Consider the following 288,358-nt stretch of genomic DNA (forward strand, 5'->3'; position numbering starts at 1 on the left):
CTTCCTTCCGCCACTGCCGCCTCACCGTCCCCAGGAAGCAATGAAGGCCTTATTTTTCATCTCATTCTGGCTGACCAGATCATTGCCTGTTTCTTTCTTGTGTTAAGGAGAGAATTTAGCCTCCGCAAGGCCATGTTCAGTCAGCAGGGCGTTCACATCCTGGCTGTGGTCAGGACGAGCGCGCTGAGGTCTCCATGCTCGCTACTAGCGCTGCTTCATGCCCGAGGCTGGGAGCAGGAACAGGTGGCTTCATGCCGGTGTTATGGAAACGAGTGTGATCTGTCACTGACCCTCGAGGTGGCCTGAGATGTCACTGCTCAGAGGAACGGGGGTTCTGACAAACTCAACTCCACAGGGCTTGGGGAGACACAAAGCTTGTAGGCCGGGCCGCAGCCTTGGTATCTGCCTCTCTTAAGGGCTCTGAGGGCCGCTGTGTGTGTGGCCGTTTTATCGTCACTGCCCCTGTGGAGGGTGGGGCTTCTCGGGGTGGATGTCTTGCCCCAGTCCTCCACCAAGCAGGTTCCTCTCTCCCTGTGTGGGACAGAACAGCAGGGGGCCCCAGGTAGATACTCCTGTTAAAGGAAACTGACGTTTGTCTGTTTTTGACAATAAAGCATTATATATACTTTTTTAAATTCTCTGATCCTCTTTGTCTTTTCTGAATTTATACCATAATCACTCTAAGATATATTTGACAATCTTTGGAGAAAGATAACAAAACCATTTTTCCTTTTTTAACAAAGCCAATTTGTACCCTCAATTATAATGCTCCAATTATCTTGAATATATGTGCTTATGCACTAACGAAGAGTGATTTGCTTAATAACTTTTTCATGATACTATTTTTTTTTTTTTTGGTACCGGGGATCGAACTCAGGTCCTTGCACTTGCAAGGAAGGTGGCAGAACAACTGAGCTAAATCCCCGGCCCAAATGATACTTTTTATAGGAAGACATTAATAACTTAAGCTCCTTTGGTAACTGCTTTTTAAAAGACAAAACTCAAAACTCAGTGTGTGGAAGTTTATGGGTAGCTTTTCTGATGCCCAAACACAGCAATACCAAGGTACAGGATCTGTCCGCTGCTCCTTTCATCAGCATTTTCTATTTGAATAACAGAGCTGGTACCCCTGTTCTCCAACCTGAATTTCTAATCTTTTGCACCTGTTTTTTCCATCTTCTCATATTTATGAGCATTGCCCCATTTGTCACACATTTAACAAGAGGTGCCCTTAAGTGCTCAGCACTGTTCAAAGTGCTTCATTCTATTTATTCCTCAGCAACTCTCTGGAGAGGGAGTCCTGTCACATCCAGCTTACAAATGACGAGATGCAGGAGGACAAGTCGTTTGCCCAAAACACCAAGCTGTGCCGCACCCACCTCCCCAAGTGCACAACAGCGGGAACCCCTCCCCACTGAAGGCTGTGAGACACCAGGCGCCATGGCCTTAAATTGCCGGGGCGGGGGCGGGGGGCGGTGATCAAGCTGTTGAGGAAGCCCACCCTCCCAGGACCAGGGCGCTGTCCAGGTGGAAAGGAGTCACGAACTTCGGTCCCAGCCCTCCCATCCCTCAGCAGTTTGCCTGCTGACTTTCTTGCTACTTTCTAATAAAGGTGTGCTGTCTCCATATAAAGGGAAATAACCCCTGAGGTGAGCTGCGCAGTGGTCCCCTGAGAAAGCAGGCTGTCTCCTTGTGCCTTCATTAGTGGAAAGATGCTTTACACTAATGGATCTGTCTCCTGGATCTACTTCCCCAAAGACAATCTATATCAGAAAACTGTGGTCAGTGCATAGATTCAGGAGATTGGATCTATGAATTCAAAATAATATCTTTCTGTGGATGAAGGGAAAATGAGACATCTCATTTCCTCAGAAAGCCGTCATATCCTTTCCGAATGTCTGTAATATACATAAGGTCTATGTATCCATGTGTGTACGTGTGGCCTATTATGCACAGTTCACAATCATCTCTGTAGACTCAGGGAAATGGTGAAGATAGCAACAGTGAGATTTTGAATTCCAGTGGAGACTACCAGGCAAGGGGAGGCAGGGGTCTGGTGCTGGTGTCACAGCCCTGGACCCCTGCCTGACACGGACCTGCTCAGGTGTGGAAGTGGGTTTACAGCTCAGCAGGCACCCAACTCAGTGGGCAAAGGGTAGTGTTGTCCGTGGCAGTGCTATGCCAAGCATTCACGTGGAGAAAGTGGATGTAGATTCATACACACTGGGCATCAAAAATCAATTCCAATTTGAATAAATGAGAAAGAAATTTTAGAAGAGAATACAATTTCTGTAATTTTGGCATGAGGGAAAATTTTCTAAATAAGATGCAAAACTGCACTGAAATATCCATCAAATAATCCTCCTCAGAGAATAAAATTAAAGTACATGAGCTAGAAGAAAGTGTATTCAACACATATAACTGAGGGAGGCAATAATCAGAACTTGTGGAGAATTCCTTAAAGTAACAAGCACAACACAAACAACCCAGGGAAAGATATGGGCGAAAGCTTGACTAGACCCTCTGTACAGAAGGCTGAGAATATATTTTAAAATCCTCAGTCTAAATAGTCATTGGGGAAATGCAAATCAAAAGCATAATTACACTATCGTGGATATACATGCATATTGGTAAAAAACTGACAAATTTGTAAGATGGTGAAGATATGAGAAAGAAAACAGCATGTTAATGTGCTTATCTCTAGAGCCTGGCAAAAGTTTGTCAAGTTGACGATAAGCACAATGCATGAGCCAACAATTTTATTGTTGGTTATCAAACAGTGTTCTTCAAGCTTTTCTGTTTATTGCACATCTGCAACAACTTATTTAAAAGGAAGTTAAAAGGATTAAGTTGCATTATATACTTGTACCAACTCCATGTAATAAATGTATTCATCATGTACCGCAAACACAGATTAATAAAAATAAACAGATAAAACAGAAAGCATCCCATGTCATATTTTAAATTGCCATCCAAATTTTTCACCCTAAGTTTAGAACATTGTAAGTGATGTAAGGTCCAGTATGTATTGAATACTGACCTTTTAAAATACGGGCCGGGACTGTTTGTAATAGCTAAAGCCTGGAAATAGCCAAGTGCCTATCAACTGGAAACTGGATAAAGAAGATGTGTTTTTTTTTATAAAATGGAGTACTACTCAGCCATAAAGAATGAGAAACTAGAGACATTTATAGCTAAATGGATGCATATTGAGGCCATACTCTTAAGTAAAATAAATAGGACACATACGTGTAAATACAGAATAGTTTCTCTAGTGTGAGAAACTGAAAGTGTAAATAAGGATTAAAATGATTAAAAGGAACAATTGACAATTTGAAATAGGAAGAAAAGGTCCAAAGGGGTAGGGGAAGTGGGAGGGGAAGGGGAAAGGAAAGAAGGAACAGGAAAAATTATGAAAAAAGGAAAAAATGGAAACAAAGTCTCTGTAAATAGGGTGAAGGGAGCACGGGGAATGGGGAAAAACTAAGAACCAAGATACATCATGTACAGGTACAAGCACCCAATGATAAATGTAAATGTACTGTCTACCTAAAATGTACCCAAAAAAGAATGTAAGCAAAAAAAATAAAATAAAATAAAATATGGTCCGGAGATTTATCTCAGTGGTTCTGCCACCTGCATGGAAAGGAAAAGGTCCTGATTTCGATCCCTGGTACAAAAAAAAAAAAAAAAACCAATAAAAGTATGACATTTGTCTGCTAAGTTTTTCAAATGGAACATAAATATCATAGTAACTTGACATCAACATCTATTTAGAAAACACTAAAATACAGTCATCAACACATTATTTCAGGGTTACTCTTTCTTTGTTCCTCTATCTTTTCAAAATCTACTTTTTTATACCAAATTTTATTTTAATGTAATGTATTTTAAACTTGAAAGCTCCTGATTAATATCTCTACAATGAAAATTAGATTATAAATTGAAATTTAAGAAGTATTTTAAAGTCAATTTTTATCGCGTTCACTTTAGATTTAATGCTGTACAATGACCAACATAACATTAAATATGTTTTCCAATTTTATAAATACCATTAAGCACTAAAATAATAATTGAAGTTATCTCTTAATGAGATGACTTTAGTTCATTGTTTGTGGGTAAATAGAAAGGTTGGAATTTCTAGAATTCAGAGGTTAAGCATCACCTCTTATTTTGTTGTTTCTGTGGATATAAGTCCTGAGAAAACCTATTCAAATCAATAAAATGGGAATGGAGATTTGGATTGTGTCTTGCTCAATCTTTGAACTACTTTGAAGATATATGCCAGAGTCACATGAATATTTTTCACAAACATAATCTATGTTTCAGGTCAGGGCTGGAGATCCATGTTATACACTTGCTTAACACCTGCAAGACCTTGGGTTCAATTCCCAGTACCAAAAAACAAAGGAAAAAAAGGACTATTAAATTATCAATCTGCACAGATCAAATTCATTGTTTTTCCAACATTGTTTGGGAAAGGCCTTGTCACCTGGGTGTGTTACTCTAGTAGCTGTCATAATAGAATACCACTGGGGGAGTTGCATAGGCAACAGTTTATTCCCTTGCAGCTTTGGGTATGAGAAATCAGGGTTCCTAAAGCTTGGCTTCTCCTGACTCCTCTGCCTGGCTTGCAGGTGGTTGTGTGACCCCAAATGTCCGCATATGTACCCCTGTGTGCAAGTCAGTGTCCTAATCTCCGCTCCTGATAAAAGCACCCATCATGTGGGAGCAGGACTTCTCTAGAGATCTTATTTTAACTCAATGGACCCTTTAAAGACCCTCTTTCCAACTGTGCTGAGGTATGAGGGCTTAGGACTTTAATTAGGATTTTGGGGTGGACACCCCAATAATTCACCTCCTCAATACTATGCTAGAACAATACTTGAAAATGTTCTTTGTTTAGTACTCTAGCTTTTTCCACCCCAATGAAAGCATTTCCATCACATTTGCAACAGGGAAGAGAATACTTGGATGAGATTGTTCCATAAGAAGTAGAAAATCAGGGCCTATATCCTGGGTATGTGAATAGAGGACCACAGAGTTTGGAAATTGGTTTCCTCAGAGCTGGTGGTCCCCATAGCACACAGAAATCTCCCCCACACTGAGCTCCCAGGCGCAGGCCACCACTCTCTTGCCCCTGCGCTGGGAGTTCCCGCAGCCTTCAGTATCGCACTGCTTGGAAGGAAGAGCAAGGTGGAACCCACACCAATCTCAGGTGGATGAGCAAACGGGGGTCTGATCACACGTGCAACGCTAGGCAGCGAGGAAAAGGAGCGCTTAGGAAAGACTCGGATGAACCCAGGGGACATAATATTGAATACAGAAAGAAGTCATAAAAATCACTAAGAAATAGGCTCTTTCTCGGTTTAGGTAGTGAGCAAAAACATGAAAAAAAACTAAAGGATACAAGGTATATACGATTTGTCTATTTTTTAAATACAGTGATTTATGTGCACAAATTTTAGCACAGTGACCCATCCAGTGAGACAGGAAGGTGTGTGGGAGTGGTAAAGGTATCCCAGAAAGTCTCAAAAATAATAGCAGCCATCTTTTCCATAAATTTGAAGGTAGGCATATTGTTGGATCTTGCCTCCTTTCATTTAACTGTATTTGATCAATCTCTTTGTAAATCTTTCTTGTACTTAAATCAATAAGACCTTTAAAAATTGTGAAAGGCTAATGGCAATTTTTAAAACTTAGGAAATTTGATCTGTACCTGTAGCAGTTCCTTCTAGGTAGTGGGGCACTGCACTCTCCAGTGGCTTCATCCGCTGGTGTCCACTGCTGACTTGGCTGTTATGAAGGCCTGGTGGGAGGAGGTGAGTCACTAGGGCTGCCTGTGCAGGCCTAGCTCTTGCCGGCCTCTTCCCCTGCTCTGCTTCCCAGCCACCGTGCAGTGAGCAGCTTTTCCTCTCCATGCCTTCCGCCATGATGTTCCTCCCTTGGAGCCAGCTGACCATGGACTGGACCCTCTGAAAGGATGAGCCAAATAAACTATTCCCTCCTTTAAATTGTGTATGTTAGGAATCTTGTCCTTGCAACAGAAAAGCTTACAGTATAGCTACTTAAGAATTTTTCTGTATTTACAAGTATATTTTCATTAAACTTGCTCTAAGAAACAGGAAGTATTCATAATTTATCTGGGCCTCTAATTTTCCTAGTAGACATATTTTAAACAAACTGCAACAATTATTATAACTCACTTTTAGCTATTTGCACCAGGAAAGGGAACCATGGGATAAATAAATGAAAAAGAACATAAAATGCAAAAATCATAACCATTTGGCTATGGGCTCCATATGATTAATCCTCCAACAGATTTACCTCTGCAGAGGATAATAGAGAGTGATTTTTACTGCCTAAGCACACAGTATCTGAGAAATTATGATAGATCATGCTGAGGAATGCAGATGAGTTACAGGAGGCTGTGGAGAAATGTTATCTGGATACCTAGGATCTGATCTCACTCAGAACTGACAGGTAGGGTTATTTACATAATCAATATTAGCTAATAATTTGCAAATATACATTTTAATGCCTCCTCAATGTAAAACATACTGAAAGAAAAACAAAGCAAATAGTTGATTCCCATAAATCAAGTAACACATAATTTTGCTAAGAAATTTATGAAAGCTCTTCAGAACTCTAGATTTAAACCTTGTCACACTGTTTAGTGTGCTATTAGCAGTAGTATAGAGATGTTGAGTCAAATGTTCCTGTCTTTCAGAGAATTTCTACTAGCTACCACAAAACTCAAATGGAACTTGCTCTAAATACTGGATAACTGTGCAGTGTGAAGGAAGTATTAGTGGCAGGATAGACAAGTTTAACCGAAAGGGAATTGAGTCATGTGTTAGGAACTCTTGAGCCTTTAAAATTAATGCAACTTTCAAGACACATTAGCAGCTGGGCAAGGTAGTGCACACCTATAAATCCCAGCACCATGGGAGGCAGAGGCAGGAGGATCGAAAATTCTAGTCTACCCTGGACAACTTAGTAATTTAGTGAGACCTTGTCTTAAAATATTTTTTAAAGGGCTGGTGATGTAGCTCAGTGCAAAGGCCCTGAGTTCAACTCCCGGTACTACAGAAAGAAAGAAAGAAAGAAAGAAAAGGAAAAGTTAGCCTACCACAGTTTAACGGATTTTGGTAGCAGACACAAGACTCCTAGTTCAGAGGCAAAGGACATTAATACTCATATACACCAAACAGCATGAACATTGGCTGATCTGCACCAGCCTCTCTTCCCTTTAGGTCCAGCAGAAGGGATGCATCTGAGCCCAGACTGATGCCCATTACAGGAAGGAACCCTGAATCCAGAGAACCCAAACATTCTATAATAGGCATGTCCTTGCTCCAGACGGAGATGTTACTCATCTCCATGGCTGTCACTTGTCTGGACCAACATCAGTCAGGACCTCCCTTACAAGACGTGCAGAGCCACAGAAGGCCCAGAGAAAACTGCCTCCCATCAGTGTTAAGAACTGGCCTGCCCAAGTTCCCAGGAATCAAGCTCAGTAAAAAAGTCACTCTGCTACCTTCTGTGACAGGTCATGCAGTCTGAGCACAGATAATACACCCATATTTTACACAGATTCCTTTATTGTCTTGTTACCATCCATATTTTACACTGGTTCCTTTTTTATCACTTTAACAACTATTTTGTGAACACATTGTTCTCAGGTGCAGGGAAGGGGGTGGTGCTGGGGATTGAATCCAGGGCCTTCATACTGAGCTATATCCCCTGCTCTTTTTTCAAATTTTATTTTATTTCCTTTCATTTCATTTTGAGACAGGATCTCACTGTGTTGCTCAGGCTGGCTCAAACTCTCCATCCTCCTGCATCAGCCTCCTGAGAAGCTAGGATTATAGTCATCTACCACCTCCATATGTGGCAATGTATTATCCTTGTTTCACAATGCAGAAAAGCCAACAATTTTTAATGGCATCAGTAGAAGCAATCTCCCACTAACTTCCCAGGACACTCCGTCACCGAGGGTTCATGACCTCATTAGGGCAGAAGATAATCATCTGTAAAACAGCACTGAGTGTGAATCACAAATCACTAGAGACTAACTACCTTATAAACATCATATTTCATAAATGCCTCATATGCTCGTGAAGGGCAGTAGATACTGGCTCACTCTACATCAATTCCAGTCCATTGAGATCCATGGTTTGGGGTCTGACAACGTGACTCAGCTGTGTGGAACACAGCAGATTGTCAGGAGCCATCTGTTTGCATGGGTTATGGCAGGGGGGATGGTTCTGAGCTCTGCAGCTTGCTGATCACAGACAGGATGGGTTCTTTGAAGGAAGGAGGCCATGTCGAGCTTGGAAATTCCTGTAGGACATTCAGAAAAAGGTCGGCAGGAAAATGTGGGGAAACAGGAGAGAACAGCAGGAAGGTTCTGCTATCTGGCTGCACAGGAACTCTGTGGAGTAACACTGGAGTCCTGGCCCAGTGCCAGCTCAGTGTCTGCAGGGCTCACAGGTGTGTCTGCAGTCACCTCCATGCTCCCCAAATGCTCCATCCTAATGGACAGTTTGGTAGTTGGCAGAACATAGTGGTTTTTTCCTTAGGTTAAGCACCGCCACTGTAGAAAAGCCAAGCACAAAGGAACCAGTACAACACTCACAGCCAGAGACATAGTTAGCAGGTGCTCAGCATGTGCCCAGTGGTGTCTGGGTCACCTCACTGGCTGGGTCAGTTAGATGAGCAGAGGTAACAACAGGAGAATTAATGATTCCCGTGAATCGATAAGGGACAATGAAGAACAGAACCATCATTGCCATTGGCTCTGAGACCACATCAGCAGCAGGGCTGTCCTTAGTCCCAGGACCTTCCTCTTGCCAATTTTCTCAGAAAAAGAGACCACACAGAATCCAGAGGAGCTGGATCTGAAAATTATCATGTGACATAAATGGACCCAAGCTACCTAAGCAACGGACAGAGAGCTCAAGGCCACAGACCCCTCATCATCCTGAGGCCAGCAAAATCCCACTGGCAAGAATGCTGGTGGCAGCATAAGTTCCAGAGAGAGGAAGTGGGGGGACCTCATTTAGGGAACTGGCTCATGCGAGTGTAGGTCAACCAGCAGGCTGGAGGCCATGTAAGAGCTACAGGTGGAGTCCAAAGTCTGCTGGGAGAAGCCTTTCCTGTCTGGGAAAGGCTGCTTCCTCCTCCTCAGTCTTCCTAATCCTGAATGTGGCCACCCACACTCACCAAGCGAATAGGCTTCTTATTACCAAAGATCATGTTGCATTGATGCCCATGTGCCTGTGCCCCTTGCCGTTCATCTGTATCCACTGCGTTTCTCTTTCACAAGAAGAGGAAGTCGCAGCAAATCCAGCTTAATAGGGACTCCAATGATGGGCCTCCAGCTACAGAGGTGCAACTAGAAGAGCCATGAGCGAGGTTGTTAGGCCGGAAAGCATTTCTGCGATTCGGGCACTGCTGCTCTGAGCTGGCTTCTCTCTATTCCTCTGAGGTTAGAGTACTTCAACAAATTACCCAGTTTAAAAGAAATCTCTTATGATAGTCTAAGAACGCATCTTTCCATATTTCTATATTTCAAGCAGGAAAAATAAAGCTGCCTCTTTTAGAAACTCAGGATTAGGCCAAGAAAGCAAACCAAAAAAATGCTAAAACAGAAAAGTGAGGGGACTTTCAGGTTAGTTGCATTTAAAGATTCCACTGATGAGCGTTGTTTCCTCGTCATTTTCACTTACTCTTCTCTCCATCTGAACCCCATCTTCGTAAAATTGGCACTTAGAATTTGGAAGGCAGTTTATAAGTGCATCCGTCCTGTCTCTCATTTAAGCAGAGAGTCTTTGTCATTAGATCGTATTTAATGAAGCATCACGCGGTGGAGAATATGAACTTCCCCAGCAACCTCGAAGACCCGGTCCTGAGAGAGGACCCAGACCAACCAGGATTGTGCTACAAGCCATGCAGACCCCAGTCTATGCCTTTGCTTCCATTTCCACAGAGCCCTGAGCTCTGCAGCCATCAAAGACAGAGCTGCAGCTGCTGTCTCCTCCTGGCAAGGCCATCCTTACTGGAGCTCATCCCCTGCCTTCTGCCCCTGCTGGTCCCCCCGAGTGGCATCTCTGGGTGGTGGCCATGCCTGGACCTGGGGCTCCCATCCTAAAACTCTGGTAGCAAAGTGACAGTGGCATGAGCACTAGGAAACATCACAGAGAACTCTGTTCTCCACTCCTCTAACATACACACTGTGCACAAGCGGGCACACACAGGACCCTGCACTCTGCAACGTCCAGGAAGCTACTGCTAAGAAGGCTGCACCCGGGAGATGGCACAAGGAAGATAGCAGTGACCCTGGCTGCTGGCCCAAGGTCAGCCTGGTCCAGGCACTGACATCGCTCCCCACAAGCATGGCTTACACACGCAGAGGCTGTGAGACCCTGGCCTGGAGATGAAGCCACCGAGAGAGCCAGCAGTGGCTTGGGTGCTAAGGTTGCAGAATACAGATCAGAGCTGTCACGGTGGGAGCTGGAAGGGGGAGGAGAGTCCTGACTGTGCTTCCGGGGGCCACTGCGGTCCTGCCCTGGGGTTATCAGCCACCACAGTTGCCGACCCGATTCCGTGTCCAGTCTGCAGATCAGAGCTGCCAGGGAGGGAACAGCAGCACTGTTCCACACACCTGTGAAACTTCTGTCTCCTGCTTATTGCAGACCAGGGAATTTTATTACAAAGACGCTTTATTCGCCAGAGTTGTGCATCCAAGCACCGTATTTTTCTAACCAGAATTTAGGTTCAACATGATGTAGCCTCGCTCTCTCCCTGTCCTTCTCTCCTCCTGCCCTCTTTCACAGTCCACTTCTAACACAGAGACACAGTTTGATGAGGAGAGCTGCCAGGAAAAGGGGTCAAAGACCCACAACCTCCTGGTGCCTGTGCCTGAGAAGGGTCTTTCTCTCTGCCTCCAGTTTAGTGTTTTTTCCCATCTGCCAGACCTCTAAACCAACCAGCTGCCTTTCTGAACACCTGTTGTGTCTGCCTAGGACCTGTTTCTACCAGAATCACCTCAACACAGTGAAAATACCAGATCTGGTTTCCATGGGCTTTCAGAGAAGGCGATAAACAACGGTGGAGAAATCAAAGAGTGGCGGTCAAGCAGACAAACAACACAAGTCAATTACCGGACTGGCTATGCGAAGCTTGCCAGCAGCAAGAAGCTACAAAAATCTCTTTTATTAATGTTGGCCTAATTTCCCACCCTCCTTTTCCTAGAACAGGGCTATGGAATTAAAATTAACTCCTGCGGGAGGGGGTGAAGGGCCCACAGGTAATGGGGGAAAAAAATAAGAACCAAGATTCCTCATGTACAGGTACAAGCACATAATGATAAATGTTATCGTATTGTATACATAAAATGTACCAATAAAGGAATTTTTAAAAATAAAATAAAATAAAATTAACTCCTGTGTTTGTGTGAAAGCCAAGGTTTGCAATTAGGTAGTCCACTGGGTCCCTGTCAGATAAGGAAAGGGAATGAGTGTGCTCATGTGTGCAAAACATGCTCACTCAGGCACGCACACATTTTATTTTCTCAAAGACCACAAATGGCCTGATGTCTGTGCTGCTTGCTGTGCACGGGAGTGCATTAGATCTTGCATATTTGTGAATTCTTCACATTCAACTGAAATAGGGTTACAAATATCTGAGATTATAATGGAATAGTCTTTAATTTTTTTCGAAATGCAACTGTTACATCAGAAATCAGACAGAAAGAAACATTTTTTTCACTTTATTTACTTGTTAAAAGCAAAACCAAACACTATTTTATTACCAATGTTTGGATTTTAATGAGCAGAGTGCAAGTTTCAATACCTTTTCATCCCAACAGAAATGCATCTGCTCAGAAAGTGATTAAAATCCAAAAGGCCCAAGGGCTCCTGCGGCATAAACACAGCTCGAGCTGTAGAGCCCTCTGCTGTGGGGCTGAGCCAGTGCTGGCAGAAACCTGCTCAGGGCCTCCCTGCAGATGGAAGGGAGCTGCGGTAAACAAGCCCATCAATCTCCAGCCCAGGAAGTGCTGAGAGCCAAAAGTGTCAGCCACAGATCAAGAAAGAAACTGATGAAGCACCATCCGTCACCCTGCTCCCCAGCACATGCACATACACACACACACAAGCATGCACGCAAGCACGCACACACACACATACACAATCCCTGTCTAGCTATGGACCTAAAGCTTGGAAAACAGAATCCTACACAGAAGCAGAAGGCCTGACTGACAATCCTAGTATCCAGTTTGTCTGCTTTTTTAATACAGCTTCTCATATTCGTTTTTATTTTTACACTTCGAATTTTCATACATTTTTTTAGGACATTTGCAATTTTAAGGAGATACAATTTACGTCCCCTGAGCTACAAGGATCATTGCTCACTTATTCACTCTCTCTTTTAAAAGCGTTTATCAAACAGGGCTACATTGGTGGCCCCCTCTGTATTCTGAAGAACATGGGAATACAAGATAGAGAGCCACAAGGACAGGCTCTCTTTCAAAGGCTCGTCGCCTAGGGAGGAACCTTGTAGGTATTCACCAGCTGCTCCCATCTGCAGGTTCCAGACCCTCACATCCCACCCACAGCAGATCAAAAATATCTGAGTGTTAGTTCAGTGCTAGAATGCTTATCCACCTCCACGTGCATGATGCATTGGGATTGATCCCCAAAACCAAAACCAAAAAAACAGAAAAGAATTACGTCTGAACTAAACATGTGCAAATCTTTTTCTTGTCATCATTCCCTGAATAATATGCTATAACAATTCTTTACAAAGTGTTTACAGAGTGTTAGGTATTAAAAGTCCTGAGAGCTGATCTGAAGCACCAGGGGGGCTGGTGTAGCTCAGTGGTACAGCACTTACCTTGCATGCATGAGGCTCTGGAGTCAACCTCTAGTATTGGAGGGAAAAAAAGACATCAAAGGATGTGCACAGATGCTGTGCAAATACTTCCCCATTTTATATATGGAATTGAGCAGCCAGAGATTTTGGCATGATGGAGCTCTTGGAATCAAATACTTCCTGATAAGAGATGACTATACATTAAATTATAAAAATAGTGCAAGATAGCACATAGAATTGAATAAAAACAAAAAGGCAAGTGTTGTCGTACACACCTGTAATCCCAGCTACTCAGGAGGCTGAGGCAGGAGGATTGCAAGTTTGAGGCCAGCCTGCTTATTTAGGAAACTCTGTTGCAAAATAACAATCAAAAGGCCTGAGGATGTAGCTCAGTGGTAGAGAACTGTTACAGTTTATATCAAGATGTCCCCTCAAAGTCTCATGCACTCACAGGTGGGGATTTGGGCAGGTGATTGGATCATGGGTGTGTGATACTCATCACCAGATTAGTCCACTGATGAGTTTACAGTTGGGTGTGATGTTAGGAGGAGGAGCCTGGATGGAGGAGGTCGTCACTGGGGGCGTGGCCTGGAAGGGTCTATCTCCCTCCTCCTCCCTTGATCTCTCTCTCTGCTTCCCATTGCTATGCCATGGCCCTACTGCCATACTCCGCTGCCTTGGAGCCATCAGCTATGGACTGAAACCATGAGCCAAAATAAGTCTCTGGCTCCATCCCTACTACTGGAAAAAAGAAGACAAGAGAGTTTACAGTAACTAAGGGGTTCTAGTGATTAATAACTAGGTGCTAGTGATAACTAGTTATACAGGGTCACTGTGATCTTCCCTTTGTCCCTTCCTGAAACTCCATGGGATTGTATTGGAGCTAACCTCTGATGGGCACGTAATGCCCACAGGTTTAAGTGAATGCTCCCTGACAGCGCCTGGGCTGGCCATGTGTTCTGTGTCTCTGGTTAAATGAGCAAATGCACAAGACCAGGAAGATGGAGGCACCAGATTCCTAAGCCCTGGAACAAGAATTCTCTCTTCCAGCCACACAGTGCATCACCCAGGAAGCTTTGTAAAAATCAGACACCAAAGCCCACCTCAGACCAATTAATTCTTGACATCAGGAGGAGGGCTTGGACATCAGATGTTTTCCAGCTCCTGGGATGAGTTATCAATAGGAAGGTGCATTTTGCCAAAACACTGCCACAGAGCATAGCCACAATCACTAAATCCTTCATGAAGTTCTTAACCCCAAACAATCTCACCTTGACGTAGCTGCTGGGCTCGCTGATTACTAAAGTTCCACTAGCTAATCAAGTATGTTACTTGCTGCATGCAGAATAATGGGACAGAGCCCTGCAATAATCAAGGGTCATCAGAAAGTATTGACTCCCATCCTTTCTGAAACTTCATAGTCATGCTCATACGTGAAAGAATGGCTATTGTTTATTCTCTGTTGCATAGCACGTGGTTCGTTTTAGACTAAAGTTATTATGAGTCTCTTCCGGTGGTTGAAAGAAGAGATTACATCGGTGTGGCACCCATCCATAAGCTGCTGCCTGACCCATCAAGACCCAGCCCTGCCTTGTTCTGCCCCTCAGGGTAATTCTGAGGTAATAGGAGATGCTGGAGATCCAGGTCATGAACCCTGTTCTCACCTTTTCCTGCCTACAGAGACCAAGGCAAAGGAAGGTCACTGAGAACACAGACCTCTTATCTGCACCACAAGACATCCGTGTGCTCTCACTAGAGGAAAGGAGTCCACAGCTTCGTTCCTCAGGCAGCTGCAGTGACAGCTGTCCCGGCTCTGTGTCCAGCTACTCCAGGACCTCACCAGGCACAATGGTCTTCCTCAAGGCCGTAGTTTAAGGCAACCTGGGTAAGACCCAGAAACTTGTATTTTTAAGTGCAGTGTCTAGTGATCAGATAGCTTCAGAGTAAAAGGTTTTCACTCTTTCATAATGAGGCTGATTGCACTTTGGATTCTTGGCTGTGTTTTTCTTTGTAGTATTTATCACAAACTGATATACTGTGTATGTCTGTATGCTCACTGTCAAAATATCCTTGGTTTCCTTTCATAAAGTGAAGAGTCCACCAGGGCAGGAAATGCCAGTCTTGCTCACAAATAAAGAACACAGTGCATGAATGAGTGAATAAATATGAATGAGTGAATGTTTAGGACATAATACCCAAAAAAAGTTGATAAATCCACAAGGAAATGCACCTACCTGCCAAAGCAAAGGTCAGAAACCCACACTATGTCTTTAAATTGATGTGAGTGTGTTTTTTATCAATTTCATAAAACATGGAATTACTGATCTAGCCAGTAACTTCCATAAAATACAGAAGCTCAAGGAAACTGAACTGATTTTGTGAATCTCAGTTAAGCAAGCTTCAGCTTCCTCGGCTTGAGTTTATATGACCTTCCTCACTGAGCAAATGCCATAAAGAACTGTGTCTCAGAACTGCCCCTCATGGCTGGATCTGACAGTGAAACCCAGGCCTTTCCTTGCTGATATATTATTGCCCTTGAGTTTTTCAAGACAGAAAGTTTACACTAAGATTTATGTGGGATGAAAGTCCTCAGTGGCCTCTCCTGGTTTTTATTTCCCATCACTTCACTAAATGGCTAGGGATTATTCACTACCCAGCTGCTTTCTCAAGAAGGACATTTGGATGAGTGACACATTTGTCACCTTAGATCATTAGCAAAGAGGGGGCAGCATAAGAAAGCATCCAGGATTTAAGCACAGGCCCGGGCTTTGAGTCCAACACATGGCCTGGATGTCACCAGGGAGGAGGAAAGCACTCAGTGCTCAAAGAAACCAGATGTGTCTTTGAAAGATGAATAAAATTGACAGAACCCTAGGTACACTAATAAGGAATAAAAGAAGGAAGACACGAATCACCGAATCTGAAATAAAGGAGGGGCTAGCACTATGAATAAAAACTAATAAATAAAAAAGTATGCATAAAGATGCAGCCTAATGCAAACAAAGCAGAACATGCAAAGACATGTTGATATCAGATAAGCCAGAACCTAAGACCAGACACTCAGTGGAACACACGATTATCGCAATCATGATATTTACAATCTTCAAAGAGGATGAAACAATGTTTATAGATCAAATATCAAAAAAGTCTGTATATAATCATTCAACAAATATATCCAATGCATTTAGCACCTGCAATCTGCTAAGAACTATTCCTAGCAATATATCAGGGAATCGATTCCCACAATCACAATATTCGCGTTTTAGCATAGAAGACAAAAGTCAGCAAACTGACACAGGTGAAGCAGGCTTGGAGGTGACTGCAGGAGGCTGAAGACTGGCAGGTCTGATGACCAGGGGGTCTCTCCAAACACAGGCTCTGTAAGCCAAGAGCTGGATGACACTGGGCAGCCGTGGTGACCTGAGAACACACATTTCACAGGACATAGGGCAGGCAGGGACCAGGACAAAGCTGTTGTGGTCAAAGCTCACAGAGCACGGCAAGTAGGAGATGCTTTTGGATGTTGTGAGTTGGGCAGGTAATTCTTGTTTTATTAAGAAAGTTAGGAATTACTAAAAAATATTGTTCCACCCACTGTTCTAAAGACTGAAAGGAGGCAGAGCAAAAGCCAGGAAGAGCGGTTGAGAGACTCTCATGGTGTCAAGAGACGACAGCAACAAGGGCTGGCCGACAGGTAACAGAGGGCGGAGGCAGCCTGAGCTCAGGGTGTGTCTAAAGATGGCAGCCATGGGGGCAGAGAGAAAGAAGCCAACTCCTAGGGTTTGGGTTGCAGGGTCCTGACATAGTGCAAGGAAAGATAGACAGCAGCAGATGAGAACACGCAAACCAATCCTGTTTGGAAAACCTAGCAGAGATCTAAGCAGTGATTTCAGGTAGGAAGTGAGAATGCCGTCCCATCCAGTAGCTTGGAGGGAAGTGAAGGCAGGAAAAGCCACCCACACAAAAACCTAGAACCCTTGGCTGAGAAAATCAAAGAAGGCTGGGTATGGAGAAGAGAACTGGGCCTCATTCTGAGCCTGGGATGCTCTGACATTGAGACAGAGAGAGGAGAGGAGCCTGCGGGGCGAGACCAAGGAAGGAGCAGGTGATGTACAGAAATGCTGCTCCCTAGTGGGCTTGGGCCCCAAGGCGGATCACTTGATTGGGCAACCTGGAAGTCAGCAGTGAGTGTGAGGGGCTGAGAGGACAAAGCCGAAGAGGACTGGGGTGGAGAAAGAGTGGGAGGCGGGAGCTGGACACCATCAGCGCTTCGAGGAAGGAGAGAAACAGTGCGGCACGTGGTCGGGTGTGGGATAGGACGGTGTGCTTCTGGGAGTTTGATGGCTCATTTCTGTGCTGGTGGCAATGGCCCAGCAGAGGGGAAAGCCTGATGATACCGAAAGGAAGAGAAGAGAAAGAGCAATTGCTAAAGTGAAATGCATGAGTGGAAAAGTGGCCAAAGGACTGAGTGCAAGAGGGGACAGCTTGGTCCCAGACAGGAGCAGGAGAGAGGCTGCGAAGAGCTCATAATGAGCATGGGTGCAGGGTGTAGGGACATGGTTGAGAGAAGAGCCGTGTTCTCTTCTGGTAGCTTCCATCCCTCGGTGAAATGAAACGTGGCTTTATCAGCTGAAGCAAGGAGTGGGAGGAGGAACGAAACTCCTGCACACAGCGGTCTGCACAGCAAAGGCACAATGGATTTCTAAGTGGATGGCACGGCGTGGGGACAGAGTGGAACTGAGGGCCCCCACGGGCCAGGAATAAGCAAGCCGCCAGACTGATTCTGCGTTTCCCGGCAGTTTCTAGGCTCCTTGCAGGGAGGAGCAGCACAGAGGAGGCCAGGACTGGGTCTTACAAGCAGGTGCAGCGGAGGGGGAGTGGGGCAGGGCACAAGGTCTGCATAGGCAGTCAGCAGAGGGTATGGAAGCGAAGCTGGATCTGTGGGGACAAAGCAGGAGGCCCTCGGGCCTGGCAAGCCTGGCAAGCAGACAGGCTGGGCAAGATGCTGCCGTGGAAAGACACCACCTGGTGCTCAGAATCGAAGCCCGGTGGTTACTGGCAATGCCAAGATCTAGGTATCGGAGCAGATGGCTGAGGAAAGGTGGAAGGAAAAACGATTGCTAATAAGAGACAGGAATGTGGGATGCATCCGAGGCAGAGCCAGGGAGTGGCCTGGCCCCTGCCTCTCCTCACCTCCCAGTACATTGGGACAGTTTGCTCAGTGCCCTCCCTGGCTATCAGACCACCCTTCTCCAATCCACACGAGTGCAGCCAGACCGCGACAGTGTGGAGCCCTCCCCTACTCCCCTCTTTAGACACTGCTGTTGCAGTTTTGAAGAACGGAGGGGGCACCCTGGAGTGACTCAGATAGGAAGAAAGGATCTGGGCCCCTTATTTGCATACCCAGCATGCACCAAAAGCTTTCAGCCCTGCCCCTGGCTGACACAGGCCTGCAGCTACTATAGATAAGCAGCACTCCCCCACCACTCTCAGGTGTTAGTCTGGGAGGGCTCCCACCTGTGTACCAACCCCTGAGCTACAGCACGAGCCCTGTTACAATAGACTGGCTTAGGTGTTCCTGTAAACCTGTTTGTGATTTATTTCTTGGCTACTGTGGGCTCCAAAAGTCCTGTAAATCTACTTGGGAATTTTATTCTGTGTAGTGAGGACAGAGTGGTCATTTCAAAAGAAAGCAATGAATACTCAGAGCTGTTAGCACCTAAGAGCTCCAGAGACCAGCAGCCCACAAAGACCAGTGACAGACAGCAGCACCCGGTAGGGTCGACTTACGAGTCTGGCACAAACCAGCATCAGACAGTGACAGCACAGTGACCTGCAGCCACCTGTGTCAACTGTTGGATACAGCATTACCCTGTGTCGTCAGCACCATCAGGACTGCTAGCGGAGCTGCTCTCTGGCAGTTCACAATTTCCATCTGAACTGAGCAAAAGAACCCTAGGCTGGTTGACAACACAGTCTCTACGTAAATTCTGAAATCACTGAGGAGAGGCAGGAGTGGCAAAGAACCAAGGTCTTCAATGAATGAAAAGAAAGGAGAGAACATTGATGAGTCGTGCTGACCACAACCATCTCTGCCTCCTGTCCTTCCCATGAGCTCTTTGCCATAACCAAACTTCAGGGTGGGGAACCATTGAGCATGGCTGGTTGGTTCATATATTTAAAAGTGGAAACTTACATGTGCCAGTCAAAGGAGACTTGGGCAGTGTAACTTCGTCTCTGTTGAACTGCAGTAGATACAGGCGAGAACGCTCACCAGCTACAAATGTCACTCACAGTTGTGCTTAGGAAGCACAAAGGGCCGAGGTACTGGGGCCAAAGGCAGAGAACAGTGGGTGGTGGCACCCACTTTTCAGCTGAATACGAAGGGGCTAGAAGCTGTCATCAACCCAGTGGCACCAAAGCCTACTGTCAGCATCCTCCCCAACACCCTGGGTTGGCTCCCAAAGTCAAACCCAGCGGAGTCACCAGGCATACAGTGACAGTGACAGCTAACTAGGACCGACCCGCTTCCCAGCACCACCAATTGATTCCCCAGACCCTGGAGGCACCAGAGGCTGTCCCCGGGGCAGAGGCTCTGCAGGCCAGGTGCACTGCAGCCCACAGCAAGCACTGCCCGTCCCTCCCAGCCCACAGTGAGGCTGCGCCCTGTGCCTGCAGCTGGGCTCCACAGCCTCAGCCTCTTCTGTCCCCAGACCAGGCAGAGGGGACAGCTGCTCACCAGGACCTGCAGGTCTCAGGGGAAGGACAGAGGGAAAGGACCCAAGATGAAGCCTGATCGAACTCGAGCTGACATTATGTGAAATGACTGTCACTCCTGCTGACATCGAAGCGAAGACAGGGCAGAGGCATGGGGTGGGCCAAGCCACCAGGACACCATCAGCTGCCATGTCCCACCCACCATGCCCCTTGGGCCTAAGGCGCAGAAGGAGCAAAGGCAGACACTGCACCCTTCCCTAGCTCCTCCTGCTACTCAGCATGTGGTGTGGAAAACGCCCAGAGCCCCGGACTTCTGTCCTCAGTCATCTTTTCTCTCCCTTTTGGGGATGTTAGGAGAGTTTGTGCCATTTGAATTCACATGGACTGCTGTGACAACCAGATGTCCTAGGATTGGGACAAAGATTCCACAGCACTGGGACCCTAGGAGGGACCGCTTCAGACCACTTCCATCCATTCATTCTGTAGATCCTACATGCACACCAGAAGCAAAGGGGTTTATACAGCACTTTTAATTCCTTCCCAAACCACACGATATCTACAAAACAGCAATAAGCACTCACGAGTAAGTGGTTGTACAAGTAAGGTATCGCTCTTTACACAAAACCACCATCAAGACAATTTGCTTAAGAACTGATTTTCTTGGCATGCTAGATGTGAAGCGTTTAGCATATTAACTCATAATCCTGACAGTAACACTGTACAGTGAGTAAGATTTACTAAGGACCTTGGAGACAGATGAGATGGTCTGGTTCACTCTAGAGCCCATTAAAATATCCACGAGGATTAAAAAGAAAAAAACTAACATTAGAAAAAAAAAACCAGTCTGAATTTTCCAGGTAATTTCTGTTAAATGCATGGTCAGTGAGGATAGATTGAAAAGCAAGTCATTAAACTCTGTGTATTATCTGACTTAGAACCACAGAACGTTCTCTGCCTCTTTCTCTCTCGTACATACACACACTCACACACACACACATACACATTCACTCATTTCCTCTTCATACCCCTAACCCCAGAATGTAGTGGCTGGAAATCTCTTTCAAAAGAGGCAAATGTTTATTTTCAGAAGCAGCCAGAGTCTTGTTCTACCCTTTCTTCTTTCCGTTTTTCAGCTTCTTTTTATTCACCTGCTCTTTCTTTTTGTGTTTCTGCTCCACTGATGGGAAGTGGAGAGGAGACCAAGCTCATATCCTGGAATATTTTGTATCTGGGGTGAAATCAGAGCAGGTGCAGGGGTGGGCGCTGGATGGGCTCTGCTGACTAAGCCTGCTGTGAGAACCGGGCTCAGCCAGAAGCACAGGTGGTGTCCTGGGTCTCGCCTGGGCTGCATGATGAGCACTGGCCAGGCATCGCCAAGCAAAGGTAGCGAAGTGCTGCATCCTGGCCCTGGGGTTTAGATTTGAAACAGAAAAGCCATCAGAGAAGAAAACCAAGAAACCCGGCTTTGCTGGAAACGCCATCCTGGGCCACTCTCCCAATAGTCAGAGCAGCCAAGAAGTAAACGGTGGAGCCACTAAGTCCTGAGGAGAAGAAAGTCCCATGAGGACAAGGAGGAGCAGGAGGAAGGAGAGGAGGAGGAGGAGGACGAGGAGGAGGAGGAGGAGGACGAGGAGGAGGAGGAGGCGGGGGAGGGGGAAGGAGAGATTTCCCTGAAGGGAACTCATGCCTCTGAAATTCTTCCCTTCAAAGTTGTAAGAATCTCCAGACTCAGCCTCCTAACAAAGATCCGCAGCCTCTGTAAGACCACACACATCCCACACACACAGCAAAAAGGGCCGCAGTAAAGAAGAGAGGAAAGGCTCCAGCCAGAGGGAGGAAAGGGCGCAGTACCACTTGAAAACCTGCCTGAGTCCAGGAAGAACAAAGCACACACCAAGAACTAAACAAATAGTGTGAAAGAGCAAATTTTAAAACTCTTGTAGAACACAGAAGGAAAACACGGGGACAAAATGAAAAAGAATAAGACAAATACAGAGGAGACGAAGTAAAGGGTCTGTGAAGCAGAAGCAGAAATTGCTGTGAAATGGAAGGAAATGGATGTCTTGCTTGGAACAGAAGTGTTCATGTAAGTCACTGTCACAAATGGTGACGAAATGAAGAAAAGATGGTGTTTCCAGAGTTTTAAAGCATTTACCACAGTCTGAGCTCAGTTATTGCCCATGTGAGACGCAATATAAACACATCCTAAGACATTTTCTGTTAACAGATCTCTGCTCAACATGCTCCGTCTTGATGGAGGACAGTCTCACCCAGGATCCCTGTGTCAGGGGACCTCAGACATAGCTGGCCGTGGGACACCTGCCACCCCCTGACCTCTGAAGCTCCCCACCCTCATCTCTGCAGCTCAGCTCCCACCTCCAGCCTCCTTCTTCTCAAGAGGACAACCTGACTCTTCATGTGGCCAAAACATCAGCTTCTCCAGAAAGAGACTGAGTTAGAGGTCAAGAGCAACACCAAGGGATGGACCTCAACTGAGGCAGGACCAGCCTGGGGGTGGCACTTGGTGGCACCCAGCAAGCGCTTGGTGGCAGTGGTCAAGTCAAGGCCAGGAGGAAAGGGTCCCCGAGACCAACACAGGGGCTTCTAAGACCTCAATGCATCACCCCAGGCCCATGGCAGTGATTCCAGACAGGAAAGAACAACGGGAATCTCAAGCAGACATGCGCAGATGGAACTCGGGAAAAATGCTTTTCGAAGCTGAAGACTGAATAGAAAGAATTACAAGACGTATGTACAGCAGAAGGAGCACCTCACAGTTATTACTTCTATTGAAGGTGAAAGTAGGAAAAACACTAAAATCAAAAGACATGAAGAAAAATTAGAAGGATTTAAGGGAAAGTAACAAATATTGAGGACAGACCCCAAAAAGCCACATGTGGATAATAGAAGTCCTTGGGGGGAAAATGTGGCAATAAAATGCACCCCCCCAAAAAACTGTAATTCAAAAATACTTCCTGGAAATAAAATAAAGATAATGTAAAACTCTACTTTGAAATATAGACTATGCACTTGAGAACACCATCTGAAAATGGTGAATTTCAGAAAAATTGCAGGACATTTTGGAAAGAAACAATCCTTTAGGCATCTAAGCAAAAAAAAAAATGAATTACACACCAATGGAACATTGATTTTTTTTTCAAAAGCAGCGTTTTATGCCATGAGAAAATGCAGTAACATAGTTAAGATAATCAGGGAGATAAAATGTGGAGCAAAGATTTTATAGCCTTTTTATATCCAGAGAAAATGAGTATTGAAGTATGAAGAATTCAGACGAACTGTTATCAACATTCAAGAACTAAGGGGATATCTTTCTCGTGGGTCCTTCCAGAGGGATCTACTAGAAAACAGGCTTCAAAACCCAAAATGACTAAAAAGACATTGAAATAAGAACTGAGAGAAGATTAAAAACTATTTGGGGAAGACACAAAGGTTTTAAAAAGAAGAGAATGTTGGCTTCAATGGCTGTATGATCAGAAAATATACAGTACAACTGCCAAAGAGGATATAAAAATCCTCTTTGGATTATATATCAGAAAAATACTCAAAAATGTCACTGTTCTCAGTAGTTGTGTTGCCGTGGTGACACTCTTATTCTGGGAGTTCCTGTGGAATAAAGTGATCCCATGGTGAGTGACTTCGGGATATTTAAATGCTGTCATTCGCTGTGTCCCTGAGAACCAGGAATTTAGTGTGGAAGAAAGGAGATGCTGGTATAAAGTTAAAAAATTAAGACAAAAACAAAATGAAACAAAAAGCTCTATAGCTTTGAATGTCATTGCATCTTGTAATTTCCTCCGTGTACATGGTTATGTTTGTGTGTTTGCGTGTTGCTGAGTTCCTTGGCTCCATCCACTGAGGAGGTGCAGGAACAATGCCCACCATAAGCAGCAAGGTTACCTTATACTTCTGTGTTCTCTGAATGCCATTTTTCCCACCAAAAGAAACCTGAGCTTTTTTTTTTTTTTTGGTACCAGGGATCGAACTCAGGTCCTTGCGCTTGTGCAACAGGCGGTGAAACCACTGAGCTAAATCCCCGGACCTAACCTGAGCTTTTTAAAGAAAAGCCAGATTTCAAGAGTGGGGCATGACAGACTCAGAGTGCACCTCGACTTGTCATATTGCACAGCTACCAGTTGCAGGCTGGGTCAGAGGGGAGAAAACTTAAGATTTATCTTGTTCCTTGATCTTGGGTTCCTTCTGTATTTTTCCCTAGAACAGAAGATATTCAGTCTCCATCTAGATCAACTCGGTTTTCCCTCCCTTTCCTTTCCTTACATTGCCAATTTGGATATTTGATAATGAATTATTACTCTAAATTACTTCTGGTATTGGCCAGGTTATCCTTAATATGAGTTTTCATATAAGCTGCTGTACAGCCCTTAGGGCACTGTTGGCGAACCTATGGCACAGGCACTGCAGTGGGCTGTTTATCAGTGAAAGCTCTAAAAGGTTCACCACCACTGATTTAGGGCATTTTTAGTGACAGAGGACCACCAGTTCATAACAGCCTCTACTCAGCTCTTGGGCCTATCCTCTACCCTAACCACATCTGGAAACCCAACCAAGATGAACTTTACCTGAATTTCCAGCTGTCACATAGGCTATGGAAAGCTGGAAAGAGCTTTAGTCCCAAACTTACATTTTTTAAATTACTTTGTAATTTGCAAAATCTCAGCTTTTCTTGAAATTACCAGAAAACTGAGATCATGGAGCCAACAAATAACACAAGGCCTCAGGTAAGACAACTAACTCCAAGGATGGATGAGACACTGACATGTGTTCACTGTGCAGCATGGGAGAAAGGAAAGGCACAGAAAGGAAAGGAAGAGGAATTCATAAGATTTCTGAATTAACTACTCCATACCAAACCTTAGCAGGAGTAAAAGTATTCCAGCCCTCAGAGCTCCAGGTGCTCACCAGCAACTGAGTCAGATTGAGACACCTGAAACTTCCTCTCTTGGGTGCCTTCCAGGAGACCAGGAAAGGCCACTACCAGAAAGGAGAGGGAAGAAAGGCCAGCTGAGGTCCTCTCCCTTATCTCACCTGTCAAGCAAAAGCCTGAAGATACTGGGAAAAGGGGAACAAGCACTACACCCAAGGGCTTGTGTCAATGCCATATAGCCAGAGGAAGGAAAAATAACAACAGTGACAACATTTCAGCCCTCTGGTAAAGAGTACAAATGCCATCAGATATCTCCAAGAACAGGATGGGCAGGATTTTGAGAAAAGCAAAGATCAGGCCTATAAAACCAGAGCATGCTCCTTGGCCCACACCAGGCGATCAACATCAATAACAGCTCCACTGCTTCAAGACCCAAGATCACGCAGAGATAGTTTTCCTGAGGGATGAGAACAAGAGAGGATTTAAACTGAGGACAGAGCAGATGTTGAGAAGAAAAGAAATTTTTGACACGATAGCCTCCACCCTAAACTCCATCCTAGACAAATTTGAAGCCAACAGAGCATGGAAAGTAACCAAAGTAACAACAAAACACCAAACCTCATAAATTCCCAACTAGAGGGATTCAACTGCCACATTAAATACCTCGTAAGAGACATGATATGTCCATTTCCAAGAATAAGTACCACTCACCTCCGATCGTACTGCTTTGTGTAGGATGTTGGTTTTCAACCAAAAAGCACAATAGACCAAATAAATAAAGGAAATAGAGCCAAAGAATACAGAAGAACCAGACATAACTACAACTCATGATGTAGGAATTATCAGAACCCAAAATATCCATGAGCATCACACTAAATATGCCAGTGCAAAACCCAGATAACATGTATGATCATGAGGAGAAATCCACTAGAGAGATGGATACGGAAGAAAATATCAGAAATGCAGGAATAAAGACTGTCTTTGACACACTAATAAATGCCACATGGCTAAGGAAACATAACTGTGAACTTCAAAGCATGCCTATAGAAATCCTCAAACCTAAACAAAGAGAAAAACAGAACCAGAAACAAAACAAAACATAGAATCCTAGAGCTGAGAGAAGATGGGGGGTCCAAAAGTTGAATAAATATGTAATTAAATCCCAGGAAAATGAAGGAGTGAGAACAGGGTAGAAATATTTTCAGAGATAATGGGGAAAATAACTTTTTTCAAAGCTTATAAGACATAAAAAAAATCTCATACCTTATAAATTTGGAGAACAGTTACTAAGATCAATCAAAACAGTAGCAACAAAACAATAAAAATCTCAAATACATCATATTCAGACTGCTGGAAAACAGAAATAGAAAATCTTAAGACCAGATACTGTGAAAAGTGTGTACACTACACATAGAAAAGCAAAGATTAAAATTACAACAGAAGTGAAGAAATCCTGAAAAATGATACTTCTACAGGACAAAAAGACGTGAAATACTGTTACCAGGAAATTCCATATCCAGTGGAAGTATCTTCTAAGAGTGAAAGTGAATTAATTACACATTGCTGACTAGGGACTGACCTTTATCATAGATACTTTACTTAGAAACCACCACTCTGATTCACAATAGCTTATTCCATAAGTTCAGACTAAAGAAAATGTTCCCAGAGAGGAAGAACTTGTAATTGCTTTTTCCTCATAATTGTAATAGTAGGGGGTTCATCCTCTACCAAAAGAGTAGTGTGTGTGTGTGTGTGTGTGCACGTGCGTGTGTGTGAAAGTTAGAAGAGAAGCTGATATAAAAATTTTAAATAATTATGACAATAAGCCATGCATGGCTGACACCCATATCCCTTAATCTTCTGAACATATATGAGTAAGTCAAATCCCCTGGTAGACAGTCATGCACTCAAAATCTGCCCATTCCCCATCCTGAACCAGGCCTCAGTTTTCCCCCAGCCAGCCTCAGATCCTCTGTGTACCTGGTATGAGTGTCACCTTGACTAGGCCATGGCATGCCCAGATATCTGGGCAAACAATACTTCAGGTTTTCCATAAGGTCCTTTTGGATGAGATTTACATTGCAATCAGTTGACAGAGTAAAGCAGACAGCCTGCCCTTCTTTGGGTGGCTCCCATTCAATCAGCCCAAGGCCTCAATAAAATGAGATTCTGATCCAGCCTTGCTCAAGTAGGTCAGAGTTATCCTGATGGTGACCTCTCAACAGGGACAGCAGCTCTGCCAGGTCCCACACTGGAATATCAGCTCTGCAGACTCTGGCCTTCCAGCTATGTAATCACTTGGGGAAGCTCCTCATAATAATCTTCTGATAGATGATAGATAGGTAGATAGATGATAGATAGATAGATAGATAGATAATCAATTACCAATAGATTGCTAGATCCATCTTCTACTGGGTGTTTCCTTGAAAACCCTAACACACCTGGGACCTTGGACTGCACCAGACCCTAGACAGCGTCTGAAGACTTCCCTCCAGTTAATGTTGCTTTTCATCCACACCCAAAAGAACACTGCTCTTATTTCCAAAAACACCTTAATCATCAATTCTTTTAAAATAAGATAATAAATGTAAAAAGAAGATCTTTGATAAATAAACATACTTTCATTCTAAATGACTTAGAACTAATTAATATAAAAAAGAAAAGTGAGACTTCAATTTTAAATTACCAGCTTTATGGAAGAATTATGTAACAGTCATTGTGTTTCAGAATGTAAGAGTCAGGAGATGCCACCGGTGAAACAGGAGGATTTACTACAGGCTTTAAGTGAGCACTGGCACAGCAGATTCCCCTCCAAGGCTGGGCTCAGAACAAAGGAAGAGTTCTAGTTTTGTACATGTTGTTGAGGGGGTTGGTCTACCTAATGACATGAAACTTGTGGACAGAAGCAGAACAAGGCAGTCAGTCAAGCTTGTGAATGTTTTGTAACTTAAAATATCTTGGTGGCCTTGGTCAGGTGAAAATAGGATCTTATGAGAACAGGAGATTATGGAACTTTACTTACAAGGACAAAGTTACTAATTTTATTTGTAATAGAACGAAGGACAACAGCCACATGGAGGGGGAAGTCTAAAGGGGAATTTCCTTAGGTTGAGGAAACTTGTTTTTCCTTTTTTTTGTAAGTCCTGCTTCAGTGGAATTGATGATGATGATGATGATGATGATGATGATGATGATGATGATGATGATGATGATGATGATATGGGTGGCAAACACATAAGTCTCTATGGTATTTTTTCTCAAGATTTTTTTTTGCTTAGTATCTGAACAAGTGTTGATAGCTCAAGACTGAACAGAACAGGCCGGGGATGTAGCTCAGTGGTTCCGTGCCTGAGTTCAATTCCTGGGACCAGAAAAAAAAAAGACTGAACAGAACAAATCCCTCTAAGTTAGAAGGAGCCCATTACCACTTTTTTTTTCATTACCACTTTTATAACAAATATTTTTTTCATGAAAAATTACTTATTCTGTAAATGTTGATGAGTGAACCTAACTTCAACTCTTACTTAACAGTGAGGATTAACTATGTGTTTATTTTGACAAATTTGTGCAATTGACTAAGTGATTTTTTTATTGTTGATTATTTGAATATTTCATGGCAACAATCCCAGCTTTATATTTTCACCAGTGCAGAAATACAATCTTCCACTGAAAAGAAGAAATAGCATCTGCTTTGTGACTGTTTTTTGTTTTATACAATTTTTATTCTGAATCAAGAAAAGTGGGTCAGAATATAAATCTGCGTAATCAACTTTAGCTTTATTTTTAAAGAGAAAAACGCTATGAATTCATGAACATGTTGTGTAGTACTCCAGTTATTTTCACAATATCCGTGAAAGCTTAATGAGTAACCATGAATGCAGGGATAATGGTAAATTTTATTATGTCTATTGGTTAAACCAATTATCCTTTTCCACCTCCATATGAAAGAACAAACATGGTGGCATTTGTGTTTTTAAAAAGTTGCATTCACTCACTGCCTCAGCCACTTTCCCATCACTGAGATTCAATACCAGACACTCACAACATAAAGGAGAACAGTTTCATTTTGGCTTACATTTTCAGTCCATGGTTGGCTGGCTCCAGGGCAGGAAGGGCATTGTGGAAGGGCCTGGGCAGAGGAAAGCTGCTCAAGTCATGGTGGCCAGGAAGCAGAGAGAGAAGAGAGGAGACAGGGTGAATGACACAGTCTTCTAGGTCATCTACCAAGTCACCTGCCTTCTCCAGCCAAGCTCCACCTCCCAAAACGCTGTTAGCTATGGCACCCCCATAATTCTGTCTCCTTCCAAGAGCCTGGAAGGTCTCTAGGGGACATTTTCCATCTAAGCCAGTTGCCAAACTCTTTAGGACAACATCAAAGCAAAGAATTATTACAAGTTTAAAAATACAATGTAGTTTATATTGATAACCATCCATTCAGTCTGGAGGAAAACAATGCAGAATCCTTATTCTGTTTGTTTTCATTTCTTTCTATTAGATTTTACTTTTTAGAGCTAGGCATGCAGAGCAGACCCATGGGATCCAGGGAGCAGTGGGGCAGTCGTGTCTAGGTGTGGATCCCCCAGCCTGAGCTGAAATGTGTATGTTGAACCTGCATGTAGACTGCTGGTGTGGCCTGTGCCGGCATCTGTTGGGGGAACTGTTCTTGGAACTGTGGTGCTGAACACACAGAATGCAGGAGGGTGAAGTCTGCATCTGCTCTGTACCCAGAGCACCCTTCGACCTCCATCTTTCTCCTTGACCTTGGTGGGCAGTCCTCCCTCTCAGCTGCAGGACATCACCATGGCCCCATCTATGGAGTCCCCGCTCTGGCCCTGGCTCAGGTTCATTCTCCAGCACCCAGCTGTCTGCAGCCCTAGCTCCCCAACCTGTGCCCCACCCTCAGACAGTGTGACCAGGAAGTGGGATCTGGAAGCAGAGCTCCATTGAGGCAGCCGTCAGGCACTGGTCCTGGGGTCTCCACTCTGCAGACTCCTAGGAGGATGTGCCTACCAAGCCTTAGGTCCACTTCCTCCTCCTCCTGGGAGGGACACAGCTGCCCACCCCTGCCATGGGAAAAGTTCTGTCACCTTGCCGCTCTGTGGCAGAGACAGGCAGAGGCTGTCCCTCCCTCCTGTCAGGTCCATCCCAGTGGTGTAACTGACAGGAAGTCTGTCACCCCATCTCCGCCCAGTGTGAATGGAGAGAAGATGGGCACGACCTCTGTGTCACAGTGGTCACTGTAGGTGGAGCAGCCTCAGAGCAAAGCATGCGCCACCCATCACAGGGGAGGAGACAGCAAAGGAAGCGTCATCAAACTGGCGTTGTCACTGCTCACAAGTCTGCAGTCATATCAGGACAGTTACTTGAAAACTAAACAGTCCAATGTGGTTTCCACACAGTACCAAGTTTCCCCTTAGATTTGTGGTGTTTTTTCCTGGATTGCTAAATATTTTGGTAATATGTAACCCAAATGATAGTAATATTTGCTCCATGCACCTGAGAAATCTGATTTGTTTTCATAATCCTTGTCCTAAAATAAGTGCTAAAGCGAGAACCAGAAGACTCAACATCTGCCTTCCACCCTGTGTGGCTTCCTGCAGGAGCTGCCTTAAACCTGGCTCAGCCCCCAGGATGAGAATCCCTGCTAGGTTTCCGGGCTACTGTGATGAAATAACAAGAAAGCCCCTTGAAAAGTAAACATGCTGTGAAAATAAAGATATTATTGGGGCTCTCAGCTTGAAAATTAAAGTCATTATGTTACCCCTTTTGCATTGCAGTGACAACATCACAAACAAGAGTTGAAATCTACACAGAACTCGGTGCCACCCATCTTCCTGAGTTAACCCAGAGCCCAGTGCAGGGCCTGATACTCATAGGCTGCATGGGTCGCAGATCAACAGGGGCAGAACCACTGTGGGTGTTGGAAGCAGGGGTGCTGGGAGTTTGCTCTGGACCTGGCCTGGGCCCAGGGGAAGGTGGAGCTGCAGCTGAAGAACTGGCTGGGTAGGAAGGGCAGGAGGGCCCAGCATCTGTCACCCCCCACCGCCATCCTCATCAGCACAGGTGACCTGCAGGGGCAGCAACACAGAGGCTGGAGCAGATGGCAGAGCAGGAGCAGGAGAGGCTGCAGGGGCCACTGCCTGGCCACTGGGTAGGCCATGCCCAGCGGTGACCACAGCACAGCTGCCTGCACTGGATTTCACAGCAGGAATAAATGGCTCCTTTCCAGTCTCCCCACACACATTTCTCTGTGACCAACACCAGCAGTGACACAGAGTGAAGTGCCAGCCACCAGAGAGCCACCTGAGAGTCTGCAGCACGTGAGCCTGGGAACATTCAGGTAACACAGGTGCTGGGTCAGAGGCCTCACACAGCACAGCTGTCCCCAGGGCAGAAGCTTCCCCCACCTGCTGCGGCCTCTTGGATGTGGGAGCTGGAAGGGGCCAGGGGAAGTCTCCCCCTACGAGGTCGCCAGAGGCAGTGAGAGGGCAGGAGAGGCCATGTCAGGGGGGCTCAAGGTGCCCTTAGACTAAGGAAGGCTGAGAGTGTGGCTCACAGCAGGGTGTGCACGCAGCACACACAAGCTGGGGTTCCACCTGAGCACCTCCAAACAGCAACATCACTGGACACGAGGGGAAACGAGGTTCCACACACCACTGAACAGGGACGTTTCCACAGACAGGCAGTGAGGATGAAGAAGGCCGTCCTTTCCACGTCTCAGAACTTTCTGCATGTGGATGTTTGTTTGTTTCCTAATTTTCTATAGTGATTACCAGTACAACCATCAAAATGAAAAGTAATGGAATTTGGCTTCATTAGAGGCACAGAAGAAAAGGAGAGTGGGAAACAATTCATTAATCACTTTTTTACTCCATCTGGAATTGCTTGCTCCTCCTTTTTATTACACTGCTAGCCTCAGACTTACATGAGAGCCATGGAAATTTCTTTATTCCTCTGCATCTTCTCAGGACCTCTCCTCTATGATGAGTATTCAATCAAGATATGCACCTAATTTAATGGAAAATATAAAAGAAATATATTTCATTAGTCTATAGAGGTGGGTCATCATCGTAAGTAAAATTGTGTACTTAACATTCCTCATGATTGACCACAATTAATGGATTTTAATTTAAAAAAAAGACACTCAACTTACTACGTATAATAAAGTGGAATTAGACTGGAAAATGAAACATATTGTATTGGAAAACATTATTAGGCCCTTATTTTGCCAGGTATGTGCTAGTTGTTCCTTTATCCTCCAAATGGTCTAGTGAGGCAGCAATTACTATTTCTATATTGAACATGAAAAATTCTGGTAGACTGCCAATGATTCACTCGATATTGAACTTCCAAGTGGGCAAATCAGAATTTGTACCCAGTGCCACTGAATTCTGAAGTGCTTGTTTCACTAAACTACATTGCTTTGGAGAGTGAAGCATTATTTTATAAATACTCTGGCATATTACATTTATCCATCTCATGTGCTATTTTATTAAGATGCAGTATCCATGGGCTACCGTATGTGAGAATCAGTTTTTGGAATCACAGCGTCAGAGGTGCTTCCTCCAGAATCCTTTTTAAGGCACATGCAGGATGCCCGAAACTTCACTGGTGAGCAAGCAGTTTCCAGACTTCCCTCCTGTGTGTGCCAGCTCCTTGCACAAAAGACAGAAACCTCACACCTGTGATGAGTGTGCAACGGCATTTTTCTCCTCTCCAAGTTTCCCCGTGAGTCAGCAGCAAGACGTTGTGGGCAATGAGGCTTCGACCGCACTCTGCTCTGCTCGTCCACGACAGCAGCCGGGTTGCAGCAGCCGCTCAGGGAGGTGCAGGTGGCGGAGCCTGGCTCAAGTGGAGTGATTTCCGGGTGGGGTTCAGGCACAGCTTCGACCGGGCTCGCCGTCTGCTCAGTACCAGTCTTCCTCCACCTCCCTGCTCCTCCCTGCATAAGCTCAGAAATATCTGAGAAGCCCATCTCAAACTAACACAGACAACCACAGGGCGTCCGGGTTTGGAATCCTCTTCACAAAGAGAATTGTGTTTGGTCTTTCCGCGAATGTAGCGCAGTGCGACGCTCAGCGCGGATCGGTGCTGATGGGCACCTGAAAGGTGCTGCCGAGGTGCCCGTGAGCCTCTTGTTCAGAAACACGGCTGCCACCTCCCCTCCCAGGGAGCCCGCGACGAAGGGCCTCACGGTATCTCCTGCAAGCAAGCGTTACCACTCGGTGACACGGCAGCTCCTGCCTTACACACGGGCTGAAGTGAGCCAGGTTCATCAGAGAAACCCAGAGCTGTTCCATGAAAAGCGATCGTCAGCGTCATAGTTTCCTCAGCCAATCCACAGGCCTGACCTAAAGTGTGAATCAGAAAGACTCTGCTCCTCTCTAACAAAATTCCCTCAGAGCTCCCCATGGGCTTGAGACCACATCTCTACCCGCCGACCACTCTGCCTGGACCGGACCCTCCCCCCTGAAACCCTGGGAGGGCAGATCCTGGGCTCATGTGGAACCAGGGAGCTGGGGCAGCAGAAGGGCAGAGGGCAGAGTCCAGAAAGCAAAGGGAAGAGGACAGAGTGCTGGAAGCAAGAGGTAGAGGGCAGAGGGTGGACGGCAGAAGGTAGAAAGCAGGGGGCAGAGGGCAGGGGCCAAGAGGCACAGGGCAGGGACAGAGGGCTGGGGCAGGGCTGGGATCAGGCAGGCCCTCTTTGCTGCCCGTGTTGGCCGCTCCCCTCTCCCAGTCTCTATCGTGGCAGCTTTGGGACGGGACACGGGAGCGTGGGGGAGCAGGGAATGGGGGCCCAGGGTGCAGCTCAGCCCCCCCGTGGGTCCATATGTGGCGGGATGGCCGCAGGGATAATGAACCCCGGGCTCCCACCCCACCCCGGACCCCTGAACAGCGCCATCCAGAACGGTCTCTCCGTCTCTCCACGTCCCTGCTGGAGGCCCCCAGAACCCCTCTCTCTCCACTGCCCAGGGACAGGAAGGATGGTTTTCACAAGTCACTAAAGATGCTTCCTAAAAGTGAGGCCTAGTCCGACAGCCAGGCCGCCTCCACCTGGCCTCCTCCGCGCCTGCCTCACAGGCACCCAGGAGGCGCATAACAGTTGGAGGTGGAGTCTGCCGGATCTCTTGGATCCAGGGATGGGAAAAAACCAAAAAGATGGAGAGCCGTGGGGCCACAGGATAAAATCCCAACCCGTTGTCGGGCCCCTGACCTCACAGCCAACCTGCCTATCTTCTTGGAGTTTTCTCCACCGGCCTCAAGTTAGAAATTGGATCGCAGCAGAAAACTCAGTCCTTGGCCAGGACGCTCTGTCCCTGCACTGGGACCTGGCCGGGGAGAGCTCCTCACCCTGGAGCGGTCCTCACACAGCACCGGCCTGGAAGGCGAGGGGACAGGGCTGGGTCCAGACCTGCCCGGCTCCGTCACTCAGTGCCCTGCTCTGTGAACAGGGAAAGACAAAACCTCTCCAGACAGACAGAGAAAGCCAAGGGTGCTGTGCTCACGTGGGGCAAGAGACTGCTTCCCGTGGACACGCACTGAACTGTAGCCATTATTTTACTCACTGTACTTCACACACAACCTATGTCACAGTGGAAACACATGGGGACCACATGTCAGCGAGGCCCCCCGATGGCTCCAGGGACCAGCACAACCCACAGCCGGACAGAGAAAGAAGTGGGCATAGCAGCAGCGGCACCCAACGACTCAAAGAAGTTGCTCATGGATGCAGTCTGTTCCTGGCACGTTAGCAACACTCAACACATCACAAACATTCTTACTATCAAGGCTCCAGACAGGACATCGTGGGCTCCCAAGGCTGCCAACACCTGGTGCAGGTGTCCTTTGAAGGACGCAGGACAGAGGGACAGAGGGACAGAGGGGAGGTCAGCAGCTCTATGAGGACCAGAGGCAGAGATCTGCATTATATGGCCACCAAGGATACTTGGAGCCCCAGGAACCATGAGCACCCGCCGGAGCTCGGACTCTGCCCTCAGGAACCTCACGTGCACATGGAATGCATCACTTTGCTGGGCAACACCGGCTCTGGGGTTGGGGACCCACTTGCTCATGGTATACACTGACGAGCACTTGCCCTGCACCAGAGAGCAGAGAAGAGAACAAAGACTTCTGCTCAAGGAGTCCGTTTCTCAGAGGAGAGTGCACATGGGAGAATCACAAGAAAAACTTCGAAGTAAATACGCCAACCACAGCCACGTGGGGACAGGAACAACATGGTTAGGACACTGCTGAGCAGTGGCACCACAGCTGCTGTCATCCCGAAATGCCCAGGAAAACATGAAAATCACCAGCAGGATGGGACATTCCCGGGGAAGTCAGTCTTGGGGACCTTGAAGGTCCCCGAGACTCTGTCCAGCTGTCATCCTTGGAGCTTCAGGGCTCCACCACAGCCAGGCAGTGACCACCACACAAAGGGCGGTGGGGGACGTGGCCTGTGCTGTCCCTGACATCTGCTGACCACAGCGAGAGAGCCCTCCGGGCAGATTCCACTTACAGGAAAGATGCCCTTCCCGCAACATCAGCTTGCATTTCGCTGTCTCTGGAAATCAAATTCCCGTTTGTCCTTGGGAGGTGCTGCTTCCATCGCAGGAGGCCAGGGAGTGCCTGCAGTGTCCCCTGAAGGCCTCCCGTGGGAACTCTGTGGCCATCATAATGGCACTGATACGTTAAGCAAGACCCCTGCAGCCACTGCCCTGGGCTGTGAATCCAGGACCTGTTCATGTTCATGCCTCCAGCGCATCGGAGGTGTCCCACTTCAGCAGCACTGGGAGAGAAAAAAGCAGGAGGGAGCAGGGTAAAGGAAGCAGACAGAGACAGGCCTGTCCCCCAAGGCACGGCCCCCTGAATTCCCTCCACCCCACCAACCTTCCCCAAGGGGCAACTTCCTGGGGGCTTGGCCTGGGGAGAAGAGCAGCCTGGTTGTCAGAGAAGCTGGTGTGAGACCAGGCCATTTCTGTGGGACAAACACACACACACGCCCATGAGTGCACACACACACATACACTCACACACGCACACGCACACACCACCCCAGGCCTAGGTAAGCACTGGGGCAGCACGGCTGCTCAGAGGGTGACAGCCGGACCAGGCTCCTGTCCTGCCCAGGCTCAAGGCCAAGCGCACCTGGGCGGCACCATGTCCTCTTTGTCGTGTCTCCCACCATCACCCTCAGCCTGAGATGTCTTCAGGGGCCTTGAGGACAAGGCCAAGGATGTGCTTGGTGGTGCTGAGCTCAAGGCAGCAGGGACAGGTGTCCCTGCAGTAGACGTACCACTGAGCAGAGGCTCCACAGCACACGCCTGCAAGTGCCAGAAAGACAGAAACACCAGGTTTCTCCAAAAGAAACTCTTTTCATCTTTTTCATTTTGAGACAGTCTTACTAAGTGGCCCAGTCTGAGCTCCAACTTGCCATCCTCCTGCCTCAGCCTCCCACAGTGCTGGGATGACAGATGTGAGCCACCAGGCCCAGCAAGGACTGAATTTTGACTGTGAATTAACTTGCATGTAATCACCCACACGTTTGGTGCTGGCTCCTGTACTGAACAGTGCAACTCTGGACTCACCTTGGCTTCCCTGTGCCTTTCGCAACCCCCTGGCCTGAGGTCTGGGATGGCTGCAAACCCTCCTGAGCACAGGGTCCTCCACACAGCAGCGCCACTGCTCTGGAGAGGACTGGAGACCCAGTGGGGCAGTGCCTGTGAATGCTGCCCAGGCCTGGCACAAACAGCGCGCTCAGTGCCTCGGCCAGTGATGGCTGAGCTTGGAGGCAGAGGGTGGCCAAAGGAGTCACAAGCTCTTCTTAACTGAAATAGCGGGAAAATGCTCATTTGGTGAGGAAAGAGATGTTCTCTATCCCATCATCGGGTTTGTTTTCTTCACAGCACTACCACTCACTAAAGATGGGATTGACTTCTTCATTTACACGGCCTTTATCGGTCTATGCTGTCAAAAAGCGAAGTTCACAAAGGTGGTTTTGTTCTTCATTTCAATAAGCTGAGACCTCGTGCTGAGTCTTCGCTGGGACGGATGCAGCGTGAGTGGCCCCTGAGCAGCCATGAGGGCCGATCCACCCGCCCGGCTGAAACTGCTGCTCGAAAGAGAGGAAAGACCCCACACACAGCCAGCCCTTAGTGACAGATAAATACACAATGATCTACAAAGTCACGTGGCCCAATTAAGCTGAAATCAGATGCTATTTTTTTCATGATTTGGAACTTCAACTCTCTGGGTTGTTTTATTATATAATTACTCAAAAATTAGTGAGTCATTTAAATTACTGTACATAAAATTTGCCGATCAAATGATATTCTGTCAAAATTAATTCCCTTTTATTTTTTTCCAATCCTGTTTGTAAAGAATTCAATCAAAATGCAAAATGTTTTCCAGAAAATAAAGCTCAATTAACATAAATGAGATAACTACATTTTTATTCAATGATGTGCTTCAAATGAGTTTTGCATGCTTTAGCACTCAACAAAAATAACACATAATAAAGTATTCAAAAGCATTTAAATTGTTCCTAATTTGAAGAACCATTGTAGTCAGAATATATTAAGTTAATAAAGTCAACATTTACATAATTTGGTGACATTGCCACCTAAGTATACTCGGGATAAACTGAACTAGATTGCAATTTACCGAGAACAAAACGCTACTAATTGCCGAAGGGTTGCTTGAGCCGTGACTGAGTACGTGGCACTCCGGAAGGCAGTCAGGATTTGCAGTCCAAAGGCTCCGGGAGGTGGGTGGGAAGGAAGAGATTAGGAAGCGCAATCCACGCCAGAAAGGAAACGGTGTTCTTTGTTTGCTTTTTGCCTCCTCTGTACATCACTGGGTAAGACCATCAGGTCTAAGGGAAATAAATTTGCATCAAACGTTTAAATCCAACACAGTAATTATTATAACAGCCTACACATGATTACTGTGTTCAACACTGTTCTGAGACTATGTATCTGTTCCCTAGTTAGGTATTCAAAGCAATGTTTCTAAACTAAACTCATTGCCTCCCCATGTTTAAAGGAAAACTTTAGACGATAAAGTTAACAGAGCTGGCTTGGGCAAAGAATGGTTCATAAGCAGGGCAGCACTCAGAACCAGAAGAGGTCTGAAAAATCTGCAAGTGGAGGAGCAGCAAGCCTTCACAGCCCCACATGGAAGCAGAGGGGAGCTGTCGCCCATTGCCATGGCCGGGCCATGGCTGGTGTGGTGTGGACCTCGGGGAGGGGCCCCTTTGGCATGAGCGCATCGCTGGCTGCCTGTGACTGGCTGAAGTGCAGCTGTTTGTGTCAGGTGCAACCCAGACACTTGATTCCATAACATACTTCTGGTTAGGGTTCGATGTGTTCATGTTCTGACTTAGCTTGCAGTTCATCAGGTAGGAATTCAGAGTACGAAGACAGCCTCCCGCTAATGTCCTTCTACTTATTTAATTTAACACCCACACACTTACTAGTCATTTGAGGTCTTTTCTTAAAATGCACTCTGAAAAATCAAAATATAGACACAAAACAGATTCTTTTGATGTTGGGCATGTTAAAAATGCATGCGTGATACATAACTAAAACGCACCTTTTCCTTGGTTCTCCATCCTCTCTGTAGAATTCAGGAATATTGTACATTCAGCTTGCTGAGTACGTGGAGCTCCCACCCTCTGCTCCTGCCTCTGACTCCACGGTTTACTCTCCAGCCATAGCGTGGGTATGAAAGACACCAGGGAGGCCTATTCTCCAGTTGCCAACACCCTAGCCAGCTGCCACATGAAATCCCTGGGCAGGCTTTGTGTGAACTTATCAGAAACGCAAAGGAAAAAAACATAAAAGCCTGGAACCCAACAAAGACTTTGAGAATCACTCCAAAAAACAAATAAACTGCTGGAGGAAAAGGTTCTAAGTCGTGAGATGTTCCCAAATGAGAATTCGCAGGTGACTCGTGATCCTGCACAGTGCTTCTGAGGTTGTGAAATACATCCCTTCCAACAGTACTGAGCAAGGAGCAGAGGCTGAAGTCCCTATTGTAGATCCCAAAGTCAACTATTTAATTTGATTATTGGTTGTTAAAAATACACACACACACTCTCACTCACTCAGTTGAGCAATTACCTATACTAGGATAAAAACTCTAGAGTGCACGGCTTTTTTGTCCATTGGAAAGCAGTAAGTGATGAGTTTGCAGTGAAGCCCCATTTCCACAGAGTGGAAGGTTGGGCACAGGGTGTAGGAGGAAAGGGGGAGGAGTCATGCATGGTGGGCACAGAGTCACAAGATGGAAAGTTAGGAGGATGGATGATGGTGATACTTGTGCAGTTAGGACTGTGTGTAACACTGAGCTGTGTACTTAAACTGGCTCAGACGCTTACTTTCAGGTCATATATGTTTTAGTACAACCTTAAAATTTGAAGCCAAAGTCTCAAATCAAATATTAAATGCCCAGTCCCTTGCAATAATTAAAGCTCTGAACTTGACAGTGTCAGTTCTTCTCTCGTTGTGCTCACGATGTTTTCCCTGCTGGGACACAGGCCCCTGGATGCTGGCTTGAGGGAGGGCAGGAAGGAAAGAGGTCAGAAGGACAAACTTCCTTCCTGTTGTCGTATCATCCATGGTAAACTAAGTCGCATAACCAACCCACTGTATGGGAACATCCGTAAGACACTTCTAGGGTATATAAATACCCTAAGATAAAAATGTCATCAGAAGAAGAGAATTATTCTAACTTGTAAAATCTCCTTAACACTTGAATTGATAGAAGTCAGCTGGACCTCACCTCTCTTCCATTCGGTCTGCTACACTGTGCTGCTTTCATTGCAATAGATTGAGCAAGTCCAGCCTTACTCAGAATTGTAGTTAGAAAAGAGAGGGCTATTTTAATCATCTTTTCAGATAACTAAATATTCTTTTCTGATACTATTCCAAAACACGATGAGTGGAAGATTCTTACAGGATAATAGCAGGGTAGAATCGGAAATGAGATATTAAAGCCTTCTCATAGTCAGAACACAGTAAAATCCATCTGCCTATCTTGGACTTGAATGGGTCTTCTATGAAAAAAAGGTTCACCAAGTTAAGGCAGGTTTTCCAAATGTTGACACACTTCTTTATGCGGTATCTCAAAAACATGTTAATTAATTTACTGCCGACACCATCAGAAAAGACCTTGTGGAGAAGCTATCAAGGCCATGGTAGCAAGTTCTCTAAAATACTCATTTTTGCTTGACTGCTCAAATTTTCATATTGGCTGACTTTGCTCATTAAAATAGAAAAGTCAAGTCCAAATGCCCAAGTCTAGATAACCATAATTTTTCTGTATACTCATTTAAACATAAACAACAATCCACCAGAAAAAAAAACTGAAACAAAAGACAAAGGAGCATGTTCAGCATCCAAACAGCTGCCCAGTGTGTCTCAAGGTCAGCATCACATTAGGTGGGCACAAAGGGTACCGCTGCACACTTGACCTTCTGTCACGAGATATTAAAAACATACAAGCTCGAGGACTGCGATTTAATAAAATTAACAATTCTACTGCCTCACCAAGGGCAGTCTTAAGTGAAGCTGGCACTTTTCTCTACTAGTGTGTGGGAATAAATTGAATGACTTCTCCTATAATGCAGTGAAATGCCCAATCTGTTTTAAAGTAGAAGCTGTCTTACCCACTGCCAGGGTTTAGACCCGAAAGTCTCATGCATGTGGAAGGTGTTTAATGAGATTGTGGCTGTTAGGAGCAGGGGCCTGGATAGAGGAACTCACTGGGGGCCAGACCTGGAAGAGTTCATTTGTGTTTCTGGCTTCCCCTTCAAGGTCTACTTTCTGACACCCATGAGCTGAGCAGCCATCCTCTACCAGACCCTCCCACTGTGCCCTTTCTGCATTGGAGCTGACCATGCACGGATTGAACCCATGAGCCAAAGTAAATCTCTCCTCCTTCAGGTTGTGGGTGTTGGGTATTTTGTCCCAGTGACAGGAAAGCTAATACTCCCACCATTGATTTCGTATCATCAGCACAAATGTCAATCCAGTGGTAAAGGCAAATATAAGTCTAATATTATGATGATGATCATTTTGGCCTTTTGGACACTCAGAGCTCTCTTGGAGATGCAATGGATGTGGAGACCACACACTGAGATCCACTGTCCAGAGCTCTGTGTGCATCTGCGTGGTCCAGGCCAGCCTGGGGCAAGGGGACAGCCATTATGGCAGAGTGAGTGTGTGTCACCCACGAGAACTTGCTGTGCATCTCCCGTGAGAACTTGGTATCAGTTACCCCTTTCTGACGCTCACTGTCATAACCTGGTGGCTTAAACCAGCAGCTGCTATATGGAGCTCATCACCCCATGGGTTGGGGTGCAGACCAGACTTAGTTCCAGTCTCTGTTGAAGTCCCGCCTAGATTTTTGGTTGGCTGCAAGTCACCCAGGTGGCCTTGTTTGCGGGGATTCACTGACTGGCAGCCAGGGGAGATTCCAACACACTAACCCAGTCTTATTCACATAGCAGCAACATCCCAAGAGGTCTGAAGCCAAGGTGTGAAGGACAAATATCATTCTCACTGCATCCTCTGAAGGAACTCAAGTCATACAGCCAGCGCATGTGCAGCGTGGAGGATTCGCATTGCAGGGGAACAGGAATACAGGGAGGGTAAGCATTGCAGCCGGGACTCTACCACACACGGCCAAGATCGGCTGCCAAGAGGATGGCAACGTGGTCAAATGGCAGCCACAGCTCATGAGTAGGAAGAATAGATTTTGTGAAAGTAAGTTAACCACCTACAAAGATCTCAGTTGTCCTGAGATCACTACAAAGTTTTAGGAGGAGGTTGACAATTTGATTCTAGAATGTATTCAGAGGTGCAAAAGTTCATATACATAAGAAGAATCAAGACAATGCTGAGGAAGAGCAAGATGGAGACACTTGTTCTTTGCAAATATGAGGACCAAAGGAACACACTGGGGTCCAGAAAGAAGCTGGGTATACAGGGAAACTGGATTGTGTTTCGATACTTTGTATCACAGCTTTGTTTCATGGATCCTGGCAACTAAGGCCTCTCAGTCCCTCCTGTGCTGCGACAGCAGGATGTCAGAGAATGGGTGATCTGGAGGGGACAGAACTTTCCTGGCTAGCGGTTCTGGGTGCCAGGGCAAGATAGCAAGGTGACAGCACAGAGCGAGTGCCTTCTTGTTGCACCCACTGTGGCAGAGCTAACCTGCTGGCTGAGTGAAAAGAGAGAAGGCCAGAGGAGGCTCCCCTCACAGTGACCCCGAGCCAGCCCACGGAGGGGGAGCTGATTTGCGGCCCCACTTCTCAGTACTGTCTCAACGGCAAGGACCCCAACAGGAGTGGACGGGAACACACACTCAAACCATATAAGGACTGAAACGTCGACGTAAAAGGCAAAGACAGAACAATTTTAGAAACAATATTGAATATCTTTATGATCTAAGGGAAAATGAAAAATCCCTTATGTAAGACCCAGCGTTACCCTAAGGAGAGAAAATAGTCACCTATGCTGACCCTAAAAATGTGGACCTTCAGTTCATCAAAAGACACTTACGCAAAAGCATGATAATCAGGCCAGAGTGGAGACTGGACAGGAATAGGTAAACAGACGAACAGCAAGGTAGTGGCGGCTTGAACTGGCCCCAAGTTCTAAACTGGGAGAGAATAGCTGCAATATAAACAATCCATGGAAAATCACTATCTAGTGGTGGCAACACCTGTAATCCCAGCACTCAGGAGGCTGAAGCAGACAGGTCACAAGTTGAACTTATATAAACCAGCCTGGGCTACACAACTAGACCCTGCCTCCAACAAACAAGAAACTATTGTCTAGAATTTATCAACTCCTATGAAAAAAAGGACAAAGACGTAAGTAGGAATTTCAATAAAAAGGATATGCTTATGATACATAAATCTATTTTTAAAAGATCTCCAGTCTTATTAGTAATTAGGCATTTTATACTTCCCTGATTTTATAGATATTAAAATATCTAGCTGGAGATTTAGCTCAGTGGTTCCGCCACCTGCCTTGCAAGTGCAAGGTCCTGAGTTCAATCCCCAGTACCCCCCAAAAAATATATATATATATGTAATTTCCCTCCTAGCCTGGACCTCCCTGAGCTGCAGATGCCCCTGGACATCTCAGCTGAGGAGCTGCCTTGGCATCTGGAGTCCTTATGTCCAAAACTGGGGCTCTGACCATACCTACATCACTTGTTCCACCGATGACAGACCCAATCTGCTTCTCCCATGACACCCTGAGCTAGTGGAGGACAGGTGCACACTGTCTGTGACCAAGGCAATGAACACGCACCTTTGCCAACTCAGCTTGCACCCTGCGTGTGACCCCCTCGGCAAACCTGTCACGGCTCAGCTGCCTTGCTCTTCCAGTCTTCCCATTACCTCTGCCCCAGGGGCTTTGCACTGATTGTTCCTTCAAGTCGGGCCCTCTGTCCTGAGAAAACTGCCTGGGTGCTCCTTACCTCATTTCATCTACGCAAACATCTCTTAATGACCCCCCCCCGATCTGCATTACACACTGACACGCACACACGTACACACACGCACACAGCATACGCTCCAGGAAGACAGAAATCTGTGCCTGGCTCACCACTCTAGTCCTCAACATGGAGTGCTCCTCACTACAGCTCTCCATGAACACACAGCATAAACAAACGAGTGGCCCATGCTCCTCAGCTGTGGCGTCACAAATGTTCCACATGGGTCACCACGCTGGACTCTCACCACCACCTGCAGTCTTTCCTACTTCGCAGATGCAGCCACTGCAGTTTGTGAAGCATCGATTGGACTTGCCCAGGAGAAGGCACAGGGCGTGACTGAGCCGAGAAACAACCCAGGCAGTGACTGTGGACCCCTCAGCTTACCCAGAGTCCTGCATGTGGCTGTGGATTGAGAGAGCCTAGGGAGTACTGAACCACACTTCTGGGTGTGTGCAGGTGTTTCCAAAGGTGATTGGCACTTCAGAGATGATTGGCACGTCAGCCAGCAAACAGAGGAGAAGACCCACCCTCACAGAGGGCCATGCAGCCCAATAGGCTAGAAAAGAAACAGGAAGGAGGAGGAAGCCACCCAGCCTATGCGAGCTCCTTTCTGCTCAGATGGGTCTTCTGCCTGCTCACCTTGCACATTGGCCCTGGCTTCTTCAGCCTTCCACATGGACTCACATCAGCGACTCTCCAGGGAGCGTCTACACCTTCAGCTTGGACTGGAGCTGCATCCTGGTCCCTGCTTCTTGGACTGAGCAGCTCCTGGCTCATCAGCACACAGATGGCGTTGCAGGCTGTCCTGCTCCAATCCTGTCAACCCAGCTAATAAACCCCTACAGGCCATAAGCTTAGATTTAGAATGCAGAAGTTCAAAACCAAGATGATATTTATTGCTGCTTCCTCTGGCTCTGGGCAAATTGATCGCCTTCCACACCTACTCTTCAAGGAGCGTGTGCTCTCATCTCTGGGGCCAGTGAGAGTTTGAACCTTCAGAGTTGTGGAAATTACACAATGGGCACAGGAAGCCCCTGGAATAGTTGCTGGCTTACAGTAAGTGTGCCATGATCTCCATCATTATTATTAAACCATTAAAACCATGCATCACAGATATAAAGCAAAGGTTGCTTCATCTTTTATTAAACATGAACAGACCCTCTATCATAACAAAATAAGCGGCGTCACAAATAAGAAAAATGTTTGATGAAGACAAAGTCTATAGGAAAATGGTTAAAGCAGCATAGTAAAAATTCAGAATAAAAATGTAGCTAAAGTTTCACCAGACAAAAATCCACCATTCTGAAATACCAGCAAAGGTCCCTGGAAAATCAAGACCAGTTAAACGAGGCCATGTGGTTTCCACCACGTCAGAGCAGAGCAACCAAGCCATCCCACAGTGGCAGAACATCATGTGGACACCCCAGAACCCCATCGATCTCACAGTGATGCACGCTGTATTTATGACAGTAACATAGGCAGCCTGGCTTGTTCTGTGTCTGAGCCAGCTGGTAGAAAATTAAACATTGGAATTTCTTACAAAACAAAACAAAGAAGAGAAATGTACATCAAAATAAATTCTGGGTTTAGCTTCTGTGACTGTAATCTTGATATGTCCAGGTCATTGGACTGAGAAATGACTAGCAGAGTAGCACAGCAGCTGCTCTACTCCTGGGTGGGTACAGAGGGTGACCTTGGGGACTGTGTATGGTTCCCTAGCTTCCTCCTCTCTGGAGATCTCTGCTCTGCTTCTTGGCCACCATGAACTGAGCAGGTGGCTCCATCACACCCTTCCACCATGATGCTCCTGCCTGGGAGCTGCTGACCATGGACTGGATCCCCTGACCATGGACTGGATCCCCTGAAACCATGAGCCAGTTAAACCTCTTCTCCTTAAGTTGCAGGTGTTGGGTGTTTTGTCCCAGTGGTGGGAAAGTAACTAATATACCACCCCAGGCCTTTGGACACCCTACTTCTCCAGAGAAGCTGAGCAGGGGTGACCAAAGCTAGGAGTAACAGGAGCTCACCCTGTCCCAGTCCCCTGCTCAGTCCTGCATCTCTCCAGTAAAAGCAGGGAACTCAGAAGTGGTCTCAGAGATGAGAAGAGGGTGGTCCAGGAAGGGGAGGCCTGGGATCCAGAGAAAAGTAAGTGACCGAGGAATCAGCCACAGAAACCAGCACACTGGAAAGCCAGCGTGGGCAGGGGGGCAGGGAGAATGGGAGATGCTGAGGATGTGCCTTGGAAAAGCTTGAGTTATCTCAGAGTTAAAATTCCATGGGAACTGTATGTTACCGTGTAGGGAAACATTGTGACAAGTAGCAAGATGCTACTAAATGTGTACATTGTAGCATAGCTGTGTTAATTGAGGATTGATAAACTATAGATTTGTGATCGCTGCTAAAAATAGAAACCCTAGTTTTACAAATGTATTTTAACCAGAGAATAAAATGGCCACAGGATGGCAGTAAAAGTCAAGAGATGAGGAGAGGCCCCACATCATTTTAGCTCCTAAGTGTAAAGTACACCAAAACTTCAAAGATCTGGACTTCATCTGTACACCGTTCTTAAAACTACACAGAGAAATAAACAAAAAGTCCTAAACACTGGGACTCTTTGGTCAAAATTGGTTTCTCAGGGAAAATAATACCCAGCTGATGATTATGACATTGAGATGTGTTAGGACGTCATCCTATATGCTGTATTCAAGTTTGTACCCATGTTCTTATAAATAAATTCTGGAGTGGCTAAATTATATTTTAAAGAGAATTTTAAACAGCACAAGACAAGCTTCATGCCAGGCATGGTGACTATGACCTCAGCAGTTGAGAGACTGAGGCAGGAGGATTGCCTCAAGTTCAAGGCCAGCCCAGGCTACATAATGAGTTCAAGGCTGGTCTGAACTACACAGACTTTGTCTCAAAAAACCAAACAAACAAACAACAAAAAAAGAAGCTTCACTCTCAGTATTCCGGGAAGTCTCCTCTGCTTACTGTGAGAACACTCCTGAGTTAATGCCCTCAGCTTGGTGACCTCCAGTGATATCACGTCCAAGAACACTAAGTGCCAGTGACCCAAGGGACTGCGTGTCAGAGGACAGGGTGGGGGGCACTGTGCCAGCATGGAGGCACCTGTCCTTGGAGCTGGCCAGGATGACAGGACGGCCGGAGGTGGCTGCCAGGCAGGGAGAGTGGATGGTGCTGGGAGATGGGAGGAGGGCTCGGGGCTGGGCTGGAGATGGACCCCCAGGTCGGGGAGGAGCAAGGGCCTTGCATGCCCCTCTGCGAGTTCAGAGATGCACATAGCGCCTCCTGCCCACCTCTGCCGGGGCTGGCACAGCCACCCTCACCAGGCCTAGACACTGAGCAAGCCTCTTTCTATGTCACCGTCTCCAAAAGCTTAGCTGTCATCAAGACAGCACGATGTCACCAGCTGCTCTTAAGCAGCAGTGACACAACAGGTTGCAGGCTTCAAAACATCAGCTGCTGTGTGGAGTAAATGCCCCACTCTGCAGCAAATTTTTCCACTTTTAGGTCAAAATTTCTACTTCCTTTCAATGGCTTTCAGAATAAAGACCCAACCTGCTGGGCATGGTTGTCCTCACCTGTGACCCCAGCACTCAAGAGGCTGAGGCAGGAGGCTTGTGACTTTGAGGCCAGCCTGGGCTACATAGTGAGTTCAAGGCCAGCCTGGAGTACACAGCAAAGCCCTGTCCCAGAAGGAAAGAGAGAGAGGAGAGAGGTAAGAGGGGAAGGGGAGGGAGGGAACAAGGGAGAAAAGGAGGGAGTGTGGGAGGGAGGGAAGGAAAAAGGGAAGAAGGGAGGGAAGACAGGAGGGAGGAGGGAGACCCCAGTCTTTCCCAGGTTGCCAGACCCGAGGCCTGGGGCTTCCCTGGAGTTCTTCCCACCCGACCTCACAGCTCCCAGGGGCACTCTTTCCATCCTCCTGGGCACATGAGGCCTCTCTGATTTCTTCAGGCTTCCTGCCCTGTCCTGCCCCTCTGTCACTGCTCAGTGAACCCCGGAGGCCTCGGGCTGCAGACCCTCAGGGACCCCTGGGGCCTTGGTCTGAGCTCCGCACTCCACTTCTTCCTACTCAGTTGTGTCCTGGTCTCCACTCATCACCTCCCTGCAGGGACAGAGACCATGGGGCTTGGTGGCCCTGCTCACCTAGGAGAGACCGTGCAGGGCGCCTCCCCTGGGCTCAGAGACCTCTGCCCCCTGCAGTGCATGGCGGGGAGGGACGGAGCAGCAGGAGCTGCAGGGTGGGAGTCAGCAGGAGGCCACTGCAGTCCACGCCCTGTGGCTGGACGTCCTCAGTGGCCTGGGTTTCCCCCCACCGGCCAGCACTACCACACACCCTACTCAGAGGCAGGAGGCGCCAGTGATCCCCAGCACCTGAAAAATAAATAAATAAAACTCCGCTTGGCTAATGCAACGGGAGAGTTGTGCCCCTAAAGGCTTTGTGTCTAAGCTCCTAAACACTAAGGCTCCTCCTTTCCTGTTGTATAAATCCTCCAACAAAAGAAAGAAATCAAAGCCAGAAGTCAAACACTGATTCTTCCAGTCCAGAAAATCACCACAGCTCTCTCCTGGGCCAGGCCCAGTGGCCTGCTGCGGAGAGAATGCAGGTACTCAGACCCCTCCCGCCTGAGGTCTGTCCTGTGAGATTGCCTTGCCTAACTCCTCGGTCCACACGGTCCACACGAGGGACTAGCAGATCAGAGCTCACATTTGAGCAGGAAGACGCCGTCCCGTCCCGGGCTGCATGCGCCCCTGAGCCCGGGAAGCTGAGCTCTCCCAGAGCCGCTCGGAAAGGAGTCCAGCTTCCCTCCACCCACAGAAGTGGGGAAGCTACTGCCACTCAGGGCTTCGAGCCACACTGGCACGTCACGTCCACAGCGTCTCCAGCACCTCACCAAGCCCCGTGTCTCCGTCCACCCCACCAGAAACTCGTAACTGCTTTTCTTTCTTTCCACTCTTCCATGTGTGGATTTGCTGCTCTAAGAACTTTCCCTGTTTGTCAAGGTCTGCAGGACCTTAGAGCCTGCTGTCCACGTGTCCGACGGGTCTTGCCAAGCACACCTGCACCTTCTCCAGTCCGTCTGCTCGGGAGCCGACCCTCTCTGAGTACAGGGCAGCAGACAGGGGAACGAAGTGAGCAGAGACCAAGAAAGCTGGACACAGACACACATAAGCCCTGTTGTAGGAGAACCCAAGTACAGGGCTGGGTGGCTCAGTGGTGCAGTGCTTGCCAGGCCTGGGAGAGGCTCTGGGTTCAATCTCAGCACTGTACACAAAATTGAACCTATGAATTCTATTTAAAACAAAAACCAATAAAATTCAAAGCCACTGCAGTACTTTCATGTGAAAATTAGGACTATTCAGGGGAATCTAAGTGACCGGTCCCCACACCCCTCCTTCCCTTGGTGGATGCTGGACTTCAGGAGGTGCACACATCCTGTGCTGGGGGCATCTCAGCTCCATCACCAGATCCCCCCAACACCGGGCTTCAGAACGCACGTCTCTGCAGTGACCAGCGTCCTCCACGCCACCTTCACTTGACCGGAGCATTTGTCTGTGTGTTGAGTCTCCTTTGTTTTCCTCCTGGCCCTGGGATGGCTGTGACGGTGCTGTTTGATGCCAGCACCAATTAGAAATTAATTTAAAAGATGACAGAAATGCAGGCAAAAGGGCCGGGGATTTAGCTCAGTGGTTCCAGTTCCTGCCTTGCAAGCGCAAGGTCTCAAGTTCCATCCCTGGTACCAAAAGAAAAAAAGAAAAGCAGGCAAAGAAATGGAGAGGTAGCCTCAGTCAGAAGATGACCTGAGGGCTGTCAAACATGCTCATGCTAATTATTTAAAAATTAGAATAAAGTGAAAATACAATGTTTTAATTTGCTTTTAAATTTTTTAGTTACATTAATTTTTAATTCTCACCTAAAAAAGCCTTTTAAAACATGCATATGAATGGCATTCTATGTGATGTTCCTGTCACTGGCTGAGTTCCAGGAGGTCCCCAAGGAGGAGACAGATGGGGCTCCACACAGCCTGGGCAGGTTCCCCATATCCTTGTGGAGGGGCCTGGCATGACTGAGGTGTCAGCCAGGCTGGAAGCACAGGCAAGCTCACCAGGCTGAATAGGAACCAGGAGGAGGGTCCTGGGGGCCACAGTGAACTGAGGGAAAGGACTAGGCAGGGCTGCACTAGGGGAGGGAAGCGCTTCACTGCATGGGGTGGGCCTGTCTGGCTGAGCATGATCTCAGCTCCGCTTTGAGAGTGGCTCTGGCTGGTCCTTCCTGCCGGGGATCCATGTTGGGGACCAAGCTATGTGAGGAGAATGTTGGGGACCAGGTTGCATGACTTAAGCCCCACAGTCTCGAGATTGGTGTGACTTGATTCAGAAATTGGGAACTATGTGGAAGGTTCCGTATTTCCTGGCTGCGTGGAGAAAGCTCATAATCACAGCACTCCTAAGGCAAGATAACACCTGCTGAGGACAAGGCAAAAACATGCAGGAATCCAGGTATGGGGAAGGACTTAATCCCCATTAACTTGTTCCCTTTGTGCAAATTAACTTGTTCCTCATTTTTTATTGCCCTATTCTTACTGAAGTCACTATCCCAGGAAAAGTATACTACCCTTCCCCCTGAGCTTCTTGTGGGCTAATAAAAGTGTGGCAACCGCAGAGTTTATCAAGCTTGTGCACTAGAGGCAGGCTCCTCCCCAGGCCCCCTTTATTTCCTGTCATCCCCCTACAGGTATCCGAGGGTCTGATCAGCCCCCAGCAGGTCCAGGCTCACTTTGTGGGGCAGCTCCACTTTCAGAGGCTCCACGGGCAACCAAGGTTGTAGTGGGTTTAGGGCAGTGACCAGACTAGTAGCCCAATGTCCTTGTAAATCCCTTGTCTTGGTGTCCTCAGTCTTGATGGGGCTGAGGTGGCTTCTGTGGACCCAAGGCCAATCCACCCTGGGCTGCCAGCTTTCAACAGACCCTCCAAGAGTGACTGAGAGGCCTGAGTACAGGGCTGAACAGGACCAGCCCAGGGCTCTCAGGAAGTGGAGATACAGGATGAAGGTGAAGCTTTGTTCTGCTTCCATCGCACTGGGCATCAGAGGCCCAAGTGAAGACTCACTGCTTGCTGTTCTGTTGCTGTTTGGTTTTTGTTTGTTTTTAAGCAACAGCAGCTTTCAGGTCCTTGACTGGCTCAGAAAAAAACGCAGCCCATCCTTTTCAGGAGTGCAAGGATTGTCCTCTGCCCCTGGGGTGGCCTCTGTCTCATTTTGATAGCGGATATATTGTGTAACAAAGCTTGAAAGGCTACACAAACCCTCCAGCCCTGCTTGCTTTTAGCTGCCGGCTTTGGTCCCTGAGTTCAGAGGTCACACAGCTGAGCTGTGTGCTCCATCAGCTGTGTAGACAGCACCTCTGACTCCTGGGTCCCCATGGTAACAGCAGCCCACCCTGCTTTCCAGAGCCCTGGAGGTGGCTTCATGTGAGCCTGGCAGGGGTTTGGGGATGACTGTTGATGTCAGCCAACCAAGACTGCCCACTGGGCCCACTGAAGCCATCATTTTCTAACCACAGGGCCTAGGAGGAGCCACTGAGGTGGTGACGCTCTTCACCTCCCTGCCTGCTGCCTTCCCCCGGCTGAGACCCTGTTCTGTATGCTGTGAATGCCCAAGCCCTGTCCTCCAGGAGGCAGCAGAGACCTCTTGCTGGTCATACACCTGACCAGCTTATGAATGAATTCTTCTATAAACTCATTGTTTCAGAGGTAGGAAGACCAGGCTTGGTGCAGTGACAGATTAGACCTGCCCAGCCCTCCAATATACTTTACTGCAAAGCATTCAAAATCTTCTCCTAGCTTTATAAATTGTGCCATAAACACAGTCTACCGTCACCCTGCTGCTCAGTAGCACCCAGACCCTCTGATCCCTTCGAGCTGGCACCTTTCCCCTGCCTTCCTGGGAGTCACCATTCTCCTCTCGGCTCTTTACACCCACAGTCTGGTGAGCTCACGCCCTGCTTGTCTGCTTCTGCCTGGCTCATTTCACATAACACATGATCTCCAGCTCCACCCACACCATCACAGGCTGGATTTCACTTTCTTCTGTCTTCATAATATTCCATGGTGAGTGTGGACCACATTGTCTTTATCCATCCAGAGCTGCAGATACTCTGTTGCTTCCAATTTTTGGCTCTCCTGAATAGGGCTGCACTGAGCATAGTGCAGACGTCTCTTCAACAGATCCATTCCATTTCCTTTGGAGTTGTACCCAAGGCTGGGCTTCCAGGTCACTGGTAGTTCTGTTTTTAATTTTGTAACAAATGTGTGCACTGCTTTCCACAGTGGCCTTACTAATTTAGAGCTCCCAGCTGTGCATGATATTCTTTTCTCCACATCTTCGCTGATACTTGTTATCTTTTGTCTCTGTGACAGTAGCTGTTCTTCCTACAGTGAGGAGATCTCATTGTGGTTTTGACTTACATTTCTCTGATGATTAGTGCTGACCATTTTTTTTATATACCTGTTGGTGTTTATATTTCTTCTTTGGGAAAAAGGTATATCTAGCTATACTGCTCATTTTTTAATTAAGTTATTTGGGTTTTGCTGTTGAGATTTTGCACATTAACTCCTTGTGACATGTATAGCTTGCAAATATTTCCTCCCATTGTGTAGGTTGTCTTTTCACTCCGATGATTGTTTTTTTCACTGTGCAGCTCTTTAGTTCGATGTAATCCCATGTGTCTGATTGTGTATCCTGAGCTTCTAGATCTTATCCAAAATAATCTTTGCCCATTCCAATGTCCTGAAGCATTCTCCTGGGTTTTCATCTAATGGTTTCATTGTTTCAGGTCTTACCTCTAAGTCTTTAACCCATTAAGGGCTGACTGCTGTAGCTGATGAGGTACGGGTTCTAGTTTCTTTTTCTGCCCGTGGCTATTCAGTCTTCCCAGCAACGTTTACTGAAACAACCGTCCTTTCTCCACTTGTTATGTGCATTTCCACCTTTGCTGGCAATTTGTTGGCTGTAGATGCAGGGTTTACTTCCAGGTCTCTACTGCCTTCCATCGGCCTACTCATCTGTTTTCAAGACAGCATTAAGCTGTCTGGACTTCTCCGGGATTTCAGGGTGTTTTGAAGTCTGGCAGTGTGTGATGCTGTCTGCTGGGTTCTTTTGCTCAAGATAACTTTGCCTGTTAGAGATTTCTATGGGTCTATACAAATGTTAAGGCTAGTTTTCCCAGATCTGTGAACAATATCACTGGAATCTTAATAGGGATTGCACCGAATCTGTAGATTAATTTGGATAGTGTTGTCTCTGGGTGTCTCATGTGCTGAAAGCAGGGCTTGAGAGAAGTCACTGAATTATGGGGTTAAATAGCTAAATGTGCAGTTAGGAGGTGGGCCTGAGTGGGAGGCGCAGTCCCTGGGGTGTGATCTGGAAGGTGCCTCTCCCTCTTCTGGTTCTGGCTTCTTTCTCCACTTCCTTGCTGCCATGACTCGAGCAGCTTCCCCCACACCAGGCCCTTCTACCATGTGGCCAGCCATGCAAGGAGTACAACTTCTAAAGTGTAGCCAAAATAAACCTCTCTTCCTTTAACCTGTGGGTGTGGGGTATTGTGACTCAGGGACAAGGAAAGTATGTTAGGTTTTCGTCATGGTGACAAAATATCTGTGGATTATTTGGGGTAGTATGTTAGCTTTCTGCCTCAAAATACCTGAGATAAACAACTGAATAGAAGGAAGGATTTATCTGGGCTCCGGGTTTCAGAGATTTCAGGCTATGGCCCCTGGGCCCCACCTTTCTGGGCCTCAGTGGAGCACAGCATCACAGGAGGGAACACATGGAGCAAGGCTGCTTACCACATGCGTCCCTAACCCTTCCGAAGTTCCACGGATCGCTCCCTGCTCTTTCTAACTCGAACCACTTCCTGACCATAACTCTTAGCAAGATCTTATAAATGCACAGCCCCCTCTGCTGTTGGGATTTAATGTTGTTTTCCTGTGGCTCTCTGGGAGCTTCTACCTGCCCTGCAGTGGGGTTTGTACCAGCGCCACCCCAGAGGGCTGCAGCACAGCACCCTGCTTGACTCCATTCAGATCCCTACACATCCAGAGCCGCAGCACCACGGCGACTGCAGGAAGCTCTCTGTGCTATCTGTGTGCCCCATGGCCCCGTGTCATCCTCCACAACCACGTGGTGCTCCACAGACCCCTCCATGCTCACCAGCAAGTCTGAGGCACTCAGCCTCGGGCAACCAGACTCCGACTGGACTAGCGGGTGAGGTCCTCGCTGCAGCCCACGCCATGCAGGGAGAGAAGCGGAGGCAGGGGAGCTCCAGGTGATGCTGTTGGTGGGAGGAGAGACAAGAGGCCTGGGAAGGGCCTGGGCGCAGCACAGTTCTCAGAAGCTTTAGCCGGCCAGGGCCCCACCAAACCCAAGCCAACCCCAGGACCAGCCAGTCAGCAGGATCGCAGCCTGGAGGAGCAGATGGCCTCGCATCCTGCACTGTGACCTGTGCCCACCTGGTGGTGACCTGTGCCCCACCAGGTCCTCCCCAGGTGACACCCAACAGGCCACTGTGGTCCTCAGCTTGCTACTGCTGCAGAAAAACACCTAAGGAAAACCACCCTGATGGGGGAAGATTTCCACTTTCTCAGCTGTGTCTCTGCTGTGGGCTGAGTGCAGCCCCAAGTTCACTGTTGGACACTGAAGCCCAGAACTCCTGGGCTTGTGGCCCTTGGTGTGGGGCCCTGGGGAGGTGATGAGGACATGACAGGGTCACAGGGCAGCCCCCGGAATGGCGCTGGTGGCTCTGTAAGGACAGGTGGAGGCTCAGGGTGCACCGCTGTGCTGCCTTGCGAGGCCCCTTCTGTGTCACTGTGCACAGGGAGCCCCAGGTGCAGCTTGGTGCTGTGGGCTCCCGGCCCCCCGAACCTCAGACCAAGCAAACCTCTTCTCTCATCCATGTCCCAGTCTCAGGTACTTTGTTATAGTAACAGACTGTGCACTAAACACATAAAGTGCACGCTGGGCATCGCAAGATATTCAGAGATCAGTGAACATGTGAGAGGTTTGTACAAAAAGGAAACGAGAAGATGTTGCTAAACTCAGATTCCACAATTGGGAGGAAGAAGGCTCTGTCGCATGCATCCCTCAGCAGACGGGACCCCTTCGGGCCACACCCAGGGCCTCTGCCCTGCAGTCCTGTCCCTGCTCTCCAAAGTGATCATACCCAAGACTGGGTTCATCCTGGCAGTGAGGCCTCTGCTCCAGAGAGGCTGGGAACCAGCTGCTGGACATCTGCCCCACTGCTTGGGCTGAGGGAGTGGCCCCAGGTCTCAGCCGAGTCCTGCCACATGGGTCCAGCCTGACCCTGGTGTGAGACAACTCCACAGCCTGGAAACCGTTCCAGCCTCAGGTGGGCATGGGCTCTTGGGCACAGGTGCAAATGTGCACACATTCGTGCTAAAGACACAAACAGCGAGGGTTGTTGAGTGAATACTCGAGGGAACAGCTATGGAAATGCGTACCCTGCTTGTTTTCTTTGGGGTTTATTTTCCATCCATGTCCCAAGTGGAAATGGGGTGGGGACTGCAGAAAAAATTCAGGGAGAGGCCTGGGTGTTTTCGCTGAGATCTTGGAGACAAAGTTGCTCAGCTGAACAGGAAGCTGACACTGCCATCAGCCTGAGTTGTCACAGTTACTGAGGCCACCGAGACAGCATCTGAAGTCACCATGGGGATGGAAGCTGTGACACGTGAGAGGGAATCTGCCTTCTTCAATAAGATAGCAGCTTCCCAGCTCTGGCCTCCAGAGGTTTAGCTTCCCTACTACAGCCCTGCTGTATAAAGGTAATGAACAACACAGGTTTTTATATGAAGCCTTCTTATGATTAAACATTAGTTCAGAAAAACATACGACACCCACCCTTCAGACCCAGCAGCACAGCTCAAACCAGCTTTATCCACAGGCCACTGACTTGCAGCCTCCCTCCTTGAGGCCTCCTGGAGGCTCTCAGCTCATAAGGCCTCATAAACCTTGTACGAGAAAGTCACCAGCAAGTTGGATTTTCAGACTTGTGCCTTCTCTGCGTCTCCTGAACCTCAAACCTATGTCGATGTCCATCCTAGCTGGGTTTAGGGTTCAACTTGTTTCGACAACATCAACCAAATGAGCACTTCGATTTTCTGTGAGATTCACATTCACCTGTGGTAATAGCTTTCCTTTATCACACCTTCGAATGATCGCTGAGTTTGGTCAGCGAAACCCTGGCCCTGACAGAAACCTTCGTCCATGAGGGCAGCCTCCCTGGTTTGCCTGGACCTCACTTTCACTGGCCGTGGGCCATCCATACCATCTGTCACCACCCCTGACTTTAAAAGGGGACGAGGGAGAAAGTCATCATCTGTTCAAGGCCTGATCCGACAGCTTTAATGCTTGACTGGCTTCTGAAATCCCCCCAGGATGTGCAGCCACAGAAGTGCTAGTTTCTATCAGAAAGTTAAACTAGGACATCTTGTCACCATGGTGACAGCATCCCTCGGGTAGGCTCGTTCCGTGCCAACCAAAAAGGTCAGCTCCGTCGACAACCAGGGACGGAAACGGCAGCTAACGACAGGGACATCCTTTGAAAGTCAGGTCCCCACGGAAGCAAGCATTTTAAGTGTATTTCCCAGTCCTCTTCTTTTCAAAATGATGGATCAACATGGATTTGTTTTCCCCTTGTTTTTATCAGTGCACATTGCTACACAGGTCAGTGGGTTTCGTCCTGGTAGATTTGTACGTGCAAAATAAACCACTGAGGGGAGCCTGGGGCCTCTCACATGCTAGCGAGCATTGTGCCCTGAATGATGCCCCATTCTCTGGATAAGGTGAGATACAAATGCTCATTAGGAGTGTCACCTGTATCATAGTTAAGATTAAAAGAATTAAGCTGGACCTGAGAGAAAATGGGCAGTCCTTCTTAAATACAGATAAATGTAGATGAACTCATCCATCGCCACCCTGAGTCCCTTGTGTAACGGACACTGTGCCACAAGTCAGGACTGACACAGGCTGGGGACAGCACCTCCACCTCCCTCTCATCACTCGGAGCTCAGCAGACCTGTGTGAGAGGAGAGGCCGGCCGTGCACCTTCCCGCTGTGGCAGCATTAACATTGAAGTCCACTGCTAACCCCAAGGGAGGCACAGCTGCAGGGAGGCTTGGGGCTGCATCGGGGAGGCCCTGGGAGAACAGGCAGAGGGAAGAGACCCTACCCAGGCCTCGAGGGACGGGAACAGGCCAACATCGATGCCCGGGCTCGTGCACCTGCCCCAGGGACAGAGACGGGGATGGAGAGGTTGTTTAGGGCCAGGTTCAGCAAAGCCCTTTATGCTGGGTTTAATTTTAGAGGTAAGAAGCAGCCTGTGGGGTCTGGAGAGAAAGCAGATGCTTAGGTTTGGCCTCCAAAGCCTCCCACACCACATGGAGAACCAGAACCAAAACTTCAGAGAGCCACTTCCGGGCTGGAAGGAGCATGCTGCACCCTCTTTTACTAAAAATATGTGCACTTTCAAAACTCCTGAAAAGCCACAGATGAGCTTCCTTGTCATCTTACTATTCCGGGTTATTTGTGGGTAGAAAAACATCTCGAATGATAATTCTGAACGGCCTCACACAAGAGAATCGGCTCCATTAATCACCTCTTCAGGGCCATGGACCTGAGGATTTTTCTTCCTGGACTCTCATGCTTCTGTATTTGAAAATGTGCCCCCACATGTAGCTGAAAGATTGGAGGTTGTGGTAAGACTTCCAAAAATCATCCAGAGCGCTTCCTTGGAAATGAGTCTATTCTGGCAACTGTCATCTATTCTGGGTCTTAACAGAGGAGGGAAGGAGGCACAAGGCAAGCACAGCAGCGGCTGGGGTAGGAGAGTTACAAAGTGAAAAACCTGCCAGAAAGGACCATAAACTTGCCGCGTGGTTCTTAGTGGTCAGGCTCCACTACCTGAAGTATCATCAGCTATGATTCAGGAAGACAAAACCATGTGTTTGTCTTTTGTTGTTGTTGTTTTGTTTTGTTTTGTTGAGACAGTGTCTTGTTATGTAGCACAGGCTGGCCTCGTACTAGAGACAATCCTCCTGCCTCAGCCTCCAGAGTGCTGGGATTACAGGCATGCATCACCATGCCCAGCATTTGTTTTGTCTTGATTTGGTTTGGTTTGGCATTTTTTGAGACAGAGTCTGGCTATGTAGCCCAGCTGGCCTAGAAGTTGCTATCCTCCTGTTTCAGCCCCCAACACACCTGGCCAGAAATTATTTTCTTAATCAAATGGTTTTGTCCTGAAAGTATATTAGCACACACTTTTAATTCCAGTACTTGGGAGGCTGAGGCAGGAGAATCCCAACTTGGAAGCTAGAGCAGACTACATATTGAAAAGCTATCTCAAAAACAAAACAAAAACAAAAAGATGCAAGCTGTGACCAGACAGGCGGTCTATGTCTCACAACACTTCCTTTTCTCTGCTCTAAATATAACTTGCCCACGTGACTGGCAGTCAGAGTTCTCTGGACCACCTGCACTGGCTGCGTTACACTCACGCCAGCTGCCTTCCTGGTCCCTTCAGCTCTGCGTCATCCTGAGAAGGACGGGCTGTGGGTTTCAAAGAGGCAGCTGCCACCCAGCTGGCTCTGAAAAGCTTGGCTGCTTCAGTGTCTCAAGCAAGGTCCCTGCTTCCTCAGGGAATGGAAGAGGGCTGGTGGAGGGGGATAAGAACTGTGTGATGGGAGGGGCTGGGATGGGATGCAGCCGGGTGAGCACTGGCCTCCCTGAGCAAAGCCCTGGGTTAGATCCCAACGCCACCAAAGGAGTGGAGCCCAACCATAACTGAAGACCGAAGTCTCGTGAAGAGTGTGAAGTGCAGGGGCCTGTGCACAGGCCGTAACCCCAGCCACTCGGGAGGCTGAGCCAGAAGGGTCCAAGTTCAAACACAAAGAGGGCTGAGATGTAACCTCAGTGGGAGAGGGCTGCTGGGTTCAATCCCCTGTACTGGAAGGAAGTGGGGAGGGAGGGAAGGAAGGATGAAAGAAAAGAAGGAAGGAAGGAAGGAAGGAAGGAAGGAAGGAAGGAAGGAAGGAAAAAAGAGGTTCATCAGTACTTCCTGGTAGTAAGTGGAGCTCTGGCAAGGCATCTACAAACTTCACCAGATATCACTGCTGTCATTAGACAGTGTGTGTAAGCCATTCCACATGTTACACCTAGGCGAGAGTCTGTGTGATGAAATCATGAGTCTAATAAATGTGTTCTACTCGGTCTTTGAATTCAAGGAACTAACCATAGATTTCTGTCTGGTTTCTTGGCTGAGCTTATGTCCCACTGTGATATTAACAGTGATTTGTCAACTGCCTCGAGGAAGAATGGCCAAGCAGGTTGGTAAGTTCTGGTGAGTCTGTGAATGCCAGATGCAACTATTTTGTGTTGATTCTGTCCCTCTAGAGAAACCATGGTACCAGGAATGGAAAGGTGAGCACTCTAGCTCTGTTCAGTGACAGTTGTCTGCCTCAAGTCCTCATCAGAGAGTGTCCACACCAGAAAGTTCACCTGAGGATCCTGGCAGACTGCTTCTCAGGATCCCAAACACATCCACATGGATGCACTTCCTGTCACCACTCACCAGAGACACAGGCTTTGTACCCTGAGGACGTTGCACACAGACTGAAGAGCTTGAAGCCTGGAAAACCCCAACTGGTAGCAAAACTGTAGAGCTGTTGGGCCTTTCATAGAAACTGGGGAAACTACAGGTAAACATACATATTCCCTGTAACTCGGCAATTCCATTCCTGAGTATAAATACAAAAGAAATGATGCTTATATCCATTAAAAGATGTGGTCAAGAGCATTCATGGGTACTTTTTCCCTAAGAGCCAAGAGGTTAAACAACCAAAACGCCGCCTCAAAAAGTTAAATTGTGCTGCCACTGCATAGTCTGGATCCATATCTCACAAAGTTGAAGACTGAAGTTCAGGACAAAGGAGGGAGACAGGACGAATGCTCAGTATGAAGAGAGAAATAGTTCCGATAGTCCAGAGGGGACCTGAAAGTGGGTTGCTAGGGAGAATCTTTGTCTGGGAGTTTGTATACCAGAAAATGACCGGGGCTCAGAGCCCTCTGAGTTAAGCTAGGTCACTCTATAGGATTGAAATAAGCTTACTTAACCCTTTGTCAGTCCAGATCTTTAAATACAGGAAGAACGAAAGTTGGTATTCTTTGTTAATTTCTGTAAGATAACCCTAAATATAAAACAATTGTATCATATTTATTCAGTACAAGCATCGCCTGGAATGAAATGACAGCTGCCTGAGTGATGCTCGGACAGTCAGTAGGTGAACAAGCACGCTGCCCGGGCGATGCTCAGGTGAACTAAGTGGTTAAACTAGGAAGAGGCCCAGGAGGCTCAAGGCACAAAGCAAGGTGTGTGTGGGTCTGCAGGGGCCTCTGGGCTGCTGTCCTATCCAAGCGGTTTATTAAAAGATGATGCGAGAAAGAAAAAGCATTTTCCAGACGGGAAGGGGCACAGCTGCCACATCCTGGGCTCCACTGTCTGCCTGGTTCCTCTTAGCTCCCGTTTGTCAGGCCTAGGCCTGGCATCCTGACTCTGCCCGGGGCCCAGGGCCTCTAGCTGTCTTCAGGAAGACCGACCTGTTGTGAGAGCCAGCAGGGCGCCGGTGACCTGGGCCACAGCCCGGCAGGTACTCACGTCCGCCTCCCATTGGAGAGACAGGGGAGCTGCACATGTGAGATGGATTCAGCTGTGGACCTAGGCTCTGTGTCCATGGTGACGCCCAGCCGTGAGGATCAAGACCTCAGAACAGCAAACAGAGAGGCGGGGTAGGGACTCTGCTTTCCCCTTGATGCCCTGGCTCTTTGTGCGTTCCACCTGGGCATGCATGCAGGTAGACGTGGCACTCCAAAGAGAATGAGCACTTTAAATGCAGCTCCATCACTATACTGAATTCTAGCCTGGCTTCACATTCCCAGGAGATAGCTGTGCCACACACTAAAAGGAATAAACACACCTAACTACAGTGTAAGGTTGAAAATACCACTTTTGAAGAATAGGAAGATGCAGCTAATGCTAAAAGATAACACAATAAGAAAATGCGGAAGAGCTATGACTGAGGTAAGGGTTTACTTTTGCTAGCAACTACCCAGTTACGTGCACTCCAGGGCCAGGAAGTGACCTTGGAATTCAACTTAGGAAATAAGCCGCAGGAGTGGTGTGAAGGACTAGGCTCAGAGCTTTGCAGTCCAGCGCCCTCCCACCACTCTGGCCCCAGGCTGGGCACTTCACTCCCCACACCTGCTCTGGTGCGTGATGCCTCTGCTGCTGTGACTCTCACAACCACTGAACACTAAGAGTACAAAGCAGCTAGGAAAGCCCCCTTCACGGGGCAGGTGTTAGACTTTATTTTCTCTTTCAGTGAGGGTAGCCACAGCCATTTCTACTACCCTAAAGGACTTTTTGTAATAAGAAAAGTGGTTACAATGTACTGTGTACCACAGAAACCTAATAGGGCAGAAAACAGAGCAGAAATAGAGCAGGACAGAGCCCACCTGTCCTGGCCAAGGCTGATGGTGAGCTGAGCTCCAGCAGTGGGTCTGTGGGTGCCAACCTGACCTCCGGCAGCCAACGACGGCAGACAGGCTCTGTCCATCTCCACCCCCCCTCCCCGGAAGGAAGCTCCTGGACTCCGAGGAAGCAGCTGACATGAGCAGCAATGGAATGAAGTAAAATTCTCCTCTACCCGAGAGTCAGACTCGGGTGCCTGGAAGACACAGAAGTGGCGTCTTGCTTGCAGAATTTGGTGAGGACATTGACAGCGGCTGCTTATAGAACCATGTTTGTGGCAGCTTCCACTGCAAGTGCCATCCAACACTGCCATGCCCCCTGACTGAGCCTTCCAGGTAGCTGAGATTACAACCCCACACCACAACCCCCGACTTGAAATCTCCTTTTTTGGTACTGGGGATTGCACTAAAGCTTCACCCCCAGACGTTTTCATATTGGAACAGGCTGTTTCCCCTGGACGGTGTGCATTTTACATCAGACATGACCGGAAGCCAGGAGTTATTTCTAAACTTGTAGTTTGCTTCGTAGAAATCTGCTCAAACCTGAAACCCTCAAGCCCGAAGAGTTCTCAAAGGACCTTGGTAAGGCTGAGGCTGGAGTCACTTCTAGTTAATCCTGTAGCCTGTGTGGGGGACACTGAGGCAGCCTCCTGAGGTATGGTTTCTCTGGCCAGTAAGGAGACAGAGAAGAACAGGAAAGAAGACCAGAGGAGGGAAGGGGAGGGAGAAAGGAAGGAAGACCTGGAATACAGCACCACCGTGCCCTCCTTGGTGGGTGCCAGCTGTCTACTCCCCAAGGCCAGTTTCCTGCCTGCAGAACAGGCTGCCAACCACCCTTCCCTCCCCACCCCCAGACACTGTACAGGGTGAAGGAACACACACGTATGGCGATTTTCAGCCTGTCCCCACTGATTCCTTAGGAGACCTGCTCAGAGCCCACAACATGAACTGAGAAATGCACAAGCATGGAAACAGCTCAAACCCGCCTAACACAAACACCCAGACAACCCTGAGTAACCCCCGAAGAGCCCCGCACTGGGCTCTCACCACTCCCATTGACCGGCTCTATTCTCTGTTTGGCTTGGAGATTTTTGTTGCTGTAGTTTGTTTGTTTGGGTTTTGGGACACAGGGTCTCAAGATGTGGTGCAGGCTGGCCTTGAACTCGCCATCCTGCTGCCTCAGCCTCCAGGTGCTGGGTTCCAGGCTGTAATCTTGGTACCATGGCTTCCTAGCTTAGCTCTCCAGAGAGGAACGAGACAGACGGCAGTTGGGGCCATTTCCACTTCTCACCAGGGGCTGCAAAGCCACCCTCGCCAGCTTTGGGGCCACCACAGAGGGAAGCCAAGCCTGGACCCCACCATCTACACTGAGCTCATTCTGCAGGATGAAGTCCCGTGAGCCACCTCCCAGGCAGACCCCAGCTCCCATTTCATCCTAACCTTGCTGCAGCCAGGAAACGGCCTCGAGAGCAGAGAAGCCAGTGTAGACAGGCCTGTGTCAGCAGAGCCTGGGCCCAGCCAGTCCTCCCAGCCTGCTCCCCTCAAGGGCCCTCAGTACTGATAAATAGCTCAGCAGATCCGAGACCTGGTGGGGAAGCACAGGCTGAGCAAGGGCAACACCCCAGAGCAGCGGCTCCCAGGAGAGAGCGGCCAACACTCAGGGCACATGGTCCCTGCAGGTGCCCAAGGGGTCACAGGCAGAGCAGCCCTGGAGTGTGTGCAACCCGGCACCCACATGTGTGCCGGAGCCAGAGGGAGAGGGTCCCGGCCACCCTGGAGAAGGAGGGGGCCAAAGCCATCAGTAGGGAGCCATCAACCCTTCTCGGCCTGTGAGACATCGCTCTCAGGGAAAAACACCCAGAGGAGGACAAAAGGTGGCTTGCCTCGCATCTATAAATTACAGATTAAATCCCAGTGACTTGGCATTCTCAGGCTGGCTGGTGGGAGAAAGAAAACCTTTCATTTGTTAGGCTTTTCCTTTGTCTTTCAATCTGCTGTGGCAGAGAAGCTGCTGAAACTTGAGAGCAGTTGAATGCTGGGGACAAGGACACCAGTTCACACAGGAATTTATTGTGTTTTTCCAGAGTATTTAATAGGTATTTACTCAGCCACACACAGAATCTCATTTACCCTGGGCCTGTATTTGAATAATAAGGGATAATCCCACACTGATTGCCTGTTTAGTCACTGACCTTCTGCGATCTGATTATACACTAGTTCTGGGGAAAAATTAGATCTTGGCAAAACTTCAGGTCCTAGCAAAAGTCAGACTTGCATTGAAAATGCTGCATCCACTTACGTGTACGTGCTATCTCCTAAAACCCCACTGCGTCGCAGGAGGGTCACAGAGAGAGAACAGAAGATGGAAAGATAATGAGAGCATCTTTCCTGGAAACCTCACGGAAGTTCCCTAAGGAAACCAGGAGAGGATGGGGGTGACCCGACAAAGGACTCAGGAAAACTTCCCAGAAGCAAGGACTGAGTTTCCAGGCTCAAGATCACACCAAGGACAAGAAGGTGACCAGCACACAGGGGAGAGCAGAGTCCTGTGAATAAAGCCCTGAGAAACTTCAGGATGTAGGTACAGAAGGGCAGCCCTCAGGGCCCCTCATCCCGGGCCCAGGAGCTGACAGAAGGCATGGGGTCTCACGGGCTCCTGCCTTGAGCAGTGAGCAGGAAGTGTTTGGCTCCATGCATGACCACTCCAGCAGGCTCAGGAAGTGAGCACTAGGTCCTTATGTCTCTGAGGGTAGATTTTTATCTAGGGTCTGTAAAAAAAACCTACATCAATAAAAGAATTAGAGATATAAGTTCAAAAGGAGAAGCAAAATCACTTTATTGGAAAGGGAAGAGGAATGGGGAAGCAAAACCATTTTATTGGGGAAAGGAGAGAAAATAAGTAGATAGACAGCCACCTTGTTGAAGTAAGGTAGGGCGTCTGGAGCAGAACTCAGGATGGGGGTCTTTGTTCTCAGCCCCTTTTATCACATGGCTAGAAAGGGAGTATCCTGCTTGAGAGTTGTTATAACTGACCGGCTATTTGGGGCTCTGAGACCCCTGATTTGGCCATTGTCCCTTTCCCTACGTGTACATTTTTGGATAAGCACTTTTGGGGTCTCTTTGTGTTGTCCAGATACTTATCTTGTGAGATTGATAGCAGTTACATTCAAGGCTGAGTTAGTAAAAAGGATACATGTGCATTTTAGTGTATTAATATGGTGAGAGAATAATATATATATATATGTATGTATGTATATTTGTGCAAGTGTCTAGTTGTGAGTTTTTTAAAACATTTCTTTTGTGGTTAACTGGAGATGGAGGGAGGAGGGAATGGATCCTTGTCATGAAAGGAGCCGGGGCCAGGGCCTTATCAGCCCTCTCTGTTTTAGCTACTCTCTCTCGAGCCGGGGTTTAACTTTTACTTACCGGAAACCTCTCTGCGGCCCTTTCGCTTCCCTTGCCTGTCCCCCAGCCTTCCCGACATTGGGCCACACGCCTGCCCCAAGGCCCTTTGTCGGACACCCCAGGGACCCGTGAGGCCCAGGGAGGACGGAGAAGAGCAGATGCCTGGAGGTGGACGTGGGGGCAGGCTGGATGACTGTCCCCCGGGACGGGGCCCAGGTCAGGGTAGGCTGGGGTCTGTGACCATCTGGGGGATAGACTGGAGCCGCCTTCAGTGTGGAAGCTGCCCTCGCTTTCCTGAGTCCGCTCTGGCTCCTTTAAACTCACCGAGGGCAGGACACACTCCTCCTCCTCCAGGAGCCGGGGCTGGAGCACACGAGCCTTGTGCACACCAGGCCAGTGCTCTGCCCTGGCAACACCCAGCCAGGACATCTAGCCAGTCATCTTCCAACTCGGACACAGAAGAAAGCAGGTTCTGACAGGCACTGTGATTACTGTCAGATAAGGAGACAGGTGACACAATCGTAACTCCAAAGCCAGTTCCCACCGCATACAAACTCCTGCAGTTGAAATTACTTGACACATAGAGGAGAATTTTTAAAAGGACTTTAATTCCCCTTTAATGCTGAAAGGGGAAATATTTGTATTTTACCCAAAGCCGGTTTTGTACTCTTAGAGCTACTCTAGGCTGCTGTGGAGGAAGTAGAAGCTAAGAGACAGCAAACTCGTCCTCCAGCAAGCGAGGGTGAGCTCACTGGGGAGGAAGGCACCCATCTGCCAGTGGGTGCTGCTCTCTTGGTGACCTGAGCCACACTGACCTGAGCTCTCAGATACTCACATTCGGGGCCTAAAACCAACAAGCAGTTCCCACAGTGACTGCAGCGGGTGCGTACACACGAACTCCAGAGACCCTCATGCTGCCCTCGCCAGGAACAGTGCCTCCAGGCTGGCCCTGCACCTCTGTGTCCTCTGGGTGTGACTGCCCCCCAGCCTGCCCATCCCTAGCCCAGGTAACTCCTCCAGCTCAGGTGCAGCCAGGGCTCTGCTCTGTCACATCGTGGTGGGAGGAGGAGCAGGCAGCACTGAGGGGAGAGGTTATTTTGCTATGGTTTGTGCAAATACAAATAGGCTTACAACTTCAGTGGCATCTGACAGATAAACATGACCTTAGGGTGGATACTTCGGAGGAACGAAGAGAGCACACAGGGCCCAAGCAATAAACCCAGCAATAAATTAACAGAAAGCACACGCACACGCACATGCACACACACACACACACACACACACACACACACACACACACACGGACACATCTTTTTTTTTTAAAAGTGCCGGAGGTTGAATCCAGGGCCTCTAAGTGTATGCTCTATTGCAGAAAACCCAGATCTTAAAATCTACCCTCTTACAGTACTAATAGACTGGTGGGTCACTAAAGGGGAATAAAAAGAAGAAATGTCAAGTTTGGAGCTCATTTATGAGAGACCATTTCCATTTCTCCACTTTTCGTAAGTAATTTTTCAAAATTTTGCAAAATGTAGCAGCTATTCAATGAGAAAAATCAACAAAAAAAACTTTATTCTTATACATTTCAAATAAGAAAAAACCAAATTAATTCAGAAATTCTGAACATGATATGAAGTCTTTCCTGAAAGGCAGCTGCTGTACCTTGAGAGAAAATCCCTTTAACAAGCCCAAAAGTAATCTTCAAAAAGCCATCTACAGAGCTGGGGATTTAGCTCAGTGGTTCCGCTGCCTGCCTAGCAAGGGGAAGGTCCTGAGTTCAATCCCCAGTACCAAAAAAAGTATACTTAAAAAGCCATCTACAAAGGGCGGTTTTATTGTAAATGGGTGGAACTACAGGAGGTGGAAGACCAGGTATAAATCAATACGTATGAAATATGTTGCAGGTTTATGGGCTCAGTTGTCTTTTTGAGATATATACATAAATGAATGCTGAATTCTAAAGAATTAGAAAGTTTTCCTCAATATTAACTGATGCATACAGGGGAGATTGATAATGAAAAAGTGTTGCTTTTCTTTTATTTCTAGAGCAATTGAGTTTTTGTTTGTTCTTTGAGACAGGGTCTTGCTATGTAGTTCAGACTGCCTTGAACTCGCAGCAGTCTTCCTGCATTAGCCTCCCAAGTGCTGGGATCACAGGCGTGCACCACCACACCCGGCTGAATTTCTATACAGTAAAGAAATTCATTGTTACCATAAAGAAGAACACAGTGTTACAAACCCAGGACTGCGGCTGAGCTTAAATCGAGTGTGGTTGTGGAGCCTGGATGTCCCCGGGTGTGCAGAGCCCGGCCTGTGTGTTGGCCCAGACAGGAGCAGTGGGGAAGGAGGGGTGAGGGCTGCCCTCCAGGAGGAAGGGGAGGGGCTTCTGGGACAATGGGATGGGAAATCCCAGGGCATGGGGTGGAGAGTCCAGGCCAGGACAGGGTGAGCTGCTTCCTCGAGATGCCCACAGGACTGGAGTCCAGAAAGGGGCCCAACGCAGCTGACTGAGATGGGACACGTGGAGAAGAGAGAAAAGCATCCCAAAGATGCAAGTATAGATATGCAGGAAGCACAGTAATTATAACCGTGCTCCGTGACCTAGGTCAGCTTAATATTTCAGGGTCAGAGTGAGGAAAACTGAAGACTGGCTTAGCCAAAGCAAAGCTGTGCTACCATGGGAGGGGAGGAAGGAGTCTCACTGGTCTATGAGTGAGAATACAGCACTGAATGCACAGCACCGCGGAAAGTGGCCATGAGCCCCGAGAGAAAGCCGAGAAGAGTGGAAGGCAGTTCATAATCAGACAGAGAAGGGAGAGAGACGATTTTAAAGGAACAGCCTTGTGAAACGCTTGCCTTTTATGCTATGTGTGCACATGGATTTGAAAATAAAATTTTGTTTAAAAAGTAGAAAAATCACTGCTTTGTCTTCAGAAATTCAAGTTTAATTTGAAAATAACCACAACTCTCCGACAGCCGACCTGGGAAAGCACATACTGAACATGGACACGGTGCCTTCTTGCAGGACACAGGTGTTGACGATTTATACCCAGCTGTACAGTCAGTGTCCTTCCTGGGTGTGGCCTCCCTACTTAAATGTGTCACTCTTCCACCAACCTCAGATGGAGCTGCTGGCTGCCCAGAGTGCCTGGGCACCCAGAATCCACGTAAGGGGCTGGGTGGGCCAATGTGGGTATTTCTGTCTTTCACAGTTTTGTCTTCTGTCCTTCTGTCTTGTGACACTCATGCCAATGGGGCATCCCACTTAGAGCACTGAGCAGTATTCCAGTGCTGGCACTTAGTTATGCTGCTGTAAATGCCAAAACAAAACACAACTCTGCCACCATCAATGCCACGGCATTTTGATGAGGACCTCCTACTACCACTGGCTCCTGCTCAAGTTTTAAATGACTGCAGATGAGAGATGATTTAAAACAGCTTCCATTTTAAAGTTCCTAGAACTCAGAAGATCTAATGCTGGACTATTAACAGTTGGCATTTTATAAAGATGAGCAAGTCATATACATTTATCCGGGACACTGCCCAGCACAGCCCCTGTCCTATCAGCCCTTCCATGAGGCTGGAGATCACTCACCCAACACAGATAAGAAGCCCTGGCCATAACAGCACAAACAAATTGATTTCCCTTCACTTCCAAGGCCATCCATACCCTTCAGCCTATAAAAGGAAGTCACACTCGTCTTACATTTTATTTGTGTTCAGCTGTAGTTACCAGGCACTGAACTGATGCACCAGGCCTGCGAAGGAAGGGCAGCGTCCTGGGAGCCAGCTGGGCACCATGCTGGAGAGGCAGCGCCCTTCCCAGGGGAGCTCTGGGCTCACTGTGGTCTGGCAAGGCCATGGCTCTCTGCACTGCTAGGCAAAGGCGTCTTCAGATCTGAACCAGGTCCAGAATTCCATTTCGTTGTTTTAAGTCAGTGGAAAACGGAGTGTCTGAAGAGACAGAGGAGGAGTTCAGACGCTTTGAGTCTCATCTCTGGAAGAATCTACAAGATGACAGGACTGTAGTTGCTGCCTCCAAGGACAGGGACTGGGTGGGCTGGGTCTGGAGCAGCAGGGAGCTTTCCAGATACCGCACAACTTGTGAGTTGCATTCCCTGCACAATCTCTGTGTGTGAGGCTGGACCTGCAACCCCGTAACTTTCACACAGACATCAGCACTGCCTGTCCACGCTCCACAGAAGCAGGCTCTGCCTTTGTAGCCACATGACTCCCTGGCTTACAGGCAGACACGGATCCTCCCCTGATTCCTTTGGTTTCTGGTGTGTGCAGGTCGGGTGTGTGTGTGGCTTCACTTTGGGGGAGACCGGGCCCTTAGAGTCCTTAGCCATCAGCTAAGAGGAGGGAACTGCAGACAGCAAGGTGTTTCGGTGGCACCGTGAGGTCTGAGCTGAGGAGTGGGCACCTCCACCTGGTGGTGACCTGGTCTTCACTCCACGCTCACCGGGCATGGCACATGCTTCTAATCTCAACACTTGGGGGGCTGAGGCAGGAGGATCACTGTGAGTTCAAGGCCAGCCTGGGCTACATCAAGGCCAGCCTGAACTCCATAGAGAGACCTTGTCTAAAAAAACAACAATAACAAAATATTCTCTACTCTCCATGCCTCAGGAGAAATTAAAAAGAGCAAGCTAAGGACCCTACCAAAAACATGATCTGTTTCTTTCCTTTTCACACAGAGCTGCAAGTTTTAGAGAAAGCTTTACATGTTCAATACCGAACTACTACTAGTTCTAGAAAACATAGTCCTCTGATTTTCCAGCCAAGTCTAAATAGCAGTGTGTTTATGTGACTTCTCAGAGCTAGCTAAAAAAATGGAAAAAATAGAAAGATAACTGTCAGAACTCAATAATTAATTAGGCTGAATTTTAATGAGCTTTTTGATTCGAAACTTTTTTTTCAGTACTTGGGGTTGGTTGAATTCAGAGCCTTCACACTGAGCTGCATCCCCAGCCCTTTCATTAGTTTTTATTTTGAGAAAGGGTCTCACTAAGTCACTAAGTTGCTCCAGCTGGCTCAAATTTTCTCTTGTCTTGCCTCAGCTCCCTGGGTGCTGGTGGTGGTAGGCCCGCAGGTACCTGTAGACATTGGCAGTGGGAGGGAGGGACACATGGAAGGAGGGGTCCAAAACAGAGCACATTGCCAGTTGAGGAAAGAAACAAGGACCTGAATTTATACTCATTTGTTAGGTCTCAGACCCTAGGCAATCCCAGCGAGCACAGTGCCGCCCTGAGGTTGCAGGTTGTGCACAGCCCTCCTGACCCCCGGCCCCTGGCCCCCTAACTCCACACAGGCATCCACATTCCTGGCTGCCACCAGCCGCAGCCCAAGGACCCCAGGAAAGGAAGTGTTCAAAGACCCTCCCGCCAGGGCTGGTTTCACTGAAGAACTTATCTCTCTTGAATTTCTTTCGTGCCTTCCTTAGATGACGAAATCCCCTGGGGAATTACTGACTGTCTAAAAAGGACAGGAGCACATTTAATTAATTCCTAATTAAATTCTTAGTAAAATGTCAATGAGCTCCGTAATCAGCGAGTTCCTGGACCCTAGGAGGAGCTCCTGGGTGCATAAAAAGGTATCCAAACTCACTCGCCTTCTCTGTATCCACTTTGCAACGAACTCTACCCGGGCTTCTGCCCAGCTGTGTGTCTCGACTGAATTCTTTATCAAGGGTAAAAGAACGGAGGCCCAAGGAAGTGAGGGCCCGGGTCCTCGCTGTGGCAGGACTGGCTTCCCGGTGACACTGTGTTTCTCAACTTTGAGGTTTACTTGTAAACATATTGACCGCTAGTTCAGGGAATTGGAATGTGTGCACACCTGAGATCGACGGCATTTGTGCAGTGTCTTCACAGGGTCTCCAGGAAAACAGGAGTCTTCCTCAGCAAGGCCTCCCGTCAGGGCCTCGTGGGAAGGGACTGGTGCTGCTTCTAAACATTCAGCCCCGCGCCCTGGGCCAGGCCTCTGGAGTCTGCAATGGGACACTTTCCGACCCTGTGACCCTGGCCAGGGGCCCCCGAGAGCCCTGCTCCCCTTTTCTCTTTTCCTGGCGTCCCGGTCTCTGTGCCTCTGAAGACCCCAAGGGCCATCTTCCCTTTCTCTTTTCCCTCTCCCTGCAGGCAGCTTGGGCTTCCCAGGCAGCCGGCTCTTTGGCATTCGTGCCTGGGACAAAGCAGCTGTCTTACAGATAAGCACCAGGCAATGGAGAGATCCCAAACACCAAGGGAGACTCAGAAAGACAAAAGGGCCCTTTCCCTCAGTGCAGCTGCCTCTCAGCTCACTTTATGCAGAGCAGCCAGATTCATTTCCCACTGTGTCTCTGAATGAAACCAATCAGCGAAACCACCTCACCTGAGCAGAAACCAGCAGCAGCAAGAAACCCTCAGGCCGCAGTTGGGAGCAGTTTAGCTTGGGAGGGGCTAGGGCACCTTCTCCGGGTGAAAGTGAAAGTCACAGTATCATAAAAAGGAAGGCTTCTGGAGGCAAAAACAAAGCATAGGACAAAAAGATGAACTGGAAGAAAACTATGAACAGGAAAGAAAATGGGAAGCAAAATAAGTACATACATTTAATATTTATATATCGTAAAACTTCATGCACAACCAGGCGTGAGGCACAACAGGCTTTCTGTGTCATAAAATGCATGTGACATGTATGTACCATGGGGGCGGGGCACTCACTGAGCTGGGAAGCCGGGACCCCTGGGGACTGGGGACCTCAGTGAGCTGTGAGCCCAGAGAGGGCTGCAGAGAGGCCCAGGGAGGGTGGCTCAGCGAGGGCAGGGGCAGATGTGACACTTAGCAAAGGGTTACACACACAGCCTGGTGTCAGGCCAGGGACAGTGAAGACATCAGACACGGGACCTAGGATCTTGCTCCTCAGGGCACCCCAGGCAGCCTGCAGAGCCAGCCCGCAGCCTGGAACCACCTGGGAATGGCCCCAGGCCCAGGTATCTCCCAGAGCCTTCTGCTCACAGCATCTATGCAGACCCCAAGTCCTGGCAAGTACCCGATGCACCTCTGTCCCACTCCCTGTCCTTTGGTCACAGAGAGCAGGGGCATCTCCCTGTGACTGTCCTCCAAGGCAAGGCCTAATAATGGCACAGGATCCCCAGATGGAACTCTGTGCTGGGGACACAGGGAAGGGCACCGGAGGCTGTTTTACTTACAAATGCTGACAGACTCATGACCATTTCCCCAAGCACAACAGTGCTTAAAAATGAGTAGTTTTGAATGTGTGTTGATACTAACTGCCCCACTTTGCAAGTCACTGTACTTCCCAGAAATCACAGTCCTTGTCTGGACACAAGAGCAGTGCAGGGAGGGTCCTTCTCTGCTCTGAGTTTTGCTTTGAAGGTATTTGCTATGAACGTCACAGAATAAATGTGTGGTGGTGTGATTCCAAGCCTTTATAATTCATGAGTATTTAACTTAGAGGAAAAAGAAAAGCAAAAGTAAGTGCCCAGCTTAAGCCACAAAACCTGCAGGAGAAAGGGAGGGGACCTTGTGGCTCTGATTTCTTTAACAATAATGTCTCTGGGTACCCGTGCATTTGAATATGTTGTTACCCGGAGGTGCTTAAAACTTCACTGTTCTGGAACCATCCCCTGAGCCTCTGGTGAACTCATATAGATCATAGCATGATGTGTTAGGCCATGCTGTGCCTTCGTGCATGTTACTGGACATCGCTGCTGTGGAGTGTGAAAATACTGCAAACACTAGGCCCCAGCCCAGATCGAGGCTCCAATCCCAGAGCTCTTCGGGGCAGAGGCCTGGAATGACAACAAACACCTTAGAAAGTCAGGATTCGGGCAGCCTGGGAAACACAGTGCTGGGTGGCTTTTCTCATGTCAAAGGAGCACGCGAGGTTGTGTCATACAAGAGTGCCTTCTTCTCAGCCACACGTGCTCGTAGACACTGCTGTGCGTGAGTAGCACTGGCGTCCTCTGGGAAACATGAATGTGATTCCGGCCACATGGGACGCAGAGTTGAACCAGCGAATTCAGGTCTGTGTTTCTCTTTGTTTTTAACCAGGGCATAAGACTGATCTAAAAACGTTCTTATAAAGATCATATGGAAGAAGTACTTCAAAACTCTCAGCAACATAAAGCCCACATAGATGCTGGTATTTCCTCAGCTGACGATTCCTTCCCAGTGCATCTGCAGCGCTGGATTGGCTGGCTTGAAGCCTCTGAGCTGTGCCCCCTGCTCACCCCATGCACATTTCTCAGCCTCTTGAGGGTGAGGCGTGCATCTTCCAGCTTCCCCTCGTGGGCAGCTTGGCTTCTGCCTGTCTGCATCTTCACCTCCATCTGCCTCTGGTTTTCCCGTGGGAAGAGCCTGGTCATCCGTTTGCAATCCTGACAGGGAGGGAAGTGTCCGCACTCAGGGCCAGCATGAGCCCAAGCCTCGCTGGGAAAATCACAGCCTCCTCACCCTGGCCAAGAGGCACCTGGCCAAGGGTACCAAGCCCAAAACGTCTGCAGAAACTTTTGGGAAGGAGAACAACAGCCTGGAGCTGATGCTGTTCACCATCACTAAAGAAAGCTGGGTGGAAGTCAGTGGGTGACAGTGAGAGATGGGTTGGTTCCCAGCCCGAGACCCCCTCGCTTCCTCTCACTTCGACCAGGGTAGTTATCACACAGGTACAGGTATTCAATAAACGCAGACTCACTTGTTTGCAAATGCAAAACATCCGCAGTCATAGATAACAAGGTAAAGAGGGCACTGAAATTAATCACTGCAGTGTTTTGATGATTCATTCAAAGATGCAAACAATTGGGACTGGGGAAAGAGCTCAGTGATGGCACAATCAACCAATCAATCAACACAAACACACACAGCTACCCGGGAGGCTGAGGCAGGTGGGTCACAAGTTTGAGGCCAGTCTGGGCAACACAGTGAGAGCTCTGTCTCAAAATAAAATCTAAAAAAGGGCTGGGGATGCAGCTCAGTGGTAGAACACCTGGTCTCAATCTTCAATACCATACACACGCAACACATACATGTACATAATTGAAAGGCTTTTCATACAGTGGGCAAAGCATCCCAAGTATGTTGTGTCACTGCTACATGTGAATATTAGGCACTGTGCATAAATTATCATTTGGCATTGTACAATTCTCCAAAAATCCCTGCATGCTGCCAGACTCTGGCTAGAAGGAGGTTGTCTGGTGCTGGCTTGAAATCTAAGAACACAGAGCTCAGGCTTTTGCCCCTCAAGGTTCCTGAGGTCTGGAACCCACTGCCCACCTGCATCGCCTGCTTCTGGACGCCATGAAAGACACGGCAGCTTCTGTTTGAGGTTTTCTTCGAAGTTCACGCAGATTTCTCAAAATCCAAGGAGGACGGCAAGGGAGTGATCCTTTATTCTTTAACATGCTGCCATCCTGTGGCCGACCTGCTCCTCCACACTCCGTGTCTCGACGCTGAAAGTTGACAGCAACCTGTGCTGCCTGAGCCTGGCAGGGAGGACCCGGATGCCGGATGCCATGCCGAGCACAGCAGAGCCTGCCAGTCCGAGGGACTGGGGTAGAGGGCGAGGGGTGGAAAAGCATCTGAATGTTTGCATTTAAAAGTACTTATTACAGTAAAGGATACATGGCCCTTAGCCCCCCTTCCAGTCCTCCCCCTCTCTTCAAACACACTCCACTCATCCCATGGTTCTTGCCACTTTGTGAAGCAGCTCTGCAGTCCTCTTTCCTGAGTCTTTATGAAGTGTGATCAAAAATATGGTGACTGTTGCTGTCAAGCGCTGTCCATGAGAAAGGCAGCTCATAAAAACACTGTGCTGTGTCCTCATTCACCTTAGTCACCAGGCCTGGCACCGAGCAACTCCCGGCTCTTCCTCAAAGTCAAAATGGCCATGAAAGGGAAACATTTTAAGTCAGTTCCGGACATCAAGGCAGCCAGGACAGCTCAAGCAAAGACACTCAAGAAAGAGGACTTCAGAGCTGCAGCAGAAAGGGGTAGGAATGATGGGATGAGTGTGTTGGAAGCAAGGGGGAAGATTTTGGGGGTGATTCATGGCAATGTGTCATTGAATTTTTTTGCATTTATACATCACCATATATTTTTTTTTTGGTAAAATAACTTTATCCTCTGTCAGAACACAAACCAACACTCTTTGGGAGGGAAAGGGAGGCAGCAGTCCAGTCCGGGGCCCACATACAAGGAGTGGGGTGGGATTCAAGGGCCTCAGCCTGCTGCTCGACCCACTGGGATAGAGTCACAACCCTTATACCCACGTATAAATATCTTGTTATATAAAAAAAAAAATATTTCCAGGGCCTACCTGGCTCTGCTCCTTCACAGAAAGGGTTAATTTTCATTTTGTGACATCACAGATCACAAAGAGGGGTAGCAGGAAGAGGCAGATATTGGGGGGCAGAAAATGGGACAAGTCAATGTGTAATTAGGGCCCCCCAAATATCCAGCAGAGTGGGGGGACCTGGGTGTTGTTCACTCCTGTCCCCATCCCTGATGTGCTGCCGGCCTCCCTTCTTGCTAGAGGACAGTCCCCGTCCTCAGGTCTCTGAGGTCAGCCCCTTCCACCACAGCCCCCGCCCCAGATGAGAAGCTTCGGGAGCTGCAGGGTCCTCTTGTGCGGAGGACGTTCCGGGGGCAGGCCAGTTGTTGGGTCGCCCTTCAGTCCCTGACCAGGCGGTAAACACGGTGCTGGGCCCCACGCTCACCGGTGGAGACCTCGAAGACGTAGCCGGTGCACAGCCGCAGTTCCTGGGTGTCTCTGTTCGTCACCACCTGCAGGATGGTGAAGTTCTCCAGGACGCTGCTCATCATGTAACGCTCGGGCAGCTGCCGAAGCTTGTGCAGGAAATTCACCAGGCACTCGCACATGGGCGAACGCAGCAGGCGGTTCGCGAACCACCCGTCCTCTAGCTGGGCCCGCTCGTACTGGCTGCTCACTCATAGAAGCCACCGCTACCACTGCTGCCACTGCCAGCACCTGTCTCCTCACCGCTTGGGCCCCAGTTCAGGCCACTCCAGAACTCGACCAGGAAAAAGGCCTGCGGGGGCCGCGACCGTACAGCTCCCGCAGACCGCCCTTTTTCTCGGGGGATTTGTGGTAGATCTGCCGGACGTCCTCGCTCTCCAGGTGGGGTGCGCCAGGGCTGGGACAGTGCTGGCTGATGTGGACGAACAGGTGCCTCTGGTAAGAGTCAACTGCATCTGGCGGTTCCACAAAGGCTGAGAATCCCACCGGCTGCAAACGGGCAGTGCCCAGGGCCCGACTCTGCCACGCTGGCAGTGATGGGGCAGGTGGGGGCAGGGGAGAGAGGGCTTGGGGGGGCTCGGTCCCTGGGAGGTCAGTAGACGGGGGTGTCAGTGACAAGGAGAACTGTGTCTGTGAGAACGGCTTCACATCCGGCACATTCCGGGGGGCCCAGAGCCCCCTGACCAAAACTGGAACGGCTCAGTGGCCTGAGGACCGGCAGGACCCAGTTTGGCCTGCCAGGAAGCTGTGGAGAGGAGCTGGGCAGAGGACACGGTAGCCATCGTCTGGAAAGCCTTGTCCTTGGAAACCTGGTCCACATTCAGGGCCTTCAGCTTGGACTGGATTTCTCTCGATTTCCTTCGAGCCAAAACCTGGATGGCATCACCATATTTTTTGATCACGCCTGGTGCTGTAGAAATATAGGTGTAACTTGCTAAGTTTGTGAAATATGTGTAGCTTTCCCAAATGCCAGGTGGAATGAGGTGGCAACCTTATAAACCCATGATATGATAAAAATATCTAGGACTTGAGCCCTGACACAGTTTACACAACTGCTTTTGAGTCCTTGGAGGTGGATGAGGTGGGTGGATTTGAGATGGTTCCCTAAAAACCATCTGGCTCCAGTTTATTTGTTTGCTGCATCTTGCTTTATACACAGATGCTTACACAACGTAGTTTTGCTGGGCACTGCAGTGTACCCAGTCATCTCAGTTCTCAGGAAACTGAAGCAGGAGCATCACAGGTACAAGGTCAGCCTAGGCAATTTAGGGAGACCCTGTCTCAAAACAAAACTTTCAGCTGGGCCTGTTGGTGATGCCTGTAATCTGTGCAGTCTGGGAGGCTGAAGCAAGAGGATTGCAAATTTGAGCCCAGCCTAGGCAATTTAGCAACTTAGTGAGACCTTGTCTCAAAATTAAAAATGAAGGGGCTGGGATGTAGCTCAGTGCAGAGGTCTCGGGTTCAGTTCCTAGTATTAGAAAAAAAAAAAATTTAAAGGGCTTGGGGTGTCGCTCAGTTGGGAAGTCTTTACCTAGCAGGTGCTAGGCCCTGGGTTCAATCCCTAGGGCCACGAAAAAGAAGAAAAATTCAGAAAAAAATAGCAGGATTTTGTAATATAATGTTGCCATTGTTACAAGATTAAGCTTCATCACCTAGATAGAAAGAATCAGTGAAGTTTTCTTTCTGTTTCTTTCTCGTGGTATTGGAGACTGAGCCCTGTGCACTCTAGGCAGGCACTGTACCACCAGGCTTCATCCCCAGCCCTTTCTACAGTATCTTTTTGAAACAAGGTCCCACTAAATTGTCTTGGCTGGCCTTGAACTTGCCACCTTCCTGCCTCAGCCCGCAGGTAGCAGGGATTATAATTGTGCGTCATCAGGCTGCACAAAGTTGTGTTTTTTGAAATTTCAAAAGCCAAATATAGAACATATACCAAATTCTGCTTATATTTAATTAGATCCTGTCTGCAAGTTATTCATACAAATATTACAACCAGGGATTGTACACTGCTCAGTAAGAAGCACCGGAGGCCGATGCTGGGGACAAGGCTAAGAATCAAACAGGAGAGAATCCAGATCTGTATGTACAGGTACCAATTCCCTACACACAGTGTATCAATGAAATTCTTTTTTTTAAAAGAATCAAATAGGTTTGCTCATGCTGACTTCCCAAACTACGCTGAACTATTGAGCCACCTCTGAGAGATCTCAATTGGAGAGCTAACAGCCAAATTGCCCAAACAAGTCTGTTCTCCTTTGTATATTGAGACAGGGCCTCACTATGTACCCCAGGCTGGCCATGAACTCCTGGTGATCCTCCTGCCTCAGCCTCCAAGGGATGGGATGATAGGTGTGCTCTACTACACCCAGCTCAAAAAAAAAAGAGACCTGCTTTTTTTTTTTTGGTACCTGAGTTTGAACTCAGGTCCTTGCACTTGCGCATCAGGCGGCGAAACCACTGAGCTAAATCCCCAGCCCAAAAGACTTGTTTTAATCAGTGTGATAAAGAAGTCCTAAAGCAACCTGACTCACCAGCCAGTCACTTCTCCATCATCAGCTGTATAAGAAAGTAACTTTGGAAAGAGGACCCAAGTTGTCTGTGTTCTTCCGTTTCTGCTTTCTTCAGCCCCTCCCTGTCGGCTCAGCCATCAGAACCTTTCCTTTCTTCTCTGGAACTAACTCGCCCAGCCTTGTCCTCAAGATCTCGGTGTCTCCTCGGCCTGCCCCATCTGGCCACTTCCTCTTGGGCACCTGTCCTGGGCGCTGCTCTCCCCATGCAGACACCAGCCCAGCCGTGTGTCTTCCACAGCCTCCAGCCTCCTCCCTGAACACACTCCATACTGAGATCCCAGCATCAGTTTGTCATTGCTCCCCAAATTCGTGGGTTGATGTCACAGCTCCAAACCACAGAAGGGGGCCTTGTTTAGAAACAGGGTCTTGCAGAGGTGATGAAGCACAGCTGAGGCCGAGGGCTGGGCCCACTCCAGCTTCGCCTGCTGCTCCGCCAAGGGGTAAATCTGGACAGGGGCATTTGGAGCAGCTGAAGGCCGACAGACGGCACCTGTGAGCCCCCACCCGGGAAAGGGCTGGGGTGGACCCGGGGGGACCCACCCTGGGACCCAACCTGGTACCCATTCTTCCCTCCGACCCAGGTTAGGACACAAAAGACTGTGCATTCCTGGGGTGTAAGGCCCCGCTGGGGAGCCTCCAGGCAAATTAGGAAGTCACACTGGGGAAACTGAGTCACACTTCCTCCGGTATGTTTGTGGCTAGCCCTAGCTTAACTCCTCTAATTCTAGAAAATACAAAAACAATACATTGTTATTGTCTTCCAGAAACTGCTCATGTCTGAGACCATTTTTGAGAGAAACTAAGCAGCTTGAAAGAGACCATATAATTTAGGAATCAGACCAGAAGGTTAACAGTTGGAAATTTCAGACACAAATTGGGGTTTGGCAGTTATTTCTCTAACTATTCCTCCTCTGTCCCCATCCCAGACAACTCTTATCAGGCTTGTGAAGAGAGAACCAGTTTTTCCCTTTGATAGCTCTCAGCATTTCAGGCCAAGAGAAAAAGTAGAATATTAGTTTCCTGACTCTCAAGTAGCAGTCTGTTTTGTTTTCAGTATCAGGGATTGAACTCGGGACCTTGTGTTTTGGAGGCAGACATGGCAGCATCACTGAGCTGAATCCCAGGCCCTCAGGTATCCATCTTTAAAGAACACGTCCCAGAGGTGAAAATGAAAATCACTTGAGAATTACCAACTACAGTTGTCAATTTGTCTTTTTGTTTTGTTTGTTTGTTTTGCTTTTCTTTTGGTTTTAGCAACAGAATCTACTATGTAGCTCAGGCTGGCCTCGAACGTGCAAGCCTCCTGCCTCAGCCTTCTGAGTGCCGGGATTACAAGTGTGTGCCATGATTTTTTTGACCACACAGGATCTAAGCACCCTTCCAACTGTGGGGTCTCCTGAGCCAGCTAAGAAAGCTGCCGCCAGCTTCCTCAGGGTCCCGTCCAGGTATAACACTGATACCTGCCCAGGCCACGGACCAGACGGACCACACTGACCAGATCAGGTACCATGAGTCCAAACAGACAGGAACCGCCCCAAACCCAAACAGAAGTCCTGGGCTGGGCTGTAGCTTGGTGGCAGAGCACTTCCCAGCATCCACAAGGCCCAGGTTTGATCCCCAGCTCTGGGGAAAAGAGGCTCTTTATTGGGAATTGAATTCCTGCAAGAAGCACCCATAAACTCCCCTGTAGTGAGCTCCCAACCCACTGTCACTACAGACACAGCATGGCACAGCACCCTCCTGCCCTGTCCCATCTAGACCTGCACAGAAGGGTGGACGTGTCCAAACCTCAGAACCAAAAGGAGGATGGCTTCTGTGTGCCCAGGGAATACACAGGGACACACAGCCCCAGAGGTTGAGGAGGGTCCTTCACCCACCAAGCACAGCTACAGCCAAAGGCAGGACACCAGGAGAAACGTCCCAAACGCAAAGCCAAGATGCACAAGTTGGCATGGCAGGGGCCCTGCAGGCTGGCCTTCAGCACAAAAGGCCTTTAGGTATCATATAAAATCCTCCTGAATCTCCAGTATTTACACACAAAGAATCAGCATTCAGGTACAGTGTGCACACCTGTAATCCCAGCAGTCTGAGAGGCTGAGGCAGGAGGATGGAAAGTTTGAGCCCAGCCTGGGCAACACAGTGAGACCTTGTTTCAAAAAAGAATTATTTTTAAAGGCCTGAGGGAGAGAGGAAGGAAGGAAGGGAGAAAGGAAGGAAGGCAGGCAGGCAGGCAGGCTGGAAGGAAAGCCAATGCTGATTTGGGTGCAAAACTCAGGAGGCAACTGAAACTCCTTCAAAGGAGGGCTCATACTGGGAGGCAGGAATTTCTCATCCTTCAAGAAGTAAGAAGTGCAGAGTGTGATGGTGCACACCTATAATCCTAGCCCTCAGGAGGCTGAGGCAGGAGGATTGTGAGTTGGGACAGAATATCTGACATACACAATTTGAAGTGGTTTCGGTCCACAATCGGCTGGCGCCAGGGGCAGCTGGAGGAAAGCTGCTCCTCTCATAGCAGCTAGGGTGCAGGAAGAGAGGGAAGGGGCCAGGAAGGAAGGGGCCAGGACCGGACGTGGCCCGAGCCCAATCAGTGGCCTCAGGCACACCCAGAGGCAGGCACAGCGTGCCCTACTCACCTCCAGGCGTCTCTCAGGCCAGGCAAGGCGACAATCAAAACAGATCCTCACAGGAACCAAAAGTAGTTTCTATATCCTGTCTCAGACAGGACAAAATCTACACGGAATCAATGAAAATCTTGCACTTAAATGTGCAAAAACCATTATAGGAAAGCAGGATGCATAAAGCATGGGTCAACCATCAGTTCTTATGAAGAAGAGTCAAGATTTTAGCTTAAAGCTTTAAAATGAGCCTCAGACACACTGATAAAAATATAGAGCCTGGGACAAGAATGTGACTTCTCTGTGTAAGAGGGCTGTTATTCAGCCTGAAAGGGAGATGAAATCCTGGAACCTGCACTACACGGACACACCTAGAAGATAGTGTGCTAAGGGAAAGTGTTCGGACACACCGAGACAAGCACCATCTGCGTCTGGTCGCTCAAGGCCCAGGGACACAAGTCACAGGCCAAAGGGCTGGGCCCTTGTGTGCAGGCAGGGAGGGAGTCACCATGTGGAAAGAAGAAAAAGTCTCGGAGGTGGGGGTGTGGCAATGTGATCATGCTTCCTGAACTGTACACTTAGCTATGAATAAAATGGTAAATTTCATGGAAAATACATTTCATTACAGTTCTTTTTAAAGTCCAAAATTTACGTTAAAGGGCTGAAGGTACCGCTCAGTAGCACAGTGGGTGCCTGGCATGCACAAGGCCCTGCATGTGACCTCCGGCATCACACACACGCACACACACACAAAATCATCTATTTCCGGTTCCGGGGTTTTAGATGTTAGGCCCTAATTCCATGGTGATGCTTTTGAGATTCAACGTAGCGTGTTTTAAAATAATTTTTCTTTTAAAAAAATCACTCCACTTTGAAATAATTTATTACTAAGACAAAAAAATAGAAAGATGATTGTCAAGCATAAAGAAAATGATGCTCTTTTCCCACAATTAAGAATTACATTCTCTAGGTAAACATAAAAGCTAATTTGTGTAACATTTTTATAATTAGGAGGAATCCCAGAACTCTTGGCAAATTGGGAAGGACCTCTCAGGTTAAGAACCGGCTATTTTGTAACATGTGAAGACTCCACAAGTAACAGCTGAGTTTGGCCAAAGCAAAGCTGCTCTGCAGAGAAAGATCCTGAGGGTAGAGCGCAGGGCAGGGTATTGGCGTGGCCTCAGCTTGGTGTATTTAGGCAAACATGACCTGCAGTGGAAAAGGAAGCAGAACAAGGACACACACGCCAGCCAGGGCTTCTTCTCACCAGTGTCACCCCGAAGTTACAAGTCAGGCTCTGTCTCCAGGGTGGGTCAGAAATGGCCCCTGGTCAGCAGCACAGTCACCACCAATGAGGGGCTGTGTCCTGCCCACCCTGACACTGAGCCCGAGAGCCTGTCTGCCGCCCGCTGCTCCTCCCCATGACCACAGCCACCCACTGCTTGTGTTATGAAACTTGTGCACCACCCCTTGGCTTCGGAGCTCTCTTCGCTGGCTAGCACTAAAGTATATTTCCTCTTGTTTGCATGTTACCGCATATCTCTAAGCTGTGTTTTAAAGGTATAGCAATAAAATATTCACTTAACATACTGTCATTTTAACTTCCTTAAAACTGATTGTAAACATGCTAGAGTGAGTGGTGGCGACTCCTGAAATCCCACCGTTTGGGAGGCTGAGGCAGGAGGATTCTGAGTTCAAGGCCCACCTGGACTTGTCTCAAAAAAATTACTGTAAATAATACATAATTTGAGAAAAATATGCTGTTTGCATCAGGCCAGGTTCAGGTTTTTCAGTGGGTGAGGAGTGAGATGTGTCACAGACCAGAGGCAAAGGAAGCTCTCTCTCTCGGGCTTCCGGGATGACCCATCTGTGACTGCTGCTCCGCTCTGCCTCTGCAGCCTGGAAACAACCACAGACTGGGACCTAGCAAACCCCATCACAATCGAGCTGTGGGTTCACAGAAACCGGCTCTGGGTCTGCTAGGGGTGGAAGACGTCTGTCCCCACCAAAGCTCCGAGAGACTAGTCCCTAAAGGCACAGCTGCGGGCATGTAGGCTGGAGGGTGCCTCTTCCACGTCTGCGAGCTCTGCCCTTTGGCCCCCACGGGCCCACCTGGCATCCCTGAGACAGAAGCCACAGCGGCTCTAAGGGATGCATGCTCTTCCTCCTGCATGGGGCCAGGGGACCAAGGTGGGCACTGCTTGCTGACCCCTCCCGGGACGGCAGAGGACACAGCCTGGGCACAGGGCTCCCCAGCCCACGCGTGGCGGGCAGCAGAGCCAGCAGAGGGGGCGCCAGATGGGACCCAGACAGGACACTCACGAGCAGAGGCTGCCTGGGACACTTAGTGAGACCCTGACTCAATTTTTAAAATGAGTAAATAAATGTAGGTCAGCGATAGTGAAGTAGGAGATTAGGGTGTGGCCAGCCAGCTGGGCCAATGGCTTTGATCCAGGGAGAACTCCAGCAGGCTTCTGATAGGTCGACCTGGACCTGACGTCACACGGGGGCGGGGTACAAAAGATGGCCGCCCTTGAGCTCTAGGACGCTTTGCTCCCCCTTCACAGTGTTGTTCTCACCCTGTAGAGAGAACTTCTTTTCCTACTTTTAATTGGTGCACACTCGCTCTACAGAGCATGTTTCTTTCTTACCTTTAATAAATGTAAAACCTCGTTACCTTTTGCACTCATTTTGTCTAATTCTTTGTTCAGGACAAGAACCTAAAAAGAATCTCTATGAGACCCAAAGCCCCAGAGCCCAGGAACAGCAGAGAGCCCTTGCGTTCAGTCCCAAGGGCAGCAAGAAATGCAAGGAGCACTGTCTTGAGCCTGCTCTAGTTTGACTCTGAAATATCCGCCAGGCCCTCGCGTTGGAGGCTCAGCCCGCCCACGGTGTCATTAGGAGGCGGGGGCACCCTTCAGAGGCAGGATCTTGGGCAGAAGCTATCCTGGGGGCCTCCCCTGAAGGGACAGGGGACCCTCTGCTGCTCTGTCTCTGCTCCCCAGTTCACAGTCTGAGCAGTCTTTCCTCCCAGGGCTCAGCCCGGCAGTGAGAGCTGCCTGGCCACTTGGGTGGAAACCTCTGGAACCAGGAGTTCAAAGAAAGCTTTCCTTTAGGAAAGATTACCAGTGACACAAAGATAACAAACACAGTCCATTTTCTATTGTAACAAAATACCCGAGACTGGGACATTGATGAAGAAAGAGGTTCACATGGCTCACAGTTCCAGAGGCTGGGAAGCCGGGAGCACAAGGCCGAACCTGGGGCATCCTGCTGTTGGTGACACCGAGCAGGGCACCAAAGGGTGACACAGAGCAGGTGCAGGTCCTGAGACTCCTTGTATCCTTACAGAGCCACCAGCACTGTCCTGGGCCCAACCCTCGTGACCCTGCTTGGTCTTCATCACCTCCCTAGGGCCCCACAGCAAAGGCCACAGCCAAGGAATTCAAAGGATGGGACACATGGGAACCTGAGGAGAGTGGGACATAAAACCTACCCTTGGCAGGACACACATCCCCACCGACTCCTATAGTGCTTTTGTGAGAATTAAATTGCACAAAGTCATACATCAGTGTTCTGTTACCAACTACATCATACAAGAAGTAACATATTTAGGTGGCACTCACATAACCCTATGAAGCAAGTCCAGGTTGGGTAGAGCACATGAGCCCAAAGAAGGACATGCTCACAGTGAGGAACAGGAGCCTGGAATATCTTGATCTCATCTATTTTCTTATCTGTTTCTGCTCTAAGCCTCTAATCATGTCTTTCACTCTACTCACCATCTCTGTATTTATCTGGGAGATTATTTCTGCTTTGAATTTTTCTAGAGCCTCATGAATCTGCTTTGTTATTTCCTGTGCTATCAGTCCAGGTGGTTGATTATCAGACTTTTCCACCTCATTTCCCCCAGAATTTCCTTTTTGTGGCATGGAAGCCTGCATTTGTACCTTGCTTAAATGTCTTCTCATTTTTGTTTTTAGTACTGTCCTTGGTTTAATTCCTGGGTTGATATTTCAAAATTGCTTAATGCAGGTATCTTTGTTGCTTGTGTTTAAAACCCTTGTGGAATGATTGCTTTTCAGAGATGTCTTCCAGATATGGCTTGTGTTTAGGTTTTGAGGCTCTAATGACTCTGAGGCTATTTTATTTTCCTTATACCAGGAAGGAAAACTGATCAGATCAATCACAACATGTTAGGCCAAATGATACAATCAGCAATACCACAGCATCAAATGCAGCTTAGAAAATGACAATTTGTGGTAGTTATTAATCTATCACATTTAACTATGTGAAGTATAATCCCCTGTGCCTCTGTAGTGTGGGACCAGGTAGCAGAAGAGCCAGAAGGCGGGGTGGGGTGGGGTGGAACTGGGCCTTGCAGATGCCCGCGTGGGTAAGCAGAGTGCCAGATGGAGCCGGGGCTCCAAGCCGCTCCTGGGACCTCACTATGGCATGGCCAGGAACTGATACGCAGCTGAGGAGCTTCACACTGCTTGGCTGACCCTCGGAGAGGAGCACTGGATGGAGGCGGGGCTCCAAGCCGCTCCTGGGACCTTACCATGGCATGGCCAGGAACCGGAATGCCAGCCTGGAATATCTTGTGCCTAATGACATTCAAGACATGCCTAGGATGACAGGGACACGTTAATGCACACAGGTGTCAGCCTGCAGGACTCCTGTGGCTGAGCCTGGATACCACAAGGCATGGCAGCAACCAATGCCAGTAAAAGATTAAGATTCAGTGAATAAAATAGGACATCATGGGTTTAAGTCATATAAATAAAGAGAAAGTTTGATGAGAAATAGAACAAAGGAGAAAGCTGCAAAGTACCTCTCCACAGAACACTCATCAAAAAAGATCTTCTTGGGGTGGGGGTGGACACCAGCAGACTCCAGTTCTGTGCAGTGTCTCAGGACAGCATCGTCATTCGAGCGATAGTGACAGATTGAGACCGAAGCCTCCCAACAGATCAGAAGGACACGCAGTGATGTCCTGCAAAGATGCACACTCTGAACATGATCACCAGGAAGCCAAAGTGAGAGACAAAGTAAAGAGGCCAACAGTCAAACAAGTGTTGAAGCCACGGATCTCACATAAAGGTGACTTCCGGGTTGAGGAGACGAGAAAGGCATGAGCACTAAACACAGCCTGTGATTCTGATCTGGGTCTTTTGCCAATGATGGACGTCACTGGGACAGATTGAGAGCCCCAGATGCAGTCTGTGGACTCGACGTAGGTCTATGGTGGTCATGTACACATAGCAATTTCCTTGTTTGTGTGTTTATACGTGGCTTAGGCGGAGGAATGTCCTTGCTTGTGAAGAATATGCCCAAAGTATTTGAAGGAAATGGGCAGCAGGTTATCCACTTACTATCTAATGGGTTAGGGAAAAAAGTTCACTGTACAGAACTGGTTACATCTCTGTATGTTTGAGATTACTTTTTTTAAAATCTTCTTTAGAATATGTTTTTAAAAAGTCTATTTCTTTCATGACTCTAAAGTCACCTTCTTGATTAGGACCTCTCTGATTTTCCCTTTAAATGGCCCCTTCCTCTATCCTATCTCATTTTCCACATTGTTTTTACCCTTGTACCTTCTCTGTGGTATCTTACATGAATGTAGGCTCCTAAAAGGCAAGACCGTTTTGTGACTGTTTTAAGCCAGCGTTTAGAACAGTGGCTGCCACATAATATCTTCCAGGTAAATCGTCATGAGCTACTTGATTGTTCAGGGACAGATGTGTGTGTGTTCTATAAACTGATGGCTCTTATGTGTCCCATTTGTGGCTCCAGAAGCAAATTAGCATGATGATCCCTACACTCAAACAAAGTGGCTAAGGAACAATTTTCAGTATCGTGCCATTCATATTACAGTTGGGCATGAACCTAGATGGAGCATCTGTCCAGTGTGCGATTGATCTCTATGGTGCTTCAAGCAATATGGCAGGGTTTGGATCTAAATCCACCCCCACAAGACTCATGCTCAGAGGTGGGGCCTCTGGAAGGAGCCTGGACCATGATTTCACCCGGGGATTCACCCAGTTTGATGGCATGATTAAGAGGTCACAGAAACATGCAGGGTGAGGCCTAGTTGAGGGGAAAGGACAGTGGGGCCTTGGAGACATTCTTGTCCTCAGCCCATCATCTTGGCCCTGCCTGCTGTCTACCACGAGGTGAAGAGTTTCCCTCTGCAATGTTGGTTTACCACATTTCTGCCTCTCCAGGGCCCAGGACAATGGTGTCAGCCAACCATGGACTGCATCCTCCAAAATCATGAGTCCAATGACTCTTTCCTCCTTTACATTGCTATTTTAAAATACCTATTACAAAGGTATTTTGTCACAGCTATGAATGCTAACACATGACAAGCAATATGGTTGACAATAATTATCACAAGCAAACCCATGACTATGATAAGAAAAATTCAAAATCTGTTACTAATTCAGAGTATTGCTTTCAGAATTTTATTAAAAACTCCAGAAGTTACTGCCTCAGCAAAATGAAATTTTGGCCAATTAAAATTAATTTTAAAACACATAAAAGTTTTAATGAATCTAGAAATATGTCATTAGGCATGCTACTATCACAAATTAAATGATTGTAATATAATTAGTGATTTTTCTAAAATGAAAGTAAGAAAATCAATTCTTACAGAGTAAACATATAATAATATATTAATTTCATATGTCATTATGCTACCTAAATATTACTGGTTCACCAAGAAGAACAGATATACCAATTATAATTAAAATTAATCATCCTTTTTAAAGACAATTTAGAAAATGTATTTATTTTTGTGGTGCTGGGGATTGAACCCAGAGCCTCTCACATGCTAGGGAAGTACTTTTTTACTGAGCTATATTCTTAGCCCTCAAATTAATCATCCTTCACATTTTCTACTTTGTATCTGTATAAAATTAACACACAGGGCCGGGGATGTAGCTCAGTGGCACTGCTCCTGCCTCAAAAGCGCAAGGTCCCGAGTTCAATCCCAGGGACTGCAAAAAAATAAAAATAAAAATAACAAAGTTTTTCACATTTATGATTTTTTGTCATTATAAAAGTAAACATATTTTTGTCCATGTAGGGGAGCTAGAACATATTTATTCAAAAATTTGTTAACTTTTTATGTAAATATTCAGGAAGATAGTATGGGAAGCAAGAATGCTAGGGCTGGTTGGTTGAAAGTCATCATGCAAATGTATGGTTACTAATGTTTTACTGTTGGGGAACTAAGAATGTATATCTTACAGCCACTTTACAGTTTGTCAGGCGACATACCCTGTGATCCTGAGGGGAGATGGCTGTTCTTACCCTAAACCCCAGTGAAGACTTTGAAAACAAAGCCAAAATGCACTGGTAAGTTAATAATAGAAATCAGCTACTCATTAAGACATTGACATTTGCTTGTTTTATTTCCTGTCCTACTAAAACAGCATACTGTGTATCTTGCAGCTCTATTACAATCGAATAAATATAACCCAGGGATGCCAATGGAATTATTAAGTACATGAGAATCATTGGAAACATTCTATCAGTCAAATCTCATTCTGTCAGAATTTCAAAACTTCAAACAGAATTATTAGAAAATAGTGCTTTCATTATTTTAATATATTATGTTAGAATCTTAGAGATATTAACCTAATAGAGTATATATGTCAATGCTAAGAGAAGTTAAATTGGTAATAAAGATAACAGCTCTGATCTGCCTCCGGTGTTTTTGGGAATCTCCTGCTCCCAACATATTCCCAAAGAATCCATATATGTGTGTGATTCTTAGACAAAAACATATTTTGCTCTGCCTCCTTGAGCTATGCCCCAGCAGCTAGCAAGTTTTCAGTGGCTTCCTCTCACAGAGTTTGTTCTGTTTTTGAAGACTTCCCCGTTAAGGGAAACCCACCCTCCTCTTAGCACAGGCGGCTGTGTGAAAGCTCGTGGGTGAGATCTGTTCTTTCTACCAATGAGTGGAGAGGGAAGCAGGGAGCCAGGAAGCTGGAGTGTGTCTGGGGGCCCCCGTGGGAGATGGGGGAGCTGACTGCCGGCCGTAGATGGAGGATACTGTAGGGTGACAGTAGCTATGATCTGGAGAGGAAACTCCGGAAAGAAAAGAGACATGAAGGAGGTTTATAAAACTTGCCTTATGATGTGCTATTTAAACTTATCCTTTTCCACTTTATAACTGTAAAATGAGTTTCATTTGGAGGTTGTAGTCTTTTCTAATACTTAGCTGTTATAAAAATACCCGTTAAGGTAAAAAATTTTCAACCATCTACTACCCAAAGATATGTTTAGGTAGTGTATTTTATGTGGAAATGTGTGGAGAAAGAAGAGAGATTTTGAAAGACTGTGACAGAGCCTTCTTTCTCCCAGCTGCAGCACAATCCCCTATTTCAGCCTTCAAAAGAGCATTAGCATTACTTTCCTACCACAAAAGACCTGGAAACTGGGAACAAACAGACCTGTGACCCACCTGTGAATGTGCCAGGTGAACTGCCCACGTCTGTGTTAGAGGAGGATCAGCAGCTTGAGGTCACAAGTGATGGCCGCCTTAGAGAATGTGGAGACGACTCCAGATGGCCACATGTTCAGGATTAAAGTCAGGGCAGCAATATCCTGAGATTGCCACAAAAGCACTAAAAAGCCTGCTCCCGTTTCCAACACCCTATCTATGTGAAGCAGGGTTTTTTGTAATAACAGCAACCAAAACGAGATTACAGAGTAGGCTGGACATCACTCCAGTGTCATCTAGTTGCGGGAAAACAGGCTCAGGACTTCCACTGGTTCTGTGTTATGCTGAGTTAATTATTTTGTTATATATTTCAATGTGATAATAACAGACAGAATGTGCACAATAAATGTAATGTGCTTAAATCATCACAATACCTTCCCTCCTCCCTTTGGTCTGTGGAAAAATAGTCTTCCATGAAACCAATCTAAAAGGACAGGGACCACTGATCTAGTTTCACTGTTTTCCTAGTGGATTTGACGTAGTACTTATGCATAGATCTCTCCCCCTTGAGATTCTGAATTTCAGAGTTTCCCCAGTGATTCTAATGTACAGCAAATTTTGATTATTGGTATCTATGCATAATGACATGTATATCATTGCACTGACTCTAGTCCTCTAGAGAAACATAACTCATACATCTGACAATAATCAAACTTGCTGAGGGATCAAGGATGCAGCACCAGTGGGAGGCTGAAATCTGGAAGCTCCCCGGAGAGGTGCTGGTGTGAGTCGGTGCTGGAAGGCTGAAGAAACTGGAGAATGAGGTCCACAGGTAACCGCAGCAAAAGATGCAGCTGCTCAAACACAGTGGAGCTCTTTACTTGCAAGCCAGCTTCCTCCTTTCCCTTTCAGTCCATCCAGGCCACAAGCCTATTGGTTGGTGCCACCCACAATTGGGGCAGGTCCTCCCCCTGGATTTGCTGGCCCACATGCCAGTCATCTCAGGAACCACTGCACGGGCTCGCCCCAAAGTGACTTGACCGGTCCTGATTACAGTCACACCAGGTAAGGTTTTGCACAGGTGGAGAAAGCATTAGGCACCAACTATTTGCATAAGTCTAAACTTTTATATGGAGGGCAAAAGAACTATGAGTCATTTTTTTTTTTAATTTCAAGAGAACTACAAGCTATTCAGAAATCCAACATCTGTCCAGGAAATACGAAAAGAATTTAGAAACATTAACAATTTTAAGGATATTAAAGAAAGCAGAGTACAATCGATACTCAGTTATGCAGAATAAGAGAAATAAGGGATCCTCGGAGCGGGAGTGGTGGCACACACCCGTAATCCCAGCACTTGGGAGGCTAAGGTGGGAAGAGCACCAGCCTCGGCTACATATTGAGTTCAAGGCTAGTCTGAACCACATGGTGAGACCCTGCCTCAAAAAAAGAGAGAGAGAGAAAGAGAAATAAAGGATCAAATTTGATACTGCAGGAAAAGTCACTAAAGAAGAGTACTGAAGTTTATTTTGAGGAAGTAAAGGGCAAAACTTGGATGTTTGAAGAAGATTTCAGATGGCAGAAGCAATGAAAAAAGCAGATGTTCAAGGAAACTATAGGAAAACATTTTTGGGTCTAGCTCTCCAAAGCGGCGCTCCTGGGAGGCTGCGGGGAGCCTTTGGGTCTCTGGGGTGCCAGTGAAGGAGCTAGTGGAACCCTAAACCTCCCTGCCTGCCTCTCCTTCCTGTCCCAGAGAGGAGGTGAATGGCTTTGCTGCTCCAGCCCCTCCTTATGCGCTAGAGGCCTGAAAGCAACAAACTTGACCAATGGGGGATAGAAACCTCCCAAACTGGAGTGAAAATAAGCATGTTCTTTCTGTTCATGATTATCTCAGGCATTTGCTACACTCATAGAAAGCGGGGCGATATGAGGCAGAATAAAATTTTAGCTAAATAAGCCCCAGCGTCACAGTAGTACAAGGTATAGTATGAATAGGCTTCCTGTGAAACTGACCCAGTCCTCCTGCTGGTGGGAACATGTCAGAGACAAATGCAATGTGTTTCTTGTTGCTGTTTATTAGAGGAAAATTTGCTTGTGGTTTCAAAGCATCACGTAGCTCTTGAGTCATGACTTAAAAAAATACCTTTAAAGATGTAGTCTTTCATGTGACCTTTTTTTTTTAAAGAGAAGATAGGGAAAGGGGTTATGTTTCTTCAGTTCTGTCTTCATGGCTCAAATTATGCTGTCAGAACAACTTTTCATTAATGCAAGATGTCTAAGTGCCTTAACAATTTCATAAAAAGCCGAGTTCAAGTACGTAACAACACTGTGTATTGATTGCAAGTTGAATTATAAATTACTCAAAGCTGTCCAAGTCACAGCCAGTGCTGCCTGTTTTTTCTCAGTGTGATAATTTACCTATACGGTTTGGAAGCGGCAAAACTGTATTAGGTGCTGAAATTAAAAAACAGAAACAAACTCATTATATTAAAAATAAGGCATAAGCCAGCAAAACTGAGGTCATTTCCTGCATTATGACATAACTTCTTTACCCAGCTATCTTCTTTTTTTTTTTTTTTTTGTACGAGGGATCAAACTTGGGTCCTTGCACTTACAAGGCAGGCAGCAGAACCACTAAATCCCTGGCCCCTACTCTGCTATCATTTTAGAGGAAAGTTGTAGTGTATTTAATTATTCGACTATTGAAAAAAATCATTGAGGCCGGGGACTTAGCTCAGTGGTGCCGCTGCCTGCCCCATAAGCACAAGGACCCAAGTTCAATCCCCGGTACCAAAAAAAAAATCAGTGTATAATTTTTCATTTTTATAAAATGCAAGTTGGTCATGTGAAATATTGGCAGAATCTATTCTTCATATTAGTAAATTTTATGCATAGGGTTGAAAAAGCACCTCACACAACTGCATGTTGTTTAGGAAAAGCATAACATCCCATAGGTTAATTGAACCAATGCCTCTCAGCTGGGATCCATCAGTGTCGGATCCAGGCTGTCTGTCTGAACTCGGTTTCTCTACTTTTTTCTACTATTGCACTGGTCAGCTTTGCACCCCTGGGACCAAATATCCAACAACTTAGAGAAGGGAAGGTTTCTTTTTGCTCAGTTTCAGAGAATGCAGTCCATGGCTGGCTGACTTCAAGGCAGAAGCATTCGGGCACAGGGGAGCGAAGTGCTGCTTCATAGCACCCAGGAAGCAGAGCAGAGGAGCAGAGATAAGGGTCAGGACCCTGCACGGTCCCCAAGTTCACATCCTGAGCACCCAAATCACTGGAAGTGGCCTTGCTAATCTGCTGGGCCCTCCCAAGCCAGTCAGGCCAACCTCCAGCTTAGCTGCCACCCCAGCATGGTCATTGTTTCTTATCTTATCTTTTGTGGTGTGTGTTGGTCCCTGTGAATGCTTGCACAGTCCCCTGTGTATTGGTGTACCATAGCCTGAGGAAAACTAAATTTACAACAAAAGCATGTATGTAGATAGATTTAGCTCTTAAAGACAGCTAAGCACAATCTCAAACAACAAAGTATTTTTACTGAGCCACCAGCCTGGTTGGTTGAAATCAGATATTGGAGTTATCCTTTATTTAAAAAAATAAGGGCAAACCATGATCCAAAGAGACAGGTCCCAAGCAAGGACAGCCTGTATGATCACGTAGCAGAATTGGCTGTTTTTCTTCCGTGCACAGTGATACCATCTGCTGCTGTTTCAGCACGGTTTGTTTTTTTTTCATTTTGAACTTTTCCTGAAAAATTTAAATCCTAAGTGCTGTACACAACTTCAACAATCATCAGTCATTTGCCATACTGTTTATCTTTCCTGCACTTGGAAAAATCCTCTCGGGGAGCCCAGGGATGTGGCTCAGTGGTAGAGGGCTTGCCCTGCATGCAGGGGGAGCCAAGTTTTATCCACAGCACAATTAATTAATTAATTTTAAAAATTGTTTTGATTGGAACATAGTAAAGCAAGCTCCAAAAGTTGTTTCATCTTACCCTTAAATATTTCAGTTTGTGTATTTTTACAAAACAGTAATGCACATTTTCTTACACAAGCACAGGCCATTATTTTATCTAATACTATTAGCAGTAATTTCTTCGCATTACCTAATAGAAATCCATACTCAATTTTTTATTGATTTATCTTGTGGTGCAAGGCTTTGAACTGAGGGAGGGCTTCATGCATGTTAGGCAACATCCTGAGCTCCTCAAATGTTTCCTTGTCGAAAAGCTTTCCAAAAGAATAAATAAATAAAAGGCTCCCTGACACCTGTAACCAGACGTGACGCACTGTCCATTGAGTTCTCCCCATCCCCGGCCCCAGGCTGAGCTCTACTGAGAAAACCAGGTCGGTTGCTGTATAGCACTGAGGCAGACAGTGTCCCTGTGGTCCTCTGGCTGTCTCTGTACTGCCTATGGTAAGAGCTCCGTTGTGTTTGACTGTCTGAGACGAGCTCTCACTGTGTAGCTCACTAGGCATCCCAGGGTGACCTTGATCGAGCTCATGGTGATCCTCCTGCCTCAGCCTCCCGAGGGCTGAGATTACAGGTGTGCACCACTACGCCTGGCTAAGAGGTCAGTTTCAAAGGCTCAAATCGATACAGCTTCAATTTGGTTGTCAAGAGTGCATGATAGGTGGGTGTGCAGTTCCTGCTCACACTGCATGTGTCTCGGGCGTTTTAACTTCAGTGACGCTAAGCCTGGCCCCTACTAAGAGCCCTGGCCCTTCATTGTAAATCCCTAACAACTCTTCACCTAATGACTTCAGAACAGACTGATGACCTTTAAATCATTTATTTGAAAGTAAAAATGGAGAGTTTTCCCAATTTTATTATTTCTTCTGTATTTGCTAGGTAGAATTCTTTAGAAGAATTTTTCTTTGTCAATTAGTTCAGTATAGATTGAAATAGTTTGCAGCAGAGAGAGAAAATACATTTTTATTTCTTCACTTTTAGCATCAGTCTGACAGTAATGAGCTGATGCTGGGGACCCTCAGGTGTCCAGCGAATCTCATTATCTGTCTCCTTCTCTCCCCTCTCCACTCTCCTCTTTATTCCCTTCGATTTGAGCTCTTTTTCTAAACTCAACATTTGACTCACAGTCGTGATCATTTCTTTTGCTTCTTTCCGTCTTTATAGTATATCCCACTGAATATTGACAGTAATGCTGTTTCTAAGATTATGTGGAATAATTCTCTTCTCTGTTAGAATATGGCATCATCAACTTAATTTCTAGTTAAAGTTATCTGGTTTGCTTTTAGTATTTTAAAGATTGATGATGAATTTTTTAATTATATAAAAATGTACACCATAGCAAGGAGAAAACTATAAAAATAAAAAAACTTTGCTTCTTGCCAGGTGTGGTGATGGATGTCTGTACTCCCAGCACTTAGGATGCTGAGGCAGGAGAACTGCCACAAGTTTGAGGCCAGCTTGTGCTACATAGTGAGACCCTACCTCAAATAAAACCAAATGCAAACAAACAAAAAACTCTGTTTCCAACCCACCTTCTCTACCCTTCTTCTCACTGTAATCTTTTTAATTATTTTTCATTTATCCATCCCCACCCCTTTTGAGACAGGGTCTTGCTATGTAGTCCAAGCTGGCCTTAAATTCCATTTGTAGCCCAGATTGACCTCAAAGTCATGATGATCCTCCTGCCTCAGCCTCCTGAGTGCTGGGGTTATAGGTGTGTGCTACCACTCCTGGCAATAATCCCTTTTTTCTGGTACTGGGGATCAAATTCAGGACCTTGTACTTGTGAGGCAGGTGCAGTGCCACTGAGCTACATCCCCAGTCCCTAATCCTTTTTTTAAAAAAGCAAATCTACTAGTATTTGTTTTGGTGAAACTAGTTAGCAACCATTTCATTTGGAGGTTTAGGTATTCATATGTAAAAGTGTTATACATTTGTTATATATGTGCATATTTCATATACGTATATACTCTATCTTAAAGTGCTCATAATATTCATTAATTTCAGTAAGCCTTTTCTGCTAATTATTAAAGTCTGACTACATTAAAAATTAATGATGTGAAGCAAATATTTCTACATTAAAAGATACAATAGCACTAACATTCCAGGCTTTTTCCTATTCCTAGAGATTTAAGTTTTAGCTTGGTTTGGGGAAATTGTGACTTAATTAATTTTTGAGAAATAAAAAACTAAACAGAGACTAATGTTATGGCTTATCTCTAGATGTCCCCCCAAAGCCTCATGTACTCATAGGCAGAGCTTTTGGGAGTGACTGGATCATGGGTGTGTGATACTGGGTCATGAGTGTGAGGCACTGGATCAGTCCACTGATGGGTTTATAGCTGGGTGGGCTGTTAGAAGGTGAAGCCTAGTGGGAAGAGGTGAGTCACTGTGGCCGTGGCATGGACAGATATATACGTCCCTCCTCCTCCCTTGATAGCTCATTGTGTCCCTGCCTGCTATGCCATGGACTGTTTTGCCTCTGCCAGGCCCCTCTGTCATGCTGCCTATGGACTGAAACATCTTCAAACTCTGAACCAGAATAAACCTTTCCTCCTTATAGTTGTTGGTGTCTGGTATTATGTCTCAGCCACAAGAAAGTAACTAAGACACTCAGCATGTAAAGTTTCCTATCCTGTGGTGAAACATGATAGATGCCAGACAACTCTGCTTAGAGTTGTTGAGGCAGTCTATTAATGGAGGAGGAGGCCTACCTTCCTTCCTGCTGAGATTCCGGGCAGGTGAGAGGGCTTACTGAAGAAATTAATGACTACTTACTTCACAAAGCAGGACACCAGAAGACAATGAAAAGTGTCCATCTAGAAAGAATGACACTGACACCCTAAAAGTTGTTAAATTGGAGTTTACAGAAGAAAGAAAATCAAGGATACTACAGACATAAGTGCTGATGAAGTTGTGTTCTCAGACAAGCTTCATTCAAAAGTACAAAGCTATGAAGAGAGCTCAAAGGGCCTGTGCCTGGTTCTTGTCTGCCTGAGTGTCCCTTAAGTATATTCTTTGTCTTACATGTCTTCAGGTAGAAGAGGACTGGAGGTACAAGCCCACTGAGGACTCATAAAGTGCTGTAAATAATTATTTGGAAATACTGTAGAGCACTTGGCCTTCTTTAATATCATGTCTCTGATCCCTGAGAGCAGTGGACTTGCTCCTCACAGTCAAGTAGCCACTTACCAACCCCCATATGCAATGGCACTGTTCTTTCAAACTCTGCCTGGGCCAAGGCAATTCCAAGTCCCAGGAAGGTCTTATACAGAAGAGGAGAAAGAAACCCATTCAGTTACAAAATCTCACATGATGATTCTCATATATAGACAGCTAATGTTAGCTTTCACTTTGTTACACTGTGCTCACAAGTGAATCCTAACTCCTTCCCAACACACACACACATACACACATGCACACACACTTGAGAAAGTCTAAATATATGGCCCTCCTCCTCCCTTGACAGCTTTTTGCCTCCCTGCCTGCCATGCCATGGACTGTTTCACCTCTGCCAGGCCCCTCTGTCATGTTGCCTATGGACAAACCTGTAGACTCTCCTTTGAGCCGTCCCATCCACATGAGATGACTGAGGAGCCTGTCCCTTTGTTTCAGGTTCTAATAAAACCTGTCATGGCCACACCTCTTGTCTGACTCTTCCTCGGCCTGAGTCTGTGGAGAGTGTGATGTTTGTCTGAAACTGTTGTCTTTTCTGCAGTGTCTCCATTTGTTTTGATTTGGTTTAGTTTTGGTTTTTGTTGTTATTTGAGACAGGGGCTTGCTATGCAGTTCAGGCTGGCCTCAAACTCTCAATGATCCTCCCACCTCAGCCTCCCAAGTGCTGGGATTACAGGTGTGCACCACCATACCTGGAAGCAGTACCTCCCTTGGCATTGCAAGCTACAGAATTTACCCAACATGCTCTTCTCTGCCATCCTTCTCTTGTAGCATTGGGCACAAAGGAGTCACACAACAAGGAAGAGTTTTGATCACACCTGATTTAGCCTTGCAGTCTGTCAGTGTTATCAGCCCTGGTAAACAGAGGGACCTACTAAAGATGGAAGCCAAACCTGTGTTGATCACTCAGGGCTAGCAATCCTCGTGTCAAAATGCCTCTTTTCTTGTATAATGACTTTTCTAGTTTAGGAATTGCGGTGCTACTGCAGCACCATACTTTATCTGGGTCTTTTTCTTTGGCTGTTTTTCAGCTTCCAGTCATATTCAGCTTTTTTCCTTGTTATTCTCATCTGTGATAACATAATCGGCGTTTTGTCTGAATAGGTCTTGGGATATATCTTTCTAAAACTTAAAAATTGATGGGGCTGGGCATGGTAGCACACGCCTGTAATCTCAGCACTTGAGTGACTGAGGGGAAGGTCGCTGTGAGTTCAACACTGGCCTGGGTTACATAGTGAGTTCAAAGCCAGCCTGAACTACATAAGCAACACCTTGTCTCAAAGCTCTCCCCTGCAAAAAATTGAGAGGTAGTAATACCTATTTATGAGGTACAATGTGATATTTTGAAATGTATGCAATGTATAATGATCAGATTAAGGTAATCACATACCCATCAACTCAACATCTATTATTGTTTTGTGTGTCAGGAAACTTCAATATCCTTTCTGCAGTTAATCGTTGTCAACCGTAGCTATCTGGTCCTCCTATCCAACTGCACTATCCTGCCCATTAACCATCTTGTTTTCCCCTTACATGTTTGACACTGATTCCCTCCACAGTCCCCTGCTCTAACTGCCAACATACCCTCTAGAAATTCCACTTGGCTTCCCTAAAGGTCAATTTTAAATTAAACTGTATGACTTTCCTGACTTATTGCTTTCTCTTCCCTTCCATCCATTCACATCTACCCCATTAGCTTTCCTATTTTTATAGATGGTCTTGCTACTTTATATTCTAGAACACCAGTCTAAAACACTGGACATTTTCACTGACACTTTTTACGCCCTTGGTATCCAACTTACACCTTCCTAGAAGTCAAACCCAGACAGTCACTGTATCTTAATGCTTTTCCTTCAAGATCTTTTACAGCCTCCTCTTGGGTTTGATGGAATACTGAGTTTAGGCTTTCTACCTAAATGACACCAACTTTACCAGCATTATAACAGAAAGTCTCAGATTTGCATTCTGAAACTGAGGATACCAATTATTTTCCCAACTCCTCAGGGTGACACCTGCTATGTTTTTTCGTCTTTGGTGTGCTGATTTACAGGAGGTCTCTCCTTCTTCAGGATATCATTGTCTGTGGTTTTAACTGCCTCAACCAACCACAGCCTGAACACATTAGATGGAAAATTCCAAAAGCAACCTACATGTTTTAAATTGCACACTGCTCTACATCACACAATAAAATCATGCGAGTCCTACTCTGTCCTACTCTGTCCTGCCAGCACCTGAATCCATGCTTTTATTCTGGGGACGCTGCTGCCTGTCAGCCCCTTGGGACCACCTTGGTGAACGCTATGGGTCAGATGCTTGTGTTCATGAATATGTACGTGGTTGCCTACTCTGGGTCCTGCTGTTCATGCCCTTTGCCCCACTTCTTCTCATTCCCTGGGCATTGTATCATTTCACACCATCATAAGGAGGGCGAGCATGTTGTATCACTCTAGTTCAGTGATGGCGAACTTTTTAGAGCTTCCAATGATGACAAACAGCCAGCTCTGGCAACTAGCTGAGTTGATTAGTGTTCTTGATTGCTTACTGTATTTAACTTTAAACTTTCTCATGAGTATGTGTGAAAGGCTTCGTGCTTTCTGCGGCCTCAGGCCTCACAAGGGGTGTGGAACAAATCCTCGGCATACCAAACAGAATTGCTGTACAGTAAGGGGCTAGAATTGAGTTTAGCTATAAGGGACATCTGGGCCAAAATCTATGCAGCTCAAACAAAATAGATGTGCAATTCAGAGAGACGCAGGCCATTGCACATAGGACCATGGGTCCTTCTGTGTTATTGTTCCTTCGTGTCAGATGTGTTCCCTAAAGCATTTCATGGTCCAAAATGGATTTTGAACTCTGTCATCATTTCAGTTAGCAAGGGAAAAGAATTGGAGAAGCAACGGCCTTGGCTTGCTGCAAGAAACTCATTGTGTGTTGCACTATGCTGTTGCTTTCACCTTTGGTTGAAACCCATGCTCATGGTCAAGCAGTTTCATTCTGATGACTGTGAACTGTGGTTAAATGATTTTGTCCCCTGCAAATCTAAGGCTGAAACTTGATACAATGGTTGGAAGGTATGGGCATCGGGAGGTAGAGTGTCCTGGGGCATCTGGCCTCGTGACTGGCGTTGGTTCTCCCAGCAAAGGTCAATGGAAGTGGTCTCTCTTTCCTTCTTTCTGTCCCCTGGACCTCATTCCTTCCCTCTTGAGGATGCTGCATCCAGGCTCACACCAACCTACCAACCCAAACACTCCAGAACACTCCAGGCACAACTGTCTCTGTCTTTTGAACTAGAGGGACGTCAATTCAGCAGCCAATCAGATACTTACTTTGTAGTAGCCTCATCAGTGTAACCTCAAAGACTAAAGCATTATTTGAATTTTCCTTCTTTAAATTAGGTTGAAGGAAGGACCTAAGACCGACATGGCCTGTCTCCCACCTGCTATTGTTTGGTGCATTGCCAGACAAGGAGAACAACTGGATGATCCAACTGTAAGACAGTGTCACATGCTCGGTTATTAGGGAGTGGCTGTGTACCATATACGATAATGTGTATTATCTTCTTAGTATCATACATAACTTTATACATATAAATGTATATATGGTACACTATACATAGAAAAAAGAAGACAATCCAATAATAAAAGTTTGTTAACTGTCTACACTTATCTCTTTTTCATTATGTTAGAAATGTGGGGACAGTACTTTAGATGTGAATTTACAAGTTAGCTGGAGAGATGAGTTATAATTCAGGCAAGTAGAATCTTCTTTAGGAAAACAATATCAATGCATATACTTTAGTACTAATCAATGTGATCAAATAAGGAGAAAAAGAATGTAAAGGAGGAATGCTTTTGGCTCACGGTTTCAGAGGTTCCAGTCCATGGTAGGCTGGTTCCATGGCTGTGTGGGATGTGGAGGAGCAAAGCTCCTCAGCTCATGGCAGCCAAGAAGCAGAGAGAAGGGGAAAGAGACAGAGAGGAAGGGGCCAAGGACCAGATATTATCTCAGAGTTCATGTCCCCACGATCTTCCTTCAATGAGACCCCACCTCCTGTCTCCATCACCTCCCAATGTGTCACCAAATTATGACCCCATCAATGATTGAACCATGGATGGAGGAGTATCTCATGGTCCAATCACTTCTCAAAACCCCATCAACCAGGGTTTCAACAGAATGAGCCTTTTGGAGGGGGGCATTTTGGATAACAACCAACACAACTTCCTTTCCTTAGTCTAAAAAAATCCTAAAGATTAATATTAAATAATAATGGAAGGAAAAGACAAGAAAAGATCCTTGATTTTATTTCAGAACAGTACATTTCCAAAAATTCCGAGGACTCAGGTATGGAAAAAGTTAGTATAATAAAAAAGGTATTTGGCCCCATGATCTTTGAATTATTTTCCCTGAAATGACAGTGGAGTCTGCTGATTCTCTTTGTAACCTATGGCCTGTGTTTTTTAATTGTATGTATAATCTCTGGGGATGGGGGGTGCAAATGGAATTTACGCCCATGGCCTTGGTTTAAATTCAATTTAAGCCTGCAATTAAATGCATAGGCTTCTCTTAACATAATCATATTTACCTGAAGAATCTAAGGGCAGTATGGCCGCTGTAGCATGAATACATCACTCTGTGTTCTTCTCACTTCATGAAACCCTTTCACAATTCTGTGATATTGGTTTATCTGGTGCCATGGATCCCTGTTTAACAGATGAATAAGCTATGGCTCAGTCACTGAACTTCAGGCCACAGACTTCATGAGGGGTTGCCCAGACTCAATTTCAACTCTTTTACTCTAGGCAGTATTTGGTATTATACCACTGCTAAGGCTTGTATCTAAATGTTTCCTCAAAGTCTCATGTGCTCATAGGTGGAGTGCTTCAGAACTGGCTGGATCTAGGGTGTGCGATCCTGGCATTAAAGGTGTGTGGCACTAAATTAGTCCACTGACTGGAATTAGCAGGGTTCTGAGTGGCACCACACAAAGGCTGGCAGCTTAGATGGGATCAAAAGGCAAGGCAGGCTGGCTGCTTGCTGCTGCATGCTGCCTTCTACTTGCCATGCCATGGATTATTTCTCCTCTGCTATGCCACTGCTATGCCTCTGCTATGCCTTGGAGCCAGCTGACTACAGACTGAAACCTCTACAAACTGCAAGCTACAATAGGCCTTTCCTTGTTTAACTTTGAGTGTCCAGTATTTTGTCTCAGAAAGGAAAAAAGTAACTAAGACAACCACTTTGTTGCTTACTAACTGACAGCTGAATAAGGCCTTGAAAGCACATTTTTCCCTAGATGTCCTAGGTGAAATGAATCAAGATCAATCTCTTTTTTCCTAAGGTGCTGAGGATTGAACCCAGGGCTTCATGCATGCTAGGCAAGGGCTCCACCACTGGGCTACACTCCTAGCCCAAGAACCAAGATTCTAGTGTGAAATACAGGCTTTGAAATAACTGGGAAATCTGTTCCTATTTTTTAAAAAATAGGCATTTATAGAAAAATATAGTTGAGAAATTAAAAATTCTCAAGTGTGAGACTTTCAAATTCTCTACAAAAAGTTATAACAATAGTAGTTAACCTACATGCTAATGTTTGAGAGAAAATAGTAACTGGTCACAAAAATTCTGGCTTTTAGGAAAAGGCTATTAGGGATCCAGTCAATAGAGGGTCATCTATTTCATACCAATGTTATCTTTTTATGACAAGAGGGCACTTATCAAGTAGTTACTTGATATGGCATTGAATGAAAATAATTACATAGTTCTGGCTAGGTATATTCCATAAACACACATAAATGTTTTATCACAAACACAAGTACAGGAACGATAAGCCAAGACTATTAGCACATATGCAGTATTGCCTTTTCCAGAGCAGGAAAGGAAGTAGATGAAATCATTACACAACTGCTGTGAAAAGAGGAAAAACTAATATTGTCCTGTTCTCTGAAAGAGAAGGAAAACTACTGAGTGTAATGAACTAATTGTGGATTTTAGTTCCGAAGCTGAGCGACTTGGCTTTGCATACTTACAGAAAGATTCAGGCCCAGTGTTTCTGGTCAACGGAAGCAAATATGTTAATCAAGAAAAAAAGGCTTAGGAATAAGATACTTTATTTCAGCCTTCTCCAGCATCGGATGTAAATGATACTTACTGAGCACTTCCTGTATATACATTGTATACCTTCTCCCTTGTTTCAACAGCAGTGCGAAAACAGACGGGACTTTCCCCTTGTCTCAGGAAAGAGGCTGATGCCAGAGACACGGGAGGCAGACCTGGAAGTCCCGCCTGCTGCTCCTGGGCTGTTTTGCCACCAGGCTGAATGGGCGGCGAGCGGGCAAGGACAGCAAGTGGCCGCGAGTGCAGGGCTCGGGTCAGGTCGCCCATCACACGGCTCTGGGCTCTTCACCGCCATCCCGGAGCCCCAGCATCACCCTAATACCTCAGTCCCAAGGATCAGAAATAAGTATGGGCATCAACATTACTGCAGCCTCTTCTCTAGATCACCCACCAGGCAGGCAGAGGTCCCATGATCTGACAAAGCCTCTCTCACTGATATTGGCCAGAGGACAGGGGACTGTACGCAGCACCCACGGTGTTAGCCGAAAGACTGTGCACAGCACCCAGCATGGTGTTGGCCGGAGGACGGGGGACCGCGCGCAGCACCCACGTTGTTGGCCAGAGGCCAGGGCACTATGCGCAGCACGCAGGCAGCGGGTGTTGGAGGACGGGAGGCCTGTGTGCGGCACGCAGCACGGTGTTGGCTCAAGGACTGGGCGTTGCGCGCAGCACGCCCGCCCCGACCCACGATGCGTACAGCTGTCCATCACGCAGCCTGAAGGCTAAGGCTCTGAGCTCTCCTAAATCCGCTCGGACAGCAGGCGCGGGCGCAGGCCTGGTCGTTGGGCTCCAGACGACCCAGCACCTGTCAGCGTCACGGAGCGGGGCGCGGGGATGGCGGGACGGCTGGGGCAGCGAGGACGACGCAGGTGCGCGTGCCGCCTCGTGACACGTGACCGCGCCGCCCTCGCGCACCTCCCCGCCCGCCGCCAAGCCCTTCGCTTCTGTTCCCAGCCGTCCGCCTTCCCCCACTCCCAGCCCATCCGCCAATCGCGGCTCGAGTTCGGAAGTACCCGCCCCTCCGCCTTGTCTTTCGCCTGCTCATAGGCTGAGGCCTGGAGGACGCGTCCTGAGGGCGGGCGGCGGCCATTGGTGGGATGAGCAGCCCGAGTTCCCGGATGAGGGAACATTCTGCAGTATAAAGGCAGCGGGGAAGGCGGGAGACAGCGCAGTTTGAATCGCGGTGCGGCGGAGCGGTAGCGGTGGGTCCCGCTGCGTGTCGGACCGGCCTGTTTACTGCCTGCGTGCTTGCGCCTCAGCGGAATTGGAAATGGTAGGGTCCACAGCGGCGGCGCGGGCTGGGCCGGCCGCGATGGCCCTTGGGCAGGGCGGGGGCGCCGGCGCTGGGCCTCGGCCTCGCGGCGGCGGCGGTTGGCGGGAGCGCGCGGCGGCGGGGGCGCGCGCGGGGGAGGGGCACCCGTAACCCTATCTCCGTGCTCGGCGCAGGCTGGCGGGAAGGCCGGGAAGGACTCCGGAAAGGCCAAGACAAAGGCGGTTTCCCGCTCGCAGCGGGCCGGCCTGCAGGTCAGTGGCGTTGCACCTCGCGGCCGGCGTGGGGGGCGCGGGGGCGCAGGTCACGTGGGCGCGCCACGGTCCCCACCTCCGACTCTGCCCTCCTTGTGCAGTTCCCCGTGGGCCGCATCCACCGACACCTGAAGTCCAGGACGACCAGCCACGGGCGCGTGGGCGCCACGGCCGCCGTGTACAGCGCGGCCATCCTGGAGTACCTCACGGCGGAGGTGCGGGGTCGGGCCGGGATGGGTCGGGCGGTGCGGGGACGCCAGGGGGAGCCCGCGCCCGGGAGGCGGCGCCGATCCCCGCGCTCTGTCAGTCGGGCGGGGGGCCCGCGGCTCCGGTCTGTGCAGCCCGCCCGCGAGGAAGCGGGAAGGCTGAGTGGGCTCTGCCTTTCAGGTGCTTGAACTGGCAGGAAATGCATCCAAAGACCTGAAGGTGAAGCGCATTACCCCACGCCACTTGCAGCTTGCCATTCGTGGGGATGAAGAATTGGACTCGCTCATCAAGGCTACGATTGCTGGTGGTGGTACGTAATTGCTAAAATCTTATTTTAAATTCTCTTACAAAAGGGAGGGATTCGTTAATCCCCACTAGTATTTAGTCCAGGAGTGGGCATTCAAGAATGTTTACATTGCAGTATGTGAAAGTATATGAAATCAATCTGTGTGTTTGTTCACCTCATAATTGAACTTGACGTTTTTAAAGACATCTAGGTTGAACAGTAGACCGCCTTGGTTTGAAGTGTATGTGTACTGAAAATAGAATTAATGCTGTCACTTTCCTAGGTGTCATCCCACATATCCACAAGTCTCTGATTGGGAAGAAAGGACAACAGAAGACTGTGTAAAGGATGCCTGGATTCCTTATTATCTCAGGACTTTACTCTTAACAGCTGTCCAGTGTTGGTGATTCCAGTGGACTGTATCTCTGTGAAAAACACAATTTTGCCTTTTTGTAATTCTATTTGAGCAAGGTGGAAGTTTAATTAGCTTTCCAACCGACCAAATTTCTGCATTCGAGTCTTAACCATATTTAAGTGTTACTGTGGCTTCAAAGAAGCTATTGATTCTGAAGTGTAGCGGGTTTTGATTGAGTTGACTGTTTTTAAAACTGTTTGGATTTTAATTGTGATGCAGAAGTTATAGTAACAAACATTTGGTTTTGTACAGACATTATTTCCACTCTGGTGGATAAGTTCAATAAAGGTCATATCCCAAACCGGGTCTCCTTTGCTTGATTGAAATAAGTTGTTTGTTGTGACTTATCTCATTCAGCAGTAATCAAGCACTTCCTTGCCGGGGGAATCCAGTAATCTGTTGATCAGCAAAGTCAGCCCAGCACCATATCTAGCGTTACACACTGGGATTCTTAAGAGGGTCTGGCGGGTGGGCTGGGAGCCCGCGGCCGAGCTCGGGCAGTTGCTCCTCACTGCTCCTAGAGCACTGGGGCGACAGGAGCCTGCGAAGGTTAGAGACAACGTCTATGCGGGTGGGAAGAGCTCGGCGTCGGAGTGTGCAGTCGCCGTGGCCTTTGCCTCACCCAACGTGCATAAGCGGAGCCTCACCGCGTATTCGGCCAGGTGGTTCATCTGGTCGCCCTCCCAACATGGGCAAGGCGCACTCCAGTCGCCCTTTTCCTGGCAAGGTGCTGGCAGAGCCAGACCTAGGGCTCGGCGGGGGCGGGGCCGGGGGCCGGGCCGCCAGGTGCGGAGGAGGCGCTGCCCGCGGGGATCCAACCGGAAACGGCGGTGGGCGAGGGGACCCCGCCGGCTCGGCCGAGGAGGGGCGGGGCGGCGCGGGGGGCGGGCCTCCCGCGTGCGTCCTGCGTCCGCGCGTCTGTCCGCCGGCGCGTCCGTCAGTTAGTCCGGGCCGCCCGGGCCCTGCGCCCGCGCCGTGCCGCCCGGGGCTGCCGCCTGCTCCGCGTCGCGCTCGGTGCCGCGCGTCCCGCCCCGCGAGCTCTGCCGCCGGCCCCGCCCGCCCGCCGCCCGCCTCCGCCCGCCTCCGCCCTCTGGCTCCCGTCTCCCGCGGCCCTTGCCGCGGCCGGCATGGAGGGGAACCGGGACGAGGCGGAGAGGTGCGTGCGCATCGCGCGCGAGGCCCTGGGCGCCGGAGACCGCGACAGGGCCCAGCGCTTCCTGCAGAAGGCCGAGCGGCTGTACCCGCTGCCCGCTGCGCGCGGTGAGCCCCCGGGCCCGACCCCAACCCCGACCACGGCCCCCGCCCCGGGCCGCCGTTACCGCAGGCCCGGGACCCAGCGGACACCGGGATGACACGGCTTTTCCCGGGAGGGAGCGGGGGGCGGGACCGGCAATCGCTGAGTAGCGCCGTGAGCTCGTTACATAAATCTCTGGCTCGGCCCGAGCCCCTTTGGGCTGAGCTCCGGATATCCTAACCAGCACCCTCAGATGCCCGAGACGGGCCCGGCGTGGGCCACGGCTCTTTCATTCATTCCTCCCAACAGTCAGTGGAGAGGCACAGGACTCCTCTGACCAGGTTCACTCCCCTGAAAGGCCTTTTGGTGAATGAATGAATAAATGAAGGAAGGAATGAATGAATGAAAATATCAAGGTCACGCAACAACGGGTGACAGAGTCAAAATCACTCTCGGAGGGCCTTTAGCCACTGTACTCTATTGCCTGCCTGTAGGACATCTCTGAGATTCACAGTACTTCCGGGCTAAGAAGGAAATTATTGATAAGTTAATGAGATCGGGGCTAGCTGCTTAATCTGTTAATTTCTTCTACGTTGTTGAAGCCCTTGTGCTTTCTGCTTTTTCCTGTCCTCTACCGTTATCCTTTATGACCATTGAACACTGTGTCAGTTCAGGAAAAAAAGTGCAAGATAGTATTAAGTATATGCACGCTGTGCAAGAGATCGTCAGAACTTTTTCATTTTACCACATTGACACTGTACCAATTAAACAGCTCCCCCGGCAACCTCCAGTCTACTTTGTGTTTCTATGGATTTGACTACTTTAGCGACTACTGTAAGTGGAATCATAAAGTATTTGTGTTTGTGTCACTGGCTTATCTCACTTGCATGCTGTCCTCAAATTCATGCATGCTGTAGCATTTGACACATTCTATTTATTGTAAATACTGGATACTCCGTTGTATGTGTTCATTCTTCTGTCTTGGCTGTTGTGAATGATGGTACTGTGAACATGGACAAGCAAAATCCTGCTTTCAATTCTAGTTATATAAATTATATGCCCAGAAATGGATACTGGATCAGATGGTAACTCCACTTTTAAGTTTTGAAGAACCTCCCTACCGTTTCCTTTTAGTGGCTGCACCATTTTCTATTCCTGGTGGCAGTGAGCAGGGTTCCAGTTGCTCAGCATCCTCAACAACTCTTCCTTTTTTTGTTTTGCTAGGAGCCATCCTAGTGGGCCTGAGGTGAGGTCTCAATGTGGCTTTGATTTGCATTTCTCAGAAGTTGGGTGCTGTGGAGCATTTCTTCTTGTTTGTTGGCTATTTGTATATATCTTTGGAGAAATGTCTGTTCGAGTTATTTGCCCATTTTGACATAAGTTTATTTGGTTTTTGTGACTGAGTTAGAGGGGTTCTTTCTATATTCTAGATATTAGCCCCTTTTCAGACTTGTAGTTTGCCATGATTTCATGTAGTCACTATATAGTCTCAGTGGGGTAGTTTTGACATTAATGAAGTAGGCACTCTAGACAGGATAACTTGGCTTTTAAAGCCTGGCCCTTCTCCATCTATCTCTTAACTTTATTCTTGGTGAAGTTAGACAGTGTCTCTCTCCTTTGGATTTTTCATCTTTACAGTGGGTGCAGTGTACCGATCTTACAGTGCTGTGTAAGGGTTAAATGGGTCCATACATGGAAACATTTTTTTTTTTTGGTACCAGGGATTGAACTCAGGTCCTTGCGCTTGCGCAGTAGGCGGTGAAACCGCTGAGCTAAATCCCCGGCCCGAATGTTTTTTGTGTGTGTGGGGGGGGATCGAACTCAGGTCCTTGCATTTGCGCAGCAGGTGGCGAAACCACTGAGCTAAATCCCCGCCCCTTGGAAACATTTAATAGTAAATACTCGATAGCCATTTTATAACAGAATCTGAGAATTCTTAAAAATTGCCCAAACTTACACAGCCTTGTCATATTTGTCATGTAAACAACTTGAATCGTTCTTCTAAAAGACGCTCTGAAATACCAAAGCACACAAAATAGTTGTTGCTCTTAAAGATGTGAATATAGGAAAAATTAAGAAACATAAGAAAGACCATGGTACAAATGTACTATAAGGGCAGTATGTAGTTACCAAGTAAAGTGATAGAGTACAATTTTGGAGAAGTCTAAAAATTTTAGTTCAGATGCAGACTTCCTCTCTGACATGTCTTTAACCAGGGCAAAATTACTTAGCTTTTCTGAACTTTAATTATATGTAAAATGAAGATGTCATCGAAGGGTTGATAGGAACTGAGATGAAGTTAGGTGCCAGTATTAGAAAAATGTAATTTTCTTTTTTCTTTGTTTTTGGTACCTGGGATCGAACTCGTGACCTTGTGCTTGCGAGGCAGGCAGTGGAACCACTGAGCTAAATCCCTGGCCCAAAAAATATATTTTATATAGAACATTCTCAGAAGGTATTTATTAGCATAATTTTAGAATTCAGGAGAAGGGAAGATCTAGAAATTTATGAAATATCCCAATAAAAGATTGAGTTCAGAAGGAAAGTGGAGCCATTGATTACAATGAGATTTTAACTTTTTATCCCTGAATTTCACATGTTCTAGACAGAGACCAAACTCATTACTCCCAGAGTTAACTGAATGTTTTTCTGGATGTATTTCCATTATTTTTGTACTACAGTGAATGGAAAAACATGAGACTAAATTCTAGCTAAACTCCAGAGTTCTTGTCCTCTTAAAGTTTTATTCTTGTTGGGTAAGCAGTCTGATTGGTAAAACACTTTAATAAATTGGCAGAAGTTTTACTTGGAGAAAAACAAGATCTTCAGATGCATCTAGGACCTTGTTGCTGTCCACGTTTTCAGTTCAGAATATTTTATAATGTACTTGCTGTGAGGGAGTTCATGAATTGTCCACCTTTCAAATATTTTCATACTGTGAGTTTAGATGTGAAAGTGTTAATGTGTATGACTAGATACCACACAGGAAATATAAATATTTGGGAACAGTAATATCAGTTGGCAGAAAGTAAGTTACATTCTGGTTTCATAAACTCTACATTTATTGAATTATTGACATGTTTTGCACTTTGGTAGGGGGATTCATTGCCATTTACATTGTTTAGTTTACATTGCTATTTTAATAGATGTATTTTAGTTTTTCATAGTAATAGTGGGCATTTTGAAGTAGATTTTTAAAAGAGAAAATCATTGTTTTTCATAGAGCATCGTAGTAGTTAAAATCAAGTAGTGGCCTACAGCTCAGAAAAAGCTATTCTGCATTTACTTTTGTGAATAACTAGGTTTAATGATTGGATAGGGGATGATTTGTAGCATTTATCTGCACAGTAGCAATTAAAGTAATCCTTGGTGTTTTTTCCCTCACATAAGAGATTATGTGAATAAATTTTGCTGTTTTGTTGCAATTATTTTGAATTTACATTAACAAAAAAATTGAAAGTTCTGTCTCCCCCTCACTTAAAATGGCAAGACTTTTAAACTTTGTCGTATGTCTGATATATTATTCAGCTGATTCCTTTCAAGATGAATTGCATTCTTTTTCTATTTGATATAATTAAAATATAAAGATGAATACAAATTATACATCTGAAGCAATTTTTCTATATCATTAAGTGTTACAAATTTCAGCTAGTAACCAGACTTTCAGACAAGAAAGGATACCGAGTTTGAGCCTTGATTTAGTAGTAGTCTGACCTTGGTCTTTTTGAGCCTCAGTTTCCTCATCTATAAAGTGGGGTTTTATGTATTCAGCAGCTGGTTATTGAACACAGATCTTTGTGGCCAGCAATATTCTAGGGACCCAGAATCAGTGGACAGTAAGGCCAGGTCTTTGCAGTCACGGAGCTTGTGTTCCATTGGAAATATTAACTCCCTGGTGGACCTGATAATAGTTCACTTCCTGTCATTCACCTTCCTGTTCTCAGCCTCATTTGTCTTATCTGTGATCCCTACTGGCTTATTGTGAGGATGTTTTATTATCTTCATGGCTATAAGAATGTTACATGTTATTACTATGACAAAAAAAGAACTTGGCATGGTGCCTTGGGATTATATATGTTTCTTTTCTGTCATTTTTTAAAATTACTTGAGTACAAAATTATTGTTTTAAAAAATTATTGTTTTAAATGAGGATCAATCATAGTTTATGTGAAACTACCCATTCCATGCTCAATTAACAGTTCTTCATTATAGTATTTTGTTTCCTTATTGTCTGTGTAGCTAGCTGTCACTCTTCTAGATTAAAAACTCTGCAGAGGAGATCAGGAGCTAGTTTAATCTTAATCATTTTTTTTACTCCCTAACAGTGTTTTGCATGTGACATGTACAAGCTAAGATTTTCTGGAATGATATCTATTTAAGTTTGCAGCTTTCTTTTCTTTTCTTTTTTTTTCTTTTTTTCTTTTTGGTATCGAGGCTAGAACTCAGGTCCCTGCGCTTGTGAGGAAGGCACCGGAACCACTGAGCTAAATCCCTGGCCCTGCAGCTTTCAATAAAAAGGATTTGCTAAGTAAAAAAAAAAATCAAAATTATATACACATAACCACACATGGATTGTGACTAGCAAACATTTGGAAAGAATATAAATGTCCATTGGTGGGAGTTGACAAAATAAGCTACATTGCATCTATGCACTGTGGCTCTGTTAGAAATGACAATGTGGACATGTGTTTATTGCCCTAAAGGAAATCCAGTCTATCAACAGTTGAATAAAGTTAAGCTGCAAACATATGTGGATTGTCTTATTTTTTTGTTGGCTACCTAACTTGAGTACTTAGAGTTAAATATATGTGAAAACCGCACAGTGATTGTTTACTTCCGTGGATATTTAAGTGATTTTTACTTTGTTTACCTTTTTTCATGAGCTGAACAGACATTAATTAAATGCAGACATTAATTAAATTAGATTCTTATAAAACCCCAAGCAAAGCAATATGGTTGGAAGGTAAATGCGTAAAATAGAACTGAATAGTTTCACAAGGTAAAGATGCTTTGGTTTACAAGTATTATTGCCTCCCTGTGTTTGTTATGCTGTCCATCACTATAAGTGAGATATAATGGGTGATAGGTAAGGCATTTAATCAGAAAAATCCAATATGCTCTAAATTCTAGCAGTATTTTAGCAGAATCATATTATTTCAAGCATTTGCTCCAGTTATTGTAAATGCGGAAAATTTTACTGGTTCTGTTTTAAAGATGATGAAATGGATTTTCATCAAGGCCAAGAAGTGGTAGAATTTGTCCAGATTTTCTCTGGCAATGGAGCCAAAGAATGTTTAATGTAAACTCACATACAGAGCTATTATTGGACAGACCCCTGAAGCATAAACTTGTGGAAACATTTTCAGGATCATAATGACTGCTGAATGCACAACCATCCTATGAGCCTGCTTTAGCAGCCTTCAGTGCAGCCATGAGCACGGGAAGGGTCTCGGAGCACACGGGGCGAGTGCAGTTCTGTTAGGGATGAAAGGGGCAAGTGGATAAACTCCAGCCCCAGGCATAGGACTGTCATGGCCACCCGGAACCATGAAACATGTAACCACTCTCATACCTGGCTCCACAGCTTTTAAAGAGCAACTTCCTCTCTTATTTGTAGCCACACACCTATGAAGAGACACTTCTCCCTCTTCTGCAGTCCATCTGGGAAAAGCATGATACCTGCTTGATTGCTGGTTATGGGTTTTTCCAGAAGCAGCTAATGGTTCTCTCCCAGCTCTCCGGCCAGTGCGTCCTTTGTAGGAGTCTCTGAGTCCAGAAGATGGATCTTCCAGAGGTGCTCTGCTCTTCAGGGCAAAGACTGCCTCCCTCTGCTGCACAGTTCCGGGACCCCTTGTGGCATTTATTAGCTACGCATGATGATGTGTTCTCCAGGTCTATCTTTTTTTTTTTTCATGAGTATAGATGAGTTATTTTGTAGATTTACCCTCTGTTTGGGCTTGACTGGTGTCTCCTGCGTTTTTGGCAGGAATACCATAAAGGGGATTGTGTGTTCTTGGTGTAGTACGTCAGGAAACACGTGGCTTCCATTCGGTCCTTCCTAGTGAGATGCTTTGAACCCTTAGTTCTAAGTTGGTGCTTGCTGGGTTGAGTCTTTCCCTATTATAGTTGATAAATATTTTTCAACGTGGGGATGTAGCCCAGTGGTAGAGTGTGGCCTTAGCATCCATGAGACACTCGGATTGATCCCCAGCACCTGAAAATTTTCTTGTGGAAAAATACTTTGGAACTGTAAATGACCTGTTTGTTTGTTTGTTTGTTTGTTTGTTTGTTTTTTGAGACAGTCTCGCTATGTAGTTCAGGCTGTCCTTGAACTCACTATGTAGCCTAGGCTGACCTCGATCTCGCAGTGATCCTCCTGTATCGGCCTCTCAAGTAGAATGTGCTTGTTTATTTTATTTATTTATTTATTTATTTATTTATTTTTAGCACTGGGGATCAAACTCAGGACCTTGCGCTTGTGAGGCAGGCAGTGGAACCACTGAGCTAAATCCCCGGCCCTGTGCTTGTGTATACTTTATAGATCTACTTTACATGTTATTAATGCCTAATCGTTAATCATTATGGCACTGCCTCAGGTGTATAAGGTGTAGGGACATCAAACTATCATAATACAATTATATAACAGTCACATAAACAGAAACCTGAAAATTGCGTCATTGTGAACAACTCTAGTTTGGAGGTCATCAGTATAAGGTGTCTTTTTCAATATTGTGTCTTTTTAAAAAGACCCATACTCGGGCTAGGGATTTAGCTCAGTGGTTCTGCTGCCTGCCTTGCAAGCAAGTGCAAGGACCTAAGTTCGATCCCCGGTACCAAAAAAAAAAAAAAAAAAAAAGATTTATACTCTTGGGAAAACATAAATGTATTTAATATACCATGAGGTTAGCAATAATTAGTATCACAGCTATGTAGAAATCTTTACATATATTTACTTAGTTTTTGCTCTTAAGGCAAAATGTAGATTCTTTTAGTAGGTTCATGTAGAATTCTTGTCAATTCTGTATTGACAAGATTAAAGGACATATTTAGAACTCTTACAAATTTAGGAAACAGTATTAATGACCACACATAGACTTATTACCCAAAACAAGTGTATCTCATTGTATAATAAGAAAATGCTTATTTAATCAAAGCTAATAGATGTAGGTCAAGCTTTTAGTGGCAGAACCAATAACCATTGTTTAACTTTTAGATATATATCATATAAATAGAGCACTTACTTGTTACTTTGCATGTACTAAACTTTTGTAGTCCTAACTCCATACAAACTTTAAAGCTTAAACCCACAGTATTTTTTTCTTATGTATCTATAGTGTCATATATAGTCATAAACTACAATAATAACTATTTAACCAATCATAAACTGATTATTGAAAACATTTTACAGGCCAACACTTAAATAATTTTTAACCCTTAAAACAATTTTTTAGCAACCAAAAGCCTAACAATGAAAGACACAAGGAGCTATCATAGTAAAATATAGAACCTTTGGGTTTTTTTTTTTTTGGTACCGGGGATGGAACTCAGGACCTTGCGTTTGCAAGGCAGGCAACGGCACCACTGAGCTAAATTCCTGGCCCTAGAACCTTTGCTTTTTAATCTATTTTTTAAAATTTAAGCAAGAGCATCCTAATCAGAAAACCCTACTCCTGGCTGTCATGGTTCTTCACAACAACCCGCCCTGTGTGCTCCAAGGGTTCTCTTATCTTGTTTTTTCCTGTTTTACTCAGCCCAAGCTCGCTCAGCAGAGCCAGTTTCTTCCCCACTCTTCTTACTTTTACGCGTTATCAAACTTTGTCACAAGGATGTCTCTTTTCTACATCCTATTTGGGTCTCCAAGAAAGATGTCACAGGTTGGGTCTGAGGGTATCCCAGGCTGAAATGTTTTTTATCTTTTTTTTTTTTTTTTTTTGGTACCAGGGATCGAACTTGGGATCTTGCATTAGAGAGTCAGGCAGAGGAACCACTGAGCTAAATCCCTGGCCCCAGGCTGAAATGTTTTTATGAGCCTTTCTGTTGGATAGCATACTGCAGCAGCATTCACTGTAGTTTTAAATACATTTCATGAAGACACTCATGAAAGAGGATTTCTAGAACTGCTGCAGAAAGTGACTAGAATGATGAGATAAGTACGTTCAAAGAGAGGATTTGGGGGAGGTTTCATGGCAATGTGACTTTTCCTGTAATCAATTTAAAAATTTAAACGTTCACTATATTTTGATCATACCTCATATTAGATTTGACTGCTACCTTTTTTTTTTACTCATTTTTATGTGGTATTGGTTTAGTTGGCCTCTCTAAATCCACAGAGTCTCTCCTGTCTGTGTATAGTATGTAAGATTATCACACCTTGCTGTATGAGATCTCATTCTCTTTCCTCACTTTTATTTGGAGTTTCTCTCGTTTGTCTTTCTGTTGTGCCTGTCCTCATCAGTCTGGGTCTTGTTTCCAGCAGGTTCTGCTCAGCACATCTTCCTGGAAGAGAGCATGAGTTAGCTCTGCGAATCCATGGTGACCAGAGTATGTGCTCTGTGGTGACCAGGGTGGGCCTGTGCCTGTTCACAAGCTCTTCTCGGTCCTGCCCAAGGGTCCCCGCTGGGTGTTGTGGGGTTTTTCTGCTCTGTGGGCTGTCAAATTCCCTTTACTATCTTCTGCTGCTTGTCACGCAGATGCTGGTACCACACAGGCCATATATTCTTGTGTTTGGGGATTTTATATGTGAAGTTTTGATGTTGCTACTTACTTTAGCTTTGTGAGGGAATTTGGAGAGATTTAAAACTTAAGCTGCTATCACAGAATTCACAGAGCATTTTTCAAGTTTAAATACTGTGAATACCATGCTGGCTTCCATTGCAATTGCATTAAATTTGGACTAACAGCTAAAAGTTGACTATATACATTTCTCCTGTTACATTTCTCCTGTTCATAGCTAACAGATTGCTTTCTGTATCATCTACAGCTAAATTGCTATAAAAACTAAATTTCCTCTGTCTTTGATGGCCTCTTAAATCCATTAGCCAGAGAAAATGTGTGGTAGAAAGAAGTTTATATAAATAATAAATATCTGCATGTTTGCAAATTTGTCAGGAGCCCTGTTGACATTTTAAAAATATGTCTAAAATAGCTTTATTGAGATGTAATTCACATGCCGTACAATTCTTTCTTCATTTTTAAGTGCTGGGAATTGGGTCAGAGCCTTTTACATGCCAGCCAAGCACTGTACCATTGAGATACCTCTCTAGCCCTGGTTCTCTTGTTTAAAGTATGTGATTAAGTAGTGTTTTAGTACATTCACAGAATCCCGCAGCAATCTTGACAATGTTATGGCAGTTCTTCTCTGTATCCTGCCTCTCTTCTCTCTAGTTACACCCTCTCTGTCCCTGTACCCCCGCCCTTGACAACAGCTAATCCTGCTAACTAGATTTCCCTTGTCATTCTGGACCAGTTACCTTTCTGTTTACATGACCCTGTTTCATGTGAACAGAATCATGTAGAATAGGGCCCAGGGATTTAGCTCAGTGGTTCCACTGCCTGCCTGGCAAGCGGAAGGTTCTGAGTTGAATCCCCAGTACCAAAAAAAAAAAAAAAAAATCATGTAGAATATAGTCTTTTGTGACTAGCTTCTTTTACTTGGGATAATTGGTTCATCCATGTTTGGCCTATATCACTATTTGGTTTCTTTTTATTTTTAAATTTATTTTTTAATTAAATTTTGAATTTGTCTTATTTATTTTTCAATAATATTCTGTGGTTTGCATAATTCACATTGTATTTATCTGTTAATTAGCTGGTGGGTATTTGTTTCCTTTTTTGTCATCATGAATAATGTAGCTTTTAATGCTCATGAATCACTTTTATTTTTCCCCTCCGGTACTGGGGATCAAACTCAGGACAGGTGTGGCTCCACTGAGCTACCTCCCCAGCAATGAATCGGTTTTTATATGTTCATTTGTCTTGGATATTTACCCAGGAATGAGATTGTTGATTATGTAATGACTACATGTTAAATCTTTTTAAGTAACTGCCAGATAATTTTCCAAAGCAGAGGTCCATTTCCCATTCCCACAGGCAGCCTGTCAGGGCCCCGGTTTCTCTGTGTGCTGCCAACCCTTTTATTGACCATCTTTTTGATTACAGCCATGCTGATGGGTATGAAGTGGTGTTTTATGGTTTAGATTTTCACTTCAGATACTCAGCAACTATTTCATGTGCTTGTTAGCCGTTTGTTCTTCTCTCTCAGAGAATGTTTGTTTAGATTCTTTGCCCATGTTTGTTCGTGTTGTTTTTACTTTCTTTTTCAGACAGGAAGAGATAGGGAGAGGGTCTTGTTATGGTGCCCAAGCTGCCCTCCAACTCCTGGGTTCAAATGATCCTCCTGCTTTAGCCTCCTTTGTAGCTAGGAGTATGGTGTGCTTGGCTCTTTGTCCAAGTTTTAAAACTGGATTTTTATTCTCTGTTATTTAAATTATGAGAGTTATACATTGTGGATACATTTCTTTCACCAGATGCATAATATATTTTCTTTCATTCTGTGGATTGTATTTTCAGTCTATTACTGATAACTTCTAAAGTGCAAAAGTTTTAATTTTGAAGTCAACTTTCTCTACTTTATTTCTTTGTATTTTCATTGTCATGTTTAAGTTTCTGCCAAATCAAGGTCAATAAGATTTACTCTTTGTCTTTTCTTCTTATCTGTTTTTCTTTTTTTTTTTGGTACCAAGGATCGAACTTGGGTCCTTCCGCTTGCGAGGCAGGTGGTGGAACCACTGAGCTAAATCCCTGGCCCTTGTCTTTTCTTCTTAGAGTGTTATACTTTTAGCTCTTTATTTCAGTGTATGCTTCATTTTGAGTTAATTTTTGAATATCGTGTGATGAGGGGCATGGATGCTTTTGCATGTGGCTCTTTAGTTGACTTACAAGTTCCGAGATACGGTATTATCTTTTTCTTTTTTTATTTTAAAGACAGTCTTACTATGTAGTCTAGGCTGGCCTTGAACTCACTATGTGGTCCAAGCTGGCCTTCAACTTGAGGCAGTCCTTCTGCCTCAGCCTCCTGAATGCTGGAATTACAGGTGTGTGCCACTGTGCCTGGCCATTTTTATTCAATTCTGAGATTTTTGATACATGAGTTGTCTAGATTGGTATTTTTCAACTCACTTGAGCTTGTTTTGTAGTTGCATTTTTATAATCGATTTCTCACTTGAAAGTAGTACTATGCTCATAGAGTGCAGTGTATATTACATAAATTCTGTGAAGTTAAAGATGGTAGCTTTGTGATCTAGATGTAATGTCCTTTTTCACTTCTTATGCGCCTATAAAAGATGAATACTCACCAGTTGGATGTAATAATATGTCTGTTAGATCAGGGTTGATAAATTAGATGTTTATGTCATCTATATCCTCATTAAGATTATTTTAAAATCTCTCGTGTTAATTGCTGATTGCAGTGTTTTAAAACCTCCTACCAAAGCCAAGCACGATGGTGCATGCTTGTTATCCCATCTGTAGAGAAGGCTGAGGCAGGCGGATCACCTGAGGCTAGGAGTTCATGGTTAGCCTAGACAACATAAGGAGACCTCATGTCAAAAACAGAAACAAAATAAACAGAAATACTACCAAGTTAGTGAACTACTTGTTTTCCCTTTTTAGTTCTGTTCTTTTTTTTTTTTTTGGTACCGGGGATTGAACTCGGGACCTTGCGCTTTCGAGGCAGGCGGCGGAATCACTGAGCTAAATCCCCGACCCTCTGTTCACTTTTTTATGTTTTAATTTTTAATATTGAAAGTTTTAAGCATACACCAAAGGAAAGAAGACAGCACAGTGCTTGCCGCCTGCCCACCTGTGACTGCCGTGAGTGTATACAGCCAGCTTATTTCCGCCCTTCCCTCTCCGGGTTGTTACAGGTCAGACACTGTTGTCCTGGTCCCTGTCTGCCTGTGTGGTTAGAATGAGCCTGTCGGCAGCATGTCTCTGTGTCCTCTGGGAGGAGTCTTCCACTGAGCACTTACATCTGCTTGAAAATGCTTTTATCTCGGGTACTTTCTGGAAAATTCATGCAGAATGCAGCGTGACAGTTACGTTTTTCTGACATTCTCATTGCCCATGTTTCAGTGTCTTTTGGCTCCAGCTGTTGCCATGAGAAACAAGAAGTTATCATTCTGTTTCTTGTGGGTAGTCTCATGGGCTACTTTAAAGACTATCTCATTTTCTTTGGTCTTCTGCAGTTTCACTGTGATATGACCAGTAAAAGTATGTTATAAGTCATTGGATGATAGTCATTTTGAGCATTTTGAGGGTTGTATTTTCTTTTTTTTTTTTTTTTTTTGAGACAGGGTCTCACTTTGTAGTGCAGGCTGGCCTTGAACTCACTATGTGGCCCAGGCTGGCCTCAAACTCACAGCAGTCCTCCTGCCTCAGCCTCCCGAGTGCTGGGGTTACAGGTGTCCCACACCATGCTCAGCTTACAGTTATTTTAAACTTTGCACTTTCTCCTCCAAACTAGCAATTAAATAAATAGCTGGGTACATAAGGGAATGCTTGCTACTTGCAAAAAGCCCCTGCTAGATCAAGATCTTAAGTGTGTCCCTTCATGTGAAGAGACAAGTATCCTTCTCTTTCCGCAGCACTGTTGGAAGTGATCATGAAAAATGGAAGCACTGCTGGAAACAGCCCACACTGCCGGAAGTCCACGAGTGGCGGGGATCAGAGCAAGGCCAGCTGCACTAAGGACAGCATACCCGGAAGTGCAGAGAGTGGGAAGGGCTACACCCGCGACCAGGTGGAGGGTGTTCTCAGGTAGGATCTGCATTAGAGTGGGTTCTGGGGGAATTCTGGATGTTACAGGGTTGGGAAAAGTGTTTGAAGTAAGACACATAAGGAGGAATTAACCCTGGATGTTTTCAATTTTATTTTATGTATTTATTTTTGCAGAACTGGGGTTTGAACCCAGGGTCCTTTGAACCAAGCTGTATCCCCAGCTCTTTTCATTTTTTTATTTTGAGACAGAGTCTGAGTTGCTAAGTTCCCCAGGCTGAAATTGAACATGGTCTCCTCAGGTGTTTACCACCAAGCCAGGGTTGTGTCTTTGTTAGGTCTTTGTTAGTATTGAGTGTGTGTGTGTGCACGCGTGTGCTCATGTGTGGACAGTGCACATGAGTGTCTGTGTGTGTTTCTCCAATGCCCAGAGGTCCCGGCGTTACGTGGGGACACGGCCAAGATAGCAGAGTGAAGGGTAGCGGTGGGGTAGGGGCACCATGTCTGTCCCCAGAGCTGGACTTCGAGGCCTCGCTCTTCATGTCTCTGAGGGGTGGGTGAGGGTTAAAGCTGGGAGGGCAGTGAAGTCCACGCTGCTTGCAGAGGGGAAGAGCACAGGAGTGGGAAGTTTGCTGAGTTAGGGTTGAGGGCCCAGCTGCATTTGGGATCATAGATTCCTTGCAGTGAGAACTCATTTAGGGAGGGGTCTGCAGAGCCCTGGGATGGGCACTGTCAGGAGCTGCAGCAGTACAGGGGCCCACCGGGGCACAGGGGTAGGGAAGGGGTGACTGCAGTAGGTAGAGGCGCACTCCTGCTGGGAGACCACACTGGAGGCCGACTCTGCTCAGTCCCTGAGGTGATTGCTGGTGACTGCTGGGTTCCCCTCCTCAGATGCTTCTCCGTCTTCCTTCCCTCCTGGGTCCTACGGGTGGAGATGTTCAGTTAGCCTCTCATGCTTTCCATATGTATACGTTTTTCTTCTTTATCTCTGGCCCCACACATAACCTCTCAAACCTCTTCTCCCTCCACCCTCCTTTCCCAGTATAAAAATAATGCCATCGAAACCTACTTTCTCATTTTTTCCTCCTTTTTTGTTTTTATTTTATGATATTTGATTTAATTTCCCCCCTTTCCCTTTTTTTCCTGGTTCCCAGACTATTTATCACTATCATTCTTTCATCTTCCTGGGTTGTTGAAAGAATTGAAAACCGAACAGGTTTTAATTAAGCGTTGATATGTGGTTGCTCCTCTGGATATTGCTGTTACTGGTGATTTTCCGTCCTCACAAGGCAGTGGTGGGGATGGAACCAGTGCCTCAAGTGGGTGGAGTAGCTGTCTGCACCTTGAGTCACATTAGAAGCCACTGCCACAGCAGAAGGAGGAACCACTTACTACCAAGCTCACTACCATAGTGCCAGTGCCTTCTGTCCACCTGACCTACAGTTTTCACAAAAGAATCGTGAGAAAGCAGGGCAACAAGAGGACTCCAGGGACTCATAACTCCCGAAAAGCTGAGCACACAAGCTGTGAAATGAATGAGTTTCCAGACAAAGACCTGAGAAATCAAGAGCTAAAGTGAAGAGCTCAGAGAAAGACAGACAAGCAGGTGAGCGGAGCAGTTACTGAGGTGTGCAGTGAGGTCACAAAATAAGGTAAAAAGACACCAACCTTCTCAATTGATAAGGTGTTGGATGAGATTACAAAAGATACAAATAAGTAGCTGGATGATTTAACGAAGAAAGTACAGGATATGAGTGACCACTTCAATAAAGAATTAGAGATTGTGAAAAAGAAACAAGCAGCAATCCTGGAAATGAAAAACTCCACTGTACTCTGGAGGCTGAGGCAGGAGGATTACAGGTTCAAGCCCAGCCTGGGCAGCTAAGCAACTTAGCAAGACCCTGTGTCAAAGCAATGAAAAACTCAAAAATGTTGGCTGTGGGTGTGATCAGTCATAAGGTAGGCTGTCAGGACTTGAGGATAAGGTTAATGTAGTAGATTCTTCACTCAGTGATACTCAGAAAACAGTAGGAGACAACCCGAAGATGATCTGTAAAATTCACTAATATTAAAATGCAAGCCAGACCCACTTCAGCACACTGTGACAGTCACAACAGTGATATGGAACAGTATTTTAGAGAGTGGTTTTCCAAACCAGCTGACCTCCACAGTGTGATTCTGCCTTGTCTCTCAGGAGCACACATAAAGTTGTGGAAACTGTGCTACTTCTGCTGGGTCCCTGAGGCTTAGATCCACCTTGGGGGCTCCATCACTGCCTTCCACAAGCTCTCCCTGCTGGTGGATGAGGTGGACACGCTCAGCAGAATGCTGTGGCAGCAGCACAGCGGCCCCCTGGAAGCCTGCTATGCAGAGCTGGACCAGAGCAGGATGTACTTCAGAGCCCAAGGCCCACACAGCACCTCAGGGACACCTGAGTTCCTCTCCTCTTCATTTCCATTTTCTCGTGTCGACAACCTATGCAGGCGAAGCATTTTAGGAACACCATTAAGCAGATTTTTAAGTGGGGCCAAAATATGAATATCTACTGAGACATTAGCAAATGAAGACTAAAATGTAGTGTTTTTGGAACATGTTAAAGGAAGCTGTAACTTCCCTCTGAATTGAAATTGCTAACCTAGGCATTTAAAACTTAATAATTTTATATATAAGAATAATAGTTGAAATTTGCACTAATATTTAAAACCTATTGAATCATACTACCTTCGCAGGTAATTTAAGAAAAGTGTAATTTTGGTTTTTATGTCCTATTCCTGTCTTTACAGTTCTGGCTCATTTTAGGTGATTGCAAACGTTCCCCCTATTCTTATAACTGTGATCAAACTAATCAGGTTTTCTACATTTCTTCTGTCTCTGTCAATTTTTCCTACCACCTATTAAAGGTTACCCAGTGCTTGGTCAGAGTAGCAATGAAAAGGAAAGAGCAGGAAGAAGAGCATTTTAGATTGCCTTGTGTGAGACCGTAGATCACTGTGGTTTGAAATCATGAGTTTGCTTTTAACTCCATAGGGCTAACTTTAAAATGACATGCACTGTAACTTTAAAGCATTCGTTGTAGACAATATAATTAATCTTAGAAGTGCCTTTGACATTTAGATACTGAGTAACAGAAAAATATAATTTCACTTTTTAAAATTATACTCACCATATTGGATTTAGGATTTTCATTCCAAGCTTCATACTTATAGGCCGGGAGTCTTCAAAGCCACGTTTCTGTCACTGTGAGCATCACCAAGGACACAGTAGCTGGTGGGGTGCTGATCCAAGAGGCTCTGCAGGCTTTCAAGCAACAAGGCGCAGCCCTCAGACCACAGGGCTGCTCGGAGGCCTCTGGTTCCCATCACCATTTCCAGCCTGCTGAACTGCTGTGGGCACTTCTCCTTCAAGGTTACCAGTGAGGGCACAAGTCAGAGCCCTAGCTACAAGCCCCTCTTGTCTCAAAGTTCTCAATCCTTAGGAATGGGGAACATGGACTTACCTCAAAACACTGCCGCTTTGATAAGGAGAGAAGTGCTCCTCTCCACACCCTTTCCTGACTTTGACAGCAATATTAAGAGGAGACAAAAGCTCACACAGGTGTACTCCTGGTCTGAAATACCCTTGTTTTCAAACTGACCAGAAGCTGGCCAACTTTGCAAGGTGAAAGCTAAGCTCCCTGTGCAGTGACTCATATTTCATGCCATCCCTCTCCAAGTGCACACACATCCAATTATTTCACTGTTAAGTTTCTTAAACTGCCATCTTAAGAGCCTGAAATTTTTTGTAATGTCTCATTTCCTTTTCTAAAACACATTTTTTCAAGATAGCATATTTTGCCTTTAAATGAGCTGAGAATTATTTGCCTTTTTAAAGTTGTTTGATAATATCTCTGGATTAAACAGAAGTTCTTATACAGTGTCTTAGGAAATTCATCCTGTAGATAAACACAATGGTTTTGCCAACTCGTTGCCTAAAAAATAAGGGCTATCTTCAGTTCATAAAAATAGCTTTATTTCACTAAAGTTTTTTTTTGGTACCAGGGATCAAACTCAGGACCTTGTGCTTGCGAGGCAGGCAATGGAACCACTGAGCTAAATCCCCAGCCCTCTCACTAAAGTTTTTATAGTCCTTGATTGGAAACCAGCCTTGATTGCCTTAAAACACAGCATTTCCTGCCATTGAAAGTGTAAATCTCCTTTTATCATTAAGCTGCTTTTTTATTATCACAAATGTTTCTAAATTTAGTTTTTGGGTTCACCATTTCTCTAATATTCTTCCCTCTATTTCAGTCCCTTTTTATAACTTTTTCTGAATTTACAAGTTTAAAAAAGGTTAGGTACTGTTAATAATACTGTCTTAAAATAGAAAGTTGCATATTTTTGTATGATAAATGTAGTGAAATATAGATTTTTTTGTTGAATAGCTGTTACATAATGATCATTGTGCCACAGTTTATCGTGCATAATATGAAAAACAACTCTAACAGCCTTGTCCAGGCCACTGTGAAGCTGCTTGCTTCTCCTGCGAGCAGAGATGCGGTGATGTGAAGTGTCAGTGTGGCTGCTGCAGAAACCCAAGGAGCTCAACACCCACTTTCCCGCAGGCTCATGGACGGACGCCTGTGCTGATGAGGTCCAGGCAAAGGCCAGGCAGCATTGAACATAAAGCTGTAGTGTCTTACTGCTTACGATGGGAATCAACTGGAAAACCAAGTGTCTAACTTTATTTAAGAAAAGGATATTAATTAGTACTAACAAGAGGTCAAAACTGTTCAATAGAATTTGTATGCTATAGCAGTAACCTCAAGCAGAACTTGATTTTGAGAGAAAAGTAAAATCTTTGTGCCTAAAACTGATGACTTGAAGTAAAATGAGCAGGAGATGAGAGGTCTTGTTCAATGGAATGAATGTGAAGGAAATTTTGACTGCTAAATAAAATTTCCACAGGAAAAAAAAAAAGAAGATGATCTCTAAGTTCTCCTTGCTGACTCTGAAAGACCTAAGGATTAGGGTTAGGAAGAGGGAATCTAATGGCATAAAAATTTATTCATTGAAATCATTGCAGGAACATTTCTAAATCTAGGGAAATGAGATGGATACCCAGGTAAGTAAGGCATTTGGAATCTCAATTAGACAGAAGCAGAAGGGAGCTTCCCCAGGACACATCAAAGTCAAATGACAAAAATTCAGAACAAGGAGAGAGTGTCGAATGCTGTTACAAAAGAACATCAAATAACATATAAAGATAAACCTTTCAGAATAACAGATTTCTTATCACGAACTTTAAAGGCCAGGAGAGCTTGGAGTGAAGTTTTTTAAGCCCTAAAAGAAAATAATTGCCACTCCAGATTACTGTATCCTGCAGGATTATTCTTCAAAGTTGACAGAAATAAAGACCTTCCACAACAAAGAGAAACTAAAGAAATTCATGACCACCAAACCAGTATTGCAGAAAATACTCAGAGTCAGCAAGGACAACACCAACCAAGAACCCAAAGGAAAGAATACAACTAACTGAGAAAGAAGCTAAACTAAAGGAATCAGCTTGAAAAATAATAGGACAGGAATTAGTAAATACCTTTCAGTAACTAAGTCTCCAAGTAAATGATCTTAACTCCCCAATCAAAAAACACAGACAGGCTGGGGATTTAGCTCAGTGGTTCCAGCACCTGCCTCATAAGCACAAGGTCCTGAGTTTGATCCCTGGTACAAAAAAAAAAAAAAAAGACACACACTGGTAGACTAGATCCTAGCTCGGGAAGGAAAACCCAACTATATGCTGCCTGCAAGAGACACACCTCATCACAAAGACTGAAAGTAAAAGAGGAGAAAGCAATACTCTGTGCAGCTGGGTCTGTAAGCAAGCAGGAGTAGCTGTCCTAATTTGTGACAAAGCTGACTTCGAATCAGAGCTAATCAGAAGAGACAAAGAAGGTTACTACATACTAGTGAAAGGAACAGTCCACCAGGAAGCAGCAACAATTGTAGATACATATGCACTGAATGTGAACCCCCCGCCCAGTTTCACAAAACAAAAAGTACAGAGAGATACCAGTACAGTCATAGTGGAGGGCTTTAATAATCTATTGTCACAAATTGACTGTTGAGCCAGACCAAAAAAAAAAATCAACAAAGAAACACCAGAGTTGAACCACACCAATGAACAGAATTTAACAGGTATCTTTAAAGTATTTCCTTCTACAGTGGCAGAATACATATTCTTCTTAGTAGCCCCTGGAACTTGCTTTGAAATCGTATGTTAGGCCATAAAGCATATCTGAATAAACACAGAAGAACTGAAATTATCTCTTGCGTCCTGTCAGATTGTAACAGAATGAAAGTAGAGATCAACAGCAAAAGAAACCAGAAACTACACACACATATTGAGATTGAATAATTCATTCTTCGTGCTTTGCCTCTAGCCCTGCCGTTATTCTTTTCCTCTTGTCAAATAATAATCACTCTTCTACTTCTGTGCCTATTTAGGGTTTTGGATTTCACATATTAGGGAAGATGTGTAATACTTGTCTTTTTGAATCTGGCTCCCTAACCCATTTTCCCGTAGGTGATATAATTTTGTTCTTTGTGGATGAACAGTGCTCCCTTGTGTATATAGTGACTTGGTGATTCTCTCCTGTCCTGCAGTCTTGGCACTGTGACCATGAAGTGATGTGCTCACGTTCTGTGTAGTCTGTTTGGGGTTCCAGGTACATTCTGAACCAGGATGTCTGTATCTTTCCAAAAATTTCCAAAAAATTTTCCAAGGTTTTTAGTCATTAATTCCTAAGATCAGTCACTTAACTATATTTCAGTGTTCCTGGATATTCTGTTCATAATTTCTTAGAGAATGTGTTTTTTCAATAAGGACTGGTGAAATATCAGGTATAGATATATAAAGCTAGTAAAATTAAAAGGCATACTTTAAAAATTTATTATAAAAGTGTTCATAGATACATAAAATTAAAGAACTCTATGAGGACACCCCCCCAACGTGTCCCCATATTTGGCTTCAGCCAATAACAACATTCAACTAGTCTTGTTTCTGTTCTCTCTGCCATCATCATACATACACGCACTCCATGCAGTCCACCCTACTCTGAGGTGTTTTGAAGCAATGCTGGGTGTAATGGCAAATGCCTGTAATTTGACACTAGGGAGGCAGAGGCAAGAGAATCACTGATTTCAAGGATAGCCTAGACTACCTGAAATCCCAGCCTGAAATCCCTAGCAAGACCCTATCTCAAAAAAAAAATTTTTTTTTATTTTGAAACAAATACAACATTTTACCTAATATGCAGTGTTTGGATTTTTCTAGTTTTCTCAAAAAAAGTTACTGTATTAGGGACTAAATTACATCAAAACATTTCATTCGGTTGATACTTCCTGTGCTTCTTTTATTATATAACAAGTTTCCCTACTCCTTTTTTTCCCTGATACATTGTTGTAGAAAATGGGTCATTTGGTAGAATTTTTGTTACACTAAATTTGGTTGTTTTCATCCTCATTCTACCCATCCTGTTTTATCATGTGTATTTCTTATAAACTTACAATAAAATCTAGATCTTTCACTGGAAAAATATCAGTAGGAGACCTGTGTTAGAGATTGATTCCCTGAGTCAATAATTTTACTGTGTCTTTTTATTAAATACAATATTTTTTCTTCTAGGGACTAATTATGATTAGAATATTCTTTCAAGATAATCCTTAAGTTATTCACAATCCCTAAAGGTCATTGGCTTCTAGAAGAGTTGCCTCGCTGACTTGCGGAATACCCATTCCATTTGCCCTTGCAAAGTATTGCTCTAAATAGTGAGAGAGCAGATCAGCAGCAGATACTTGCTGCTGTATGTTTTTGTTTTTTTACCTGTACACAGGGGACTTTTCTTAAGACAGCATGGTATCTTGTGGGTGAGCAGGATTATGCAAACAAGCTGCAAAGTGACAGTTTGGCTCCATGGGAGAGGCCATGCAACCATGCCGCATCCATTGCATAAGTAGGAGCCTGCTTGCAGGAAGCTGGAGGCATTGTGTAACTTTGAAAACTGATATTCTGTGAAAATGAGCTCCATTTGTTGTCTTTGAGTTGGAATGTATTAAAAAATAATTGAAGAATGTGTTGTCGTAGATCTTACTTGAAGAAGTTTCTACTATGTCACTGAAAAAAGGCCATCTCATATTTTAGGAATACAAAGATCAGCATGATCTTTAACTGGGCTGTTACTATATTTATTATCTAGGAGCATTCCGGAGACCACTGGTAACTTGTTTGAATTGGGAGGATTTGAATTGGAGATCTGATGTAAGCTCCAGATCTTTCTTTTTCAGAGTCTCACTGGTTGTGTAGCCTTGCTTGAGCAGGTCAGCCTTGAAGTTACCAGCCTGCCCAGCCTCCTAAGTAGGTGGCTCCACTTCTTTAAATAAAGGGACGATAAATCATTTTGCTAAATGTAAAAATCCTTTGTCTCAGAACTGTTTCCCAGCACACCAGTTAACTTTAGCCTTTAAATAACCAGCAGTAGCGCATGCAGAGAAGAAAATGGGAAGGCGCCTGTGCTTTTGTGCCCATGAGAGGACGCCACCAGGTCTGGACAGGACATGCTGTCCCATACTGAGTTCCAGATGTGTCTTTTTCGCCGTGCTCTACAACATCCGTCTCTGTACTGGGTTTCCCTGGCTGCCTGATTCTTTGTTATAAAGACAGGAGGTTCTGCCCGAGCTCGAGGGGCTATCTGTTGATGGCCTTCTTGCTGGCAGAGCCCCATGGCAGTGCAGGGCATCATGCGTCAAGAGGCAGGGAGAAATCTTAAGATTCCTCAGTAAGGCTGACGAAGCCTTGACTCTTCAAGGAAGGAGCAGCCTGTACAGTGTGTGACAGTTGTCTGTGGCTGGTGCCACGGAGTATGATGGGCGGCTGTGGGTTAAGTTAGAGATGTGTATAGCGATTTCTCATTCACAAGTGGACACTTAGGGGAATGAATGTGTCTGAGCATTACTTGAAATACGTAGTCTTTAGCTTGTCCATGAGTGGTGATGACTTTATAGCTGTCTGCTGGCTTTTCAAGAATTTTGCCTGTAAGATGTCATGAAAACCTCAGAGCAGAGAACACATGGCAGAGGCTGGATGCATCTAAGAATTAGTGAAGCAATTCTTTTTCCTGTCTAGTCTTTCTTCACTCTGGCAATTCTTAGCATTCTGATGTAACCTAGAGCATTGAGGATTCTGGTCTGCCTTCCTCGTATTATCTAGTAACCCTCTTCTAAGCCGCTAGTCTTTTGTGCTTAGGAAATATCAGTAAACCACTTTTAGAGGCTTAAGGTGGAATAGTAATATCTATACATTCAAGTAAAGTAGTAATGGCTTTAGGATTGTTCAGTGTTTACTTTATCACTACTTTTCTTTGTTTTCTTTTTTTTTTTTTTTGGTACGGGGGATCGAACTCGGGTCCTTGCACTTGCACAGCAGGCGGCGAAACCACTGAACTAAATCCCCGGCAATCACTAATTTTCTGCATTCAGATAATGTCTCTATTCTTACCTCTGTTCCTTATCTCATAGTCTGTATTTATTTCCTTTCTATTTCAAATTGATTTTGGTGCCACTGTACTTTCATCATAGCGCTCATCACCTTTGGTCTGAGCATGTCTCACCACTTCTCCCCTCAGGTTGAAACCGTCACCTGTCCATCTGCTTACCCAACACACATGAACACACATGGTAAACAACACACACGCTTGCCTTCAGGAAGCCTCCAATCTAGAGGAGCACTCAGACAAGTAAACAGACCATCCATAAGGGCTGAGGCTTATGTTTAGAGGGCTTCGGAAGTGTACAAGAGGGGCTTTGGGTTTGGAGGAAAGAGGAGCTAAGCTGAGGTCTAAAGAAGTTGTAGCAGGCAGCGAGGCAGACAAAGAACATCCGGACGCCAGGAGCATTTGCACACACCTCCCAGGGAGGGTTCTGCATCTGTCCGATTATAGGAAGGGAAAGGAGAGGGAGAGGACGGCTGCTGCAGTCTGAAGGCTCCTTGTCAAGTTCTGAGACAGCAAGATGCTCAGATCGGATAAGCAGAGGTTTGCATCCTTACTTCGAGACTTCGCTGGTTACCATGTTTAAAATAGCAGCTCAATTCCCAGTTCTCTCCTCTATTCCCCTTTGCCACTTTTTCTTTGAGTATCACTGAAAGCTGTATTTCATGTTTTACATATGTATTTGTTTTTGGCTTGTCCCTCTCCCTGTTGTAAATTTAATGTAATTAGAGGTTTTTTTACTTTGTATTCACCATTGTAGGATCTAAAACAGCCCCTAGTAGAAGATAGACAGTCAGTAAACTATTGTTGAAGAAATAAGTGCTGATTTCCCTTTGTTATTTGTCATGTGACCTTGGGCAATTTATGTAACCATTTAAAGCCTTGATTTCCTTGTTGGTCAAATAGCAGTAAAACCTACCCAATGAGGAGTGAATGAGTGCTTTATATAAAATAAAGTTCTATCATTCTTTATGTTGAATCTTTGTGGCCAGATACTGTTTGGAATTTGGAATTCCTCATCTTTAGAAAGCTAGTACTATTAGACACGATCGGCATTATCTTAGCAGATCTGCTAAGTGCAGCCAATTTACATAGCAAGTTACACAGGCAGCAAACAGTAACCAAGTGTTAGCATTTTGGCCGAAAAACAAACAAATACACAAATGAATTAAATGAAGACTGTAATAGCTTTATTTGCTTTCAGCCCAGATTTTACCTTTAGAAGCTCAAGTTGGCTTTTAGAATAACTCATTTTTCAGCTTTGTGGATCCGAGCGTGGTGTGGGCCTGTGAGGCTGTGCCTGGTGCATAGCAGGTGGTCACCACACCGTTGTCCCTGGTACTTCATTCTCCTTCCGTCACCTTGTCTCTAAACACAGGGGAGAGGCTCTGAAGGTGAGGATTTCTGTTCTGTTCACTGATCTGTTTTAAGTGCTAGAAGAACACGGGGCCATAGCTGGTGTTCACTGTTTTTGACTGAATAAAGGAAGTGTCATGTTGAAATGAAACAGCCTTGTGTTAATATTTGTAAGTACCTAAAGTAGGAAAAAATTCAATTTTAATTATTATTAGTTTTAACTCAGCATGGTGGGAACACATCTGTAATCCCAGAACTCTGGAGACTGAGGCAGGAGGCTTAAAAGTTTGAGTCTATTCTGCAGCCTACCTTGCAAGCGCAAGGACCTGAGTTCGATCCCCAGTACCAAAAAAAAAAAGTTTGAGTCCAGCCTGGGCAATGTAGTGAGATCCTGTCTCAGCATTTAAAAATATTAAAATAAAAGGGCTGGGAATAAAGCTCAGTGCAAAGGCTCTGTGTTCAATCCCCAGTCCTTGGGGGGGGAGAAAAACAAACTAATTTTTAAAAGAAGATGGTATAATAAATTTGCTGCTGTAATTGTAAGAAAAATCTGTAGATTTCTGCAGTCTTATATAATACTTTCTCTCTTTCCTTCTAGTTCGTATAACAAATAATGAATGGTTCCATCATGAAAGGAGAGCCAAGGCTCATTGACTCCAAAAATATTTCCTGAGAATCTGTCGTGTAGCAAGCACTGTGATAGTTAATAGGTTGAGTGGTTAAAAAGAAAACTGTCAGATTATTTCACCTATTTCCACTCTTGTTATCAGTGTACCAACCCACATTCACTACTAAAATCACAAAGTACAGTGCTGTAAAGTAGTGCCGAGACTGCCATGTCCCCCACTGCCACCCCCAGAGGCTCCTGCATGTTACTCAGGGACACCCTACACCCACAGCCCCTACGCCATGGCTTCGGTGACGCCAGGGTACTAGGCTGTGGCAGAATGTTGGCAACTCAAAGCACTCACTCTTCTCTGCTCCATTCGGAGTAGTTTTCTATCCCTAATATACTTTAAACCCCACAGGCTTCAATCTGTTTCATCTTTAAAGTACAAATGGAGATTGAGTTTAACAAACGTCTTTGGGTCCTGTATTATATTTTATTATATTTTACTTATAAAGAACCTGGGGTCTTTCAAAGAATGACTCAGATAAATCCTCATTCACTTAATGGTTCTAAGTTAACTTATCTTGACATTTAAACCATTGGATATTGTAATTGTGCTACATACACTTGACTATTGCTTTGATACTTAGTTGGATCAACATTATATAAGAATACATTCTTGAAATGTATCTTCATTAGCTGTGATATGCTCTTGAGAAATTTTTGAAATTTTTAACCACTTGAGTTCTATAATATTGTTCTCATCCCCCCATGTGCGTTATAGTGAATGTGCTCTCCTTAATCTGCAGTTATCAAGAGCTTTGCTTAACTCCTCGGTAGTTGTGATAATTTGTTCGAAGGACATTTCTCATTGCTTCTTAGATAGGAAAAGGCTGGAAGAGTAGTCTGCAACCACAGCACAGTGAAGCAAACTAACCTGAATGGAGGAGCTGTCATTAAATTTTGAGAAAACAATCCACAGATAGTTCATTATACTATTCTAAAAAGTTAGATGGTAAGTGCCATTCTTCCTTTAAATTTACACAGCATACTTTCTGTTTACAGCATAAACAAATGTAAAAATTACTATGAAGTACTTGGAGTTATGAAAGATGCAAGTGATGAAGATTTGAAAAAAGCTTACAGAAAGCTTGCTTTGAAGTTTCATCCAGACAAAAACCTCGCACCTGGAGCAACAGATGCATTTAAAAGTAAACTTTTTTTAAAAGTAAACTCTTTACAGCTACTTTGCTAAGCTCTTTTTAGAATTCATTTTGCAAGGTTTTGAAATAGTAAATTCTGCATTTGGACTGGTACATTTACAAACCAGCATAAGCAAGGGCCTGTGAAGTCCTTTAAAATTGTAGCACTAGTGTACTTCATCCAGACCCGAGCCAGTGCTTTTGGTTCACAAGAGCAACCTGCCACTCTGACGGTCCCAGGTGACTGTTCTAGGGATCCCTGCAGGCGCTCTCATTACTGAATTGGAGGGTTGATGATTTTGTGTGATTCCTAACATGTTCCATGTGTTTCTAAGTCAGACTAAAAATACAGTTTTTATGCGTTTTTACTAGAGACTATCTAGAATTGGGCTGTTAGAATACCAGTCTGCCAGGGTTCCTCTTAGATTTCTATTAAACCTGGCCACTTCTGCATTTTTCACATGCAGTTCTCACTAGTGTGGTATTTTTTTCTTTTTAAAGGTTGGTTTCTTTTCTCTTGCCTACTGTTCATTTTTTTCTTTATTTTCTTTCTCAGTATTCTTTTAATTTTTTGCCAATTCATAAATAAATGTTGGAGACTGATTTTATAATTTCAGATTTTGTTATAATTCATTTGTAATAGCTAACTTGTAGTTCAGGGTAGAATGCTTAACTTTATGATTTTTCTTGTGAATTAGGCATTCGTACCGCCTGTGTGAACTGGTGGGGTCTTAAACCAAGAAGAGCAACAGTCTCATTTTTACAGTGTTCCAAAAAGATAGAAGGCTCATTTGGTCTCTCATAAAAATACTATTAAAATTGTTTACAAAATGGTTGTATTTCTTGAAGGAAGTTGCCAAGCAGTATACATTTGGGAATTCCTAATATATTCCGGTAAGCACTGCCAAAGCAGTTACAGTGAATGAAAGTAAAATATCACTGTTGACAGTGAAAGCCTTTTCACTTCCTTGAACGAAAAGTGACATGTTAAAAGTATAGATAAGGGGCCAGGGATTTAGCTCAGTGGTTTCGCCACCTGCTGTGCAAGCGCAAGGACCCGAGTTCGATCCCTGGTACCAAAAAAACAAACAAACAAAAGTATAGATGAGTTACCGTATCCAGAAAACATGGACTTACAGATTATATTACTGTCAGTTCATCTTTTTGAAGAACATGTCTAGAAAACAGGACCATTATTTTCTATTTTTTAATACACAACTCCCGAATTAAACAAATGACACATGTAACAGCACTTAGGTAAATCTCTAATTCATTAGTCACAAAGTTCGGACATTCTGGTAAAAATTTTCAAATAGAATAAATACATTTAATTTGTTTTATTGCCACTATATAATTTCAATGAAGAATTTTAAACTTCAATAAATACAAAATGTTTTTCGTATACACAGTCACAGTTACTCGTCTCGGGATAACACTAAGTGTGTGCACATGTACTTGTGTAGCTGGTGCTGCATTTTGAGGAGGTGAGCAGCATACATGTCTCCCCAGAAAGCCAGCCGGATGCTCAGTGGGGTTTTACAAAGGCAGTTGTAGGTGGGTACAGTACATTTCAGAGATTCATGCTCCGCTTTGCAAAATGAGAAACAGTGCTTACCAGCATGCTGGAAGGTGATTTATCTCTACGAGAGAGACTTACATTATTCAGTACACAAGAGAGCATCTGTAAATCAGAATGCCAGTTTATTAGTCCCAAAGAGGGCCAGAATTGGGGAATTGGTCGATGAGTCCATTTATCATTGAGTAGAACTAAATAGAAAACCCAAGTTGTAAGCCGCAGACACTTGGTGAGCAAGTGTACTTCGAAAATCTTGGAGCCAGTGTCATCGCACAGAAACGGTAAGTTTCATTCTTGTGGCACACAGGATTTTTTTCATTACTTTCTGAATCATTTTGTATTTAACCAGTTGATCTTAACTTCTGTTTATCTCTAAGCAGAGTTAATACTTTGGTCTTTTATATAAAAGGTTAAAAGAATAGGTTGAGTATAATTACAGAATCATTATTTTATAGAAGATGGAAACCACTTGCTTTTTATTTTCTCCAAGAATACAAAAGTAAGAGGTAATTGGTTTAGGGAATTTAGATAGATGTTTCCATATGTGTGTTTTCAGCTTTAAAAATAAAAGATTTCATTCAAGGACAGTGGACTAAATGTTACTGTTTCCTCTTTTGGGATTATAAATTTCCCAAAGCAGGAAAAATTTTATTTACATGTAGAGTAACTTCCACAATATATCTAAACACATTTAAAAATATTCTAATGAAATGGATCCCTTCCCTTCCTGTCAACATAGGTGAAGAGCTGGCCTCGCATGCACAGGCCCTGGGCCTGATCCCCAGCTCCACAAAGCAGACAAACAAGCAAACAAACCAGCATTACATCATCTTCACAGATGCCCAGGTGTTTCAGAGTGAATGGTACCATGCCCGCAGGCATCGGTGTGCATGTAGTAGAGACCAGCATCTGTGGACAAGGTGCTATGCTTGTGTTAGGTGTGCTAGTTAAACACTAACGTCTAGAGTGTATGTCTAAGAACAAAGGAGTTCTATATTTTGGCCTAGTTCTTACAGAGAAATACAGTGAAATAAGTTGAGATACCCCTTCGACTTTGTAATTCATAAAGGGGACAAGTTTCACACAGAACATTTGCAATATAATAATCCCTAACACCTAACAAACATTTTATAGTTTTTCATTCTCATTTTTTAATTTAATGCTTATTAAAATTCATGTGAAGTCATCAAGGGACCAGTGTTATCCAGTTCACAAATAAGAAAACAGACTCAGATCGACTGACCCAGTTGCTCCTAGAAGACTGACTCTTAACTCAGAATCAAGATAGAAAAATGTGTGGAACAAATTAAGACAGAGGAGGTAGCAGTACGATCAGAGCCATTGGAGAGGCCTTCACAGGGCTGGTGAGAGAAGGACTTCTCCAGAAGCGAGTGATCGCTATGGGGAGAGGAGAAGAGGGTGCTGGAAGCTGGGAAGTGAGAATGAGGCATGAGAGTTCTGCTTTTAGGAAGACAGAACAGGCACACTTTGCCTACATATTCCTCCTGCTAAGTACAACTGAAAACCCTGAACGTTATGTAAAAAACAAGGAAGATGAACACAGGAAGATTCTGAAAGCTGGAAAAAAGAGGGTGGACCGGTTAGGTACCTCAGGGAAAAACATGGTAGAGTGAGTTGCTCGCATGTTGTTTACTTTTGTTTTGCCTGATATATTCCAGATTGGGTGCTGGAGGAGCAGGCAACCCGAAATGCCAGTGACATAGACAACAAAAGACAAGTCTGTTTTCTTTAAACAACTGGGAAAGGAACAGCCTAAAAACCAGAAAAAGAATAGCTACTCTACTGCAGTGAAATACCACAGACCTAAACTGGCCCCACCTTGACCCATCCTAGCAAAGGCCGAGGAGAGAGCCCAGACTGCCCAGCCCTCTGTGTGAAGAGATGGTCGGATTTTTAAGAAAGGCTCCTTCCTTTTTTACTCTTCCTCCTCTGTCCCAGCCTGAAGCATCTCTTCACACAGAGGGCTGGGCATTCTTCTCACTGGAGGGGGAGCCTAGTGCAGCATTAGGCCCTTCACCAGCACCCCAGGTTACAAAGTCATGTCCTGTGTTGGCAGCACACCCACACAGTGCAGAAATGAGGCGTCCCTTCTAACCAGGCAGTCATGAAGTGCAGTCCTGATGGGAAGCTGGAGATCTCAGCCCTGCCCAGGAATAATGAGAAGCCCCTGTCTCCTGCTTGAGTGTCACCAAAATCCAAGGGCAAACCCTGAACTGTTTCCGCTGGAAGTGATGAGCTACGCTCCCGCCTTACTCTGCTAGAGAGGTGTCAGGGGAAGAAAATTAAAACAGGTTTAAATCAGACCCAGAATCTCATAGTAGCCCCAATAAGTTTCAATTGAAAATCAGTTGGCATTACAAGAACGAGGAACTCAAAGCTGAATTTAAAGTTAATCAATAGATGCCCACATGACAAAATTTAGAATTGCCTAGCAAAGATTTTTAAAGTAGCTATCATAAAAATGTTTCAATGAGCAGTTACAAATATTCTAGAAACTATGACATAAGAGCCTCAGCAAAGAAATAGGAAGCCTGAGCAAAGAAGTAGAAGCTATTAATGACAAAATGAAAATTTTACAACTAAAAAATTTTAGAAATGTAAAGCAGCAAAGACAAATGATGCTTAATCTATAGGGCAAAAGCAGTTTGAATGATGGGAAGTTTTATGTCAGAAATGATAGTGGCAGAAGAAAGTTGTATATTTTTCTTGTTTTTTTTTTTTTTTTTTTTTTTTTGGTACCAGGGATTGAACTCTGGATCTTGTGCTTGCGAGGCAGGCAACAGAACCACTGAGCTAAATCTTTGGGCCTAAAAGTGGTATATTTTTCAAATGCTGAAGTAAAAGTTACTATCAGCCCACAATCTTACACTCAGCAAAAATAGACTTTTCTTTCCAAAAATCAAGACATTTTAAGATAAAGGTAAAATAAGAGAATTTGTCATTAGTGGACATGCCCTAAAAAATACATCGGAAGGAGGTTCTGTAAACAAAAGGAAATGAAAGAATGCATCTTAAAAAGGTACTGTGGTCTTGTTTGTACCCCACTTCACCCAAGTATGTACATTGAAACCTGCTGGCCAGTGTGGTGGAGCCTGTGGAGGGGACCAGGAAGCAGGCCCTCCTCAGACACCAGACCTGCTGGGCCCTTGGTCCCAGATTCCAGACCTATGAGAAATAAAGTTGTATATATAAGCTGCCCAGCTTATGACGTCTTCTAATAGCAGTCTGAATGGACTAAGACAAAGGGTAAGGAAACATATAGGTAAATACAATATATTTGATTTTCTTCTTGAGTTTCTAAATTATCCTTGACATTTGAAGCAAAAACTATAACTTTGTCTGATGTGGTTTTAAATTAATGTTGACAAAATATATAAGATAATTATATTACAAATGGGGGAATATAAAAGGAAGTAAAGGGAGTAAGGATTCTATACTTCAACTGTCAAGTTGGTAGCAATAAAATACCAATAGGCTTAATAAGTTATGTATGTATAATGTGATACCTAGAGGAACTACTAAGGAGATACACTCAGAAAACACTAGAGATAAACCAAACTTGGAGTTCTAAAAAGTAGTTCAAGTAAATTACATAACTTAGGAAAAAAGAACACAAATGAAAAAGAAAGGAAAAAAATGTAAACTCAGACATAAACTCTAACTTACCCATAATTACATTAAATGTAAATGATCTAAATATAGCGATTAGAGAGTAGATTGGCAGAGTTAAAACAATTTCACTGTGTGTTGTTTGCTAGAAAATCACCTCATAACAGTACAGACAGGCTTGAAAGTAAAGATACTGAAAACTATATGAGGTGTGATAAAAAAATAGATATTCCTTATTTAACAAACCATCTGTTTAATAACTGTTCAGACTCACTGCTGAGGCAGTGCTCAGGGTGACAGCCCATCTTTCGTTTGTTTTTGACTCAGTTCTATACATCTTGTTTATAGAGGCTTGATGTCTTTTTTGGTACAGTATGCTTTATGTTGTACTGTAATTTTTGCTGATTGTACAGCACAGTACTGTAGTTTTATGTTTTTATAGTACTGCACTTAAGAGTTATGCAAATAAAGGCAAAAGCATCACGTTGGAGTTTCCTTTGACCATTTCTTTGTTCTTAATATTATAATGCACATGCTGTATACTATTCCTCACTTAGCGACCAACAAACATTTAATGACATGAGCAGCAGGAGTATAGCTCAGTCTAGAGGTGTCTGTAATGGTGAATATTTACATGTTTTAAAAAGTAATATAATAAAAGATACATTGCTATTAATCCCCATCAGAATACTGGCTTGAAACACACTATCCTATCTTTTCTTTTTTTTTAATGGTTTTCTTTTTTTTTTTTTTTTTTTGAGACAGAGTCTCTCTATGTAGTTCAGCCTGCCCTTGAACTCACTATGTAGCCCATACTGGCCTCAGACCTCAAACCCACGGTGATCTTCCTGCCTCAGCCTCTAGAGTGCTGGGATTACAGGCCACCTAACCCGGCTCATTGTTCTTGCCACTTTCTTTTTTCTTGTTTTATTTTTTGAGACAGGGTCTCCCTGTATAGTCCAGGCTGGTCTTCGAACTTATTTTGTAGCCCAGGCTGGCCTTGAACTCATGGCAATCCTTCTGCCTCAGCCTCCTGAGTGCTGGGATTACAGGTGTGTGCCACCGTACCTGACCCTTGCCACTCTCTGAAGCAGTCTGAGAGTCCTCTTTAGTGAGTGCCTTCAGCTGCACTGCTTTAGCTGCCTTACTGAATCGATTCAAAACGTTTACCTGTCATAGTCATTTGACTTTGGGGAAGAGCCAAAAATTGCATGGTGCCAGATCCAATGAATGAGGTGGGTGAGGACCCACTGTCAGCTTTTATGAGCCTGCCTTTCCATTGGGTGGCACCTGGCAGCAGCATTCACAGTGTTAGGTCACACCTTGCAAAGACATGAAAGAGGACTTGCAGAACTGCTTCAGAACATAGCAACGTTGATAAGTGTGTTTGAAGTGAGGAGTATTTTGAGGTGGATTAATGGCAGTATGTCTTTTACTATAATTAATTTTTAAAATTTAAACATTCACTGTATATTTTGATCACCCTTTGTATCGTGCAAACATTAATGAAAAGAAAGTAGGATTTGCAGTATTAAAGTAGATTTTAGAGTAAAAAGTTATCAGAGAAGTGCATTATATTATGATAAAAGAGTCAATCTGCCAGGAAGACATTATAATATACATGTGTATGCACCAAGAAACAAAACTGCAAAATATGTAGAAGTTAAACTTGATAGAACTAGGAAGAGAAGTAGACAAGTTCATGGTTGCATTGGTCATTTTCCTACTGAAGAGACAAAATGCCCAATACCCACAACTTGAAGGAAGAAAGGTATTATTTGGGCTCAGTTTCAGAGGGATCAGCCCATGTGTGGTCAGCTGGCCCCAAAGGAGAAAAGGGATGGTGGATAAAAGCTGCTCGACCCATGGCATCCAGGAAGCAGAGCTGGGGTCAAGAATACACCTTTGCAGGTCACTTTCCAGTGAAGCACCTCTTCTGACCAGGCCCACCTCTGACAGCACACTCAGCTGATTCATCAATGGATTAGTGCCTCACTGAGTCCAGTCAACTTCCACAAGCCCCACCTCTGAACACAAGGGACTTGGGGGACAGTTTAGGTGTAAACAATATCCCACCCTAGCTCCTAAAAGGCTCGTGTCCATCTCATGCAAAATGTATTTAGTCAATCTCTAAGGGCCACGCAAGTCTTAACAGTTTCAGTGGTGCTGAAAAGTCCAAAGTCTCTGAGCCAGTGGTGGAAACCTATGACACGCATGCGACAGCAGGCTGTTTGTATCATTGGAAGCTCTGAAAGGTTCGCCATCACTGCCCTAAGCAAACTCTCAGCTGTGAGCCCCTATAAAACTCAAAAAAGGAAGTTAACTTCCAGTGTACAATGGCATAAGGTAAATGTTCCAATTCCCAAGGAGAGGATAGATAGGATAGAAAGGAACTGGGCCAGAGCCAGATGGAAACCCAGCAGGGCAAACAATCCTATAGCTCCATGTCTAGCACCTAGCACAAGTCATGAGATACGAGTTACTGGCTTCAAGGTAGAAAGAAACAGCATGGATGAAAGCTGCTTAATTCAGGGGAGCCAGGAAGAGAAAGAAGAGGAGGATCCAGGGATAAGAACACACCCAGTGACCCACTCTCCAACCAGGCCCCACTTCTGACAGCACCCTCAGCGGCTGACTCCCCAGAGGGTTAATCCACTGATGAGCAGAGCACCTCATGGTGCAGTCACTTCCCCAAGGCCCCACCTTGGCATAGGAGCCTTGTGGGGGACATTTTATTAGATCTAAACGACATAGCGAGACCCTGTCGCAAAAACAAATTATAGTTGGAGACCTCAGTGCCACTCTCAACAATTGATGAGATAACTAGGAAATTAGGAAGGACATAGAGCTAAATATTGCCTTTACTAGACACAATTTTATTAATATTTATAGAGCACCTGATAACAGCTGGCAAATTCCTTTTCAGATGCCCTTTGAATATATGGAGGTAGACTTTTTGGGTCATAAAATAATCTCCAATAATTTAAAGTGCTGAGATCACAGTGTAGAATGAAAGTAAAAATAACAAAAATAATGGGAAAATGTCATATCACTTGCTTTTGTTTGTTTTTTGAGACAGGGTCTCACTGTGCATTTCATGCTGGCCTTGAACTCACTATGTAGCCCAGGCTGGCACTGAACTCATGGCAATCCTCCTGCCTCAGTCTCCCGAGTGCTGGGATTACAGGAGTGAGCTACCTCGCCCAGCTGTCATATTTCCTGGAAACTGAGCAACGCATTTCTAAATCTGTGGGTTAAAGAGGAAGTCTGAAAGGAACTGTAAAAAATATATTGAACTGAATAAAAATACAACATATCAGTATTGGAGGGGACTTACTAAAGCGAGGTCAGAGGAAATTTTAATACCATTTGCTTATTTTTGAAAAGCAGAAGTCTGAAACCAATTAATGTGCTTCTGCCTCCATAGACAAAGAGCAAAATAAACCCAAAGTTAAAAAAAAAAATGGAAATCAATAAAATTGGAAAAAAAATAGTAACTAGCCTTTTAAAAAAGATCAGGAAAATTGATAAAGAAAAAAAAGAGAAGTGACTTATCAAAAATTGTATGAGAAGCAAGTATATCTCAACCGATTCTGCAAACATCTCAAGGACAATAAATAATAGTATGAGCAGTTCCCCATATATAAATTTACAGGTTAGATGTAGTGTACCTATTCTTTAAAAAAGTGAAGACGATCACAACTCAGTCTGATATAGATAATGTGAATAGCCCTATAAAACTTTAGTAAATCAAATATATAATTTATAAACCCCTTCCCCCCAAGAAAAGAAATCTCCAAACTTAGAGGCTTTTTATGGAGAATTCTAACAAACTTTTAAAGAAGAATTAGAAGCAATTCTAAATAATTTTTCCCCCCCAAAATAGAGAGAAACATTTCTCAGCCAGGCCTGGTGGCACACACCTGTAATTCCAGCAGTTGAGAGGCTGAGGTGGAAGGATTGCCCAATTGCTGCAAGTTCGAGGCCAGCCTGGGCTACAGACTGAGTTCAAGGCCAGCCTGAGCTACGTAGTGAGATGCCGTCTCAGAAAAAAAAAAAATTGTCAATTCATTTTATCCTGCTGTCAAAACCAGACACACTACAAAAGAAATCTAAAGCCCAGAATCATTTCTGGAATAAACACAAATATACTTAACAAAATATCAACATGTTGCAATGTGTAAAAAACATTAGATAACCTACCCAAGTGGAGTTTATTCCAAGGTTTGTCCTATGTAGTTCTAAATATATGTACAGCAAATATATAAGGCAGTTGAATTTTGTTCACCAGTTAGATGTCAATGTAATCCATTGTTTTAATGGACTGAGGATTACATCAATCAATGCAGTAAGAACTTTTGAAAATTTTAGCACTCATTCATGATAAAACTGCAATAGGAATAGAAGGGAACAGCTGCATCTTGATAAAAAGTAATGACAGAGCTGGGTGTGATGGTGCACATCTGTAATCCTAGCACTTGGGAGACTGAGGCAGGAAGATCAGCGTGAGTTCGAAGCCAGCCTGAATTACATAGACCCTGCCTCAAAAAAAAAAAAAATGACAGAATACCTATAGCTAGTATTACAGTTAAGGATAAAAGACTGAATTAAGAGAGAGCAAGGCAAAAATGTCCATTCGTACTCCATTTAATGCTGGAAGTTCTAGCCACTGGTTTAAAGTGAGAAAAAGAATGAAAGGTATACAGATTAGAGAGGAAAATTCCTATCCTATGGGATCTACAGAAATCTAATAAATGAATTCCATAAAATTACAGGACATAAAATACACATACAAAAGTCAGGTCCATATCTCTATACTAGCAATAAACAGACATTGAAATTAAAAATACATTAATATTTACAATAATTTTAAAACAAATTTAACAAAACATATAATTTTCAAAAATGTGTACATTTATTAGTGTATATTACACAGAATAATGCAAATTTTATCATTTTCATACATGTCTAGCACAGCTTGGTTGTATAGGATTTTAATGCTGAAAGCTACACAATATTGAGGGAAAAGAATCAGAGAAGATATAAATGAATGGAGCAAAATATGTACATCATTGAAAGACTACATAGTGAAGATGTCAAGTTGCTATGTGAAATTCAGACTTAGCACAATTTCTGTCCTAAACCTAGCAAGACTTATAAGTTTATTCTAAAATGTGTGTGGAGAAGTAGAAGAAACACAGTAGCTATAAATTATTAGAACAGTGGGAATAATCAGTATACCCACTTTAGGACTTGCTATGAAGCAACAGGAATCCGAAGAGTGGTATTGGCAGAGGGATAGATATTCAGACCAGTGGAACGGGACAGGGAACCCAGGAGTAGACTTGGAATAAGTGGCTGTACTCAACTGATTTTCAGTACTGAGGACTGCTCCCAGAGTCTTTGCACTGAGTTGCATCCCCAGGTCTCCCCCTACGCTTTAAAAAAAAAATTTATATTTTGAGAAAGGGACTTGTAAAGTCACAGAGTTGTCCTCTGGACTCAAACTTGCCTCAGTGCTTGGATGATAAGCATGCACCACCGTGCCCAGCTTACTTAACTGATTTTTTTTTTTTTTTGTACTGGGGATCAAACTCAGGACCTTGAGCTTGTGAGGCAGGCAGTGGAACCACTGAGCTAAATCCCCGGGCTACTTAACTGATTTTTTTTTTCCAGTACTGGGGATTGAACTCAGGACCTTGCGCTTACAAGGCAGGCATGGTGCAACCAAGCTACTGATTTTTGACAAAGGTGCAAAAGCAATTCAATAGGGAAAAACAGCCTTTTCAAAAATTGGTTTCCATGAGTTGGATATTGATAGGCAGAAAAATTAACCCTGACCAAAGGGTCATGGTTTATCTGATCTTTTTTTTTTTTTTTTTTAAAAGACTCTTGTAATGGATCACAAATGTAAATACAAAACATAACACTTTTAACTTTTAGCAAAAAGTCATGGGAACAAATCTTAAGGATATAGAGGTAGGCAATTATTTCTTAAGGCTTAACACCAACTCATAGAAGAAAAGTTGGTAAGTTGGTCTTCAAACATTTTTAGAAGTTTGCTATACTCTTTTAAGAGGATTAAAAGACAAGCTACAGGATGAGAATATTTGCCAGGCACATATATGACAAAGGACTCAGATCTTGAGTACATAAAAACTCTTAAAACTTGAAAGAGTTGGAGATATTTCGCGAAGGTGATATACAGATGGTGAGGAAGCATGTGAAAAGATTTTCAACATCCTTCATTAGCCATTAGAGAAATTCAAAGTGAAACCAAAATGGGTATCACTACACACATACCCTAAAGACTAGAGAAATAAGGGCAGCTTTGCATGCTGGTGCGGAGGCAAAGACTGGCACACTCTGGATTGTCAGTTGGGCATCAAAAGCAGTCATTCTGTACAGCAACCTGGATGTTTGTCCAGAAACTTAAGTACGCAGCAACTGTACAATCTAGCAGTGACACTTATCCCAGAGAAATAAAAATTGATGCTTACACATAGACGATTTTGTTTGTAATGGCCTAAAACTAGAAACATCTAGATGCTGTAGAGTGATGAATGCTTACAGAAATAGTGCCCTGTCCACACCCTGGCAGGCTCCTCAGTAATCCGTCTGATGCCCTGCTGACATAGGATGACCTGCAGCAGTCTCTAAGAGTGATGCTAACTGGGACAGGCCATTTTCCATTCATACACCATGATCCTATTCATGTATTGCTCCATTTATATCATTTTTGAAATGACAAAACTAGCACAATGTAGAATAGTTCAGTGGTTTTTGGTGGTTAAGGACAGGTGCTGGAAAAGTTGAGTGGTTATGAAAGGGCAGTGTAAAGTGGTGAAAATTTTCCACCTCCAGACTCTATCAGTGTTAGTGACTTTATACTATAATTTTCTGCAATACTACCATTGGGGGAAGTTAAAAGGATTTCTGTATTGTTACAATTGCATGTGAGTCTATAGTTGCCTCAAAATAAAAAATTTAAGGAAAAATGGATGAGATGAAAGGTATTTTTGGTGAAAAGTGATAGTGAGTTAGAAATGTATTTTGCAAGCCTTTTGAACACCAGAATAAAAATTTGGACTTAAATCTTTAGATTACAAGGAACTGCAAAAAAAAAAAAAATCCTGACTGCAGCTACAACACAAAAAAATGGATAGAAAATTACTCTATTTACACATGTTGAATAAATTGTTTTACAGATAATATTATTTATAGCTTGTGACAGTCTTTCAGCAATACCTTCTAAAAATATCATTGTGTTTGGAAATTAATTGTTTTTTAAAAAGAAAGCCTTAAAATAGAATCGAGTTTCTTAGTATATTAATGCTCTTAAAAGTGATTGCATTACAAAACTACATGAAATAGGACAGTTTATTGATGTTAAACCCTAAAATTGATCCTGTCACTGGAACCACAACTTCAGCAGAGAATGATAGATACGTTTTTTTAAGAAAAGGTGTAAGTTAATACCTTGCAGTTGCTGAAAGTATATTTTGTTGATCTCTGGTCATAGTTTCCCATTGAAATAATACTACAAATGATGGCTACATTTCTGAGTCACAGATCTCTTTGAGAATCTGAAGAACATTTGAGGCCATATCCTCAGACAGACCACCTACCATATTTTTTCAAAGAATAAGGTTCACAGACCACCTGAAAGCTATCATCTCTGAACTGTAGTTTTAAAGAAGCCCTATCAGAAGGAAGTTCTAGCGTATCTGTATATAGTTAAATTCAGTGTGATATGTAATCCTCTAACACTAACTACACAGTGGTCAAGTTTGCTTGGACTAAGGCAGTGATCACATGAAATTTAAAAAGGATTTTTAAAAATATCCAACATCTGTTACAAGAGGCTTATAGTCTAGTTTAAAAAGGAAGCTGTATTTATCAAATAATAAATTATTAGAAGTTAGATTGAGATAGGGCAGTTTCTACTTTTAGATTCAGGGCATTATAACTATTATACATGGCTCAAGAGGACATTCTTGTAGCCAAACCTCTTTGGACATGGAACGAAGAGATGGAAAATAATCTCTATGAATAAATATCATGAAATAACAAAGTGAGATAGGTAAACCGAAGACATGTATTATTAGAAAACTCATTTAGAGTTTATGACGGACCATGGGATAATGTAGTGAAAACAGACACGATCAGTACTTCCATGGAACTTACTGTCTTAAACAAGATAAATTGTTGAGAACTGGAACAGCTCTCTGTAGCACTAGAGTGCAAATCTACATTTTCTTGTCAATGCATTGAATAGTGTGGGTATATTTATTGTGCAAAGAAGTTAAACTTGAGCCAGTTACTTACCCATTTTGAGCCTCAGAGCCCTGAGCTGTAAAGTGGGGATATTAACAGATCATGTAATAAGGTATTGGGTGCAAAATTAATAACAACTCCGTGGATTATTGGTTATTATTAGTTTGACCAATCTTGATGATTAGGCTTCTCTGGGCAGAAGTTTTAAGGGATGGAGCACAGTATTAAGAAAGAATAGATGGACATTCTTTTCTCTCGAGGTAGGACTTGCCTGTCCAGTGAAAAGAGTTGCACTGAGAAATAATAACATGTGTAGTTGGAAACAATACACAATATCTTTTTTACAATTGTCACTATAATTTTCTTGATTAGTTTCCAGTAATTTTTAAGTGACAGTTCCTGATATGAGGCAGTCTTTTAGAAAATAAAAACTTTGCTTACTGACTCTTACTCCATACCTTTTCAGAGATTGGAAATGCTTATGCTGTTTTAAGTAATCCCGAGAAACGAAAACAGTATGACCTCACCGGCAGTGAAGAGGAAGCCTGTAATAACCAGAGCAACGGCAGGTTCAACTTCCACAGAGGGTGTGAGGCGGACATCACCCCAGAAGACCTGTTTAATATCTTTTTTGGTGGTGGATTTCCCTCAGGTACTTTCCTATTAATTAAATACTACGTTTTGTGAGGGTAAAGGCCCTTGCTCCTGTTGGCCATTCAGAGCTACATCTGCTTTCTCCCTTGCATTTCTCACTGGTTAGGGTCCCACAATGCCTTTCCCAGAAGGGAGGAGAAAAATGAGATAGTGTTGTTACTTTTTCTATAGCTCACCTTTCTCTAGAACATATTTTAATTGAAAAACAATTGAAGAGTACAGATATTCTGTATTTTATCTAAAGCTGAAGAAAGAAAGTCTAAGCAGGAAATTCAATGTGATGTCTTAGGTAAGTAAGTGCTACTAGAATTCCGTGACATCTCCTGCACCTGGATGATCAACAGCTTCTCCATATCCCTGTAAATGTTTTATTAGTGACATTATAGATCATTCTTTTGGATGAATGTGGAAGTCCTCAGACATTTCTAATGAAATAGTAAAAAGTCTGACTCATAGTTTTTAAAGTTTTCTGGGTTTTCTTATTAAGATAGATATAATTACTTGAACTAGTCTATCACAGCGAATTATGGAATGACATCACAAAAAGAATGGCTCATGTAGTACCAACATCAGTAGCTTTTAATTCCACCTACATTTATTGTAACTAGTTTCTATAGAAAGCAATTTTCTTTGGGAGAAGCTCCTCTATGGTAGTTAAAATTACAGTTCCAGGTTTTACTTAAGGTGGTGAGTTAAACATGCTGTTCAAAATTAGGAGAATCTTTATGAATGAGAATGTAATTTGGCCTAATGGCCCTTTCTGAATATTAATGAGGACTGCAGTCATTGATGGGACATAATGCGTAATCCTTGAAGGAAAGAGGATGTATAAATATAAATTAATGATTGAAAATATAACCTGAGTTTTGATGTATCCAAATACATAATTATCATAAAAGTTATTAAAACTAGTAATTTTGACAGAAAATACACTAGGAACAATCTTCCAGGCAATAGTGAATGTTTTTCTGATGATTGATTTGCAGCCCTTTGCTAGTTATAACATAGCTTACTTTGTCAGTAATAGCCATTTCTGGTTTGTCTGCTTATCTGAAATTGAATATCCATCAGCAAGAGAATGAATGAATTGTAATCCACCCATTGTGATGTATTAGATACCTTTTCAAAATGAACTAGAGTGCTGTCCTTGGTGTTTTAGAGATGTGTGTGATTCATTTAAGTGCAGAAAGCAAAGTTTCCGAGTATGACTGGAAGGTTTGTAAAAACAGGAAAGTCCTCTGTGTATGTGCTGCTCCTGAGGTCCCCCTGTCCGAGCCTGCACAAGGGAGGAACTGGTACTTCCGGGAGAGGTTACCTCGTCTGGGAAGGGTCGGTCCTGTTTCTATCCACTCTTCACGCACTGAGGAGAGGACAGTTCATATTCACTGTTCAAAATACACATCTCTTATTTTAGTAATTTGCTAAAAGTGTAAAAGATATGTAACTTTTCTGATCACAACTGCTCCCCCTAACTTAACCTTGCTTTTTATTTTGATTTGTAGGTAGTGTACATTCATTTTCAAATGGCCGAGCTGGTTATAGCCATCAACATCAGCATCGACATAGTGGACATGAAAGAGAAGAGGAAAGAGGAGATGTATGTTTATGATACAATTACAAATCACAAAATGTCAGATTTCAGCCCACAAAAAGCAATTACAGTTATCTAAAAGTAGGACGAGCTGTTTTAGAATTAATGAGTTTTCTTTACCAGCGGTGTGCTGTGGAGACTAGAAATCCCTTAGGGATGTTGTGGGGGTGGAGTGGGTCACCATTGGGGGTGGCTGGGCAGTGTGACCCTGCAGATTTGGTATTCTGGATTCTGTGCATGTTTTGGAGATACTTTTTGATCCTAAAACTTCAGAATTAATACTGAAAACCTAAATTAGAAGTAACTTTGCTTTGTTCTAATGATGTTGCACTCACTTGCCATAGCGTGAGGTGGAAAGGTAAGGAGAAAGGGCTCTAGACTAGAAATTAGAATTAGAAGGTGGGGCTTCTCCTCAACCCCATCTCCCATCTTCCAGCCAGGTGACAGCAGTGTTGCAGCTGTGGCTTATTGGTTACCTCTGTGTGCCAGAGAGAGAAGGACCTCAGCATGTACAGAACGAGGTCAGCCTTAGCAGTGCTCTCAAACCAGTCTGCCAGTGTGCCTGGACAGTTGCTTTCTTAAGAACTACTTCAGGAGCCCAGTGTGATCTGGCAGGTTTGAAAGCACTGGATGATCTCAGATGCCCCTTCTGCGTCTAAAAATGTATGACACCTATTGCATTATATTACAATTTATTATTCTTTGATGATTTTTTTATAGGGAGGTTTTTCTGTGTTTATCCAGCTGATGCCCATAATTGTATTGATCCTCGTGTCATTATTAAGCCACTTGATGGTCTCTAATCCTCCTTATTCTTTATATCCCAGATCGTAAGTAGCTAAGTGAAGTTTTACAAAAATTAATTGTTGCTGTTTCTTATCTAGCTTCTTTTAAAGGGCCTGTACTCTTTTATACTTTCAAATGCCAAATCTTTTACTACGTGTGTACCAAATTTTAAAATCTCTAATTTTTAAAAGAGCTACATAAGTGATAAATGTGTTTTATGTTATTTATATTTTCCACTGTGTGTAAGGACACAAGTGCTACATTTGAACTTGAATTTAATGTGGTAGGTATTGTGTTGACATTGAAGACAAAAACTACTTTAAAAGACAAAAGTACTTTAAAGATAAAAAGGATACAAATTGATCTTACATAGCTTTGTGTCATTAAGTGAAAAATGACTTCACTGAGGTCAGGAGATAAAGGAAATTTAATGCAACAACTTCAAGATAGTGAACATGAAAGAAACTGTAAAATCATATTGGCAATAAATTTACAGTGTTAAAAACAAGATTGCCTAAAGTAAGAATAACTTTTTATTTTTTCCAAATAAAGCTTTTGTTAGCTAAAAATTGAGAGAACTTTATAAGAACATAGTATATTAAAAGTATGTTTTTTAACGACATGAAATTCTGGCTTTAGGCAATTTGAGATAATGTAAATATTAATATTAAATTTTAAATTATTTTTTATCTTGTTACTTTGGTTTGTGGTAGAATGTTAGAATGCCCAATTTTAACTAAAAATAATCATGCATTTTTTTTCACAGTGGTTCAGGACAAACTATTAAAATGCAGACAGAAAACTTGGGAGTGGTTTATTATGTCAACAAGGACTTTAAAAATGAATACAAAGGAATGTTACTACAAAAAGTAGAAAAGAGTGTGGAAGAAGACTATGTGACTAATGTTCGAAATAATTGCTGGAAAGAAAGACAACAAAGTAAGTGAATCAAATGCTAAGCTTATTCGCAGTCTGTGGAGTTATTATAGATTTTCCTATTGTAGATATGGGGAATTACCTGCTGTGCAATCAAATCTCAGTACTTATAGTCAGCCTCTGCCTGAGGATTCCTCTCTCACCCATAGACTCAACCAGTCACTGATAGGAAATATTCAGAAGGAAATTGCGTTTGTCCTGAAAACATACAGACTTCTTTTTTTTTCTTGTCAGAGTTCTCCAAACAGTGCAGTGTAACAGCTAACATAGCATTTATGTAATACTAGTATAACTAATATTCAGCTAAAATGTAGAGAAAGATATAGATGGCTTATATCAAACACTATGCCTTTTTATATAAGAGACTTAAACATCCTGGGATTTTTTTTTTATCTTAGGGGGTCATGGGCCCAATGTCATGTGGCTCCTGAGGGGTACCTGTAATAGATTTTATATGCATGTGGTCTCACACAGTAGTTGGCACTTAAATGATACTTGTGTTACTGTTGTTATTAACATGTATTTGGTTGATAAGTGAATATCATGGTTAAAGGGCAAGCTCTGGAATTGTCACACAAGATCCTGACTCTAAGAATACGTTACCTAAATTTCAGTTCCCTTATCACTAAAACATGGATCATAACAGATAGTATGTGGTAAGCACTTAGCATGATGTCTTGTGCTGGAAGTATTCAATATTAGTATTTATTATAGTTATGATTTTTAATTGCATTGCACTCTGGGCAAGTGTTTCTACTTCTTTTTTTTTTTTTGGTACCAGGGATTGAACTTGGGTCCTTGCCCTTACGAGGCAGGTGGCAGAACCACTGAGTTAAATCCCCGCCCTAGGGCAAGTGTTTTTGTTTGGCATAATCTAGTTTAATCTTTTAACTGTCTGGCAAGATCAGTATTAATAGGTTTCATGGACCCTTCAATACATGCTCTGTTTATACATCACGTCTGCAATTAAATTGTACACATTTATATATGTGTCCTTTAAAGTTGCTACCACAAATATTAATTGTTTTTAATCATTCATGTACAAAACAGCTTGCTTGTATTAAAAAAAATATCAATGAAACAAAAGGCGCAGGTCTTTGAAACTGAAGGAGAGGAAAGAGGCAGGACAGCTGAGAGCAGTGTGTCATCCTTCACTGGTTCCTGGCAGGGAGGAGGAGCGATCGCAAAGGATGTCACTGGGGCAGCTGGTGAAGTCTGAGTGTGAGCAGTCCATCCATCGGGCTGCATTTCTAACCGATAATGCCACAAGAGACTGTGCTTATTTTGGGGCCAAAATGATGATCTGTTAAGAATGTAAAGTCATAATGTCTGTAACTTATCTTCAGCTCTGCAAAAGTAACCACAATAACAGTCTTATTTAGAGAGAGAGCTGAAACAAACTTGACAAAAATGTGAACAGTCAAAAATGGTAAAAAATTTCAGAGTGTTCATTGTGCTTATTTTTTGTGTAGTTTTGAAATTTTTCAAAATAAAGTTCAACAAATTCAGTACTTTTCTGGGCTGGGGCCTTGAATGGTGTTGAAAATCGGGGGGCGCCATGTGTTAATCTATTGATTGAATGTTTCCTTCCTGGGTTCGGATGGGATTTTCCTCCTTTTTCTTTGTGGTGCTGGAGATTGAACCGAGGGCCTTGCACAGCTAGAGAAGTGCTCGACCACTGAGCTATACCCCAGCCCTGAAATAATCTTGTTTCATAAAGTCACAAAATGATAGTTGATCAATGAATATTTTGCCAGGGTTTTCTGTTTTGGAATTACTTCTAATACTCCCTAGTGTATGGATTGGAAAATACAAGCCGTAATTTGAAATGCACAAGTGGAAAGAGTGTTAGGCTGGGAATTGCACATTAGGATTTGGAACTAGAGTCTGTCATTCATTAGCAGTGTGAACTTGGGTTTATTAACTCTGAGGTTTTGGGAAGAGTTATCGGCAAGTGGATTTTACAAATGCATTATTTGTAAAGGTATACAATAATATTGATTAAATTGTTAATCCTGGCCCAGAAGATTGAATAAAGATCGTTTCTGGAAATTATTACAGGTGGAATACTACACTTTTACCTGCAAGTCTATTTTAAATGTGGTCTTGACTGATGCCTATAAACCAGATGGCTTCTCCTTTGGCCATTGTTTTCTGTAAAGTAACTTATTCTTTCCCTTTTTTTGTTATGTATTCTCTAAGTACCTCCATCCTTTAGAAATATTAGTGAACAGTAAAAGGGCTGCAAGTAACTTCCCTAAAGAGTTGGGTTTGTTTGTTTGTTTGTTTTTTCTTCTTTTGAGACAGCATCTCCTTATGTAGTTCAGGGTGGCCTTGAACTCACTGTGTAGCCCAGGCTAACTTGAACTCACAGCACCCCTCCTGCCTCATCCTCCCAAGTGCTGGGCTTACAGGTGTGCACTACCACACCCTGCTAAGAGTTTTGATTTGTAGTCCATATATTTCTATTAGTAACTGAAGGAAGCCTCAAAAGTGCTTCTTTGCAGAATATCATTGTTATGATTGCATAACAAGCATTTTCCTGTGTTCCTTTAGTAACTATAGATATATAGGTATAGAGTATTGTCATTTTTAAAACTCAGATAAACTCAGAACAAGATTTTATATTTTTCCCAGTAGTGGGGATTGAACTCAGGACCTTGAGCTTGCTGGGCAGACACAGTGCCACTGAGCTACATACCCAGCTCAAGATTTTGTATTTTTATACTTAAGTTTGGGATTATCTGAAACCTTAACAAAAAATTCACAGCAAGCTTATCCCTGGCAGCATGACTACCATACGGCATTAGAGGATAAGAGGCCGAGATGATGCTTCAGGGTAGTGACTTTTAAACTACTGGCTCAGAAGCAAAGGGTAAGGATTCTAGCATGGGATGACAGGATTCTACCCTGGTTTCTTCTGTTTTGCATTTGGGGCTTCAAGTAAAGTTTTCATTTAAAGAGAAGGTTTTCTAGCTGGGCTCATAGCTACTTGAGAGGCTAAGGCAGGAGGACAGGAAGTTAAGCTGGCCTGGGCAGTTGAACAAGACCTTGTCTCAAGAAAGGGTTGGGATCCAGCTCAGAGGTGAGCACTTGTCTAGTGTTTACAAGGCCTTGTCTTCAATCCCCTGAACTTCCCAAGCGTCTTTTAGGGTTTATTTATTTAATACTTGGGTTTATTTGTTCTTTTTTAAAAGTCAGTTAACAGAAATACATTGAAGTTCTTTTATGAAGCATCATTTGAATTTAAACAGCTAGGTGATAAAAATGATTATTTATTTAGCAAAATATTTTTGTTAACAGAAACAGATATGCAGTATGCCGCAAAAGTTTACCGTGACGATCGACTCCGAAGAAAAGCTGATGCCCTGAACATGGACAACTGTAAAGAACTGGAGCGACTAACCAGTCTTTACAAAGGAGGATGAGCTGGGCTTTTTATTTGTACCTGTTAGCACACTCCTGATCTCTTCTGTAAATTTAGTTTCATCCTGAGAGCTGAAGAAAAGATTTGATATGAAAAACTAAACTGAGTAGTTGGTTTCTGAAATCTTGGGCTGTTTATAATCTACTGGTTCCTTTAAATAGTAAGAACTTAAAACTAAACTTAATATTTTAGTTGTGCTTCTGCTGTTATTTTCATTTTAAAAGCTTATGATTCCTAACTAAAAATGTCTTGAAAAGGTATTATCACACGTGTAGCTATTTCCAGTTTTAGTGATTGTCCATTTGTCCCTCGTCATGTAAATATTTATGGAATGAACATTTTGTGTACATACAGGTTATTGCCTTTTTATTTATTTTAGTACTTAGCTCCATGAGATACTTCTTTTAAGGTGATGGAATAAATGTTATATGACACAATTACATTTTCTGTCAGGTGTTAAGTATGTGGAGTTTAAACAATGAAGTTTTTTCAAAAGAAAAAAAAAACAAAAACCATTTAAGTTTCTGTAAACTCTTACAGCGTTATCAGCTTAGAAGGAATTAATATTTTTAATATTGCCATTATATTCCCAAATATGTACTGAGATAAATGAACTGGTGTAGAGTATCAGTTTGCTATTTAGTTTAATGAATTGCTAAGCCATATGTAGAAATGAAATGCTTTACTGATAGATTTTAAAGAAAATATGAGGAAATGGCTATAATTATTGAATTAAGAGGGTCTTCAATAATAAATTGTAGTTATGCATTTGCAGTTCTAATAATCAAAAGGACCCAAATGTTCATTTATATGTCTTTGAAGGCTGCTAACATTTATGAAGAAGACACCTAATTTTCTGCCCATAGAAATTTGCATTTTCTTAGTGATCATTTAAACAAAATCCAAAGGTAAATAGATTCTTCTACAAACAATAAGAAAAATTACTACTAAAATACAGCTTTGTGCCTTTTAACCCTACTGCCAACTCCTAAATGTATACATAGATTCCTGTTAACTTATTGATCAGAGCATGATCTATTTGGCCATGTGCAACAGTGAGCAGAAATATAGCAGCAGGTAGAATAGTGAATTGTTTAGCAAGTCATCCTTTAAAAATTCTAAGCTACAATCTACTCACTGTTGAGTAATTAAATTAATCCTATAGGAATAAGCTCCTTATAATTAGATCCATAATATAAATTAGAAAAACAGCAGTTGGAAATTGAAGTTTTTGGTGCCTATATATTGCCTGTTTGATTTCTAGTCTTCTATGCTAGTCATATTTTGATGATTTTGCTTCACACTCAGTAGAACATGAACATATTTTGGTAGTTTTTCTGTGAGGAAGGTAGAGTGGTTTTGTTACTTTTGTTAAAGGATTTTTTTTTTCTGGTTATAGTTAATTTATGACATCTGTTAAATAAAATTGATACTCTTAAAAAAATTTTCTCTTGTATCCCCTTCCTAAGTAAATCAGTAAAAAAGCCTGATTAAATTTGAGGTTAAAGTAAACATATTCTCATTGGAAACCTGGACAACTTAACAAATTTCTTTTAGAAATGTGAAAAGTAATGCTTAAAGTAAAATTTTAAATATTTTCTTGAGCCTGTAGAATAAGTTTTTTAAAATGTCATAGCATTCTAATTAACTATGAAAGTTCATATATATAAAAAATTTATAAAAATTTGAAAAAGATTCATGTTTATTTTTACAGTTTTAATGAGAAATTTACACTGTTATGGTTAATTTTTATGTGAACCAAATCTTCCCATTCTCCGATGCCTTTTCCCCTTAAATCCCCACTTTAAGGGGATAGGTGAAATTATCAAATTAAGTGAAGTTATATGTTAGAAAGCTGCACATGGCTTTTGGACTGTAAGTATTGTATTTCAGGTCTATTACTGCATTCCATTACATTTCATAACTTGTTAGGGAGAATGTGTTTGATAAAATAAAATTTTCAAACAACTAAGAAATGATTGATTTGAGTGACTGACAATTTGAGTCACATATAAAATATGCAAGTAAGGTTGAGTTCTTAATGTCCCCTATAATGGGCTGTAAAGGCAATGAGTATCTTGTAACTTTAGGTTAATTGTACACAGTGAGAAGACTTTAAATATCTTAGATGTAAGATTTTCCTGTTTGTTACTCTTTTTTGGGGGGAGTGGTGCTGGGGATCGAACTCAGGACCTTGCGCTTGCCAGGAAGGTGTGGTGCCACTGAGCTACATCCCCGGCCCTGTTACTCTTTTATGATTAAAAATCCCAAAATTTTGCCATCTTATTTTTTAGCTACATGAGCTTTACAATTTCACTTGATCATTTAGTTCCTACCTAAAAGGCTTTGACTTTAACTAGCTTCTCTTAACTGGCATTTTGAAAATTTGACAGTAGTTATATTTATTCATGCTTTACATTTTTAATCCCTTTTTATGTGCCCACACACACAGTTGTTCTCGTGAAGGTTTGGAGGAAAGGCAATAGTACCTTTTTTCCTTTTCTTTTGATTTCTTAGTTTCCAAATGACTGACACTAATCATTTAGTCATCTGTAAGCTGTGGAACTTATTCTCGACAATGAGAAATTTTAAGTTATCTGTTCCATAATTAAGTGAAAGTAACCTGTTTTGGAAAAAGATAGCCTTTTGATTCTTGTTTCATAATCATTACATGCATATTTATGGTTTACAAAGACTCGGTAGAGAAAGGTCAAGTCCGGAAAGCATCTCCATGCCAGTGCTTTACAGTACTGTGCTGTGTATCAGCTCAGGTGTCCACGGAACAGGAATGTAGAAAGCTAGCCCTTAACTTTAATCGCACTTTTATGCTTCATTTTTCTTCCTATCAAATCTTTTGCACTACATATAAAATAAAATTATTACTTGATTTCCCTTCTTTTGGATCTGTAATATTTTCAAAAGCAGCTAGTTAGCACCTGTATGCTAATATTACTTAATGTATTTCTGCATATTTCATTTTTTAAAAAATCTTCTGCCTTGTTGAGACAGTGGAATATTTCTTGATGGATGTAAGGACCAAAGGAGCCATTTTTCCAGTTAAGCAAGTATTATGGCAAAGGACCAAATGATTAAAAGGGTGCATTTATTTAGCTTCTCCGTGTGAAGTATCGCCTTGGTGGGTTCAGTACTGCCTGTATTACCATTCATCTTCATACTGGGCGAAGCAAACTAGAAGAGAACGCATCACATTTTCCCCTTATCCGAAGAGAAAAAAATGATAAAATGAATGATCATCTGAATTTTAATTTTCAGTAAGTAGCTGAAAAATCTTGTCTGTTGGACATATGAGGCTACTGCCTAGTTAAAATACCTAACATTCCGTGAATGCCAGTAAAAAAGAAGTAGTCTGGCAATAATTTCAAAATTTTCCTAAGTTCTGATTTTCAATTACAAAGAAAAAGTGGGTAGAATGTGGCTGTTCAAGGAATTCTTACACTCCCCCTTCAATCTGGCAGGCAATAAACAGAGTTCTAGAATTCAGGCTTCCTTTTTGATTTCATTACTATTAAATACTATTAAATACTTTCATATGAATGGTAACATTTTTCCTCAAAATATTAATTCAAAACATACTCCTTATATTAAGGATTATGTAATGAAATTTTTGTAAATTTCCTGTGTGTAACATTTTCCTGTTGGTATGTGATCCTTTTCATCTAATTTGATTATCTGCTGGTGTTGGGGCCAATAGATTTGTGAATATTCTGTGGATGTGTACATGTGTAAGTGTATATATGCATTTTTTTTCCAGCTAATACCTCAGATACGTGATTGTTTAATATATACCACAGTATGTTTGCACAGAACAGGGCTTCCATTAGTAATGGGTATCCTTATTTCCAAATTTGAAAATCAGTCCACAGAATTTCATTAGTGTGAATTCTCTCTGTTGATTTTAATAGAGATTTCTTTTTTAAGGCCCACACTTCAAAAATAACTTTATCTTTCTAGCAATCTGGAACTACATTAGGGTAAGAAGTGTTTCTTGGAATGTCTTAGTTCATGAGTGTCTGAGAATGACCAGCTGTGGAGATATTGAGTCACTGAGGAACAGATGATTCCTGGCAGGAGGTGGGCAGTTTTTATCCACGTGTCTGTGAGATTCTGCCCATTCTAGTCAGCCTGCCACTCATGAGCACTGTGCAAACAGTGACACTGAGGTATTCCAGCCATTACTTTTGGAGAATTGTTTCTGAGTTGAATGACTATAAGGATTAGAAGAAAAAAATATTTTGTAATTCATTTGCATTAAGAAATGCTTCTTACCTTTTTCTGTCTTTTTGGTTTTTAAATTGCTTCGTAAGACTTTCTGTCCATTTAAAGGTTAGTTTTAGTTTATGTGTTTTTAAAAGCTACAGGAAATTTTCACGGCGTGATGGAATTTTAATGGAAGCCTTATATAAGCTAAATGAAGTGAAATGTAAAGGAGATCTTACTTTGTCTATAGTGCATTCAAGATTATATAATTAGGTTTAAAAATGCAATGTCTGATTTGTAAACTAATGTTATATCAGACTTCTATAAAATAAAATTTCCTGTGTGAGAACATTTTTAATGAATGTTCTACTGAATGATTTATGATGAATTTTTGTCTTTAAGTCTCTGTACTTTATCTCAATATATTAATAAAAACATTTGTTCTCACCATAAAAGGTTTATTGTATTGTAGCCTCGTGATATTTTTATTCTTTTATTCAGCCATTCAACAAATGTGTAAATGCGTGTCATATTCCAATTAATGAGCTTGTGCTGAGAATCACTGAACAAGACAAAAACTCTTAGGAATTTTACATCTAGCAAAGAAAGTAAATGTCAAGTAAATAACTAGTTACAGTTTTGATAATTGAGACAAAATTAAGAGCACATTGAGAGTATATATCTAACATATCTAAACTATTCTGTGAGGGTCCGGAAAGGTTTCTCTGAGAAATTGAGCTTAAGCTAAAACCCAAAAGATAAGCAGGAGTAAGGTGAACCCCACGGAAATATTTCAGAGTGGCCAAGGTGGTTGTCATAAAAACTATGGAAGTGAAAACAAACATCCTAACAAGGACTCCCGGGTAGGTGAGAGGATAAAAATGGGAGCCAGGTCTTTATAACATAGTATATATCCATGGTGATAATACTGAACTTTATCTTGTCGGTGGTCAAAAACCAACCGGTTGTGGTGATGAATGCCAGTAATCTGTTTTGGGGACACTGAGGCAGGACAATCGGAGTTCAAGGCCAGCCTAGGACCTAGGGTGAGTTCAAGGCCTGCCTGGATTATATAGCAAGACCTTATATCAAAGTAAGAGATTTTTAAGGGTAGAGTTACATGATGAGATTTAGGTTTTTAGAACATCATTTATGTTGCTGTTTGAAGAGCTGAGGGCAGAAGTGAATGTTTAGAAAGATAGGTATTGTCAAAGGAGATGATCATGGCATGGACCAGGACAGGAATACATATAAGTGAATGATTTTCAGAGACATTTAGAATGCAGACTCAAGATCTCTTTGGATTGGATTTTGGATATGTGGTGGCAGCAATTAAAAACAAGACTAAAGATTTCAAAAAAAAAAAAAAGTGGCTATGAAAAGAGTAAAGAAAGAGCCGGAGCTGAAAGAGAATGTGGTTTCTACAGAAGGCTTTTTTTCAGTTATTATTACATGAGAGACCTTGTTTTTTTTATATCAATGGAAGCCAAACTGAAAGATAAAAACAGGGATAATAAAATTGAGCCCCTGATGTATCCAGAGGATATACAGACCCCTTTGCAAACACATAAAAATTACTTGAGACACCTCCAACATTCTTTGAAAAGGAATGCAGAGGATAGGCTCAAATGCAGGTAGATTTATAGTTAAGTGAGGTGCAATTTTCTGGCCTCCAGTCTATTAACATAAGCTGTTTATATAAAGTGAGGGAGCAGGGAAAGAATAAAGAGCAAACAAAATTAGAATGAAGATAATTTGAAGGAATCATTTTTACAATCAGCTGGCTAGCAAAAAGGATTTCTATGGCTCCCTGGTTGGTAACAGATCTATAATGTTTAGTTATGTGAATTTTTTGCAGCCTAACCCAGCAGTTGGGCTTGAGCATGGGGAAAGTTAAAAATCATGTTGGTGGAAGGTTGAGGTCCTCAATTGGGTAATGGTAGAGAATCCATATTAGAATGCATTCACAAGCTAAATTGAATGATATATTAGGCCCACATTAAAGACTGTCAGCCTTATCATTGTCTGCATTGGTACAGTTTCGAAAGGTTTTTTGAGCAAGTAGTAATAAGCATTGTTTTGGCAAGTACTGTCTGCTGTTTCTAAGTTGCGCTGTAGTCTACCCAAAGGTCCATGTCGTAAAGGTGTGGTCCCCAACACAGTCCTTTTGGTGGGTGGTGGAAACTTTAAAGAGGTGGGCACAATGGGCTGTCTTCACATCAAGAGATATGCACTCAAAGGGGATTGTGGGACCTCGGAATCTTCCTCTTGCTTCCTGGCCATACGGCAGGAGTTTTCCTTCACCACATGCCCAAAGTAATGGGACCAATTCATCAGGGAATGAAACTTATAAAAGTAAACCCAAATAAACATTTGTTATAAGTTGATTATTTCATATTTATTCTAGTGAAAACTAGAAGGGCTACTGATTGGGGCTTGCTGAACAGAAACAGGTTTCAATCAATAATTCAAAAAACATAAATGCAAAAATCATTGTTAGGAAAGAGGATGCAAGGAAGTAAAAAGCAAGTATGATTCAGGAAGGGAAGAACTATGGTACAAATAGAGACGTTAGGGGAGTGGTTTAAGGTTTATTGGAGGTGTTTATCACTTTTTAATTAGAGCTGACAGGAAGAAATTATGAAAATGATACCCAACCTCCAATGAGATTAAAATGGTAAACAACACCCACGAAAAGTACACATTTACACATTCTCAGGGCACTGTAGGAAAAGTGCAAACAGGCAGGAAATGCCATTATCTGAAGAGTTAGGAGATGAAAGTGAATGGGGACCTGAGATAAGTAAATGCAGAGCCCTAGAGGCTAGAAACAAGGGATTACAGATCCCCTTATACCGCTAGTGGTACATGCATGACTGTCCCATCCAGCTGCTTGTTATCTCTGGCACAAGTAGTACTGTAATGTATGACATAGTCATGCATGTATCACTGATGGTTCAAGCTGCACAGTAGCAAGACATATGAATTACTGTCCCATCGTGAACGTATTAAAGGAAAAAGCAGTAAACTGAAATTTATAATTTCATCCTCTTAAAAGACAGCCACACTGGGTCAGGGATTTAGTTCAGTGGTTCCACTGCCTGCCTCGAAAAAGCAAGGTCCTGAGTTCGATCCCCAGTAGCAAAAATAAATAAATAAAAATAAAAAACAAAAAACAACCAAGATAGCCCCCCCACACACACACCACCCAGATTTTTCAAATCTTTTGGACTAGAATTAGTTCCTTCTGTACTCTTTAGGGGTTGGAAACTAAGGTCAGAGTAAAAAAGTGTCCACAGATCTCATTTTTCTAGAGATGTTGCTGTATCAAATAAAAAAGGAGGAAAACTGCAACAAAAACTATGAACTTCAATTTTCTTAGGAGGGGCTAAGGCTATCTTCAACCGGGTAGGATTTTATCCACCAGAGGTTTTTCGACTGTTCCTGCAATCTAGGGCGCAAAGGCCCAACGCTGCAGGACACCCTGGGATGCACAGCACAGCTCCGTGACAAGAAAAAAAAAAAAAAAAAAAAAACACGGCCCTGTGCAAGAGAGGACTCCCTTCGGCGGAACCCTGTAGTCTTCCTGCTCTCTATGGCAGCAGGCGATCCTTGAATGGACAACAAGGTACCAACCAAAACCAGTACTGGCAACCCTCACATCGCACGTCGAGCCACACGAAAAAAGGCGCGGACGCCCACATGTCCAAGCAGCAGCTCACAGTGCCCACAGCTCCTGCGCTGCGCGGCTGCATCCAGAGACCAGAAACGGTCGGAAACTCAAGGCTGGGAGTTCGGATTACAGGTATTCCGGTTCGTGCTGTTCCATCAAACACCAGCCCCTCAAATGTCTTCATCAGCGAGGAAAGGTTTTAAAATAACAAAGAAACGAATGAAGTATACGCATCCGCTCGGCACGAGGCGGCCTGAGAGCAACCCTGGCGGGTAAGTCAAGGGACACTGTACAAGCGCAGCACGCCTGGTACGCAGAGGCAGGATGCTGCTGTGAAGGGGCAAAGTGGGGCGGGACGCGCAGGCGCAGTAGGCGGTGTCCGCTCCCTGTTTCCGCCGGGCTCCCCCCCGGAAGTCCCTCTCAGCCGCTGTCTGCTGCTTATCAAGTGCTTCCGGAAGCTCAGACGGGGTCGCGAGTCATGTGACGGCGGCTGGCCGAGGAAGCTGTTTGAAGCTGCTGCTGAAGGACTGTGAAAGACACTCGGATAGCCGAGAAGAGCAGGTAGCAGGGCTGCCCCGCCTGGTGTCCAGGCGAGGGTGATAGGGTGGCGAGTCTGAGGGAGAGATCGTCCGTTCCCAGCGGCTCTCAACTTACGGTGGCTGGGCGGGGCGCGGGCGGGCAGGGGCGCGCCCGCTTGCGCTCAGGGCAGCTCTGTCTTGCAGGAGCGGAGGTCGGAACAGCGCGGCATGGCGGACGTGAGTTATCCCGCACTCTGCGGGCGGGCCGCCGACAGAGGGGTTCCCCCTGGGTTGTGAAGGGGTGGCCGCAAGGGAGTCCAGGTCCAGATGTGGGCCGAGGGCTTCAGCATATGGTTCTGATTGGTGGCAGGGAGCGAACGTTCGGCGGGTGTTAGACCCCGCCAGGTACAGAGAGGGTCCTGGGCCCCTGCGCCGCTGGCGACATCTCCAGAGGACTGGAGTTTAGGGAAGTGAGGACGGGGACTAGGCGGGAGGCCGTGGGCTCTGTGGCGCGCACCGCAGCCGGAAGAGGATTGGATCTGATAGCTGAGAAGCGTTTTTGTGTCCCATTTCCAAGCACAGTAATGGACACTGTATAGGTCTGTTTTTATCTCTACTTGATAGTGCAGTGAGAACTTAGAGAAAAAGGTTACCTCCCTCCTGTGGTAGGACCAGCGTCAAAATCAGAAATGCAGAGGTAAAACCCCAGCAAGAAAAGTTATGTGTGAGGACTTCAGGTCCCTGAAAGGTGGGAAGGACAGGTCTAGAAAAGCAGTGGACTGCGTATTATGATTTTTCAATATTATCTTTCAGGACCTAAAGCGATTCCTGTATAAGAAGTTACCAAGGTAAAAATTTACTGCTGTGGAATCAATTCTGCATGCCATGTTAACTTGATGAGATGTTTTGCTCCCTTTTATGACTAATATTTGGTGTATATTATGCTAATTTATTATCACTTTAAGTACCTAACATATCCCTCAGTGTCACAAGCAATGAATGCCCTCTGAATTTGCAGATAACATGAGGCCTAGAGAAGTCTGTGACTAATGTTCAGTAGGTTGGGGAGTAGCAGAACTCAAATTTCTTGCCACTTTTGAGTTCTTGCAAATAAACTGTCATATCCTTTTAGTGGATTATACTTTGAAGTTTTTATGGTCCCTTTAAGGAGAAAAATCGTAAGAACTCGCTTTTACTTTTACTTTGTTATTAAGACCAAATTGCTGAGTTTGCATAACCCAAAAATATATCTTCAGACAGTAGTTCATACATGAAAAGTCACAAGGCTTGCTTTTGGCTACACATTGTCAATTTGGAGTACCATTTTATAAATTAGGCTCTTGTATTAATGTCAACAAACTTCCTTTTAGATATTTAGATTACTGGAATCATAACTCACATTTAATTTAATGTAAAATGAGGCCTTCATAAGTGCTGCTTTCCTCTGCACTCATAACTATGTACCAGAATTCCTGAGAGTTTAGGGCATGAGAGAGGAATATGACTGGACCCATTCATGATCACATTCTAGAATAAAGAGATTTAAGTGAATAATCTTTGAGGTAATATAGCAGAATATGTGGTGAGATCCTTTTTTCTTATCTACCAAATCTGAAGTTCTAAAAGGTTTTGGATGTCAGCTTTTGTATTTAGGAAACAAAACTTGTTTGGATTTTATCTTGAATTATTTGGAATGAGTCATTCGTTGGCTCTTGCCTTTATCTAATTACAGATTACTGAAAGTTGATACTATTTTCTGGTTTTGAATCTATTATATTTTTCTTTTGTATTCAGGTGTTAAATAATTTTTGCCATATATTTCATGTTAATGAACTGCTTAAATTCATCTGTAGTCTTCTGCTATTGGCAAACTAGAGACAAGTTGCTGATACTGTTCCTAACCTAATGATTAGTGATACAGGGAATCCTAGGATTTCACGAGAATACAGGACCATAGCAGTAGCTGGAACTGTGGAAAGACATTTTAAAAACAAGTGGCAAAATTAACAATTGTTTTGTGACTTTTCAGTTTCTTTCAAAACATTAAAACTTTCATTATTGGTTACAAATAGAGAAACAATGCCAAGTGTTAAAATGAGTTTGCTTAGTACACTAATTTAAAACATCAGTAATATTGGGAATTATTTCACTTTGCAAAAAAACAAAACGAAACAGTTTTAACAGTGTTTAACTGCTTCCTCCATATACCTTAGTATAAGGAGCAGATCTTTTTTATACGCCTTGCTGAATTGTCATATTCCATTCTGATTTAGGATTAGCTTCCCACATTTTAATCCTTCAGATTTTTCCAGTGCTGGGAAGTATCTGAGTTTTTCATTGATTTGAGGTTTTTGTCAGCATCAGTTTCTCTGGGACATTTTCATTACAGCCACTTTGCTCATTTATGACAGGAAAGTCACTGTCATCTGAGTCCTCTGGCTGCAAAACTAGAGTCCCCCTAAAAGCAATAACAGCCATATTCCCATGGTCAACCATTTCTTTATTTACTTTCTGTTTGAATTTCACTTCTAGCATTATCACTTTTCATTTCTTTCCTGTATTTTACCTTTGTTGGCCAGTTCCCTCAATTATATATACTTTTCTAATGTCATACAGTATATGCTTTGCTATCTCTTCATGAACTAAGTAACAGATGGACAGTGACCAGGTTCTAATGTACGCTGAAGGAAGTGATGTGGCTGGTTACTGATTACATTGTGCACCTGCTAATTATGTACTTACTTGTGTGGTATTTGTGGGTTGAGAAGTTAAAAGTTTTTGCTTTATGCAGTTATTTTGGTAAATATGGATTGGGAATTAAAATTTGACCTGAGCTATTGAAGGGTGTGGTACTAACATAATAACTAAAATGCATATAGTGAATCTGCAAAATTAGAGCTTTCTGTATCTGTAGTTATGTCGTTGAAAGATTAGAGAATTAAACTGGGTGGAGGGACACCCACTGCACTGGTGACACAGTACAGGAAAACCAGCATAGTTTATTGACCTCACAGTTTGTAGAGGTTTCATTTCATAGTTGGCTGGCTCCAAGGAAGGGTGGTATGGTAGAGGGGCATGGTAGAGGGGCATCGCAGAGGAGAAATGGTCCATAGCAAAGCAGGGCAGGCAAAAGGCAGCAAGCGACAAGCAGCGACCCTCTTTCTTTTATTTTTAATGGCTTCTTTTTATTTTTATTGGTACATTTTAGGTATACATAGTGATAACATTCATCATAAGGAGTTTGTACCTGTACATGATATATCTTGCTTCGTTTTTTTTCCCATTCCCCTCACTTCTCTTCAACCCCTTTTCCTCTCCTTATATACAAAACCTTTGTTTCCATTTTTTCTTCTATTCTTTTTCTTCTTGTCCCTTCCTTCCTTTCCCCCTCCCCTCTCCCTTTTTCCCCTTCTCATTCACACATTTTCTTCCCATTTCCCAATAAGTATTACATATTTTGGTCCTTGTTTCCATTTTCAGTTTCACAACAGAGAATCAATGCAATTTTTAAGCATATGTGTCCCATTTATTTCACCTAAGAGTATGGTCTCAGGGTGCATCCATTTAGCTAGAAATGTCTTGAGCTTATCCTTCTCTATGGCAGAATAGTACTGCATTGTATAAAAAGAAACAAACAAATCTTCTGGGCCTGAGATTTAGCTCAGTGGTTCCGCTGCCTACCTCGCAAGCGCAAGGTCCTGAGTTCGATCCCTGGTATCCCCCCCCCCGCCAAAAAAAAATCTTCATTCATTCTTTGGTTGATGAGCATGTGGACTGTTTCCAAGATTTAGCTATTATAAACTGCCACTGTAAATGTAAGTGTGTATATACTGAGGGCTGATTAGACCCTCAGCTGCCTTTTGGGGGGAACAATGAGGAATAAAAAGAAACATAATCTTCAAGATAAAAAGTAGGGGACCTCTAGCAGACAGACTCAAATAAAACTCTGCAATTGGCCCACTTTTATTAGCCAATGAGAAGGGCAGGGGGAGGGGTAGCACACATCTCCTAGCAACTGTAATAGCAACTATAGAGAATGGATCGATAAGGACTAAGTTGATGAGGAACCACATTTTCTCTACACCCAAATGCCTGTGTATTGACAACTGTCCTCAGCAGATGCTGTCTTGCCTCAAGTGTGCTCAGTTATCAGTTATTGTTATCAACATTCCACCTATAGCCAGGGGGCATGTTGCCTTCCACATATTTCCCTTTTCCTGAGGCAAAATAATACCAACCTGGGGACTATGAGATCTGAGTTCTGTAGCCTAGTCCCCAACATGCATATATCACTGTGGTATGATGACTTTAATGCTTTTTGATTTTGTTTTTGTTTTTTTCTGGTACCAGGGATTGAACTCAGGACCTTGCACTTGCCAGGCAGGCACTGGCACCACTGAGCTAAATCCCCGGCCAATGACTTTAATTCTTTTGAGAAGATACTGAGAAGGGGAATAGCTGGGTCGAATGGAACCTCTAATCATAGTTTTTTGAGGAATCTCCACACTGATTTCCATAGTGGTTGTACCAGTCTATACTCCCACCAACAATGGGGAAGGGTTCTTTTTTCCCCACAGCCCTGCCAACATCTGTTAATTGGTTGATTGTTGATAATAACCATTCTTTCTGGAGTGTGATAAAATCTCAGTGTTGTTTTAATTTGCATCTCTCAATTGACCAGTGATGTTGAACGTTTTTTCATATATTTAATTGCCACTTGTGCTTCATCTGAGAAGTGTCTGTTCATTTCAGATGCCCATTTTTGGACTGGGTCTTTAAATTTTAGAGGTCTGATTTTTTTTTAACTTCTTATATATTTCATGTAGTAGTCCTTTGAGGAACAGCTGGCAAAAAACTTTTCCCACACTGGGTTGTCTCTTCACTCTACTGGTGGTTTCTTTTCCTGTGCAAAAGCTTTTTAGTAAGGTGAGGTCCCAGTTGTTGATTCTTTGTGATATTTCCTGTTTGATAAGGGTTTTGTTCATAAAGTCTTTGCCTACACCTATGTCTTCAAGAGTTGTGCCTGTTCTTTCAACAGATTTAGTGTTTCTGTTTTAATATTTAGATTTTGATCCATTTTGATTTTAGTTTAGTGCATGGTGAAAGGTATGGGTCTAATTTTAATCTTTGGCATGTAGAAAGCCATTTTTTCAAGCACCATTTATTAAAGGAGACGATCCTTCTTCCAGTAAAAGTGATTGGGCCCTTTGTCAAAGATAAAGTGACTGAGTGTGTTGGAAGTTGTTTCTACATCTTCTAATCTGTTTCATTAATCCTCACTTACGTTTTTTTGCCAGTACTATGCTGTTTTTATTACAGTAGCTGAGTAATATAATCTCAAATTAAGGATTGTAAATGGCTCCTGCCTTGCCTTTGTTGTCCAGAATTGCTTGTGCTATTCTAGGTCTCTTGTGGTTCCAAATGAATTTTAGGATTGTTTTTTCTAATTTGGTGAGATGTGCTATTGGAATTTTGATCAGGATTGCATTAAATCTGTATAACAATTTTGGAAGTATGGCCATTGTCGCTATATTGGTTTTTCTTACCCAAGAACAAGGGATATCTTTCCATTTTCTGATATCCTTTTCTCCTATCTCCTTTTTCAGGGTACTGTAGTTTTCAATGTAAAAATCTTTTACGTCTTACATTAGATCAATTCCTAGGTATTTCATTCTTTTGTGTGCTATTGTGAAAGGTATTTCCCTAATTTCTCTCAGTGAGTTTGTTATTTGTTAGGAATGGTATTGATTTTGAATGTTGACTTTGTATCCAGCTACACTACTGAATTCGGTAATTAAATCTAAGAGTTTTTTGCCTGAGTTTTTAAGGTCTTCTATGAGGAATACCATGTCATCTGCAAATAATAATAGTTTAACCCCTTCCTTTCCTATCTATTCCTTTTATTTCTTTCTCTTGTCTAATTGCTCTGGCTGATGTTTCCAAAACTATATTGAATACGAGTGGTGATAGTGAACATTCTTGCCTTGTTCCTGATTTTAGAGTGAAAACTTTCAGTTTTTGACAATTTAGTATGATGTTGGCCATTGCTTTGTCATAGGGGAGATAAAGACCATTTATTCCAATTTTCTGTAGAGTTTTTATCATGAATGGGTATTGGGCTTTTCCAAATGCTTTTTCTGCATCTATTGAGATGATCATACAGTTTTTTTCCTTGGCTCTATTAATATGGTGTATTACATTCATTGATTTGCATGTATTGAACCATCCCTGCATCCCTGGGACGAATCCTACTTGGTTATGGTGTATAATCTTCTTAATTATTTGCTCTGTTCTGTTTGCCAGTATCTAATTGAGGATTTTTGTGTCTATGTTCATTAGGGAGATTGGCCTGTAGTTCCTTTTTTTGACTGGATCCTTCTCTGGTTTTGGTATTAGGGTAACGCTTGCTTCCAGGAATAAATTTGGAAGTATTGCTCCTCTTTCAATCTCATTAAAGAGTTTGAAAGGTAGTGGCATTAAGTCTTCTCTAAACTTCTTGTAGAATTCAGGAATGAATCCATCAGGGCCTGGGCTTTTCTTCCTTGGTAAGTTTTTAATTACATCTTTAATTTCATTGACTGATACTGCTTTATTTAGAATTTTTATATTTTAGGGCCAGGAATGTAGCTCTCAGTGGCGCTGCACCTACCTGGCAAGTGCAAGGTCCTGAGTTTGAGCCCTCGTACCAGAAAAATAAAGAATTTTTACATCTTACATATCTAGGATTCTGTTTACTTCTTCTGTGTTTTCTATCTTATTAAAATAATGGATTCTCAAAAAAAACAAAAATACAAATTCTCAAAGTAGGTGTTGATGATCTTCTGGATTTCTGTAGGATCTGTTGTGATTTCACCCTTTTCATTCCTGGTTGATGGATTTGAGTCTTTTCTTTCCTTATTTAGATAAGGTTGGCTTAAGGGTTTGTCTGCTTTATTTAATCTTTCAAAGAACCAATTCTTTGATTCATTCATTCTTTCTTTTGTTTTCTTAGTCTCTATTGCATTAACTTCTGCCATGGTCTTTATAATTTTCTCCTTTGTAGAGCTTTGGGCTTGACTTACTGTTTTTCTAGAAGCTTGAAGTTCAACATTAGGTTGTTTATTTGAGTTTGATCTGTTTTTCAGATAGGAGAATTCACCACTGGAAATCTCCCTCGTAGGACTGCTTTTATTGTATCCCATAAGTTCCAGTATGGTGTATTGGCATTATCATTTAATTGTAGAAAATGTGGAAACAAAGGGCAAATACTAGTGGTAGTGCTCATCTAAGAGATATATTCAGTTTAAAGTATGTGGAAAAGCACAACAGAAATCTTTTTATAATGGCAGGAAAGGGATTAGTACCATCTGCTTTTTTCATGACTGTGTCAAATTTGACTCATTCATGATCTTTTCTTCAAACCAGGCTTACTGCACTCCAACAATGAAAAGAATGAAGAAATAATATTGTGAACACTTGAATTTTTTGCTAGATTTATAGGTGGATGAGGCATCCCAGCCTCTCAAAAACCAAGCCAGCCAAAGACAGACATAGTTGAATGTGTGGTTTTAATTTTCTGTTAAGAGTCATTCTTGGGTTTGCATTTTAAAATCCAGCTGTGAATCAAAGAGTCCTCAGCCTTTAATGATCACAGCTTTTATGTTTTGTTTTCTGGAGTCTGTTTTTTGAGACAGTCTCACTGGCCTTTAACTATGTTGCCCAGGATGGCCTTAAACTTGCCACAATTCTCCTGCCTCAGACTCTTGAGGGTAGAGATTACAGGCCTCCGTGCCCGGCTTTATGTTTTTAAATAATTAAATATTTAATAGTTTATGAAAAAGTTTAAGTATGGTGTCTTTGGGGAGGGTTGCTGCATCCTGGGGTTGAACCCAGGCCCTGCGGTGCTGAGTATGTCCTCTGTAGATGCTCCACCACCTCACTGCACCCCAGCCCCAGGATAAGGATGTCTTTGATTACTCATGCCCCATTTGTTTTTTAGAGTAAAAAATGGTTATTTTAGTTAGCCTTAGATTTTTGCAAAATATTTAATAAAATTCAACTTATTCTTTATAAAAATACGGTATGCTAATTGTTTTTTATTTTTTAGTAAAATATTTTCATATTACTCTTTGTCCACTATGAATAGAATTGAAAACAACTTTTTTTTAAATTCATTAAGTTTATTGGTACATTTTAGGTATACAGTATGATGACATTCGTCATTGGGAATTTGTACCTTTATATGATATATCTTGGTTCTTATTTTTTTCCTCATTCCCTTGCCCTCCCTTCAACCCCTCCATGCCTCCCTGTTTACAAAGACTTTGTTTCCGTTTTCTTTTTTCATATTTATTCCTTACCCTTCTTTCCTTTCCCTTCTTCCACTTCCCCTTCCCCTTTGGACCTTTTCTTCCTATTTCACATTATCTGTTATACATTTTGATCCTCGTTTATATTTTCAGTTTCTCACACCAGAGAAACTATTTGGTATTTACACACGAGTGTCCTATTTATTTCACTTAAGAGTATGACCTCAGTGTGCATCCTTGTAGCTATAAATGTCTCTAGTTTCTCATTCTTTATGGCTGAGTAGTACTCCATTGTATATAAAAAAAAATTTTATCCAGTCACCAGTTGATGGGCAATTGGGTTGTTTCCAAGTTTTAGCTATTACTGTGCTGCTGTAAACATGGTTGTGCATGTATCTGTGGTATGATTCTTTTAAGACTTTTGGGAAGATACCCAGCAGGGGAATAGCTGGGTCAAATGGAACCTCTAATCCTAGTTTTTTGAGGAATCTTCATACTGATTTTCAGAGTGATTGCACCAGTCTGCACTCCCACCAACAGTGGAGAAGGGTTCCTTTCTCCCCCCAACCCCGCCAGCATTTGTTCTTGGTTGATTTCTTGATAGCAGCCATTCTTTCTGGAGTGAGGTGGAATCTCAGGGTTATTTTCATTTGCGTCTCTCAAATGACCAGTGTTATCCCCAGAGAGGGTTTATATGTCCAGAGCAAACAAGAGTGTTGTGTTTTTGGGGGGTTTTTTGGTACCGGGGATCGAACTCTGGTCCTTGCATTTTTGAGACAGGTGGTGTAACCCCTGAGCCAAATCCCCAGCCCAAACAAGAGTGTGTTTACACATGCACAGACACAGTTACATGTTTTGTTACATCACCTCTGGCTTTTGCATATTCTTGTGAAAATTGCTTATTTTTTCCCTTGAGAAAACAACTTTCAAGTAGTTCCTCTCAGTTCATGAAGACCTTCCTCTTTTTTGTCTTCAGAGTGTTCTGTTCGTAACTTCCTTCACTTATCCTTTGTGGAGAGTGGGAGCTGTAATCTCTTCCTATTTCAAGTGGTGTTGATAACTGCAAAAAGTGACTTAATTGTGTACAGTAATCTGTAAGACGGGCTTTTTTGTTTGGTTTTGTTTCTCTTGTACCGGGAATCAAACTCAGGACCTTGCACTTGCCAGGCATTTGCAGCACCACTGAGCTAAATTCCTGGCCGTGTAAGACATGTTTTTATATAACCAAGTTTTTGATGTATAAGAATATATATAGTAATCTTTTGTTAATCTTCTAGAATACATTTTAATCCTATGTAATTTCAGGATTGAATGATAATGGGAAAAATACCAATAGCAGTATAAAATAGTAGGAAGTTTTATACACAGTTGTTTCATCATTCCTTTTCATAAAGTGAGGAATCCCTTCTGTATCAGTCATCAGTGCCCTATATGCCACCAATGTGGGCTTTCCTGTCCCTGGGGATCCCCTGGTAACAGGTAATAGCTGTTGTTAGTATGACATTTTATCTGGAGCCTCTTGGCTTAGTTGTGAGCTTCCAGAAGTCAGTATCTGCTTGTTTTTGCCTGTGATATTTCATGAAGTATTCAGTGCCAGGTTAAGGCACTCAGTACTGGAAGGAATGAGAGAAGGGGAAAAGATTCTCTTTTTGTCACTGGAACCCCTGCTTATAACTTACTGCTTTTGCAAATCATGAGATGACAGTGCATTAGCAATTTTAGTGAAAAATAAGCTATTTTAGATATTTATCAAAAGTTGCATGCATGCATTTGTAAAAATTGTAATGATGACAGTAATCCACATTGAATTTCTGGAGAGTTTTGGAAAAAATAACGGGAGACAGCGTATCACTAGTTGAGGTCTGTGGTTTTTCAGAAATACTTACAAGAATTACTATTATGGTTTCCAGGTATATATTTTGAGAAACTGAACTGTTTATAATATTTTAACTTTTTTTCTTTCTAGTGTTGAAGGACTCCATGCTATTGTTGTATCAGATAGAGATGGAGTACCTGTTATTAAAGGTAAATCTTAATACTTAAATGCAAATGTCATGTTGCTTTTGACTAAAAGTATATGTGTTTCCTTAACATCTGAGTAGTGCAGAAGACAAATAACTTAAAACTTATTTCAGCAGATTCAGAAGAGGTCCTCATCTGTATTAGCTGAATCATTTATATATATATATGTGCATATATGTTTCAGTCAGTTTTGCTGTTGGTTTTAGCATAACGCCCTGAATTATTCACTTCGCATTGCTGAGACATAATACCTGATACCTGTAACTTAAAGAGGGTGCAGTTCAGTTTGTTCAGTCTGTGAAGTTTGGTTCATGCTTGGCTGGCTCCAAGCCAGAAACAGCATGGTGGAACAGCTGCTGCGGGGGAAAGCTGCTCATGTCCTGGCAGCCAGGAAGTAGAGCAAGGGAGGAGGGTGATTCACCCCTCCAGGTCTCACCCCAGTGACCCCTTTTCCGGCCAGGCCCTGCCTCCTGCCAGCACATTCAGCTGTAGGACCCCATGATTCAGTCACCTTCCAGAAGCCCCACCTCTGCCTGTGAGTTTGGGGGTCATTCTTGATCTAAAGTGTAGCACGCCCCCGAATTTGGATCATCTTTTATTTTACTTAGCATTACCTAAGTTTTGCTTCCTTACTTAAAATACAGTTACTTTAATTAGATCTTAACAATTGCTCCCCTCTCACCCAATCTTTAGGCTTTTGTTTGTTGTTGTTAAGAATAGGTAATAGGGATGTGACTGTAGCTCAGTGGTGAAGTGCTTGCCTAGCATCTGGAAGACCCTGGATTCAATCTCCAGTACTGAAAAAAAATAAAATAACATAGTTACTGTGGAGTCAGTCTGCTTTTACTGCTTCTACATATTTTTTATCAGAACGGATGGGACTGTAATATCTTCACCAGAGATCAATGAGTGAAACATGAAAAATGTAGCCAGCTGTAGGATTATTAATATCTACAAGAGTAGTACTGTAGATTTATGAAAGCAAACATTTTTGTAGTTTTTTTCAGTATTTTGTTCTAGAATGGCTCTCAGATAACCCGAGTAATGTTTATTAAATGTATTGATTAATCTGTATCTTAAAGTAGCTATCAAGAATACATGAAAACGAGTCAGGAGGATCACGTGAGTTAGAGAGAGACCAGGCTGGGCAGCATAGGAGACCTTCTCCCCAGTAAAAATAAAAACAAAACAAGCTAGGTATGGTGGTCCACACCTGAAATCCCAGTACTCTGGAAGGCTGAGGCAGGAGGACCACTAGTTCAAGTCCTGCTGGCAGAATCTAAATCTAAATAAAGGTCTGGGGATGTAGCCTAGGACAAAGGTGGCCCTGGATTCAGTCCCCAGGACTGTTGGCATCTACTGCTTTGAAACTCAGTGACTTTGGTAACTTTGCTTTTATTTTTTGGTACCGGGGATCAAACTCAGGACCTTCTGCTTGCGAGGCAGGTGGCGGAACCACTGAGCTAAATCCTTGGCAGTACTGTTGCTGTTTGACATGAAAATTCTGTCCTGGTTGTTGTTGTTTGGCCCTCCACACACAAGCTAGAATTTGGGTGTCCACTCTCTCACGTCTCTTTGCCATCTTCAGCTACAGCAGTTTGTTGGGTACTTGTTTGTGGTACTTGAGTACTAAGGTATCGGTGTAAATAACTAAAATAGTAAAAGTGAGGGCCAGCATTTCTTCCACTAAATTTCTGATAGAGCAATTTTCCCACATAAATTGATGAGACCTGATTAGTGGCTTGGTTTTCAGTATTGAACTTAACCTTTGTGATCAGTTTTTCATGGTTTGTGTTTTTTAAAAGATGCTGTAAACCTCTCTTTCTATCCTCCGTGGATTTTTCACTTGAATCACTTCCTTTTCTAGTGGCCAATGACAGTGCCCCAGAGCATGCTTTGAGGCCCGGCTTCTTGTCTACTTTTGCCCTGGCAACAGACCAAGGGAGCAAACTGGGACTTTCAAAAAATAAAAGCATCATCTGCTACTACAATACCTACCAGGTGAGTCCATGGTTATCAAATGGTTTGCTGATGTGAACTGTGCTTTTTGTGTTTCATATAAAAGAGCTGGTGTTAGGATTCTGCATTTGTTTTGAAGGGAATGAAACTAAAGTTTTAGCTTTAAATTGGTATGTTAAAACTAGTAATGTTCTTTACATTTTTATACCAGGGAATAAGTACTGTTGAGGAGCACTTAAAAGATTTAAAAATAAAACACATCTTAAAAATTACATCACTGTTAACTCCAGTAGATGGTGCCGTTGGCTAAATGACTGATTTCTCAGACTACAGTTTTTGCCGTGAAAGTGGATGAAAGTCACATAAGTTACTTAAATTTGTGACAGTTGCTAATCCTTTCATGTGGTTTGAAGTACATGTATCACAATGATTGTAAGATACCTGTTGATCTCTTTTGCTTGAGAGCAGTATTGCCTACAGTGCCTGGTGTACTGCTGACAACGGTGACTTTTTTATTTAAAAGTTACACGTGTGCAAGGGAAAAGATACCCAACCCATGTAACCTTTAATTTACCAATAAGAATGAAGTTGAACCTACATTTTTTTAAAAAAGGTGATTAATTTAAAGTTAATGTAAATTTAAAATCACTTAAATTGCAGTTATAAGAAGGAGAAGTTATGAAGGTGAAAACACAGTAGCTCTCCTTTGTCTGTAGGGGACACAGCCCAGGGCCCAGGGTGCCTGAAACTGCAGAGACCAGCAAGGCTCATGCGCAGACAGAGGATAAGGTTAATGCATGAATTAGGCACACGAAGAAATAAACAATGACAGCCAGTTTGGTGGCACACGCCTGTAATCCCAGCACTGTGGATGCTGAGGCAGGTGGATTGGCACAAGTTCAAGGCCAGATCAAGTACAAACCAAAACCCTATCTCAACCAAATAAAAAAAGATGATGACTTGCTGTACATCTTAGCAACCTCAGCTTATGACTTTTTCTTTCCTTATTGAGAACTGTCATCTTTTTATATAAAGGAAGCTCTGTATGCTTTTCTTTGGCATATCTAAATTGCCAGCATCACTCCTCCTGGCTTTGGGCCATTATTAAGAAAAATAAAGATCACTTAATTAAACCCAAGCACTGCAATATACTGTGACTGTCTCTCTGATAAACAAGGCGGCTACTAGGTGACTAATGTGGGTGGCAGCTGGTACAGTGTGGGTTCCCTGGACAGAGAGGCGACCCTGTCCAGAGTGGAGCAGCGCGGTGTGGCACTCCCATCATAAGAGTCAAGCAATTCAAAATTGAAGAATTGTTTATTTCTGGAATTTTCCGTATAATATTTTTAGACTATGATTGAGCTTGGGTAACTGAATCCTTGGAAAGTAGAACCAAAGGCAAGGACATTGTGAATGACTTAGAAATTACTGCTGTTTTCCACTGAATTGCCAACCACTTATTGAACCTTTAACCTCTCCTGTGTAAGCGACACATGGGCTTTGAAATAAAAAGATGAAGACATGGTTCCATCTTGGAAACTTCCAGGCTAGTGGTATCAGTACCTCTAAGGTATGTCTGTTTTATGAAACCATTTATTTCCAGCTCTTTCATATTTCATGATGTAATACCACAGTATTAGGCTAGTAATATTGACTGCTTTAAAACTTGTGAAAGATCAAATCTTTCAGTTAAGCTATTCTACCTTGTCACAATGTATCATAGTATTTAGACTTTATTTTCTTTGCAGGTGGTTCAGTTCAATCGTTTGCCTTTGGTGGTGAGCTTCATAGCCAGCAGCAATGCCAATACAGGTGTGTTTTAATTATGGCTTTTAATCTGTGCAGTATAGATGAGAGATTTAGATTTGATGATCTGTTAGGTCTTTTCCATTTATGAACAATTTGAAGCTATCAAATAATGTGTTAAAATACTTCGCTGTGTGGGATAGTTGTGCTATCGGTATTTTAAGTGTACCAAACCACAATTTTGATATCACCAGTCATCACACACTAAATTATCAGTTACTATATATTGTGCTAATGTACAGAGTTATATTTTAATAGTTCCCTGGAGAGTCTGGATGCTTTTAATAGTCTATAAGACAGAGGAAGATGTTTGTATGAACAGAAAATAAGCACCAAGGCACATAAACCTTCCCTGTGGCAAACTAAGAAGCAAGATGTGCTAATTTCTAGATGAGTTTTTCTCTAAGATTCATTATTGAACTTCTTTTTGAACATGTAAATGTGTTTTCTATATTCATCTTTAAAGTATTTTTTTTTCCTGTGAAATACCTAGGTATGCCTTGGTTTTATTGAACTTATAGATAAATTTGATTTCCTTTGCCCAATATTAAAGCAGCCTATTTCCCTTTTGATATAATGTGCAAATTTGCTCAGGAAGAAAAAAATACACCTTTGTTAGTGAAAATCATGTGATTTGGAGTTAATGCATATTTTGAAATGAAGTATAAATTTAGGGCTTTCTTTCCCTTTTAAATGTGTATAGCAAATTATGATGCATATAATTCACTCTGTATCTACTAATACTGGTTTTTGTCATCCATCTACTTTAACAATAGATGATGAAAGTAAATACTACTTGAAAACACTTTGCTATGTGAGATACTGTGTCAATATTTTAAGTGTACTAAACCTCAGTTTTGATATCACAATAATGCAAATAGAAAGTTTGGTTACTTAGAATTACAGTATTGGTTTTAGTTCTGGGGAATAAACTGCCTGGTTTACTTTTTAGTAACTAAATTTTGGACAAAAGCAAATTTAAGTTAATGACATTTAGGGACATTTTTCTAATGATATAATCTTTTTTATCTCTGTTTTAGGACTGATTGTCAGCCTAGAAAAGGAACTTGCTCCATTATTTGAAGAACTGATAAAAGTTGTCGAAGTTTCTTAATCTAACTGTGGTTTCGATCTGTACCTTGTTCTCATTATAACACAGTATCAATCCAGCAGTCTTTAGACCACAGTAGTCCTTCTACCCAGGTACTCAAGAAAAAGGCCCTCTTTTCCACCTCCTGCTAAAGAAAGAGCCTACAGGTGGGTGGCTGCATTTTCTTGTATAAGCCCTTTTCTTGTTTAGTGAGATCTGGGGTAACCACGGAAGTGGTTCAGTCTACACAGCTCCCATGGAGTTAGTCCTTCCTCCAGGTTTGGATGAGAATCTACTCGTGGATCAGAATCACAGTGGCATGTGATTCACTTGAGTCACTGTGCTTGCTTTGTACAGTGCTCGCAGGCCTTTGCATGGTGAGAGTAATGAGGACATATTTTTCTTCAGATTATGCTTTATTTCTTTGGATTGAGTGTAAGGAAGATAAAATGGCTTAGTAAAATTAATAAAATCAGTACAATCACTAACTTTCCTTTGTACGTATTATTTTGCAGTATGGGTGAAAATTACTAATTAATTTGGTTCTCAGAGGATGCTGCTCTTTAATAAAAGGAAAATTATACCTTATGGTTTTTCTTCCTATTCTGCTTTCTATAACCAATCAGCGTTTTAATGTTTATCTGTTTTTTATAAAATTTAAATTTGATTTGTTACTGAATTGTTTCCTGTATAAGGATATATTGTAAACATGATAGTATAGTCATTTTTTCATACATGAGTATGAATAAAACAATTTTTAAAAAATATAGTTTGAGCACTTTATAAGTCTTTTTTTCCCCACATTTCTTTTAAAAGTTTATAAAGAATATAATTAACTTAATTATTCTTTGAACCACATGAGTAACTAGTGAATGTTTCTTGTTTGGGTTGGAGATTGTCTTTACCTGTTATTAACTGTTAGGTAGAAAATGTAGAAAATGAACCCATCCATGAGCCTAATAGTCCCCATGACAGAAATATCTCAGGCCTCGAACATGCCCTTGTAGGTTCGAGAATGCTGCCCATCACTCCAGTTGTTCATTTCCTCGTCAGTTATTTGACAGCTTGTCACTCATGAAAGTCAGTATGTAGGCACTGAGCCCCTGTGTCAGTCACCTGGACCACCAGAGCACAGGGCTAAGAAGCACCACTCTTATCTAGAAAGTGCTGTGATAAAGCTGTCCGGTAAGGTACTGTGGAATCACAAAGTAGGGGCACTTAGCATGGTGAGAATAAAGCTGTACACAGAAAGCAGCAAGAGTTTTATCTGCAGAGCACTATAAGTAGCTGTTAGGACCTAATGAAATATGGATCCATTAAAATACAAATTCTTATCTAAGCTATTGCTTAATGGCCATGAAATTGTTTCCAGTGAAGTCATATGTGAAACAAGGTCTCTTGGAAATTAAGTGACCATATTTTTATTTGTAGGTAATAATTATGTATCTAGAAATTCCAGGAAAAACTATAATAACCAGAGATACATAATCTTCGCATGTCCAGTATTTGTACTGTTCTCTTTCGACTTGAGGGGTAGAATAGATTCTACAGTCCATCTGAAAAAATTAGCACATGAAAATTGCTAAAAACTGTAGAAGGTAGAATAAAACTATACATACAAATTGACTTAAAAGATTCTAAAGATAAAGACTTAAAACCACACACACACACACATACATGAATGAGATAAAACATAAAGATGACATCGTAAGTTAATGGGGAAGGACTATCCAGTAATTGGGACAGGCTTTATTTCACATTCAGCTAGTGGTAGTATAATTTTTTTTTTTGGTACCAGGGATCGAACTCGAGTCCTTGCGCTTGTGCAGCAGGCAGAAAAACCACTGAGCTAAATCCCCGGCCCTTGGTAGTATAATTTATTGTAATAAATTGTTACACCCCATACGTTTAGCAATTCTGTAATCTTTCAAGCTTTCTGATGCACATGACCTTTGGTCCCATAGTTCTAGCATTTTTATTTTTTGAAGTTAAGAGTTTTTATTGGGAATAATAAGAATAGCTCCTGGGTTTCCAAGAGGGATTTAGTGTGGTTGGCCACATGGGTCCTCAATCCAGAGCTAATTATAGGTGAGCAGAGCCCAGGAATTGCTCAGCTGTTTACTGGCTACCTATCAGGTGGCTCTGTGGCTTCAAAATGACCAATTGAAACTCAGTCTCTCAAACCCAGTTCCTTGGCATGTAAGGTTTAAAGGAAATGGATTTGAGAGAAAAACTGGTTATTTTGCATGTGAAATTCCCAGGAACTCAGGAGTTTAGTAGGGAATGGCTGTATTCCATGTCTGAGTTTATCCCTGGTCCAAAGTCCCAGTTCACTGTCCTTATTTTAATTCTTGTCAATATTGCTAATTAACCCAACACTCTTGCAGGTGTCTCCCTAGCTAGATGCCTTATTTTTAAGCTAGCTAAACTATTTACACTTCCCACCTCTGAAGAAGTAACCCTTACTGCTCTTGGGGAGAAAGGGTGAAGACGAAATCTAGCTGCTTCTAGCTGAGGATTGGTGTAGGGAAACAGCAGTCAGGAATTTTCCAGAGACCTAATGTAAGGGTCCTGGGATAGAAGTCATGTTGGGATTTAGCAGTTATGTATGGACTCTCTTCAGAGATTCAGTCTAGTGGATCTCAGTGAAAGGATTTCTAGGAGGATCCCAAGTGGGTGGCCCTGTCAGGTTGATAGCCCAACCGGTTACCGGGGGATGCCTGCTCACCTGATTGAGGGTACAGTAGGAGATAAAAGAATAATATACAAAGAACAAATGATAGTTTATTACTTGGGGGGCCCAGGAATTGATCTTTAGCTGTCTCCTGGCTAAAGACCACCTGATCTTGGCTCTATCCAGGCTAAGACAATGAGCTCTGGATCAGTCAGTATTTATGATAGCAAGGGGGCGTGAAGGCAGATGTGAGGAGTAGCATAACTAATTTACCAATGAGCCAGACTATAAAAGGAGCAACTATCCCTGTGAAGGACAGGTCACAGTTAAGCTACCTGTGCTACCTCACCCGTCATAGCTAATGAGCCACCTGTGCTATCTTTAGCTGATGTTTGATCTGGGAGAATGGCTTCGCAGAGAGAATTCCCCAGCTGCAGTGTTTCCTTGCTATTAAGAGACATCACAGCCTCTTCACTCATTGAGACCTCAATTGTGACCATTAGCAATTCACACTTAGGCCTTGGAGTGACTCATAATTTTAACCAATAGCTGAATTATAAGCCATATCAATAATATCTCAGTGTGGTTTCAAGCTGGTCTGCATGATCCCAGGTATAGAAATTTATCCTACCAGTGAAATGTGCAAAATTATATATTATGTAAGCATATTCTTTGAAAATTGGAGCTATCAGAAGATTGGAAACATGTCCACCCTCGGTGGGCTGAATGTATTCTCTGGTTTTTCAAACTACCAGTTTATACCTGCTGTTTCTGGAATAATTGTTAGTAATGCTGCTTTCACTCTCAAATGTCTAACTCTAGGTAGAGGTTTGGTTAAACAAATGACTACATTTGCCCACCTGAAAAGGGAAGTGCTTCAGGTTCTGAAATGAAATGATCTCCAAAGTGTAATGTTCACCGAAAGAAAACATAGTTTGAAACTGTTAGCATGTCACATTTTGTAAGAAGAGAAACTAACGTTTGTATACTATACCCAGACTGACACACAGGAGGAGCTGATTACAGTGTAAGAGCCTTCCCACAGTGGACCCTTTCACTACAAACTTTACTTTCTGAATTTTTAATCTTTCAATAACTTTAAAAATAAATGAGCTAAGATACTTCAGAAAACAAAGTGAGGAGGTATTTGGAAAGAAGGTGGTGACAGGGTTCTTCAAAGAAGTAGAACCAATAAGATAGATATTTCAACAAACTGGTTTGTGGGATCATGGGAACTGGCTGGTCCGAACTTTATAGACCATTTCAAAGGTCTGCAAACTCAAGCTCAGACTGTAGTTTTGAAGTAAGATTTCTTCTTGGGAACCTCAGCTTTGCTCTTACAACCTTTCAGCTAATTTCTGAGTCCTGCCCACATTATGGAGGATAATCTTTTACTTAGGGTTAAGGCTAGGGAACTACCTTCACAGCAATACTTGGCTTCATGTATGAATTACTGGGTACTGTATCCTAGCCAGATGGAAAAAGACTAACCGTCACACTGGGCTCCAGCATCTGTATGTATTCCTTAAAGTGTGTTTTAATCTCCAAGTAAAAGTAACTGTCCTGCTCCTACATGGACAACAGTCCTATGTACAACGGAGGATCTTCCTCAGCTCACTTCCACAGAAACTGCAGCCCATTCTCCAAAGGAGACTGAAGCCCTCAGGTGGGGCTTTCATTTCTCCTTGCTATCCTGTGACTTAGACATGTGATGTAAGATTATTAACTCTGTTAGTTAATAAGGGGAGAAGGAAAGGAAGAAAAATAGAGTCTGTTCGGTATATATATGTGTATATTTGTACATATGTGTGTATACAGACATCCCTGAGACCTGCAGTCCTCGCCTTGCCAGTCCAGTGCTGACTGCTAACCCACTCTGTGTTCCCTTTGTCCTCAGCAGCACACTGGCTGTGGCTCTGCCTGGTGCAGTAATTCACAGCTTCACTACTGAGGAATCTGAACCTTTAATTACCCTTCCTGAGTTGGGCTTTGTAGTTTCTATTAATTTTAGTCATGGAAGCTGGTGGAATGAGGATCTGCCTGATGCAGCCCAACTTCCCTCCTAATCAGGATCCATCAGCCCAGCCAGTACAGTAACCCTTGATGTGATGATTCTGAAATACAGAGCCTAATTTGGCAGGGTGGCAGTCTTAATGTCCCACTTAGTAATAGAAGCATCTACTGAAGAATGTGGTAAGACCAATGAATTTTTTTGATTTTGGTTTTGGTTTTGGTTTTGCTTTGCTTTGGTCTTTTGTTTTTTTGAGACGGGGTTTCACTTTGTAGTGCAGTCTGGCCTTGAACTCACAGTGATCCACTTCCCAAGTGCTGGGATTACAGGTGTGCACCACCACACCTGGCTTTTTCTTTTTTAAAGATATTTTTATTAGTATATGTTTGCAACATAATACATTCATTATGGGGAGTTGGTACATATACTTAGCACATCTTAATCATTTTTACTTCCCATTCCTCTCCTCCTCTTCCTCTGTCCCTAGATCCCCTTCTCATCTGCAAAAGGTCTACCTCCGTTTCCTATCATCTTTCATTTTGCTCTTTAAATTATTTATACTTTGGGTTTCTAACATAAGAGAAGCTATGCGATATTTAACCTGTGTGTTATTAATTTCCCTTAGTATTTTGGTTTCAAGGTGCATCCATTTTCCTACAAATGACTTGAATTTATCCTTTGTGGCAGAGTAATACTTCCATTATGTGTAAATACATTTTCTTTACCCATCTGTTGTTGGACATATAGATGGTTTCCAGGACTTAGCTATTGTGAGTTGTGTAGCTTATGAACCAATGGGTATGCATATATTGCTGTACAATGTCTTTAACTTTTTTAGGAAGATAATCAAGAATAGGCATATCTAGTGGAATGAAAGTTTTATCTTTAGCTTTTTGAGGGGTGTCCATACTGATTTCCATAGTGGTTGTACTAGTTTATACTCCCACCCAGAAAGTAGAAGGGCTCCTTTTCCCCACAAGCTTGCCAGTATTTGGTGTTTTTTCAGGTTTTTCTGGAGTAAGTTGAATCTCAGTGTTGTTTGATTTGCATTTCTGTAGAGGCCAAAGACACTGAACATTTTTTCACATACTTACTGGCCATTTTTACTCTGGTAGGTGTCCATTCATTGCACTTGCCGTTTTTGACTGGAAGACCAGTGATTTTTGTGAGCAATTGACAAGTGTGTTGTCTCCAAAATCCAAAGAGGCTCATGGTGTATAGTGTGTCTCTGGTTGTAGGAGGGCCAGATGCAACAAGTTGGATTACACTTGATCTCAGCCAAAAGGCCGAGAAGTGATAGCAAGTTGGATTAAAGAGAGAGTTTGACAGCCCTGGTGCCGTCGGACTTGTAAAAATTCAGTTAGGTGGAAGATGCCTGGATTTCTGTCGTGTTTATTTCTCTTTTATTTTGCTGTGAGGACCTCAGTGTACCAGCTCTTCTAGGCTTTGCTGCAGAGGCCAGTGACAGCAGTGTGCTTGGTCCTCTCCCTGATATGAAGTCCACCAACCAAACATGCCTTTCCCTTAGGTGTCTCCCTCTCGAAAGGCCTCCTAATCCTACCCAAGAGCTGGCTGGATCTGTGCTATCCAGTGTGTGGCCCACAGACGGGGCCCTTCTGCACACAGTGTGCTAACAGGGTACGCACAGAAGGTGGGAGTCAGTGCATAAAAATTTACAGCATGTCACCCGGGTGTGGAGGCGCACACCTATAATCCCAGCACTCTGGAGATCGAGGCAGGAAGATCATAAATTCAAGTCCAACCTGGGCAACTTAACGAGTTCCAGGCCAGCCTAAACTGCACAGTGAAACCTAGCCTGGACTAGGAAAGCTGGGACACAGCGCACGTTAGCTGCGGACTCCAGCAGACAGCTCTGTCCTGAGAGTGAGGTCCTGTCACAGCCCTCACACCTGCCACACTGTCCTCTTGCCACTACTGCGCTGCCCTGAGTGTCCACCATCTTCCATCCCTGCAGGGCCATTGTCGTTGCTGTTCATGATAGTAAGCAGTTGCATTTCTCCTCAGTCACAAATTCTAAAATATGTTTTAATAACAAATAATACCTGCACAGCAAAGTCATGTTTTTTAATAAACAAAACCAAAGACTATAAATAAACACGTTTTACAGAAAGTTAAATCAATATTATGTATGCAGAGAAACACCTTTGTTTCTAAGAAAACAAAACCGCACACCTCAGTGAGGGCAGAGTGGTGACTTCTGACTCCGCAAGCCTGCAGCAGTGCATTTTCCCTCGAGACTGTCCTGACCCTGAGTGGGACAGACAGCACAGTTCATTAAGCGTACTGCAGTCTCTGCTCAGATGTCTAACCAACAAGGACTCACGTAACAAGATACCCCTCGGAACCACAAGAGCAGCGCTGCAGCTTTGCACCATAAGCTTATTTTCTGGTTCTTTGTCTATTTTTGTTGCCCTTCAAGCATCTGTCTCAGTGAGCAGTATTAATAAAGATAACAGAGGAAGCCAGAACCCGTTGATGTAATCTGGACACCTGTATCTCGTTACCATTTCATTCCTCTTATTCCAGTGTGAAACCGCGCTGTGACATTTTCTTCCATACATCGTGAGGATTTAGTGTTACTCCGAGTGGCAATATAAGCTGTTCATTAATAAGGTGCAGGGTGAAACCTGCACAGTTCACTCTGGGGGCAGGATTGCTACCACACACTCAGAGAAGTTTCCTTCAGGCCATTTGGAGAAATGTTGGCTACAGGTAGCTTAGTGCTTACAGATGCCCTGTGATTATTATAGCTAAACAGTAATAGTTGCAGTTATCATTAAACTACAAGTTACTTGTAATTACCCTTCTTCAAGTTATGTTTTCTCTTTCAGACATTTCCCCCAAAATGGTTAGATGAGATGTTTTAAAGATTGCACCTTCATCTCTCTTTGTCTTGCCCAAGGGCCCATCAGACATTCAGTGATAGTTTTATTAGAAGTGAAGGACACACTGAATTTCTAAGACTTTTGAAAAGAGAAAATAATTATGGAAAACATTTTTCCATTTTAGTTTTAGAAACTCTTTTTGGCTTTTGTATAAAGAGAAGAGCAAAACGACGACCCCTCCTTCCAGAGTGTGATGCTTGTTACTGGGTTTGCACTGTGAGGAGCATCTGTCCTGAGCCTTCCAGATCCTTTCCCTGGGGTCACCACACAGCCAGGGGCTGGGGACCCAACCAGGTGACTCAGAAGGGCCCGGGCGACAATGTCCACGGCCTGGGATGCCGCGCAGGGAACAAGCACCCATCTTTTCCTCAAGTGTCCCGTGCCAGCAGGCCTGGGGGGGTGGGGGTGCTGCTTCTCAGCAGCAGTGGCATCGTAGAAGGAAGCAGGATTCTGTGGGTCAGCAGCCACACAATATGGGCTCCAGTCTGTAGCTGCTCTTCATTTGTTTGAGGAAGAGTCTTTGGCTTTCACCTAAGCCTGTCAAGGATCAGTGTCGGGCAGCACCCAACCTTGCTTCCGGGCCAGGGTGCTCCTTGGCAGAAAGATCCATTAAAAGACGAATGAGTGAGATCGGATGGTGCCTTCCCCTTGGTTGAGCTGCTTCCGTATTTGTGACTGTAATAAAACACATGTACGTCTATTACTGAATGATTTTAAGAGAATGAACTATGAACTATTCAATAAGATGCACTGATTAGTAAAGAAGCCATGCACCTGTAAGTTAATTATCACCTCTCCCCCAGTTTGAATCTGATTTTCTGTATTTTTCTCCGGAGGTTATAAAGTTGCTAAAATATGTACAGTTGGGGAACTGATCTAATACAGTAAACCATAAAATTTAATAGTCTTCAATATATCAAAAGGTAGATACAAATATTGAAGTGAAAAGGGGTTATAATGTATTATTAAGTGAAATGAGCAGGTAAAGAACAACCGGGAATGACTGAATTGTTTCTTGTGGGGGTTTTTTCAGCCAATTTTTTATTAGTACATGTTTGCATTCATCATGGGGAGTTGGTACATATACATGTCATATCTTTGTCCTTTATACTTCTCTTTGTCCCTCCCCTTCCTCCCTTCCTCGATCCCCTTCCCATCTGCAAAATGTCCACCTCCCTGTTTCTGATCACCTCTTATTTTCCTCTTTAAATTATCTATACTTTGACTTTCTCATGTAAGGAAAACCATTCAATATTTAACTGTGTCTCATTTATGTCACTTAACATTATTGGCTCAAAGTGCATCCATTTTCCTACAAATGACTCAAGTTTATCCTTTATGGCAGGGTTGTACTCCACTGTGTATCAATACCACATTTTCTGTATCCATCTGTTGATTGACATATAGACTATTTCCATAGATTTAGCTATTATGAATTGTGCTGCTACAAACATGGGTATGCATGGATCACTGTCATACAATGTCTTTAACTCTTTAGGGAAAAAACCCGGAAGAGGTATATATGAGAAATGACATTTTTATGTTTAACTTTTTGAGGAATCCATCTGTTTTCCTCTGTGACATGTTCTGGCCCCCGTTCCCCCTCCAGACAGACCTAGACCAACCCATATACCTTAAAGGAAGATCAGTTGCTGGGGCCCACGGCTGGGGTCTGAACACCCTGCCTCTCTGTCTTTATACGACACTGGCTTCAACTCTCTTCATGTCGAAAAACAATGGACAGGCCATTCCCAACCCTGCAAATGGCAGCCCATGATTCTTAGAGTTGGTCTAACTCCACAGAAATATGTCTGAGATTATCAGCATGTTATTTCCCAGGACCAGACATCTGAAGACTTATGACTCACCAGTTTCCATCGCAATATCTTGATCCATTCATCAGCTTCTACTCCTGTCTTCGCACAGAGATAAAACGTCCTGAATGGAAATACTAAGCTGACAAGACAAGAGAAAGAATGTGAGATCCTCCAGATGAATGGAACACTAAGAGTGTCCCATGGGAAAAACATTTTAAAAGCCTCCAGGTAAGTAGTAACTTGGAGAACTGTTGTATACTGTAAACTGTAGAAACATCTAGGAAACCATAGGTTTGTGTTATTATAAGCAAGATTTATATTCTCTAATGAGACTTCAAAAAGAAAAGAACATGTATAGGACACTCCTGTCTCAGGCTTAGGACAACACTTATGTGTTTATTCAGCTGAGCTCTCAAATGATTCAGAACTTGTGCTATGGTTCAGAGACTACACAAGATAGAGAAGAATGTTTGCTGAAAGCACTCATGTTCACGTCCTCGAGGACAAGTCTGCCTTCTGTGGATGCAGGCAGTTAAAACATGAAAAGAGACAATACAATTCCTCAGCTGCTTGGCACATTTCTGCCCATGGCTCAGCCTCTACTGGAAGGAAAATGAACTTTGCTGCTGGTGTGTAAGACTTTTCATGGTATGTGGTAACTTGTCATCTGACCTCTGATTACAGGTCAAAATCATGTGAGTGGTAAGTTCAGTCCCAGCTCAAATCCTGAGCATTCTTCTTGTACTTACAGTTCAAAACACTAACAGTCTTTTTTCCTTTCCTGAAAAAAAATCCCTTAACTAAAACTCTACAGTTCAAAGGTGTTATGCTTTGTGTTTAAATGTCCCCTCAAAGCCTCATGATTTTTTAGAGGTGACTGTATCTAGAGTGTGTGATTGATTCATGGTGGGGATAGACACCAGGATTAAGGGCGTGAGTGCTACACTCCTTAATAGTCTGCCTAAGATAAAAAGGGCAGAAGCTGTTAAGGTCCCTTGTTGCTTTTGCTACTGTGTGAGTGCCATGAAGTATTTCTCCTCTGCAACACCCCTCCACCGTGTGTGACTCTGACTTGGAGCCAGCTAATTGTGGACTGAAATCGCTACAGACGGTGAGCTAAATATACCATTCCCCCTTTCACTTGCTCGGAGCTCCTGGGGAGACACTGCTCTCTCTATCCATTAACCCAGATAAATCTCCCTTTCTTCTTGCTAAGAGAATCCCAGGCAAGAGTCACTAAGTAGTTTAAGCCACTGTGATTATGCTTCACTGTCACAACCTCCCCGCTGCTGGGGACGGCCTGTCACTCAGTCTTGGCCAATGGGACACAAGGGGAGGTCTACAAGGGGTTCCAGGAAATGCTTTCCTGACAAGAAGGAACAGACGTGGCCAACACCATCCCTACACCTTCGTCACGCCTGTGGACACACGGTCCCTGAGCTGGGAGTTGGAGCAGCCACTTGGACATGAGCAGCCAGGAGAGGGGAGACTCTTCTCCTAGTCAGAAGGTTTTCACAATGTACTGATAATATCTGAACAAAACCCTTTTGTGCCATTAGCCAGAAATTGTTGTAACAACATAAACCAGCCATGATTGGAGTCAAAAACATTATAACTAAAATGGGGAGGAGCTCAAAGCAATACAGCTATCTGTGAATGGCAGAGTGCCTGTCCCCAGCCCCACCTCTCTGTGTGAACGAGGTACTGTGTCACAGGCAGCTGAAGCACCACTCACATGCTGGCTCTGTTTGGCAGTTAACTCCACGTCCCTCAGATCCATGAATGTGCAGACACAAAGACATGCAGCTTTTTAGCCTGAGCCAAAAAAGCATATGGCAAGAAGATTTTAAAAACATTTCTTTTATAAAATGAACTTACCAAAAACAGTTTACCCTCTCCTGTGAATAATCAAATTGGACAGCAGAACATTCTGTTAGGTCTAGGGTCCGAATTGGTTCTGGTGACTGAAAGGGAAAAAAAGCAACCTATGTCATCCTAAAAATGAACACACACATCTGTCTGTCACCTGACAGGTCTTCCCCTGTGTGAAACTGTCACTCTTCCCATCACTCAAAGGACCGGGACTGGAGAAGCTTAGTAAGAGAAGTTCCCTACTGGGCTTTCAGGACACTAAGCACTGGGACATCGCTCTCATCAATTCACAGTAGATGGAAGTGGATCTAACACATGGGAGGGAGTCCTTTTATCTATTCTAGCTTCTTTCTCAGAGAGTTTGTATAAGGAAAGAAGGAAGAAATAACGTACTTTAAGTTGTCATAATAGATATAGTTTTAATAAAGGGAGAAATAGCTGCAGAGAGATAGTCAATAAAGTGTGGTAAAAGAAAGTTCATTGCTCTAAGCAGAAGGAATTGGGTGTCCTGGAGAGATACAGTTTAGTAAGCCCAAGAGGCAGCTTCAGGGATACACAGCTCATCTTAGCAAAGAGGTTCTGCTTGTATTAAGAATTAGGAACTCACAACTCCAGTAATATATTGTTTCAGGTAGACAAAGTAAAATCTGATTTTAAAGGCAGAAGTTCCTTAGTGGCTTGTCTCTCTATCAACCAATGAATAGACAAAGACAATGTGGTATGTATACACAATGGAGTACTACTCAGCCATAAAGAAGGGTAAACTTTGGTCGTTTGTAGGAAAATGGATGCACCTTGAGACCACAATGTTAAGTGAAATAAATCAGATACAGAGGGTTAAATATTGCATGGTTTCTCTTATATGAAAAACCCAAAGTATAAATGAAGAGGAAAATAAAATATAGATAATAGGAGCCAGGGAGATAGGTCTTTTGCAAATGGGAAGCGAATGAAGAGATGGAGGGAAGGGGAATGGGAGGAGAGAAGGGAAAGTAAAAAAGAATCGAGACATGCACCAACTCCCCACAAAGAATGTAATCATTACACACTGCAAACATGGACTAATAAAACATTTAAAGAGTTCTTAAAACACAGATGTTCCTTTCACTAGAGAGCTGATTTGTAAAGTGCAAATGTATGACCATATTCCTCACCATCTGGTCTTTGAAGTATTTCAGTTCATTTCTGTGCAGAGTGAACCATCTCATTTTCCAGGTCTGAGAAAAAAAAATTAAAACACTTAGGTTTTGAATACAATAACGCAATATTTGAACTAGATGATTTACTTTTCTTTTAAAAGTACTTAAAAGATTAGACAAAATAAGTCAGAAAATACTCTTTTACAAGTCTCAAGAAATCTACAAAAATTAAAACGATTCCATACATTAAGTTTATAATGGTGGCAGAAATACCATTAATTAGCTCATTTAAACAAATGAAAAGATACAGCTTAAGATAAACATTCAAGATGATTTATAACAAATTACTATAATTTTTATTTTGTTAGCTTTATAATAAAAATAGCTATCACTTCTGAGCACCTACTGGAAGCTACATACTCTCCTTGGAAATGTACTCATATATATATGTATTTAATACATGCTTGGAAGTGCCTTTATAGTTTACTTATATTTACATATATATATTATAGCCAGTCCTCACATAACAACATCAAATATTATTTTTGTCTTACAAATACATCCAAGCACACTGTTTCCCAACCCTTGCCGAAGTGCGTGACACAAACCGGGTTGCCCGTGGTGGCCTTCTTGGTACCGACAGAGCCTGATCCATCCCGCGGGCAGCGTCCCGGGTTAAGAGGAGTGACAGGACCTCCACTCCCCGAAGTAGCAGGGACTGGAATAACTAAGCACCTAGGTTGCAGTGAGCATGCTGAGTCCTGGTGCAGCAAGCTGGGGACGCCCGGTAAGTGTCTGTGGCCCAGGGAGACGAACAGGACCTTTAGGGACAGCAACACGGGCAGGGGGCCCCACTGGGCAGACTGGGCTTGCAAAGCCCCACAGAGTGTTTTCCTCGGCATCAGGAAAGCTCTTCTTATCAGCATCAGGCTGACCTGTAAGCTGTACAATCCTGACCTCTTCATTTAAAAAACAGAAAGGACAGGACAGGCAGCTCTCAGGTGGACTCACTGCCTTCAGCATCAGCCTTCCCTAACTGGGCTTAGTTTTCTGACTGCTGCAGGCGCTTCTGCAGAGCTCTGCCTAAGAATCACTCAAAATGACTTCCAGGGTGATGACTAATCATCATAAATGCGACTCTTGAAAGACACATTTTATAAGTGGGTCAAAATGAGTCAGCAGCTTTTAACAAAGACACTGGCAACCCGAGAACTGGGAGCTGCATCTCTGGCTGTGGGGAAGATGCACTGCTTACCTTGACCAGGCCACCCTGCTTGGTGAGGTAGCCTTCCTTGGTGCCCAGCTGCAAGAGAAAGAAGCCCCGTGAGCCCAGCATGGTCACAGGGTGACGCCTGCCCATCAGGCCTCATCCTACTTTAAAAGGGAGAGGAGGTAGCCTCAGTCGTTCCAGGGTCGGCTCTGTTCTTCACCTGGCCCTGGAACCACTCAAGGCCGGGAGTGCTGTCCTCAGGGTCCTCTGCTGTCCCTCTACACTGATAGCCGTGACAGAAGGGCTTCCTGCTGGCCACACGCAGCAGTCTGCAGACAGCAGACCACGCCACCCCTCTGAAGTCTGTGCTGTGAAAGTGCTGTGTGCAGTTGGCTGTGGGTGTTGCTGGACAAGTGCGATGCGCAGGTCCCGCAGGTCCTGGCCAGCGTGCCTCAGCCTCGAGTCTGCGCCCCTGCATCGTGGACCCAACCAACCCCCAGGGGACGGTGTTTGGAAAAAGCTGCTCTGAACAAGTGCAGATGTTTCCTTGTCGCTGCACCTTAAACAACACAGTCTAGACATGAGTGACACTGCCCTGACAGAGCATCCATCGAGTGTCATACATCACCTCGAGAGGGAATTGTGCACAAGGGGCCTAAGCGTCTGAGGATTGGTGCTGCTGGGGCCTCAGACCCGCCCCCCGCAGACAGCAAGGGTGCTGTGTGTTTGCAAAACTGTATTAAGGAAACAGAAAGGATCCCTTCACCTCAGGGCTGCTGGGCAACGTGCTGTGTGTGTTTTCGGAGGGTCCTCAGCAGCGGCAGCCCCCGCTGTTCCTCACACAAACCGTCCCTCAGAACCCAAATTCCAGGGCCAGAGCCTGGGGTGCAGATTCATCCACACCTCACGTGGCCTAGGGGACTGGAGGGCAACGACCAGGTTCTCTTAACACCGAAATCACTGCGGTAGCACCACACACTTACCCAGCACCCGCAGACACTCGGCAGGTGCAGGCTGTGTGAGGAGAGAGCGGTGTGCGGTACGGAACCTAAGGTCTCAGTGTGTATCATTTCATAACTTCCTGAAGAGACCAAATTCCAGGTAGGACGTTTCATTCTGACATGGTCTCATAATATGCCTTGTACTGGTAAGGAAAAAATGAATAAAAACTGGGAAATGACTCAGGTGACATCAGGGTTCTTGTTAGGGGAGTTTCCAGAGTATTCCTTCGTGAGAGGAGTGCTCCCTACCAGTAAAAAGAGGAACAGCCACCACCATGCGGAGGATTCAGGCAGGAAGTGGCACAGCCACCCACACACGGGTCAGTAAATGTTGGGAGCCTCCCAGGTGCTCCTGTCAAGAAGGCTAATCCTGTTGACTGATACCACAGGTGACCTAGTTTATTCTGATGCCGAGCAACTTGAACAAACTGAGTCTAAGTATCAAATAATGTCAATGGTGAAATGATCCCGTAGGGTTGCTGAGGTTCATGTCTATAGAGGAATAATAATTCAGGGCAATTTCTTGTAGAAAAGCCTGGTAGAATCACTGAGGTCAAGCTAAGAAGAAACACTCTCACCCTCTGACCCCCATCCAAAAACACACTGCAGATTGAGGTTAGGGTTAGGGTTAGGGTTGGGATTAGGATTAAGATTAGGGCATTTTGTGTGGCTCTGGGGCCTGGAAAGTTTCAAGAGGGAAGAGCTGAGAACACTCATTTTATCCAGGATCTCAGGATGTAAGAAATGAGATAATTATATGCAGATTAATCTTTTAAATAACATATGATTGGTAACAGGAAGGACCCTGGTGACAGCCCGGATTGGATACTGGCTTTCCTTCCGCTGCCCCCTTGGATGTGGCCAAACACTGTCGGGTGGGGGAGGTAAAGTGGGCATCAGCATGAGAGTGGTCATCTGCGTGGCCAGCGCCGGTGATGGTGACAGTGATGCAGATGGAGGCTGGCAGGCTCTGTCCTCAGGGGTGGGAGCTGCAGGGATGAGGCAGGCGGTGGCTCTGCTCAAGGGCCTGGAGCTAGTGCAGGTGAACTGGGAGCAGGTGTCCTGCAGGGATGTGCAGCAGGAGTGGTGACTGGAGCCTGCTCACGTTCAGGGGGTCCGCAAGTGTGTGAGTGATGGGGTAATGGGGACCTCGAGCCTCACGAATATGGGAAGGGGAAACCAGAAGGAGCCTTGTGACATTGGATTAGGATGGAGGTGTGGTGTGAACCGGGGGGGTGGGGGTGGACAGAGCAACAGGTTGGCAGATAGATCAATCGACAGATAAATCGATCCATCAATAGATAGATAGATAGATAGATAGCCAGGTGTAACACAGGCATATATATTGGTACCTATGTAGCTGCACAGAGATTTTCCCTGGCCCTGTTCACCAACTGGGTGGGACAGTGACATCCCTGTAAAAGTAAGCACATAGTGCTCAGATGCTGATGTCTAAAGTGCCACTTTGCAGGAAAAACAGAGTAAGATTTCTTGGAGAAATAGATGATTCCAGAACTGGGCACAGGAAAACACAAGAAAGTGGGACATCTTGTTCCACCAGCAAGTGAGGATGTTATGGAAGCATTCAGAGCCCCGAGGGACATAGCAGCTACATCGAAAGGCCTCCTACTGGCCAAGTCTGTGAAATTTTGAAGAATCAAAATAAATAACGATAGTCATGATTATAACCTATTGATATAAAAATAAAAGAATGAATTTGTATTGATGATAAAAAGCTTTTCCTTCCCCTAGATGACAACGAATACGCATAAAGGATTGGGAGAATCCGAGGCTTCGTTAGCAACAATCATGGTAAGGACCAAAATGGTGAAGAGACCACTGTAAACACCAACATTGGTGGACACAATGCAGTGAGGAGCAGGACGTGCGCAGTCTCCAGTAGCTTCCCCAAGAACTTAATAGGGAGGGTATGAGAGCCACAGTGGAGAAACCTGGCACTAAACAGGCTGCCCCAGGACAAACTGAGACCAGGCCAGGACTGGGAGAGGGAGAGGCCCAAGGGTCTCTCTTGTGTCCTCCCAAGTGCAACACTAGGTCTGCTCAGGATTCACTGCCGGATGAGCCACAGCTGAGGGACAGGCCTCTAAGTGACCGCCTTTGACCTTAGCAAGTACCAAATTTAGGGGACAGTGGTGAAACCTGGGCACCTGTGGATAAGGCATGGATGGGTCACCGTTAACTCCGGGAAAAAGTCCTGGTTTGTAGGAAAGCAGACTGCAGTGTCAGAGCGGGAGCCCCAGGAGGCCCGAATGTAAAAACATAATCAAGGGTCTTCTAAATAAATTGATGTATTAAATAATGGAATATGGATGATGTTTTAGAAAACTATGTAATAACACGGACGATGTTCACCAGGCATCATTAACAAAAATATTACAACCACAGTTCAGAGCTCAGTACATATTTATACACTGTATATACGGTGGAAGTTCATTATGTATCATACGTCTCACCCAAATACAGAAGGATAGATATGAAAATGAGGAGTGAGTGCTTCAAAGACAAAACATTGGAAAATGCCAATTTGTTACGGAGGTGTCCAAGAAGAGAAACTGTAACACATGTCAGTGGTCACAGATGGAGAGGGAAAGATGCTACAGAGGCAAAGGAAACGGCTTTAGAAGAAGGGAGTTGTCAAGTACCACAAAGGGAAGTTAAGAAAGCTCACATTTTCAGTAACATCTTGTATGTTGGGAATATGAAATATATGACCTTACTAAATCTCTGCCAGTGTAACTGCTTGGTTGTTCCCATTTGGCAGGTTTAAAACTGAGTCCTTTCTCCTGTCCCCAATCCCCTCCTGTACCCTTGGACACTTGGTGAGCGGTGCATCTCTACCTGTTGCTTTCTTCCGTGACCACACCCAGCCCAGCAGCACCTTTCTTCTGCCTCTGAGAAGCATCCTGAGGCCTTCCAGTCCCTACCCCTCCCCTTCCTGCCTTCTGCTCACTTCCCCTTCCCAGCTGTCCCTGAACCCCACCCACCACCTGGAGTGAGAAGGGTCTTCCACAAAATTTAAAAATTAAACAAATTATGTGGGTAAAACCCTCTCTTCTATGATGAAACAGACATCATTTTTGTGCCCTAGGAGCATCTGCGTTAGTGTACAGCAGGCACAATCTCCTTTTTATTAACTCAGCGCCCGACACATGAGTCCTTGGTCTCATTCAGAGCCATGGAAATCTTTACATGGCGACCAACAGTGGAGAAGTCTGCGACAGTATTTCCAGATACTCACAAGAAAGGAATTCACTTGCTGTCACACACTTCTTTCCTCTCCTTCCCCAAATGTCCCTAAGCGAGGAGACCACACAGTGGGTGGACGTCTTAGTCAGTGAAGATGCACACAGGAGTCGAAGAGAGAGGACGCTCACATGGGCGGGGACGGGAGATCAGAGAGCCAGGGAAGTGTTCGGGAGAGAGAGAAGTTAGAAGCTACGTATTCTGCTGTGGAGATGAGAAATGACCATTGTTTCAGAAAGCAGCCGAGCACTCTCAAGATGCTGAGGCTGGAGTAGCTAGGAGCCAGGAGCTCGTGCATTGGGTGCATACATGAAGGAATGAGCATGCTGGTTCACATGGAGACCCGTAAATGAGTGTAATGAGTGCTTATAGTAAAGAGGAAAAAACTGAGAGCAAACAAACAACAAACCAAAAACAGAAAAGGACCGAGTCCGTGGATTTCCTCCACTGGGAGGCTGGAGGGTACATTTTCTTCCCAGCCCCTGCAGGACTGGAATGCACTGGGCTGGGGAGGGAGGGAGTTGCCGCTGGGCGTGCTGTGCTCCACAGCCATTTCTGTCCTGGCCCCCATATGGCCGGTGCCCCCATCATGTCAGTGCGCGGGCAGCACGCAGATCCCTGAGCCTGTGCTGGACACAGGCAGCAAGGGCCAAGCAGCTGCTGGACCCCACCTGACACCCGGAGACCCCGGAAGCCACACATCCGGGCTCTTCCTACACCCCAAGTGCACCGCTGCCTCTACTCCCAGGGTCTGTTTCTAGCCGTTTTGGGTGTGACAGTCTGTCATGTACTGCAGAATACTTAGCTCCTGGGCTCCTGTCCACTGTCAGGGAACAAGCCTTCATGGTCTCTTGTGTTTCTGTTTCACTAGTAAGGCACTGATGCCCGTTGTTGCAGACCAACTTTTAAAGCAGGCTTGTGTGGCAGCAACCGTGGAAGAAAGAAATAATGTCTCCCTCCAGACCAAAACACAGACGTGCTTAGTGTCCGTTATAGAAGATTTGGGTTTGCTGGACCCAGTGGCACATGCCTGTGATCCCACCACTCAGGAAGGCTGAGGCAGGAGGATCTCAAGTTCAAGCCCAGTCCAGGCAACTTAGAGACTTAGCAGGGCCCTGTCTCAAAATAAAATATTTTAAAATGGACTGGGGTTGTAGCTCAGTGTAAAGGCTCTGGGTTCATTCCCCAGTACTTAAAAAAAAATTAGGTTCCAAATATTGGGTTCCTCTCCTCCGCACAACCCAAGGTGAGTGGACATCTTCCGTCCTTTTAACGTCCTCTGGAGCTGGGACAATGCCTAGGGACCTGGCCCAAGTGCGACCATTCTGAGGACTGTTCCTGCTGTGACAAGCCGTGCTGTCCCTGACTGGAAGTCTTGCGGCAGGTGAGCTGACAGGCTGGCTGTAGGGTGAGGTCCCCAAGTCCCCCGATCTTGGCACCAACATGGTGGTGTCCCCAAGCACAGTGACAGCCGGACACTCATGCATGCCTCTCGGGACCTCACCCCACACCATTCTCTGAGGGCCCCACTGCCCCAGCCCTGTCCTCACAGCCTGAGCCACCTCACCTCCTGCACTGCCTTCCAGCCCCAGGCACTCAGCCCTCCTAGCTGGCCGTGAACCGCTTGGGGCCCCCAGCTTGGTGTGCGCTGTCTCTGTCTGCAGCCCCGTCCCATGCCCTTCAGGGAGTCTCTGCTCAAACGCTGCCCCCTTGGCCATCTCGAGATGGAGCTTGACACGGGACTTTCCAAGGGTTGACGATGCTACCGCGGAAGTACAGTGCGTGTGTGTGTGTGTGTGTGTGTGTGTGTGTGCATGTGTGCAAGTGTGTGTGCCCAAGCTCTGCATTTTTCGGATTTACCCTGGAGTAGATGACCTGGGTCACAGCTTTGAGCACTGTGTCCTCTCCAAGTTTTGGTCCCACGCTAGAATTCTCATGCGCTGATTACTTACAGAGGGTGCGGCAGGCATGAGGTCGCTCTCTGTCCTCCCCGTCTGCATAGCCGTGTGGACCCAGACAGACTCGTAGATGGCAGGCTCCTCCACATCCCTGGGGTAGGGGTGTCTGAGCACCATCAGGGTGCCTGTGTGAAGACAGAACGTGTCATCAGTGCTCTGGAGAGGACAGGTGGCTGCTGCAGGCCACACAGCGCTGTGTATTTGCTTTTATCCCCACTGTTTGTGGAGTGGCACCTCAGCCGAACACTGAAACAGAGACAAGTCCTCGGCCCTCGTGCTTGGAACTTGAGTGGACACAGTCACCTGAATGAGGGTGGTGAGACCCACAGCAGCCTCTCGAACACAGCCCGAGCACAGGACCCAGGCCAGGGACACTTGGAGACACTTCCGCCCAGAGGCCGCCTGGGCCTGGACCTTACACAGTCACTGGAAGTTTCCAGTGGGCTTTGCAAATCCACGGGAAACCAAGCCCTGAAGTGCCCAGGCTGGGAGGACCCACGCCCCATGCTTCTTCTTCTGGCTGGAGAGCAAGCCACAGCCCCACGGCGCTCACAGCAGTGGACCCCCCCCCCACACGTGCTCTGCCCCAGGCTCCCCAGGAAACAGAAGGAGGCTTTGCTCTTCTTCCTGAGCACCAGGTGTGGGGCCGAGCTCCCTCCCACAGCCTCTACCTCCACCTCCACCTCCACCTCCATCTCTGGGAGGAGTCTTTCCCTCCGTCAGTCAGTCAGAAACTAGAAACTCTGCCCACAGAAAGAGCAAGCATGAGGGGTTTTCCTCCTCAATGCAGCTTCTTACTTTTTATTTCACGAGGGTGTTTGGACCGCCAGGTCCAGGGGCTGCCATAGATGTTGAGGAAAAGTAAGAATTCATTCAGTTAGTCAGTCACCAAACACCCCAGGCTCTGATCTATGCCAGGGGCTTGTGTGGGCAGGAACAGCAGCAAACATAAGGAGCTCACTCTTCCGGAATGGGCTGGGAGCAGGGCCTGCATCGAGGAAGAGTTCAGCTATGAGAAGAGTCCAGGAAAATGAATGGAGTAGGGGCAGGGGGCTGAGGGGGGACCTCACAGGGGAAGTCACCTGGGAGAAGGCAGCTTGGAAGGCCCCAGGAAGCACAGACTCTGAGCTGGGTGAGGGCAAAGACGGAGAGTTCCCTTCTGTCCTTAACTACCTTGAACCCATGATGACTCTGTGTGTGATGCTCTGGGTGGTGTGGGGGCACTGGGCCCAGGTCACGGGCTGTGATCAGAAGCCAAAGCCCGAGAGCATCCCTGAGCTCAGCCCGGTTCTCGCACACCATGCTGTCTCTGTCACTGTGACCTCGTCAGGACACAGCCTGTCATACGAGGTGTCAGTTCCACAATCAGAATGAAACAGCCACACCCAAACCAAGAGCGGCCTTTGAGGGGCGCAGGGCCGGCGAGCTCTGTGGCTACAGCAGCTTCTGAGTGCAGCTGTGCAGCTCTTGGAGTCCAAGCCCAAGGGACAGTGGCCAGGATGGAGACCAGACACACAGAGGACAGGGCTAGACTGCCACTGCCATCCAGCACCCGGGACTCTCATGCTGTCTTCACAGGCTGTTAAAGCACCGAGGAAGCAGTGTTGCCAAGAGGTGATACATGGTAGGTATTATTTCTCCTTGGGACAGAGCATTTCCAAATTCCAATGATTGCTCCACTGAGGGAAGGGACTAAAATGCTAAGTGACAACAGACCAGGAGCCACATTCTGATGGGAACAGGACTGATGCCACTTTGTCACATCAGTGTCACCAGAGATGACACAGATCTGACTGGGAGGGAGAGAAGCAGAGCCCAGGCCTGGCAGCCTGAAGTTAGGGTCACTTTCGAATCTCAGGCTTCATCTTCAAAGTCAGTGCTGAGTCCCCTGGTGTCCTATGACATATGCCGATGACACTTTAGATGACCCTGGGGATGGGCCGACTGGTTTTACTTGTTGCACATCCACTCCCACGTTGCTGCCACTCGGGGCAAACTGCTGCAGACCTGGAGGTCACAGTCCGGCCAGGGCTGCCCTCATCTAACTGGGCATGAGCAGGCCTGCTCTTCTCTTTGTGGCCTGGTGGAGGCAGCCTTCGCTTGGACTTGTGGCACTTTCCTTCCATCTTTGAAGGTCGGACCGGGGCAGGTCCTTCTCTGCTTCTCCCGCTCTGCTTCTCCTTCTTTGCCTGGATCATGTGGGATGTGTCCTCCCCAAGACCTCTGACCCCAGCCTTCTTTCCTTCTGCAAACATAATGCCCTTTGGCCGTGTGACATCCAAGGCCACAGGTCCACAGAGAGCTGTGCTGGTTTGTTAGGGGCCAACAGCTGCAGTCTATGGGGGACAGGTGTGTAGCAGGGGTCACCTGCAGGGCACTGCACTTCCCTCTCAGAGCCCTTTGAGCCTCTTCTGAGCAGGAATGGTGTCGGCTTGTCTCTGTTTACCTTCCCATGGCTAAAAGCCTGTGACGCAAAGCCCTGATGAGAGAATGAATGAATGCCACAGCGGTTAGGTCCAGCTCAGCCTCCCAGGCCACGGCTACTCTGGCCTGAGGCATGGAAAGGGGACAGGATGACCTCCAGCCTATCTCTCCAAGTCTCATCCGAAGCAGGCGTCCAGATTCAATCTGAAACCTCTTCTCCAGTGCAACCCAAGTTAAGCTGGGAGAACAAAGCTGACTGCAGGTTTGACCTTTTAAGTAGTGAAGCCAGTTTGGAGGCCAGATTTGTTGGGTGAAGGAAATGGAAGCAACCTGTAAAGGGGTAGCATCCATGGAAAGGCATCTGATATGGCAAGGCAGATCTCCTTAGCTGGTCACTCCTGCTCCACGGAAAGCCAATGTGCAGCCATCTTGGCACGGTTGCCAGGTGACTGTGATTGCCTTGTGGGAAAGACGATCCTAGCCCAGATCACAGAGACGGAGCCCAGGCCCTGATCCTTGCCCGTGACCTCAACCACAGCCACACCATGTGTGTTCCCCACCTGCCCTGGACTTCTGCTGCTTCTGTAGAGAGAAGGCCACCAGCTCTCATGTGTGCACTGCTGGAGTAGACAGTCGATTCCTGCCTTTGACTGGAACCTGGTCTCAGAAATGCTCCACAGAGGGACATTTTGAGATGCGCAGAGGTGGGTGGACCACCAGACACCTTTTGATCCACTTGTAGCCTTGGGGTTGCAGAACTACTTTATCTTTGCCGGGTTGTTTGCTTGCCCTTAAGTTTTGAAAGGACATATTCATATCTTTGTAAACAATTCCACCTCTCCTCCTGTACTCCACTCCCCGTGCACACATTTTTGTTTTTAATTCAGCGAGCCAGAGTTGGTTCTCAATCAAAAGAAACATCTCTTAATGCAGCCACTACACTCACAATTTCCACTCTGGCCTACGTCGGTACTTGGGCCCCAGAGAGGAATTCTGGGTCAGAGGCATTCTTTCAGTGAGCTCCCAGAGCTGGAGAAAGGCTGGGAGGAGGCAGGGGTGGTAGAGGAAGAGGGAGGAGGAGGATCGGTGCCCCAGGCCTTGGAAGTGGGGCTGCAAGTTTCAGTTCAGCTTCTGAACAGGTTTCAGGCGGCTGCATTTCCTGCCTCTGCCTTGAAGCCCGGTTTCATCTGCGCTCCCCCAGGGGTCCAGCTCTGCGATGAGCAGAGCCAGCCCGAGGTGGGCACTGCAAGGCTGCAGCACACGAAGGACGGTCATTAATCCACACACCGTGGAGTGGAGGACACCAAGGATGCCCGCCCACCTTCCAGCAGGAGCCAGGGAAGGGCAAGCGCGATCGCAAGCCCCTGGGCCGAAGCTTTGGAGTAAGAGTGCGGTGCACAGGGCTCCCCTCTGGGGCTTTTGCTCAACTCTTCCTTTAGGCCTGGAGTTGGCGCTGGCTCCCCGCCCCTGGGGTGCTGGAAAGAGCTGGGGCCCGAGGGTGTGTCCTCTGAGTCTCCAGGAGCCTACGATGCCATGGCTGGTCGGCGCCCAGAACCTATTTGTTGAAGTGGACTGAAGCGAGACCACGCCCATCCAACGTTCATCACTGTCCTAAGGCTCAGAAAATGAGCTAACAGCTGCCTTGAGCCTCTGTCTCCCCCTGAGCTGGGAAGCGGCTCTCTAGGGAGGTCTGTGAGAACATCCGACTGCCTTCTACTTGCTCTGCACAAGAACTCCATCTAACTCCTGCCCATTCACCCGGAGGGTTTGTTCTCCAGCTTTACAGGGGAAACTGAGGTGGAATCTCCTCCATTGTCCACAGTCCACCCTAGGGAGGGAGCAGATCAGCAGCCAGCACAGGAGGGAGGCTCCTTAAATATCTAATCAGGCCGAAGGAGCAGGGAGGAAATAAAGACAGGCAGGAGGGAGATGGGAGCAGCAATTTTATCATGGTCATCTCAAGTCCACAGTAGCTTCCAGACACCCACAAGTGTCGGTTCCAGTCCCTCACTTGTCCACTTCTTTCTTTTTCAAACACACCTCGCCTACAGACTAGGAGCTTCCACTTTCACTGCACACGAGCTGAAGGAGCAACTCCTTGTTGTGGCTTGGCAGTGTTCGGAGCGGTCACTTGTTTGCAGAAATGCCACATAGTTCTTAAATTAAGATGGATTTGACTTATTTTAAAATGCCAGCTGATTAACACAGCTGGTGTCACAAAAGAAAGTAGTAACGGCTTTAGCCACTATGAAACGTTGGTAATCCCCACGTCAAAACAAAAAGAGAAGTGGCAATTTGGCATTGAGGGAGGCACCAGATAGGGTCTTCAGAGCTGAGAAGTAGCAGTGCCAGCCTGTAAACACACGCGCTGAACATGGACCCAGCTCCCCCAGGGCAAGGGTCTGCAGTCACCTCACTGTGAGATGAGCTGTACAGCACAATTTCACATAACCAAGTATTGAAATATGAACAGAAGATAATGCTTGTTCTAACAGAATTTTGTTTTTGAAACAGGGCTTTGCTATGCCTTTCTGGCTACCTTGAACTCACAATCCTCCTGCCTCAGCCTCCTTCATGCTGAGATTGCAGGCACGTGCCACCATGCTCAGCTTGTGTTCACCTATCTCAAGAGCAAAGATTTCCTATGACCCAGAACAAGTATTCAGGTTTCATGGTACTTGTTATGGCTTATGTCTAGATGTTCCCCCAAAGCCCCATGCAGTCATGGATTGGGGGGCTTTTCAGAGGTGGCAGGATCTAGAGTGTGTGGTGCTGGGGTTAAGGGTGTGTGATTACTGAATCAGTCCACTGATTGTTTTGACATAGTTCTGGCTGGGATTAGGGATGTGAGTGCTACACTTGCCCTAGGGTAGGTAGGGACAGAAAGAGGCTTGTCTTCTCCCTTGTTGCTTTGCTACCATCTGCCCACCATAAACTATTTTCCTCTGCCATGCCACCCTGCCTTGGACTTGATTATGGACTGAAACCTCTACAGACTGTGAGCTAAATAAACCTTTCCTCCCTTAACTTTGGGTGTTGGGTATTTTGTCTCAGCAATGAGGAAAAAATAACTAAAGCAACACCAGAGACAGAATATACAGCTGTCAGACAAAGGAGTGAGGCTTTGGTTATTCGGCCATCCTCACTGTAGCTGCAGGGTAAGGCCTGGCCTGGGCAGAGAGGTTGGAAGCATCCAGGGTTAGTCCTCCTCACTCTGGGCAGGAGGCTGAGGCAGCACCACCCCATGAGGTGGACCAATCTTTCCCTAGTGCTTTAATCAAACATGAACCATGAGAAGGACTTGTGTTCATCTGAGGGTGCCCAGGGGATCCTCTGCCCCAGAGCTCCTGGCTACTGCAAGCCAATGCCAGCAGCCAATTCTCAAATTACCAAGAAGAATGACATATTCTGAGAACACTCACCACTCCTTGCAGCCCAGAGTTGTGACTCTGAGGACCTGGCATGACAATGACCAAGTGTAATCATGACCAAGTGCATTATCTTGTTTCCTGACACCCTTGCTCCCATGGGGACCAGAACACTGATGTGTCACATGTTCTGCCCTCTGTTCTCAGCTGGGTATTTACCCTCATCTGGCTGGGACAGATAAGAGGAGCGAGAGATTAGAACCTAATGCAAGGGCTCGAAGCCAGCAGGCCCAGCACACACCTGCCAACACCAGTGCCTGGAGTGAGGTCCAGAGAGCACCGAGCTCATCACTGGAGAACAAGAACACAGAGAGGGAGAAGGCAGCAAGACCACCCTATTCCTGAGTTCTCTTAGGGTTAGTAAAATAGTCATTGTAGTAACGTGCACCAAGTTTTGGCTTTGGAGAAATTACTGTTGGAGACCAGATGGAAAATCTTTACAGTCTCACTTGCACTAATGGAAGCCTTCTTTAGTAATAATCAGGGAGTTGAACAACATCTTATGTAATGTCAACATGCTACTACTCTGGAGGAGCCTTCGATGATCCTCTGGTCTGGGGCTGGACCAGGAGAAGAAGGTTCAACCAGGATGCACAGCTCTGATTTCAATCTCAGCTGCTCTGAACTCTGCCAGCAAGCACAGAAGGTGACTTTCCCTATCCCAGAGAAGCTCCAGGAAGGAGCCCAAGAATGATAAAACATGAATGCAACAGAGTCCAGGAAGAGAGTTCCAAAGAGGGAGCTGAAGCCAAGGTAGAAAGGAACCACAGTGGGTTTGGAGGTCAGAGTCACACTCATAGTCATCTGTGTATCCATTATTCATCACCCAAAGCACCCTACCATGGACCAGAACCTGCAGATGTGGAGAAGGACAAGAATCCAAGTGGTCAAAGTGAAGCCCTGGCTTCAAAATTCTCCTTTTCATTTCCAGTGACCAAGAACTGAATGAAATCCAAAGTGGGGCTGGACAGAAGTAAGGAATAACCTGCAGCAAAGTGCTTGAGAATGTAAAATGCTGGGCATGGTCAAGGCAGCAATGGCCAATATATCCCTCCTTGCCATTTGTTTATGAGACCAACTGCTGGCAAAATGGTGAAGTAATTTTCAGGGCTGATTGAGAGAATTTTCAATAGACAAAAAGAATGTCATTGTATTGTATATACCTAAAATGTACCAATAATTTTTTAAAAAAGATTATAGCTTTAATTGTGTAGTTCAGAACATTCTACTGTGAAGCTGGTGTTGGTACAAAGTGATCAACCATGCTGTGGTTTCCACTGACTTTTCCTCTGAACTAGATACTGTATGATTCATGTCGGGGCTACCCAGGCCACACAAGAAGAGGAAAGGCTCAGCCGATGATGACATCTCTTTCCTCCACACCAAAGTTAGCAAAAAGGCCACTGCAAGTTTGCCAAGAAAACAAGCAGTACCATTTCATCAGAACAGGTGCACTAAGAAGTCTTAGTTCCCTTGGGGCTAAGGTTCTTGGAATTGTTCAGTCTTTGATTAACTGAGATTTAGCATCATTTAGGACTATAAAGTTGTTGCTCTATGCCACAAATACAGAGGTAATGATTTCCTTACTTTCATTAAATAGACAAATAACCTGGGTAACTCCAGTCCCAGAACAGTATGTGCCACACTGGATTTAGAAGGGCTCTCTCAGGCCTGTATGTTAAATGCTTGACCTCCAGCTTGGCTTTATTAGGCAAGGGGGCAGCTTGAGGAGCCAGGGTCTACCAAGTAAAGGAAGTTAGGTCACTCAGATCATTCTCTGGACCAGCCTTCCCTTCCTCTCTTTGCTTTCTGGCTGCATGAGGTAAGCTACTTCCACCCTACACACTCTGGCCACAGCCCAGAGGCAGCAGGGCCAAAGACCATGCACCAGAGCCTCTGCAAACTTGAGCCAAAAAAAGCCTTTCCTCTTTATGAGTTGATTATTTCAAGTGTGGTTATAGTGATGCAAACCTGATGAACACAGTGTCTTAGTCACTTTCTTGTCACTGGGGCAAATTACCTGACACCTGCAGCATAAAGGAGAGTTTTATTTTGGCTCACAGTTATAGTCCATAGTTTCCTGGCTCCAAAGCAGAAACAGCATGGCAGAGTGGGCTAACCCAGACAGAAGGGAGGAATCGAGGAGGGAGATAGACTCTCCTGGTTCATGTCCCTAATGTCTTGCCTCTTCCAATCAGGCCCAATTCCCAACAGCGCATTCAGCTCTGAACTCAGACCTTGATGAATAGATTGCCGCCTTGAATCCCCTTTCAAAAGCCCTACCTCTGAAAAGATGAGGCTTTGAGGGAACAATCTGGGTCTGAACCATAACATTCTGCCCCGGCCCCCAAAAGACATGTTCATCTTATTATGAAAAATGCACTTAGTCCATCTAAGAGTCACCAAGGTCTTGACAGTTTCAGCATTGCTAAAAAGTTCAAGTCCAAAGTCTCCTCTGAGACTCAAGGCAAATTCTTAACTATGAGCTCCTGTAAAATTAAAAAGTTAAATGTTACCAACATACAGTGGCACATGGATGGATCAATACTCATGTGGGCAATGGGTTGACTGGTTAATGTGTCATGAGAGCTTCTTGGTGGAATCTCTCCTATGTCCCCTCTCTTACCACACTGCACTCTCCATGACCCAGCAGAATATCACCAGACACTGACCAAAGTCAGCACCATGCTCTTGGGCTCTCAGAACCATGAACTAAATAAACATGTTTATTTTGTATAAATCATTCAGCCCCAGGAATTCAGTTATAGCAACAGAAAATGGACTAGGCCAGCTTACCTGTCTCACTTCCAATCAAAGGCTGGTTTGCAAAATGCTTGACAAAATCCTTTAGAGATGAGTATTCATTAAAGCCAAATTTATATGAATATCCAGTGTATTCAACATGGAAGTGCTTGACAGAGTCTTTGGCTCTGAAAGGAAAAAAAGAACCATTTAATGTTTTTTAACATTCCTTTTTTTGGAGACAGTGTCTCACTGTGTAGTTCAGGCTGAACTTGAACTCACTATGTAGCCCAGGGTGGCCTCAGACTCTCAGCAATCCTCCTGCCTCAGCCTCCATTGTGCTGGGATTATAGGTCTGTGCCACCATGCCTGGCTTAAAAATGAGTTTTTGGTTTTTTTTAATGGCAAATATTGTATTAGTGCCATGGAGGTGGGGGGGTTGGGGCAGTCATGCTGTGTAGTTCAGTCTGGCCTTGAACTTAGTATGTAGTCTAGGCTGGCTTTGAAATCATGGCTCACAGGTGTGAGCCACCAAACCATGCTCACCATTAACCTTTTTTAAGAACTGAGAATGTGTGATCACTGAAGTCACTGATGGCCTTAAAGAGTATCACTCATTTCTTTCGGCACAGTACTTCCTCTTCAGCTTTACCCCCTACTGTCAGAGGCCATTCCCCCCTTCTCCTTGAGTGTCACCCTCATGGGGGCAGCAGCGGGAGACAGCAGGGATGGAGCAGGTGGGAGCAGTGCAGGATGAGCTCATCGCTCTTCTGTCCTCGGGCTGTCAGTTCAACTCCTTTTGCTGGACTAAGTGAGCCCAGCTCACGTCCCCCAGCCTGCTCCACTGTCTCTTGGATACTGGATTTCTGAGCCCTCACTTCCCCTTGGTCTCTCCAGGTCCCCGGCCACACACCACCTCCCTGTCAAGTATCATGACTATCCCAGCCTAAGGGGGTTGCTTCTTCTGTTCTCCACTATCCTGCCTTCTTTGATGTTATTACTACTTCTGACTTTGTAATACTTTGGAGTCTTATTGGTCCAGTGAGGTGTTAGCATAAGGTCTTTGACTCTTCTACAAGACTTATCAATGGGGCTGGGGCAGAATCAATGCGTTCGAATATTTATTATTAAGGGAATAAGCTGGCTCCTCTCCTGGGAGGGGCTGCTACCTACAGGCACTCCAACTGCCTGTAATGGAAACCAATGCTACAGTGTAAGCAAAATATGTGGTGGATGTTTAAATAAAAAAGTTAAAAATTTATTATAGGAAAAGACTCATTCCTATTAAGCCCCCTCAAAATACTCCCCTTCGCTTATGCAGAATATGCTTATCTCATTATTCTTGCCATTTCCTGAAGTAGCTCTCTTTCACATCTTTATGAAGAATGATTAAAAAAAAAAACAACCCTGTTGAGTGCTGGAAATTTAGCTCAGTGGTTCCAGCACCTGCCTCGCAAGTGCAAGGTCCTGAGTTTGATCCCTGGTACCAAAAATCAAAAAACAAAAACCCCCTGTTGAATGTTGCTGCTGAGTGCCATCCAATGGAAAGACAGCTTGTAAAAACCTAACAGCATGTGCTCATCCACTTTATTCACCATATCTGGCATTGTGCGATTCAGCTCTTCCCCAATTGACCTTGAAAGGTCAATGTTTTAATAATTCCACTTGTTTGAAAGTTTTGGAAGGTCCATGCCCAAAACACCTGCAGGCTGACTGTGTGGCGAATTTTAACTGCTCAGTCAGAGAAAGCGTGAATCTTACTGTCACCCACAGATAATTAATTCCATAGTGCATCAGTAATTTCCCCACCCATGTTGTTCAGAAAACTTGTAAACGAAATATCCCAGGGTAATGTGAAACATACTAATGAGTGTGGTTTTTGTCTTTAACTCCCTGGCTCCCAATCTTTAACTCCCTTTCTTTAACTTCTCCCAATGGGAATGGGAGGTGCCAGCCATATGCAGTCTAAGGTGCTCTATACTCTGGAGCCCCGACACCTCCACCCAGTTCATCAACAACGACCCTTTATGAAGGGTGTAGCCATGATGGGCTTTGCAGATCCTGAAGGTGCTGGTCCGGGTTGCATTACTGCAGGATGGGCAGACATCCGGCTGGGCCTGAGTTGTCACATGAACTCTGAAGCAGGGTTTTCTCTGTCCAGAGGAGAGGAGCTGAGTGACTGAGACACGGCCCATGCTGCAAGTTTCTGGGGTCATGTGCAGGAACCTCAGGGAGCAAAAGGGCAGTCGGAACCCCAGCTCTGCAGGGGCAGGGACGTGCATGGAAAAGAGTGAGGGGAGCAGGGAGCACAGCCCAGACACTGAGCCCTGTGTGCCGGGGGCACAGCCCAGCCCCAACTTCGGCTCAGCCTCTGGAAACCACAGAGGCCAGCATGCTTGGTCCAGACTTTGGAGGTGACCAGCCTGTGCTGACTTAAACCACAGTATGGTCTGGAAACTTGCTAAATGCAGAGAAATGAATCCAGGAGGGCCCAATCAGGAAGAAGGTAAGTGTAGGTGTTGGTGGAAGGGACAGGGACCTGCCCAGTGCCAGGACAGCCACATGGTGAGTGGCAGCCTGAGGCTAGGCGAGTGGCTGGGGAGACCCCAGGGGTCCACCCATCCCAATGGGGCTACAAAGCCAGGCACAGTCATAGTCTGAGGCAAGCAGCAGTGCCTCCCTGACTGTCACCCACCAGGGACACTGGCCAGGGAGAATGGCAGGGAGGCCCCGAGACTGGACATCACCTGGCGGGCACCCCTAACCTCTCACCTCTGGGGAACAGGCTCAGGAAAGGAGCTGCCCCCCAGTGAGAAGTTCAGCTGCCCGCTTGGCCTCGGGGCTATGGACTCTGCTGCCACAGCTGTAGCTGGCCTCTGAGAGGCAGACAACAGGGAGGAGGACACAGGTCGAGCCCCAGGGGATGGACTCAGGTTCTTCCTCAGCCAAGGGAGGCTGGGCTCACTCCTCCCTGCTCCTCCAGCTTCAGCATCTCTGGGCGATCTTTAGGTTTCACCCCTTGGCACGACCGGTCCCCAGGGGAACGGGAAGTCTGCTGTCAGGCAGCTGAGAGGTGAGGATGGGTCAGCAGCTGGCAGTGGGGCGCCGGTCTCTACCCCACACCTACCTCACAGACAGGGAGTACTGGCCCGGCTGCTCGTGTCTGTCCCTCAGGAGGTAGCTGCCGTCGCGCCCGTTGGACAGGAGCAGGGCCTCTGCCGCGTGACGCGTGAGGTCGCCGTGGTACCACCTGAAGGGAGGACAGCGCTTTCACAGGGGCTGCAGGGCTTCCCCCAGTTTCCCCTCCAGACCACTGTGGAGAGGTCCACGCCCAGGCTGGGGGAGGCTGAGGCGAGAGTGTGGTCAACAGCTGTGGGCTGTGGGCCTTCAGGGCGGCCTCCCTGGGGGTAAAGTCTCCACTGCGTAGCATCCAGTGGGCCCTGAGCACTGTGACCTGGGCTGAGCGTCTGTGAGAGGAAGCTGGGCCAGACCCCACTGGGAGCAGCCTCGTGGGCGTGGACGGTGCCAGGCCAGCCGGGGCTGGGCAGAGCTCTCCCATGGCCTGAGAGGAGCTGTCGGCTGACACCTGCCCAGGACCAGGGCCTGGACCCGGAAACAGCAGGTGTCTGCTGGAGAAGCCGCCTGGGGGGTTGTTGGCAGGCAACTTAGCAAACCAGTAGTGTTCCCTCCCTGGGAACAGAAAGCTTTGAAACGTCTCCTCCAGAATGGGCCTTGAGAATAGAGGTGACCGGGTTTCTCCCTTCCTTTGGTCTCTCTCGTGTTTTCTTTCACAAGGGTGGGGTCATTTCACAGGAAAGCTCTGACCCAGGATCATGCGTGAAATGAAACGCCGTGGAAAGAGCTCTGTTTTCACACTGAGGGCAGGCCAATCGGGGATTGCTTCAAACTTACAAATGTCTAAAGAGCCAGGAAAGTCCCAAGGAGAGTCAGATCGATCTCTGTGTGTTTTAGAGTTGATCACTGTGCTCCAGAGAGGTAACATGGCTGGGTGGCTGGCACATGCCTGTAATCCCAGCACTCTAGGAGGCTGAGGCAGTAGGATAGCAAGTTCAACCCCAGGGTGGGCAGTTTAGTGAGACCGTCTCAAATTGAAAACAAAACGAAAGGGGGCACCCAAGGCTGTGGAAATGATGCAGGAGGACTCTCATTCCAGAGTCGTTCTTGCACACAAGCCTAAGCTCCCCTTTGTAGAGGGGAAGTGCTCCCTCCCAAGAGCACTTTGAGGAGCACATCCTCGTAGGGGTGAATGTGGACCCAGAGACCCTTCGAGTCCTGGCAGGATCTGTTCACCTTGGGCTGGGCTGGGCTGGGCTGAGCCACACCTGCTCCTCACAGAGCTGCGTTCCCACAGTCCCCACTTCACACCTGTGCAGTTGCTGCAGGGGGGGCCAGGCCGCTGTCCAGGGAGCAGAAGCGGAGAAGCCCGGGCCAGGCTGGGGGAGGCCACTGCCTGATTTGGGAGGAGGGGATGCATCTCGGATGGGCGGGATCCCGTGCCCAAGGAGGACAGCAGGCCAGGCTGAGGCCCTCCAGGAGCCCACATCCAGTCACTCAAGTATTGCAAGGCGCTCAAGCTGGGGGTTTTGTGTTTTTTTTCCCAGTACTGGGGATTGAACTTAGGACCTTGTGCTTTCTAGGCAGGCATGGTGCCACTGAGCTAAATCCCCAGCCCCTCAAGCTGTCACTTTCTCCTTTTGCCTCCAAGGCCTACACATGTTCACCAGCAAGTCTCAGGGTTAAAGAACCAACAGAGCAGAGACAACCAGGCTTCCAGAGAACATCTACACCGGGCTTCCAGTCGTCAGACCTCTCAGGTATTGGAGGGCCCTTGGTGCCCCTTCTGTGGGACAGTAACAGACCCACATGAGTCGGGAAGCACCGCCCACTGAACAGCCTGCATAGTAAAGGCAGACACAGAGCAGGCAACCCAGGAAGCAGGTCCCAGCGCAGCCCAGCCCTGCTTCTCCGTCTCTGAGCGCTGCAGCCATGCGGGAGGCTGCTCCAGCAGATCCAGAGCGCCAAGGTTTCTTTCCCAATGGTTTATCTTCTTAACAACTTGCTAATTTAAAATTCAGATCACACTTGCCCTGTCCTGTAGCAGTGAGGCTGCCAGACTTTCTGAACTGAGTCACAATACAAAAGGTATCTTAGATCATTCCCTAGACACACACACGCGTGCACACGTGCGCGCGCACACACACACACACATGCACATGCCGGAGAGCTACAGGAAATAGCACTCATCCCCCCTGGAATATGCAGCTGGCCATTTTTTATGGATTGTGAACAAACACTGATGTGACCCACTAAACTCATGATGAGACCACTTACAGGTTGCACAGGAGTCTGGAAAGCAGGGCAGGGCTGTTGGAGCTCAGTGGACAGTGTTCCCCTCTCACAGGAGCTCAGGCTGGACCCAGGACAGCAGAGAACAGCAGTCAGTGCCCTGCTGCTCTATATATCACTGGCTCTTACCAGAAATGCAGCTTGGCGGCCACCCCAGCCTGTCAAGCCTGGTGATTGTGACTCGGCTTAGACTGGGAGAAGCAAGGGTGTGAAAGGCTCTGGCTCTCGCAGATCTGTCTTCCAGCCAGCAGAGCCCACAGCATGACCTCACTGTCCTGATCACTGGGGTGGTGGCCCAGGTGTCGACTCTAACGTGCTCCCTGTCCTGAGTGCTGCAGTCAGTCCACAGCAATTGCCTGGTACCGACCTCATCCCGGTTTCTGGGGTGGTGCCAGGTGCTTCCTGGTGTGGTAGATGAAGCTCTCAGCCCTCAGTGTCATTGGAAACCACGGGCATGGGCTAAGGAGCTATCTCATTTAGCATTTGTGTTACAGTCAGGCTCTATTTCAGCAAGAGAAACCACATTATCTTCCCACTGATCATGGTGGTGGACTCGGTCCAGTACAGGGACCCAACAAAGCTTTTGCCAAGGGACAGGGACATCTCTCTGTGCTGGGCCTCAGACAGGCAGAGGCCAAGGGGAGACCCTGCTCTGCCCAGCAGGAAGTGTCCCGGCAGGGAGCTGGCCTTTCTTGCTCCTGTTCGAAATGCCCACATTCACAGTGTCACCAACCGAGAGAAGCGCAAGGCCACTGCCCAGCTTTGGGAGACAGACTCAAGTGATGACAGGTGGCTGTGTGCACACTGAAGCCATCCATGAGTTTAAGGTGGGTCTCAAGTTTCCCATAGGTATGGATGTACACCCCAAGGAAAACAGCACTGGAAGGAGAAGAGAATCTGAGGGAGCTGGAGGCCAGGACTCACCTGTTCTTGAGGGAGTGTGAAGAGTGAGGCGAGAAGTTCTAGGAGATGGAAATGCAGAGACAGACAGAGACTCAGAGGTTCCAAGACACAGTGGCACAAGGTCCAGAGACCTAAAAGTCACAGATAGCCAGAGAGGTGGGAGACAGACAAAGGCCACCACAACGAAGACAGTCTCAGCACGCAGGGACAGGAAAACCCCGTGGTGCTGCAGACAGGAGGTGCTGAGACTAAGGAGAAGAGAGGCTCGAAGCCGAACTCCTTCATCCCGGAGGACCGACATCTGTGACATAATTATCTGGTGACTCAACCCAAATCTATACATGGCGTGGCAAAATCCAGTGGATATTCAAAAAAATAGTTTGACTGCAGTAAAAGACACACTGCCATGAATCCTCCTCGAGTTTCTCCTCCTTGCTTGGAACACACTTAGCCCATCATTCTTGCCAATTTCTCCAGCAGCTCTGGAGTCCTCTTTTCTTAGGGTCTTTGTTGTGCAGTCCTGGCTGCCTCCATGTCCTAAATTGATTCAAAATGTGGAGCTTTCATGGTTATTCCAGTTTGGAGGAAGAACCGGGAGTGACAGGGTGCCACATCTGGTGACTAAGGTGGATGAGAACGCAGCCTCATGTTTTCACGAGCCTGACTTTCCCATGGATGACACTTGGCAGCAGCATTCACTATGTTTTTCATCACACCTTGCAAAGACACTCAAGCAATAGGGTTTGCAGAACTGCTTCAGAAAGCAGTAAGAGCGCTGGGATAAGTGTGTTTGAAGGGAGGGAGTGTTTTCAGGGTCGTTAATGCACTGTGTCTTTCACTGCGCTAAATTTGCTAGGCGGGCACCCAGCCTATCTTTTGCTCAGCCCTTGTAAGCTACTGGTGGGCGGAACAGCAGAAACAGGAACACGAGGCCCAGGCAGGGTGAGACAGTCACAGAAAGAGCAAGTTAGAAGACAATTGTGGGACATTAAGGTTTTCAGAATGTCTTGGATTCCATCTTGAAAAATATGCAAGAGCAGAAGAACTAGTTTTACGTGAACGTGAGTCACTTCTGCTGTTTGATCCAAGGGAGCTACTGCATTCCGCCCCTGCTCCTGCCTTCCTCCAGGTCGCCGCTGGTTTCTTGGTCACCACTTTGTGAGTTATCTAATTAGCCACTGCCACCCATCACACTCAGCTACACAGTGTATCACCTGACGACCGGACCTGGTGACAGTATGACCCACATTCCTCTGTTCAGTGGTCCCAAGACACCCACTGACCACTCTTGCCCCAGCCCTCTGAAGTCTGGGACAACCTGAGCATCCATACTTTAACATGGGCCACAGGCTGCTGAGGGTCCAGACTGCACCTGCTCCGAGATGGACAGAGGCGACAAGGGGAAACACCACCTGAAACCAGAAGCTAAGCCATGCATACTGCGTGGTCTCACTTCAGTCTGTGTGTGTGTGTTTGTCCGTGTGTGTGTTTACAAAATATTTTTAAAATTGAAGCAGTATATTTCAGGTGATAGAACAAGGTTGGCATCTTTGATGCATGCCTTTATTTCTCCAATTTTCGATAGCTAATATATATAGATATTCTTATGACTGTTTATTACGAATAATTTCAGATGAACAGGAAAATAGGAAATAGAACAAATGCTAATGTAAGTAATGCCCACGTTTAAGTAATACCCATACTTTAGGGATCAGCGGAGGACCCTGGGCTTAGGCGCCTGAGGCCACATGGGCTTTTAGAAGTGTTCTTCACTCCTATCTCCGCCTGTTCACTCCTTCACTGGAGCCTTCTTTCTGCCGAGAACACCACCTTTCCTGCCTGAACTGACAAGCATCCCACGGCTCCCAGGCCCTTCCCCAGCACAATGTCCTCCTCCTGCCACAGCACGCGCCCCGAGGGCTCCTATCGGCTCCTCAGTGCCTTTGCGGCCCACCCCACTGCCCCAAACAAGGTCCTGCTCTGCCAATCCATCTATGGATGAGAATCCAGCAGAGCCCCTCCGGGGTGGAGCACCCGTGGGACAAAGTCACAGGAGGAGGAGGAGGAGCAGGAAACACACAGCCTGGGAGAGCAAGCTCAGGGAGGCCCCAGAGCTCTTGTGTGGCTGTGTCACCTTGCCTCCATGCACAGCTCCCCTAAACTTCTCACCTTATGCTTTTCTTGGCCTGGTTAATTTCTTCTAGTCCAGAAAATGGACTCCATACACCATGCAGCAAGGGCCTGGTAGTCAGGATATCCCCCGGCTGTGTGTGCTTGAGTATGGTTCGGAAAATGCGAACAATAATGCCTCTGGTTACGAGCTGTGCTGGTCTGCAGTAATCACAGAACTTTCTTTGTTCCCTCAGTTCGCACGACCATGAGAAGTTGTACCCGTTGAATAAAAAGAGAAGTTTGACGAAATTTAGGAAGTTGCCTCAGTGGCTAGCGGGTCTGGATCTGAAAGCATGTAAACTTGGGCTTTTTCTCTTTTTCTTTCTCTTTTACAGCACTGGGGACCCAGGGCCTGTGCACTGGAGCATGTGTTCAATCCTCAACGCCAGGACAAGATGACATTTCTGCCTCCTCCCGGAGCTGTGTGAGTTACACGAGATCGGCTCACAGGACCTGAACAGTGCCCGGTTATGGCCGGTGTGCGGTGCTTGCCCGTCCCAGGAGGCTGTGCAGGTTGGGAGCCTGGAGGTGCCTTCCCTGGGGACAGCGTCTGTGACAGTGCCCAGCAGGCCCTGCTATGTGGGCTGAGGGACACATGTGCCAGGGGCCTGGTCTCTGTGAAAGCAGCCAGCGGCCTGGACAGCCTGACCCACCTCCCGCCCGCTCAGCCTTCTCCTCACACCTGGCCCTGCCTGCCTCTGCCTCCCATCCCACAGCTCCACAGCGAAGTGAAACTGTGCCCTCCTCTTCTGGGAACACAGTGCGCTTAGGGGAAAGCAAGCAGGTGCTTTTGGACTGGCTTTCTGTAAACAAAACACGGAAATATATCTGACTTCCTTTTCTTTCCTCCCTCTCTCCCTCCTTCTCTTCCTTCCTTTTTGCTGTACTGGGGAATTGAACCCTTTGCACTGAACTACAACCCCATTACTTTCTCTCTCTCTCTTTCATTTTGAAACAAGTTTTCGCTAAGTCACCACATTTCTGAGGCTGGCCTTGAATTTGCAATCCTCCTGCCTCAGCCTCCCAGAGTACTGGGATTACAGGTGTGTGCTCTACCACGCCTGGCTTAATTTAAGTACATTAGAGAATCATAGTCCTGTGCAAGTCTGAGCAAGTCATGTGTGTCCTGGACAGGCAAATGGCAGGTGTGCTGCAGTGCAGAGTTCAGCTGACAGGACTTACTCCAGAGCCTGAAGAGACTCAGGGACCTAAGAACTGAGACCAGTACTCTCTCTAATTTAATCACAATCTGCTTGTATCTATCAAGATATAAACACAGGGACTTCCTAACTAGTCAAATAACCTACTAAAATCACTCGAAATTAAGTCATTAAGATCAGCCATGTTTTATTCATCAATCATATTGGATCTTTTTGTTTTCATGGAGCTTTTAAAATACTAAGTTAGGCAGGAGGTTTGGTACAGCTCAGACCTCACCAGTGAGTCAGATATCCAAGGAACAAGCTAATTCATACTCAGAATCTTGCCAGAGGTAGCAAGTTCTCACCAAGATTTCCCAAATTATTACCCATAAAAATCAGAGCGTGCTCTCGAGGGGCAGGTGCTGGCTCAAACTGATCACTACAGATTCAGTTTGCAAGCTAGATGTAACGGCCTTGGCAGCTTAAAGTTGTCCATTCCTTGGTAGAGGCAAGAAAATACCAGGAGGGCCGGGGATTTAGCTCAGTGGTTCCGCCACCTGCCTCGCAAGCGCAAGGACCTGAGTTCGATCCCTGGTACCAAAAAAAACCAAAGAAAATACCAGGAAAATAGACAAATTCTGGAAATTAGGGAGGGCCAGTGAGCATGTTTAAATAGAGAAGTGGAAAATGTTCTAAACCTGATTTGTGGTGATACTGTACCGTTCCTTAAAGTTGCAAAAAGGTACTGGATTCTATGTTTCAAATAGGTTAATTTCATAATATGTAAATATACCTCAATAAAGGTGTTAACCAAAATTCCTCAAACTAACAAATGAGGTGTCAACATTTGCTGATGTTTGTGAAAGGCAGGTACCCACTGCAGACTTACATGAGTAAGAGCCTCAAGACCTCCATGCTTTTAGTGATGTACTCTAGGTAGTGACCCAACCTCAGAGATGTGGATGTTCAGCCCTAGTGAAGCCCTGGCAGAGAGATTCTTCAGACCTGCTGTGTTTTCTAGCACAAGCAAGACCTGGTACCGAAGGTCGCCCATGGCTGTGGAGCAGACCTGTTTGGGACGAATTTTAGGGTTCTGCGACAGAGAAGCCTGACTTTAGGCCACTCTGTTGTTGGTGACTCTGGGATGTCTGCTCTTTTCAAGTGGAGGATGTGTGTGGCTCACAGAGGGGACACCACCCTGAGCACAGAGATGCTGTCTCTTTCATCATTGCCACATAAATATGATCAACAGGACTCCAGCAGAGACCGGGCTTTGGGACTTATTAAAGGGCCAGGGCTGAGTTTTTCCTGTCTCTCTGTTCCTCTAGGTTTCTAACTACAGATGACTGAGAAGACCAAGACAAAACACACACGACCTTGAGCTTAATGATTCAGCACAACTCTAGAGGGAGAGCCCAAGTCCACCTCTAGGGCACAGACTGTCTGGATCTCATGGAAGGGACTCAGTAGAGAGGTGTGAGGCTGGGATATTGCTCCACTAGCACGAGCCCTGGAGCCCACCCAGCACCACACACACACTGCAAAGACAGATCCTATGGCTCTGAGTCCCTAAGGAGGGGTTTGTCCTCGAACATCCCAGCTGTCACATCTGATTTGCCTCAGGAAGGCATCGTTCAGGTCCGAGACCTGTGTCAAAACCCAGGGGTAGGAAGTCCTGAGGGGTCTCCAGCGAGAAGAACCTGCTGTTTTAACACACGTCCTGTTTCCATCCCCCTGCCCCCCGCCCCTTTAAGGGCACAGCCCCTGGAAGCCCTGCACTCCCTGGATGTGTGACAGAAAGTGCACACTGCAAACCCCTCTGGTGCTGTGTCTTGGGTGGAGGATGCTGACAGCTCCTTATCTGAGAAGGAACCTCGTGCCACCACCCTGGAAGGACAGGTAGTCACTACTGGCCCTGCCGGTGCTCCCAGTGCTGGAGGGGAGGCTGGTTTCTCCGGGAAATCTCCACTCCTGTCCATAATGACTGCTTCTTGCACCAAATACCCTGATGGTGCTGTCCTTCTGACCTGGTCTTAAAGACAGGTCTGAGGACCCCGCCCCTCCAATCCTCAGTCCTGTCTCTGGCCGCTGGTGTGCAAAGGCTCATAGCTGCCCTCTGACCTATGCCCCATGCGGGAGCTCCAGCCTCACCAGGAGGAAGAAGCACAGGCGAGACTGCTGCAGAAACTTCCTCCTTCGCTCCCATCCGAGGAGGTCCCTCTGCTTTCTGTTTAGGGTTGGCACTGTTTATCGCATGGCACAAACCCTGACTACCTGCTCACCACCAGAGCGCACAGAGCAACAGCAGCACACGTCCCATCCCAACCGCCCTCTCAGACGATGTCCAGCGTCTGATTTCTGTCCCATTTTCTCCTTCTGCTGGTTTCCACGTCCGATACAATAACCCACACTTTTACAACGGAATCAGCCCCCCAAGAAAGGCACCAAGCCAACACGAAGGAACAGAGCGGCCAGGCCAGAAGGTGAGGGGCATGGGGGGAGGAAAGGCCTGGAAAGTCACCGGCCGCAGCGAGCTCTGTGGGGCGCAGGGTGAGGTCCCCCCACAAGAGGCAGGGGCTGTGATCCTACCCCAGGTCTCGGAGGAGCTCAGCATCCCCGTCGGGTCGGCTCCACAGGTCCGAGGGTGCCCGGGTACTCATGGTTCCCTCCAGAGACTCCGCTCTGCCCATCCGCCCAGCAGCTCTGCTCCTGGCCAGGTGCAGTGCAAGGAGAGGGCGGGTTCGGCTGCCCTCACTCACTCTCTGGAGCCGGCTTGGCTGGGAGTCCCCAGCCAGCAAGGAAGTGAAACCCGACTCCTCCCACAGCCACCCGCCCTAGCCCCGGGCCCCACACCAGAGCTCTGTGAGCCAGGAAATATGCTCGCTGAGGCCGCCCACTCTGCTCACCGGGGCGCTTTTCTGTCAGAGGACGTGAAGGGCCGCCCGCCTGGACCTGGACGCTGCCCTGATGCCGCTCACGGCGGAGCCTCAGGTGTTTGGGGTGCACGCCCTCTAAGCCTCCTGTGTCCCATCACCCAGGCAGAAGCCAGGAGGAGCTGCCGCACTCAGAGCACCTTCAGGGGTGTGAAGAAATCGGCTCAAATCTCCAGCTCCTCCGGCAGTCTCCAGCAGGGGCTCAGGTTCTGCATAGCCGTCTGAGCTCCCTGTGGACCTCACACCCCACCCGAGGCTCAGTGCTTTGCTCCCTGCAGGAGCGACTGGGGAGGAGGCGATCCGGCTGTCCTGCTGCCCAGCTGATGGGGCTCCGCGCCCGGCCGGCTGTGTGTCTGCATTGAAGGGAGCAGCTGTGACTGTGCGGTTGCAAGTGGGTCTGTGGGAACTACGGTGGGCCTGACCCTGTGAGTGGAACCCTGGGCAGCAGCGGCTGAGGAAGAGCTTGCTGGGAAGGTGCCCACCCCCAGGCTCTCTCCCGAACCCGACTGACCAAGAGTCCCCGGGTGATCTGAGATGGCTTCTTTGCTAGAGCCGTCTGAGGCCGGCAGCCCCAGTCAAGAGCTCCTCAGTGTGGACGGGACTGTGCTGGGGACTCCGCCCACGTTCGCCTCCGTCTGTCCCCGAGAGGCAGCTGGGGGAGCGAGCTGAGTGTGCACCGAGCGGGTACGGGGTGACCTGGGCAGAGTCCAGGCAGGTCCGCGTGTGCACGGCAGAGCTGGGCAGAGCCTGAGTACCAGCTTCCTGTTCCTGCTCGGTAGCCTTGTTCAGTGCTTTAGTCTCTACTTTGTTCCCGTTTTAGCAAATTCTGGTTTTATTTTCTTCACTGGTTTTGGGGGTAAGGGAGTAGCAGCATTTGCCCAGATGACCTCGTCAGTCTTCGGCCCTTCTCCTTTTGCCACTCTGCTCTCCCAGCCGTGATCTCCTCCTCTGACGTCATTCTTCCATTTGTCACACGGAACTGCTCCAGGGCTCCCGCCCTTCCCTGCCACCGAGGGGGTTCTGTGCACCCACGTGGGGCACAGCCCGCTGCAGCCCAGCCAGGTGGCTTCAACAGCATGCTGGGTGGGCATCAGCGCCCTGGTAACTTGCTTCACACTTGACCATCCAGATGTTATGTTTCAGTACTTCCGAAAACCGCCCCATGCTATATTTTAAAAAGCCACGTAATTCGCTTATTTCACTGCTCTCTCTTCAATGCTGCTGGTTCATGACACTGAATCTTTTCCATACTGGTACTGGACCTAGAAATGGACACAATTAAGCAAGTTTTAACAGTTTGAGAACTTTTCATCCTTTGTTAAATTATATATTACTATATATATGTGTAATGTAACATTTTTAAACAAAATATATTTACATATACATACCTACATATTTAATGTGTATATATGCTTTATTTTATTTATATGTCTTCTTGAAATGCTGTGGATAAACCCAAGGTCTCCTGGGTCTAGACAAGTGCTCTACCCCGAGAAAGAATTTTATCTGCGAGGAAATATTTTACTTATTCCCTCTACGGAGATTTTGAAAAGAAACCACTCCATACAGTGAAGACTCTCTGCGGCTCCTTCTTTGTTTATTCATCTTTATGGAAAGCTCAGTACCACAGTGTCTGCCGTTCCCCTGGCTGCCGGGTGTGGAGGCCATACCCAAAGTCTCAGAGGAGGGGATGGCGCTGTGAACTTCCGGTTGCCATCTGAACTTCCGGTTACCCTCTGCTGTGGACCGAACACGGACTCCTTCTCCCCATCATTCATGGAAGTGGGGATGAAGCATCCACTCAGAAAGGAAGATCGAGGTTCAGGTTTTCAAGAACTGAGGCTACAGTGCCTCTGAGGGAGGAACCCTCGGCCTGTCTCCCACCACCTGTTCTCCACACCTAGGAAAAAGGAGAAATCTTCATTTCTTATTGAATTAGAGCAGAGGGATGACAGAGAAAGAAAGAACTGCATATGGCTTTGCACTTTTTCTAGCTCTCCAAGGAGGGCTTCCATTTCTCCTTTAATTCTGTGGCAAGCTCAGGGCCATAAGGGAAGGGATGAAAAAGGGAATTAAGATGTGTTGTCTATGTGTACCAACCCCACATGAGGAACATAAACATTATGTACTGTAAACATGTACTAATAAAATAATGATTAAAAAATAGTAAAGTAAAAAAACAAAAAACAACAAATGGAGTTTTACCTTAGATCATCCCCTCTTTTCTCTGCCACAATTAGTGTTCACCAAACACAGAATCTCAAAGGCTAAGACCTTGTTTGTCTCAGTTCACTCTCTTCTGTCTGTATAAACTGTCCTGGCTTCTTTGTTGGGAAAGGCTATCTGGACATGACTCTGCCTCATCAGCTTCGAGGCGTAAAGTTCACTTTAACCCTTTCTTCCTCTTCCAGGAAGCTAGAATCAGGCAAATATAGGGAGTTTTCTCAGAAGGGAAAGGATTGATATAAACACTTTAAACTTTACCCTATCCAGGCATCCTTTCCAAGCCGACACAATAGAATGTGAAATCCTGACCCCTACTAGGACCTTATTTATTACAGGTGGGGGTCTTTGCGAGGTGACTAAGTGACCTCTGTGAATGGGATTAGGGACCTCATAAAAAGGACCCCAGAGTGCTCTCTCGACCTCCTCACACCAAGTGAAGATACAGCAAGGAATCCACAACCTGGAAGGGGGCTTCACTCACAGGCCTGACATGCTGGCAACTTGTTCTTGACTTGAAGCCTCCACAGTTGTGAGAAATAAGTCTGTTATTTACCAGCTAGCTAGGCTGTATGTTACAATGGTCCAAACTGTGAATACTCGTGGTTTCCTGGATGACTTAAAAATCTTGAAAGAATAAGCTCAATAGAAACATGGTATAAGCCCCTAGATGCTCAGTAAATATTTCATAAAGGTTTTTTAAATTTAATTTTTTGGTACATTGTTGACATACATAATGATCACATTCATCATAGGGAATTTGTACCTGTATGTATTATATCTTAATTCTTTTTTTCCCATTTCCCTCCCCTTCAATTCTTCTTCTGCTCTCCATTTACAAAACTTTATTTCTATTGTTTTCCTCCCATTCTTTTTTATTTTTTTATCCTTTTTTTTTATCCTTTATTTTTTTCCCACACTCCTCCCTTGTTCTTCCTTGTTCCCAACATCTATCCTCCATTATGATCCTTACTTACCCTTTGAGTTTCTCACACAAGAGAAATAACGCAATATTTTAACTTGTGTATCCAATTTGTTTCACTTAAAATTATGTTCTTAAGGTGCATCCATTTACTTAAGAATGTCTCCCGTTTATCCTCCTTTTTGGCACAGTAGTACTACATTATATATAAAAACCACATTTTGCCGGGGATTTAGCTTAGTGGTTTTGCCGCCTGCTGCGCAAGTGCAAGGACCCGAGTTCAATCCCCGGAACCAAAAAAAAAAAAACAAAAAAACAAAAACCTTAAAAACCACATTTTCTTTTTCCATTGATCTGTTGATGGGCATATGGGCTGTTTCCAAGGTTTACCTATTACAAACTGTGCTGCCGTAAAAATGGGTGTGCATATATCACTGTGATATGATGCATTTAACTCTTTCAGGAAGATGCCTAGAAGGAGAATAACTGGGTCAAATAAAACCTGTAGTTTTAATTTTTTGAGGAATCTCCATATTGAATTCCCTATTGGTTGTACCAATTTACACTCTAACCAAGAGTGGAAAAGGGCTCCTTTTTTCCCACAGCCCCACCAGCATTTGTTATTGGTTGATTTCTTGATAGTAGCCATTCTTTCTGGAGTGAGATGGAGTCTCAGAGTTGCTTTCATTTGCATCTCTCGAATGATCAGTGATATTGAACATTTTTTCATATATTTATTTGCTATTTATACTTCAACTCAGAAGTGTCAATTCGTTTTGGATTGGATCTTCAAATTTGGGAGGCATTTGATTTTTTTTAGTTCTTCATATCTTCTTAATATATAATTAATATAATATAAATATAATGGAATTATAATTATATAATATATTATAATATAATATTGATGTCAATATAATATTAATATATTAATATATTTTAATTCTTTATAGAGTCTAGAAATTAGTCCTTTGTCTGTGGAATACCTAGTCAAAATTTTCCCATTCTGTGGGTTATCTCTTTACTCTGTTGGTGGTTTCTTTTGCTGTGCAAAAGCTTTTTAATTTGATGAGGTCCCAGTTGTTGATTCTTTGTGAAAGTTAATTTCAGTTACTGAGAAATACAAAACAGTTGAGTGGAAATGCCAGCCGGGCAGGTGGACATCCATCCGAGTGGTGGCAAGAGGTAGTGTGGGCCACACCTGGTCACAGGCCTCTGCATCTGGTCACTCCACTGTTCTGGCTGTTGTCCTCACCCCTCCTTGGGATCATTCTGCTGGCCTTGGCCCTGTGCTTTTAAGACCCATGGGATACTGACCCGTCCTTGGTCCCTGGCATGTGCTCCTCTTCACTCTTGTGTGGAATCCCACCACTGCCTGCTTCTCCACCCTCACCATTTAATGGGTTGGCACCAGACTGCTGTGGCCAACACTCAGTCTATGTGTGTGATCTCCAAAGTTGCCAGGGATAGCGACTTGTCTTCTGTGTATTATCCTTATTTCTCTCCAGGCCTCTGTGCCAGCTCACTCTGAGGGTGTAGAGCAGAAATATGAGTGGTTTGGAGGTTCACTGGCTGGAGGTGACTCACCTTCTAAAGTTAGTGAATTAGAGCCACATCCAGACAAGGTGAACACAGTACCTGAAGGGAGCTGGCTGAGGCTGTATAGGAATCCTTTGCATTCTCTCTAGACCTCTCTCTAGGTCTCACTGTGGAGTAATGTGTTGTTACGAGTTAGACTGATAATGCCCCCAAGAGCCTCATTCGTGCCTAGGCAGGGCTGTTGGAAGAGGACTGGACCACGGGGGCACTAAGCTGACTTGCTGTTAGGAGGTGGGGCCCGATAGGAAGAGGTGGATACTGGGGTGTGACCTGGAAGGGTGCATCTCCCTCCCTGCTCCTCCTTTCTCTCTCCACTTCCTGGTGGGCACGAGGTGAGCAGCTCTTCTCTGCCCAGGGCCTTCTGCCATGCCTTGTCTGTGTTTAACCCTGCTGAACATGGACTGAGACTTCTGAACCATGAGCCAAAACAAACCTCTCCTCTTTTAAATTGTGGATAGTGAGTGTTTTGTCCCAGCCACAAGGAAAGTGACTAAGACAAGGGTCACATCAGACTCCTTCCCAATTTAGAATGTTTTCTTTCAGTGATGATTTTAAGCAAATAATTCTGTTGAATTCCTCCGACCATCAGTCATGTGCGCCTATGTCTACAGCCTAACATCAGAGACTCTTAGAATCCTGTGCAAAAGAAAGAGTGAGTCTAACAGGGCAAGAAATGGGGTAGGAGGTTTAAGGATGAGGTCTCTGAACTCCACAGTGATTCTCCCAGTCCAGCACAATGCAAGGCCACTTCCCAGAAGCTATGTGTCCATGTTGCCTTCTTGACTCATCCTCAAGGTGGACAAAAATTAAGATCAGATTGCATTTGGTTGGTAAAAAATACCTGTGCTCTTAGGCAGCTTTCCTGAGCTCTGCAGGACAATGCTGTGGCAGACCTCCCTGACCAAAGTCGGAGCAGGCAGCAATATGGAGCAGGCGTTCTTTGCTTATAATTGACCACATTGCCTTCAGAGCCAGACTGAAGCTTACGTGACTCACAGGAGCATTTCGGAGGGCATGTGGGCTGGTCTATAGCTTCACTGCCAACAGCTGTAACTGAGACCCAAATCCTAGTCTGCAAAGCTGCAGGGCTTCTCAGTGAGATAACATCATGGCCCAGGACTATGTGGCTCCAAACCACATTGTTTTAGTAGCTTACTAGTCAGCCTCGACCTGCTTTTGGTTTGTTCTGCTCTCTGTGCAAGAATGTCTTGGACCCGCCATTTAGCTCAGTGGTGCTGCTGTCTGCCTTGCAAGAACAAGCTCCTGAGTTCGATCCCTGCTACCAAAAAAAAAAAAGAAAGAAAGAAAAAAAAGAAATCTCTCTAGGGCAGGGGATTTAGCTCAGTGGTTCTGGTGCCTGCCTCGCAAGGTCCTGAGTTTGATCCCCAGTACCAAAAAAAAAGGCTTATCCCCCTTGCCTGTGTCAGCTGATGTCACCAGACACCACACACATACCCTTACTCTGTTCTTACCCATGCTTGTGTGGTCAATAAATACTGGCAGTCCTGGTTGCTTGAGGTCCTTGCTGCACGCTTGGCAGGTCCATCTCAGTTCCCCAGTTCCTCAGTTCTTGTCTCTGTGTCTTTCTTGCCTTGTATCATATTGCCTTGAAGGAGATTGAGACTCTTGGCCGGGGTCCTTGATAACTGGTGCCCGATGTGGGTTTTCATGACTCAATGCAAAGTTTGCCTCTTCTTAGGATGTGTTTTCTTCTGTGCCTTGGGTGAGGTGACTTTCCGTGCTGCTATGCATCTCTCCTCCCATAATGTACTTTGCCTGTCTTTTTTTTTGTTTGAGGCAGAGTCTCTCCCTTTGTAGTTCCAGCTGGCCCTGAACTCACTACGTAGCCTGGGCTGGCCTCAAACTCACAGTGATCCTCCTGCCTCAGCCTTCCGAGAGCTGGGATTACAGGCGTGCGCCACCATGCCTGGCTTTTGCCGGTCTTGATTAAAATATTTTTGCATGCACTGTATTCACATAAATCATTTTTTCCTTAATGTCTTCCTTAAGATGGGACTTTATTTGTTAGATTGAGAGAGCATGATTCAATTTCCATCACCCACAAAAGGTCCCTTGCACCTATTTTCTGCCTATATATTTTTTCTTTTTTCTTTTTTTTTTTTTTGGTGCCAGGGATCGAACTCAGGACCTTGTGCTTGTGAGGCAGGCAGCAGAACCACTGAGCTAAATCCCTGGCCCTCTGCCCGCATATTTTGTATAGTGCTTCTGTTTATCTCTGCTTGAGATTTTATGAAATATTTCTTTATTTTGTGGCAATTTTTACCCATATCATCTGTCTCTATCTGTGTATCTGACTCCCATTACACACACTTTTCTGTTCTGCACTGTGTCCTCAATACTGGTTGCCAAGAGGTGGGGCATCCATGACTCCCCTGCAACCACAGGCTGTGGGGAAGACCACCTTGTCTGATGTCCAGGGCTTGCTCAGAGGGGGGCTTTTGGTTCTCTTATGCTTTCCTGGGATTCCCCCCTCTCCAGGACTCCCTTTGGATTTCCCTTCTGGGACCTCGGGTGATGCAAGAAGCCCAGGCCCTGTGGAGTATTCCTGTGTGTTGTCTTCAAGTCCCCAATGAGCCCTGCTCATTGTCCCAGCTGGAGGCCACCCACACTGGGCACATGGTGCTGGCCACTAACCACTCAAGCCACTCCCAAATGTTACAACCAGAGAGCAGAGATAGCATCCCCTCTTCTCCTTGAATTGAGAGCCCTTGCACATAGTCAAATGTTTGTTGTCTTTAGGCCAGTTTTGGGGTCTGTTACCCTGTGATGGGCAGCTAAAGCACTTGCCTATCAGATGAGTCATTGCCTAGCCAGTGGTGGTGAGCCTACAGCTGGCATGGTGCAGGGTACATGATACATTTGTATCAGAATAAAGCAGATCACACCCTTTGTAATGTAGGTGGGCCTCGTGCAAGCATTTGAAGATTTGGGCAGAGCAGAAGGACTGTTCTCCAGGAGATGACTTCAGACTTCATGGGCAGCATCAGCTCTTTCTGATTCTACAGCGGCCTTCCCAGCCTCCAGCCTGCTGGCCCACTCTGCAGGATTGCAGTATTGGACTTTCCAGCCTTCATAACTGCACTAGCCAACTTCCCATCTCTCTCTCTCTCTCTCTCCCCCTCTCTCTCTCTCTCCAATCTACCTATCATCCCTCCATCCATCTATTATCTTTCTCTATCTGTCATCCATCCATCCGTCTCTTTCATCTCCATCTCCATCTCTATCTCTGTCCATCGGTTTCCATGTACACATCCCATTGGCGCTGTTTCTCTGGAGAACTTGACAAATGTAATATCCATGGGATCTGAAACAGTAGCTATGGGTGGGGGTCAGTCTTGACCCCCAGGAGACATTTTGCCCGTCACAACTAAGCATCTAATGTGTAGTTCAGCTGAGCTTTCAGCACACAGGACAGTCCACACACAAGGAAATACCAGGAGGACTTGTCTGATTTTCCTCAAGCACATTTTTCTTCACTGCAAGAATATCTTAAAAACAATGACACTATAAATTCACTGCGGGTAACCATGCAAAGTCATTTGTCTAAATAGAGTGCTGAATTGAAACTAAAAGCCAGTTGTTTCCGGAAGTAACTGGGGGAGGATCAGAGGCCAGGGCTGAGGTCCCACCTCTTTTAAGAGAGGCCTGACAGTGAGTGAGTACAAGTCAAGGAACATCACCCTGTGACATGAGGGTCGCCGTTCACTTGGTCCACCATGGATTCCGTGTCCACGCCCGTCGTTGGTGTCCCGTCAGTTCCTCCAGAAACCAGGAGAGGGCCTTTGGTGGTGTTTCCCACAGGTAGTGTTGAAACAAGGAAGGCTTCACCCTTGCCTAAGAATTACCCTCTGCAGTTACAAAGAAACAACTCTCTCTGTTGGTAGCAGGTTACAATAGTCTTTTTCAAAAGAAGAAATAATTAACTTATTTGACTGGATCAGGATTTAGAAATATTTTGGTAGGCTCTGGAAAGTCTAGAAAGGGAAATGCATGACCAGCAAGAGGAGATTTATCTAGGAGGCCTCCTCATTGTATCTATAAATTACACACGGTATGTTCATGATGCAGAGCAGGTATTATTTTTGTTATTTTTTAGTAGATGAGAAAGTTGGAACTCAGAAGTGTTAAAGAACTTGCCAGGAATTGGCAGCAGGAGAAAAAGAATTTGTGTTGGCCAAACACAGTCAGGACACTTCCAAGCCTGCAGCCACCCACCACAGCTTCTCACTGCTCCTGCTGTTAGAGGCCTGCCCAAAGCAAGAAGAAGAAAAAGGTCCTTCCTATCTCCAGTCTCTGGGAGGCCTTGACAAGTGAATCAGTAAAATGTAGTTTGTGGGCTTCCAGCCCTTGCACTGGAAAGGGTCAGAAGCCCGGGGTGGAGCTGCCGAAAGGTGAATGGCTGGCCCAGGACTTTCCATCCTAGGTAATGTTTACCATTTTCACTTTTTCCTTTGTTGGTCAGGGTGTGCTGAATTGTTATTTCTGGTGACCTAAGAATTAATCATTCAATACAAGGAAAATGTCTTTTTTATTCCCATACTGTCTAGAATATTTGTTCTGGTCAGTGGGACTTGTCACCACAGTCTTTCAAACGCCCCACTGATGCTGGCTGTGTCATCTTTAACAAATGAATTTCAGAGTGATTTGGAGTTTCGTAAACCCAGTTAGGAGATGTTCTTATGGGTCAGGCCAGCAAGAAACACCCGTAAGCATTCACAGTCCTCTGAGGTCAGCTCATTCGTGAGGCCAGACCACCCCCTTGCAAGGGAGGCTGGGAAAACACCAGGCTGCTGCCAGGAAGAGGAGAGGGGACTGTGAATCTCTTGGCAGTGTCTGCCAGCTCCCATGCACACAAAGATTTGGGGGCCTTCAAATCAGTCCCTCAAGAACAGCACAGAGGGAGTGTATATGCGTTTATGTGAAAGGTTTTTGTATGTTGGAGGTTTCGATAGCTTTTTTGCTTACTATGAAATATCAATGAGGGCCCGGGGATTTAGCTCAGTGGTTCCTCTGCCTGCCTCAAAAGCTCAAGGTCCTGAGTTCGATCCCCGGTACCAAAAAAAAAAAAAAAAAAAAAAAGAGAGAGAGAAATATCAGTGAAATACGACAGAAAAAGAGGTTGGGGACATTGTATATAACATGAGCAGCAACAAATAGCACCGCAAACGGTTCAGAGTCCATCTGATTCTCCTGATGAGTCTGTGGCTTGGTTATTGTGTTTCCTTACATAACTGATTCAGGAGCTCCTGTAAACTAAAGTGTGTAAAACCAGAGATAAATGACATCATGTACATCACAACCAGGATGGTGGAAAAATCCAGTAGTCATTAAATCTGATAATTGACCATTTGGCATATCAATATGATGGTCAATAAATCTGGAAAGAAACTACAGAGGAAACAGAAGCTGGGGACAGAATCTCTGTGAAACAAGAAGTAAGCTTAGTGTATGTGACTCGCGAGGATGCCCCATTGAGGGGTCTCACCACAGTGGGAGGAGTTTTCAACAGGAGAGTTGCCCAGGCATCTAACCTTGAATGAAGTTTTCAGTGCAAAGTAAGTTCAAAGGCATGGCGAGCTGTAAGAGAAAAGAGTTGAGGAGAAATTAAATGAAAATGTAAGTGAAAGATTGCATTAGAAATCAAACAAATAGAATGCATTGCAATAGCAGTGAGATGCTTTTTAAAGAAATATACGGCAATCCATAGAGTGGACTATTATGTGGCCTTTAAAGATGTGATTTATTATAGAACTTTAGTATAAACATAGAAAAGATCTCCAATCATGTGAAGAAGAAATGTAGAAGAAGAAAATGTAGATGGCATTAACCACCCTAGAAGTAGCTCTGAATAAGGAATTATGGATAATTCTTTAAATGCTTCTTTATACTGTTTCTCTACTTTCTAGATTATAAAATATCACTTTGATAGTCAGGAGACACAAAGTAGGAAACTCATTTTCTAAACTGTAGGAAGTAGTGTGCTGTCCACCACTGAGAAGCTCCAGCAGAGGCCAACAGTATGGAAAGAGAAGAGTAGGTGGCTGAGGGAGGAGAACGTTTCAGCTGGTTTGTGTGCTGTTACAACAGAAGAGGACAGCCTGGGTGGTTCATGCACAGCAGAAATTGACTTCTGACAGTTCGAGCAGCTGGAAGTGCAAGATCACAGGACCGCAGCAGACTTGTGCGTGGGGAGGGCCTGCTTCCAGTCCACAGACAATGTCTTCCTACTGTGTCCTCTGGAGCCACTGACAAGGGCACAGGTCCCACTCATGAAGCTACACCGTCATGACCTCGTCCTCTCCACCACGCTGGGGACTGGGTTTCCATGTATGAATTCTGGGGGACACAGCCATCAAGTCCATACAGACGTGCAGAGCCTGCTGGTAAATATGTTCATCACTGGCAGCGCTTGGAGCTGCTGCTTTCTAGGGTCATGAAAACAGACAGACTGCTCTGTCTCATTACTGCTTTTCAGTTCTTACTGGGCAAACTTCCTACCCACCTTTGTGTTTCACTGGGGAAAAAAATACCTGCTTCATTTGGAGGAGAGTTACCCTAAAGTACTTTTCACATTCCTTTTAATTGTTGCTAATGTGATGGTTTTTAAAAAATTTTATTTCATTTTATCCCATTCCCCCCTCAAGCCCCCTCCCCTCCCTATGTACAAAAGCCTTGTTTCCATTTTGTCCTTCTTAATGTGATGTTTCAGAAGCTCTCCCACACGTATGCACAACAATGTGCTTTATGTGGAGGCTGAGATCATTTGTATTTAGCAAAAGAGCTCATGAAAGTGGAACAACATGATTCAGATGCAACAGCATTCCCATCATTTGAAGAAAATACATGGAGGTGTGGCTTAAGTACAGTCCTGTGTCTTACAGGCCCACTAATTTCTAGAACTGCAGGGCACTTTGTTAGTAAGTAAAGCAAATGGATTAAGTGGTGCTATGCTCCTCTCTGCCATGCCTTTATTTTTCCAATTTAAGACACTGCGTCTTGAACATGTACAGACGTCTGCATTCAGGGGTCAGGGTGACAAGTGCTGTTTGTATTGGTGGCCTGAAGCACCATCTATCTGGAAAGGCCTTAATTAATCGCGCCACACATCTCTGCGTTGTGAGAGCACAGACCAAAACAGGACCTCAAACCCACCAGCTATCATACCTCAGTTTGCAAAAGTGGTCACTAATGCAAGTAAACCAAGGCAGGCCAGGTATTTTTAGCCAAGTCCTCTTCTGTCCTCTTGGTGGAACTTCACTTGATGTCAGTGAAGATAGTAAAGATTATTTCACCCACTGGCCAGCTGCTCTTTTTGGGGTTCCCAGGTTCCGGGACGCACCAGGGTGGAGTCAGCTGCGAGCGTGGGTCAACCCCGGACTGACCACGGCACAGGGCGGGGGACAGGCCTGCCAAGTCCTGAGATCGATTTGGCGCCCCCAGACGGGAGCTAAAACTGAACAGGAAGGGCCTCAGCACACTTCCTGGGGAGAATCTCAGAGAGAACCGACCCCAGCTCCCCAGGGACAGGTCAGATAGCCAGGGTGGGAAATGGGGACCTGCCTGGGCTCCTACTGTGGCTGAGTGGGGGCTCCCCACATCTGAACCAGTGAGCTGCTTTCCTTCCTGACTCCAGACGCACTGCAGTCAGGAATCTCAGTGCTGTTTTTTTGTTAAGTGACTCTGTTAAGTTTAATAACAAAATTCTTTTTTTTATTAGTACATGTTTGGAGTACATGAAGTTTACATGCATTTCAGGGAGTAGGTCCGTGTACATAACACAGATCAATTCTCTCTTAATTCCCTTCCCCTTCCCACCCACCTCCCTCCCTCTGTCTCTAACCCCCTTCCCCATTTTCATTATTATTGTTATTATTATTTTTAGTTCATGTTTGTGACATGCAGTGTTTGCATTCATTGTGGGTATTAGGTACATGTACATGACACAACTTATCTCTTTTTACTTCCCCTTCCTCATGGCCTCCTGGACCTCTTCCCGTTTGCTTTATTTTGCTGTTTATCCTTTATTTTACTCTTTATTTATGCTTTTCCTTACTCAAATGAGAACTACTTTAGAGAGAAGTTCATTGCAATCAATACTCACATTAAGAAAACAGAATGAGCTAAAATAAATAATCTAAGGAGGAACCTCAAGATACTTGAGAAACAACAGTCTAAGCACAAACCAAAATTAAGGAGGGAAATTATACAAATCAGAGCAGAAATTAATGAAATTGAGGCTAAAATAATATAGAGAATAAATGAATTGAAGAGCTGGTTCTTTGAAAGAATAAATAAAATAGGTAAACCCTCAGCCAAACTTACCAAAAGAAAGAGAGGAAAGACCCAGAATAATGCAATTAGATGTGAAAAAGGTGAAAATCACAACAGACACCACAGAAATCAAGAAGATACTGTAGTGACTACAGTACTATGAAAAATTGTATTCCAACCAATTGGAAAATCTTGAGGAAATGGACAGGTTCCTATACTCGTACCAATTACCAAAGCTAACCCAAGAAGACACAAAAATGTTGAGCAACCCAATAAGAAGCCATGAAATTGAGGCAATAATGAAAAACCTGCCAATTAAAAAAGCCCAGGACCTGACGGGTTCACTGTTGCGTTCTACAAAGCCCTTATGGACCAACATTTCTCACCGATAACTCCTCACACTCTTCAAAGTAACCGAAAGGGACAGTATTTCCAAACTCATGTATCATTCTGAGCCCAAAACCAGACAAGGATGCAACTAAAAAAGAAAACTACAGGCCAATCTCCTCAATGAATATAGACGTAAAAATCCTCACTGCTGTTTTTAAAATCACAAAATGAAAATAAATAAATAAATAAGTAAAATCACAAAACGTTCTGTTTCCCTTGGAACTTTGAAGCTCGGCTCTAGGTTACTTATCTATTTGGAGCCTGAGTGTGGAAGATTGGGCAAGAGCACACATTTCTGCACCAGTGCAGCAGGCCAGGAGAGAGCACACATTACAGGAAAGTGCTCTCTCGCCACCTGGTGGCCTTAGTCTTCGAGTCAGCGATGCATGCGTGCTGGGCTCCTCCTCTGCCCCTGCCCAGGCAGATCCTGCCATGAGGGTGTAGCCACGAGGGGGCAGCCTGGACACCCATGCCACTCAGCCCGCGACCAGCTGTCCCTGTCCCCTCCAGACCCAGCAGCTCCTCACCAAGGGAGCTGGGTGAAGTCAGAGCCACCCTGCACGCACAGAGGACACCACGCCAACCTCATGTAGGCATTCCATAATTTATTGACTTCTCTCTCCTTTCCTTTTAAAGCTTTGAGAGCTCAACTAAAAGGATACGAATGGCAAAACCATGTAAATCTGAAACTCCTATTTATTCCTAAAGAATGACTTTTTTTCTTGCAAATGCAGTATGTGTTAGGGACTTGCTTTTTTTCTTAACCTGTTTAGTAAACATGAACCTTCATATCATTTCGTTTCTTACTGAAAACATGGAATGTAAGCAGCAACAAGCCTACTAAAGCTGAATTCTGGCCTTTAATGGGAACAGGGAACAGGGTTCTAGGAACTGCAGTGGACAGTTTGGGACTAGGTCCCTCTTTATAGGGAACATGAAAGAGCCACAGCAACAATTTTAAAGTAGATTTTGTCAGGGTTCCTTGCTGGCCCATGGTCTGAGGTTTTCCTGTTAATCATGTGAATATGGGATCTCGGGCATTTTAAATACTTTAATGGTGGTTAAAGAGACGTTTTCCTTAAACTGTAAGGGTTTTCTTGTTTTGCTTTTGATCTCTATACAAGAGGCTACTAAAAGGTGATTTTCCCCCCAGAAGGCCTAGTGGGAGGTAGAGCAGGAGGAAGGGCAGAATTAAGAGCTGGAAGAGGTATTCAGCAAAAACATTGCAATGGGATCAGGGAAACTAGAAAAGAGTACTGACCAAGATGGTGCCACCGATGACAGACTGGGATGTGCTGAGCAAAAGGATGAACTCTCCTTAAGGGAAGAATCTGTAGATGTTGGGGAGAAAGGAATAGCTTTAGGGGAGCCTGGAGGGGGGAACTAGGAGTCAGGGTGCAGAGACCATGGTCAAGGGTGGAGACCAAGGTCAGAGATGAGGGCAGGGCCTCCCAGGATGGTCTGAAGGCAGCCAGCCTAGTGCTGACGGTAGAGCCCAGGGTGTCACAGTGCCCAGCAGCATTCTGCCCCGAGCTGCACCTCAGCCATGGAATTCGTGTCTCTGAAGGTTGCCCAGGTGCTTTTGGGCTGGGAAGGCAGAGTGGGAGCCTGCAGACCCCTGGCATGGGGAAGGGCATGTGGGCTCCAGGAAGTGGTGCAAGGTGTGAGCCTAGAAACCAAGCCCTGGACACCCAGCCAGTGATGACTACTCGTCCTGGCTACCTTGTCCACGCCACAGAGTGCTCAGCTCCTGGGGCCATGGACAGGAAAGACGGGAGCCGGGCAGAGGAAGGGCCAAGTCTCTCCCTGCGGGACCTCCCACTCCTGCCTCTGTGAGGGAGGCTGCAACTCAGGGGCCCAGCAGGGCACAGCAGGTGGGGGCTCCATAGGCTCCTCTTGGAGGCAGGGATTTCTCCTCAGCGCTGAGAATCTCCCACCCCAGGGGTTCTTGAACTTGATCCAGGCTCAGGGGTCACAAGCAGAGTCAGCCTGACAGGGGCATGGGTATGGAAAGGATGGGACAGATTCCAGAGATAATGAGGAAGGCCTCTCAGAGTAAGTGACGCTGGCTTCAGGGCCAGGCCGTCTGGCTGAGGCCATGGCTGCTCCTGGCACCAGATCACGGGATCTAGGTGACTCTTATGTCCTGGAAGGAAAGGGCATGATTATTTTTTCCTAAGTGATTTTCTTCAACTTCTGAGGTCATCGTTTCCTTAAATTATTCGAAATAAAAATAATTATTCCGAGTCCGTACCCCACATGTCCTGGCAACTCCAGCGATGCAGTAATCCAGTTAAATCTCCAGTGAGTCAGGAGGCACAGGCTCTACGTTTCCTGTCCCCCGACTTCTGGCTGCCACTGAAGTCCAGCTCATGCCGGGATGTGCGCCTGGCCGACTCTCCTTGACTACGCCACCCAGCCCCTGGCTCCACAGGGCCTCCTGAGGTTAGCTCTCACCAAAGACTCGTCAATGGTAGACTTTCCCAGAGTCCCTTGGGGAGGGGGAGAAGTTCACACTACGGCACCTTTTAGAGAAAACTTACTGTTGCACCACAGACACTTGGAGCTCATTTTCATCTTCAACACTGCCACTGAGCATCAGCCGGCGTTACTTTACCCTCTACCATGGTACAGGTGCCCCTTCCTCTCAACTGTCTCTCTCATGGCCAGCTCGAGCACTGAGGTGGCACGTGAAGGGAATGAGCTCCCCTGCCAGGCGGGGACACTGATGGCCTCGAAGAAGGGCAGACCCCCAGGGGACAGCAGTCTTCTTCCGTGCTGCTGTCTGCAGTGGCATTAGAACTGTGGAGGCTTGAGGAGAGGGTGCCTGGAGAACAGAGCAGCAGAGCTGTAGGCAAGGCCTGAGGATCATCGTGGGCTCCTGTCCCTTCAGGGACTTCGGGACAGACCTTCCCTTGGGCAGGGAGGTGGCTGCACCTGCAGGTGGAGGACCAAACTGGTACAGTGACCCTAGGACTGACGGCCCATGGGCCCTGGGGATTTTCAACTAAACTTACTAAGGAATAGAATGGGGTGCACTTTCTGGGGCCCATGCATCCTCTCTCAACCTCCAGAACATCTCTCAGAGCTTCTTAAACTTTAATGTGCTCCTGTATCACATGGGGGCTTGTCAGAGTGGACTCTGAGGTATGAGCTGGGGTGCGGGGTCCTCAGAGATACCAAGGTGCCCTCGGGGGAGAAAGATCTGTGGGCTGCAGCACTCTGACAGCTAGGGTGGGAGCAACCTGTACTGCTAGCCCTCCCCAGATTCTAGGCTCACAGCTGAGAACAAACCGCAGGTGCTCTAGGACGCAGTGCCAGCTCTTCACCGGAGGCTGTCGGCTCTGTGCTGGAGGGGCCCGTGAGGAGGAGAGAGGGCCACCCTAAGGCTCTTCAGCAGGAGCCCAGAGAGCCACCGTGTCCTCCTTGGGACAGCACAATAGAAAAGTGCAAATCTGTGCCCTGGGAAGAGCTCTTCGAGGCCTGGCTGTTCGTGTCTCCTCAGTGTGGTGTCCTGTTCAGTCAGTGACCTCATGTTTTTGGACTCACTGTGCATTCTCAGAGGCTTCAGATTCCAGACTCGAACTTTTAATGATAGAGTGAAGGGCAGGGGCTGCTTTCAGGCAAGATGGGGATAATTTGGGAGTCTCTTGGGTCCCCTCACTATCGGAGGGTGCTCAGACCCCCAGTCACCTGACCAAGAGTACGGCGGACGGATTAAAGAAAAAGACAAGAGAAGATCTTAATGCCTAAATGGGGGCCCAGGACGGCCAAAGCTCTTATCTGGCTAAGACACCATCTCCTGGAGCTTGCCACTACCTACTGAACGCAGCTTCTAGAAGGGGTAAAGGGCGGTGCAAGGAGCAGTGAGGTGGAGACCACTGACTCAATCAGGCTCCTGGCAACAAGGGAACAGGAATTCTAATAGGATCAGATCATTGATTAATGGGAAATTTGTTTCTTCCCATGGATTAATTTCTGCCTCTATAGGCATTTTCTGTATGAGTCATGGTGCCCTTAGCTGCACTACTGTCCTGCCATTCAAGATGTCACAGTGTCATGGATCACTGAGACCTCCACTGTGACCGGTGGCATGGGGAGTTGTTCCTTTCCCACACACCAGCTGCTGGCTCTTCAGGCAGCCACTGTGGGCTAACAGGCAGACCCAGACTCTTAATATGAAACGCCAGTTGATGAATTTGCAGCTCTCTCAGGGTGGTCTCCATCACCCCACTAGCTGGAGAGGAATGGAGGGCAGTGCCATGAGTGCATTCACCTTCTCATGAGGCCCCTGAGCTCCCAAGAAGTAGAACCATGCATTGGGACACACCTTTGCCTCAGTGTGCAGCTGCCCCAGCCCCAAATGACTAGTGTATTTCATGCTTGCCAGCTTGTCTGGAGCAATTCTACATAATTTTGGGGAAAAATCATTTCTCAATTAAATTATGATAAGGCCTAGTTTTCTTGCCTACAGGCTGGTTATGGCATGTTGAGATATAATTCCATTTTTGCCTCTGGTCATAGCTAAAACCTCAATGGTCCTGTGATGCTGCGATGCTCCAGGGCAGGATTACATCAGTTGAAGATATCCTGAGGAGGGACAAATTCCTAATCCACATATATTCCTCATCAAACTAGGATCTTCATCAGCATAAGTTCCTCATTTTCCTAGGATTATCACCACAGCTCTCTGAGTCATCTGTTACTCCTGATATACTGAATAAAGGTGTGGCAAGCTCAGGCAGGGTCTTTCATCTTTGCTGCCCGGAGCAAAGGCTCAAAGCTTAGCTTCTCTAAGTCTCACTTCCTCTCTTTATTAATTAATTCGCCTTGTGCAGTCCTGGCTCACAGGAGACCAGGACTCACTGCAGGGATTCTGGTAATGTCCCCTTTCCCTGTTCCTTACACCAGCTTGAGGGGCTGCACCACCTACCCAGCTCTTCCTTGACAGAGCCCTCAGCTGGGTTACAAGGAGAGCTTTAGCAGTGAAGCAATAGAATTCACCCCCATCCAGACTGCCCTCCCAGCCTCTGGAGACCTGAGTGTCACAGATGAAAATCTTTTTTTTTTTTCTGATACCGGGGATTGAACTCAGGACCTTGCACTTGCAAGGCAGGTGCAGTGCCACTGAGCTAAATCTCCGGCCCTGAAAACCTTTTTTAAAATAAGTTTGTAGTGAAAAAATCCATAAAGGAGACTAGGATTAAAAGGAAACCAGTCAAACAGAAATGGGACAAACTAGTGGCAAAAAGAAGCTGTGTGTTTATAATAGTGGTTGTGTTGAACCTGGGAATGGAGCCTGGGAACCCCCGGCCAGCTTGCCTTCTCTGACTTCTCTAAGTCTTGCTGGGAAAGCTGTCTGTGGGCTTTGTGGGCAGGAAGCCCAGTGTGTGGCTGTGTCTTTGGAGAAACCTTTGTGGTACACGTTTCCCCTTGCGTCCTCAGAGCCCACTGGACCCCAGGCAGCTTCTAGACTGGAGCAGAGGAAGGCATTCAGAACACGCCACACGTGCCCCTCCTCCAGTGTGTGAATGCCCTTGGCTCTAATTGCTTCTCCAAATCTTCATTTTTCTTGGGATGGCTCCAATGCACATGAATAAATGAGAACATTACAAAGAGCTGTATTCTTTTCTCCTGTTAATGTTCTGTGTTCGCCCCAGCAAGAGACACTGGGAGGGTAGAAAGGTGGCGGGACAGGTGAACCTGTGTTTCCGGCTTTTGAGGAAAGGGGAAAGTGCGTATGAGAATATGAAGACCAAGATGACCACCAGCCACAGCCCGTTCCGCAGAGGTGGCTCCAGCCGGGACCCAGTGCTCATCCCTCACCTCCTGCTGAGTAAGATGCATTTCACTTTACACTGGGAGTCAAATAAAACCAAAACCCAAGTCCGCCCCCAAACCAGAGGGCATTTGAGATGCCAACTAAGAATAGAGTCACCTTCTATATTTTTGGTAGCCGTAAGTTATTATCTGTCCGTTATCTATAGAATCTCTACCATTTATAAAACCAACACTGCCTGGTTCAGAATAACCTGTATCTAATATCCCATATATAATACTGTATACCGAAGTATATTTTCTAAAAGTATTTGAAGTGCAGTAACCGGTATTGCTCAAATTGCACAAGATGATCCTTTAGGTGCTCAGTGGTGACCAAGGGCCAAGCCCCCAGTTGACTGCTCTGAACCATTCTCCTGTCTAATCATCAGCTGTGACACGAGGGGCCTTGTGCTCCTACTTTTGAGGCTTGGATGTGGAAATAGGAGGAAGGAACGCACCCCTGAGGGTCCCAGCAGGGGTCTCCCTGGTTTGGTAGCCCTTCCTCATCTGTTCTTCCACCCCAGCATCACCACAGGAGATGGGGCTCTGGGAGTGCTGCAGGGACCACACCCCGGGCTCACTGTGGACATGGGACAGGGGACCCTAGCCGAGACCCCCCAATTCTGAGTGTGAGACACAAGTAGCCCCATCTCTGACCTGGGGGATGAGAAATACATTTCTCAGGGTCTTGCAAGAGAAAGCAAATGCTAAAAAGGACAAGTTAAATAGGTGTTTATAAAAGATTTTTTAAAAGATAAAGAAAGAAAAATCAGTTTGCAAAACCACTCCCCAGCAGCACACGGAATACACCTCTGATTTCCCAAGAACAACCACTGCTCTTCCTCCTGCTCATCGAGATCTCTTTTCACTCTGCCTTTTAAAATGACAGTATGATCAACGGCTGGGGTTAGACTGATTAATGGCTTGTTTTTGGAAGAGAGTAAAGAGAACCGTGTGACGCACCACAGCAGTGAAGCCAAGTGGAGAACTCGGCGTGGTGTGGCGCTGGCACCTGGGCACTGACTGTCTTCCAGATGGCGCTGCTATATTTACCCCACTGAAAGTTCTCCCTGCAAACGAGCCTGAGGCCACAGTCTGGTTCCCTGCATTTGCAGGTGGAGTGATCCATTTCCTCGGGGGCCCACCTTTTGCACCTGGCTCTGCCATTGCTTGGTAAGGGAATTTCAGAGAGTGGGTAATTTGATCCCAGGGACTCGGCGTGACCATCTATAGAATGGAACGGTTCGTGGACATCTGCCACGGCTGACTCCTGGAAAGGACTTGAGATCTGAACAGTTTATGTTGCCAGAGTCTTCCAGTCACAGGAGCACGGGAAGCCACGTCTGTCGCTTTTCTACCAAGTGTGTGACAGAGTTAGACAAGGAGAGGCGTGGGTCGGAACCAGTCAGATGAGGCCCGGGGAAGACGAGCCCTGACTTGAGATGAGTCTGAATGCCACACAGAGCTCTCACTCTCACTACAGGGGTCTGCATCCAAGCCACTGAAATTGCCTCAGACCATTCCCATTAGTGGCAAGAAGGCCAATAATCCTGTGTTTTTACAAAGAATGCTGTCATTTGATTCCTCCTTTCTAAACATTTGCATGTTAAAAATGTTTCCTTTTAGAGCCAAACACTGGTTAAACTCAGTCTTGTTAAAAGCTCTTTGTTACCCATTTCCTCCTTTCTCCTGTAAGAGAAATGGTCTCAGAAAACCCCCAGTTTCGTAGGAAACTACCTAAAAATCCATGGCAGGAGTCATGAATTTCCTTTCATGACTTCCTTTCAGATAGCTTTTCCTCTTCCTCAAACTGAAGGTGATTTATACAAGAAAGGAATCGAGACTCCTACTCAGAACAATTTGCAAAGTGTGTGCTGTAAGTGGGGTCCAACATCACACACACACACACACACACACACGCATGCACGCACACACTCACAACTGCCAGGAATCCTAGCTGTGAATGTTGCATATAACCAGTGTCATCATGAAATGTCAGCTCATCAACAGGCAGACACAGTGTAACTAAATGTATAGAAACCCTATGTCTGGATATCAAATCTGTTATAGTTTTATCTTTTGTCGTTCAAGGATGTTTTATAAGTGTTTTAGATGCACTAAAAGCAAGGCAAGTGATATTATCAATTTAAGATTATCTAGATGCCAGGTAAGACTACTTGAAAGTGTTTGTTTTCACGACCTGCATCTTTTAAAAGTGTTCAGCAAAAAATAAGAATAATTCAGAAGCAAGTGAAGGCGTTAGCTTTGCCTTAGGGGAAGGTGCAGCTCTTCACGGTGTTTTCCATGTAGATGTTCATGCCCCGTTACTCTCGGGTCAGCTGCACAGCTGGAGGGTTGATGAGGGTACCAGTGCTGAGGTGTGACTGGGGGCCACCTCTCAGAGCGGCCCAGGTTTACCAGTGACAGTCCTGGGGTCTTTGGGACCACCAAGAGCAGGTGCTGACGGAGATGAGGGCTGTGGGCGCCAGAGTCAAAGCGGACGTGGCTCACGCTGTGCATTGAGGTTGCGAGGTGAAGCCTTGGCCTCCCGGGGAAAGCAAGGACCACAGCCTTCCTGTCCTGTGACAGGAGTTCGTGCCATATCTGTCTGCATGCTGCCGAAGCTTTCTACAAGCGTGGATCTCAGAACAGTTTCCATCATCTTGGCTCCAAACTGGAACATTTGCTAGCACCAGAACAGTCCTAGGTTTCCCTCCGGTTAACTCTCCAAACAAACAACTGGAACAAACAGACATGACCCTAAATGTCCACTGTTGGATGCTGTGAAAAGCCGGGAGAGGCCAGGCGTCAGATGTGTCCCCAGTGTCTCCCCGTTCCCTCATCCTCATTGGGAGGAGTCTGTTCCCCGTGCCTGGGTTTCCAGTGTGGGCACATAGGAAGGTCTTCGGTGTGGGCCTCCCTCCCACGGGTGGGCTGCGGGTGCTCCTGTCCCGTAGGTGCTGGGAAGGATGGCAGCTCTCGAAGCGCAGCCCGGAGCCTCCCTCAGTGCAGAGGAGAGGGTGCCCCAGAGGCTCCTCTCCTCTGCACTGAGGTCTACACCGTGTCGCCTCTTCTCAGCTGTTCTCATGGCTTCCAGGAGAGGCCCAGGAGAGGCCCCCATTCCCTTATTCTAAGAATATGGTGATTTCTGGTCCTAACAGCCTTGAAGGAACCTCCACTTTGCAACTTACATCCCTGCAGTGTATCAGTAATGCTCGTGTGTGAACACGCTGCGTGCCCTGCATAAAACATCCACTGACTCTTTATTATTTATAAGTGGAAGAAAGTATATATCCTAGCCTAGCTTCCAATTTTCTCTTCTAGCTTCGGACAACTTTGTATTTATATGTACATATTTTTTTCAGTCCTCAAACTTACACCTGGGGCTTTGCACACTCAGGCAAGCACTGGGCTACCTCCCCATATTATCTTGGAACATTTCTCTTCCCAGCCCGTTCCATAGAATAGCATCAGTTCTTCACAACAGTGAAAAAAATACTCTGAGGGGTCAGCTCAGAATACTCTTAAAATCGATCCCTCCAGCCCCGTCCCTCTTAGACCCTCTGCCTCACTCTGCCTTAGTGAGCTTGGGTTCCATGCATTTCTCTGTGTAGAGATTTTACCCTGCAAGGCTGCATTGCCTCTGTCATTTTGTGTCTCACTGTGTCCTCAGATGTGTTGCACAGAGCTGTGGACAGAGTAAGTGCTCATCAAACACATCTGACAGAAAAATAATAACAGGTAAATGGTAAGTAGCACACTGGCTTAGTTGGAATTAAATTGCAGCCCAGAGAGGCCCAGCAATGCTTAGAGTAACCAGAACGTGGGACAAATGGGCTGGAGTCACCTTTCGCAGACCATTGCCCAGTTACTGACCCCAGATTCCAAGCCCAAGCGTTATCCTATTACAGCTCTGTGATCCCTTTGGGACAAAGTGTCAGGCTTAGATGTAGCCCTGGGCTGTGACAGTTCGTTAAGTCCAGGTGTCCTCAGAAGCCATCTGTAAGGAGGACCACTGGGCCTGCTGCGTGCTCATTAATCCTGAGGGTTGTGGGGAGTTCAGAGTTGTTTTAATTCGGTTTGACTAGCAGCAGCTTTGTTTAGACACCTGCTCTTCTGCAGTCTCCAAAGGTAACTGATATCTGTGTGCTCGTACGTGCCCAGATAGGCTTCCAGTTCCAGACACAAACTAAAATTATCTTTCTTCAGGGAGTTATTTGAATCTGACATTTGCTCGTTTATTTCCTTCAAAATGTAGCAGAGAAATCGGCACTGTTCTGGGATGGTTCCCACATGGGCTCTTAATGAACAAGCACATGTCAGGCATGGGGTGTTTGGAGCTCTGGAGAGAAAGGCTGGAGGCTGGAGACTTGTACTCCCACATGGAGCTGCTCAGGAGGGAGGGCCAGCCGGGCACCACACTCCTCCTGCTGCAGGCTCCATCCCAGCTCCTACTCTCCTTCACCCTTCCTTTTCACTGAAGACAACACCTGTGTGCCTTGAGCCTTCCTGGGTTCATGCAGACCATGTTCTCTTTTTTCTAAACTTCTCTGTCCTTCTCCTCAGTGGCACCCAACCTGTAGTTTGGGGCCTCTTGATGCTTTGAGGATGTTAATCTGGCCTCCCAGGCAGGAGATGAGCCTTTTAGGGCTGGAATATGCATCTCTTTATATTGCTATGGCCCTGTGGCAAATGCTTCTTAGGTGACTGCAAGCCACAGGAAACAAGTTGAACAATATGTAACTGATCCTGGCATATGACTAAAGCAGCCTCTGAGACTCCCCCAGAGGCTAAAAAGCATACTGGATCATTGCTTAAAAACTACTTACTTAAAGACTTAAAATATTACAACAAGGAATCTCCTGCCAATGACAGCTTCCATAATTTGCAGGTAGTTTCTAGCCTAGCATGAATAATACTCACAGAACCTCAGTGGAAAGGACTCAATGAGTGCATTTTTAATTCTCTTAGTCACAGGAGAGGAAAGCAGAAGCCAGGAACATCCTTCAAAAGGGAAAAGATTGGCTCAGGGCTCACCTGGAGACTGAAATAGAATAGGTTAGAAGCCGTGATTCGCCCCCCTGAGTATGTGAAGTCATCTTGAGGGTTTGGCAGGCCATATTTTTAAACATAAGGTTTCCAACTTTTTCTTGTAAAGTTTAAAATATGGTTCAACCTGTGGGTGTTAGGAAATCTGTTTCTGTTCATCTTTACCATCCTACAGAAGCCTGTACAGTTTCAGTATTTTCAGGAGTTTCTTTCTCACATAGAAGGCAGGCGTCTATGGATCTTCTGGGAAAGCAGTTGTTGTACATTTGCTGCAAAAAGGGACTGAGAATTTCATTTCTAACTCAATTAGAGTAAAACCAAGAAAGAAGGCTGTCACATTTTGAATTCTACAGAGTAAGATTGCTAGAATGATAGAATATTATTGCTGGAAGGAAGTTTGAGAATAGGTGTTTGGGGAACTTTGGACCAGCAGAGAACTTGGATATCAAATTTGAACTAGATTTACTTTATTTGGTTGTTTGGTTTTTTTTTTTTTTGGTACTGGGGATCGAACTCGGGACCTTGCGCTTGCAAGGCAGGTGCTGGAACCACTGAGCTAAATCCCCAGCGTATGAACTAGATTTACTTTATAAGAAAAAGAATAATGAAAGGCACCATTGGCAGTTTTAAAGAAGAAAGAATCTTATTCTCTTCAAAAACTTTTTAGGGATTTTAAATGATACATCACATATAAATATGGTGTGATAATTTAACAGAACCAGTAAAGTGAGCAAATAAAGTTTTACACCACAGTGTGACCTAAGCATGTGGAAAGGAAGAGTAAAGTTAATGTGACAGGCTTTTCACTTCAGAGATGTAAGGATTTCTTTATGCATTCATTCACGTATTCATTTAAAAATGATTACAATTACATGTTAGACACGGGAGATAAAGGAGCAAATAAAAGCAAAGAATCTTTGTCCTCAGTGGAACTGATATTCTAGCAGCGGGAACTGACAATGGTAGGAGCTACCCAGGATGCACCTTACCTTAGGAGTAATGTGGGCTTGGAGAACCAGAAATGGGCGAGGGGGACAGAGCAGGGTATATGGGCACCGAGTCAGGGGAGCCACCAGGGAAGATGGCTCAGGCCTGTAGAGGAAGAGAAGAGCAGCCAAGAGCACCTGAGGGAACAGCATTTAGGGCGAAGGCAGAGAAAAGAAGAGAATCGTCACAGACAGACAGGCAGGACAGAGTGTGACCCACGGTGAGGGCACAGAACTTAACCCTGGTGAAGGCTGGGGAGCTGCACGCTGAGCCCCAGCTGTGATGCTGTAGGAGGTAGAGCCCGAAGAGGGGATGTGGGGACTCCGGCCCTCTTCTTCCCTTTGTGCCTTCCAGCTTCCCCAACTTCTGCCCTTATGTTCTGCCTTGCCAGAGGCCCCAGTCACTGGAGCAGCACCAAGGCACCAAAGGCTCCAAAACCATGGACTGAAGCCAACCTTTCTTCCTTTCACACCGATCACCTTGGCTTTCTCAGGTGTTTTGTCACAGCAGCGGAAAGCTGACTCACACAAATGGGAATTAACTGAGGGAAACTTAGCAAAGCCTGTTTGTCCTGGCTTCTCTGTGACCTTCACTCTCAGAGATAAGGCTCCTTCCCTCCAGAGGTGGGAGGCGCCTTTCGGGCAGCAGTTGCAGGACCTGCAGGACAGGGACCATCAGAAAACCAGTTCCGTGTGGCCTGCTGCAGAAAAGCAGAGGGAAGGTGAGAGGACTCCCTGGTCTGCTGTTTCCTCAATTGCCAAGGCACCATGTCCTGAATGTCCCAGAGGATAGGCAATATTTGTGATCCATTCTGTGAGAGCTGAGTTTTAATATCCCCAGTTTACAACCAGCTCAATGGTAAAGGATGGAGAAAATATGGACATGTAATTCACACACTAAAAAATAAGTGGTCAACAGATGTTAACCAGAGGCAAGGTGCCACCTGAACAGTAACTGGGAGTGAAAATAAATGTAAAAAATAATTTTTTCATCAGACTGAAAAATTTTCTAAGACAGAAAATTAAAAATTAAATTAAAATTATAGTCCATCCTTCAGCATTTTTTTTTTTGGTACCAGGGATTGAACTTGGGACCTTGTGCTTGTGAGACAGGTGGCAGAACCACTGAGGTACATCCCTGGCCCCCAAAATTAAATTAAAATTAATCTCTTGATATTTTTAAAGGTGACCTTGAATAGGAATGTTTAATAACTGTTAAAACTGTGATGCACAGATCTTCCACCTGTAGTCTCACTTGAAGTTTCGGTATTAGGAATGAAGACAAATACTTGTAGAGGGAGGGAAAGAACCTTTTTCCTCTACCCACCCTTAGGTCATGTTCTGGGGCCCTGTAAATCAGACTAGGAAAGAAGATGGGTGAGATAAAAGCATGCAGAGGTGCAGGCATGGGCATCGCATGTGCATGGGATCCATCACAATGAGTAGCTCAGGGTCAGTCCCGGGCCTATAGAACTTTCCAACCCAGGAGCAGTGGATTCTCAGAGAAGTGGCAAAGCCAAGGAAAGGGATTTTGGGTATTGAGGGAGGCAGATCATGGGAAGGCAGACAGGGACTGTGGAATACGAGGCCCTTCCATGAGGTGGGTGGGGAGCTCTGGTGCCCTCCCTGGCCGACCAGGACCTAGAGCTGTGTCCAGCGATTCTCAGTGTCTGTCTGTCCTGGTGGAGGGGAGGGCATCTGTCCAGAGTGTGTGCCCTGCTTCTGGGCACAAAGGGGAAGCAGAGAGCCATTCTTACAGCTTCTCAGCTGGCTTCAGCTCAAAGTCATCCTAAGTCAAAGTGCTGTATTTTCTGGTGGCCTCGTCTGACACTCTTTCTATACAAAAAGATCATTATGGCATTGTTTATAGTTGGGCTAAATTGGATAAAACCTAAAGAAGGCTGGGATTTAGCTCAGTGGTGCCACTGCCTGGCTCAAAAGTGCACTGGCCTGAGTTCAATCCCCGGTACCCAAAACAAAACAAAACAAAACACCTAAATATATATCTCTTGGAAACTGCTTAAACAAATGATAGTACATGCCTACTATGGAACTCTCAGCAACATTTAAAACAAAACATATATATTAACATAAATACTGAGAAATGAAAAGATAACACATTTCAATACTTAACATGATTCCATTTATGCCGCAAACCCAAGCTGTGTATTTGCCCATGAGAACTATAAGAATTTATAGGAAATGGCTGGAAATACAACCTAATCTCACTGCCCTATTGGGCAGCGGGTCAGGCATCCTGGAGAGAAGGGGACAAGGGCTCTGTGTTGTAAATCTCTGTCTCCTCTGCACACCGAGATCACAGCTCTGTGTTACTCACGGGACCCTGTTCCTGAGGGCATCAGTCAGGTGGCCTAGGATGCACAGGAGGGGAGGCCAGTAACCACAGAGCTGGTGACCTTGGCACCAGTAGACCTGGGAAGTCCCGGAGGTCTGTAGCGGAGGACAAGCAGCAGGGAGGGAAATTCTGGACCGAAAGAGGGAGATCTGGGCAAAGGGTGGTGCTGCCCCTTGGTGGCACTTCCTGGGGCACACACAGGAGGCCATGCTGGGTCGAGGTCCCAGGTGTGAGCTCTGACAGAGCTGGCGTGGACTCCTTCCTCTTGCTGCGTTGCTTGGCTTCTCTGTAAAGAAAACACACTGCCTGTGTAAGAGAGCAAGTACAGAAGTCAGAAAGCAAATCGTTCTCTAACGTGTGTGGGGAATAAGGAGAAGACATTTCACGAGAGTTTAGGAAAAGGGGGACGAAAACAGGTCAAGTGAACAAGATGGGACGTGGGGGCTTTCCCAGCACAGGTCTTGAACCAGAGGCCCCAGATCTGGCACAGGGCTGAGGTCAGGGCCACCACTGAGCAGGAGGAGTCACTTCCTGGCCTGGCTCTCGGGAGCTGCTGACCTGGGGCTCCCACTCAGCAACAACATCTGGGTCTCCACAGCCCCACACCCTGCCAGGCTTGGTCCCTCTCGAATGCTGCATTTCTTAGCCTTTATTTTGTGCCTGCCACAGCCTCATGGTCACAGACTCTGTGTGGGTTTCTGACGCTTGTTTTTTGTCACCTATGTGGGTCCCGTGGACATTTTAATTTATCCTGATTTAAAGAGATTCATGATGAGAAAGATGACAAAGTATAAAAAGAGCAGATTGTCCAACAGAAGTTGGAGCCGAGATCTCAGGGTGGTACAGAGAAAAGTCTTTGAATTCAGAGGAACCACGTTCGCCTTACCATCTTAGGGAATCTACCGCACCTCCCCAAGCCTCAGCTTCCCCCCGCTGTAAATGGGGATGAATGGTACTACCTCGTGTGATCATTCTAAGGCTAAATGAGACAGTGCATGAAGCCAGCGTGCTGGTCCCCACGTGCCAGTGGTAAATGGTGGGCACAGTTTTCCCCATCTCGGTTAGTATCTGGAAAACAGGAATACAGCTCTCTGTGGAAGGTCAAATATGACCTTTGCCGGAAGCTTTTCCTACTTTCAGGATTAAGAGCCAATCAATATGCTGGTTTCCTGCTTCTTTCCCAAAATTAATATAAAGAGTTTTATTTTAGAATATATTATTTGTCCTGATTATGATGGTGACATAGGAGAGGATAGGATTTAACTATGTTCTGGGACACATTCAAATAAAATCAGAAATAACAAAAAAGTGACCAGAAACCAAATATTTGAAACTAATTTGAATATTCTTCCAAATCAGAAGAACCACTCATGGAATCCATGGTGTTTGTGTATGTAGACCAGAGATACCAGAAATGTTCTCCTTTCTGCCCTGATCCTACCACTCTAGAAGAAGAAATCGGTTTCTTTAAAAATGGGAATTTGGGCAGAGGGTATGAGAGAGGAAAAAAGTTATCACAAGCCCAGGATTTAGCTCAGTGGTTCCAGCGCCTGCCTCGCAAGCACAAGGTCCCGAGTTCGATCCCTGGTACCAAAAAAAACAAAACCAAAAAAAAACAAAACAAAAACGTTATCACAAATGGAAAGAAAATGTTAGAACAGGAAGGTACAAAAATACAAGAGTGTCAATATGGGAAAATATTCAGTGGCTTCTGGGATTTCAGTTTGAGCTCCCTCTCTTACTAGCTGGGTTCCACAGACAAACAGGATTTGAGACATGGAGAATTAGTTTAAAAACAGTTGGCTTTGAAAATTGAAGGAAAGATTGAGCCCAAAGCTTATGCTTTTAGCCACAATATTTATATCACAGTGAGCAATTTTAGTAAAGAATTTCTGGAATTGCATCATGAAAGGAAAGCATTTTATAGTATAAAAATGCAAATTTTCATTTCCAAATTTTTCCAATGTGCAAAATCGCTTTTCTCCTGAATCTCCCTTTGCTCAGATCTGCTTAGGTCTGAGTTAAAGATGAGATTGTTCATTTCCCCCACACCCCCACAGCAGCAGGTTGTAGGCAATGGTAATAAAATGATTCTCAGTTACAAACACAGTAACCCAGCTGTGGAACTGCTGTGAGGACAGACAATGGGCTGTGGGGAGCGGGGCAGACGCTTCCTCTTGCAAGAACTCTCACTCATCCACAAATCATCTGGGGCTGGGGCTGCCATGCTGCAAGCTCAAGGCAGGTGATGGCTCCACATAGCCAAAGGGCCACAGTACAATCAAGAGCGGCAGGACACCATGAGCACCTGTGGGCTGTGTCCATAGGAGGCTTTTCTAGGGCAGCTTTCTAGGGCTCCCTCTCAGCCCCGGAAATGCCATCTTGATGGTCGGTGTGGGTCAGGAGCGTTGGCCTGTCAGGCAGCGGACACAGCCATCTGTAAAGGACCTTTGACTGGGAGCGGGGACACAGGAGGACACGAGGCCCGGTGCAGAGGCTGAGGCCGTGCCATGTCCTGTGCTTGGAGCGTCAGTCCTGGCTGCAGGAGCTGCATGTGCGGGGCGAGCAGAGGGCCTCAGTGCTCTCGATCCTTGTGAGACACAGACACGGTGAATGACACGCTTCTCTTCTCTCCCCTCTCCCCTCCTTCCTGCTTGTTGCAGGGCCCTGTGGCCCAGCAGGAAGCAGGGTGACCTTTCTGAGGTCCGCCCCGGTGTCTTGCTTTACACACCCACTTGCACACCCACGTGGGACCACTCTGGCCCTCATGTGGCATCTGAAGCATCCGGGGAGCCCCCCATGTGTGTTTTGCTCTCATCCATGCTCCCTGTGACCATCTCAGCGGCCTCTCTGGGCCTCCACCTGAGCCCTTCTCTAGAGGCTTCTTCATAGTTTTACGCTCTCTGATAGGGACGGCAGGTTGCTGTTCAGCAGTCACTTACTGAGCAGTTGTTATGTGCCATGAACCGCTCTGAGGAGGTCACCTCCACTCCTTTTTCGAGTTTGCCGTTACCTGATTCTATTTTCCCTGTCACTCCCAGAGTTATTTGCTATTGACTCCATCTTTCAGATAAACTGTCGATGAGCGGGAGAGGTTGGAGTCCAGTCTGTGGTCGGCAGAGCTGGGCCTCAGTCCCTGTTCTGTTTGGCCTCCACAGCTGGCCCCTACAAATGATGACTTTTATTGCCCGGGGCTGCTCATGGCCGACCAACCAACCAACCGTTATTTCTTTTCAGTCCCCTTACGTTAGCGCTGGAGTTGCTCACTTCAATTGCCCCACATACTTGCTAATGCCGTCCTGTCCTACAGCTTTTCTGAATTTGCCTTTCTGGTGTGGCCCAGTCGGGGCACTCCAAGGCCTTGAATTCTCAGAGCAGGTTCGGAGTATTTTCCCCAGGCTTTTAAAGGGAGATAAAATAGCTGGTCATTAGGCTGAGGATTTACCTTCTGCTTCGCAAGTGCAAGGACCCGAGTTTGATCCCCAGCATCAAAAAAATAAAATAAAATAAATAAATAAATAAAAAAGAAGAAGCTGGTCATTTTCCCTAAGGTCTCCCTGGTTTAGATCTTTTCTAGAGTTTGTCCTGTTCCTTCATCACATAACCCTTATGCTAAATTTTGATCTCTTCTACAGTAAGGTGCTAGCCAAACATAAATGTTACGTTTTTGAATGGTCTGGAGCTGACCTCCCATCTGTCTTTCAAGGGAATCCATCCTATCCTCTGACTAACTCATTAGGAAGCTTGTGGATTGTTGCAGGGTGCTTCTTCCAACACCCCAAATAGGATTTTGTAATGGTGGTTTGAAAGTTAGGCATTTTGGAGTAAAAACACTAAAATTTCTTTGTCTTCACCTTTAGGATATGAAGAGCAGCTCTGCTGTGGTTTGTCATAAAGGTTTACTTTAGGAAAGTCCTGGCCTGACAGATCATATTTAGGTGTCCTTTTATGCTTTGTTGATAGGAGCACATTTCTGAGTTTTTAATGTGCAAAGGTGGGCCTAGAACTGAATTTGAAAACAGGGAGAAAAGACTTAATTGAATTGTGAGTGTGAAAAATCTGGAGGAGTCTGGGATTCTGGGTCCAGCAATGTGGCATAGCCAGTTGGAAATGCCCAGTGGAAGGGGCCTGAGTGGTTTTTTAATTTTTAAATTTTATACAGAATACAATTACATGATTCATAAATCAAAATAATATAGAGGAACATTATAGGGAACAGGGAAAGGGGATGTTACTAGAACCTCTGCAGTTAAGTCCTAGTCTCCTGCGAGCCATGGCAGCACACGGCGAATTACAGGAAAGGTAGAAAAATGAGACTGAGGAGAAGCTGACCTTTGGGTCTGATCAGTGCTGCTCTGGGTGGCAAAGACAAAAGACCCCAGGTTACTGCACCTTTTATTCAGACATCGGGAGAAATAAATATAACAAATGCCTTGCAGGGAGCTCAGTACGTCTGCGCAAACAAGATGTAACAGTCCAAGAACAATGAGAAACTGAGTAGATGTTTGTTCCTCCTAGGATGTTTTCAGCTCCCAGGATGTTTCTTGTCCTGGAGAATCACAGCATCACCGGATCATTGAGGTCTCAGTTATTACCGAAGCCAAAATGGAGTTATGTCTTGGAATTCCATAGCTGGGCTGTAGGCAAGAGAACTAGGCTAACCAAATGATTTTACCCTAAAATTATGTAGCATTGCTCCAGACAGAACATGGTCTAAAATTTTAGTCCAATTTTTGTCCCTCTTACCTTATTCTAGCATTCTTCCTGTAGAAAATGTCTTACCTAGTCTCTTTGGTGTCTCTGTAGTGTTTATTTGTGCAAGATCAGACCAAAATAAATGAAATTATTGCTTTTTTTTTTTAACCTTTGAAAGCTATCATTCAGATGAGGGTACCTAGACCTTTATTTAGACTTTCATGTTGCTGGTTTATTCCTCAAGTGCATGATTAGTACATTGTTTCTCTGTCTCTCTGCCTTGTCCTGCTCCAATTTCTAGCTAAAATTTTATTTTTAATACCCTCTTACTCTGTTGTACAGAAAGAAGGATTAATAAACAGAAACAGACTAAACTACATTGAAGACCCGAGTTTGAACCCTACGTTTCCCGTTCTATTATCCAGCTGTCTAATTCATGTTTCCTGTCGTGTGTTGCTTCAGAGAAAGGCTGAGAACTAGAAAGGTAGAAGGGGCCACTGTCCTTGTGGAACCTGCTGGTGGGAGGTCAGAGCGTTGTCATGGTGCCTGCCTGCCCAGGCACCCCCTGCAGAGTGTGGGTGGACAGCTTGATGGGGGTGGCGCCCAACCAGTGGCCACCATGTACCCTGCCCTCTAAGTGCTGATGGACAAGGGACGCATGGGAGATGACAGCCTTCTTCACCACCACTCGGCCAATGCTTCAAATATTGGCTCTAACTTCCTCCCATTTTCCATTTTCAAATAACTGTCCTGAATTTAAGAGATTCAGGATAAACAGAAATAATGAAGTGCATGAAAGGTAGTCGAGATGGACATTGACATTTGTATAATTTTTCTTCTGTGAGTTTCCTGAATCTCTAACACTGCAAAAATCCATAAAGTTTGGAATTTCACATGTAAATTTGCAGAACCTTATTGTAGCAATGTTGACATCATTGTAGTTGGTGATGGCCAACATTAACTAAGTGCTCAAAGGATCCAGGCACTCATGTTATATTTATGAACTTGCCTAATCTTCTCCACAGCACAGCCAGGTGGGTTCTGAAGTCACTGGTGGCCTCTGGGGACTCGGAGGTGAGATGAGGACATGGATTTCCAGGCAGCCTGGGTGCAGGGCCCACATCAGGCTCCAAATAAGATTTCAAAGTGTAACCCATCAACTTCTTGGCTTCCAAATTACCTGCAAGTCTTGTTAAAACATAGACTCCTGAGCCCCTTTCCTGATTTGCTGAACCAGAGGGCGTGGGTTGGGATTTTAGCAAGGATTTCACATTGTTCTAATGGATGCGGAAGTTTAAGAACCACTGCGTGAAGTAACACACAGCCTCACTCTGGCCAGGACTCAGGAATGATCAGCTACCTGGTCTTGCATATTTTCTTCCATCACTAGGACCTGGCGCGTCCCTCTCAAAGGTTCAGTGGCCCAGACTTCAGTCCCAAAGACCTCAGTTTAACTGAGGCAGCCGCACCCAGCCTAACTGTCCGGGGTTACATTTAACCATCTAAAATAAATACAATACTGAAGAGGTATCTGTATGGGGAGAAATGTTAGGATTTTTAACCAGGAAGATAAAGGCTGAAAGAAAATACAATTTAAATCTTTGATTCTGTAGGTCATGGATAAGTTAGAGTGGGATTCATCTGATGTCAGTGTGAATGCATACATATTTGACAATGTAGTTTTTGTGGATGTCTCATGTATATTTGCATTATGAAGTAGCAGCACCAGGAAGTAAATGTATTTTTAAAAATCATACAGAAATGGCAGGTTGAAGGTGTATAAATATATATGCAAATCTTATAATGGTCACAGGCTTCTAGAAAGGTTAAGTCCATCCTCTCATTGGCCAGCCCTTTGGCTTAGTGTCTCGGCCAGTAACAGAGAGAATTTGGATATTCTTGCAATATTTGTACTCAAACCAGCCTTCTCACTGCTGCCCTCACGTTGTCTCTTGCCTGCTCCCAATCTGCTCTCCACAAGGCAGACGGCTGCTCAACCCCTCCAGTGCCCTCTCCTTGGCCGACTCTGACTTTGAAGGCCCTGCCTGCGGTCCAGGCACTTCTCTGACTCTGACCCCACCGCCTTTCCTCCCTTCTGCCACCGTTTGGGATGCTATGACTCTTACCTCCCAAAGCATCCGACACAAGCTGGGCGTTATTCGACTACATGGTTGATTTCCTTTGCAGCATTTGGCATTATCTGCACTCCCGACACCCAGCACAGCTCTAAGTATTTATGATCATCATCGTCATTAAAGTATTGAAAGAAACAGCACAGACAGCTGATCTGCTGGATATTTCACTGCAAATTTCCATAGCCAAAACCATGTCATGAACTCTTCCTCCTTGGTCATTCACCCCATCTACCTCTTGCTTTCTCTGTGGCTTGAACTACCCTAAGGCTTCAGTGTGACACTCCCTGCTCCATCTCCTCTTAGCTCTTCCCTGAAGGACTGTTTGGTTTCAACCTCAGCTCACTCTCTGCCTCAGTTTCCCCTGCAGCACAGTGAGCATGTATTTTCTGTTTGGTGAAGATGTTGGACATGTTCAGCTCGGTGGTGTTTTTCTGTTTGGAGGATTACTGGTGCGTGATAGAAAGTGCTGAGCGAGCACAGGAAAGTGCCAAGTCAGTAGTACTATTAATAGGGAGCGTGGCCCTGGCACAGGAGGGAGACTCTTGTCCAGCCCTTGCAGCTGGAGAGCCCCAGGAGCTCTGGTCTGTTTTCCCTGCAAACAGCACTTGCTGTAGATTCCTGCTCACTTGGCCAAGGGGCAGGCTGCTAGGACCCTAACAAAAATACAGCACACAAACAGTAAACGTTACTTATCAAATTGCTTTGTGTTATATTATTTTGATATGAGAAGATAATCACTAAAAAAATTTATTAAATTATTTATATTAACATTTTATATGAATATGTTAAAATGTTAAAATTTTATATTAAAAAGCTAAAATTAAAGTTTTTTCACTTACATTTTCCCTGTGTACATTTACTACTGGGATAATTTTTATATAATGATTAAATATTAGAATAAATACCAAGATTTGAGAAAATACCTATTGTGGCAGCTTTGAAATTTGGGAGCCCAGAAAGTAAATGTGAAGAAAAGATCTTTGATTTTTTTAAATAAAACTCTACCTTCTAAAGGATTAAAGAAGCATATCTTAGGTTTACTTAGCATACTTTACATTTTACGACAGGGTTTAATCATTATCAATAATCAAAACCGAACACAGCTATAAATTGCATATCCTCAAATCCATAGCCCAGTGGTCTGAAAACCAGAAGGGCTTTTGTGGCAAACTTACTTGGCAACAAAATCTAATCTCAGTAGATAAGCAGCTGCTACTAATCCTCACCCATCTCACCGGGAGCAGCTGTACACTTTACTGAAGAAGTATTAATGTGCTTGATTCTGGGTTCTTTGAATTCAGTAACACAGGGAATGTGCAACCCTAAGGTTTTCAAGTAGGGAATTGAGGACTTCCATCATGAAATCATAAGTGAATAAGCTGGGAGTCCCTTCAGAGGTAACATATTCCAACCTCCTCGTTTTATGAATGAAGGCTCTGAGTCCAGAAGGACAGGGACCTGCCAGAGGTCTTATTACTCGGTTAGTAGCAGAGATGGAAATAGACTCCAGGCCCAGGGGCTCCAGGCTGCTTTTCCTAACAGCCCTTTCTGGAGCGCTCCCTCCATGGCTGGGAGTGAATGAAGCACACAGGACCACATCCTTGAGCAGGAGTGCTGGCTGCTGAACTGTGAAAATGCATGCAAAACTGTACACCTGCCTGCTTTTGAAAGAACCAGCGTCCCTCTCCTCTTCCCAAATGGACCCCTATAAGCCCACCCGTGGATCAGCACAAGGGTGGTTTACCAGTAAAATCTTCCCTGGCTGGCTCGGCACTGTTGCTACAGGTACATGCTACAAAAATGAACTTCTGGATCTTCACCCTCGATTCGCTTCATTTTTTGGGCAGTTTCTATTAAACACATTTCAGAATTTGTATGCTCACGGGGAATTTACAGGGTTTCTCCTGTGTGCCCAGGGTTGTGAACAGACTAGGTCAATGATTTTCAACTAGGAATAACTTGATGGGCAGGAAATGTGGGACCAAGACACGTCTCATTGTTGTGACCTGGGGGTTTGCTACTGGGACTTAGCAAGAAGCATTTGGGTGCTGCTAAAGACAGAAAACCACCCAGGCCACAAGTTCAATAGGGCAAAGACTGAAAATGCCCAGGATGACATACACCACCACCCTCTTCTTCAGAGGGGATGAACTCCAACTGAGACGCAGTAACCTAACATTCACCAAGTCAGGAAGAATAAGCATTAGCTTAGGGGTCCAAAGACTCAAGAGTCAGGAGACAAAGTTCAACACTTTCCCTGTGGCTTTGGAAAGTGATTTAAGCATATGGAGCCTCCGTTTCCTTATTTCTAGAACAGAGCTGATGATAATTAGCCTAATCTTTTCACTGGGCTGCTGCACCAAATAAGCTTATGAAATACTTTGAGCAGAGAGACACTATATTAATATAAAGCACTATTGTCACCATTCTTCATAACACCATTTTCTTCCAACTCTAGACAGGCATAGTCCATTCGTCCTAGTGTCTACCTGGCCCTGAATTTAGCAGAAGCCCACCCTGACCTCAGTGAATGCTGCCCTCTGCTGGTGACCCACATGAGGCATCCGCATCACCTTTGTTCCTTTTTCCTCTCACTCCCCAGTCTGTCACAGTCCTGGGGAAACTAAATTTTTTTTTTTTAAAGAGGTTAAATGCAGGAATAAAAATTCTGAAACAGTCTTTGTGTATGTTACCTTGTCTGCTGTTTCATCTTGCCCGCCTGCCCCTTGAAATGTCTTCCCTTACTCTTTGAGAGGACGAATCTTTCTGGAGGCTCAGCACCAAGCTCACTGTTTCCTGACCCTCACCACCTCTGGGTTTGGGCATAAACAGATTTGGGGCCCAGCAGATGTGAGCAGAGGTGTGGGGGGTCATTGGCTGGGTGGCTCCATGTTTTACTTTGCCTGTATTTCTGTTTCTTACGTCTGTAGCCAGAATCTTGGAGGATCTCTGGAATACCTATCTGGAGACCATGCGCTCATTGGCTAGACCCAGAGTGTCTGCCATCAACATGGGACTTTGTGTGGAGTGTTCTGCTTTATGCATTTGACTTCTATCTATTTATTTATTGGTACTGGGGGTCAAACTCAAGACCTTGCACTTGCAAGGCAGGAGCAGTGCCACTGAGCTACATCCCTGGCCCTTGACTTCTATTTATATAGAACGTTTACTATGGCTTAATTAGTCACTCCCTGAAAGATGCTGTGTTTATAAAATTATCCCCAATCCTGTAATAAAGACCATCCCTGCACAGTTAAAATGTTTCAATTTCTAACATGTTTTAAGACAGACCTTGTCCAATGTGTCCCGTGATATGCGTGGTGTGGAGGCGGAAGGACAAGGGGTCCTGATGTGTGCAGATGCATGTCGCTCTCATTGGGATGTGTCCCCAAGGTTCTTAGAATGGAAAATGAATCCCCTGGGCAGCTGTGTTGGGAGATGGCCTTCAAGTGGGGTTAGGTCCTCGGGCTCTGCTCTCGTGAATGGGTGAAGAAACCTCTGTCTCAGGCAGGGCTGGTTATATTGGGGCTGCATCCCTGATAAAGGACAAATGTGGCCCCTTGCTTCTTTCCTTTGCACGCTGTTCTTTGCCCTTTGTCCTTTCGCCATCAGATGACGTAGCAAGGAGCATCTACCAGACCCAGCTCCTTCCCTGGGACTCTGCAGCCTCCAGAACTGTCAGAAATCAGCTCACATCCTTTAGAATTTACCCAATTTCCGGTATGCTATTGTAGGAGTGCAGCATAAAGTGAGGTGCACACTAAAGAAGAGAAAGAAAGCGACCACTTTCAGAAATAGCTGACACAAATTAGCTCATTTTCAGATTCAGTTTTTAAACTCGTGGTCTCTTTGTTGCTTATGTTTTTGTGGAGGAGTCCTCTGGGAACGTGCATGCCAGAATGGGCCCCTGTGACTGTTTTGGTGGCTTTCAGGGAGAAACCTGCTTCTGACCAGGACCTCCCTCTCCTTCCTCTCCCTGAGCCCCATCTGCTGGTGCTGCGGCTCCTCATCAGGAGGGACAGCCAGGCCTGGTGCAGGGCTGCAGGGTGAGCTCTTGGGGCATCCAGCAACGGACCCTGGGCTGTATCCTGCGCTGTGTCAGGGTTTTACCTATTGGATCGACTTTGGTTCTGGGCACACAGAAAGTCAGTGAAAGAGAAAGGTGTGCTTCTACACGATCCCATCGACAGCCCTGTGCTGCCTCTGGCGGGACTGAGCGTCCAGCTGCCCCTAGGGCTGCAGTCGACTAGGAAGAGCAGCCAGGCCCCACTGCTGTCAACACACGTCGGACAGGCAGCGTGTGTGGACTGAGACAGCACGTGGAGGCGACTGCATCGGCAGCTCAGTGCCCTAGGAGCACAGTGACAGTCGCTGTGTGAGCTGTCACTGAGCAGCTGCGGACCCCCTTCCTGCTGAGTCACCGGCCTTGGCAGGGCCTGCTGGCCAGCCTGGAGGCAGGGAACACAGGCAGAAAGGAGCTGCTCCTGAAACCTGAGTCCCTTTCTGACACTTGCTGCCGCTGCTCTCAGTCCTGCGCTCCCCACAGTGAAGATCGAGATAGTACTGGGAAACACGTGTGTTCACAAACGCTGCGTGACTGCAGATGCGGTGGCCTCCAGGGAGTGTGGGGGGCTCTTTCCTGCCTCCTCCATTCAGGACAGACAGGCACACGTGTACACACACACTCACCGCACACACACCACACACGTACCACACACATTCACACACCACACAAACACCACACACACCACACACTCACAACTGCATGGATTCTATCTTCCTCCCCAGTAACACTGGGTCGGGGAATCTGAAAGAGCCCTGCCCCAGAGGTGGACTAATACGGACAGAGTGGACAGGGCCCCCTTGAGGCACCAGAGCCCACATCTGCGCTGTCCCCGCTCAGGTGACCTCAGGGCCTGGAGGTGGCTCCTCAGGAAGCTCTGCCAGCTCCCACGTGGGCCTGGATGCCAACCTGCTGGGCTGGAAAGGCTTTACATCCTGTGAGTGAGCCAGGGTTTCCGCTGAAAGACTGGGAAGGGTGGGACAGCACATCCGGAAGCAGCTGCTCGGGCTCCAAAACAGGAGGTCCCTGCGTTGCCTCTGTCACCAGCAGGCTGACTCCCCGAAGAGGCCTGCACAGCAAGGATCTTCCTCTGTACCCTTGGCCAGTAGGCACACCCTAGCTCTTCAGGCACAGGTGAATGATCATCACTGTGCCTTGGACGTGAAGGATAACCCAAGGCCAGGCTCATTCTAAAATCAGGAGAAATGCCCTAGGACCGAGGTGGCAAACCTGGGGCACGTGTGCTGCAGCGGGCTGCTTGTGTTGTTGAAAGCTCTAAAAGGTTCCCCATCACAGCCCTAGGATGCCTGCAATTCAGCTCCCTCAGCCTCCCCTCCCCTCCGGAGCCACACTCTCCTCCAGCATCACCTCTGTGGATTGTCTGGCTCCTGGTCACTGTCTGTTTGCTAATAAGGAAATTCTTGTCTGGTCTGCTGTCTCCTGCAGGACATGTCTGGAAGGAGACGGGATCCTGGGGCCTTCCCAACCCCCTGAGGCACCAGAAACTGCCCCAAGGAGCTCTGTGGCCTTGGGAAATGGGTCTTCAGCTTCACTTCTTAGCCCTGCACAGAACACAGTCTGATGGCTCATCCACATGCAAGCTCCCCCAGACAGACACCCACAGAGCATCTCACACCAGGTGCGATAATATGGGCCCTCTAATCCCCTTCCTTCCCTCGGATGGGGAAAGCGCACTTTCTCTCATTCATCCACCCACGGAAGACATTTCAGATTGGTCTGGAAATAAGAGACGCAGGATATGAGGTGTCAACACTTAAGCCCTGTCATTCCTCTGGCAGATACCTGCCACACCTCACGGGTGTCGGGGTCCTGTGCCCTATGCTCAGGGGTTCTCTAGGCTGCCACGGACAGAGAACTGCACCTAGAATGGCTTAGTAGTGACAGTTACTCCTCAGAGGCTCCCAGCTTAGGATTAATTGTCACTATGCAATAGTGTCACCTCCCAACTAGGACAGAATACTGGTCAAAGTAGAACGACACATCCCAAGACGAGAAGCCCTTGCTGAGCGTTCCTTACCGGTGCCACTGAGCAAGCGGAGCAGTGCACCTGGAAAGCATGGGTCTGGCTCTTCCGCCTCGCCTCAACCCAGGCACAGAGAGAGGGGAGGCTCAGGACACGGGGCCTTACACACCTGCAGCTCTTCTGGAACACAAGTGTGGTATTCAGGCGAGGAACCTTGGCACTAGCTCTCCCCTTGAGCTCCAGGTCAACGGGCCTCACCAGATACCAGCTGTATAAGAAATTACCCTAGAAGGTGTTTTGATTACAGATGAAGCCTCATTTATCAGAGGGGTCTGATGCCAATAGAGCCTGAATGGATGAGGGTGCACAGACTGCCACACAACGTCCCCTGGAGGGGGAGTCACCAGATCCAGCCCAAGACCCCCAGATACCAAGCTCCTCCTGCACAAGGCCTTCGTGCAGGATGCCCAGTGTTTGCACTTCTCTGCCCACATCCTCCTGTGTCCTTTGAATCACATCTTGATTACTTAATGCCCAGTAGTACCAAAGACAATGTTGGAGGTGTGTGCACCATTGTTAGAGTACACTGTCTTGGGGACAATGAGAAAGAGTCCAAGTGTGTGCAGGCCAGATGCATTTCTTTCCCACACTTCCCTCTGTGGCTGGCTGAATCTGTTGACGTGGGTTCTGAGGACACGAAGCATTCAGAGAGGGGAATCCCCTTTGCAGAGGGGAATCTCACAGGCCTCCTCCTCGAGGAGCGAGAGACATTTCTCATGTGGTGAGAGCAATCACAGAGGGGCAAGCTCGATGCTTGGGAAGGTCCCGGAGCTAAGTCCTTCTGCAGAAGCTTCTCAGGGTTAGGAGAGCTGAGCGGGGCCCTGGGGCTCTTCATCAGGTAGAAGGAAGTGGTTAAAATTTTATCCTTATGAATCTGATATGGAAATAATTACACTAACATCAGACAAGAAAGAAAAATTAAATCGAGCCTGAAAGAAGTCAGTGTTTGAAAGAGTAGTTGTCTGAATTCGAATTAAAATCCTGCCTTTGCAGAAGGTCACCAAACCTGATCAAGTTGCCGTTCCCAGATACATCCTGCCAAGGAGTGTAAAAGCACTGGGATTTTGCAGACTGACCAACTTTCCGAAGTCTGAAGATAGAGAGAAATTCTCTTTTGTCCCATTGTTAGAGAAAGTCGGGGTGGGGGTGGGGGGTGGGGGGTGGTTCCCAGGCAACCTTCCCATAACTTTGTGATCGTAAGTCGGGAGTTGTCATTTGGCTACTTGGAGAACAAAATATCCTCTAACTGAGGATTCTCAGATCAGAGCCCCATCTAAATGATGTCAAAATATTTTGAAAGACCTTAGAAATGAGTCAACACGGTAGCTATTTCTGCCATAATACAAAATACTTGGATGTTTATGGAACTCAAGTTTGGAAGATTGAGAAGGAGATAAAAAGCAGTGTGATGATGATCTAGGGGGGAACAGCTGCTTCTCAGCCAGCCTGAGAAGCAAATTGTGCCCCTCCAACCTCCTCTCGACTCTCCTTGTCTGCCTGACAACAAGCAGCAGAGGGCAGCTGGCTCAGGACTTACAGGGCAACTGAGGTTATGGGGACCAAACATCTCAAACTGTAGTCAAAGAACACGGCACAGCTGTAGGTGACCGATGGCTGGCCTCAAACTTGCACTGATCCTCCTGCCTCAGCCTCCTAAGTACTGGGATTACAGGTGTGCACCACCATGCCTGACTAGATCCATTTGTTTAAGTGTTTGTCCTTTTCCTATTGAATTGCCTTTTCTTTGCTTAACTAAATTTCTTGATTGTAGAAAATCAACTGACTCTGTATGTATGGTTTTATTTCCAACTGTCTAATCTGTTCCATCTATCATTTGCCTATACTAATGATAATTCCACATATTTAAATTATGCCTTTATATGACTTGAAGTCATAGAATATGCATCCATCAACTTGTTGTATAGTCAAATTGTGGATTTCTACAAAGTGTCTTAGCGTTTTGATTAGGATTGTGTTTATAGACCAATTTGGTAATTAACATCTTAGCAATATTATATCAGCTGATCCATGAACATTCTATATCTCTTCATTAGTTTAATTTTTAAATTTCTTTCAGCAATGTTTAGAGTTTTCAATTTGGAAGTCTTACATGCCTTTTTAAGTTTATTCTGGAATATTTTACATATTTGCTGCTATGGTTTTAAAATATTTCTCAATTGTTTTCTGCAAGTACAGAAAAATAAAATTAGTTTTTTGATATTTCAACCTTATATCCGATGACCTTTTAAAATTTGTGTGCTAGTTCTGGTGGATCTTAAGAATAGATCCTGTAGGAATTTCCATATTAACAATCATGTCATCTGACAATTGAAATGCCTTTGCCTTTTCTTTTTAATTTTTATGTTACTTTACTTTCTTTCCTTGCTGCACTAGAGGGTTTCTCAGTCTTGGCACTCGTGAGGTTTTTGAATCTAACCTGAACATCATAGATGTTTAGCGATGTCCCTGGCCTTTGCCCATTGGATCTCAGTGGCATCTGCTCCCTCTCAGAGTCATGAATGCAAGAAGGTGTCTCCAGGAAGAGCGCAATGTCTCTGGAAGGAAGTTGCCTTGTTGAGAACCACTGCCTTGCTGTGGGCCTGGACCTCAACAATACGCTCGCTAGGGAAGGTGGTGAGGACAGACATCCTTGTCTCATTCCTGATCTAAGACAAGGATTTAACCTTTTACCAGCTGTAGCCCTTTGTTAGCTGTAGGCTTGATGTAAATGGCTTTTACGGGACTGAAAAGTTAATTCTACTGCTAATTGGGTGAGGTTTCTTTCGTTTGATTTTTGTTCTTTCTTTTTTGGTCACTGGACAATCTGCAATTTTCAGTGTGTGCAGAGTGAACATATGGCTTTTTTCTGGTATCTATTAATATAATGCAAATACATTTAATTTTATTTTATCCCATTCCCCCCTCAAGCTCCTTCCCCTCCCTATGTATAAAAGCTTTGTTTCCATTTTTTCCTCTATTTCCACTTTTTTCTTGTCCCTTCCTTCCTTTCTCCCTCCCTTCTCCCTTGTTCCCCTTCCCATTTGAACACTTTCTTCCCATTTCCCAACAACCATTATACATCTCGCATTGACTGATTTTTGTTTTGTTTTGTTTTGTTATTTTTTTTTTTTTGGTACCAGGGACTGAACTTGGAACCTTGCACTTGCGACGCAGGTAGCGGAATCACTGAGCTACATCCCCGGGTATTGACTGAGTTTTGAATGTTCGGCCAACCCTGTATTTCATTTGGTCAGAGTGTATTATGCTTTTTTATATATTGTTATATTTAATTAGAAAATACTTAAGATTTTTGCACAATATTCTTGAGAAGTGTTGGTCTGCAATTTCCATTGCTGACAATATTACTGTCAAGTTTTGGAATCAGGGTATGGTGGGAAGTAGTCCAGTTTTCAATATAATTCTCTATTTTCTGAATGAATTTGTATAAAATTGCTATTATGGTTTTCTTAAGTGTGTAAGATAATTCACTAGTGAACCTATCTGAAACATGATTTTGGGGGGGGGGGTTTGGTATGGGGATGGAACTTGGGTCCTTCCGCTTGCGAGGCATGCGGCGGAACCACTGACCTAAATTCCCAGCCCTGCAACATGATTTTTTGTAGGATAATTTCTTACTATGAATTCAACTTCTTAAATAAATATGAGGTTATTGAGGATTTTTATTTATACTTATCCTGATTTTAGTAATTCTTTTTCTGAAAATTCATCTTTTTCATCTAACTTATGGTAATTATTTCTGAGAATTTGCCTATTTCGTCGAACTTATCTGGTTCTCAATTGGGTCTGTCTCAAATGAATTTTGGTACATGACATTCATCTTATGAATATATATATATATACACACACACATATAGATACAAAATTAAAAATAACCGTCAAAATTAATTATCCCAAACTAGGAAATGCCCTGGTTTTACATTCCCTATAAAGATGGTCAGTAAATAAATAGTCTGAGCAAGGAAGTTCAGGTTCCTATCTGTCTCTGGTGATGAAATACATATTACACAGTCTCCAAAGCATGACTCACGGGTTAACGACTGAGGCAAAGTGCAGGGTCACCGGAGGATGCGAGACAAGGGTCAGGCAAAGAGATGAGTGATGTCTTCAGGCGGCGGAGGGAGGAGAAGCCTGGACAGGGAGACAGGCGAGGGCAGCACAGACTGGGAGCAGAGGAGAGAGGCAGAGGCAAATGACCAGGGGTCCAGTGTGATGGCACCGACAGTTTCTGGACAAGGATGAGGTGACACAGGCACGGTGCCTGGGAAATGTGCCTAACACCCAGGGATGCCCAGACTGGAGTTGTAGATTTCCTTCTTTAGGACCTGGTTTTAACCTTTTCTTCTTTTCCTCCTTCAATAGGTTCCTTTCTTTTTCGTATGTTTTTAATATGTAAAAGTAGCCTTTTCTCCAAATTAAACATTACATGGCTGAGTAGTGCTGAAAGTAGATAAAATGGGAGGCATTGCCCTAAGATGCGTGCTGAAGAGAGGGAACCTGGAATCGGCCCTGCGATCCCTCTCTAGAGCTGGCTCCCGAGGGGCACCCAGGGGGCTCTTTGAAATCTACACAGAGGTAATGGGAGCCAGTGGATTATTTGTAAGAAGATGGGGGTCTCCCTATGTTGCCAGGCTGAGCTCAAGTGATTCTCCTGCCTCAGCCTTCCACTTACAGACATTTGCCATCTCACTGAGCAGGCCAATGGGGCTTGGAGCTGAAAGGGCCAGCTGTCAGGCCTGGGAGAGTGAATTAGCTCAACAGGCCTTGCTTTCTCTTTTGTAGCATACGTGTAATCGTGCCTTTGAAAGAGGTGTTCAGAGTTAGAAACAAAGTGCTGGGCACAGTGCCTGGTCTGTAGTTAATGATCCTGACCTTTATAGTAGAGAGAGAAGCTATGGCCAGACCACAATTCCACATTCCTCAGTGTATTAGGAGATTCGTGTTGGAGGTGGATCTTGGTTGACTCCAACACTAAGTCCAGAGACCTCTGACTCTCTAGCTACTGAAAAGAGTTACAGGCCCCACCTGGCACTCCACCATCCCTGTCCTTCTGGGAAAGACACTCTGTTCCAGTGCCCTGTGTCCGAGCTGGCCTGCTGGGTGTCTCTTCTTCTCTGCAGGCCTCCACTTGGAAAAGCTGCTCTGCTTTGAGTCTGAGACCCCAAGGACAGAACTAGGAGCTGCTCCTTCCACTCTAGCTCCGAAGGATCCCCACATCCCAGGCCTCTGCTCCAATCTGGAGCTCCAGGGCAAACAGCTGAGCAAGCTCTTTGCCAAAAGGCTCCCTATGTGCCATCCTAGGTATCAAATATATCTAAATTTGCCAAAGCTGTGCCATACTCTCTGGGGAGATCTATACTTTATGAGCACATGAGTTTCTTTTCTTTTCTTTTTTCTGTTTTGTACCCGGGGGTTGAACTTGGGTCCTTGCGCTTGCGCAGCAGGCGGTGATGACTTTCTTTACCATGCACTTATTCATTTTTTTTTTTTTTTGTATTGGGGATTGAACTCAGGACCCTGCTCTTGCGAGGCAGGCAGTGGAACCACTGAGCTAAATCCCCAGTGTACTTATTCAATTTTGCAGCAAGTGAGTACAGAGCTCAGTGTCACCAGGCCGGGGCTGGGCGGGCACTGGGATGAGCCACTAGACCAGTCTGCTAACTGAGCAACATGTCAAGGTGAGGATGTGTGTGCATTTGTGTTCACACATGTGCGCACACACATACACACACACACACATACACACACACACACACACAAACAACCAAAGAAGTTTAATGTGGAAAGTCAAAGTCAACCTCCAAATGTATTTATCTTTCTGGGCTGACTCGAGCAGCTCTGCCAACACCATCTGGTCCAGAGCACAAGGTCTACTTAACAGGCAGAGATAGCTGCCAGCCTGGGCTCAATGTGCTCTTTCAGGTCTCTCCAGGATGACCCGACGTGACCATCCTTTCTAGGTAAAGAGGATTCTATCTCCATTGGACAATAAATCCCTAACCTGAGGAAAGAGCAGCCACATCAATCTGGGTGACGAAATCCCGGGGAGGGTGGGCCCTGTGAGTTAGCACTGCCACACAAGGGCCAGCACGCTGACGGCCAGAAGGGTGAGCTGGGGTGAGCTGGGTTTGAGGTCTGATCTGATTGTTTGTGATTGGTGTTTGGTGTGCTGGGGTGAGGACAGACAATGGTTCTGAGATACCTATGGTATTTCAGGGTACAGTGAAACACCATGGCTCATCTCTAGAAGGGGGCACCAGTAGGGAAAGATTCGTTGGCGGCTGGTAAGATATGAGAATCAAATTTACTGAGATCAAAGACTTGACATAGAAATCAATGTTGCTATAGGAAAAAAAAATTTTAAATGTCTTATGCATGAGCCATTGTAGGATGAACGTTTGCAGTTGCTTTGGATACTTTTTGGGGATTTGATTTGAAATCAGAGTAGCCTAATGTAGGCCACTTTGCAAATTGGTTAATAATGACAGCAAGTACAAGGTCATTGTAAGAGATTCAGGAAATACAAAATGCCTAAAAGACTCATTTCTAATATTTTTTTACCATTTCCTAGTCTCTCTTCATTAAAAAATTGAAATTATTTGTGTATAAATTTAATTATCTGTTAGTGTTTTAACACCGCATTAAGAATATTTTATTATACTATTCTCTAATATCATTAAATAATCTAAAGTTATCTGTGCTTTTTTTCCCATTAAGTTTATTGGTACATTTTAGGTATAAAATACAGTTACATTCATCAATGGGATCTTGTACCATTACATGAGTATTGGTTCTTATATCTATGCTTTATTGTAAAATTAACTGATGTTCATTGCAGAAAATTTTGAAAATGAAGTTAAATAAAGAGAAATTTTTTAAAAAGATCATCCTAACTATAAAGAAGAAGTTTAATATAGTTCTGAATTGTGGGCAAATGTTTTGCCTCTGAAAACTTCCTTCTCTTTATCCTTAAAGTGGAAGTAATAATACATATGGCTACATACAGCTGTTCTACTTCTACATACGGCTATTCTATTTCATGTACATATAAAATATTTTCATAGTGCCCTGAATATCCTAAGACCATATTTACAGTTTTATACTAATTTTAAACAAACTGACATCAGCTTATACAAATTACTCTTTACCCAATGTTTTCCTACTGCACAGTATTATTGAAGTCATTTTTCCATGTTAATAAGCACGAATTGGTAATATCTGTTGAATACTGCATCACATTCTCTTCTTGGTGGTGATGTATTTCTGAGATATTTTAGACCACAAACATGGTTTTTTTTTGGTACCAGGGATTGAACTCATGACCTTGTGCTTCCGAGGGAGGCAGTGGCACCACTGAGCTAAATCCCCAGCCAAACATGGTTTTTAATGGTCATATAACACTCCATCATATATATGTGGCATAATTTATTTCATGCTTTTTGTTGCTTGTCAGGATCCAGCTGCCTGGGTAAATGAGACTGTATTAAGAGTAATAAAGTTTATGTCTCTAATTCTCTTCCAACTTTCCTTTATTGGGCTTCTGGTTCTCCTTCCAGTGTTTTCTTGTCATTTCTAAGAACCCCAAGGAACTTGTCCATTCATTAAACGAATAAATCTTGAGCAGCACCAGGTGTCAAGCAACGACCTGGAGACTCGACGGTGAGGGGAAGTGGGCTCAGAAGCCGTTCTCTCAGCTTTTCCAATCTTCTGGGGAAAACCAGGCCCACATAAATGGTTTTGCTCCATTATGCCCTTATTCCTTAGCAAATAAAAAAGAGCGATCTCACTAAATAATTCTTGGTAAAGACATAGAATTGTAGACATGGTGAAGGGCAAGAATGAGTGCAGACAAGGAACGGCAGTGGTGAGGTGGGACAGCAGAGTGCAGTACCCATCCCTGCCCAGAAGCATCAGAGTGAACAACCCTTCCCTCATGGCAAAATCCTCGGAAGAGTAAAGAACTTAGGTGGGGCCCAGAAATAAGGAACAACAGAGGCACACAGAAGAGGGCAGGAGGGAGAGTTTCACATCACCTGCACCACCTGGAAAGAGATGACCTCCACCAGAGGAGGGAGAGGAAATGAACAGCTGGCTCCCATGAACCACAGTGTCAGGAAACCCAGAGAAGCCCAGCCCCAAGGCCATCACTGCGGACCCGGACCAGGGTGGCAGGATTTCCCTAGGGCCAGGGTGGCCTGGGGATTCATGGAAATGGCCTCAGGCTATCTCTGCAGACCCTGGCCTAGGCCCACCTTCATGCACCCAGGCATAAGGCACTGAACCCAGTACCCAAACCTGTCCCTGAGAACCCAAGTGCACCAGCACCAACCCGGCCAATCAACCCTGCCTGTGGGCCACCCAGGGTCTCTCAGTAGGGGGATTGCTAAGTGTGCGCTTTGTTGAAGCAAGTTTGTTAAGACTGGAAGAAGTGGCTTATTCAAGTGCACAGATAGCAATGGAAAGCCACAAGGATCAGAAATAATCAGAAAAAGCAATACACCAGGAAATGGAGCTCTATGAACAGTCCGATCAGAACTCAACATAATGATCTTAAAGATGCTCAGATCTTTAGAATGGAACACAAAGAGACAATAAAATTAAACCAGAAAAATAATGTATTGTAGAATAGTCTACTTTAACAAAGAGAAACCATGAAAACATGACCAAATAGGAATTCTGAAGCAGAACACAATGACTGAACTAAAAATTTTTATTGAGAACTCCAACAACAGATTCAATCAAGCAGAAGAAAGAACCAGTGAACTCGAAGACATCTCTGTTGAAATTATCAGGCAGAGAAGCAAGAAGGAAAAACAGATAAAAGAGTGAAGAGATCCTATGGGATTTATGGGACACTATCAAACAAATAAGTACACACTATGACAGTTTCAGAAAGAGCACGGAGAGGTGGTAGAAGCCTTTTTAAAGAAAATAATGATTAAAAATCTCCCTAAATCTGAAGAAGAAAATGAATATCAAGAGCCATGAAGTCCAAAGAACCCCACATAGGTAGAGAGATCTTCACTTTCATTGAAAGAGGAGGAAGTTGATAACTGCCAGACTTTCCTTACAGGAAATGCTAAAGACTGGGGGAGCGGTTGCCACTCCACAATCCCCGGTGGTCTCAGTGGATGCTCCCCCCCCAGCCTTGTGCTAGGGCTGCCTACAACAGTGCTGACCTCAGAATACACCAATACTAAAATGGTCATATGAAAATCACCTTGAACTCCAGTGTAAAAGAAGACAAAAGTATTAAAATAACTGAGTACAATAATTTGTTAATGGATATGCAGTATAAAGAGATTCAAATTGTAACACTATTAACATAAAATATGCAGGGAGCAGTTAAAATATAGAGTTTTTGCATGTGATTGAAATTAAGTTGCTATCAATTTAAAATAGATGTATTTTTTGTGTAAGCCTCACAGTGACCACAAAGAAAACTCTTTATCAAAACATAAAGAAATAAAACACAGCACTGCAAAAAGAATAATCAAGTCACAAAGGAAAATGGCAAAAAAGTACAAAAGTACAAGAGTTTCCAGAAAGTATTTAGGAGGAAATTAATTACCAGGGTTTGGATAAGTGTTCCCTAGAGTCCCATGTACAGACAGCTCCATCCCCAGCCATTGGTGCTGTCCAGAGGTGGCTAAGCCTTTAAGAGGTGGAGCCTGGTGGGAGATTGTCCCTCCTGACATGAGTACCTGAAGATACTGGGCACCCACCTCCTCCCGGTCTCCTGGGCATTCTGGCTGTGAAGTAAATGGTTTTTCCAAGAGCTCTTGCCATGATGCACCATCTCACCAGAGGTCAAAGTGATGGGGCCAGTGGATCTTGGACTGACGCCTACCAGACTGTGAGCCAAAGTAAACCTTTCCTCTCTTTAAAGTTGGCTACCATGGGTATTTGGCTACAATAACATACAACACAGTAATTAACAGCAGTAGTAAATCCAAATGTAAATGGATTAAATTCTCTAATTGAAAGACATAGAGTGGTTGAACGAATAAAAAACAAGACTCAACATTATGCTGCCTACAGGAGACTCACTTCATCTTTAAGAACAAATACAGGTTGAAAAACAAAGGATGGAAAACCATACTCCATGCAAATGGAAACCAAAAGAGGGCAGGTTGGCAGTAATTACATCAAACAAAAGAGATTCTATGTCAAAAGTGTTACAACAAGATCATTATATAATGATGAAGGGTTAATTCATCTACAGGTTGCAACACCTGGGAATATCTCTATACCCACCATCAAAACACTTAAATGTATAAACAAATATTAACAAAGCTACAAGGAGAACAGACAGCAAGGCCCTATGAACCAACAATCCCGCTTCTAGGTACACATCATCCTTGAGTGAGGTGGACGTTGGGGAAGCCCCCTCCAACCATGAAGTTGAAAATATGCACATAGTTTTGGCTCCTCCTAAGCTATACCACTAGCATGCTGTTGGTCAGAAGCCTTATTGATAACATAAAGAGATGATTAACACTGTTTTGTGTGTTTTGTGTATTAGATACAGTGGAAAATAGCTGAGAACCATGAAAGATCATTTTTTACTGCAATTTACCAGAGGGGCAAATTGCTCCTGTGGAGAAGATCAGCGGAACAGGGCATGTTAAGCTCACCACAATTGAAAGAGAAGGTGGTTACAAAACTATGACCTGCAGTTCTGAATTTTATGCAGTTGTAAGTTAATATTAGGTCTTTATGCTTGTTTATATTTTGCTCAATGGTGAATGACACCATATACAATGTGCTTGTGGGTGTAAGTTTTGATAAATTTTAACTTTTTGTAAAAGATTTATGCATCTTTTATGGTATCAAATTACAAAATAGATTATAATCTATATATTTTGTACAATCATAACATTTAATCTTTTTCTTAATATCTTTGATATTTCTAGTCTATGTGGTTCATCTCTGAGATTTTTCAAATTGTCACAAATCTGTAAAAAAGTTTGCATATGTTGACTTTCACAGATCAAACTCATGATGTCCAATGTCAACTGTATATTCAAAGGAAATGAAGTCAGTATCTTGAAGAGATATCTGCACTCCAGTGTTTGTTGTAGCATTATTCAACTCATGTGTCCATTGGTGGATGAATGGATTAAGAGAATGTGGCACATGATAAAATGGAATACTAGTCAATCTTAAAAGTGAGGGACATTTGGGAAACTGTGACAACACAGAGGAATGTATGAGACACTGCTAAAACAAGTCAGGCATAGAAAGACAAATACGCAAACTGGAGACTGGATAAAGAAGATGTGGGTGTTTTTAAAAAAATAGAGTACTACTCAGCCATAAAAAATGAGAAACTAGAGACATTTATAGCTAAGTGGATGCACATTGAGGCCATACTCTTAAGTGAAATAAATAGGATACACATGTGTAAATACTGAATAGTTTCTCTGGTGTGAAAAACTCAAAGTGTAAACAAGGATTAAAATGTATAATTGATATTGTGAAATAAGAAGAAAAGGTCTAAAGGAGTAGGGGAAGTAGGAGGGGTAGGGGAAAAGGAAAGAAGGGAAAAGCAAAAGTATGAGAAAAGGAGAAAAATGGAAACAAAGCCTTTGTAAATAGGGAAGGGAGGAGGGGGTGAAGGGAGGGCAGGGGAATGGGGAAAAATAAGAACGAAGATACATCATGTAAAGGTACAAGTTCCCAACGATGAATGTAACTGTAGTGCATACCTAAAATGTACCAATAAACTTAATGGAAAAAAGAAAGACAAATACGCAGATCTCACATAGATGTGCAATCTAAAGAAGGTGAAGTCTTAGAAGCAGAAAGAAGAAGGGAGGTTGCCAGGGGCTAGAAGGTGGGAGAAATGTTGGTCAAAGGGTCTAAGTTCAGTTATGCAGGATGAGTAAGCTCTAGAGATCCCGTACATGACACAGCTAATCATAGTAATAATGTATATTGTATTGTTAGTAGATAATAACGTACAACTATGGTTAGTAACACTACATTTTATACTTAAAATTTACTAAGAGAATAGATCTTAAATACTCTCACCACCAAAGGGAAAAATAAAGGCAAATATGTGAGAAGATGAACATGTTCGTTTGATCGTGGTCATAATTTTGCAATGTCGATGACTATCGAAATATCACATCATGGCCCCTAAGTAAATACTACCTTACTTTTCAATTATACCTCAATAAAAAATCATCCTCCACAATTGAGATGCATAAAACAAGTTACTGAACAGTACAGTATACAAGCAATGGTTTTAACTGTGCTGAAAAAAGAAAATTCGTTTTCGTAGTCATCACATACGTCTGGACTGAGATGACGGCTCTGACAAGGAGGAAGGGCGGAGGATGAGGTGCAGCAGGGTGTGCTGTGGGCTATATCTGCTTTCAGAGTTTGGAAGACCCACCCTGCCTTCCCAGCTGGACCCTCCGGGTGGTAAGAAGGCTTGTGTGTAACTTAAGGCACTGCTAACTACAGGTTGTACTTTAATGGCAGATACTCCTCACAAAATAAATTATTAGTCTTCTGTGAAACCGTTCAACACACCAGGGATCTAAGCTTCATTTTCAAAAGAGCAAAGCATGTCTTTCATGCACCTAATGCCTTCATCCTGCTCGGTCCATGCCCAGCTGGCTGGCACGTTTCTGTTGACCCCTGGCGATGCCCATCGTGCTGTAAACAGTTGCTGCTGTCTCTGGGAAAGGCAGCTTTGTGTGGCTGGTGTCCTGTCACTCCTCAGAGAAAACAGGATAAGCCATTCAGGACGCGTGACACTGAGCACGGACTAGGATGTCTCTATCATGCCTGGCTTGCCAAGCACAGCTCCCTGGCACTGCAGACGCGCCGGCTGTGGGCCACATCATTCACCACACACCCTCAACTATCTCTCCTTTTTGTCCAGTGTTTTTCCATGACCATATTGCAGTCTGTGCTAAAATTTAAGAAAGACTTGAAATCGGGGACACCTGTTGTCGTTGGCCTGGCCTGGCTGTGCAGAGCAAGGCTGCTTGAGGTTTACTGGAGCAGAGGTGCTCTCCACTCCACTTGGAGCCACGCCAGCCACCGTCCCACCCTGGACGGCTGCTATGGGTGGGTTGGTTTGATTTTCAGAAAGAACATTTTCTTGTCTGTTTCTCGAGATGCACACATACACACATGAACACACACACAGGTGATACAACTAGCAGTTAACTGAAAAAATCAAAGTAAGAAATCATAAAAGGGATGTGCATATGTTGAAATATTTTATTTTAAAATCTAGAGGTCTGCTCATTGCCTCTTTTGGGTGAATGCCACTTCTAATATATGCTATCGCTACTGGTGGAATCAGAACTCCAAGGTAGCTATGGAACCACCTGAGAGTAACTTGAACAATCTTTCCCCAAAGAATCAACTCATCCATGTGTAATTCCAAAGTAGTCTTTTTAGTGACATGTTTCCTCATGCTAATACTCTTTAGTAAGAGTATTACTCTTTTCACTGTATTTCATTGGCTTATACAATATGTACGCAAAGGAATTTAATCAAGATAACAGAAACAGGGAGCACCGCTGACTTGGGGACAAAGGCTGACTGGCTTCTGACACATGTATCTCACCTGAGGGGTGGGGCAGGTGGCACTGAGAGCGGCTGTCACCTCCCCAGGGCTCCTGTCAAGGCCTCTTCCCTGCCTTTGGAGATTGGGCTGTGTAGTCTCTGTTCGTGCTTCTCTTTCTGGGATTTCCCATGCACCTTAAGCAGCATGACCCTCTCTTCAGATACATCTCACCTGAGGAACAGGGTCTCCCCAAAGCGGAGGTGTTCTGGGGTCACTCTGTCTGTCTCTTCCACTCTCCCTAAAGAACACCTGGAATTCGCAGGGCCATGTGAAGCACCTGGTGACAACCCAGTTAGGGTCCAAGACTTTCACAGTAAAATAATAAACAGAGATCTGAACGTGCTGTGGCCAGAACTCAAGTTTTTCTGGTTCCTGAGCTTATACTTGTTTCTGCTATCTTTTCAGTGTTTCACCTCCCAGGTGACTTGCAGCTGCCTTCAGCGATCTTGTTGTCAGCTGTTATCTCTGGGTGGCAGTCCTGGGCACTGACAGGTACCCGTCTCCTTGCTGTCAGCCCTGGCACTTGATCTGAGGCTGGGAGGAAACTACAGCACAGCGTGGTCCCCTCTCTCTGGACTTCACTGACTAATACCTGTGAATCATGTGTGTGGTGGGCCAGCCATGACTTTTTACCAGACCTTTCTTAAGATGGCTACTTCTCAGTATTTTGTGGGCCTAAGAAGTATTTTCCTTGCTAAGTTTATAGTCCTTGATTTTGCTTCCAAATTGTTCTCCAGAGAGCTGATACCCAGGCTGGGCTTGGTCAGGAAAAGCATATTCTAGGCAAAGGAAGCGTGCCCTAAAAAGTCCCCACTTGAGAAAGTTTCGTGCTGCCAGTGCAGAAGGGAGGAGAAGGGTCCAGAACCACAAAGGGTCTTGTGTCTAACCTGAGGAGTTTGGATTTCACCCTGAAGACAATAGAAAGTATTAAAGGGTTGCCTGCAGATGACAGAATTGTAATTCGATGGGTCACCTTGTCAACAGGAAAAATAAGGCAAAGAGACCAGACAGGAGCCGGTTACCATGGTTCAGGGGAAAGAAGCTAGAGACCTGAACTGAGGCAGTGGCAATTTCGACAGAGGGAAGGAAATAGATTCTGCAGCTTTCAGCAGGCCCGCACTTGGAGCACTTTGCTGTATTGACTACTGAGCTCTATTAAAATGGCCAAAACAATTTTAGGGATCATAAAAGAAGGTAGATTTCATACGTGATCGAGCTTTAGGTTTGTTTCAGAGCTTCTGGTTTTCCTCTCAGGGCTGCGTGTGTGTGGAACTCCAGCAGTGCCACAGGCTGAGACTAGAATGTGCGTGGAGCCCTGTGACTTGTGCAAAGCCACAACCCTCTGCTACGGCTGGGGAAACACAGATGTCCACAGGTGGTCTACATAGCTGCTGGAGAAGGGTCAGGAGAGGTGCATGACCCCTAAGATCTGGTATAAGACACAGCAGGGTAGCCTAGGCCCAAGCAGCTGGGGAGGACATCGAGGAAGTACTGCATCCAGCAGACTGGGGCAGAACCTCCTCAGTGTGGCGAGGATGCTGGAATCTACCCCACAGGACCCCTCACCGGGACACCCAGTGAGTGGCTCAGCTAAGGCCTGCAAAGGAACCTGAAGAGCTTTCAGAAGGGCAGAGCCCCATCAGATCTGCACCCATAAACGCCCAGGCCTTTCCTTCCATCTGTGTTTTCAGAGGCTGGGACTTGCAATTCCTTCACCTCACGTTAGTTCGTGATGGTGTTCTGTCTTCTAGAGGACCCTTTGCTCACCATTCGTGCTGTGGCTGAACATGTGAAGATGTGAATGAGTGCATGCAACTCGCCATCCCTGTACACAGCAGGCGTGCTCCTGAGACACTGTGAAACACACAAATCAAATTTTTTTTTTTTTGGTACCAGGGATCAAACTTGGGTCCTTGAGCTTGTGAAACAGGTGGCGGAACCACTAAGTTAAATCCTCGGCCCCCCAAATGTTATTTTTAAATAGCTGTTCTTGCCACTGTGACATTCTGAAAGTATACAGCAATAGGAGTTTACCTAAAAAACATCTAACTATTATATGCCTGATAGAGTGTGGCATAATGGAGAATTTTAACATAAAGTGGATGTATCTAAAAGGAAAATTGCCAATGGAAGTGCACGTGCCTCCAACACCACAGTACCAGTGCCAATTGCAGAGAAGCCCACACGGGGCATTGTAGATGTCGGACACCTATTCCGGGAGCTCACAAAGAAATGGGTTTGTATAACCAAAAACTTCGACGTAATTACTTTCATTTAATCCAACAAGTTTGTAAAGTAGGTGTTGTTATCTTTGTTTTTTGGGAAAGAAGACAGAAGCTCAAAGGGTTCTCTGACTAAAGTGCTGAAGGTCACAGAGCTGGTGGGGTGGGAAGGACATTAATGGAGACCCTTGTATCCTTCCCTTTGACAGCCATCTGTGAAAGCGCCCTTCTGCACAATTCCAACATAAAGCACCCTGCTGAGGACTTCCGCTGTAAAGAAGAAAACTATGCCCTATTTATCTGTGTAAGTTAAAAGGGGGAGAATTTACTAAGGTTGTATTCTCACTCTATAGAGGTGTGAAACCTTAGCGTTTGGTTCTGTTGAAGATGGAATGATCGACCACATCAAGAATATGCAAATAAGTGCTAGCTACAAAGAGAGAACATTTTAAAAAGCAGAATACAAAAACCGCAACGGCATTTTGATTTCCCATCTCCCCCACTTTGTCCTACTGCTATCAGCTCTCCCATATCTGGATGGCATCATACAGTATCTGTCTCCTTCCCTAGCTGCTTCCAGACTGAAGCATTTGTTTTCTAAAGTTGTTATTCTAATGTGTTTGGTTGACATGGCAAACTAATAAGCTAGAAATTGGCGGAGAGGAACAAATAACCTATCAAATAGCATTTTTAAAAGATGGGAGTCGCGCTGCCTGTGGCCCTGAGCCTGCTCTGTGCAGAGCCAAGGCAACATGTCCTGATGCAGGAAAGCCGGCTGCAGGTCACAAACTACAAAGCGCAGGGTCTGTCCACCATGGTGCTCCGATAGCAAAGTCCCCCCACCCACCCACCAGGGAGCCCGGCCTCAGTCCCCACAGCTCCCATGGGAGACCTGCTTCTGGTTCCTTCCTGAGCCCCACATTGGTGCTTTATCTTCTGCTCAGGCGAGGGGGAAAACAAGCCAAGGATCAGGAGCTGGCTACAGGAAGGGGAGGTTCAGTTTCCTTCCGGGGCAAAGGTGAGCAGAAAGCAAAAATAAGGACTGAGCCATGACCATCAGGTTCCTTTCAGACAGTGAAACAGGATGCATTTTTGATAATGTATCAGTGGCCGCTGCTCAGGGGAATCTGTATAAAGCAGCACCCTGTCTTCATGTGATGGGGTAAGTCCATGTTTGACTAGGAAATTGTCACATCACGCATGATGTCAGCAGCTCTCCGCTGCCTGGGCTTGACAGCATTTCCAAGGCCACAGGGACCTTCACTTTGTCTTTGCTTAATTAAACTTCATCCAACCACCCTGCCCTGAGCCAGAGATCTTTTCCCAGGTTAATATATCAGATGCATTAAGCAGGAGCTGATTCAATATCACATTTTAAACTGAAAGCAAAATTTCTGATTGTTAGCTGATAAAAGACAGTCTAAGAAGGTGCAAGTTATGTACAGGCACACATGAGATTTTGGTGGCAGTGGCCCCCTCTCCCTGCAGGCTCACACTGGTGTTTACTAGAGCATGCTATATTTAGAACAGGCCAAGCAACGCAGCTGGAGATGCCTGATCCGCCCTTTCATCGCCGAGGTGGATGTGCCTAGCGAGCCCTCCGTGGAGAAATCACCACCACTGCTTCCACTGCACGGACCTCCACTCCTGTGACGGAACTTGCTGCCCCAGGAAGGTTTGCATAAAAGGGATTGATTTTCACTTGATTCTGCAAATGGACCCTGAGCTAGCCTGGCAGAAAGGAAGAGAATCGGGGGAAATTCTTAGGCAGATCTGGCCACCTTCCAGATGCTTCAAGTGACAGGACAACTGGCTTAATCTGATCTTTTAGAGTTAAAGATGCTCTGAACTTTCAAGGCCAGAAACTCAGGACTTAAGTGACAGACTGAAATTCTGAATTTTTCTGGTTAAAAAAACCCAAACAAACAAGATATTATGCTTGAATTCTTCTCCACTTAAAAATTACCCAAATGATGACCCTTTATCTTTGCTTAAAAATGTTTAAAAATTGTAAAAATGCATGAAAAAATTCCCTTGTATCTGCTGTTGCCAATGATTAAAGTTGTTTAAAACAAAAAGATATCTGTCCCTCTTGGATATGAAACAAACTGAAGTTGACCTAAAATAATTGCTATTTATTTGCTAGCCATTTACCAGGGGCAAGCATAGAGCACAGGTTAGGTATAAAAATAAAGATCAAAAACATATTGCTGGACTGCGGGGCCTCACAATCTAGAAAGAGAAACACAGGTTTATGACTATATAAACATATATATCCTAAAGTTTATACCATACACTGAGCATTACATAAAAATGTGTAGGGAAGATGTGAAATAAGAAGCAGCAACAAATTTGGCTGAAGTTGGCTAAAGCTTTACACGGATATTAACATTTAAATTGGCCTGAAACAGAGCATGCCTAGCAAGACTTGGGAGCAGAGCAGGGCCAGGTGAGGACGCATCACCCTGCACTTGCTCACCGAGAGGCCAGCGGGGCCAGGGACAAGACCACCTGTCTCCTGACTACCACTTGGCCAAACACCAGGGCTCCCACCTGGCTTCCTGCTTTGTCCTGACCCTTGGGCTGGAGGCTCTTCTCCACGGAGCAGGGTGACTCATCCTTTTAGTATAGGATCAAGCTCTTACAGCATGCCAGCTACACATCAGGCAGGACTCGGAATCTAGACTGAAGAGACAGAAGGTTCTGCCCCGTGGAGCAGATTCACTAGCAGTGGGAAGCAGCCTCACAGTAGTGGATGAGCTTAAGCTGAAGTGGCTCAGTCTTCAGCATAGGAGAAAGTAGTAAGTGCAGCTGTAAACACTGAGCAATGAAGGAGCTGGAGCATAGTGGAGCTGGAAGCATGTTGAAATTCTAAACAGAGTGGTCACAAAGGGTCAGCATTTTAGTGTAGACCTGAAAAGAGGGCAAAGAGTCAGCCACATGGGTGATGAAGAGCGGGCCAGCTGGGAGGAGCAGCTCAGGCAAACAGCAAAGGTCCTTCAACCAGGTCAGAGACCACCATGTTTTGAGGAAAGAAGAAGTAAGGCTAAGGGTAGAGATGCAGGAGGATCCTCTCATGAGGGGCCAGGATACCTTAAGGCAGAAGGGTTTATTGGTAGGGAATGAGTTTTAAGCCAAGGAATGACATGCTCTGAGTCCCAAAAACAAACAAGAAGACTGCAGAAGAAAAGGGAATGTCGGGCGACAGCAGCAACCCAGAAAGGGCAAGGGGGCTGAGGACAGAGGAGTGAGCAGAGGAAGCAGTGTACGGGGGCCAGGCTCTGGTGGCCTAGTGAGGCCGAGCCCCGGGTGTGAGCAGAAGTCAGCGTGTGCAGCTGGGCCTTGGCCTGAGATTCTGAAAGGGTAGGGAAGCCTTCTGTTGGGATGGGAAAGGCAGCAATGAAACAGGTTTGGGGAGAGCAAGGAGTTCAGCTGGGGCACGTTAAGTTCAGACACCTTGGCAGACAGGAGTCTGTTTACGGTGAGGGTCGGGTGGAGAGGCACATCTGGGAGTCACCGGTGTACAAACCATACTGAGTGGTAGAGCACAGGTGAAGAAGAGGAGGGACTCACCTGAGAGAAAGCGAACAAGCAGAAGAGACTGAGCAACAGAAAGTAATGCGGCAGAAGGGACACCCGGACGGTGTAGCATCCTGGACGTGAAACAGAGTTTATAATCCAAGATGGGCCAATGCTCCCCTCTGTCAGGTGCCACGAGGCTGGGACCCGCCCTGTGTTGAGCTGGCCACAAGGTGTCTTTTAGTGGCTGTGTGTCTCCTATGCAGAGTTCCATCTCCCAGTAACTTGTCTTCCTCCGAATTCCAGTGGAGTGATTTGGTAATTTCTATTGCAAAAATCATTTCATATCCAGACTTCCACTAAATTCCTGTTACCAAGGAGAGCTGTAATATTCATCTTGTTTGCACCACTATATGCCAGACAATGCTCAAAGCTAGGGACACACAGGTGAGCAGATGTCAGGAGTTTTCTAAAGGATGTTTGTCACACCAAGTGGAGATCTCCCAGGAGTGTGTGGCCATTGTGTTTGTTATGGCTGTTAAATACCAGGGTGGGGCTATACTGACAGGAGATGATGGTATCAGGAGCTAAATTTCCTTAAAAATTCAGAGAAGGAGGAGATAAGTTAAATGACTGCCAGAGGACACTCTCCAGGCAAAAATTTAAACTAATTTATTTTGTCCATGTTCTTTAGTGCAAAGAGTTTATGAAGCTTCCTGAAAATAAACACCATAGTGCCTTAGAGTGACCACAGAGAAGGTGAAGATGGCTTTGTGTTCACATTGTAGATTGTGTTAGCTTTTTGTCACTCTAACAAAATACCTAAGATAATCAACTTGTGAAGAGAAAAGGTTTCTTTTGGCTCATAGTTTCAGAGGTTTCAGTCCATGTTCAGTTGGTCCTGTTGTTTTGGCCTGTGGTGGCCCACCATAGAAGAGAGAGAGACTGGATCTCGTAGTACCCTTTGAGGACTCTTCCAGTGATTCAGGGTTCTCCCACTAAGCCCCAGCTTGAAATTTCCACCACCTCCCAATAGTTCCTCACTGGGGACCAAGAATCCATCACACCGCCTTTGACTGAAGCTCAGGTGACTCTTTCTGAGGAAGAAGATGAAATCTCTGCATCCATGTGCCATGGTGGCTTCAGTTTATTGCCTTTACTTCATCTTACATATGCATGATGCTTCCATAGTAACCCTTATTTAATCTTGCCACATACTACTCTTCCTAGCTCCTTCACCTATTTTCCTGGCCCATGATAAAGCAGGCATGGTGCAGGCATACTCACGAGAGCATGCAAGACTGGTGAGCCAGTGGAGTTACAATTTGAGCAATGAATTTAATTTTAGTTATTTATATTTCTATTGATTACTTATTTTGCAGACAGGAGATCTGATTTTAAAGAGATAATAAAAATCCTCATATTATTTAACTAGTCAACTCTTTACAGGAATGTTCAGCTACATCTTTGGCCATGTATGTACAAATCTTTGAGGCTAGTTAATGATTCATAGTAGGCCTGACTTAAAAACTACATGGACTTCACTTTAAGAAAGACTGGACTGTGTTTTCATATCATAGTTAAACATGATTTTGGTTTTGCTTCCTCCACTGAATTTGACAAGTGAGGAAAGGACTGTTTATCACTGATCATGACCAATGTTGTGATCTTGGTGCTGATCTTGTTCCCAATTTTTTTTGATCACCTTTAAAGTACATGGATTGAAGTAAATGGCATATGGAGTCATTATTCCTCCCAGTTCCTACTCATCCTGCAGGAAAACCCAAGCCCACTTCTGTCCCCATAAAGGCTACAAAAGATGAAAGGCTTGGCTGAATCTTCTTTGTTTCTAAGTGAATATCTAGGATGAGAGGTAAATTCTACCCAGCTTCTTGTATCGCTTTGAGGTATCTTGGGTGAGTTATGAAAACTACTAGATGGTCCCTAGAGGTCTGAATGCTCTAGATGGCCATTATCACAATACCAGCAAGAGCAACCAGCCACAGTGGGGGCTCATGACATGCTGGGTACTGGTGACAAAATTCACATGTTTTACCTCCTTTAATCCTCCCCAACCTCTCAGCTATGTCTTCCCCATTTCACAGGGTTGTCCAGTGTCTTAGTAAGAAGCTTCTATGTTATCCTTCACCAGACACAGGGGAAATTGTTCTTCATCTTCCCAGTGGGCCATGGCCTCAGGAACTGGGTGGCCAGCGAGGTCTTCTCTGTGTCAGTAGCAGAGGACACTAAGAAAAGTGAAGGCCTGCAAGCAGAAGTGAGAAGACACATCCATCCACAGCAAAGTGCGAGAGTGTGATCTTAAGAGGCCTCAACACTGTTCGGGAATTGTAAAACCGGGCATCAACCCTGTCCTGCTCCTCCTACACACACTTACATGCATATAAATGAGGAACTCACTGCAGCCACTCACATTATTTAAATTTGATTGTGTACCATTAATTAAGGAATGTAAAATACACTTAATAGCTTTTTAAAAGCTCAAAAAAGCTCATACACAAATCCACTAGGTTAATGAATCATTTTATAGAGTAAAAGAAGCAAATAACAGTAGGAATTTGAAAATATCAGGGCCATAGCTGGGAAATAAAAAAACTATCTGCCTTTGAAGATAATAAGATGGTGGAGCCCAGATACAGGTTTCTTGTGGTTGACTTGTCTAATCAAGGTCCCTGGTATTCATTAAAGGGTTTCCACAGAAACAATGTCTAAGGTACCAACTGGTTCCAAATGGACTTTTTCCAAGCATACAGCAGCAAGCAAGGCTTCAGGATAGAAGTTGAAGGTCAGTGGGTGTATCCAACTTCTGAAGTGGAGCGCCATCTTGAATTCAAATACACTTGATTTGGGTAAATTCAACCACTGTGGTGGGGTCCTGGTAAACAAAACATTCTAAAATGTTGTTTTACAAATGTGTTCTTTACTGAATAAACATTGCTGTAATGTACGTAACTATGTGCAATAACATATGGTTATTACCTGGAGTTGTAAACTTAAAATGTGGAAATCAGACCTGTGGGAACCTTAAGAGGTTTCCAGGATAATTAAGACCTTACTTGCTTTTTCAGTTTAAGCTGTGTCTAGAAGTCCAGCCAGTGAGTAGCCTGTAATTCACTGAATTAAACTCGAGGGAGAAGACTCATTAGATGGGTGTCCCCTGGTCCCCAGTGCTAATCCCCACTTGCTTGTTAATAGGTGGGATGTCTCTCAGCCACACACTGGAATTCCTCAGGAAGAAAGAAGGAAGGGAAGAGTCTTGGGAGGGCTTTGATCAGTCAGAGTGTCTTCCCCAGAATTAGGCAGAGGTTGCTTTAGTCACACTAAAACAATGGGGAGAAGCCTAGGTGAGAATACCTTTCAACTAGGAGAACATATTCCAAAGTCAGTGCAGAGTGCTCTGTGAGCTATCATAAAAGTGTGTTAACACAGAGAAAAATGTTTTTCTTGCCTGTGAATTTGCTTTCTAGCTGCTAGGGGCACACAGAAATAGCCAAAAAAGTCTCTGCCTACTTCTATTCTTAGAGGCTGTGTGGATGGTGAATACAAAGTGACCAGCTCACATCTTCTGGGAGAAGGCTTTCAGAGACAAAAATAGTAGCACATTAAAATCAGGCAGGTGCTTGACTAGGGAATGTGAAACCATCTTCTCAAGAGTCTCTGGGGTTTTTTATTTAAATGTTTTCAGCAAAATAAACTGTTACTAGGAAAACATGTTGTCATAAACATGAGAAGGGTCTGCTGGCCTGAAATGTATCTGGCTGATTTCTCCTTCCTTTGTAATCCCACTAAGCCCAGATCCTCAGTACTAAAAGTCAGATCTCCATGTGCCCTTCATCACCTGTGGCTGCTGGCAGCAGACAGCATTCACAGCTCCCAGAGAGCAGTCTTTTTCAATGAAGGCCAACAGAACCTTTAAAGTTTATGTATTCTGTGATCTATTTTGAACTGTGAGGGCCCTACATGACATATGGCCTGAACTACAGATAGCAAAGAATTTTGTTGGAGGTAGTGACAAGGTTAATGAAGTGCTATACAGCATTCGAGGCCTCATCTGAATTTTTTTTAAATTTATTTATTTATTTTGGTACAAGGGATGGAACTTGGGACCTTGCACTTGCAAGGCAGGCGGCAGCACCACTAAGCTAAATCCCCAGCCTCCTCATCTGAATTTGACTCAACTGTTGAGTTGAATTACAAAGTCATTATTTAAGGTAGATTTGATTCTGAATGTGTGTTATTTGATGACAATGGAGTCAAAATTTTTTCTTTGATTTATTTAAAGTTTTTCATTAAGTAAATTTAGGAAGTACACAAGATAATGAGGGAGTTTTTTGCCAACTTTGAGCATTGTTTCTAAAGACTTTGAATGTTTCTATCTATAAACAATATATTAATAATACTCATAGATCATAATATTTTAATGCATTGTTTATAAATCATTCTTAGCTATTCAAAGTGACCAGAGGAGAAAAGAGACTAAATTGCATTCTCAATTGAGGTATGTTCCTTTAAAAAGAGAGTAATTTCATTTTGGTATATTTTTACCTTTAAAACTAATATGAAATTTAATGACCTATTGTTATTGTTTAGATCTAAAATGTCCACCGAAAGTCTCATCTGTTTTTAAGGTGAGTGGGCCGTGGGGGCACTATACTCATCAGTGGTTTCCATCCATTCATGAATCAGTCCATAGCTGACTTCTGTTAGAAGGTGAGGCCTGGTTAGAGGATGAGGTGTGACCTGAATGGGGTGTTTTCTTTTTCATGGCTTCTCCTCTCTCTGCTTCCTAGCTCTTAGGGGTTATGTAGCTTCATTCTACCATGTCCTTTTGCCATGCCATTTCTGCCTTAGAACCAACTGTGAACTGAATCTTTGCAAACCAAAATAAACCTCTTCTACATTAAATTGCTGGTGTTGAGTGAAAGGAAAGTGATTAAGGCAAAAATTGGTACCAGGAGTGGAGTTAATGTTGTGACTATTAGACTATTATTAGAATGCTTTGGAACTGGTTGTAGGAGGAGTTTGGACAAGTTTGGAGAAGCTGACTAGAGAAGCCCTACACTGTCGTTGGTTTCTCTAGAGGGAAACCGGAGACCCCGGAGAGCATCGACCTTTAAAGAAAGAAAAGGAGACAGCTGGGGGACGAAACAGCACTTTATTCTTCAGGTCACTGTTCTCTGGTTCAACCCAGATTGGGTCTAGCAGTCAGGTTTTATACATTTTCGACAGGCAATTCTGACATCATTATTCTTTGTTTTCTCAGAAGAACATCTGTGACATTCCTGCACATCTCTGGCCTTTGTTTATCATTACAGCATTGTCACATTTATCTTAGTCTTAAAGGTTAACAAGTAACTCATAAAGCCACAGGCAAGTTTACATGTCTCGTGTCTCTGTTCCCCAGAGCCGTACATCTAAGAGTATATCACAGCCCTCCTCTATCAGATGTTCCAAGAAAGCAGGGTGATTTCTGATGAAATCAAGCCCACAATCTTTCCCTCCATCTGTAGAGTCACGGGGCCGTGATTCTCTGACCCCAGACAATGGTTACTAAGACAGCTTAGGAAAACATGTTTACTTCCTATGAACTTTTACAACATCTTTTAAGGCTTTCTGCAATCCTTTCAGCAAACAGGCCCGAGGAAGTTCTCTGAGACATTTACTTAGTTCTTTCAATTAACAAGTTTCTTACAATTAGTAACTAAATCCTAGAGTTGAGGACATTCACTGAGAATTGCTTAATTTTCTCATTTCACAAGCTTCTTACAATTAGTAACTAAATCCTACATTTTCCCACACTACACTACTCTAAACAGAGCCTGATGGATGATTCTTGTCAGAACTCAGAAATATTAGAATGCAGATAGGAACATGGACAGTAAAGGTCAGGCTTAGGAGGTTTCCATTTGGAACAAGGGCTCCATTAGCAGTTGGACTTGAGACCATGTTATGCTCTGACAGAAAATCTGTCTGCATTTTGCCCTTGTTCTTAAGTCCTTCTAGGGTATGAGATTAAGGGTGGTGGATTAATTAATTGAGAGAAGGAAATTTCAAGATAGCTCATTTTTCAGACTGTGGTATGTGTACTGCTGGTTGCTTTTAGCCATATCTATAGTGAGAATCAGGAAGAAAAACCAGAGTAGAAAACAAGAGCCTGTAAAGTTGGGGCTACAGAGAGGAGAGCATAGTTGCTGATTAGCATTAAAAGGAAGCCAAGTACTTTGTATGAGGACAATAGAAAAGATGGTTGAAGGAATCTCAAGAATTGGCCAGACCCCATTCTTTCCATGCTCAAAGTTGTAAAGGAGTAAACTCCTTTGTAAGATTTTCCTTTGGGAAGACAGCCTCTGGCTCCCTTCTTCATTCAGGGGCACCTAGGAAAGTGCTTTCTCAAGTTCAGCCTTCCAGGCACTCAGAAGCTGCTACAGCCATGACTCAAAGGGCCTAGCTACTGCTTGCACCAGCAGCAGAGACAGGGATCATCCATTGTAGCTTGGTTTTAGAGGAATAATAATACAAGAGTTGTGGTGTTGTGGAGGCTTCCACCTAGATTCCAAAGGAAGACCTGGGCTGCCAGGCAATATGCCCCTGAGAGAGCAATGTGATTGTGCATCCAAAGCAACATCAGAGACCTCAGGAAGTTGAAGATGCTAGGAATGTGTATCATCTTCTGAGGAAAGCCATAGGCAGTGAGTGGAGCCAGACCAAGAGAGAGGCCACAAGTGTTGTGACTGGCAATGCTATCAGGGGCGGGACTGCCCAACCCCTTTGGAGTTCACATCTGGTGAACTTGTTCCAGGTGCTCTGACATGCAGACGCAGGATTTAATATTTGCCTTCTTGGGTTTTGATCTTCCTTTGGTCTGATTCCTTTCTGTGCCTATTTCTCCCTTTTGGAAGGAGAATGTTTATCCTGTTCCATTGTATGCTGGAAATATTCAACTTTAAAAAATTTTTTACAGGTCCTCACACATAAGAGTTTGTCTTGAGTCTTAGAGGAGACTTTGGACTTGGACTTTTCAGGATTTCTGTAAAGACTTTGGTGACTCCTAGAGACAGACTAAATGAATTTTACATAATGAGATGGACATGAGCTTTTATGTGGGGCAGGGGCAGAATGTTATCGTTTAGATCTAAAATTCCCCTCCCAGTTCTCATGTATTTGGAAAGTCATTGAGTAATGAGTGTGCTATACTCATCAGTGGATTCATCCATTGATAAGTCTATAGCTGACTTGCAGTTAGGAGGTGGGGCCTCCAGTTTCTCTTCCCTTGTCTCTCTGCCCCCTGGCTGCTGTGGATTGAACAACTTCCTTCGGCCATGCCCTTTCTGCCTTGGAACCAACCATGGATTGAATCCTTGGAAACCGTGAGCCAAAGTAAATCTCTCCTACTTTAAGCTGATGGTGTCAGGTATTTTGTCCCAATGATGTAAAAGTGACTAAGACACCTACTGTCACGTGATGAGTTTCATTATTGTTATTTTTGAAATGGAATCATACTAATACATTTTATTCTGTAATTTTCTTTTCATGGGTATCCTTTCAAGGTTGGAAAATAAGCTCCTGTTATTTGAATTATTTATACAATTTTCTATATCATGTATAAACTGTAACCAATCTACTGATCATTATGCAAGTGATCTTCAATTCTTTTGCTTTTACAATATGCAATAATAAAGTTTTCTGTACATATAATATTAAACCCTCATGTTCTTATTCTCTGTGTTAGAAACGGTCAGATTGTTTTCTAAAACCCTGCTTTAATTTTCATTTTAGCTCTTGAGTTTTGAGCAGACTTGAATATGAGATTTGAAGCAAGGGAAGAAATCAGATCTTATGTAATTTTCATAATTATTCCAAATAGTCATAGAAAATTGAAAATTGAAAAATAATACACTAAGTATATCTGTAGAGACCTATATTTCAAATTGCAGAACTTTGAAATCAGAAATGTGGGGAGAAGAAATATTTTCCAGAATAGATAAAAACAGGAATAAAATTTTAGGCCCCAATACGCAATATAAAAAAATTAAAAGTGGGAGCGGGGTTAGCTCAGTAGTTTCGTTGCCTGCCTTGCGAACTCCAGGGAGTTCAATCCCTGGTACAAAAAAAAAAAATTAAAAAGAAGAAATATTTTCTGAAAATCACAGAAATAAGTTATCCATGTGATTCTGTAGGCAAACAGCTAAATTGACTGGTTAATTTTTAACACCAAACAAGAGAAGTTTACAGTGATTTGTTAACTTCACTGACCTACCCTCTCAGGCTTAGGAGAGGTTCCCTTGGTGTCTTAGTCACTTTCATGATGCCTGGCACACAATACCCAGCAACCACAACTCAAAGAAGAGTTGTGGCTTATTCTGGCTCATACTCTGTAGAGGTTTTGGTCAACAGTCAGCTGTCTCCAAGGCAGGAAGGCACAGCAGAGGAGAGCTGCTCAGGGCAGGGCAGACAGGAGGCAGGGAGAGCAAGGCAAGAGCTGGAGAGGAAGAAGAAACCTTGCAGGCCATGCTGCCAGTGACCTCCCTGCCTCTTCCCACCAGACCCCACTTCCTAACTTCAAGCCCCCATAATCCAGTCACTTTCCAAAGATGCTGCCTGTGAGTTCATGAGGCTCTCTGGGGACATCTGGACATAAACCATAACACTTGGCAACTCCCCTTTACATCCCACATCATACAGGCCAGAAGAACAGACAGAGGTTTTGTGAGAGATGGACCAAGACTTACAGTTAGGCTATTCTTTCTCTCTCTCTCCCTCTCTCTCTCTTCCTTCCTTCCTTCCTTTCTTTCCTTTTTTTCCTGGTACTGGGATTCAAACTCAGGACCTTGTGCTTGCCAGGCAGGCACAGTGCCACTCAGCTATATTGCAACCCTTGTTAGGCTGTTTTAAATATTCAATATTAAATGGAAAAAGATTTGTTTATTGATTCACCTTGAGGCTGGTCTGGAAGGGATGGGTTTTCATTATACAGTAAGATTGGAAATGCTGAAACCTCCTACTTCCATTGTCTGAGATAACAAGTCGGGGGCCAAGGGAAGAAGAGGAGTTGGGTAGGGAAAAGGAAGGGAGAGATGCCCAAGGATCATGCAGAAAGCAGAAAGTGGGTGAGGGAGGCCAGAGGAGACAGACTCTTTGACACACATCCTGGCCAAGGAGAAAAGTAAAACTCTGTCCTACATATGCCCTCTGGCCTCTGTGCCTGCGGAAGTGTTTGTTAGCAAGGTTTTATTTCTGGTGGTGAACTGTCCCTTTCTGCCCTTCCAAGTTTTAAGGACATAGCAAAGGGGTTGCATCTGCAGTGTGCAGGGCATGATTCTTCAATGATGTGCTCTTGCTATTTGTTCATCCTCAGGGTACATGCTGTTTTTCTATGCCCAGGATAGTTTTATATGAATCCCATCCCTGTTATACTCTGTTCCTTGGACTCCATGGGCACAGGCATCTGGGTGAGGCTGTGGTGAGGCTTCAGTGGTGAGTGTGGATGTGGCTCTATGACCTCCACCTCATAGACTGGCTGCTCAGTCACTAACGGAGTGTAGGCTGGAGTCCTTCAGAGCAGGGCTCCAGCCAGGGATCCTGCATTTATTGACCATGAAAAGTCATACAGGGCACATATGATACCTTCACCCAGCCTCAGTTATTTATCCATAAAATGGGAATAATAACTGCTCTTTTATAGCATGATTGATTGAGAGGACTGAGGAGAGCAAGTGTGTGAGGCATTTATCCCAATAACTAAACACTCTCTGGTACCCTCAGCAAAAAAAGAGAACATGGTAACTTTCCTGCAGATACAACTATGTGTCCCCACCTGAGCCAGGAGACAAGCAGAGGAGTGGCCAGCAGAAGCCTCCTTCACATCTGTGTGGGTGAATAGCTGTACAAATATTTATGGGAAGTTCTACACAGGACATAGGCAAGGCAAGGACACCCTTCGCCCATCACAAACCAGAGACTCTGAGACATCTGTGCCTGGTGAGTCTCTGTCTGACTTCGAGCCTGAGTATGAGTTTCACTACCTCTTCCTGCTAGTCTGGAGTTTTACCTTCAACATCTTTTTTTTTTTTTTCATCCGACTACCGACTACCGTGGAGAGACCCCAGGCCACACCGCCACACCTCTTGGCCTTGCCACAGTGTACCTAGGTGACCCTTCTGGATATGCAAATGTGCAACTCACTCAGTCTGTGGGTGATGAGTTTATCCGAAGGTCTCACAGCCAGGTGGCCTGTGGCGGCCCAGTAGAGACCTGCCCGCCTGCCTTCGAAGAAATCTGCATTCGTGGAAGTCAAGGTGCTGGTCCTTCAGCCGCCTGGCAACAGGTCCCGTGACCCTGCTTTCCTCTATCCCACTGTCCTCGCTCAGAGCTACAGACCCTTGGCTCGGGCACACGTGGGATGAGGCAGAGACCTGTGGCCCAGCACTAGAGACCGTTCCTACGTCCTCAGTGTCTCCAAATCTCAGGGAGAGCAGAGCTTTCCCAGCTGCATCCCTGTTCCTTCTTCCCCATTTCCACCCAGGCCAACCACATCCTCAGAAGGCCAGGTGGCTGATGGGAGCCAGATGGGATTGTGACCCTCGAGTCTACATTAACCCCATGTTCATAACCAGCCTCCGTGGGTTCAGGTGCCCAAACACCACCGGTGTTCCACACGGAGGCCTTGGCTCCATTCCCTACCTGTGTGACCCAGAGCCAGTCCTTCCCAACCTTCAACATCTTTATCATATTATGCCACTCTCAGAGCCCTTAAGTATAACCTATGCTTTACAACTAGTGGATGGTCTGGCCTTTATTCTTTATGTCTTCAATCGTGATAAAGTTTTATATACTACGATGCATCCTATAAGGCTTTCAGGGAATACTAAGAAACTTTCTCTACAGACATAAAAATAAGGACCCTGAGTCATTTCCTTTGTTGCTCTTTGAATTCCCATATAAAGTGATCAACCAAGTGTACCTTGCCTGGTCTAACAAGGGTACCCGCTTGCTACAGGTTAATGCTGGAGACATTAGTCACTGTCATTGCTCAAGAGCTGAGGTCAGGTAGGGAATCACTGAGTTCATGTGTAAAAAAAAGATAACTGTAGTCATATGAAGGAATAAAAGGCTCAATGGCTGGAAGTTACTTCAACAGATGACAACATAAATGGGCCAGAACTCCAAATATGCCAGAGGGCAAGCTGGTTGGAGTTCTTTATTGTTCTATTTCACCCTCCCTAAAATTATCATTGTTTTTCCAATTGTGGATTCCTGCCCCGCTTTTAACAGGTAGCCTCTCCTAATCCAAATTTTCAGCTTGTTTTATTTTTAAACAGAATTTGTGCTTTGAATTAAAATCAACATTTTGGAAATTTATTTGAAAAAGTTCTTCCTTCAGATTCCTTCCTACAACGATATTCATTTACATGGGAAGCAGGAAAGGAGCCGCACGGGTGTTTTGGAGGTGAGTACGTTTTAATTTTTATTTTTTAGGTACCAGGGATCGAACCTGGGTCCTTGCACTTGCGAGGCAGGGAGCGGAACCACTGAGCTAAATCCCCGGCCCAAAATACAAATTAAGTTTTAAAACCACTTTCTGTTTGCTTCTCTGGCTAGGACTGAGGGGCAACACTCTGGAAGAAGACTTTCAGAACCTTGGGTATTTGGTGGTTAGGGTTTAGCCTACATCTCAGGCATCTGACCTTCCAGTTTTACAGTTTGCCAACTGGGGGGGAGAACTGCTGAGATCTTTGTGTTTTCATGACAGACAGGGGCATATGGCAAGTGCTGCACCAACTCCTCCTTGACTGTAATTGCCTGATGGGCGGAAACTCTGCCTCCGCTCAGCTATGGAGCGTGTGTGCCTCTCAGAGCTGGAAGACCTCAACAAGTTTACTGGTCAAGGTTACCAGCCTCAAAGCAAAAATTAACACAGGAAACTGAAAATACTTTGCTTGCCTGAAGGTGCCAACTATATTTTATTTCATTTTATTTATAGGACCATGTGCCTTAATCCCTGAGTGCACAATGTGTACACAGGTTGATTGCATGAAAAACATCTCAAAGTTAATTTGTGGTCACATAGTGGCTAAGTCAGTCCTTCCAACTGATGGTCTGGGTGCCCCATGAGTATGACAGTGCAGAAGTCAGCCTGATGGTGTAGCATCCTGGTTAAGATGCCAGCTCTGCAGCCAGACTGC

The 288,358-nt window shown here is 44.9% G+C and overlaps 4 protein-coding genes and 1 pseudogene across 7 annotated transcripts; 3 read left to right on the plus strand and 2 right to left on the minus strand.

Annotated features, from left to right (window-relative positions):
- Positions 1-74,652: 74,652 nt before the first annotated feature.
- On the minus strand, positions 74,653-75,656 carry LOC101700891 (transcriptional enhancer factor TEF-4 pseudogene; annotated as a pseudogene).
- A 27,118-nt stretch (positions 75,657-102,774) lies between these two features.
- Positions 102,775-104,422, plus strand: H2az1 (H2A.Z variant histone 1). The gene is made up of 5 exons (XM_004866278.4): positions 102,775-102,962; positions 103,136-103,213; positions 103,315-103,428; positions 103,601-103,730; positions 103,990-104,422. Exons 1-5 carry the CDS (start codon positions 102,960-102,962, stop codon positions 104,049-104,051), a joined length of 387 nt encoding a protein of 128 aa, XP_004866335.1. The 5' UTR covers positions 102,775-102,959; the 3' UTR covers positions 104,052-104,422.
- A 372-nt stretch (positions 104,423-104,794) lies between these two features.
- Positions 104,795-156,370, plus strand: Dnajb14 (DnaJ heat shock protein family (Hsp40) member B14). Of its 2 annotated transcripts, XM_087198782.1 has the most exons (9): positions 104,795-105,381; positions 106,128-106,189; positions 118,000-118,171; positions 130,684-130,829; positions 144,770-144,955; positions 146,460-146,554; positions 147,269-147,378; positions 148,101-148,273; positions 151,574-156,370. In XM_087198782.1, the coding sequence occupies exons 1-9, from the start codon at positions 104,810-104,812 to the stop codon at positions 151,696-151,698; spliced, it is 1,641 nt and encodes a 546-aa protein (XP_087054908.1). In that variant the 5' UTR covers positions 104,795-104,809; the 3' UTR covers positions 151,699-156,370. The 2 variants fall into 2 exon arrangements, with proteins under 2 accessions (XP_087054908.1, XP_004866336.1); XM_004866279.4 differs by lacking the exon at positions 106,128-106,189 and having other exon boundaries at positions 105,010-105,381.
- Positions 156,371-159,984: 3,614 nt separating this feature from the next.
- Positions 159,985-175,759, plus strand: Lamtor3 (late endosomal/lysosomal adaptor, MAPK and MTOR activator 3). Its single transcript, XM_004866281.3, has 7 exons — positions 159,985-160,149; positions 160,311-160,343; positions 160,920-160,954; positions 170,361-170,419; positions 172,284-172,417; positions 174,124-174,187; positions 175,222-175,759. The coding sequence occupies exons 2-7, from the start codon at positions 160,335-160,337 to the stop codon at positions 175,293-175,295; spliced, it is 375 nt and encodes a 124-aa protein (XP_004866338.1). The 5' UTR covers positions 159,985-160,149; positions 160,311-160,334; the 3' UTR covers positions 175,296-175,759.
- A 6,267-nt stretch (positions 175,760-182,026) lies between these two features.
- Positions 182,027-216,095, minus strand: Dapp1 (dual adaptor of phosphotyrosine and 3-phosphoinositides 1). 3 transcript variants are annotated; one of them, XM_004866280.3, is made up of 9 exons: positions 215,891-216,092; positions 206,845-206,967; positions 203,772-203,905; positions 195,118-195,248; positions 188,946-188,993; positions 187,706-187,768; positions 186,558-186,643; positions 184,731-184,818; positions 182,027-183,537 (listed from the first exon to the last, which is right to left on the minus strand). In XM_004866280.3, exons 1-9 carry the CDS (start codon positions 215,989-215,991, stop codon positions 183,472-183,474), a joined length of 840 nt encoding a protein of 279 aa, XP_004866337.2. In that variant the 5' UTR covers positions 215,992-216,092; the 3' UTR covers positions 182,027-183,471. The 3 variants fall into 3 exon arrangements, 2 of the variants coding, with proteins under 2 accessions (XP_004866337.2, XP_087054909.1); XR_015446432.1 differs by having other exon boundaries at positions 183,494-183,537; positions 186,415-186,643; positions 215,891-216,095; XM_087198783.1 differs by lacking the exon at positions 206,845-206,967 and having other exon boundaries at positions 183,293-183,537; positions 215,891-216,095.
- Between the last annotated feature and the right edge of the window lie 72,263 nt (positions 216,096-288,358).

Source organism: Heterocephalus glaber, unplaced genomic scaffold (genome assembly GCF_053883595.1).
Source record: "Heterocephalus glaber isolate CG9 unplaced genomic scaffold, H.glaber_assembly_v1.0 deba00001688, whole genome shotgun sequence".
NCBI classification, from domain to species: Eukaryota; Metazoa; Chordata; class Mammalia; order Rodentia; family Bathyergidae; genus Heterocephalus; species Heterocephalus glaber.

Coding starts and splice junctions, on each gene's coding strand:
- H2az1 (XM_004866278.4), top strand. Junction 103,214..103,314: donor CGCAGCGGGCCGGCCTGCAG/GTCAGTGGCGTT, acceptor CTCCTTGTGCAG/TTCCCCGTGGGCCGCATCCA. Junction 103,429..103,600: donor TGGAGTACCTCACGGCGGAG/GTGCGGGGTCGG, acceptor TCTGCCTTTCAG/GTGCTTGAACTGGCAGGAAA.
- Lamtor3 (XM_004866281.3), top strand. Junction 172,418..174,123: donor GCTACTACAATACCTACCAG/GTGAGTCCATGG, acceptor TTTTCTTTGCAG/GTGGTTCAGTTCAATCGTTT. Junction 174,188..175,221: donor CAGCAGCAATGCCAATACAG/GTGTGTTTTAAT, acceptor TCTCTGTTTTAG/GACTGATTGTCAGCCTAGAA.
- Dapp1 (XM_004866280.3), bottom strand. CDS start 215,991: ATGGGCAGAGCGGAGTCTCTGGAGGGAACCATGAGTACCCGGGCACCC. Junction 203,906..206,844: donor CAGTACTCCCTGTCTGTGAG/GTAGGTGTGGGG, acceptor TTTTCCTTTCAG/AGCCAAAGACTCTGTCAAGC. Junction 195,249..203,771: donor TTTGATTGGAAGTGAGACAG/GTAAGCTGGCCT, acceptor GTCTTCACACAG/GCACCCTGATGGTGCTCAGA.
- Dnajb14 (XM_087198782.1), top strand. CDS start 104,810: ATGGGCAAGGCGCACTCCAGTCGCCCTTTTCCTGGCAAGGTGCTGGCA. Junction 130,830..144,769: donor AGCAACAGATGCATTTAAAA/GTAAACTTTTTT, acceptor ATACCTTTTCAG/AGATTGGAAATGCTTATGCT. Junction 147,379..148,100: donor TATTCTTTATATCCCAGATC/GTAAGTAGCTAA, acceptor TTTTTTTCACAG/TGGTTCAGGACAAACTATTA.